Source organism: Anas acuta, chromosome 19, assembly GCF_963932015.1.
Source record: "Anas acuta chromosome 19, bAnaAcu1.1, whole genome shotgun sequence".
In the NCBI taxonomy this organism is placed as follows: domain Eukaryota; kingdom Metazoa; phylum Chordata; class Aves; order Anseriformes; family Anatidae; genus Anas; species Anas acuta.
This window is the reverse complement of record NC_088997.1, coordinates 8,226,990-8,491,742: the sequence shown is the minus strand read 5'-3', so window position 1 is coordinate 8,491,742 and position 264,753 is coordinate 8,226,990. Positions and strand designations below refer to the sequence as shown.

The following is a 264,753-nucleotide window of genomic DNA, read 5'->3' as shown; positions in this document are numbered from 1 at the left end:
ATTCTACAATACTGCCTCATGTGCTTCTAACAGATTTGTACTGCTTTCTTTCAATACGCTTATTTCCATATGCACATTACATTACATAGCACCTTTATCATAAAATTATTTTCAATAAGTAATAATATTTCCATTCAGAGATGAGGCTTGCAAAGCACAACTCCATACATTTGAATGCACTGTAATAACATGGGATGTTCACAGAAGGCATTTTGCTGTATTCTAACTGTATCATGTTAAAACTCCACATCCTCTAACTGTTAATCCCAATGAAGTGCCTGGCTGATAAACTGCCCAAACAAACCAGCTCATACAGCTACTATATTCATTTTACAACAAAGATTAACAGCTCTGGCTTTCTCTGTTCCTGGCTGCAAAGCTGAAGTAACTCGGTGCAGGTGGCATCTGTATTGCTGTGTGCTCTGCCTCCAGGAGCTGAGCCTCTGAAAGGCAGAGGGAGCCAGCAGCTCAAACCCAGCTCGTCTTCAGTCCGAGGACAGCTTGTAAGATTTTCTGGCCTTTCAGCACCTTTATCGCCTAGCGTCAGCATGCAGTTCAGAAGGCTGTTAACTGGGAATTCACTGATCTGACAGGGATAGTCTCTGAAGCACAGCACAGCCACAGAGGGCTTATGGCACACAGTTTGTATAGCCCTACCTGCTGGGGAAGCTGTTACCTCATTAAGAATCCTCCCATAGTGCAGCAGTAAACAGTAATTGATATTAATGACAACTGAATCACTGAATGGATAACTCGAATGACTGCATTTATTTAATTTTAACACCCAGAGAAGTAGGTGAAATAACCCAATAATCACTAAATAACCATTGCAGCGGTGGGTTACTAGCATAGCAGAAATCTGTGTTTCCTGTTTTTGGGTTCTAAGTAGCATTTTTTTAGCATCAAAGACTTTTTTCTGAACTAAGAGTCCATTCTTATTTATACAAACAAACCTATATAGCATCATACACTAAAGTTCTGCATGTACAAAGGTGTAATACTTGCATATAGATATGTTTATTAACATGTCTATATGAGACATGTACTCAATGTAATGGACAAAGGCCACATTCCAGAGCAAAACTCTTTCCTTTTCAAGAAGACATTTTATACTTTTCTGTTTCAGTTTGGCCACCTGTATATTGGCAGTGTTTTTTTTTTTTTTTGTTGTTGTTGTTTGTTTGTTTGTTTGTTTTTACCCAGAAAGTGCCTGAATGAATGAACTTTTTAGCCATTCAGTTAAAGATCATATCAAAATATTAATAGCAAGCACACAGGCAGAGTTTGAAAGCTAAATCACAGAGTGAACTTAGAAAATATTAAAAAGCATACCTATACCTAGCAAACTAGCCTGTTCTCAACTGATATGAGTACTGAATTCATGAAGTATTTTAGGAGAATGATCAAGAGAGGGAAGCTGTAAGTGTAGGAATCAGCCCCTTTTCTCAGCTCTGGTGCCAGTCTAATAGTCAAAAGCAAGACCCACATGAAATGCTTTGCTTAGCAGCCTGGAAATATCTGGGACAAATGATGTTTAGGGAGAAAACAGTTGCCAAAACCCAGTAAGCACATATCAAACACTTGTATGGGTAACAGATGAACAGAAATAAAATAAAGTAAAATAAAGTAAAATAATAAATAAAATAAAATAAAATAAAATAAAATAAAATAAAATAAAATAAAATATGATTCAGTTAGGAGAAATGTCTGTAGAACTTTACATTCATCTGGACAAGTGCAGAAAAAGACAGAAGGGTGACACCAGGGAAATATCAGCTGGTCACCACTCGCTGAAAACTGAGAATCAGCCAGTGACGTGCTCTGAACTGCGGCCATTCATGGTTTGTGTTTAGCTCAAATTGAAACATACGCGTGCATCAGTCCCAAACTGATTGAAACTTTATTCCAAAGGGAGCTGTGCCTGGGCACAAACTACAGGCAGCAGAGTTTGTACTGGACACAGTAACAAGATTAAATCCTGGGGCTGTTTCCCCTGTTCTCCCCGCCTGTGAGGGAGGAGGCATCAGCAACCACAGCAATAAAAAGCAGCGGCCACAGCAGCTGGCAGTGGTTTCCTCCCTTCATGGGTCCAGGAGAACAGCTCATGCTTTATTCATGAAAAAGGAGGCCTCTGGAGGTCTAAGGAAAAAAGAAGAAGAAAAAAAAAAAAAAAAAAAAAAAACAACCAGGAAGTAAAATACTTCTTGGGGGCACTTGCTTGCGATCTGGCGACTGTCCAAAGCATCAGGAACAAGAGGCAGGGCAGGAGGATGGAGGCCTGAAACCTCCCTTCCCGGGATGGTTAAGGAGGACCACGAGGGCGAACTGCGCCCTGCGTGGTGATGGGGTGCAGCAGGGAACAGACCGCGTCCTGCAGCGGGTCCCATCCAGCAGAGGCTGCAGGGGTTCAGTGTAGCTGTCATGAGGGTCAGTATGGGTGAGCAGCAGGATGGGATTCCTCCAAGGGCTGGTTTAGAGAGTCTGATATCTGCCCTAGCTGTTATAACACAAGCTACTGCTTGCAGTTCTGGTGGACTCTCCCCACGTTGCCACACACCAAGCTACATCACCCTAAAAGCTGTTTTCCCTGTGCTTTCAGAATAGGAGCACATCTGAGCTCAGAATAAGCTTCGTGCTGGGAAAAGCCATTATCTTCTTAACTGGCCAGCCAGCCCTCTCATTCCTTTGCATCCCCAGTAAAAAGTAAAAACTCACGATGTGGGCCTACAGGAAAGCTGAGGAGGGGCTCTTTGTCAGGGAGTGTAGGGATAGGACAGGGTGTAATGGCTTTAAACTAAAAAACGGTAGATTGAGATTAGGTATAAGGAAGAAATTCTTCACTCAGAGGGTGGTGAGGCACTGGCACAAGTTGCCCAGAGCAGCTGTGGCTGTCCCATCCCTGGAGGTGCTCAAGGCCAGGCTGGATGGGGCTTTGAGCAACCTGGTGTGGTGGGAGGTGTCTCTGCCCGTGGCAGGGGCTGGAATTAGGTGTTTTTTAGGATCCCTCTCAACCCAAACCATTCTGTGATTCTAGGAACATCAGTAAACAATCTCCTACCTGCAATCCTTCACTTTCCTGAGCAGACATACGAAGCCGCAGATGTCAATTGTCCGCCCCTGACTGGAGACACAGAAGTGTCTTGTCAACTCTGATCGTTTGCAAAGGGGCAGCCATCAGTCTCCTCATGGGGGGAATCCTGACACTTATACAACACCGGCTGTTCCTAATTTCATGTCTTACCATCAGGGATGACTGTTTCTGAGCGCTAATTAAGAAAGAAGCTACCTATTACTTTGAAAGACTTCCTAAAGGAGGACACATGCAGGAGAAGGTTTATCTCTAGAAAACTACAAAAGAAACGTAATATTTTACATTAGCATCCATCCTTTGTTGTCTTAATTACAGTCTAATGAATATTAGTCCCCAGAATACATCCCCAACAAGGGGGCCTAAGTAAATGAGAAACAAGCCATAGCAGGGCAGTCAGAATGAAAGGAAGGGAAAAACAAGGCCAAAAAAATAGAAAAACAAACAAACAAACAAATCAGGAGAGGCAAAGAAATATGCCCTGGGATGCATCAGCTAACATTCATTTAGTAATGCCAACATTTGATGTGGAAAGTTCTCCTGGGTGGCTGTGAAACATATGGATTAACTCTGGCACGTGGTGGGATTAGATCAAGAATAAATTAGTATTTGAAGGGCTTTTTATGGTATGATGGGTGGGAGAATGAGGAAGTGACTCTCTAGCAGTGCAAGCATCACCTGAGATTGCTGTTGCAGGAAAATTTAAAAAGCAACAATAACAACAACAAAACAAAACAAAAACTAAAGACAACCCCCGAATTAAATTTGTTGAAATGAATGTGAGTTTTCTCCTGCACTCCCGTAGGACTAGAACTACACATTTGTTGTGTAATCTTACAAGTTCAGGCAGGCAAAGTCAGTGCTGCTATCCGAAATGGCAGCCTCCAGAGCCAGGGCTCACGGCCTGTCAGACACCATCGATTTTTCCATTACCAGTGTTTGCGTCCTGAATCCCAGCTCAACAAAACTTAGTCACAAATATCTACAATAGATTACAAAAATAAATTTTAAGAACTTCAAGATGAAATAGTTTATGTGCTGTAACCAGAAGCCGATTTAAACAGATTTTATTATTATTATTATTATTTTAATCCAAACCTCTTGAAAGGTTTCACTAAAATTCAACTTATTAGGAAACAAAACTTTCATTAAAAAGTTGAACAAAATCCTCACAGCGCAGATGTTTATGCTAGGTGTACAGTATCGTAGTACCTGTCTGGGCTCTGATGCCTAATGATGATTATAACAGTCTTGTATTTATCTTTAGGGACACCAAAAGCATTTTACAAAATCTGATATAGAATCCATAATTGTAGAAACTTATGTTTTGTTATCTGCCTATATACAAAAGACAGCTTGTCAATTTATCAAACAAAAATATATTTTAAAAAGTCATATTAAAAATACAAAAATATGTATATAAAAATCATATGTAAAAAGTGGTTTCAGGGTGGCACATGAGACCCTCCATGCTAATTCTGACATCAGAAATTTGGTTATCCTGTTACCTTCAGCATTAAAGTTATAGCAACAGCTGAGGAAGCTGATGATGCACAGCTTCTCTGCAACCAAAGTACTCTTAGGTGCTTTTGGGTACATGAAATAAAGAAGACTTCTAGGTATTTCTGCTATGGTTAAAGCTGCTTTGAGAAAGTGCAAGTAAAAATAAACATTACAAAAGAAGAGATAGGTAATTAATGCTTGAGTTTACTCAATTAGCATAACTGTTACTTTGACACACCATTAAAGCAAGATTTACTGCATAAGAGAAAATACAGGCAAATTGTCTGATTTGGTTTATGACATCCTGTATTCTTACATAGCACATAAACGCTGTATCAATTCAGTGATAAATTACCCTGCTGCTTAAATAGAGCTCTCTCAATGTTGGAACTTGTTCTGTTGGCTTTCTGTTTCAGAGTAAAGTCCCATTACAATGGGAGCAGGGAAATCGGGGATTTTCCAGGAAGTCACTGTGCCCAGAAGCCACTCCAATCTGCCTGCTCAAACCTGCAGGCGAGTCTCAGTCAGCAAGGACCCATCTGATATTATTTGTTCACATGGAAGGGGCAATACCTGGGTGACTAATGCAGTTATGAGAAACTTCTCCCCATTCCCCATTTCTCAAACTTCTCACCTGTGATAACTTCAGTTCAATACAGTAGCACTAGCAGCAATGAATAACAAATGCCTTGAATTGGGAAATGTAGACAGGTGACCCTAAATTTAGGGAGTTGGCCCAAGAAGAACAGCACCTGGGTTGCAGGGCTAATATCCAGATTTACCTCCACGGTAGCATCCTGGTGCTTCTCATTTGAATGATGCTGCGTGGAGCACCAGGGCCACCTGGCACCCCCCCTGGGCTGCTGCCAGCTCTGATCCCCACTGCATGCAGCACCTGGGTTTTGCTAGACTTTAACCCCATAAAGCAGAATTAATCCAGCTTCACCCAGTAATTCAGGACTGCTTCCTTTCATGTTCTCCCAGACCAGGGAAAGGTTCATGGGTCATTTACTTTTGGAATGAAGTCTGAGTGCATATTTCAGTATTATGCTGTAGTCTTAAAATTGCAATTAATATGGTAATATTAAGACTACTACCAAATCATTGTTTAAATCCTAAATTGATACACAGCCACTACAACAACTACGCAGAGCATGTCCTATTTTTCCTTGTAAGTCTGTGCAAAAAAAACAAAAAACAAACAAACAAACAACAAACAAAAAACCACTAAACATTTGGAATAAAATTCACTGGTATGCACAGCAGTCTGAAGATAATTATGTTTTTATTTGTCAGATTTTTCACTCGTCCTCTATCATTAACACCTCACAAGCAAGCCAGACTCCACCCTACCTCATCTTCTGCTCAATTCCTCCTTTACTCTTAAAGAACTTCCTGATTTGCATGTTGCAGCCCTTCCTTCTGACACTTCAAAATCCAAGCACCGCAGACTTGAAGGAATCCAGACTGCTACTGCCTGATATTTCTTGGGCTCCTGATAAACAATGACATTACTGTATTTTCATCTTTGACATACAGAAAATGAACACAAACAAGTATTATTTAAGATTTATTCTGTTTCATTCTGCTGAACAAGGACACTGATCAAGTTTTGGCCAGCATTTAGGACACTACACACAACTGGAATAATTGCATAATGTCATGCAGTACCAGCTGGGGGCAGTTGGTGGAGAATATTGCCAGACTGTTGATGTAAGGAAGGAACACAAGAAACTACAAATGCATGGAACAGAAGAATCATGCCATATCACGGCTGCACTGCACCTGAGCAAAAGTCAAGCAATAGCATAATTATTTAAAAATAAAAATAAAAATAAATAAATGCTTTGTATTAACTCTGTTGCAAAGTTCTTTTGCAGTTTCTGACTAACATCAATCAAATGACTATCCACATTCCCATTATTATGGGATAACAGAGGCCATGAGGCCAAGTGTTATGTCTGAAAACACACACAAAGTGGCATGTTGGCAAAAGAATAGATGAACCCAGGCTGTCTGCTTCCACGTCTATTTGATATTACCATTCATCACAGCTTAGTGATACAGCCCCCAAATCTATTTCTGGTTTTGCAACAGCTCACAGCTGAGCCTTTAAGCAGGCAGCTCACAGACCACAGAGCCATCGGTTTTTTTCTTCTTCATCAAGTTCCTTCCTCTTGTGTGAGGGAGCCCCAGCAAGGCTCTGCTGCAGGAACACCCTTTGCAACACCAGGCATGCACACAACTGCTTCCTCAGCTTACTCGGTGAAAGGGAGGCTCTGTGCCAGCCTCAGAGCCAGGTTTTCATGCAGTTAGAGCCCTGCTACAGTCCCTATGGTGACACCAGATCCTGACACAGAGGAGGAAAGGGGCAGCTCCACACCAGCCCCAAGCTGCAGGTGCAAGCAGCCAGAGGCTCAAAGGGACTGCTGCAAAAGGGAGAAATGGCACGCACAGTCATTCCCCTCTCCAACAATTTTAGCTTAATCAACAGCGTTAGCAGCCAACAGCTGCAGTTTGGCTTCTAGGAAAATGTAGGCTTGAAGGCTTGAATCCCTTTCCTGCAGACAAAAGAGGGGTTCCAGGAGGGAGCCTGCTCTTTTAGCTGTCACCGATGACCCTGGTGGCTCCTAACACAGGTGTCCGGACTCCCTCTGCTGACTAAAGCTGAAACCACATGCCTGCTCCTGCACTGGACACGCAGTTCTCTGCTACACCCTGCGAACAAAACCAGAAAATTAAGGAAATTTCAATTACACTGTTAGACGTCAAGCAGCCAAAGAGCAGAAGAGTAAGAGCAGCAGGTGACTGCTCCTGAATCCTGTTATCACAGCCCGGTGCAAAGCACTCATTCCTCAGCACCCACATAAAATCATAATAAAGCTTCCCTCAATTAAAATTATGATGATCTAAATCCACTCATTAAAGTGTTTTTAGATGCTTATAGGAAAGAATTGTAATTGTATTTTATTGCATTTTATTTTTAATATTAGAGCCTCCTGATAGCAACTACCTTAAATTGGTCTTCCCAGCTTCTCTTTCATTGTGGTCTGTGACCTCCCTCACTTCTAGCAGAACGAACTGCTTAACCGCAGACTGAGAAGCATACTGCTTATAATTTTATGTGGCAGCATAAAAAAAAACATGGTCAGGTACTTTATGAAAATGTAAAGAGCAATGAGACGCCATAAATGAAAGCGTTCAGGTGGCAGAGCAGGCAGATGTCGTGCTGTATTTACCCAGTCTGTTTGGGTGAGCTGCCATTGCTCCACAGCAGCTGGAGATGCTAATGTGAGAGGAGGGCTGAGGACGTGGACTGGGAAATAAACCAGGGTATGGCAGTGTACAAATGCGTGACCTCAGCCATTATATGTGGGAAAAAGGTTTAAGCAGATCAGCACAGCCGTACCTTCCAGGGACAGTCTGCAGAAAAGCACAGGAACAGAGGGATGCTGTGGTGCTGCAAGAACAAGGACAAATAACCTGCACATCCTGACACCCTCATCTCCATTTTTTTTTTTCCACGTAGAGGTCAAGCACAGCAGCTCTGCAGGAACCCAGGCCCTTGTCAGTCAGGGAGCAGACATGCCAGGCTCAGCAAACACCCTGATGCAGTAATGCCGTATTTCATCAAGCACCAGTCCAGCCTCCCTTCTAACCAGCCCATCGTTATTTGCACTCCTGGTATTTCTCCCAGCTTCACTTTATGCTTTCAGCCTCAATGAACAAGAAAATTGTTGGTAGCATCAGAATTCATTCCCCTCTCTCCACGCTAGCAGTGTGAAAGGGGGAGAGGGAGAGCAGGGAGCAGCCTCAGAGGGGACTGCAGACTCCGCATTTCCCTGGCAGCAAGGCCATCTGTGCTACGTGACCTACTTGTGGCTGCCGAACAACAACAGCACGCTGCAATAGGAGGTGGCGGCTTTCACTGAGACTGCAGGGCTGCTGGGGATGGAGAGCAAACAGCCAAGGGAACTTTGCATTTCTCTTAACAGTGTCATTTAAAGTCTCAGCCCCTGGCATCGTAGACTTGCTGGGTAATGTATACCCATGTTAGCCCTACTAATAATAGTAAGACAAACTCACTGCTTTCTTTATTTATTTTTTAATTCAAAAGCAAAATCACTTTGAATAATATACATTTCTCCCCTCCCTCCCACAAACGTTGTCTATAAGATATATATATATTTATTTATTATTTATCTGTAACAAATATACAGTACTGATGCATATTTTTCACTAATGCTTGGTTGAAGCTAGTTTCTTCTCTTATTCGTTATTTCTATTGCCTTTGGGGTTTTACACCTCGTGTCCACCATCATCATTTCACCATGGGAGCTCTTTGCTGTCTTCAACTCTTGCCTTACTTTTGGTATCTCCAGCAGTTTCTGCTTCTTGTTCAAACTCAAAACAAAACTACCTTCAGTTTCACCAGCCATAGCATGCAAAACAGCAAAACAAATGCTTTCTGCATTTACCCAGCCCCCTGACAAAACCTCTTGCATTGGGCTTTCATTTCCCCATAGGGCTTAGAGTAGAAGCTCCTGACTGTAGCCAAGCTGAGAGGAGTCTCCACATGGTCTTTAAAGGACTCGTTCCATGTATCAAGCACCTGCAGCTGGGCCACCCTTGCTCCTGGGATAACCACAAGATCTCTACTTATTTCTCTCATGGTGATCTCCATTACTGATAGTAGATGCTGTCTGAACACATCGAAGAGCATTCCTCTTGCTAACTAAATCATTAGCAAAAAGCTGTTATCTGTACCATGTACTGATCACAGATACTTAGTAAGCTTTTTTTTTTTTTTTTTTAAATATACATATATATCTTTTGGGTGGGAAGGAAGTAGGTCAGAAGAAACTGCCTTAAATTCAGGGCCATCCTCCTTTCAGGATAATACAGTACATCCTCTGCGTGTATGTGTATTCAGGCACTGTTGGTAACACATCAAAAGAGCTCTGCCATGTCAGCACTGAATTTGGAACTCATTTTATCCTGGATGTCTCCTGTGATCTCAGACAGACAATATCGACAGTTCACAACTTGGGAGAGACAGTTTTTAAAGCTTTCAGCTCAGGTATTCCCATCCACCTGCCACACATCCTTCTTAATATCATCATGCCCTCAATAAATACTCGTGCCATGTCTGACAGACTACAGTGTCACTGATACATGAGGAGTTACTGCCTGCTCAGACGCTGCAGTGTTTTAGAGGACTGTGCTCCCCAGAAACACATATTGCAATTGGTTAGCAGAAATGTATCACAAAATCTGTCATCAGGCTCTCTGCAACAATTCTTATGAATTATCTTTCTAACAGCCCGTTGGGTGCTTATCAGCAGTAATCCTCCACATATAGCGAGAGAATTAATGCTGGCCAGGAAAATTGTATCTTATCTGGAGGCTGGTACTTCCTAAGAGCATAACAACTGTTTAACTTGGCAAGAAACCAAAGCATGACCAGCACGTTGTATTGACAGACTGCTATGACCAGCAGTGCTGTACGCAGCTGCGATATTTCACTGTCTCCTGTTGGCTTCTGCAGTAGGTTAAATCCAAAGACAGGAGTAACACAGTTGAGTTTGAGGTGTATTCATCCAGTATGTATAGAACAGTATGAATATTGGAATAAAAGCCAGCTGCCTTGTCCTTGTATGACATACGACATAATTATGTCTTTGCTTAGTTTTCTACTTTACCTCTAGTAGAGGTGAAGTTAATCCACAGTTAATTCAGACAGGCATGTAAAGGCTGCAGACCACCCACAAATTCACCTTTATGAAACACCACAAAACCACCAGGAGCAGCGTACAGCTATTAATAAAAAATATACAAAACAAGATTTAACCATTGACTATCCTGCCTACACAAAACCCAGATAGAAAGCTGCTCTTTGCGCAATGGAAACTTCACCCTCCGGAGTTTTGAAGCCTTGTGAGAAACCCAGCAGACTCCATCGCTGTCAGGCCACGGGCTGAACCCGTTCCAAAGGCTGAACGCTCACGTGCCAGCCTCACAACGCCAAGGGACAAGTGCTGACGATGACACCGGGATGCAAATGTTGCGGCCAGCGATAGGAAGTCCTCCCCGTTGAAGAGCATCACTGCTCATGCAGGGCTCCAAGCACGATGGGCTCCAGGCTCCTGCCTCATACCAGTGAGGCAAGGCTTACAGGGAGAGGCTGAGGGAGCTGGGAATGTTCAGCCTGGAGAAAAGGAGGCTCAGGGGCGACCTTATCGCTCTCTATAAGTACCTTAAAGGAGGCTGTAGTGAGGTGGGGGTTGGTCTGTTCTCCCATGTGCCTGGTGACAGGATGAGGGGGAATGGGCTGAAGTTGTGCCAGGGGAGGTTTAGGTTGGATCTTAGGAAGAACTTCTTTACCGAAAGGGTTGTGAGGCATTGGGATGGGCTGCCCAGGGATGGTTCAGTCACCATCCCTGCAGGTCTTTAAAAGACGTTTAGGTGTAGAGCTCAGAGATAGGGTTTAGTAGAGGACTGGTTAGGGTTAGGTCAGAGGTTGGACTGGGTGATCTCGGAGGTCTCTTCCAACCTAGACGATTCTGTGATTCAATCTTAAATTAGAAGCATTCCCAAGGGATTAGAGCCCAGACTGAGGGACAGACCCTGCGCTCACTGAGCCGAAACAAGCGTCATTGTGCTGAACATGAGCAGAGTACGGGATGTACGAAGGCCTCAGGAAGTGCTGGGATTTAGGACAAATACCTACCGCTACGTGAATTTGAACATTCACAGCACTGCACCTTATAATACGGTATTTTGTGGTGCATCTTTTATTGTTCTCATTTTATAGGGGGAAACAAACGTGGTTAGATGAAAAAGAAACAAAGGCTTATTCTCCTGAGGTGCAAATCCAGTAGCTTTTTTATTAAACAACTCAACATGTCCTTGAGGGGGGACACACAGCTTTGACACAACATGTCACAGAGGGGGGACACTCCAGAAGAGCCGAGGGCTCTGCCTGCCCCCATGGAGCCCCCAGCCCACCCCAGGCGCCCCCCGGAGCTCCCGGAGCCCCGCTGCCGGCCACTGAGCGCCCACCCCCGGGAGGCCGGGGCAGGATCCGCTCCGCCCTACGAGGCGGGCCCGCAGCGCGTTCCTCCCCTCAGGCAGGCGGCGGGAAGACGGGCTCGGGCCCGCTGCAGCCGCCACCGCCGCGATGGAGGCGGAGGAGGCGGAGAAGGCCGGGACCCAGGGCGAGAAGCGGGGACCCGCCGACGCCCCGGGGCCCGCTCCCGCCTCCGGCGGCCATTACGAGCTGCCCTGGTGAGGCCTGAGGGGGCCGCGGGGCGCGGGGCGGTGGGGAAAATGGAGCCGGGCGGTGGGCGGGAGGAAGGGGCCGAGCGGCGCGGCCATTGGTGGAGAGCGGGGCGCGGGGCGGGACTAGGCGTGCAGGAGCCAATGGGAAGAGGCGGGGGCGGGGCGAGCCGTGGGCGGGAAGAAAGGGGGCTCGCGCCGCGCTGTCGCCTCGCTTCACCTCAGGGGCGGCTGTGAGGGGGCTGGGGTCGGGGGGAGCCGTGCATGGGGCGAGCCCAGGGGATCCGGCCCCTGCCTCCCCTCGGCGGCTGGCTGCGAGGTGCTCACCGCGGGTGGGATGCGAGAAACCCCTGCTCAGCCCTGCGGGGCCCAGCCCGGGCGAGATCTGGCCCTTCAGGCGCAGGCGGTGCCTCCCCTGACAGCCCTGTCCTGTCAGGCTGAGGCGTGAAGGCGAACCCCAGGCGGTTGTGGTGTTTTCGTCCTTCTTACGCTGGTCAAAATAAAACAACTTGACGTTCAACGTGGTGTGAGCCTCCTTTTCCGGCAGTGTAAAGCTCTATGAAAGTTTGGCCATGTGTGTCTGAAGTGTTTTACTTCTACAGGGTGGAAAAATACAGACCCATGAAACTGTGTGAAATAGTTGGAAATGAAGACACGGTGAGCAGGTTGGAGGTGTGTAGCTGTTGCTTTATTTTTTGATGGGTTAGCTCAAAAAACCATTCTGCACAGAGCCACAGACCAGTGGAGCTCTAGTTGAGCATGTGGACAAAAAACTTTATGATTTACTTAAGAAATGACAAGTTTTTGGACATAATAGAGCAATGTCCTTAAGAAACAGGCCTTCTTGAACTGGGATGTTGCTTAAATTGGCCCAGTTATGATACAACTGTAAAAATGTGTACCTGTTATATTGTTTCAGTGAGTAAGTATAGTTCATATTACTACAGAAAGAAACAGAAACACCACTTTTTTTCTCTGGAAGAAAAATATTTTCCATGACAAATTAATTTGTAAAAGCAGCATTTGCTAGCAGAATGTTTATACTAGCAAATATATTTTTAAAGCAAATAGAAAGGAAAGGGTAAAGACCTGTGAGAATTAGTACTTTAACATTTTTCCATATTATTCTAGGAACTGACTTTTCAGTTCAGCTGAAAAACATAAAAGCAGCAATGTGTTTTTTTTTTTTTTTAAAAAAAAAAAAAAGAAAGAAACCAAGAGGGAAGAAAATAAATGCTAGCTCTGTTACTCATGATTAAAATAGAATAGAATTGGAAACTATTTCTTCCTACCATTTTCTTATATGTATATTTTTAATTATTCTTTCTTAGGTCTTTGCAAAAGAGGGGAATGTACCAAACATTATCATTGCTGTAAGTATTGCCGTGTGGTATCTCGCTGTTGTGGGTCCTGGCTTCTGAAATCTAGGCACAGCAGCCTCTCGGTATCTGTTTGCATCGTACCTGAGCGTACGGGTAACAATGATGTCGAATGTATGGTTACAGAGCAGTATTTTCAGCAGAATACACAAGAAGTAAACTACCTTCTGTTACTCAAGTACTGAAAACTAACTTGCCCCTCAGGTGCTAATTGAGCGTGTCTTACGCTTCTCCGCTGTTGCAGGCAAGATGCTGAAGACAACTTTTAGACCTATGTTCTCTCTGTGCTTCCTCCGTTGCAGCTGTTTCATGACTGGGGAGCATTGTAGAGCGTACAGCTTAGAAAATGGCATTAAACTTATAAGCAATTGTTGCATTTCTAGGGTCCCCCAGGAACAGGTAAAACCACCAGTATCCTCTGCTTGGCTCGTGCTCTGCTTGGTCCCGCGTTAAAGGATGCTGTTTTGGAGCTGAATGCCTCAAATGACAGGTGAGAGTGAACAAACCTGGTCAAACTTTTAACGAAGAAGCAAGTATCCATTTTTATTTTTAGTTGAACTCAGTTCTGCTTGATAGGTTTATTGTTTTAGTAGGGCCTCTAGTACTTATTTTAATGTAGTTTTTCCAACTCAAAGGCAATTTTTGGTGTCCAACTAGCAACATAGATATTATCACCTGATGGTTTATATCTAGATAGGTACTTTCACACACACACAAATATAAATGGAGTGCAGAATACATAACGGTACTGTCTTCTCAAATTTACTTTGAAGAGTTATGCTTCCTGCATTCATGAAGATCCTGATAAAAGGTGAATGAGTTGTTTATAATGAAACTCGTCAGTACTTAGGAGAAAAAGTGAAGTGATAGAAATTAAGAGTAAGGACAGTTGGGGTTAAAACTGTAGGATATGGGTATTAGGTATAGAGAGGACACTGACTCTTCTCTGAGGATCAGGCACTAAAGGCTGATTATATTTCCCAAGCTCTGTAGCTGACCCTGTCCTGACGTATTCTAGGGACGTTTTGGGGAGGGTTCAAGAGTACAGTGCTTTGTACCTGCCTTTTTAATTCTATAGTTCTATAACTGATAGTACAGCATTCATTTTCTACACTGAACAAAAAGTAAAATCCTTCACTTTTAAAAGTAATACTTCAGTGGGACTCAGTCTAGGAAGGTATCCGTGTTGTGCTAATATGGTGAAATCTGTCCAGATGTTTTTCTTAAACTGTCTTGATCTATGGCCAGGTTTATTGGTACGACTCTGTGAAGTACTGGCAAAGTAGCAGTGCAGACTTAAACAGTTCTGCCCTTGTTCGCTTATTAGTCCTACTGTTTGCCAAACATAAGTGCTTTTGTGGCAGTAAAGCTAATGACAGAAGCTGTTAAATTGCTTTTTTCAAAACCTCCAAAAAGGAGGGGGATTGGTGTTTAAATCCGACTCTGCTTGGCCGTCTGGCTACCAGCACAGCTTCACAACAATTACACTGGCACAGCTGATGGAACGGAAACAAACAGCACAGGAATGGGGAGCACAGGAGCCCTTCAGCCACTGTGTCTGCCGAATAAAATCCATTGTGTAATTTCACCCAACTGATCATAAGTGACTTGAATTATTGTTCCAGAGGCATTGACGTTGTGAGAAACAAAATCAAAATGTTTGCCCAGCAAAAGGTCACGCTTCCAAAAGGCCGGCATAAAATAATCATCCTTGATGAAGCAGACAGGTACGTTGTGTTTTTTTTTTTTTTATTTCAGCTACCGTGTGAAATCTTTTTTATCTGTTCTCTGTCTGCAGAGTTGCTGTCTTGGACAGTATTAGATGTTTCTATCAGGCTATCAAAACAATTTAGGAGGAAACAAATGGGTACTGAACAGTGCTTTTAGAAGATTCCTCACACCACGTAGAGATCATTGTTTCAAAGTTGATGCTGAATATTGGGTTGAAACACTTTAGGATTTAGCTTGATGTAATCTTAGCATCTTCCAGTTTACTGGCTGATGGAAATGGGACATTCTCCTCTACCTGCATGTAATTAAAAGTATTTTTCAGAGTATTAATGATTTAATTTTGTGTGTTAATTTTATGGAGGCCTCAGCGGTTATCTGTGTTGTAGGGTGATCTGTTCACATGCCTAGCAAAAGCTGCCTAGCTTACCAAGCCAGAATACCAAGTAATTTACAAGGCACTGTCTAATATCAGTAAGTCTGAAGCTTGTCTAAAAATAATTATTAGGTTGCTGCTATAAGTCAGTGAAGGATAAAATCTGTCCTAACTCCTTTTCTCTTTCAGCATGACAGATGGAGCACAGCAAGCATTGAGAAGAACAATGGAAATTTATTCCAAAACAACACGCTTTGCACTCGCATGCAATGCCTCTGACAAAATCATAGGTAAGGTGCTGTTAGTCCCTGGGTGTTTTAGTTAAACTCTCCCCATACTGCTGAGTACTTTCAAAGCAGTTTTCAGAAATACCTTGAGCCTGCTCATTGCAAGAAGCCCTGGTACTTCTGAAAACTCAAACCATCTGAACATCCAGCTAATAAAAGAAGAGCGTGTTTGCGTAGCCAGTGAACCTTCTGAACAGCTGTTTTTAATGGATAGCGCTGTGCATGACTGCAGAAGCAGATTTCTTTGGGCTTAATCTCCATCCAGCTCTGCTACAGTTTATGATATTGGTGTATTGTTAACTGGATGTTGAACCCCTTTTATTGTCTTGCTTTCTGAAACACAATCAGAAGTCAGAAAGAGCTGGCCTGTAGGCTAACACACTGTAGAGCTTTAGACTACCCTTGTTTAGCAATAGTTCAAATGCTAATTACGCATCTCTGTCCTCAGAACCTATTCAATCTCGGTGCGCAGTGCTGCGGTACACCAAGCTGACGGATTCGCAAATCCTTGCGAGGCTACTGAAAATTGTTGAGAAAGAGGATGTGCCATATACAGATGATGGGTTGGAAGCCATTATCTTCACAGCCCAAGGAGATATGAGACAGGTAGAAGGGGGAAGGCAATGAAACAAAGGCTTCTGCTTAAAGCAAAAAAGTTTGAATTGCTGCTCTCAAGGATGTAACTTTGGAGAGATAAGGAAAAGGGGATGTGATCCGTGGCACAAGAGTAACTAAACTGCTTGTTTTTGCAAGGTTTTAAAGTGGATATGCTCCTTAAAAGCAAATTGCTGGAAATCAGATTCTGAATTTCTGGGAGAAAATAATGTCTGCATGCATTTACAGTTTATTCTGTTGCCTAACTGAAAACTTCATTTTTGGTGTAATTTCCCCAAAAACGTATTTCCTCCTGAGGAGAGGAGCCAGAAGCACTTCCAAAAATGACTGAAGTCTTTGTTTTTCTTTTTGCAGGCATTAAACAACTTACAGTCCACATATTCTGGGTTTGGCTTTATAAACAGTGAAAATGTCTTTAAGGTTAGTAATGCTGTAAAACAGTAAAGCTGGAAGTCTAACACTGCCTAACTACGTGAGACCTTCCTTCAGGTATATGAGACTTTGAAAGTCTTTACCTGTTTGCAGACCATGCTATGTATGTAGCAGGTATTAGTCAAAAGAAGTGTGTGTACCTTTTGAAAAGGCAGAGTGCTTCAGTCCCGAACAGCTCATCTGAGGCTTTCTGACTTCCCAGCTCTCTCAAAGCACACGGATCACCTGACTGCTGGGAAATTTCACAGTGATAACTTGAATCTTACTTGTGTTCTCATGTAGTGCTATTGAGTGCACTGTGGTAAGATAGCTACATGTATGTTATCAGAGAAGTCATATTACTTCCAATGTAATCAATCTAATTTGGATTGTAAGATGTGTCTGATTCAGTATTTCAGCTGTACAGAAACTTGGTGAAAATACTTGGGGCTTTAATATGGGATGTTCTAGTATTTTAAAGTGTAATATTTCTCTTTGATACAGGTATGTGACGAGCCTCATCCTCTGCTTGTGAAAGAAATGATACAGCACTGCATAAATGCAAATATTGATGAAGCATACAAGGTTGGCTTTCGTGGGTTTTGTCTCTGCAGACACCTTTTATTTAAAGAACGCCTGCTCTGAAGAATTCGGTGTACATTGCTCTTTAGAATAAGGGCAAAACCATGTATATGAATTAATAAATTAAGTCCCGTTTTTATCCAGCAGTTTGTTCAGATGAATAATCCATCAAGCCAAAAAAAAAAAAGTGGGGGGGGAGAACAAATAGTTTTGAAATTACTTGCTAAACAGAATTGCTGGATAAGTAGTACATTTATTTTCACTAGCTGTATACAGCTGTCCCAAAACCAAATGTACTTCACTCACCTGCTAGGTTTTGCAGATAAACAAGGGATTATTCTTTCCTGCACAGATTCTTGCTCACCTGTGGAGACTTGGATACTCTCCAGAAGATGTGATTGGTAACATCTTCCGCGTGTGCAAAACCTTTCAAATGCCCGAATATCTGAAACTGGAATTTATCAAGGTCAGTGTTTCAGCGATGGATTAATAACAAATATAATGCTGCCTGAACTTACTATTTCTATCAAAGCCTCTAAAAGCTCCTTAAGAACTTTCTTGAAGAGCATACTAGATTCTAGTCCAATGGATAGTAAAATATTAAATGATTTTAACAGCCAGTTGACAAACGTTGAACTGGTATAATGGAATCACTCTTAAGACTTAAAACCTGTCCTCAGATACAAGCACCGTGCTCCTTACACGAAAAAAAAAAAGGGGAAGCACAGGCTTCCATTACAAAAATAAATAAATAAAAATTGATCTAATTGGTCTACATGGGAACGTAATAGTCTTGCCAAAAAATGTTTTTTTTATCTTAACGTGACTCTGAAGATAGTTTCTTAGCAGTAAGGGATATGTTCTATTTAGAGGAGTGTTATTAGTCACACCATACAGACTGTGGGAAAAAAACAGAAGGCTTGACAACGTTTTCCTCATCAGGAAATTGGCTACACGCACATGAAAATAGCAGAAGGTGTGAACTCGCTTTTGCAAATGGCCGGACTGTTGGCCAGGCTGTGTCAGAAGACGGCAGCCCCTGCAGCAAGTTAGATACCCGATGGAGCTGAAACCCCTCTTCTGGAAGGTGAAGACATGCAAGGTCGGCAGCTGCGTGTATGTCATGAATTCTGTCCCCCTGGTTTTGCTAAATCCCAGAAAAATAACCAGGTTCTATTGTAAAATAACTTGTATTTTTTTTTTATTTGATCAATAAAGCTTTGAAATCTTTAACCCAAGAACTTCTGCCTGTTGTGTAATTGAGGTAGAAAGGACTGTGGCAGGCCAGAAAGGAGAAGCAATAAGGTCTCTCTAGTACTCAGCAAAAATGCTCGTGGGTAATGATAACAAGACCTAACAGCAGGAGAGACAAAATATCAATCCCCTTGTTAGTGATTACACCTTATGGTTGATCAAGAGTGGTGGTCTCACCGAGACCAAGAAAAAACTTTTGCACAGACAGAGCCGTGACTGAGTTACAATTGAGGCATGCTGTGGAGGTGCCATTTCTGGGTGCTCTTCACGTGCTGGGGTAAGGAAGGTGTTTCCACCAAACATGTACGGGAGAAATATACATTTCTTGATGATGCCAGCTATTTATTTTGGACACTCCACCTGTAATCTTTAAAAAAAAAGTACACCAAGTTCTGGGACGCTCTGCATTTGTGTTCTCTGTTTTCGCTTGTCCAGGTTAGGTAATATTTTACAGTAATTTCAACATACCAAAAAACTACAGCATCATGATTTCCTCTCTGCTAAGATTTGGAAACCACCCCACAAGTGCAGAGGAGCAATAAAGTGTGAAATGCAGAAACAAATATAAATTAAGTTTGACCACCTCCATATCAGGTGTCAGATATATTTCTGTAAGCAGAGCTCTTAACGAAGCATGTTGTTACAGCAGTCAAACAAAACATGGTAGGAGTACAAGCTACTGGTGCCTGCTCTTCTCCCTGCCCCTTGTGTTGAAGATACCACCCCCAGCAGCCAGTTGCCCAAACCACATTGTTTCAGCACCAAATCCACCTCTGCAGGCAGCTTCAGTCTAAGGACCGGCCCCAGCACTGGTTACACCCTCCTTTTCTCCAACTCAGCCACAGGGGTGAGGAGTTTCAGCAGCAAGGGCTGGCAGCATTGTAAGTTGTGCCATCAGAGCTCTGCAGCCCCTCTGACAGAGCTTTAAGACAACCCTTTTTTTAACTCAAAAGTGCAGGAAAGCAAGATAATCGACAGCTAAAGCACAGGCATGTTTGAGGTTGCTCCTGAATGGAATAAAGGAAGCAGTTCTTGGAACAATGGGCACAATACTCAAAGTACCTTCTTCTTTCACTAGATTTTAGCCCGACTGGGGTGAGTTTGGTTCTGAGTTACTGAATTGTTAACACTAGCACAAACACTGCTAAATATATAACAATGCACTAAGATGATTAAGCCACTGAGTCCTTTACAGACACATCATCGCTTTTGTTTGCCAAAGCTTAAATAAGACACGTTATTTAAACACTAGACTGATTTTCCCTCATCTGTACATCACAGCCAGCCTGCTCTGCCTTCTCCTAGTTAAATATGTTCACTGCCGAATAGAAAGAAGACATGTTACAGTGGCAGCTTCATAAAATAACAAATGTTGTATTAGTAGGATTCATGAGGCTGCTCCTTGCCCCAGCAGACGCACCTACCTGCGTGTTGTGTGGTTTGCTCTGTCGGTGCCAGTGAAAGTGAGAAACTTGGAGGATCACAGGTCCTGATCCTACCTGCTAAGTGCTTTTCTTTGTGACAATACTCAGCAGCTGCTTTTCATCTCCAATTTGGAGCTGATTCGCTCCTGAGCTAATCCTCTGCAGCACTGGGAGGATTTCCTTTTGCTCACCTTTCCCTGTAAGAGGAGTAGCAGCAGTCTGAGAGGCCAGCAGTGCAGCCTGTTCTCACGTATTTAGCTGCTCACCACCTCTTGAGTGCAGAGCTGCTGCTCCCAGTAGCTAGCAAAGGCTCCCCGGTCCATTTGCGATAGCTGTACCAGCAGTGCCAAAACTGCATTTAATGTGTCTTCTGCATTGAAAACAGGAAGCACGTTGCTCACTTGGCTGCCTACCTAACGTGAGGAAAAAGAGCTGTATGTACCCACGGGAGATGTCGATTCTCCTTGAATTATTGTCAAGCAACGCAGGAGCCAACAGTTTTGGTTTAGCACCAGAAATAATCCTTGTGCACCTAAAAAAGAGTCCTGAAAGGACAGCAGGTCAGTGAACACGCATGTACGTCCTCACAAAAAACCCGAAGTCTTTCAGAACAAGACTCGAAGCGTTGATGAAACTTACTGTAAGAGTCCCTGGACATCTTCCAGCATAATGAGATCACTGCCTGAAAAGTACTTCAGGAGCTTTACAGAGCTAAGGAAGGATTTACCCCTCTCTGCAGCTGGCTGTTCTGGAGAGCTGAAGGAGGGCAATTTGCTCAGTCCCAGTAAGGCGAGGGAACAGGCTGCACATCTAGCTACTGCTTACGCACTGCAGCTTTCAGAGTCTGGCAGTGAAGGAACCTCATGCCAGGAGAATGCAACTGGTCTGAGCTGCCTCCCTGCTTAGCGAGGAGAGCAGTGAACCCTGTGTTTTAGCGTTTTGGCTCACCTAACAGCTAGAACTTTCTGGGAGTCCTTTAACTGGATCTGTTGCTGCCTGCCAAAGGATCTTTTACTGCTGAGAAACGGGTCTTAAGTGCTTAATGTCTCCCTCTGGTTGTGAGATGAACCACAAATAGGTGCAACATCACTGAAAGTGGAGCTCGCACTTTCCCTCCAGCAGATCTTGCAAAATCTTATCTGTAGCACTTCATGAAAAGTGGGAGCTTCTTCAGGTGCTGAATTAGTCACCAAGGACGGCAGCTTCGTGGCCCAGCATGGGCCAGATGCTCTGTGTCAGCAGCAAGGGGCTCTCCTCACCTTCTTGCCTGTCTGCAAGGCTGTGCAGAGCCAGCACAGGCTGTGGCTGTCACCGTGTCTGCTCCAGGCGCTCTGGGATGCCAGCACATTCCTCCTCTCTGTGGTCAGTGTCCCCCACTCACACAAACTTTTTGCAGGGCATTTAAACGTCAGAAAACAAGAGGGCACGAGCAGAAGCTGAACTGGGGGGGGGTAAGTAGGGCTGATAGCTCTGCCTGGGGAAGCTCCTGAAGTGCGCTATTTTCTCTGCTGGAAAAGTCCTGCGGGAGCAGGAGTAAATGCACTTGTAGGAGGTAGAAGTAAAGCTTCCAAGCCAAACACCAAACCACCTGCTATTTCAGCTACACGAGCGGTGGCCCCCACGCTCTCAGCAATTCTGCTAAAAATACAGCCGAGACATTTGCAGCAGGAAGCACCTGACATCCCCTTCTCCTACTCCAGGGCTCACTCGCCCTTAGCTCCTCTTCTCATTCTTACCAGTCCTGGAGACGAGTGCTGTGGGCCTCTTCCCTTCTTGAAGCATGCTTTTCCAAACCAATTTTGAGGAACGAGGCTTTGTGGAGCTCTGTTTTCTCCCAGCAGGATCCTGCACACCATTCGGTGTCATTTCTACACGTGCTCCCATCTCAGCCTGTCTCACTCGATCACAAAGACAACGCACACATCATAGCAAACCGTAATAAAACGCCAGATTTGCTTTGGAGGATTTTCAATTTTAATAAATAAGTGCTATGACAGAGCCAAATCTAGACATGAGGGCTCAAGAGACAAGGGTTATGTTTCAGAACTGATGTTCCTATGGCAAATCTGAAGGACCAGTGCAATTTCTGAGGCTGACGGCAGTGGATTGGACCTTGTCAGTTGTTGCAGTGCCTTTGTATCATTATAAAACAGATAACGAAACACAAGGAGAACTGCCACAGACACTGGGAATTACGAGCTGTGAATAAGATGAGGATTTAATCCTCTTTAGTCCTTAGCTTTTGTGAACAGTTTGGTATCTCATTTAGCTCCAGAGAACCACTGCTGCCGTAAAAGCAACCTCTGCCTTGCCAGTTCCTCTCCTGTAGGAAACAGCTTCTGCAGGAGAGCAGAGGAACTAAATCAGAACATAATCCCCGCGTTCGAATGCCATCGTGCATGAGTCAGCCTGACAAATTAAGTAGTTGGCTGCATTACCGCTCAGCAATTTAAAGATTCATTTCATGCTTGACAGGAGAAAACATTGCACAGAGTAGCTGTCCTCCCTCCAGCAGACGTGCAGGGAAGTGAGACAGGATAACGAGCTCGTGGCGTGCCCAAGGGAGCCGCTGAAGGGGTCGGCCAGGCTTCACTGCCAGGCAGAGCGCTCCCTCCAACGCACGTCTGCAGCTGGACTTCAAGCAGAGCCTTTCCTCCTCTCAGCAGCACCAGTTCCACACGATCTTGGGCACAATCTGGAGAAGATTTCACTGCGGGATCGAAGACTCCTCCTTCCCTATGTACATGCTGGCTGGGTGTGCCCTTACAGCTCGGCGAAGGGCTCCTTCAGACTTTACGCAGTTTACTAAAAAGAGGAAGGGGAAAACAGTGAGTCCACTGACTTTTAGTCCCCACTTTCACCTTCTTAGCCCTGCTGCCTGTTGCATTTGCTTCCCAGGTAGGGAAGCAGACCCCTGAAGCACTGCAGAACGTGTAGATCTGGGCAGCAGCCCCAGAGCAGAGAGCACAGCGGGGCTGGCAGCCCATTTCTGAACCCATCCTCCCTCAGTGGCAGACCCATTGTGGCTGGGCATGGGGATTGCATAGCACAGCTCTGCTAGCAAAATCTGTAATGGAGGCATTGTTATAATGGCAAAAAGTGCATCGTCAAGTTTAATTTACTGACAGAGCCACCAGAAGTAATTTACACGTGGTAGCATTCTGCCAGGGCTTATGATTGGAGGTCTTCCCAGAAAATCTGCATCACCAGGACTCCTCAGGACAGCAATCCCTCCCTCTTCTGGCTTCCCAGCACTCCTCATCACATCTAGGGGTCTATTTGTGGTAGCCCTGGTACTGCTGTGATTGTTGCTCTCCACAAAATCAGGATGGGTCATTACAGTAGCTGTGCTAAAGGTTTTGGGCATCTCTCAGCCCTGTTTGTTCCTCTCCCATCTCCAGGTGAGGCGGGCACTGTCCCGTTACAAACAGCAGATGGAGCAGCCTGGTGTGCCCAGTGCTGTGCAGACGTTAGCAGAGCAAAAAGCAGGAGGTCTGCTGTGACTAATGCACAGCTGTAATCCCTTCAGCCCTGAAATTTCTCCGTGGAAGAGGAATAAATGCAGAATTGCTTATAGAAGTCACCATTACAGCCCTTTCATTTATTTCAGGGATAACCTGGCTTGCTTCCTTCCCTTCAGATACTCAGCTGTCATGGTGCCTGGCTATTCCGTCACCACCTTCCAGAAGGCAAACAAAGCGAGCTCTGCAGCCCTCTCTGAAGCAGCCCATTGCTACAGCACAATCTCGGTTCACCCCAGCTCGAGCAAAAGGGAGGTGCTGAGCACATTGCTCACACTGGGGCTCGTGCAGGCAGCTGGCGTGGTGTTAAACCACAACACACAGGTGCTGTCCCCATCCCGGCAGAGATGCTGGGCCGCGGGTCCCCACGCCAGGTGTGCAGCAGACCCAGCTGTATTTGCTGCTGGCCACACCACGTGCGTGTGCTGTTGGGATGCGACCCGAGTGACACACGGCAAAGTCCTTGGCCAAAAAGCACAACCTGCCCTGGGCACAGCACCCCGCCAGCAGTGGCTGTGAGGGCAAATGCTGCTGAGGATGGGCTGCTGAGGTTCAAACAAATGCTGCAACACTAAGAACAGGGCGTCTGGGCTTTGGATGGTGATGGCAAGCCTTAAATACTTTGCATGGTTTCAAAAAAATCCCATCTGGGGTCGGCCTGCTGCTGGCACCTGCAGTCTGTGGCCCAGGGACGATCCCACTGGGTCCTGCAGGTGCTTGGAGAGCAAAAACCCAGCGGGGAGTGATACTGGTCCCAGTACCTGTCCCAGCTGGGCTCCAGTCCCGAGCAGGGTGACCAGCACTGCACGCTGTAGAGACACCACAGGCTCATACATGAGCACGGTGATGGTTGTGGGTTTTTTAACCCTTTCCCAGCAACCCACATCCACTCCCCTGCCTTTCTGATCTCTGCTGATGGCTCAGCTGCCATTTACTGCAGACTCCCCACGAGGGCTGCGGGAGCCCGTTTGGGGCCACAAACCAGCCCCCGTCATGGTGCTTGGTGTCTCTGGGGCTGGTTTTCTTCCGTACTGACACTGTATTTTGTCACCCACTCGCTCAGAGCTGCAGGAAGACTGCAGGGTGCTCTGCGCATGCTTTTGGCTTTTAATTGCCTCCAGAAACTCGGTATCAGCAGCTACCGGGTTGCTGCTGAGCGCAGAGCAGAGCGTGCAGCACCAGCCGGGGCTCCAGGGGACCCCTCGCTGTGCTCTGCCCCCGCACTGCACAAACCAGCGGGGTCTGGGGGTCCTGCCCGCAGCACGTGGCCCAAGGCTGCTCAGAATTGGTTTCACAACCCAAACACAGTCCTCCCTTTCCTAAATATGTTCATCAAGTGTTTGCTCTCCTTACCTCTGCTTTGACAGCAGGGTGGGGTCCGGTGCGGGGTTGGTGTTAACGTAGTCCGGCTCCTCGTCCTGGCTGTCTATGTACAGCGCTGCTAACGAAGAAGGAAAGCACCCATCATTAACTGGGATAATTTGGAAACACCCACCATATGCACTGCATTTTTGGCCAGCATGTTTAGCCCTCAGCATTGACACATTTTTGTAGCCAGGCTAAGAAACCTCACATCACAGCGTCAGGGTTTCAGAGGGGCTTCGAGATGGGCAGAGCCGTGGTGGCCTTGCAAGCACTGGGAACGCCCTGTTCCACATCCAAATGTAAAACTGCCACGTGTACACAGCAGTTTGCGCGCTTAGATGTTCATCATGGATGAAAAAACATCCCAAAATGAGTGTGGTGTAGCACAGCAGGCATCCCACCCACGAGCCCAGTCCATAGGCACAAGCAGCTGCTGAGGACATACCTGCACTTTGCTCGCTTTTCCAGGCGTGTATCGCCGGGCTGTTCTCGTAGTCATCCACGTCATCTGTGAGCAAGCAGAGTTTGGACAGGACGATGCTGAACAGTGAGCAGGCTAAAAGCAGACCCTGGAAACCCCTTCCCGGTGCCACCACAGGCTGGTGACACTGCCTCAGCCACCTCCCAGCCCTGGTTCCTGCAGGCACGGACGGGCTTGGGGCAGCCCCACGCTCCTGCCTCCCCTCATCGCTCCAAACAGTGGCGTGGGCAGCGCCAAAGGAAAGCGAAACAGCTTCATTTTGTGATTGTGACAGCCCAGGATGGAAGCCCAAAGCCCCTGTGGTCCAGCGCCTTGTGCTGGCAGCAATGAGCAACCCGAGCTGGGGACTAAACCGCGATGAATCTCGGCACGAAGCGCTGCACGTACCCAGCCCAGAGCCACACGTGTCCCCAATGAAGACATTCTGGTAGGAATGGGAGTCCTCCTCTTTGGCTGGCAGAGAGAAGAAATGGGGAAAAAGGGTGTAGGGAAGCTGGAGCAGTGAGGGAAGGGCACAGCCCCCACTGGGCTTTGTGCTTTGCTGTCAGCTGCCTGCAGGAGAGGGCTGTTGGCCACAAAACCTGCCATAGACTAAAAAGTGTCGGTTTTGGGGACAGCCTGTGCAGGTCAGCTCTCTGGATGTGCCTGTGGGCAGCTGAGCCACACAAGGGTTGTTTTGTTTGTTTGTTTGTTTGTTTTTGGAATAAAGTACTTTTTTTGGTAAATAATATTTTTTTTCTTTTTTTCTTTTTTTTTCCTCTTCCCCTCAATCTCTTTAAATAAAAAATAGGATTTGCATTCTGAAGTTCATTTCAGGTAACAGACTGATGCCCAAGCCAGCGCCGTGAAACACTGAGTGCCCAGGGAGGCAAGAATGTCTCACGGATGCAATATTTGCCTGGAAAAGGTGACTTTGAATGGAGCAGTGTGTTTCGCTGTACCTTCACTCCCTGTCCCCATAAGCCAAGCACACAAAACATTCGAAGCCCTCCTTTTGGTGCAAGGCACCCCCTGGACTGTGCCTGCCTCAGGCCAAATGGTGATGGGGCAGCAAAGTGGAGAGGGGCAGTGCTGTGGGCTCCCTACAACCACAGGGCAGCCAGCACACCATGCTGCAGGCTGTGGTGGTGCTCACATAGAGACCTTACCTTTGGGTGAGGTGAAGCACTTGGCATGCTCATAGAAATCCACAGGGATGGGCTCCCTGCAAGAAGGAAACCTCACTCAGCTGCGGCTGCTCAGGGAGGCCCATGGCACTCCGAGCAGTGGTGAGCAACTGCGGTCACTTACACGTAGGCAGCGTCCTCGCACACGTAGTCCTCTGCAAGCACAAGGGATTTCCTGTTAGCACACTGGTTGCATAAACTCAAAACCCCAACATTTTCCAAGCCTGGCTATAGCAGATGGCCCTGGCGGACAGCAAGCCCCAAAACCCACCTGATGCCCACTGCAAGCCACCCCAAGCCCCCGAAGCCACCCACGTGGCACGTACCTGTCAGGAAGTTCTGGTACCGGGGCTCGGTCCTGCTATCTGGGATAAAACACAGGGAGATGTTATGGGGGGACATGGGCAGGGGACACCCAGCACTGGCTGCCTTCGCAGCGCACAGACAGCACAGACACAGCGGGAACAGCTGGGGGCAGATTTTGGATTATCCAGCCCCACGGCTCTAAGCAGAACCAGCAAGACATAGCAGATCAGCCTGGATTTACCCTCAGATCCAGTTCTTATCGAGCGTCCCCGTGTAGACACAAAGGGAGCTCCCCGCTATGTAACCAAGCACAGATTCACTACATCCCCACCCAGGATTTCTGTGGCTGGTCTGTCCCCACTGCCATGTGGGCACGGAGCCCACCGAGCAGGCAGGCGTCCTGGCAGAGATACTCACCAATGCCAAAGGGACGGGAGGCACCGAGCTCCTCGTGGGCTTTCCTGAAAGAGAGCGAGCACTGTGTGAGTCTGCAGGTACCACTGGGCTAATGCGTTATTTGTAGCTGGGGCTTGCAGGAGAAGGGAGCTAAATCCTCAGCTCTGAGCAAACCGCAGGAAAACCTCTGTCCGTGAAACCCCCTTGTCTGTTTGCAACAGGAAATGCATCGAGCTGGCGGGTTTGGGGTGAAACCCCAAGGTGGGGATGACCACGCCTGGGTAGTGCAGCAATTGCTGCCCTGCTTCCTGGGGTGCTGGTGGTGGGCAGGAGGGGATCTCTCATGTCAAACTGCTTCTAAGCAAGGAACAGCAGGTTCTTTTTTGTGGTGTACCTGTTACAGACTACCACGGCCCATTTCCTTGGGTTTGACTTCAATACTACGAGTAAGATGCAGGTGGGCTGAAGAAAATCCAGAAAAAGACTAAACCCACGACTGACCAGCAAGCACAACCCAAGCCTCACTTACAAGGCACGGCACCCAGTCCCAAACCCTCGGCATTCTCATACGTTGGGTAAACTTCATCCAAGCTTGCCTCTACAGCTAGGTTATGCCTTGTTGTGTGTTTTTTTGTTACCTACCTTGTTATGGTGAAGTTTTCAGGTTCCTTAATCTGGTCTAGCCTTCGCGTTACAGCTAGCACTAAGAACAAAACGAGATGTTAATGACAAGGGCAGCAGATCTTACAGCACGAGCATGGAGCATCCAACGCAGTGAATTCCCCAGTATTAGCAAGCGTTTCTCTAACGTGCCCTGAAACAGCTTCCAAATTGTTCCTCAAGAGCACACCAAGGCCCAAATGGGAAGCGAGTAGAGAGAAACGTGCTGCCTGTGCAGGCAGCAGAGCTAGCAAACACATCAGAGGAAGCCACAATCCTAATCGCTGCCTTATTTCCTATTCTCCCCCAAACACGCTCAATTTGGGGGCCTGTTGCGTGCTCAGCACCCTTTCTGCCCAGCCGAGCTGCACCGACGGGCCCTCAGCTTTAGCTGGGATGGCGAGGACACTCGCTGCGGCCTGGTGGGACAGGGCCGGGCAGGGCCGGTGACATTTTCTGCAGCCCTGGCAGCGGCTCGGTCAGGGTAGAAACCAAAAGGTCAGCACACAACCAGCCCCACCGCAGGAAGCAGCGAGAGGGCGATGACGGATGAGTCACTGCTATTGCTCGGGGCTCCCCCCCGGCGCCAGCAGCGTGCTGTCAGGGGCCCAAACCTCCTGCGCTTCCATGGTTTTAGTGATCTGTTCTCAATGGAAATGGAGGTTTTTGTCAGAGTTTGGAATCCACACGCCCAGAAGTGCCTGAGGAGGCTTCCACACTGCCAGCGGCTGCCTGGCTTTGTGGTCACCTTTTTATTTTCACACAGCCTCGCCCCGTGCCCGCAGAGCCCCCACCCCAAGCCCCTGCAAGGGCAGTACTCACTGGAGTGGGACCGAATCACCTCAAAGGTCTGCTGGCTTCCGAGCCTGGAAAAGACAGAGGCACCACGTCAGCTGAACCGTGGGGTGCACGACACGGAAAATAGACCCGGTGCTGCAGACCACACAGACCCGAGGTGGCCCTGAGGCCATTCTTCCCCTCCGCCTCCCTTGGGGCCTCCTCCGTGTGGGCCTCCGCAGCAGAGATGTGCTTGAGGCCCGTGGGCAGCGCAGCCGACACCAGCCAAGGGAAAGACCCAGGGGTGAGGAAGATGTCGTTGGGGACACCACGAGCCCGAAATCCAGGCACAAATCCAAATGAATCCAGGCACAAATTCCAACAAGCCAGGACAACAGCGCAGGTGGGACGGAGCCATCAGTGGCTCACACGTCGCTCCCTGAAGGACACAAAGCCCCGCTGCCGGGCAGCCTGGCCTCTGACAGAGCCCCTTCACACCATGCTCGCTCCTTTATCAAAGGTTAAAAAAGTGGTGGCTTTTTTTTTTTTTATAATATCATTTAGCTGTGGTTTGTCTGTTAGCGAAGGAAATAAGGGGGTGTGCGCGTGCATGGTCGTGTTTCCTTCACTGTTCGAGCTGCAGCTGTGGGGGCTGGCTCTGGCATGCGTCCCCACCAGCACCGGCCTGTGGAGCCATGCGTCTCTCCCTGTCCCATCCATGACAGGACAAGGCAGGGATGTGTCCTTCCTATTTTTCCAGACATTTTTCCACTGGGTTACTGACTCAGGGGCCTCGTGGGCACAGCTTCATTTCGGGTTGTTCCTTGTGACGGCGTTCCCCCTTTACTGGGGCACGCCGCCTTGTGCACTGCCGGCAGCAGAGCTGGGGTACAGATATATAGAAGATACAGAACATGTTCATAAATATAGTTAAATAATAAATATATATATGTATGTATTATTTCATGTGAGGTCCAGATATCGGAGGAGCACTGCCCAGCTGGTGGATGTGCAGGGCATGCAGTGGGGCTGGGTCTGGCCAGGGTCTCCCAACCAGTTTTGGGGAGAAACATTATGGCAAAAGGCAACTTACTGATTCGTCTGCTTGTTCTGCTTCTTCTCTCGCTTTGTACCTGAAAGAAAAGAAAGAAAGCTCTTACAAAAGGGTGACGCAGGCCTTTGAGATCAGAAAGGGAAGGACTGCTGAAACGCATTCAGGAAACTCTTTGTGGGGACCCCAGCCCCATCCTGCAGCCTCCCAAGCCGCTGGCACCCAGCACCCCCCCATGCTGAGGGGACACCCCAGAAAGAAAGCACCCTCCCGGCCAGCCCCGGGGTCCCCGTGCCCACGGCAGCACCTTACCGGAGAGCTGGCACCTGACGCAGGCGCTGACGGCCGCCCCGAGCAGCATCAGCGCGGCGGCCGCCCACAGCAGCTCCAGCTGCGCCATGGCTCCGCGGTGTCCAGCCTGCAACACAACCCCGAGAGCAACCCATGAGCCCCCATAACGCCGGACTTCTCTGCTCTGCTTCTGGCAGAACCACTGCCAGCGATGCACCTGCTCGTCCCCTCCTTTCCGCACCCGGTGACTCCATGAGCCACAGCCACACACTTATTCAATAATCACCACAATACGGCTTCAGTTTCTCCCTTTGAAACACAAACCTACACATATCACAGAAAGCAGCCTGCTGGGACTGGGACTGATCACTTTGCCCATTCCTGTTCCCCAGGGTCAGATTTTCTTTACCCACAGATTTTTTCCCCCCTAAATCTTCCTCTTTAGCCCCTAGTGCTGGACACATTACACCTCGCTGGAGGCCAGAAACTCGCTGCGCTGCCAGGTGGGAAGTTTCCCTGCTGCATAACCTGAATCTCCCATATCACAATTCAAGTCTGGATGGTGTTGTTATGGCTGGATAGGGAGGGGGAAAAAATACGTCCATATTTCTTATAGAAAGCAACAGATGGATTCCACCCTGCTCAGCACCTTCTGCCTCCACTTGAGTAAAGGAGTAAATGCCATTTCTTTCCCCAAAATGCCAGTCACAGTGACCCCTGACTCACACAAATGAAACCCCAAAGTGGCTCGCACAAAAGAAAACCCAAAGGCCTCCCCATGCAGAGGCCACACATCTCTTGGTATTGCATAGACGTCCTCCTGTGCACACCAGCCTTGGCTGAGGACACTGGTGGGAGGTTTGCGATCCGGCAGTGGGAGCCCCAGTCCTGAACCAGCAGCCTAATGGCCTAATGACCAGGGCATGGTGTGAGTTGTGGTGGTGCTGATTATTATTATTAATTATTATTATTATTATTTATTATTATTATTATTATTAAAGGCAGTTTTGGGGGTGTTTTTCTATCTCTCTTTCTCTCTCTCTCTCTTTTTTTTTTTTTTTAAGGTAAGGCAAAGCTGAAAGAGCCCAACAGCACTGACCTAGTTCGTGCCTTTGTAGGGCAGGTCACCATCTCCCTTCTAGCGGTGGTTTTACTTCTACAGCGGTCAGTAACGTAACAAAACCGGCCACTTCCCGAAACTATCTCTCTCTGGGAACTAGGACTGCTCGCAGGGGCTGCTGAACGGGCACCGCACAGGCTTCCGCTCAGTGTCCCCGCCAGCACTGATGACAAGCACGGCCCCAGCCTGGAGGTTATTTGCATTCAGCAAAAGCACAAGTTGATGAAAATCCGTTCTTTTTGTTACAGAACCTCCTCTCGTAAGGCATGAAATATCTCCTTGGTGCTGTACTGGAAATGCATTGTGAACCTGCAGGGCTTGCTGCCGCTTCAGGGAGTTCACAGGGGGTCCAACAATGCCACGTTTTGCTGCAAGTATTTACTTAAGCACTTGGGTCAAGCAGCTTTAATTCCCAAAATAAACCATATGCCTTAAAAAAAATATATATATATATATATATTTTAAAAAAAAAAAAAAAGACCAAATGACAGCAGGATTTCTGGGGTCCTGCCCAGGTGGGGAGCTCAGATGGAGTGGGCACCGCTCCTCCCCTCTGCTGCCCAGCACCGTGGTGCCGAGGCAAGAAATCACACGTCTGTGTTGGAAAGGAGCTGATAGGAGAGGGTGATGAACACGTTTATGACAAGCAGAAGGTTGGAGGCACTTACTCACTGCTGGCGGGTTATAAATAAGTTATCTGGAAGGCTGAACGTGCTTTCCCCGCTGTCTGCCTTGGGGAAATGGGCGAGGAGAATAAATAGGCTCGAGCCCGTGTGGTCTGTGACGAGGCCTGAGCATAAGAGAAAGATGCAGAGTGAAGGGCCTGCTGAGCGGGCTCGCTTTCAATGAGCTAAATTCAAGCATGTAGAAAAAACCTTCTGAAGAGTTTCAGATCTTTAGAAGTAAAATTCAGTAAAATGGCCCGTTCTGTGTATACACACATCCCTTTTCTTTTTGTGCGTTTGTCTCCTTTTTAGCACTGGCAGAAGTTTCTCCTCACAGGAAGAAGCTGGTGCTGGTGGCACCTCCCTCAGCAGGTGATGCCCACGGCCCTGAGAGCAGCACCCAGAATAAATAAATGAATGAATGTGGGCAATGAATTGCAGCACCCAGAGAAAATAAATGAAGCGTGGCCAGAGCTAAAATCCCTGCAGCACGCCCGTCTGAGCAGGGCATCTCCTCTCATATCCTTGGCTATGTCTAGCAATGAAACAAGCTTTTTTTAATTTTATTTTTTTTTAATGGGAAGAAGAAAATGACTTGCAAAAGGTCCTGCAGTATGTACGGTAAGTTGTCTCACCTGGGCTGCTGGGGCAGGAGGTTTCCAGCCCTACCCGGAGGGTTTCTTTCACCCAGCAGTGAGAGTTACAAGATGGTCCCCAAAAACGGGGCCACCATCACCAGCCCCGGAAGGAGAGCTGGTTTCTGCAGGGAGGGCTGGAAGGCTGCTGGTTTTACATCTGCTGAAGTCCCACAGACATTCACTGTCAGCCTGTCTGGGACAGAAACACCCAAGTGCGAAATGCTATTTAACTTTAAAAGACAACACCGGTGTGACCATGAGAGGGTATAAGCTGAATGTGCACAGCCTAGATATAAAATCCCTGATTGCCAGAGGGGTGGGAAGTCTGGGGCAGCTTTCCTGGAGCAGCATGAGGGGTGAGAAGCTTACTTAATTACCCTTTAAGAGTACTTAAACTTTTTGCCAAAAATGCAGAAGAGCGAGGAGCGCGTTGATGTGGCACAGTTCAAGTGATTTTTTTATCCTTTCAGATCATTTCTGATGAAGTCATTTTTGGCTCTTTGCAGATACCAAGCCCACCCTGTAAGTTTTCACTGCAAGATAAAGACTGAAAATGCTGCTTTAGGTCATGTACTAAACCTATCTGTAAAAATGCCCCAAAAAACAAACATCAAACAGCCTTCCCTCCCCTCCTGAAAGTTAGTTTCATGGTCTTCAATTTGCAATAAATTAAGACTAATTCAGACTGATTGGATGAGTCACGGGCACGAACTATAAAGCGGAAAGATTATTTAAAAACTCACTGTGTGAAATGTGGAACATGGACTTATCGAACAGATGCAATATTCAGCTTGACCCAGTGGCTCTAACATTTCTAAGAAAAGAAACGCGACTTTCTGTTTGTCTACGTTGCACAGATTGCCACAGAAAGTCCCATCCACTTAGAAACTGAAGTCTCAGACCAAAGGAAGCTCCTGTGGTTGGAACCACTTCAATGACCAGTGCTGAGCCTTCAGGCAAGATCCTTCCAGAGGTCTGCATGCCCCATTTTCTACCTGATTTGATGCCAGTGTCATTTTTTCTTGAGAAAACTGCTGTGGTATAGATACGATCTGTTTTTGTACAGCTATTCAAGTAGAGCATGCTTTATTTGATGCCAGGAGAGCGGGAGGCACATCTCAGTAGGACACAGGACGAGAGGGACAACTGAATTGATAAATGAGCTCCCGCATAGGCGAGCACTTTATAAAATGCTTTTAAAAGCCTCAGCTGGAAAATACAGCACAAAATCCTAATCACATGCATGCACGTCAGCATAAGGACGAATTCCATGGAAATATCTTGTAACTGTCCCTAATTTTCCATGGTTTGGGCAGCATTGAGCCATGCAACGCCCTTCCCTGCAGAGTCCGGGGGGATGCAAGATAGGCACCGAAGATACAGGGAATTTGTGTGCCTGGAAGTAAGTACCCCTACGTAACAAGCACTCCTATTTACCCCCAAGTAATGAACATGAGCTGATATCAGACAGGATTATCCCACAATTATCCCCAGTTTTGCTAACGAGTCTACCTCACAGCCCCCATTACGCTGAACATTGATCACAAGAGAAAACTGATGCAAGGAGAAAGATCTATTTTCTGTCTGGGGTTAGTTATTTCAAGCACTAATATAGAGTAAAATAAACACATTCATAAGGTGCCAGTAAGCCCTAAAACATGGAAAATCCAAAAACTGTAGTGAAAATCAGCTGTTTTATGGGATAAGGCTGTGGAGGGGAAGACGTGGTGGGGTGCAGCGGTCCCAGAAGTGGGAGTCCAAAGCAGGACCGGACACATCCGTGGGGATGGCAGCTCAGCACGGCCTGCTCATGCTATGGGGACCCCAAAATGCCCAGAATATTTTAGTAGAAACAAATGCGGAAGGAACACGGTTTAAAAAAGCTACCCTGCCATCAGCAGAGGGGAAAAGGAGATGTAAAAAATGACGGCGTAAAACAGGCAAACCGGATTGCACGTGGTGGGCTCTCTTCTCGAGGGGTCTAAATGCTGCGGAGGGGTTTTATTTGGCACTTTTCCTACCTCGGAGCTCATCAGATGGTGGTCATGAGCAGCAGCAGGGAGTAACGCGGCGTGTTTCAGAGAAATCTGGCAGGGGCAACCCCGAACCTTAGCTAAAACACTCACTGAGCTCCAGCCCAGGATCCGCGAGCTCACCGCGCCGTCGGGACCACCTGCGTGTCCCCAAAGCCTGGGTGCCACCCGCCCGTCCCAGCTCACCTGCAGCCTCAGCCGGCCGTCCCCATGCGTCCCAGCTCCTCACGCGCCTCCGAGTGCCGGTTCCTCCGAGGAGAGGATCGTTAGCCAGCTGCTGGTTTCCTGTCACCATCTGAATCATTAACCCCAACATCCGCCGCCGGCCGCCGGTCAGCCCCTCTCCGGCTCACGGGAGCCCCACGGGCGGTGCTCGCACAGAGCCACCTCTTGCAGAAGCCGTTCAGATCCTCAGGGGGAGAGGAAGAGGCTCGGGTGAGAGCCACGCATGCTGACAGAGCCCTCGAGCTCTACATTCGGCTGATGCCCCTCAAACATTCAACGCCCGCAGTCGTTTCCCCTCTAGCAAAGAGCCTCGGGACGATCATCGCTGCGCTGAGCGTTACCTGCGGCAGGCGCCGCCTGACAAAGCTTGGAAGAGGCGAGCTAAGTTGGAAGCCTTCTCTCAGGTTTTACAGACAGGATGACAGCCTTGGAAGGGCAGCGCAGAGCCGGAGGGCACTGCTGCTAGCGGCCAGACTGGGAGCCCCACCGAGACCCGTCCTGCCCGGCAGTAAGAACAAAACCTTGTCTCGTGCTCCAGCAGCGGCAGCGTGCGGATGGCGAGCACAAACGCACTGTACTGATAAAAAAACAGTAAAACAACCCCAAAACAGTAGCTCATGATTTTCTTTTGCACTTGAAAAGACTAAGGAGGGGTTATGAATAAGGGCTTGGGGATAACTGCTGGCCTGAAGCCCCGACGTGGTGCAGGGACACGAATCCTGCTCTAAGAATAGGACGTGCACGCGGCAGCCCCGTGTATTTATAGCTGGCAGAGTGCAACAGCCAGCCCGGCACACGTTTTACAACTGCAAACAAAACGCCTCACGCCACCTCTCACCAGGGCACTACATACATACGGGCATGCAAATCGTTCAGCCAAGGGAAATTTTGTTGTATTTAAATGAGCCGGGGCGCCCTCGAGATGCTGCAGCCAGTGAGCTGCAACCTTCCCTCTCCCTCTCTCCCCCAGAAGGGGACTCTTCTATCACGAAAATGATAAAATAATCATCTGCTCACAGCGTCCGCAACTCCGGGATGGGAACTTTGCTATCAGGCTGTCAGAGGAAACATTGCTCTGCCAAGACAGTTAACCACCGTCTGCGCCTATGCGCTCATATTTAGATTTTATCTACTCCGATTCTAACCAGAGGTGCAAAAATAAAGGGCTCCCGTGTGAAATCCAGGCATGGATCAAAAAACTCAGTGCGTGGGGGCTGAACCAGAGGCCAGAAGAGCGAGAGCCAGCTGTGCATGGCTTGTAGGGCGTACGCGTGGCTCTGTGCACGGGATGCGAACTGCACCACCTCCCACTGCTGGTCCAGCTGCTACAAAACGGGCTTTTCTGGCAGAGCTCACAGCTATGAAGTAGTTTATTACGTGTTTTTTAGCAGCATTTATCTATTTAAACATAAGCAGCTGACAGAAGCTTTAAAAAAAATGTTGCTTATAGCAAAACCGTTGCTCTGACTATGCTGGGGACGATTACAGTTCTCCTTTTTCATATCAGAAGAAGTTTATTATTTTATTAGGAACAACCAGTGCTAAAAAGAGACCCTTTACTTGCCCGCAGCCTCTCTGATCCGCCCCACAGCTTCAGAGATGACTCAGTGCCTCCGCAGGGACCTTACCAAGGCTGGCACGGGCTGGAGCAAAGGCACCTCGTGCTGGGTGCCCATCGTCCCGGCTGCCCAGCCACTGCAGGGCAGGTAAAAGCCACTGCAGTGCCCGAGGAGCGGCACGGTTAGCGAGGACGATCGGCCATACGAGGCAGTGGGGTCACCTTGAGTATGTTACAGCAGCCCTCGGGTCGAGTGATGCCTTTTGAGGACGTCAGTCCTTCCACAAGGCTGATCGTGCCCTTTTCTCGCCTTACTCAGCAAGGCAGATGGCTACACAGACACCACTTCCCGTCCATCTTTATGTTTTTTAGATGTATATTTTGTATTTCTCACCAGAAGCGCTTCAGCGTCAGAGCCCTCGCTCCATGTGGCCACCAACACAGCCACAAGTTCTCCTCCTGAACATCAAACTCTGCTCATGTTGGTATCAGGCCCCACGCAGTGCCTGACACTTTCGCAATCCCCGTGGCACATCCGTACCCACTGCTAGAAACCATTTCTGGCCTGGTAAAAGGCCAAAGAAGGGCGCAACACGCTTTTATCTGCTGCCATAACTGATGGGAAACACATTACAATTCCATCTTTGTCCTTTCAAAGCTGCCCCATTTCAGCTCCTGTCTTTCCCCTGTGAGCACATTTACCTTCAGTCCATTTTACCAATGAACCCAACCCTATTTTTTTCCCCCTCCTTCTGCTACCCAGCTGCAGAAAGATCTCTTGGGGCCCAGAGAGGCCGTGGGAAGGCAGCTTCTGGCCCCAGCTTACCTGCTGAATGCCCTGGGGGCCAGGTGACATCCTCTGGTAAAGGTGGGGTCTGATCACCAGCTGCGTTTGCTGGAGCTAACAGCTAATGCTGGTCAGAGAGACTGTGATTAGAAAAAAAAATCATTTAAACCTGGCCTTTCTGCAGAGACATGCTTAAAGTTCTGAGGAAAGCTTTGCAAGCTCCAACAGGATCTTTCTCCCGGGGCTCGTAAATTTTGCAAGTAGATTACCGGTGACACTGAGAGAGACCTGCACACAGATCAACCCCCCCTGCAAGCTCTGGGACCAGGGCAAGCACATCTCACCCCGACCACAAGTTACTTGAGTTTTTGCCAAGTTTTCATGGCAGCTTTAACGAAAAATCACATCTTGGAGGAAATTTTCTGACTTGCTAACAGAGCGCACACGTTTTTGTGAAGCCCAAGAACCGTCTTTCCTCTGAGCTACAGTTTGAGCACTTCCCCAGCTAAAGGGGAAGTGGCACCTCCCACCCTGCCCCAGCTGCACGCCCCACTGCAAATTGATCTCACCGAGCCGAAACTGAAAGCAGCTCTGTTACAGCCGAAGATACGAGCTGCTACCACCCAGTGGAAAGAAAGCTCACAGCTAGGGTTTCCAAATGCTTTACGCATTTTGGCCAAGTAAGACTTGAAAGGACTAATTCTGCGCCTCCCTACGGTGCTGTAAAGCTTCTTCCCGTTCTTATCCTGCTCGGTTCATCCTTGCTGACAAAATAATTCTTATATTTGAACACAAAAACCTAGAAGGTTTGAATGCTTTTATTTAATTTTTTACAGCAATATAAATTTTACAGATTCGTTACAGTACAGATTTTGCCGGGGTTCATAGAGGTACTTGGTGATTTTTTTGGTTTATTTAAAGGAAAGAGGCGGGTCTTGGGAGCACGGTGACATGAACAAAACAATCTCATAGTAGGAAGCAAATCCCTGCCGTGCTGAACACTAACCTGGCTGCGACCTACCGGGCAGAAAGGTGGCAACCAGCAGTGTTCCCAGCAACGACACCAACCCTGGGATACTCTAAGAGCTTTGCACAAGAATTCATGAGCTTACAGGTAAGCAGGTTGTTTCTGTAACAGCGCTGAAGATCCTTAAAGCCCTTGGACAGCCTTTTCTGCAAAAGGGACAGAAATGAGGGAAGCCGGCGTTAAAATTAGCCTGCCGCTGGGCAGGCAGTGCCATGTAACAGCTATTGCAGCTGTGGAAAAGGAAACTGTGAAATACTTCAGATTTAATAACCCGAGCAGCTACAGTAACGTGAGGAACGTGACCTCAGCCCTAGTAGCAGCACCGTAAGCACAGCGTAACAGCGTGCTACCAGAACCCCACCTGCCAGCCCTCCTGTCCAGATAAGCAGGGGAGGAACCAGCAAAGCTCCTGCACAGCCCCTAACGAGCAGAAAGGTGCACGCTGCAGACACACAGCTTTGCGAGGACATTTCCCAGTTAGCCCAGGGCTTGCAATGCCATCAGGATAGTGCTGTTACTAACATGCACCAGGCCTGGCAGCCGAGCGTCTGGCACCGAAGGATTAAATCGGTTCAGAAAGCGGAGTCCAAGGACATGATCACACGGTTTTAAATGCCCCTGATTGATTTAATATTGCCATACCGAGTGGTATCACAAGTAACAGAATAAACTGCAGACTGTATAAATGTGCTATGTATGTACACGCTAAAAAACAGCCCTCTGCTGCCTCATATATACTCGATTCCTTAAAAGCCTGTACTGGGATAAGTGACACATAAGAGGAGGGATTCAGCTGCCAGACTAGAAATATTCCAGTCAGCTGGAAATCAAATTCCCCTCCAGCCACAGAAACTCCCCTTTCTAAAACTTTAAGACAAGCGTCACCTACAAAATGGAATCCCAAAAATCCAGTCCAGAAAAAATGCCCCCAAAGTAACTGATGCGGCGCTAGAATATGCCAGGAGATGTACACTGACCACCTCATCCCTCCAGAGCTTCTGGGCTCCTGTGGTAGCGAAACCCAGAAACCCTCAGAATGCAGAACGTCAACTTCACATAGTTTCAAGGATGCCCGGAGTTCACAGCTCACTGATTGTGTTCTTGCTGAAAGCCAGCCTGAATAACCCTGAGACGTACTTCATGCACTGAGAAGGAATGAGGTCTGCTTAGGAAATCAGCCATCTACACTCAGCTTTGTCTGAAGACACGCTCCAGGCAAACGGGGAGATTCCTGGAAAAGCCACTCCGAGGAGCTTTGCTGAAAGCAGTCAGCGGGACAGGGGTGGCTGTGAAAGTTACTGTGCTGAACGCTCTGACAAAGGGTGCATTTCAAAGTTTACCAGCTTGATTATTAAATATTTTCTACAAAAAGGATGTGCTGCAATAGGATTTGCTCTAAAATTCTCAAGATCTTGTTTTTTCTGAAGAGGAGCCAGCAGTCAGTGCTACAGGTAGCAAACGCTCCTAGTCTACGTGCTAAAGCCAGCATTGAAACTATGACAGAATTCATAAGACAAGTTGTAAAATACCAGCATTGCCCCAAACTGCCCTGGGACAGGGACTCTTGGCTGTGATCGCTCCGGCACACCCAACATGTGGTCAACACCCAACACACAGACACTGGAGGCTCTTCAGCTGTCCCAGTGCATCTCACTGCTGCTTCCCAGAGGCAAGGAAGCCACCCCCACAGGCACAACTCTAACCAGACCCAGGCACCAGCCCATCATCCCTACGGCTCCTCCACTCGTTTCTCCTGCCATCAAACAGCAGTCACAGCACACGGGGTGCTGTTAGAGGCCGGGGTCAGCTCGCTGAGGGCTGCTCCTGGGTGTGGGAGCTGTGGTTTTATTTCTGGGGGGCTGACAGCACAGCTTCACAGCACGTTAGGTGCACGCTGCTTACTCCTGGGCATTCTCCCACAGTGCTCCCAGTCACCACACCAACCTTCCAAGCTGCAACCCCCCTGCAGGAACACAAAGCTCGTTCCACAGCAGCAAAGCAGAGCTATGCCTTCAGTTAATTTCAGTACCAAAACCTGTCTACTACACTCCTGCTGCAGTTTTGCTCATTTTTAAGTTCAAGCTTGAAGAAAACTCAGCACTGCTACTAGAAATAACGTCGTGAGAGTATGAATAGCCACAGAGGGAATTATCTGTTTGTTACTGCTGCTGCTGGTAACCTCCTTGGTCTAGGCTTTGCCATGCCAGGTTTAGCCTCAAGCTGCAGGTAACGTTAAGCATTACAGCTTAAACCTGAGCTGCCCTTTGCTGGTGGGAGGTGGGAAAAAGTCTTGCTTCCTCCTACAAAACTGAAATGACACAATCATACGAAAATTAAAAGTTTTGTCAGCTGTTGACACAAGCTGGTTTGATCTCTACAGGAAAATGTTAATTACATATTTGAAGGGGAAAAAGGAGTGGAAGAGTCTGACCCCAAGCCACGTGGGAAGCATATTTCAGAGCCTTCCAAAAAAACAACAAACAACCAGGCAACACAAAATGTACACATCTATTAAACTATTAAAAAAAGGTAAAACTATACTGGCATTTGGCTGCTTTCATCAGTGGGAAACCCTTGACTTGAAGGTTAGTAGGTACAGAAAAACACTATTTGAACAAGAGCTGTTTTCTGCCTCTCACACGGCAGTGGTGCTTTTCACCATGCAGAGGGATAAAATTATTGCCTCCCTCATTAGGTTTGCAAGACCAGCTATGAGCAAGCCTTGTGGAAGCAGCTGAAGGCCACCATCTCCAGCCAGCCCTACTGCTACACCTCAGGAGATATTCAGGTGGGACAGGCTGGTGCTGCCGTCTGCCTCAATGAGTCACTGCAGAGGATTTGGATTCTCTGCTCAAGCTGCCCTAAGAGCACATTTGAGGATAGCGAGCGGACTGAATCGCTGGAAGACAGAACACTTCCCACCCGTTCGTGCTATGGGAAGCAGTAAAACCAGCGGGAAGGTCAGGGCTCATTTCCTCAATAAAAACCATGGCTCTTGGCTTACCCTGCAGTATGCACATACTTCAAAGACACCATTAACAGCTAGGTCTAGTAGGGAACAAGACAGCTAAAAAAGTTGGAAGAAACCAGGCAGAACACTAGCAAGCTGACCAGTTTCACCTCAAAGACACCGTATGGAACAGACCACTGCCCAGCCTGGAAGGACAGAGCTTGCCCTCAACCAGCAGGGCTCTGTGTTCAGAGTAGCAGAGCCCAGCTGCTGGGAAATGCCACCCGGAGCTCCCTCACTGCAGGCCGCAGTACTTCCACGCTGCCAGGCAGCCCTTGCACTACAGCTGGTTGTACTGAAGCCACAGGACAAAACTTGGGCTTGCCTCCACTCCTACAGAATTTTTACTTCACTGTCTCCTACATGTTCCCAGCAGTTGCTTAGATCATATTTCTTCCCTTTTTCTTTTCCAATCCCCCCCACCTCATTTCTTTGCCTGTTAATTCCAGATTAAAGCAATGTTGGAGAACTTTGGGAGGGGAGGAGAGGGACACAAGCTAGAGCAGACTCAAATAAAGACCAATGTTAAATATTACTTAATGTTTTCTTTTATTTAAAAGATCATTCACAAAATACCATATCCATAAATTTATTTTGTTATGAAGCAGAATGTGTTAAGTGTTTGGAATTTTTCCTTTTTTTTTTCCTTTTCATTTTTACATTTAAAAGTCAACTGTCTTGACTAGAGGTGAGTTTTTATATGGGAATTTGTTCTTAAAATCTTTTCCACATTGAAGATGTAAATAGGTCAATTATTGGTTTGGAATACAACCACACAAATGCATGTCTGTCTTAAATTAATTATTAGTGTTAGACAAATGGTTCTTATCTCAAAAGCAGATTAAGTGACAGGCAGAAGGAAGGAAAGAGTAGTTCTGTAAATTGCTGGGACTCTGACATTACAAAAGAAACTTCAGAGAAGGAATTCCCTACTAGCAGTGACGCTGGCAGTAAAGCAGCCATGCTTCCAGACTTCTTCTGGAAGCGCTCTGGTGTGCCGGCTGCTTTATCTGGGAGCTGTCAGCACTAGTGTTAGGGGCCCAAGTTCTTCCTTGCACACTGGACATGTCTGCACTTCAATGTTAGAGATCCAGGCTGTTTTTAAACATGAATGCTCTCCCCCTTAGCTCCAGCCTCTCCACCTCCCCTCCCTCCTCCCACACAGAACACTCCCAACGCTGGTGAGAAACACTTCAAGTTCAGAGATGCAGCGGTTAGAGATGCTTTTCACCCAAACTTCTACAGGAAGAGAATCTATTTCATGACAGCTTCTAATCTGCCCATTTTCATGGTATTCTCAAAGCAGAGGTCTTAAAACTGTACACCACTGGGCAAAGAAAAACAGGGGTAATGACAATTACATACTGCATGGCAAAGTATATACTCCTTAAAGAAAAATAAAAAAGTCAATTTTATTTGTAGAAACTTCATTTAAAAATTTACCAAACATGTAAAACCCAAAGAAATGTAAGCAGAAAAAGCCAGTGAGCAGCTGTGCTCGGGCACATTTTTGCAGCACTAACCTTGAGCTCCGAGGTGTAGTATCATACCATTTTGAATTCTATCAGTCAGCAGCAACAGGCTGCTGGGAGATGCTTTATCTGTACTGCTTCCACCTATCCACCAGGCTTGCCAGCCAACTTGACTTGTATCTATTAAATTGATACTTCCTGGTTACCTGTGTGAAAGGGCAGTTCCCCCCTTAGCTCTCTAAGGGGCCCTGCTGGATACAGTAAGTCATTAATTGTCCTAAATGGTATTTCACTACATGGTTAGAACTGAAAGTTACTCCGCTCAACTCATCTGGACTCTCCAGTTTTCCTCTTCAGAGCCACAGCAATACAGAACGAGACATGCAGGTCAGAAGAGGAGCACTGAGGAAGTAAAAGGAAACAATACAGGGTAATAACTAAGTCTAACCTGTGCTTCTAAAGTAAAACAAACCCAGAAAGGAGGAAGTGAAGCAGCACCTTTGTCCAGAGACCTCCACACCTGTGGAAGCAGCTACACTGCCTTATCTACTGGCAACTGTGCTGCTTGGAAGGAAACAGAAGAGGAAACTCAGCACAAAGCAGGCACTAGATACAGCAAAGCCAAGAACGTACTAAAAACCACTTGTTAACAGCTGACATGCATTCACAAGCTCTGTGTTTTCAGTTTCAAAGAGGACAAATGCCAGATGGCAGGAATGGTAAACTGCAGGGTTGACATTCCAGCAGAGCTAGTCACTCTGTACTGTCTTGCTTTTTCTCCCGCCTCCCCATTCCCTCTCAACCCCAAGCTCAGTCGTGCTCTTTTACTACTTCCTCTCGGGGCTTGGCTCCACCAAAGATAGCAGAATTTGGGTTGGCTACTTGATTGAGGGGAGTAGCAACTGTTCGAGGTTTGAGCTGAAGCCGGGGTCGCTGTGCTCTTTCCTCTGCAAGACAAAACAGTGAGGTTTTCAGACTACTCTGCCAAGGGCAAGCAGCTTTAGCCTGATGAAGAAACAACGTGTCATTCATGAAGACTGAATTACAGAAGAGAAAAGGAGTTTACCTTCTGTTGGCTCTCTGAAGTCCATGGAAGATCCACGAAGGGGAGGCCCATCTCGGAAACGACCAGTGCCACCACTTCCCATTGAGGCACCTGGTGGTCGTCGGTCTCCAGGGCGAGTGCCTCGACCCCGGCCTCCCAAGAAGTCATCATCTTTGAATCCTGAAGAAGGAAGATGGTGAATGTAAGGAGCACATTTCACAACGCTTTTATCTAGATTTATCTGGATGACTGGAAAACCTCGCAAGGCACAGCTGTCAGTCCAAGATGATGCACTGAGAGCCTTTGTCTGTAGACAGATTGCTTCACAGATCTAACGCATTCTGGAAGAGTCATACAGATCGCATTTGAAATCCAGTGCGCTATGCCAAGTTCAGAACTTGCTTTATCCACCTAGAGGCTTGTTTCATACTCAGTCTTTGAAACCAGGTTACCAAGCACCATTAAAGTATGAACTTCAGCTGCAACTTCAGATTGTTAACACCAGAAGCTGAATGACGAGGTAACATTACAAGTACCCTGGGTTCTGCTGTGGACAGATCACACTGGCCGCAGCCTTAGCATGAAACCTGCAGGAGCAGAGCAAATGGGAAAAGAGCCAGGGAGTAATGAAACGATCCTTAAGAAGGCCTTTGAAAAATGGAGCAAAACCAAGGCTTTTCAACTATACTATAAAATGGCCAGGGATCTACTTGACTAATGAAAGAGCTAAAAAAAAAAAAAAAAACAGACTTTAAATGTGAAGCTGACTACATTTCTTCAGTTTGTGTACCAAAAGCGACCAAGAACTACCTGTCACTGACCAACTTCCATTCTGCACCAGTGACCATCCTGGGATATCCCCCAATAGCTCTCAATGGTAGGAAGATATTTCAGGCTAGCAGCATACCCAAGTGAAACAATTTTTTTAGAAGCTGCTAGGAAGGGAAAGATGTTTTATTCCCATCTGAAATTCTCCTTTCCAATTTAGCATTTGGCAGAGTCGCAGAACTGTCCTTTACTTCAGTGCCAAACAGCAATCTTTAAGACTTGATCCAGAGCAAGTCAACCTGAGAAGAAAATCTTCTGTACCAAGTAAGACTTCAACGCTAAACTTCAGCACACAAATCACTCACCCAGCACCTAGCCAGCTGAAATGTGCATCTGAAGAAGCTGCCAGTAAAGGTATAAGGCTGCGACACCAGAATGCTTAGCTACGAAGGCAGGTTAAGCACAGCGTTGTAGCAAGCTTCCTCTCTCCAGCACCATGCTGAGTTCCATGCCAGCAGCTCATGGTTACCTCCCCTACTTTGTCCATTCCACTCATGCAGAGACCAGACACTGCACAGTTGCACTTGCCGACATCTCCCCATCAGAAAATGGACCAAACCCACAAGTTCAGAGGACAAAAGCAATTGAGTTAATATCACCCTGGACACTAATAACTGGAAACTAACTGGAAGTCAAAAAATAAACAATGGCTCCATCAGTACCTTCCACTCAGCAAGTTCAGTCATTCGCTGCAACTTGCATTAACAGAACAGACCTAACTTTGAGGAATGTTTTGTATTTAAATGTGCTTTGGAACTAACACAACTTTGGAGATATCATTTGCTCCAGGAGTACACATTTCACATGGCATTATATTATCAACCTCTTGAGAGAGGTGAAAGCCTCTGCTTTGAGAGAATGCAGCACCAATATCTGTTTTTCCACATGGCCTGTCTGTTTCTGCTACTATTGAAACATGTACTTGGGCTCATGTGTGAGAAATGCTGTGCTTGAAACCTAGACATGCCAGACTACATTCAATCTAGTATTCTGATATTAAAGATCACTTCATAAAGCTTAAAATGAAGACCATCTCCTCTGTTACAAAGCAATTGAAGTTTCCCCTGAAGAATCCCACTGCAGCCACAGGATGTCCATGCTGGCATACAGTAGACTAAGTCAAAACAGAAATGGGGACAAACGTAGCTGACATGAAAATGAGAACATTTGTGCCTTTTAGGCCGCCTATCTTATAAGTGTTAATACTGATACCAGAACCGAAGTCATCTCTGGAATCCCATCCACCTCCTCTGGATTCTCGGGAACCTCCTCCCATTCCTAGGAAAAAAGCCACAATTGTGTTCAGGTCTAAAGCTGTGGGAAAGACTGATAAGGGGACACCAAAGTCCAGTCCTTCCATATCCAAAGTCATGCTGCTGGAAAATCCCTTCATCTCAGTACCACCAAGTTCCATTGGATAGGAACAAAAGATCAGCTTTGTTAACCAAGAACAAGTGGTCAGAAAAGCTCCTCTAAACCAGACTGATGAAAAGCTCCAGTCAATGTAGTTCAATTAAGTTCTGCAGCTACAGAAAAGCCTGTTCTTACACTGGAACATCAGACAATATATACAAAATACATATTCATACACTTGTGATTACTTTGATTACTCATTTTTACACACTAATAAAATAGTAGCAGATCAGACCATTGGGCTTATTATTGTCCTCTGCAAGAGACTGCACAGTGCTAGGGGGATTGGTCTCACTTCCAAGGTTAGCAGTGACACACACGCAGCTTTGGGACACGAAGCACATCTATTCCAGCAATTTCAGGAGCGGCAGCAACTACACTAGGTACGTACACGTTTTCTTTCCACTACTGTCTTTGTGTTTTCTTGCGTGCCTTGCATGCATTAGTTAGCACCAGAAGTCGTAACTCCAGCTGCTATATTCAAGATTCTATTTAGGAAAATGAAAGTCACCTCTGTCATCAGGCCCGCCACCTTTTCTGAAGCCAAAGCCACCTTTATCCTGTTTTCTGCCTTCTGCTATGTCCACTCGGAGTGATCGGTCACCCAAAAGCTGTTAAATAAAGAGGAGAATCTCTTCAGAAATTGCCAGATGGGCTGCCAAGAAGCTTGAGACTTGTGCTTATTTTTCTCTTTCACAAATTAATTGGAAATGTACTTACTGCACCATCATATGTAAGAGCTTCCTTGAGTGACTCCACCTCATCAAACTCTACGTAACAAAATCCTGTAAGAAGAAACCCAGAAATTAATACCAGCACTTTAGAAAGCAACTGTAAAAAGCTTCTCTTCCTGTATATCCAAGTCTTCTCTTTCAACCACGAACTACAAATAAGTACAAGATGTACACTGCTCACAAACCAAACATCATTAAAGATGAATGCATTTACCTATGCTTATTAACAGTTGGGACAGAGCCTGCAATAGAGCTCTACATGGACAGAGCACAAACGCTAAAAGGCTGATTAATTTCCTTTACAGTATGTTCCCATTGCAGATAAATTTGATCTACACCTTTAGACAGTTATTCAGATGAATATTGACATTTGTTACTAGCATCTTTAAATAAGAAGATGAGGTACCTGCTTGGCCAATGGTCTGATTTTCTGTCACTGCACCATTTAGCAAATTTGCTATTCCTTTGCTGAAATTCCTCAAACCGTATTCCCCCCAAAAAGTAACTTAAAAAGTAACTTAGGAAGTACTCCATTTCCCCTCAGTCATTTCCAATGGAAATATGATTTACATGCTCTAAAGCAATTGTGTGAATGGCTCACTGAACTGCTTTTCCTTCCTACCTAACCTACTAAAGGAAAAGGCGAAGCAATGGGAGTCTGCTGAGCTACAGAAAGATTGCCTAAGTACTCAGAGCCAAAGACCACTGATCTTGAGTGGCTCAGACACTTCAGCTTTGTTAAAATTCATAAAGACAAACAAGGTTTGAGAGCCTCTTACAGCAGGGCAAATATTGACTTGATCAGACTGCATCTTGTGATGGAAGTAAAAGTGAATCTCATTCAAACGAGATGTTTATTTGTTGGTGAAAGACAACTTTGCATAAATCAACACTGAAGAACAAACTGCACTTCAGAGGAGAGCATATTCCCCATTAAAACAATTTTAGAAGTAAATGATTCTCTTACCAGTTAGCAACCTACAACTGAACCAACTCTGAACACTCACCTTTAAATTTGTCTGTTTCCTTGTCTCTGACTAGTCGTACACTCCTTACACTGAGATCCTTGAAGATGGCATCTATGTCTCCTTGAACAGTGTTGAAGGGTAGGTTTCCCACATACGCTGTGAAAGGGGGTTCTGTTGGCAGCTCTTTCTGTTTGCGGGAACCAAGGCCACCACCACGAGACCTGTTGGAAAAGCAGTCCATTTCTGGAACCTGACTTCCCGTAATACAGTACGCAGCACTGCCCAGGTGCTAGTGGATTTATCAGAAGTGGATCTCTTCCCCCTGCTTCAGTCAGCTTCCACAACTCCTGGTAGCATCCCTTTACCTGCATCTGCCACCTCCACAAAAGGCCAACTCCTTTTTAGCATGACCTGATCAGTACTTCAGTGGGAGAACAAATGAACAATATCCTTAACTATCTTACAGATTAAGTCAGTAATGAACTGATAAATGAACTTTTTCCTTGTTTCAGAAGACATTAAGGAAATCTCAAACTAAGGTCATCTACACTGTTCCCTACTCAACACAACGCATCCCGGAATAGATTTCAAGAATTTATTGCAGTAAGGAAATGCCCGCATGACACAGGCATATCCCAAAGTTTATGCGGAATTAATGCTTTTAGCTAAATAGTATAACATCAACTCCACAATCATCTTAATTTGCTTAAGAGACATCCTCCATCTCTGAAAAGTTACTGCTGTAACCAGCTGTCAGATATCTGAAGGGCACCTGGACCGTAATACTTTGAACACAGGCTAACCAGCTTAGTTGAACATGACATTCTAAAGGCAGAAAAGCAATTTAAAATGATATTTGGGTACTTCTTCCTTTTGGGCTCATCAGAAGAAAACTAGGCTGCTTTTTCCTATTCTTCCTCTCAGTTAAGGCTATCAGCACTGGTTGCTGAGGAACTAGAAAATTACCAGCTCCGTTCTTCACTGTATTAAGACAACACATCTGCATGTTGATTTCCCATGGAGCCTACGCTTCTCAAGCTAACCTTGATCTCCGTTACAGAGAGCAGTCACTGTGGACACAAGGCCCTTAACTTACAGCTCCTGGACTTGCTGGCTACAGGATGCCCCCATCACCAGTTCAATGCCCCTTGCTCTGCCTAGGCAACTTTTGCTGCATCTGAGAAGCCTACCTACAGTTCTGCCATGTTCTCTTCCTCAGTGCCTTCTTTTACTGAATTTTGTTCATGTCTGCTCCCTTTCCAAGAGGTTTCCTGAACATTTGAAATAGCAAAAGGAACTCTGAGTGTGCCATCCAGGGTTTGCCTGGTGACAAGAACTAACTGGATTTCTGCAGAGGTTCAAATACCTTCATTATCTTGTATTATTCTGGCTAGTTGCATGCAGCAAGAAGGTCCACAGTACTTGTCCACCTTTTTTTCCCCCCCTCTTCATTCCAGAATAAATATTTTATTGCGAACGGATGACATAATGCAGAAATCTTGGATAAGACTCCTTAACTCTTTCTAGGTAAGCCTGCCACTTGTGCCTATTCATGGTACCAGTGCAGGAGTTTCACCAACAGTATCAACATGCTGCTGCACAAACCCAAGTAACTACCTCAGTACGTTTAATTAGTGCCCAGCCAGGTTCATATTTTAGCATTTCTGACAATATTCCATGTCTGCCTTTGTCTCAATAAAGAATCAGAGTCAAAACAGGCTCAAGACCAGAAGCTGCTGTAGCTGGGCGCTCTGTATGAAGGGCAGAACTCTGTAACATGTCAAATCAGTTCCATGCCTTCATTCTCATTGGGGGTTTTACAGAAACCCTTAAAATACCACACTTAATTTGCAGCCCCAAACCTTCATTTTTATGTCCAATAGTAATATCAAAATGGCTTAGGACGAGTTTAAAAGAGCATTCCCTCCTTTTGTGCACTCTCACCATGTTTCCTGGGCTGCCAATCGTCCGGCTCTGTGCACTAATTCATCTGAGCACTCCCCTTACAGATGAATTCACCGTATCAACAAGGTGATCAGCTGCAAAAGGCACTTGTGCCAGCACAGGAAGGAGAACACAAGCCAGGGCTCCAACTGCAGCTTTCAACAGCAGCCTCCACTTAGATGAATCGAGCTGCCTCTGAAACCACACCCTCAAGTTCACAATCCCCCAAAGAAACTCAGTGCTGCAAACAAGCCATGTTTCTACCATAACACGCCAGGATTTGGGGGGGAGGGAAGTTGTGTGTAAATTCATGTCCCGTTATGCAATTCCTATGGATATTTTTCTGAAGTGACATATTCTTTTTGAAGATCTTCCACTAAAGCCTCAGTTATCAAATAGCTATGGAGTTGGTCTTTCAGTCTTCACCTGAAGAACAGGAAGGGTCACAAACCAGGTTCCAAACTAAGCTTCCTGCAGGCTTCTAGTCCAGCAGGACAAGGAGTTTTGCAACACTGAAAGACACTGTTCCTACACCTTGCTACATTTTTTTCAACATCGAAATGGTGAAATAAAAAGTAAGGCTGACTTCAGTATCCAAGATTCAAACAAGATGCATAATTCATAATAAAATAGGACAGGCATCAATATAATGAAGAACAGCCCTGAACTAAGTGACCCGGATCACACCAAAGCATTAGATGTGTATCTGCATTTCCCACCCAGTGCAACTTTCACTGAGACACACCTAGGTAATAATTATGTCATCTTAGCAGGGGAATCAAACACTATTTTTTTTTTTCCTCCATGAAATTAAAGCAGAAAGTTGAAGAAAGCTTGCTTCTAGCAGAGGCCAGAGGCAGCATCCCTATAATTAGGTTTACTTTTTGGTGGACTGTTGGGTGACATCATAAGGCCACGCTGGGGTGAAAGAGCACCCAAACTATTATTTTGAAGCTACTTTTAGGAAGTTTAGCTGTTCAGAACACAGTCTGTCAAATATTCTGAGTCAGGAATATTTTGGAAAGCTGTCATTTGAGTTTAATAGCCTTTCACAAAGGATCAAAACAATAGTTCTGGATTTATCTTTTTGCCCAGCAAACAGACAACAGCGTAATCGGGTTGCAGCTTCAGTATTTCACCAGAGACACCATAAGACTCAGCAAGACAAGATTCATCAGGAGTCTCCAGACCACAACACTAAGCACAGACTGAATTTATTCGGGCAACCGAGTACATCCCTACAGTAAGTGCTACGTGTCTTCAGCAAGAAGCTTACTTGAGCCTAAGAATTAAGAGGTATTTATTAGTAGTAAATGGGTAGGAAACAGGATCCAAAAGCATAAATACTTGCTCTCTATTTCCACTTACTGTATCATGATTCATGGGATGAATCTTAACCTTTGATTAAGGTGTCCCGCACAGGTAACCCGGTACAAAGACCACGCCTAACCAAACAGCCTACCAGCAGGCCAGGAGTGATAAACGCAGTCTCCTTCAACCCTGAGAGGCTCTACAGATGCTCAGTGTTCCAGCTAGGCCCCAGCATGACCAAGAATGGATTTTGGTGTCAAATTCTGGGCTCCAACACACCAACCAGAAAGCTTCTACAGTGTGCTTTTGTTATTAATGTCAACAGCATGTTTTCCCTCTGGAATAAGTTGACTCGCACATCAGTGTCATGCTTCAACTTGTAATCAGTTCACTGCCAGACATCTCAAGTACAGCAAAATCCCATCTCAAACCAGTCATCCTCCGTTGCCCTCCTGTGTCATTTTGAGAGGAGAACAAGGCAGTTGTCTTAGCTATGTTAGAGCTCATTAGGAGCCACTGTTTCCTATCTGCCTCACTGCAATCTCATGATAATGCTCCACAGCGGGCAGCTCTGACAAACTACATCTCTACTGATTTTACACTATTCCTGCAGTCCTAGAGCACCTAAAAATAAATGAGCAGGAGTCTCCCTAAGATAACAAAAGATTTTTTAATCAGAACCTTCAAGAAGGGTCACATTTTTGCTACATGCAAGACTGCACAAAGCTCAGGACCCATAGCACCCAAACTACTGAGTTCCCTCCTCATTACTTACCAGAAACATCTGCAGAAGCATCTACTAAGCAGTTCACCTTTAGTTCACCAAAGCAAGTATCTGAGCCTTGCCTGAGAGCAAGTTTAAGTACTCTATTAAAGAAATCTGAATACGAAAGTAACACTTCAACTTTTATTTTGCTACTTTACAGTAACATCTGAATTATGAGTGTCAAGTGCCACCTCAAGCAGTTGTCAATGTATCTATTAAGAATTTAAGAAGTGGCAAAACTAGGAATGGCCATCCCCTCTGTTTGCTCTGGGACATCTCCTCTTTAGACAAAGGACATTTATGCACAAAAACTAGTTTACAGAGCCTAAGTGCCAGAGATTTGCTGAATGCAAGGCAACTCACTCCTGCTAGAGCCTCAGCAGCACTGCATCCCTGCTACCTGGGCAGCCTGGAAATGAAACCTGTTTACTCCTTTAAACACAGCAGAGGAGAACTGTTGATTAGGAAACATCTTGGAAGACTAAATGACAAAAACAGCATACTCGTTAACATTTGCTTGCAAATAGTTTATTTGGCAGTTTTATACCTGGTGTTTTAATTTAGAGCAAACTTATACAGCACCAGCCTTCGAAAAGTTAACTATGTGTGTCTTCCTAATGCAGTTTAAGGCAAACTCTGTAGTTGCTGGTCACTGCTTTCGCAGCCTGCTCCCCCCAAACACGTGCGGTCTCCAGAGCCAAGCCCCACGGATCCGAGGGCTGGAGCCAGCACCGGGAGCCAGGATAAGGCAAGAGAGGCCGGCAGCTCCCGGCTCTCCCCGAGCGGAGGCACCGCAGAGCCCTCCCATTTCCTCCCCGCCGCAGGCACCACAACGCCGCCTGCTCTCGGGGCCGCCGCCGCGGCTCCCTCCCCCCTCCGCCGTGCGGAGCTCGTCCCGCCCGCACCGGGGCTTCGAGCCCTCCACGGGCAGCTCCCTCCTCCCGCCGTGTCCCTGCTGCAGCTCCTCACGGCCTTACCTTGGCTCCGGCCCAGCACCTCCCTAAATCCCCCCCCCCGCTCCCTCCCCTCGCCTCCGGGCCGGCGGGAGCACAGCGACACCCTCCGCCTCCCGCCCCTTCCCGGCTCTCCCCAGCCACCAAGCCCCAAATCTGCTGCGGAGCGAAGGAAAGGGGGGGGGGGGGGCGAGCTGCCCTTACCCCCTCCCAGACCACCGCAGCCACCTCCCCGCGCCTCCACAAAGCCGAGAGGCGGGAGGCGAGGGGCCAGCAGGCTGCCGGAGGCGGCGCCCCCCGCCTATCCCTCCCCCCCCCTCTTTTACTCCCCCCATCCCATCCCCACAGGGCCGAGGCCCGGCCGCGCCCCCTCCTCGCCAGGCCCAGCGGGGGGTGGGGGGGGCAGGCCCGGAGCGTGCATGTGGGGGGGGGGCGGCCGCCCCTCCCTACCTCCCTATCTCCCTCCCCGCTCCCTCCGGGAGGATCCCCGGTCGTTCCCCAGCCTCCCCGCGCTCACCCCCGGCCGCCGCCGAAGCTGCTGTAGGCCCGATCGTCGTAAGGATCGAAATCCGCCATCGCCACCTCAGCCTCCTCCCCGGGCGAGCGTGACAGGACCGCGCCCGCAGGACCCCGCGCCGCTTATATACGGCGGGGCCCCGGCCGGGGCTGCCCGTCGCGGTGCCTGTCTCCAGCTCCCCCCCCTCCCTCCTCTCCTCGCACCTCCAGCGGGGCTGCCCGCGCCGCTGCCTGTCGGGAAGTCGCCGTCACAGGCGGGCGCGGAGCGCGGGCCCCGCCGCCTTTGTGCCGTGAGGGGCGGCCCCGGGGACGGGGCGGGACGGGACGGGGGACCCGGAGCGTGGGGCAGGAGCCCCGCCGAGCCGGGACGGAAGGAGGGAGCAGCGTGAGGGGAGAACCAGCAGGGAGCCCCTGCGCTTTGGGGGCTCAGAGCGGCGGCTGCTCTCTCTGTGCTCGTCAAAAATGAGTAAAAATAAAAATGATAGTTAAATAAAAATAAAAAATATCATTAAAATAAAGGAGTTCGTGGTGAGTTCTCGTTTGCACGTGTCTGGAAGCATTCACCAGCTTTCCCCCACCCCGTTCCCTCGACCTCCGCCGCTTCCCAAGCGCCCGCACCGCCCTCGGAGCAGCCCCGCGGCTCGCTGAGGGGCTGCGGGGGAGAAGCGGGGCCGGCCGCGGGGGTTTAACCCCGGGTGTGCCCCCTCACGGAGCCCCGATCCCACCCGGGGGCTCGGGAGGGACGGGCGGGGACGGGAAGATGGCGCTGAGGGGGGCTCGGGGCTGAGGGGGGGGGGGGGGGGCGGTGGCGGCCGGGTGCGGGGACAGCCCCGGTGCGGGGACAACCCCCGCGTGGGGACAGAGCCCGCGTGGGGACACCCCCGGTGCGGGGCCAGGCTCGGTGCGGGGCCAGCTCCGTCCCCGCTGCCCCGGAAGAGGAGGAGCGGGCAGGGAGCGGCGGTGGTGGCGGCCCCACGTGTGGTAGCGGCATGGCGGAGCGGGCGGGTGGCGGCGGGGGGGGTGTCGCGGACCCCCGCGGGGTGCTGAGGCAGGGCCGAGCCTTCCTCGATCTCTTCTGGGACATCGCCAAACCCGAGCAGGAGGTGCGGCTGGCGGCCACCGAGAACCTCCTGCGGCACCTGAGGGATGGCGGAAAGGTGAGGGGGGGGACCGGGAGGGATGGAGGGATGGATGGAGGGGGGCAGGCGCGGCCGGGTCCCGCGGGGTGCTCGGCGCCTCCCCAAAAACGCCTGGTTTTGTGTTTCAGGACGAAGAGATGCAGTACGCCCTCAAACGCCTGGTGGAAGGGCTGGGAGCCACCCGTGAGGCCGCCCGGCCGGGCTTCAGCTTGGCCCTGGCGCAGGTCAGTGCTGGGGCCGCTGCTCCCCCCCCCTGAGGGGGCCGTGAGGGGTTCGGTCGTGCCTCAGGAGCAGCCTTCAGTGGCGAAATATGGCCAAGTTTTTACACGTGCTGCGTTTAGAACTGTCTGGGCTTCTTAAAATTAACTTCTTTCTGATATTGGGTGATTTTCGTGGGAGATCTGAAAAGGCAACCCTATAATACCCGCTTCAGGATACTTTCTTGATGCTGTTTGAGTCTATAACATGACATTTAGTTGCAGACATTAAGTCTATACACATAACTTTATGTCATTGCCTTGGATGTGACTCCATCACGCCTAACAAGCTGATAATACACAGGAGCCTGTGCTCTTCCCGCTTGGATCAGGGCCTTGTCCATGCTGAAAAGTCTCATTGCTTTTCTACAGGGTCACATAGTTGCAGCAGGATGCTCTCTTTATTAATCCTGCTATGCCACGTAAAGGAAAAAACAAAAAAAAAGGAATACCAGCAGATATATTTATGTCTGCATTAGTTGTAATTCTGACACATATTTTACTGATCTAATTGTGCTCCATTATTGCCCACAGCAGCACATCTAGTGTTCAGGTCTGTTTTGGCTGAACTTGTTAATACTTCATAGAATGAACAAACTGCAAACTGAGCTGTCTCATCCATCTCCTCAGGTGTTGCAGGCTTTTGAGGAAATTCCAGTATTTAGCGTCCTGGAACAGATAAAAGAAAAACACAATCTTGAAAAAGTGAAGAAGGTGAGTCTGTGCATAGCATCATTGAACAGCAAGTTTAACTTTCTCTGTTCTTTGGCTGTTTGGAGCCTGGATACTGTAACTTTGGGGTTCTTACTGAGAGAAACGAGTACAATGAAATAACTGAAATATTTCAGAAAACTGGAAGTTGATGATATTCTTGTCTGTCCGTGTTTTATCTGAGCTTTGTTTGTGTGTTGGAGAGAAAATCTAGGACAGTAGCTCTTAAACGTAGTATGGGGGGTTGTTTTTCAACTCTGTCAGAGTTGTAGTCGAATGTGAGATCTGACCTCTCAGTGGGATGGATTTTTACTCCAATATTTTTTCTTTTTCAGAAACTTGTGAGAAATGCAGCTTTTGGAAACTTTTTTGGAGTTATAGCGCTATTTCAATCTGGCCGGCTTGTTAAGGTAACACTGCTGTTACGTTGCTTGTCAGTAGGGGTTCTCAGGCTGGCTGGAGTAAAGAGAGGATGTGGAGAGAAAGACTAGGCCAGTGGATGAGATGGGACTTGGAGCATCAAGTCCAATTCATTTCTTTTGCATTATCCATAGAGTTTTTGTACCTTCTAAATGTCTATTCCTGACTAGAAAGTAGAAACTGTGTCAGATGGTACCAAAAGTCTCACTACGTCTTATGGAAGGAAGGCGTGTATAGTCACATGCAGCCAGAAAATACTGTTGGGAAAAGTTGCACATCAGGAAGCAATTGTTTTCTTATTTGAAGTAGACACAAGGGTCTCAGTAGTGGATTATTTAAGCCTTCTGTTTAACCTCTAATATATGTCTTCTATTTTTGATGTACTTTTCCTTTCTAGGACCAGAAAGCTCTGCTGGAGAGTATCCAGCTTCTCCAGCAGTTGGCACAATACCAAGCACACCTCAAAGATCTCCCTAGCAAAACTATTGTGGACATCCTGTCGGAGGTATAGCCACAGCATGTGGTGGATAGGAGGGAGGACTTCGCTTTGGGGACTGCTTTTCCATTAGTTTGTTCATAGTTAAAAGTCAGAGGGGAGTTATGGAAGAGTAAGTTTAAACTGCAGGACGTATTTTCTAAGTTGTCTGTGGGCAGATGCTTTTTTTCTGAGAAGGATGCTCTGGTTTACCTTAGTCTGTCTACTCCTGATGTTAGGTTTAAATGTATTTTGAATCTAATCTTTCAGAAAATCCAAATGTAAGCCGTTTTGACTCTTTGAATATTTTATTGATGAAAACATTGAATCATTGAATGAAAACCATTCAACACAGTTGTTTACCAACAAATCCTACTGAAATAAGTAACTTTTGATGGAAATATAATTAAAAGCTAATCCAAGAGTGTTTACTCCTCTCTGAGCTGCACAGCAGTACAGACAGGAACAGGCAGATGGCAAGAGAACAATTTCAGCTGGAGCTGACCAGAACTTCTGTTTGATGACAACATATTGTCCTGCTCCCTGTGGTTAAGCACCTGGGGACTGGATAGTAATACTGGATAAAAATTTGTTCATGATTTTTGGTTGCACCATAAAAGCTGTTTCTAAAGTTTCTGGAACACTCAGGCTTTTAGTAAGATGCCCTACAATACAGATATTTTCATATACTACACAGCAGGTTGGTAAAATGCCCTCAGATGTTTCTCACATGCTCTCTTACCTTCATTCTGACCTAGGTTCCTGAAACCATATTTGAGGAGGTCCTGTTTGGTATCCTGCAAGCTGACTTCACTTCAGCTTTCAAGTCTCCAGAGAACCTGCACCTTTTACTTGTGGGCATACAGAAATTCCCTGGTGTTCTGAAACCTAAAAAGCTGAAGAAGCTGTTTGGATCACCTACTATTGTAAATGAAGAAAATATTCCCAAGTAAGTTGTTAAAATTAAGACTATCAAATCCAATATTATTGGTCTCTTGGATAGCAGTGAGAAAAGTAACGCTTTCCTTCTGCCTGCATTTGCTACTGCAGGTGTTATTAAGAGGTAGGCACTAACTGCTCTGCCGTTTACTAAATTATAGCTTTGCCTGCAGTGCTCTGTAAATGTCCTGCATTCTTCAGTGGGATGAATTTGGCCTTCAGCAATCCCCTTCCAGGCCCATTCTCTCACATCGTATGCTTTCTTCTTCTAGACTTGTAGAGCTTCTGCAAAGTGCTGCCAAGTCAGAGAAGAAGGACAAGAAATTGCCCAGTGTAGGGCTTGCTTTGCTCGAAGTTTCATTAAAGGAAGGTGCCTTTGAACTGTTCTGGAAAGAAGCTGTGGAGAACGGGCTATTCAAGGAGAAATCAGGGCCTGTGAGGTTTGTTTTAACATACACTTTGTTTTTTAACCTATTGTTCTTCTGTTTCTTGCTTCTGTTTCTTGTATCTTTCTGGTCTTGTGGTAGGATGGAACTTACTGTTTCTTATAAACAACATGAGAACATTTGATTATTTAGGTATTCATGAGAAACTTTATAGGAAGCCTAAATCCACAAGTTACCAGTAAGTTTTCTGTTGGAATTATGATGTGTAACAAATTTGGGCTTAAATTTACCAAGGACAGCACATGACAGTGATACCCCTGTCAGGCATAAAGTTGTCTTCAATCAGTAGTGTGCTCCTACAAGACTTGTCAGAGGAACTGTACCATTCCGTTCTGTAAGTGTCTGAGAGAGTGGCTGTTTTGTTGTCATGGCTTAAAGACAACTGTGTAGATAAACCAAGGTTGTGAAATTTGTATCTAATACTGCTAGAGTTGTGCTTTGTAGGATGGGCTCCATTAAAACACCTAGATATTATTGGGCTCCTTTGGTTTGGGTGCTGACATGGTCTGTGTTTTAGAAGGGTATGGCTGGGGCTGAAATCATAACAGTGTCTACTTCAGCTCCTTTTCCAAGTCTAACACTAGATCTTTGTAGGATTATTTAAACTGTCTGTGGAGACTCATGCTGTACAAACATGCTGCAAAGTCCTGAACGTGAGTGTGAGCATTTTGGGGGAACGTAATTTCATTTTTTGGACCATAGCATGACAGGCTGTGGCCAGGTTTAATCTTTATTAGATCAAGAGTTTGAAAGTCAGAGGTGCACTTAGATATTTTCTTAACATATTATATGAATATCACAGTGAAGGGAAAACGTTTTTCCAAGTTTAAGCCTTGTCTTAGTTGGCTTGAATTGGGTACATCTGAAAATAACCTTTGTGTGCTCAAAAGTATTTCCTTTTTAGCCTGTTTTTCTGCAGAAGTGTCTGCAGAATGTCTGCCTAGTAATTCTTAAGCCCATTAGGCAATTTTGATCAAATTTGACAGCAAGTTTCACAAACGAGTAAGTGTTTTTAGGCCTGTGGAAATAAACATGTAGAGAGAAGAGATCCAGCAAGTGCATTGAGGAAGGGGCTGCTGGTGTGTACTGATCTATTTCTGGGCAGCAGAGGACCTGCTTTGGACAAAGATCTGAACAGCTGTGCTAGCCAGAAGGAAAATTTTCAGCAGTATGATTTTTGAACACTGGATCCATGTAGAAAACGTGTGTTTTTGACTTCTGTCTTCTTGTGTACTCCACATAGCCTGCATCACCACTTCTTCTCTGTCTTATCTTTCTTTGTGGCTTTACGGCTGTGGCTCTACTTGAGAAAATGTTAATGTTCTTCGTTTCTGCTCAGTTACATGTGCTACCGGTTGCTGGGGAGCGCTCTGCCCTTGTTGTCTCTGGATCAGCTACAGATGGTTCTCAAAGGGAAGGTGATGCAGCTCTACGGAGAACATGTGGTAACAAGTCAGGTGGGTCCTTTGAAAGTACTTGTGCTCAGGCCTGAAGCCCCTGTTCTGAGCAGAACCTCCCCCCAGCCCCTGTCCACCTTTCCTGTTACATGTCTTCTTGTATTAAAAATAAGTTTATGTGATTTAGACCTTGGACTAAATTTAGCCCTTACTAAATGTAGTGTTATTGTGTGACTGCTGGTTGCAGTGGGCTTTTATAAGACTGCTTTTGATTGTTATTGTCTATTTGTGTATTACTATTCAGACTTATTTTAAGGAGCTTGAAACTGTTCAGCACTGAGCCCCCTGCTTCCATCGGTGCAGCCGAGAAAGCTCTCGCCATGGGGGAAGCAGAGGAAGGGCAGCCCTCAGCATGTTGACAACGTCATGTGTCATCCTTTGACAGGCCTTTTGATTTTGCATGTCCAGAAGCTCCTTTTTGTCTGTCATTGTGCTGGGTGTTGCATGAACATTTGAAAGCAAAGGCAAAAAGGGACGACTCATGCTTTTGTGTATTTTAGTGCTTGCTTCAATATGCACATCTCAGTGCAATATGGGAGTTGGATTTTGGAAGTCCTCTGCCTTCCCTCCTGTGAAGCAAGCAAGCAAAAAAAAACCCTGCAACAAAGGGAGGAAAAATCAAAGAATACCAATAAAAATGGGCTTTGGCTTGTCTTTTCATGCTGTCCTAGTCCTAAATATTCTGATGTAGGCCCCAAAATCATTGCCGTCTCTTGGGAGGGACAGGACTTTGTAGTCTTTCAATTCTAGTACCAAAGCAGAAATGGATGTGCACTTTTGCTCTGAAAATAATGATTATCATGGTGCCCCTGTATATGAAGCTACTTTCGCCAGGGTTTATCCACTGGCTTGCTTGTTTTCCTGCATCTTGCTTCTTTTTGTGTTCCACAGTGAACTAGGCTGTGTTCTTCCGTGTGCATCAAAAGATTTGCTAATTTAATTCCTGTCTGAAGGGTGCAAATCACTGAATGCAATGTCTGTCTCACAAAAGAAAAGCCTAGTATTGTTGATGAAGAAGTAGAAAAGGTCTTAGTTTGATTTTCTTTGCTGTTGATTTTGTTTTGTTTTCTTCCTTGATACAGGTTGTTTTTGGAAAGCAAATGCTATAATCTTGTACTTTCTTAGGGGATTCAGGATGCTCTTGGAGATGAAACTAGACAAAGCTTGAGTCTGATATTGACTGACAGTTATCTTACTGGATCTATTTTTATGTTTAAACAAGCAAGCAAATGTACTTGATTTGCTTTTGTTGGGAAATGATTGATGAATCCCCCGTTGTGAGTTATTAGCCTGTTTATGGCAGAATCTTCCGGAGTTTTTCTCCCAGCTTTCATACACATGTATGGAGTTTTAAATACAGGACCTTGTGAAGTTGTGTTTTGTGTATAATGGCTTGCTGGAGGATTTATTTTATGGTTGGATGGATTTGTAGTTAATTGGAAATCTATAAACTCTTTATTTTAAGACCATTGTTCCCTACACATTCATTACCGTTCCTGTTCCTGCTGGGTTGCTATTTTGCTTATGACATGGTGATACCAGATAAGCTGTTTTATTGATTCACGAAAGTTTCATTTTTTGGAGTGAAGCCACAGACTGCCCTCTTAAAGGTTTCACCAGTTAAAGTTCTGCTTTTTCAGAACAAATGAGTGGGAATGAACACTGTAGGCTGTGAAAAGATGTGATGAAATGAGTTGTGTGGTGAGGTGAGATGTGTCCTGGTCTGCATGCTGTTGGACAATGTTCCAAGGGCCAAGAGTCTGCCAGCTGCACACCTTGCAGACCAGTGACAGCGCTTAGGATAGGCCTTAGCACAAAAGAGCAACACTTTAGGACATGTTTTTAGGGTTAAACATGTCAACTCCTCCTCCTTTCAGAATGCCTCAACACTTCAGAGACACCAGGGAGAGAAGGTGGGATTTGTTCTGTGCACTGTAGGTCAGCAGGCTCCAGGGCTGCTAGAGGAGACCAGAAATAATGTGGGAGAATTTCTGAATCAAGGGAAGGTGTAAGGCAGATGGTGTGAGTAACATCCTGAGCTCATCCCCATAAAAAGAATCAGCCTAAGAGCTTCGCTGCACCGGCCAGCACATGGTCCAGCCTGCTCAAGCTTGACTGGTTGGGAAAGCCCAAATTGAAGGGTTGAGGTACATGCCAGGATTCTGTGGTTGCTTACAGTGGTTCCTCTTACGTGAGGAAGACCATAAGGTGAAATAGGTGACTTTTCTGATCCTGTCTAATTGTATGACAAATATTCAGACATGTGACTTTAATTTCCTTATTGCAGTCAAATCTGGACAGTGGTTTGTGCTCATAAAGATACTCAGACTCAGTGTAAGGTTCTTAACCTACTTGTTTGACTCTTTTTTTCAGCTTCCAGACCGATTTAAATTTGCTCCAGAGATGGAAGCATACGTAGATGCATTTCTGAACAGCTGTGATGATCCAGAGAGGCAGCTAGCAGTAATGATCGGCTTCTCTACTCTCACAAATCAAGGCTACCCAGTGGTGCCCAGCATTTGGAGGGTAGTCAGACACCTGCAGCCAGTGGCATTGCAGAAATACATTGACTGGCTCAAAGACATGTTCCTTAGGCCAGACTTGAGCTGTTGTTTAGACTTCTCAACTAGCCGTCAGAAGCAGAACCCAGAAAATGTAAACAAGTGAGTATGTTGGTGATGCACCTTCTTTTTTTTCTTTCTGTTTGTGGTTGGAGTAGCTACCTGTGTGAAGTCAGGGTCGGACAGCCAGAGTTTGCTGGCTCCCTTGCCATGAGCTGACAATTGTTTCCTGTTCCATTTCCTCTGTCCCAGAAGGTTCAGGCCCAGCATCTGACTCTTTTGCTGGGACAAAATTAAGTTCTCATGTAGGAGCAAAGCTATGAGAACCAGCCAGAAATCTATTCCCTGATCAGAACAGACTGGATGGCCAGAAAAGCCTTTTCTCTTGCTTTTCTAGCCCTGACAACAGTTTTGGAAACAGGCAAAAGTCTCCAGTGGCTTCCTTTTTCACTACAGACTCTCAGGTCTTTGTAGGAATTGCGTATTCCTTTTATCTGAGTGTGAATATTTAACTGCTTTGAGTGTTCTCAGCTTCTTGGCCCACAGCAAAGCACCCACTTTGTGTCTTAAGTCTCCTGTGAATATTTAGGTCCTTCATAGACATTTGTCACAATTTCCAGCTAGGAAAGCTTCCCAGGAGGCAGCTCTGTCCTCCACTTTGGCACAGCTACTCACTGAATATCCCAGCTTGGTGCTGTGGATAATGGGTTACCTGGGCAGGGAGCTCTTCCAAAGAAGACATAAGCTGTTAAAACACCGTGTGTGTGTGTTACGTGCCCATAGAGTGAGGTCAGAGGTGGACTAATGCAATTCCTGAAGTATCATCAGTGAACTGTGTAGTTCCTCAGCGGTGTAAGGATGTTGCCTTTTGCATAGTGTAAAGCAAAATTGGGAAGATTGTATCTCTTCTTACTTACCTGTTACTTTCTTACTGAAGAAAGCAACACTAACACTGAAAGCCACCTCTTGCTGCAGTAGATTGTGAGGTTTGTGTTTACTTTAGTGTAGCATTCATACTGCTGATTGTGTTTGCTTCTTTACTGAAAGAACACAACATAAGATTGCTCGATTGAGGAAATGGATCATCCACCGGCTTATGAGCATCATTGAAAGTCCAGTGAAGAAAGAAGAGGACCTTGTCATGGACATTTCCAGGTGAGAACGATTTAAAGGCTTAATGCCACATGTGCTTGCAATAATTCTGGTTAGATCTACCGCAGTATTCCAGCTGAGCAATTCCCATGGCACTGGGCAAATTGACGTGGAAATATTCCGTAACATTAGTCATTTAGGAGACTGGGTTCTGTTTTTAAAATACATTCTGCAAACTTGGACAAACTCTTCTCATTTATACACTTATGATCAACTTGGTCCTATACATTTTCAGTAAATTCTAAATTCCTGCTTACCTAGGCTGTTTGAGGATGTCACTGGTATTTATCTTTCACTTTGAAAGCCTTGGAGGATATAACCCAGGTGTGACAATCCGAGTATTGTATTGTGCGGCCTCAAGTGTTGACACTTCACTTTTGTGAAATCATGAACATCCTTCTCTCTTTTTACCCCTTATACCTTGAGGAAAAGGTTTTAATGTAGATAGGAAAAGGTTTTAATGTAGATAGTGGTATTTTTCATGGCTTGGAGGTCCTTGAAAATAATTTGGTAAATATGTGGTGGTGTGTTCTATTTGGTTTTGCACACATGGGCTGTTTTTGCTCTGTTATGACCAAACTGGCAGTTAATTTTTTCTCATTTTGTCCATTCTAGGTTTTGCTTCTTCCATGCTTTCTTTGAGACTAAGAAAAAGACTTCCCAAATACCGGAAACAAATGCCCTTTTATCAGAGCCCCTAGATGAACAGGCTCACTCACTGGCAGCAAACTACTTCTTTGGGTAAGGGTTTTGCTTGCATTTGCTTGGAAATTTCTCTTCTTTCCTGAGAATAAAATCACCCTGCAAATGGCACAGCAAGAGGTTTGGGCCTGTGAGCTGGAACTGGAGTGTTTCTGTTTGACTCTAGGACCAGGGAATGGCTTTTCTTAAGGAGACCCTAAACAGATTTCCTGAAAATCCTAAACTTTTTTTCCAGTAAAAACATTTTTGCATGGCAAACTTGTTATGTGCGTGATGATCAGGTAAATGTAGAGTTGAGCTCAGAATGCTTTTTCTCATATGTTTTCTGTTGTCTCTGTTGCAAGCTAGAAGAGAAAGGACTGTAGAGAGGTTGGGGGGTTACACAGGTTGTTATTGGCTTTCTGTCCACTATGCATGAGACTAAAACAGACCTATAACAACAGACACTCTTAGGTACTTGCCAAGGCTGATGCTGTAACCTCAGTAGAGGCAAAATAGGTGGGACATAGAATGGGAGACAGCTGAGGACAAGAATAATAGACAGTGTACGGTGTCCCTGGGGGCACTGAGACAATGAGCTATACATCCCTGTGCTTGGATACATGTATGGGTTGAAATTATGCCCTGTGAATCTGGGCTGTGACCAGAGTTCTGAGATGAGTGCTCTGCCTCGGGCATTATTTAGGGGAGTATGGAGAAGGTCATCTTTTTCCTCTGCTGATAACATGCTGACTGTTTTTCTTTGCAGGTTGCTTCAGACTTTAAACACTTTGAGCGTTTTGGGGGATACAGCAGAGGCTGCAGCCTTGAGGGAGAAGCACGTCCATGGTGTGACTGCCGATGGGAAGCTGTGGATCTTTCTCCTTGTTGAGTATGCCAACGAGCTGCTCTCCAGTGAGAAGTACGTCAAAGCTGTGAAGCCTTTTACCAAGGATCAGAGAGAGGCCTGGGAGAGGTGAGAGGCTCGGGAAGCTGGGTTCTGGGTTGCTGGTATGAGGAAGGTAAAAAAGCTCTAGTCGTAGTCTCTGGGCCGGTAAAAACTTTTGGCTCTATTCTTTTGTCCTCCTGTTGTTCTGGCTGCTGTAGCAGAACCATTTGAACCATTTCACAGGCAGTGGCAGTTTTGTTTCTTTCCTTTGAGTATCCTACACCAGGCACTGGGTAGCAGGATGCCTTCCTGTTCCTCATCACCCAATTCCTTTTTGTTCCACCAGTGTGTTAAGTGTGTGTAGGTGGCTGTGCCCTTCTCTATTTTCACTCCTAGTCTTTCTCCCAAGCATGTTAGCAACTCTGCTAAGCTTTTCTCCTAATAATGCCTGTTTTAACTTCCCAGTGACTCTTTCTGGTGCTCTTTTCTGAGCTTTATTTCCTATAAAAGTCTACTATGCCTTGGCTGTAGTATTAGGAATGTAGCCTGTGCCCAAGTGCAGAGGTTTTTTTAAGCCATACAGAGATTGAGATGCTATTGTTGGGTTAATTTGTTGGGTATACTGTACATATGTCCAATATCTGTAAATTAAATGCTGAGTACAGAAGATGGTACTGAAGATTTGGTCATGATTTTAGTCTGATCATAGGAGAGGATTTGCTGTTGTAATTGTGAAAGACTCAAAAAGATTTCTTTCTTCAGAACACTTCAGTCTGTGAAGAACCTGCAGAAGAAGGAAAATAAAGCAGATAGTGCCAAAATCTTTGCTTTTCAGCAATTTCTGCTTTTAATGGCCATTCACCTTTTCAAGGTAAGATCTCTGAAGCATATTTGAATGGTGTAAAATATATTGACAACTGGGTATTCTGAACACCCAGCTGCAGATGTTTTTGTTCAGAGATCCAATCTTTCACAGCCTCTGGCTACTAAAAACAGGCAATTGGCAGCTTATAAACTCTGGTTCTTACACTGACTGTAGACATCAACTTACAGGGGCAAAGTTTGGTTTGAGCATTATTTTTGCCCTTGATTTGCTGCTGAGTGGAGTAATTTCTACTTATTTTAATATTTTCTTCTGCAAAGGGGTTTAGCAGCTGATTTTAATATCTGTACCTATTTAGAGACATTCTTATATTTGGGATATATGACTTTTGTTGCTGTTAGTGGGGAATTCACAGAGAGGGTGCTAACTGTCTGCATGTAATTGAACAGAACCCATCTGAGACAATGGATCTTCTGAGTGACCTTCTGAACTGCACGGAGAGGGCATTCAGCAAGGAACCTAAGAAGAAAAAGACCGGTGAGTCCTTTCTGCAGAAAGAAATGGGGTGGGATTGTTAATGCTCTGTCAAAGGACAGAAAATCGTGGTTCTGCATTAGTGAAGCACTCTGACTCCATCATTTCTGGCTTAATGCAGTTGTCCCCAGGAGACTCTCCGTTGTTCTTTTCCCATGTCTTTCTAAATTTCTTGCCCGTTTTCCATCCACATCATCATCTGGTGGTGTTTCTGGGTGCCCCTTACAGAATAGGTGGGCTTCAGGGCTGGCTATGGTTCACTTGAGTAGCATCCAAGTATCATCAGTCCTATTAAGTCCTTGGTCTGTGCTGCTGAGAGTTTGCTGAATGCAGCCAGCAGGCCTGAAACTTGCTGCTTTCAGAGCTCGAGTTGTGGGCCATCTAAATGTGTCCCATGTGTAGATACAGCCTGTTTGCTGCTCTAGCCTGCTCTCATTTTGGGCCTGTGGAGATAGGTTGGGACTTGAGCAGGAAAGAACCTGTCTTGTTCTTATGACTTTCTCTCTAACTACGGTCTTATTGTCTCCTTAAATCCCTATGTAGATCTGTGGGTATTGTGAAAACAAAAGCTATAATTTTGGGTGACTTGATTGTATGTAGATGAGGATTCCCAAACTTTCATACTAATGGTCCTGAACTCTCAGACTAATGGGCCACTCTTAAAACTCAGCGCTTTTCATGGGCTACTGTGACTCCTGATTTCATTGGAAACACTATAAAAATCATGTGCTTTTGCTGTCTAACTGCTGATTGCTTTAATGTGGCCAAGTAGGTGTCCAATGACTTGCAGAACTAATGATTAAATGAACAATAAGTTTGTTACCTGGTGAGGCTTTGCAGTGGCCTAAAGACAATTTCAGGTGTGTTTCTCCCCATGGTTAGCAGCCTTTCCAATACAGCAACAGTCTTTACTTTCACACTCAATTATTTCTGGTCTGTGTTGTTGAATGAGTAGTTCAAATAGTATCTGCAAGGGCTGTCTTTTTTTTTTTTTCCTGTGTGAATTTATCTGCAGCCTCTTCTCACTGTGCCAGTGCAGTGGTTTTGCCCCTACCTGTCATTGTTTGTTCCTTTGCAGAGAACACAGAGCCAGGATGGGTTGAGGTGATTGTGGAAATCCTCCTCTCCCTCCTTGCCCAGCCCAGCCTGCTCATACGTCGGATCTCCAAGAGCGTGTTTGGACGCATTTGTCCTAATCTGACCAAGAAGGGCCTGCAGCTGATCTTGGATGTAAGTGAGACATTAGTAGGGCATTGTACCGTTTGCCTGTCTTGTCCCTAACAGATATAGAAGCACATCTCTATTTTGGGATTAAATAAAAGCCTCCTCAATTTAGAAGATGTCTGTCATAATGTGTGCTGCTGAATTATAGAAGCAGCTTGCAGACAGTTTCTTTGTGGGAGCCTGAGATGTGCTAGTTTTAGGCTGTATTCGTTAGTAGTTTTAGCCCAAGGAAATTCCTGGGACATTTTATATAGCTGTTAGGTTTTATATGTGAGTATCAATGGTAACTTTTTCTTTATTTCTAGAAAGGCCAAGTGTAGAGGTGCTAAAAATAACTGGCACTGAAAATCTGCATTGGTCACATCACTGAGTAAAGCAGTGTCTACTGAGAGAGTATTATAGATTGCAGAGATCAGCTGTCAAGTATTTTATAGGACGAACCTAATACTTAATTTGTAACAAATGAAGATGTTTGATCTGTCTCCAACATCTTCAGTTTTCTCCATATTTTTGTTACTTATAGAAAGAAGAACTTAACATATGAACAAACATGATATTACAAGCCAGAAAGTTGAATGCCCTTACTTACTACATCATCATCCAGCTCTCTGGCTGTGCTGAAATTTATGTCTGTTGTACACACAAAGGCACCAAAACAAAGTACTGAAAACAAGAAAAACAATTCCTATTTTCTGCAGGTTCTTGATCCATACCAAGATCAGGATGAAGAAAGTGCTGTTGTTGTGATGGAAGAATCAGACAAAAAGTCTGCTCAGGACACGGTAATTGTTGGGCCATTGCCTGTGCCAAATACTTTTCAGACCTTTGCCATTTAAAAATAATGTTTCTGCTGATCTGTGGTAATAGATGTAACTGCATTTCTCTGTCTTGAATGAAATAGCTGTTGTTCTATTAGGATTTATTTTAAATGTGCAACACAGAAATGGTTTGCTGGAAGTACAAATCTATTAGTCTCTTGGGCTTGAAGGAAAACGCTGTTGTAGGTATGGCTGTTTGAATAGGTGAGGCTTCCTGAGAACAAACGACTGCATCCTGAGGTTAGCACAGGCCTCTCGTTGGCAGGCACAGATTGAAACATTGCTGTGATGCACAGTAACCTGAATTTGAGATCTTGGATTCTAAGAACTACAGAGATCCAAGTCACAAAGTGTTACAGGCATTAGCAGAAAGGAAAGTCAGATGGGGGCTGTTAATTCATTTCTTCCTTGGAATCTTCTCTTTAAAACTTGTTTAATGTGACAGAGAAACCTGTATTATATTCTGCTTTTAGTTGCTGTGAAGACGTGTTATCTCTGTTGTTATCTGAGGTGTCCTTACCTGAATCTGAGGGCTGTAGGCAAGATAATGGGGTGAGGGGAGACTTGAGCTTTTATTTCTGAACAGTTACATACCTGGGAATCGGGAATCAAGTAGGGCTTGAAGAATGGATAGGTGAGGAGATGAACTTTTCTTCCTCAGGATGATGAAGAAAGTGAGGACTCCTCAGAGGAAGATGACACTGAGGAAGAGAATGACAGCGGAGATGAGGAAAAGGATGAAGAAGTTGATGAAGATTTTCGCAGTCAGCTGATGAATGTTCTCAAAGCACAGAATGTATTGGTATGTTTTGAGTGTCTACCTTGGTACTGGGAGGTTTGGGGCAGTGAAAGATTATTGAACCCCTGCATCTTATCTGAGCCTATGTGGTGATAACCCTGGCAGTCATCTTTGTATGGCATTTGATGCAGGAGGTCAGGATCGTCAAAGAAAGCTCTGCCAATAAGTCACTTTTTCTTTTATTTATTGTTAGTGTGCCTCGAGTGCTATTGCTTGCCTAGTCTAGCCTGATAACTTGTTTTCCTGCCTGCAATAAAGAAGATTGATGTGAACTAAAGCACTGAGATACTGCTATATGGTGTCTGTGTTGGCTAGCCTGTGAGGAGGAGTGTGATCCCAGTGGGCCACTCTGGAGCCTTCTTGTAGCAGTGCTGGAGTGTGGCTTAATGATTCCTATAAAGTTTATGAACATAGCAGCATATTAACCTCTTTATTGAAGGAAAAACAGCACAGAGGGAGCTAGTGTCCAAACTCCAGGCCTCTTTCCTCTCCCAGTCCTCTAGCTCTAAATGTTGGTACGGTGCAGCCAGGATTACCTAACAGGAAATAAGACCTATGTTTCTCATTGGTCTGAGCATCTGTTTTCCTTCCCCATGTTTCTGTTTTGGGTCTGGAGGTAGCTACATCCCCACTGTGAATTTGCCCTGAAGTGGCCATGGTTCTCCTCTCCCTGCAGAGTCAGGGCAGTCCCAGGCAGGGGAGGGCTGGGAGCTGTTTTTGTAGTCCATGGAGTGACATGTAGCTTTTGCATTCTGAAAAACAAAAGGGAGAAGATGAGAGTGATGAAGATCTGGATGATGAGGCTATGATGGCCCTGGACAAGAACATCTCGGCCCTCTTTGCGGAGCAGCAGAAACGGATCCAGGCGAAGAAGGATGAGAGAGACAGGATTCGGAAAGAGAAGATCCTGCGGAGGGATTTCAAGATCAAGGTATGAGATCTGTGTCTGGTGCAAAGACCTTCGGTGAACTAGCGTGCTGGTTGTAGCCTACTGCAAGCCACGAGCTACTTAACGTTAGTTATGATGTGCCTTAGTGTGAACAAACACACAAAATCTCTCCTGTAACCTTGCAGCCTAAGCTTTTCTTGTCTTGTTAGGCTCATTAACTCCGGAGGGTTGTGGTTAACACCCCCTGGTTATTTGTGTCTGTAATACTGACCTGAGGCCACCTGGTGTCAGCATGGGCTGTCCAGGGTGTTCGGGCATCCAGGGACAGCTGCAGCTGCTCACACATCCAAATGTCTGGTGGCAGGATAGCTAGGAGGAAGGCTGATTAGTGTAGTGACCATTGGCTTCACTGCAGTTTTGTTTCGATGCTGGGCAGTAAGAGGATGATTTTATGGTAATGCGGTGTCTGCAGGTCAAAGGGGACTTGTGGGGGTAAGAGCTATCCGTCAGTGGAGCTAACAGGGATCTGTGTCAAGTTGCAGTGGCTGCAGGTCTGGCTGGGTGTCAGTGACACTGCTTTTTTAAATGATGTCACTGCAAAAAATAGGCTGAAGTCAACCAGCAGCTTTTAATCTTCAGTTTCAAACTTTTAATCTCTATGGTCTCATGCTGTGGCACTACAAGTGATAGCAGAAGGTACACTGATCTCAGCTGCAAGTACAGTTTTCTTCAAACCCCTTCCCTGTACCTCGCTCCGGTCTGAAGAAGCTGTGCAGGGTAGATCCATCATGTTTCCCTGTTTGCATTAGTTCTCAGCTCAGTAACTTTATGTTTGCAGGTGCTGGATCTGATTGAAGTGTTCCTCAGTAAGCAACCAGAGAACCCCCTGGTGTTTGACATCATCGAGCCTCTGCTTCAGGTGATTGAACAGTGCATGAGCTCAGACTCGGACAAGCAGGAGGTTGATTTCCTGCAGAAAACAGCTCTTATCTTCACGTAAGTGTCCGTAATCCTCCAGCTAATTGGTGAAGGCTTTTGATAGACACCAGTAGTGTTGACTGAATCCTAGAATTGAGTCTTTTTAACACTGGAGTCAATAGCTGTGCTTATAGATGATGGAGAATTAGATTACTGCACATACACACATAGACAGTGCTTAGCTATAACCTGCAGGATAGCAATCTGGATCTGGGTTTTCTAGTCTAAGGGACTTCAAGAATCAAGAACAAACAGTTGGTGCTGCAGGCACAGTACCACGTTGCTGAATATCTCCGTGGGCCACTGACCTCTGAGTCAGACTGTGTGACAACTCCCTACACTTACAGAGTTTCTGTTGTGGCTGGAATAAAACTCACAACAAATTATTATTAAGACAGGCAAAGTGCAAATTCTCGCTGCTCATTGCCACAAATAAAGCAGGATACAAGCTAGATGGAGGCATAATGCACGGTGTGTGGTGTGGCCTCTGTGCACCACTCCCTGCCATCCTCAGCACTGCTCTAAGGTGCTTTCAGTGCTGCTTTCTACCCGCTGCTAAGAAGCAGTTCTGCAGTAGCAGAGTTTGAGGCAGCCAGCTTCACTTTGTGGGAGCTTTGGAGGAGAGTTGACTTTGCCACCTGAGTAAGTTGCTTGAGGTGAAGAGCAGTTGTTGCCCCAGCAAAGACTGCTTCTTTTGCTGCCCAGAGCTAGCACCATGTCTGTGTATGTGTTGCACTAAGCCCAGTGATAAGGGTTCATAGCTGTGTTCTCCGGAGCTCTTTCTTTTGGTAATGGCTTTGAGTTTGTTCTCAATGCTCTTTCAGGAACTCACTGTGCCGAGCTAAGCAGTACTGCAAGAAAGTGGAAGCCCTGCAAGATGATTTGCACGCCTTTGTGGAGAGGCTTGTGAAAAAAGCCTGCAAGCACACTGATTCCTCAGTGGCTCTCTATTATTTCAGGTAAGTGTTAAGAAGGAGCTTCTCTAGTCAGCGCTGTGGGCAGGGCTGTGACTGTGGCTGGTCTGTCAGCAGGCATAATGTTGCTGGTTAAAACAGGTCACAAAAGTGAGAGGCTCCGTGAAGGCTGGCTGCCTGTGTCTGTTTACATGAGGACTAGTTTACATGAGGACACATCCTGACAGTGTGAAGCATTTTGAAACAGAGATGTCCGTTTTTTGGTGATGATCTTCTAGGGGCTCTGTAATACAGCAGTTGTCTCATACAGCTTCGCTAACAGTGATGGAAAATGCTCCCCGGAGGCTTCATCAGAGAGTAATGAATTGTGTGTGATTCAGTGCAGGGATGAGTGTAATTTATGGTCCATCTGCAATGATCATTCTGTAAATCCTGGGGTTTCCTGTCTCAGCGGTGGCTCAGTGAAAACAGCAGTGACTGTGGCTCTTGTCTGTACAAGTGTTCATTCCTTTGCCACTGCCTACAGGTGAATTAGGATAAGCCACATGTGAATCTACTAGGAAACATGTAATCTTGCTGTTCCCTGATACAAACAGAAGTGCCATTTACCAGCAGGCTCTCTTGTGGCTTGCAGGCAGATTTAGGGAGACTTTCAGACTCCATCTGGGATTTCTCAACATAATTTTATTTAGTGGGCACATGCTGCATGGTCAACCCAGTGCCGTTGGGCAGTGCTGGCCCTGCAGCACCCCTAGCCCATGGTTGCGCAGGACCCATGGCAATTCCTGGCAGTGCAGGGCTGGCTGCGTGTGCCACACGGCTCCCTGACACCTTCTGGCAGTGCCAGTGGAGCTTCTGTATGTATGTTCAGTTAAAACAACACTTCTCAAAAGTAGCAGGCTGTCTGCAGGCTCTCTCAGGTGACTTACTTGAGTTCCGCAGGCACGCAGCAGCCCAGGCTGGGAGGGCTGCAGCACTGGCTGGGCTCTGCAGGCTCTCAAATCGTGGGCAAATGCAGGAATTCTGAAACTGTGCTAGTCAAAACTGGTAGCAAGTGCTCAAGGAAATGAGGCTGGTAGTGAAGATGTGTGTGACTGCAGTGACAGCCAGTGAAAGGATGCAGCCTCCTGAGATTTGTCTTTAAATCTGCAAGAGTGGGTTAGGTTGCAGAAAGGGACCCTCTCAGGCTCTTTAACCTCTCTCGGGAGGGAAGAGGCTGCCCGCATCACCTGGCCTCTGCCCTCAGGTGGATTTGCAGTGGCACTGTGGTAACTGTTGTTCTCCCTCTTTTTATTTCTTAGTGCCTCCTTGTACCTGCTCAAAGTGTTGAAAGGCAGTGCGTCTGACAAGTCTCCAGCTCCTGTCTCTGTGCCAAAGAAGCAGAAGAACGCCATCCCACAGGCTTGTCAGGTAAGACAGCAGGCTGCTGTCACGGCAGTGTTTTTGCCAGTGAACTTGCATTACCCTGTTCTGCTGAGTGGGCATTGCTTATCCCACCTCCCTGTTTCCGCTGTCTGCAGATAGCTGTCTCCATGATTTCTTTTCCGTGCCATAAACTGTCGCATTCCCCTTCCCTTCTGCCTCACCCTCTGTGTTTGCAGTGCCTGCTTGCCCATAGCCAGCAGGGGCTGCTGGTACACAGCGGATCCAGGTTACTTTATCCTCACGTGTATTTGCGTTGCCCTCCTGACTTATTTGCTGTTCTTTGCATTAAGCCCTTTGCAGTCTGTGTGTTTTCTGGGAGGGTGCTGAGGAGCAGGGGTACATGGGGCAGTGGTGGATGAGGGTGAACTCCTCTCTCCCTGAGATTTGGATTGAGTAACCTCAGAGTGAAGAGAGAGAGGAGCAGCCCTGATCTCAGCGGCAGCTGTTTGCATGGAGGGTCTTCATCTGGTTCTGCTTTGTGAGCGTATCGCTTGGGGAGCCTTGCTATGTTTCCGTGTCACTTGCTGTCTCTGCTGAATTCACAGCTCTCTGAATTTGGTGCCCCTGTGTGTTGGGCAGCTCGGTGCAGTCCCTTCTACTAGAAACCAGGGAGCAGGGTTTCTCCAGCTAGGCTGTACTTGCCTCTGAACCTCTTAAACTATGTGCAGGGCTTAGTGCCTTAATCCTGCTGACATTTCAAGGGGGAGGAAAATAAACAGGGCTTCCTCATGACCAGGGAGGGCCTGGAAATTACAAACACTGAGATATTATTAGCAGCTGAAAAGATAGTGAGTGTTTCTAAGGCTTAGCGAGAGACCAGGAGTGCTAATCCAAGCAGCTCTTGTTCTGTGCTGGGCCTTCCTGGAAAGAGAAACAAAGGAGGAGATGTTTGGAGAATATAAACACCACGCTTGTTGGGTGAGACTTGCTGCATCCTCGTGCAGCTTCAGAGCAAAGGCTGTTATTGTGGGAACGGGGCTCTGGTCTGAGACCACAGCCGGCAGCTGAAGGGAGTTGGTGGTTTTCGGGAAGTGACACAGTCCAGTTTGGGTGCTGCTGCTGGTGCTGTGTTGAGTCTTAAAAGGTTTTGTAGGAGGGAACCAGAGACAAATGAGGTTTGTTTCCAGTGAGCAGTTCTTTGTGAGCGTGTCCTGGAGCTTTTCGGTAAGCCACAAGGTGAAACTAGAACAGACCCTATGATGCAGTGGCCAAATTTATAGAAAAACCTGTTACTACAGAGTATTTCTGTTTTTGTAGTAAACATTTGCATAGGAAGGGATCAATTTTTTTCCCCTACAGGTAGGTACATCAAGTAAGTGCTAAGCATAGGCACTTAAGACCCTCACATCTTCAGTCTAGCTTGCACTCAGTTACAGTAGCAGTAGGAGTTTGACCTGAGAACAGGACACAGCATTAACATGGCTTTAATTTGTTGTATGGCTGTGGAAACATTCCTTGGGCAGAAGCTTGCAAAACGCCCATCTGCTGTTGTGAAGATCCCAGCTTTGATCACCTGGGCCTTAATTCTTCCTGCTCTAGAGAGCTGTGTTTCCCTGGCAAGATGAGAGCAGTCAGGAAGGTCAGGATGTGGTGCTGCACCCTTTGTTCAGCCCTGTGCTGTTAGTTCAGATCCACATGGCCTCTGCAGGTCTCTGTTGTGTGTTTGGGTTTCTTGTTCCCCACCAGAGGGGGATATTAGAGCATTTACACATCTCTGGGATTGCTGGGTCCCTGATTAGCACGAGGGCTTCTCTGCAGTGCTTCACTAACGTGATCATTCTGCTATGGGAACTTAGGAAAGCACATTTGGGACCTGCTTTGTTGTTTTGTCTTGGTTCTATGTGCTAGTTCATATGCCTGTATCATATAAACTACCCAAGAATATCTAGCTACTGGAAAAATCTGTGCAGTGGTAGAAATAAATTGCTTCATTTAGCAATGATTGATTCTTGTGTTTTAGGGGAAATTTTTTTCTTTTGCTTTTTCCCCATAGGTTTCGAGCACTGGCTGCTTGGATGTGGAGAGAGTGACTGCAGTGTACCAGGAGGCACTGACGCAGTTCCTGACTAAACGCAACAGCGCCCTTACCAGCTCCATGTTTCTCGATCTCTTCACCCGCTTCCCAGTAAGTGTTGCTGCCTGGCTGCTGGTGGCTCCAAAACACAGCTGTAAGCCTGTTGAAAGCAGGGAGAGAAACTTTCCCATTTTTTTGTGGGCTTTTAAAACTGCTGCAGGGTTTCCTCAGATTTTCATCTTCTTAAACTCTTAACACTGCATGTTTTGATAGCAGTGCTGCAGAAGGCGAGGATCTCCGTTGTGGTTTGGATTGGGATAGAGCACGGAGAATGTAGATGGATAGAAGGCTGCTCTTTAAAGGATGCCCTAAGAAGCTCTAATTCCTTACCAGTATTTGAGATAACGTGGATGAGCAATGCTTGCACAAAGGCAGGAGGGGCCAGGTTGTTTAAACAGTTAATGCAGCTTCTGGTCAACTTCACTCTGACTGCATGCTCCGCTTCTCAGTTTTTTTCCCAAGAAGGCTGTAGGGTGTAGAATCTAATTGGAGTCTAATCTGCAAACTTGATCTTCAGACACTGTCAGTGTCCATAATCTTTGAGGCATTTCCTGCAGACTTCACCCATGCTTAGAGCTGCTCTCCACTATAAGGACAGCCAGTTTTTATGAAACCATGCTTGGGTCTTAATGCCATATGGTCCTTCAACAGTTATTACGTCAGAGGAAGAGATAGAGACAGCAACCAGAAACCCTTTCTCAAGGATCTTCAACCTTTTAGAACTGATGTCTGAAGGGAGGGTGGGAGGAGACACAGGTTTGTGTAACAGGGGAAGATGCTCCATACTTCCAGAGAAGGAGGGAATCCATTAAGGAAAAAGCTCTTTTGCATACCACATTTCTTAGGACACCATCCCATGGCACCACCTATGTGAGACAGTGAAATGAGGGGAAGAGGAGAGTTACGTGCTGTGCACTTGGAGAGCAAGCTTAAAAAGATCTGCGGGTTTCTTTTAGAGCCTGTGGATTCCAAATGACTGTTCCTTGCAGAAATGCCTTTTTAAGTCTTTAAGCTCATCCCTTTTATAAAACAAAAGTAGTGATTTATGTAGCTGCTGGCCTTTCTAAAGCTGGGTTTTACCCACTTGCTAGAGCTGTCTGTTCCTTTAGTAGTCTTCTTACCTCCCAAAAGAAGCCATTTTAGGTGGTGTGGTTGAAATAGCCATCTACACAAGACCTCAGTGAACTTTTCAGCAAATTGCTATCCGTGTTTTGTTAGGGCCAGACCTTCGAGTGCCTGATAGACAGCATGGGAGGTCTGCCAGTTAGGTGTTTGCAAACCACGTGCTTTCTCATTTCTTGTGCCTGGATTCTTTCTCCCCATAAAGTTGGCAGGATTTTGTATAGAAGCCTAGAAATTGTTGGATTATGCCAGAAAAGAGATTCAGCAGTCTTCGCTGACAGTAACCCCTACTCTGGAAATGTTTCGATGAAGAATTGTTGCAGGGTGCAACTTTAAGATAACCTGTCTCTACAGAGGCTTTCCTTCTGGGAGTTACTTCTGGTCCCTGTAGCTCATGGGATCAGACCTTTCCCCAAGCTCTGATACTTTAACTCGGCATGTTCTCCTCTGCTCTGGGACTGTTCCTGTGCATGAAGTGAACTGCCTCCATAAAGTACCAGGCAGATACAGGCTTAAATCGAGAAGCAGGCAGAACACCGGAGGTGAAATCTTTGCCAGATTTTTCCAAGCACTCTTGCTTGGAAAAGATCTTTCCAAGCACTCAGTTTTGCTGCTGATTTTGTTGTGACCAAGATTTCACCCAGGCTGGTGTGAGCGAAGCTGCTAATTTTCAAATAAGCTGTTGCTGATCTCTGGGCACTTTCCTTGCAGCATTTTCTTCTTGCTCAAAAAGCTGTGTAAAATATAGACCATTTTGCTTGAAAAACAAACCTTTCTGTCAGCAAACCACTAATAAGAGACTCGGTCTTTCTTTGTTATAGGTCATGTGTAAGCCATTAGTAGACACTCTCGTCAAGTCTATCACAGCGGGAGCCAGGCAACATCAGCAGGTAAGAAAGAAAGCAAACAAACAAGGCTGTATTAAACAGTCAATCAGCAAAGTCGCTTAATCACGGCAGTTCAGATGACGCTTAATATGCTTATTGCTGCCTTTAGGGCTGCCCAATTTTGAGAATTGGGCTTCCTGGGGGGAGAGCTTTTGCAAATACTGCCTTGCTACTTGAGGTGTGTGACTAAAGTTGTGGAAACAGCTTATGTATTCACAGTCACGGAGGTTCTTTGGTAGCATCTCCCTTAAAAACTGCCTGCAGCTTCCAGGGCTGAAGCCTGATTGCTGTAATGTTGCCTTCAGTCACTTATTCCTTGATTACTTTCTTGTTGGTAAGATGTTCCTCTGTGTTAATGCAGCATGTTGTAATCCTTGCCTCCTAACACTAGCCCCAAGTTACCTTCTTGAGTCTTGCTCCATGCCTTGCCAGCTGCCCTGCATTTCCTAGGCCACGTGCTTCTGTGTCTAGTTTGAAACCACCTGTGCTATCGATCTGATTTTTGATGGTTGATTGCATGTGCCTGACTAACACGAAATTAGTGGAGCTTTATCAATAAAACGTTGCAGGGTGACTGCACAGCTCACTGTTGCATGACCAGGGAATGATTCCTGTCTGGATTTTCACTGCGCTGCAGTGGGGGTGTCTTCCACGCAGTTAATAACCAAAACCCCTTTAGGCCAGTAGCATTGTGTCTCAAACTTTTCCACCCCCTAGCTGTAATGTGCATTTGTCCCTTGCAGAAGTGCATCCTAGATCGACCTTTCTGTTTCATAAATAGCTATTTTATTGTTTCTGATCACTGGAAGGAAAGCGGAGGGATCTAGGTGTGAGTTTCCTTTAGGGCTGCTTTACATTGTCTGTGAAAATTGAATTTCAGGCTGTTTTACCTAATAGGAACGGCTGTGATTTAAACAAAACAACAACACAAAAAAAAAAAAAAGAAAAAGAAAAAAGAAAAAAGAAAAAAAAACAAGAGAGAGAAAATTAAGCTATGAGTAATCTCAGTGGGTAGGAATAAGGATGTGTTACACAAATGACAAACAAATTAATTATAAGGTATGTACTTGATCCTATCCTCAAGAGACCAGAACAATATCCCAAGAAGACAACTTCATTTACGTGGGTATCTTCACTTCCCTACGGGGAACAGCATTGTCCTTTTTTCAGAGCTTCCGTGGTTATCTGCACAAGCTTTGTTTCCAGAGCCAGTTTATCTGTGGGTGGGAGGGGAAGGGGAGGACGTGCAGCGTGCTGCGTGTGGGAGTGTGGATGGAGAACGTGGATGTGCTGCTGTTTAAACAAAGGCAATGTGGAGAGTAAGCTATGTAAAGCTTTTGGAGTTGCAGCTTTACTTTTCTGCAAACTGTTTCCTTTTCAGGAATTCTGGCTTCCCCTCATCAAATGTCCAATTTGACAGGTTTTCGGATAAAATATTTCCACTGATTCTTAATGCACGTTTTCAATTCTCAGTGCTTTGGTGGTGTCCGATGGGGACAAAGCCAGATGAGTGCACGTGGCAAAGTGAGGTCAGGAGCAAAGCAGGGGCATAACTTCCCTGGAGCCTCCGCAGCCTCTGGGGAATGAGGTGGAGGGGCTCAGCTACCAGAAGGGCTGTCCCATCTCAGAGTCTTAAATAAGACACCCAATGGCTCCTGACAGCCTGACTTTGACAAGCCCCAGTGCTCCAAAGGTAAGGGGGGTAGTTTTCCATCTTCAGCCTCTGAATATTGACCTCTGAGCATTACACTAACTCAGTGCCAGAGATATGAGGCATAATTCCCTTTCTAACGCTCCTGTTATTAGTGCTGATCATTCTGGCAGTGCTTGCTCTATCTGTATGAACAGCTAATCCCACTGTGGGTTTGACTTCTTAGCTCTGCAAATCCCCTTGGCAGGAAGTCCTCAGGGCTGGGCTGGGTTGGGACTTGTGCTCTGCATGGGGAGGTGGAGGTAACGAACCCTGGTTCATTAGGAAGGTGGGTTGGTAATGAGCCCTGGTTCATTAGGAAGGTGGGTTGGTAATGAGCCCTGGTTCATTAGGAAGGTGGGTTGGTAATGAACCCCTGGGCTCTGGCCCAGCAGGGCTGCTGCCCACACTCGCCTGGCCTGGGGGAGGCCCTTCCCACATGGGTAGGAGCTTTCAGGTTGGGTTTGTAGCTAGCTTTGAGCAAAAATAAAGGTGGTTCTTGGGGTGGATGGAATGGAGGGTGTCCCTTCTCCTCACTCTGAAAAATGGGGAGTCTGTGAGAGCAGTATGGGGCCAGAGGGCTTTTCTGTCCCTCCTCTCAGCCACATCAGTCCCTGAGTTTTTTAAGGGGCTTAAAGGTGCTGTGGTGGCTGGCAGGCATGTCCAGCTCTTACTTCAGGGGTCTCTGCTCTTGTTGGGGCTTGTAGTGTCAAGTAAAACGTGATCCCTGAGTGGTGGTCCTGGCCTGGTAGAGGTGATTTCCTCAGCAAGCTGTGCAGTGTGTGGCAAGGCCTGGACCACCGGGCTCTTCTCTAGAAACAGCAAATCCAACCTGTAGGTGCAATGTTATTCCCTGTGCCCTCTGTTGTGGGCTGCTGTGGCTCTGCCGAGCTCAGCCGCTGGGCAGCTGTAGCAGAGGGGTTCCTCTAGGAGATGCTGGAGCCGTTCACATGTGCTCAGCTGGTGCTGGCCTGGGGAGGAGCAGCGTGGCCTCTGCAGCCCCAGCCAGTTGTCCTGACCCTGGGGACCCCGCTGCCTGCTTGCTGCCCTGGTATTTGTGCTGTCAAACATTGGAAGATCATTGTGAAGATGCTTTGAGTAAAAACTTACCTTTCCTCTCTATACATCTCTTTTTTTTTCCCTCTTTTGCTGTGTGAATTTTAAGTTTGGGCAATTCGCTGGTCGTGTTCATGGCTGGATGAAACTGGTGACTTGGCTTTGCTGCAGCCTTTCTGTGCATCCTGTCTCCCTCAGGTGCTCACCTCTAAAACCCGGAGAACATTGAACCTTTTTTCGTAGCCTTGTGTCCATTAGGATTGAGGTGCTTGTAGCCATCAGATAGTGTGGCTTTGGTTCTGGGTGACTGCTGGAGAGACAGCTCCCTTGGAGAGATCCAAAGGCAGGTGTATCAATTGCAAAGCGTAAAAATGAAGCTTTAAAAGAAACATTTTAGATTGTGTGACTTAAATCGTCATCTTTTTTTCTTTTGTTGCTGTTCCTATGTGTCTAAAGCAGCAGTAAGGTTTTTCACCTCTACAGTGAAGTAATTTGTAAGATGAAACAGAGCACTCAGAGGGGTGAGAGCTCTGAGGGCAGTTTTAAACCTGGCTCTCAGGGGCTGGGTTAGCAGACTGCTCCAGCAGTGAGCTCAGCCCGTGTAACAAGTTTTAAACTGGAACAATGAATTTTGAGACTGAGCTTGAAACTGCAGCTTGTAGCTGTAGCCAAGCTCTGATCCTGTGGGGTTACTCCTGGGGCAGGGATGCCTGCAGGAGACACTCACATAGCAAATGCCCTGGAAAAGAAAAGAGCTGGAGAGATCGGGGTCCCTTGTGGGTGGGAGAAGGAAGGGCAGCGGGTGCTTGACCTGGGAAGGAGGATTTCGTCCCACCCTGAATTCCCCTGTTTGCTGTTTGAACCCGTACGTCAGAAAGACACAAGAAGGAAACGTGTGACAGCGGATCAGCAAAATCAGCTGGTTTCAGGCAGTTCATGCATCTGGGGCAGGCCTCACCTTTTGTGAGACCACACTGACTGCAGGACACGACGGAGCGTATTCTGTCAGCTCAGTGCACGGGCTCTGGGAGCTGGGGCTCTGAACGCTCAGTGTTACGGGTTGCCTGGCTTATTTATCCAGAATTCTGCATATCTTTAAGTGTGGAGCTAAAGAAGAAAGACTGCTGTCCCAAAGGTGCCTGTGTGCAAGCTAAAATGCTTCAGGCTTTAGAAAAATGAACGCACTGATGTTTGGATGTCTTTCATTTACTTAAATGAGAGATCTTGTGGGTTTTGCTGTGTTTTTCTATTTTTTTTTCTTTTAACACTACAATAGCAGCCAGGATCTTTTTCCTGAAGTTGTGTCGATGTTTGTTTTCCCATGGTTAAGTGAAACCAACATATAACTTAGAAAGCTGCACTGTCTTCTTAGAATAAGGCTGCACATCCATGGTGTGTTCATGCACTGTTGTCTACTGTAGAAAAAAATGACTAGAAATTGTATGAAATCACTAGAGCGTAAGCAGTTACTGTGAAACTTTTCAAGAGGATCTTGAGCATGTGAAAAGAATGCTTCAAGTTAAAGTAATGAAGAAAGAAAATTTTAACATTTTTGGCTAGCCTAGTCCAGCTTGTTGGATTCAGTTCTACAGAGGTGTTGAAAATCGGTCACACTAATTACGTATGACCTTATACTTGGGTAGCAGAGATGCCTTAAGTGGCAGGACAATGGTACCGGTGTACACATCACAGTCTTTTTGTACATGTAAGAAGGTTGATAGCTTTCTCTTACTCAAGTGTAAGCATCAGCTGGTTAAAGTGTAGCTCACATTTCTGGAATCCCTGACCTGTAAGCATACCTGCGTATACACATGCCCTCTGTGTAACTTGGACACAAATGACAGCTGAGATATACTCTACATGATAAGACCAGGGTGGGAAAATGACAAATCACCAAAAGTTGAGCTCATGTGATATACCTTTGAGTTGACCTGGTGCTAATAACTTCACCGAGCTTCTGGCACAAGTGATCTGTTGGCAGTGCAGAGCATTACAATTAGCCAAGCAAAACGAGCGAGGCGCTACCAGGCGGGGGAGGCTTGTGCTGCTCTGTTAGCTAAGGATGCTGCTGTCAGTCTGATGTCTTCCACAAGCACTGAACATGTTCTCTCCAATTCTGTTTGGGAAAAAAAGTGCGTGTGATCTTTTTCTTACTTCCTCCTTTCTTAATTTCTCTCTTTTTTTTTTTTTTCTTATTACTGCGATTGTTTCCAGAAGACCTTGACCTTCAGATTGCTTCCTTGTGCCTTGTTTCAGTGGGCGCAGTGTTGCTTTTTCGATATGCACAAAAGGCTTGTGTTTTTGGCTTGTGCTGATGGAGCGTGAACCAGAAATTGAGAAGTGTTTATTTTAATGATTGGTGCATGACTCAACTGCATACCAGAACCCTCCTGAGCCTTAGGTGAGGAATGTCTTCCTGGTTTATTTTTAGCAGCATCAGTACGCTGAGCAGAACCACAGTAACATCCAGTTCTGTAACCGTGCGGTCTCGGGCTGTCCCTGTGAGGCTCTCACAGCGCCGAGCCCTTGGTGGTGCACTGTTAATTACGGTGAGGTTCTTATGCAGTGCCCCCCGCCCATGCTCATACAGACTGGGACTGCCAGGGGACTGGATGTGCTGGTGATCTGCTGCTTCTTGCCTAGCTGTCACCTCACTCTGGTACTCTGGGAGTCAGAGTAATGTCTGGGAGCAGGGCAATGTGTGCCTGGTTGCCCCGAAGTTCCCAGGCTTACTGCTGGTGCAGGTTTCTGCAGGCAAACACACACTCCAGGTGCCAGCTCTGAACTGGCTGAAGCACAGCCTCTGGAAGGCTGGAACAAGCATGCTTTTCCCTGAGAAACTCTGCTTGTTGGCCAGCAGCACAGTGCTGTGGGAAGCACTGCTCCTGCGCCTGATAGCACTGCTCCCAACAGAGCATTTAGCACCCACAGAGGTAGGACGGTTCCTTCTCTCCTCAGGGGATTACAATTTTGCTCAGAACCAAGTATGATTTTTCTGAGCTGGTGTTCTCAACACGAGGCACTGCTGCAAAATGTCATCATTAGGACTTCTGTAGAGACGTTTTAGGCTCCTTGACAGCCTCTCTGTGGAGCCTTCTTGCTTTTCTGCCGCAGGTAGCTGGTGCACGGGGGGATTCTCTGCGTCGTGGTTCATTGAGTACAGCACTGAGCACTGAGCAAGGACATGCACAACGCCCTGCTGCCCTGCAAGCAGGTTGAAATACAAGAGCATTTGCCTTGGGCACATGGTTGGAGATAACTCACCAGTAGTAACTTCTATAGGGAAGCCTTCTTTTAAGGGTTGACTCCTCCATTGTTGGGTTTAATTAAGTTTAATGGCTTTGTGTATCAGCTGTTGTGCAAAGGCCTCATAAGGGTAAGTGGCTCAACACAGGCCCCACCTCTTTTGGCTTTGAGTTCTGATGGAAATTTAATTTATGGTCACAACCAGTTTGGGAGAGACTAGTAAACGAACCATCCGCTGCTACCAGGAGTAAGTTGTTGTCCCTGTCCTGGTTTCACTGGCAGACACAGACCGCTTCCAGTCTGTAATGTTTTGCCAGGGTTTAGGCAAATGAATTGGTATCTGTCCCTTGTTCTGCTCCCTTGGGAAAGGCACTACAACTGTACATTTCAACACAATTACTAAGAGCCTTTGTAGTTATTTCTGCAGCGTAGTCACACATCTGTTTGAATGCATCCCTGTCATCTTATTTACTTTCAAAGCTATATTGATTGAGGACGTCGCAGTAGCTGGGAGCATAACGATGCTCTATTTGTCCATCAAGTGAGTTTCTTTCCCATGATTTGGCTACAGCTCTGCAAAGCTGATGTAAGTGCAGAGCTGTCATGAAACTAATAAAAGTCATTTTACTTAGTGTGGAGATGAGAATGGGCACTGAGACGGAGTTCAAAATGTCATCTTTTGTCATATAGATTCATTAATATTTCAAAATGTGTTTTTATAAAGCATTCTGTGACAAGGAACCCTTTAAGATCTAATAGAGAGTGTATTTTGGGTAAGTTGCTAATTAATCTCGGTACTTTGGCAGTCTCCCCAAAGGGATCAAACATATATAGACATACTTTTACAGAACTGAAGCAATTCTGTGCCAGAGCTGCCATCACCAGAAGAGTAAAACATGATCCCGAAGTCCTGCCAAAGAGGTCTTGGCTGGTTGACAGTTACCGTTCTGAGCGGTTTATGTTCTGTATAAGTATCTAAGTTAAAAAGTAATTAAACTTTAATACTGTAAGAGCAGTAAAGGCACTGCAAAGCGTCAGGAACCAGCACCCCTCTGTGTGTATGTGTGGGAGAGTTCCTCCTCGTGCTGTGATAAATGAACAGATCACTACGTTCATGCACCATGAAAGTGCCTGCATCCTCGCAGATAGTTTCCAGCAGGTGGTATTGGGAAGGACTTGTCATGGAATATTTTGCATTAGCTGTTGTTAATCATGAAGCAAAAGAAACCAACCCAGATGAGCACCAGCACCAGTTCAGCTCTGCCCCTTTCCATCCGAAGGGAGAGCTGGACTGCTGGTGCCAGTACCAGCCCTTCAAAGCATACCCCGTCGCCTCGCAGAGGTAGGACGTGTTGTGCCTCTGTCCTTCGCAGAGGTGTCACTAGGGGGAGGACTCGTCCCAGGGTCGCATCGAGGTGAGCAGAGCTTCAGGAGGGTGAATTACCTGCAGGCAGTGCTGATTTCTTTGTGCCATGCATTGTCACAGTGGCTGCTGTCTTCCTCTGTCCACTATATGCCCTTTTTTTTAGTGACCCTTCTTACAAGAGAAGCCATTTGCAGCTGGAAAATGTGTGTCAGACTGACACGCTTTGGCTCCAGCCAGCGTCCTGCTCCTGTTCCTGTTTTTGTTTTCTGTAAGGAGATGGTCAAGGAGATCCTGAGTGCTGCAAGGTAAAGCTGAACCAGGGGTGGTCTCTTGCACATTTTTGAGCTATCTGGTCCCGAGCCAGCACAGCCCTGTGACATGTTGTAACTCTAGGTATGTAAACTGTCCCTCTGAAGCTGAAGGAGGAACACTTGAATGCTTAAGTGCTTTGCTGGGTCAGGGCCAGTGCTCTACATTTTTTGTACCAAGATTTTTAATTCCTAGACCTTTGAGATGGTTGTAGATGTGGATTATTGTATCCCAGCTTTCATTTTTGAGAGCCTCTTGCATTGGGAGAGCTCAAAAAGAAATTGTTTTATTTCAGAGGACTGGAGTATGTTGACAGCATCCATAAATAGTCTCTGATGTTCTTTGGAAAGGTGTCTGATGCGATAGTAAAATGTGGCCTTCTCCAGTGATTGCTTTAAGCCATGTTTCTCGCTTTCCTCTCGCTTGTACGAGACAGTTGAAAATTTAAAAAGAGCTGTTTAAATTTTTCAGGTCCTCCTGACTGCATTTAGGCTGAGAGCTTGAAATCCCATGGCATGAGTTTCTACTTGTACTTGTGCTGAGCACGTTGTGTGCTCGTGTTGTGTTTCATTCGGACAGGCCCCTGTCGCTGGGCCTTGCAGGGTCTCTTTGGAACATCATGCATGCTACTAACTGCTCACATTTGCTCGTTTTTTGTCTTCAGATGAGGGTTTCTCCTGTATTTCTTTGTGCATTTTAATGGCTCCTCTATATTTTGTGAAAAAATGGTGTCAGGCAGGCAGATGTCTGCACTACCCACATGCACATCCATAGTGATGCTGCCCTCGTAGGTGTCCCAGTCTTTAAATTCCACCACCCCAGCAGAGCACAAACACACAAAAGCTCTTCATTGCCTCTTTGTTCTGATTCTGAGGATGCAAACTGCTCATTCTGCTCACTGCTGGTCAGCTAATTGTGCTGATGACCATGTAGCAAATCCAATGTAACAGAGGAAGCACACTTCCAGTGTGTTGCTGGGAAGAAATAAGAAAATCAGAAGGTCACATAGGCTTTAGCTGGTACTGTAGGCACAGCTGCTGGCCAGAGCTATGCAAGGTTGGGATCAATGGGTAGCATTAACAGCCCTGTGTCTTGGATGGACTTGCTGAGTTAGATACATCCCACATAGCAGTGATTTTCCATGGCAGAGTAATTTCCTAGCCTACTAAATTAAACTTGCCATCTGCCACATGGGGAGGTGATAGTTTTTAAAGAGATGTGCACTGAGAGTGAACCCCCCAAGTGTGCTCTGCTCAGCCTGGCAAACGCAGCCCCGTCGGCAGCTCCGTGAGCAGGTACAGAGCGCATGGAGAGCTGTGCTTGGAGGCAGGCTCGGTGCTGTGTATTTAATAACAGCACAGGCAGAAGGGGAGGAAACACCTGTGGTTGTGATGAGCTGGTGACCATCGTATGGGCTTGAGCTGTATTCACGTGGCAAAATATTTTCTAAACGTCAGGCTGGAAGTTTTGGGTAGCGTTTGGTGCTGTGTTCACAGCGGGCTGCTGGATAATGGTTTGGAAATAATAGCAGGAGTGGGGGGAGTTTTGTTGGCAGGTGGTGCAGGATGAGGGCTTCTGCAGTGCAAAATCAAATGCCAACCTGAGCAGTGTTCGCTGACAAGGACGTGCTTACGAGCCCCCGTAGAAAGTGGTGGGTCCCTCTGTTGCTGTTTGGGGATAGGGGAGGGATGGGGTTTGTCTGCTTCTGTTTCTGCTTTCCCTTAGCCTGCATTGAAAGGTCACTTTGCAAAAGTTAAAGCATTAGAGAGGAGTAAAGATTTCCCTGCAGGAAAGAATAAGGATTTCCTGGCAGGATTTCTCAGCAACCCCCAAGCAGAACAGGGACTCGAACCACGCTTCTTTCCCCTGGGACAATGTGCGCTCTGTCACATCACGACGCTTCTCTCTGTGGATTCTGCAAATTGAAAAGATGATGCTGGCAAGTGGCCGGATCGGTGAATCTACAAAGCTCAGCCCAGTGCAATTTCCAACTTTTTTTTTTTTTTTTTGCTTAGCAATGCTGTTTATTTCAGTGTTCCAAGCTAACAATTTTACTGATGTGTACTTTTTTTTTTTACTGTTTGAAAGCTAAACTTCAGTAGTTGACATTTGAGTGACTTGGAATTCTAATTTCTCATTATTTGCTGATAAATGTTCTCAAAAGATGATAACCTTCATCCCTGCAACATTAAGTCTGGTCTGGTGAATCAGGGACTGCAGCTAAAAGGCACACAGTGCCTAGGCAATCTGAGCTTTTTTCAAACACATACTGCTCTTAAATCTCCTAAATTATTAAGTTTGACTTTAACAAAATCTCCTTAAATAGGCTGCATTATGCAGTAGCTGCCTTTTGAATAGCCTAAAGAAAATCCTATTGCATGTCCCTCCTGAATTGAGGAAAATTGGCTTTGTTGTGCAGAGGAGACATCTGGCTTCGGAAGTGTTGGGAGGAGCAGCCAGGTCAGGGAACTGGCAGGAGCAATTTTGGTTTTGGTCTTACAAATGTGTGCAAGTAACTTGAGGTGTCAGTGCAGCCTCTTGGTGTTTGAGAATCCTGTGTGTATGTGGGTATAATCCACACTGACAAAATGAAAGTTTTGGGGAAGGAGTATTTTTGAAGAAGAAAGTTAATGTCGAGAGAAAGGATGGTGCCCCCAGTACTGATTCTCCAAGAGGTGTCTCATCTTTGGCACTGTTTCTTTGAGCCTTAGCTCCTGGCATGTTCTGTGAGAATCTTTGCTTTCATTTCTTTACAAAAGGGTGTTTTTTTTCCTCTGTTGTTTAGAGCGAGGAGCTTGTAAAAGCAAAGTGGAAATGCTCCAGAATAAACAGGGCCATACCAAGAAACCAAATCATTATTATCTTTTTTTTTTTTAAGTGTGACTTTGTTTTTAATTTTGGAGAGAATTGTATTTGGAAGTGGAGAGGGAAAGGTGCATATTTCCAGATTTTTATTGTTATTATTTATATTTTTTACTCTTTTTTTTTTTTTTTTTGCGGGAAGGGAGAGGCTTGGATGCATTGCCCAGGGTCCATTGGTGTTCTTTCCTCTTGTGATCTCAGTATATCCAGTGGTACCAATATTCCTCGCCAGAGTTATATTCCTGTAATTGGGCATTATGGATAGCGCAAGAAAACATCACTGCTCATGGATGCTCATCTGCATTCCGCTACCGATTTATCTTGTGTTCTCATGCAGCTCACTTAATTATGGCATCTTTTTATTTTCCAAGAATTTAGGATAATAAGGTATTGACTTTTTTTTGAGGGAAACATTAAGACTGATTGGCCCTTCTGATATGTGGTAAGTAGCTACCCCGGGGAGAAATGAATCTCTGCGTCCACCAAAGCAGCAGACCGATATATGGATCGGTCCGTATGGATCGCTGCCCCCTGGGGGGCTGCCAGTTGGCCTCTGGTAATAAAAAAAGAGCACAGGTATATAATGTCTTTCCCAGCCCTGAATGTTCACTGGCTGTGTCTTTGCTGTGTCTGAATGAAACAATCAAAGCTGGTGTCTACTGCCTTCAGCCAGGCCTGGCCCACGAGCTCGGTGTGTTATACGGCATGTTCTTGGTTTTGACTGCCTGAACGTCCTCCAGACCCTTCATCTCAGGCAGAAAGCCTGCCAGTGAAGCACAGCATTTAGCAAACAGATAGCCTCTGAAAAATTGCAGTGCCAGATCTTCTCCCCACGTGTATTGCCTCATCTTTATTGCCTTTAAAATCTGGTAACGTCTTATTTCTGTCACTAGTTCATGCTAGATTGTGGTGAATGTGGGAGGGAGCTTTTATTTTTATTTGTTCTTTTCTTCTGTCCTGGCTGCCAGCAGAATGGTGCTGAAACAAGCAGCAGGCTGAAACGAGCACAAATGCCCCATTGCAACCCTAGTCCCGAGCAGGTTCTTGGAAGTGGGTTCCTCTCATTAGGCTTTTACCCTGACAAGAGCATCCTCCAAACCACTGTTTGCAGAGGAACCAAGCTTGGAGAAAATCCCCTCCTCTTGCAGCGGAGAGCACACTTGCCGGTGATTTGCAGAGTCCTTGCTTAAACAAATTAAGTAATGATGTTTTAGGGCATGAAGAAACCTGTATGGACATGAACCCTGCACATATTCCCAGCTCTGCAGGCAGGCTTCTTCAGCATGCTGAGTGCCAGTCCTCGGCTTTCTGCTGTTCTTACCTGTAGGGCTCAGGCTGACCTAACGGTAAGTGTAGGTGCAGCTGTATTGCATAAAGTGGTTTCTGTGGGGTTTAGCTCATCCCATGTTTTCGGCCAGATTGAGTGGTGGTGGTTTAAAGCGCTCGTGTCTTGGAATAACTGCTTCCATGCTGTGAAGGAGGAGGATATGCCAGCATAGCTAATGTGATAAAACTTTCTGTAGTGTAGACAAGCACACGGTAGCAGCAGAATGAAGTTAACAGCCCGTCTGATCGATGCGACAGCTGCTGCTCAGAGCCTTGGGAATAGTCATGGACTTGTATAGATTTCTTGACTTTTCCTTTCTGCTGCTTAAAGCAGGACATCTGAGCCATGGGTGAAGAAGGGTGTGAAGGATAATAAAAATTAAAAAGAGGAGGTGGGGAGTCAGCAGGAGGGGTAGAGTGATGGGATTTCTTCACAGTCAGTGTTGTCTCAGTTGCTGTCTTCCAGGGAGTTTTTATTCTTTCTCAGCAAGCAAGGTAGTGAAACCTCAAAGCCAAAAGCAGAACTTCCAAAGTAGGGACAAAGATCTGAGTGTAGCACCAACACCCTGTGCATTTGGTTTTCCCCTACTTGCATTTTGGCAAGAGATTTCCAGCACCTCTCAGTCACTGGTGCTGGAGGTAGCGACAGGAAGGCTGGCCTGTGCTGGGAATTACTGGGGCTGTATGTTCCAGCTGCCGTAAGGACACAACAACGCCTTGCGTTTGCAAACTACTGTTTAGCTTGTTTAGAAGTTGGCTAGAGAGAAGGATGTTGGCTGTTTAGAGGGTTAAGAAATAAAAGTTAACATTAAAAATGAGGCACGAAAAAACAAAGCTCATTGATAATTTCTTGTGCTCAAGAAGGTCTTAACAGATAATCTACATCTGGTAGATGAGCAAAATGTGTCTCATGTGTGACAATTATTTTTAAATGTGCTAATACGCAAGCTGTTGTGAGTTATTTAAAGCTTCCTGGATGGAAAGCATCCTGCTGTATCTGTGGAAATCTGCTTTTTTACTAGGAGAGAGGAACAGGTGCAATTTACTTGGGATGAAACTGGTTTGCAGTGCAGAACGGTTTATTCTAAAACACCAAAAACTGCAAGAGCCTGATGAGCTAGGATGTTTGGTGGGAGTACACTGAGTAAGATTGCCTCTGTCATCCAAGGTTGTAAAATATGATTTAGATTCCACATAAATGCTTTACATATTGTAATTAACTAGCCTTGCAAACTTTTTCTCATCCATTTGTCACAGGAACTTAATTTAAACTGTAAAATACCATTTGTTGTGATCACTTTTTGGCTGGAAAATCTTGTTCTTGGGTTTGTAAATCTCCTCTTTGCTGCTTTTTTGGCAAGGCCAGAGCGAGGGAGGGCGAGGAGGAAATTCCTTCCCGGTCCAGAGCATTGCAGGGGGTGTTTGGTGCACAGGGAGGGTGTGGGAACAAGGGCAGGGGCTGGTGGGCAGGGGATTTTGGTCTGTGTTTGCTTCTATTTCATTATTCTGCCTTGGCCATGCCTGGAGGCAGGAGGGCAGGTTTACAGGCCAGGAAACTGGTGTCTGGTGAGACGACTTCGGTGCCTGCCACGTTGGATCCTGCTCACGTTCCCCTGTCACCGACAGCAATATCAGGCCTTGGCAAGGCTGGCCGAGGGAATGTCTTGAAAGAGCTGATTGATTAGTCTGGAGGCACTGGGCTGTAGCAGGGAATATTGAATTCAGCTCCTGAGCAAGATGATCATGCAGGATAGATTTTCGTGGTCTTTCCGGGCCAGCGTGAGCTGGCTGTGACTGCTGGAAGGCCTCAGGAGCCTGGGCAGTCCTGGATAACACGGCTGTGCTGGGGGGGCTGTCACTGGGCCTGCTCTGCACACAGTCATGAAGGTTGGAAAAGGCCTCCAAGATCCTCTGGTCCAACCATCCCCTGACCACCACCATCACCCACTAAACCATGTCCCCAAGCACCACGTCCAACCTTCCCTTGAACACCCCCAGGGACGGTGACTCCACCACCTCCCTGGGCAACCCGTCCCAATGCCTGACTGCTCTTCCTGAACAGAAATGTCTCCTCATTTCCAACCTGAACCTCCCCTGGCACAACCTGAGGCCATTCCTTCTAGTCTTATCAGCAGTTATCTGTGAGGAGAGGCCGACCCCCAGCTCCCCACCCCTTCCTTTCAGGCAGTTGCAGAGAGCAATGAGGCCTCCCCTGAGCCTCCCCATCCCCAGACCAAACCCCCCCAGTGCCCTCAGCCGCCCCTCACAGGACTTTTGCTCCAGAACCTTCACCAGCCTCATAGGCCCTGCACAGGCCCTGCAGGCAGGAGCTCTGCACAGGATTTCTCCTGCTGACACTGTGGTGCTCAGCACCAGAAAGGGCATCAGGATAGGTTTCAGGTGGAGGTAGATGTCCAATTTACGAGGCTGCCTTGGGAGGTTGACTGTTCAGCATGTTTTTAAACCAAGAAATGGTTGTGGAGATGCTCTTGTGTCCTTGCACGGTCAGTTGGCACATCCAAACCCAGCAGCCATGCTGTACCAAGTCCCTTTTATCCCAGAAGGGGCCAGCACTTTGCACTCTGAAACCTTGCAGCTAGCTGCTAGCTGGGAATCTCAGCCCCACTGCTTTTATGTGCATCGTTCTGGCAGTGCTGTGGCTGTTTAACATTAATGTTTGTTCTCAAAAATAGCTTTTTAAAGCCACAGTCAGGGCTTTGCCTTATCTTCCCGTCCCCTTGCAACTGAAACACATGAAACACGTCTGCGTGTGCCACGTGCAGAGTGCTGCAGTTACAGCTTGGGGACTGAGGGAAACTGGAGCTTTCTTAGTTGTCTCTGGTTTTCTTTTGCTATGCCTAAAGCCTTTGTATGTTTTAAGTAAATGTTTGGCATTTGATGCTTCTTCAGTGAGAATACTGGTTAATGCTCTTGGAGGATACTTGTTTTGTTTGTCCTTAACTTAGGAAAGGGAAAGAGTCCCTTTTTTTCCCCCTCCTCTTGTCTTCCCCAGAGAATTTGCAGTTTGATCCTTTTGAGGTCAACGGGCTGTGTGAAAGTCCAGGCTTTTAAGTTAAGTCACAAGTTAAACTCCTCCATTAAATACTGGTCATGACACTTCCTTCATGTCCACAGCTTTGCAGGGCTCAGTGGGTTATCCAAATCTTTCATAATTCTGTTTATAACGTGTCAAGTACAACAGAAAGCTTGTGTATACCTCGCAATATGTATGGAACTGCTCTTGCTTCTGCACTGCCTGCTGCAAACCTGCTGTATGGAGCAGGGAGCACCATGCTCATCTCTTTTAAAGGTTTTTCTCCTTTAACTTTCATAATTTGTCCTTCTGAATAACTTTCTGGGGTGTTCCTAACTTGGACTCTGCCTGCCAAACCGTTATCAAACAGATCTGTAGCTTACAGGCTCATAAATGGCAAAATGCAAAGAGCAAATGTGGCAGAGGAATGAAAGCAAGCCCTTTCAAAACTCAGTGCTGTGCTGTTGGAGCCGTTCTCTCCATCCCACACCCAACGTAAACACAAAAATAGGGGAACCGTAGGAGTAGAAATGGGGGTAGATTAGCACTTGCTTCGTGGCTTTGCATGCTGTTAGTTCTCTTTTCACAAAAGCTTTGACAGTAATTGGAAGAGACTTCTGCTGTGGTGCTCTGGACGCCCTGCCCTGTAGTAATAAATGACAAGTTACTCTCCTATAACCAGGAGACCTGTTAGCTGCAGCGTGCTGTGTTTTCTTGTTTTTTTTAACACGCAACAAATGGCACATAGCCGAGGAATTTATTTCATAGTTTGACTATTTTTTACAATTCAAAAAAAAAGGCTCGTTTAGAATTTCCCATATTCTTGGCATATGTTTTTTTAGCCCAGCTTTCCTGGTAGCATTTGTCGCTAATGCAGCGTGTGATCCATGTGATTGCGGTCTCACAGGCCTTGGTAGGTGAGAATTTTCAGAAGTGCATTTATTTTTTTGCCATATCCCTGTGGTTGGAGAATAGTCTTAATGCTGAGGATTACATACTGCGAGCTGCTGTTTTATAATGTATTCCTTCACTGAATCAAATGTGCTGGCAGGTCAGGTTATCCAGCAGCCTTGCTGCTGTCGTGTGTATGCCAGAGGGGAGATATCAGTGCTCTGAAATGCCAGTAGCCTGTGTGGTGTGATGCCACCTGTATATTTTTGTCTCCTGGACTTCCAAGAGCAGTGAAATGATGATAGCACTAAAGCTCCTGATACTCCTTCAGTCCTAAAAATAAGTTTGAGTTGCAAAAACTTGTCATTTTCTAAGGTTCTCTCTGTGTGTGTATTTATATGCCCTTTATTTATTTATATATACATAAAAAGGGAAAGAGAAGCACTTGTCAGGCTGGTGGCATACTTCATGTTGATAAAACTGTGCCCCTTAAAAAAAATGATGGGTGGGGAAAATGCATCTTTGTGTCTTTGTTAAGCATTTAAACTTCTCACCATGTCTGTTAAAATGTGTGGGGAGTTCTGCTACAGCTCAGGGACCATCCTGGGTCAGGAGACTCTTACTGTCCTGCTGTGTGCTCCGGGCCAGCCAGCTAACTTGGTGCCTCTCTTCTTTAAGCTGGAAGTACCCAAGGGAGCTTGGAAGGTAATCAGCTTTCCCCTGCAGGCTGCTTTGGGATCAGCTGCCAAACGTGAGCCCTCAGACCCCCTTTGGGGTGCTGCAGGGTGAGCACACCCTCCTGTTCTTGCTCCTCTGCTGATGGCAGTGGGTGACTGCTGGTTTCAGTGTCTTTTCTCATGGGAATGTGTTTGTGTGATATCTTTTTTCACTCACTCACAAAGCCACCTCCAGCCGGCTTCCTAAAACACGTGGGACTGAGAAAAGCATTTCTCATTGCATAAGAATCAAGTGTCTTCCTATTAACAGTGGTGTGTTATTTTTTTACCATGAATTTAGGTCGTGCCTTTGTCTCTTCAACATTGCAGACACAATCGCCACAAAGGCTTGTTTCTCTGTGGCTTTTCTCTTCCACAACTGCAGTGAATCAAAGACATCTCGGTCCATTCCCCTCCATCCAGCTCAGCAGGACTGAGACCGAGGAGAGCTGCTGTTCGACCTACATGGCTACCCCGTGCTAGATTTTCAATAAGAAAGCTTCAATAAGAAAGCTTCAATAAGAAGACAGTGGCTGAATTGGCAGGGGTTAATCCGTTGCTTGCCATTTAAAGCAGTCGGGCTGCATGTCTTGTCCTTTACTGAAAAGGGTAAAGGTAGGTTGTGTAACCCAGCCAGCTTGCTCTCCTTTTTAGCTTCCAAAACAGGGAGGTGAGCACATCTGGCAATTAGCAGCACATCTCAGTTACTGCAGGGAGCACGTTTACTGTCTCAGAGAGAAATCTTGACCATTGATACTGAATGGCATTTTGTGTAATCATTCTGGATAAGAAAGAAATAAACAAAACTGCCAGAAAACCACAGGGTCAGCACTACAGTTAGTTATTGTTTGTTCTCTTCTCCCACGTGGACTGATAATGAGCCTTTCTGCCTCATTTGGTTATATGGTTGATAGATGAATGTGGGAGTATATGTATGTATCTACTATCCTTGCTTGAACAGACTTATATTTATTTTTTGTACTATTTTATGGCCTTTTTTTTGTTTTGTTTTTACTGAACTTAAGGAGTAAATGCTCTACTCAGAGCAACCGAGCGGCTCCTAGGGCATGGCTGGGCTGCAGCATTCCTCTCCCTCCTTAATAAAAAGCTGTCACTGCCTGGGAATATTCTGACACATTCTCATTTCAGAGGCTGTGAGTGGTGGTGGTGGGAGCTTTCTCTTCTGAACTGGACCGGAGTTTGGTAGCTGGGCCCCTTGGGTGTTCTGCTATTTCTGTCCGCTTGTGAAGCGCTGATGACACTTGGCTCTTTTGCAGGGCTGTCGTGAACACAGCAGGCTTGATTTGGCACTGAGAAAATGCAGAGAAGCCTCTGAGATTCCTGGTAGCAGTGCTGTTGTGGCAGCTTCCAAAATTGCCAAAACCAATTCAAATTGATGCTGGTCTGTGACATGATGGTAAAATGTGTGCAGCTGGTTGCTCATCGCGTATAAAAGACACATCATGAACACGTTCAGGGTAAAGGATGGACTGTGAGAAATGACAGGGGTTAATAATGCTATAATGCTAAGGGTTTGTACCGCTGGGGTGGCTTGGCTCCTCCTAATGTGTTCTGCGTGTAGTCTTGCTCTTCAGAAGCCTTGGTGAGGAGGCAGGAATTGCTGCTTTGTGTAGGATCAGTGCCTCTTCTAGTGGCACCTGGACAGGTCCTAACTGTTTCCGAGAAAGCTGTAAGAAAGTAGACAGGGATCCGGGTGTGATGTGTATAGGGGGAATGGTTTTTCTGTACTGCTGCTCAGCCAGGAGAGGGCTTGTGTTGTTGAGCACAAGCTTGTGAAATGCTATTTTTTTTTTAATACACGTGAATGGAAACATCTTGCATGAATGCAGATTTCTTGCACACGTTTTTCTTGCATTTGTGCACACACACTAAACCCTCTGTTTCACAGAACAGAAAATGGGTAGGTTTTGTGGCAATTTTTTGTTTCTGAAGGATCTTTCTGGATTACTGGCACTGTCACAGTGCGCCACCAAGTAACAGCAGCTGCTTTGCAGAAGTGACTAGCAATGGGAAGAGGCTCAGTCTGGGAGATGCCTTGAAAAATCCTCTGAACGGCCTCATTCTTGGAAAACATTGAGTAGCTGGGCTCCCAAAAAGCAGGCTAGCATGATGCTGAAGTGAAATGGCATGTGGTGTCTGGAAACCTTGGAAGCAGGTGGGAGGTGAGAAGTGAACATTCACTTCCAAATGCGTGGAAGTTCACATCCCTGATGTTTCTCCTTTCAGCTGCATTGTGTCTGTTTTTTTAGGGAAGGTAAAGGAGGTGAACTGCAAAGAGAGAGCTGTTCCTTTGTGATTTCAAGGGATCTGGGAATCCCTGTCACTTTGGGTCCTTCCTTATTTCTGCATAGCACCTTTACTCCTAGCCCCGCTTACGTTAGGTGATAAAGCACTTGTTTTCAGGAGAAGCTCCTGGAGCTCGTGAAAACGAATCTTTTTGAGCGTTTAAAACCCTTTTTGTGACTCCTGCCAGGGACTGTTCCGCAGGGAGCTGTTCCCTGACCTTTCAGCCAGCGGTTCGGCATTTCTCGGGGGGGAGCCCTGACAGCACATCGGACGAGTTTGTTGCTGAAAGGCCACAGCTGAAGGCTGTTATTTTCCCAGATGATGTGGCAGCTTCGTGGTCCTGCTTGCTAGATGGTTTCCCTGAGAGCATTTACTGGTTAAGCAATCTCCTGGCAGCATCTAGGATCCTTCTTCAGGTGCTGATCAGTGCTGGGAGCAAAGTGCAGTGGTTGTGCCTGTCTAAAGAGGGATATCGGTGCCTCTCCTGTTCTGGCTTGAACTTGCAGAAATGGGATAGCATCGGTGGGAGGAGTGGGCCGTGCTCTTTCCTGCTGGGTTGAAGAACTGGGTTTTAGTTTTGGGTCTGCCCCTGAGCCTTCTGGCTGACTCCACTCGAGTCAGCTCTTCTCCCTGTGCTTTAACTTCCTCTGTTTAACTGCGCAGTTCGCTCTGGAAAAATAGGCTGTGTGAGAGCTGCACGTTAATAACTGCATCTGAGATCAGAGGAGTCACCGAGTGTGCGATAAATACGATCACCTTAAACTCCAGCGTAGGACATTATAATTATTAGTGTCACGTCTGCTCTCCAACCGAGATGTTCTTAAGCCCAATTTTATTTCAACCAACAAGCAGATCTCCTATTTCACTTTTACTCTTTCAAATGAGGAAAGTTGTTCACGCTTGATACTAAATTATCACTGGGTTAAAGAAACAATCATGAAACACAGGAGTGCGTTGAGTACAGCAATAGCAATGTTTTAATTACATGGAAATCAAAACTTATTTTCTCTTTGCTTGAATCTAATATAGGGGTTGGAGGTACGAAAGCTGGGAGTGTGACAAAACTGCTAAAGAGGGATAGCACCAGCCAGGGTTCTCACATGCCTGGGTATTTTGACTTCCCAGTCTGCGACACAGAAGGGATGGATGTGCAGCGGGTTTCTTCCTTTCTTTTTAAGTCATCGTCAAGCGCAGTGCTTACCAAGAAGCAGGTCTTGTTTAGGGTCTCTCTGTCAGTCCATCCGTTGAACCTCAGGTCTGCAGAGCTCCTCGTTCCTTTGGATGGCTTTGATTCCTTTCCAACTCTTTTCCTCACTGCAGCGCTCTCGCCACTGCTGACTGGCGTGCTTCCCTGTGCCTCTGGTCCTCTGCTCGTCTCTAGAGTAAATCCTGCAGTACCACCAGGGCTGCTTAAGAGGCCCCCTCTCTGTGCTTTTCCCCCATTTGCAGTGTGAATGCTTTTGTAATTGCCGAAGAGATGGTGCCTTGAGGTTTATGACCCTGCCTGAGCCCTTCAGCATGAATTATGGCCTTTCATTTACTGCGAGGGTCACGTTCTCGCTGTAATTGCACCGAAGTGACTTTCCACTACATTTGGTACATGCATGCAGACATGCCATAATTTGTTCTGTAGGACGCAGCCTCCCCATAATTACAAGGAATATGTAAGCTCGCCTGCCTCGAACATGGCATTAGGGCTCTCCCTCTCTCATTAAATCAACATAAATCTCTTGACGTAGTCTTGTTGGTTTCTCCCTTCTGTTCTCCCCCAAGTAATGAACAGAAGTAGTTTGTTGGTGAAAGCTTGCTCTGTTTGGATAATTTTGTGCATTGGCCACACTGGTACAAGCTGGAGGTAAGCTCACATCGCTGCGTGACATTGCTCTGGTGTAACACAAACACAAGCACTGGAATTTTCTGGTGGGGGCCTTGTGTTTGATGTCTTGTCCCTCCAGCAGATCCTTTAATAAAGAAAGCTGCTCTGGGTGCCTGTGGGATAATTGGGCATTGAGAAACACATAACCCTCCATCACAGGAGCCTGGAGTGTGCTGGATGGGGCGCACAGACCTTCCTGAGCCCTTCAGGCTGGGGGTTAGACCGCCTACAACACTGGATGGTCTTAATGCTCTCAGAAAATCTAGAGATTTCTTCTCCTCCCTCACCTTGAGTTGTTTAACAAAGAGTTCCCTAAAAATGCTCCAAAGTGTGGGTACCACGTGGCCAGTTTCTAGCCTCCTGCTGTATGGTTTTCAGGTTCCTTCCTTTGTGTCTATGGGGTATCTGCAGGCCAGGTTTGGTATCACCAGTCTATTTTTTTTTTTTCTTGAGATCTCTTAGACTTTGATCTCAAGGGCATCTTTGATAAAGAATTTCACAAATTCTGCTCGGTTGTTGTCTGTAGGGGTGGGTTCAGCTGCGGTGTATGCTTAAAAAAGGACAGCCCTTGCTTCCTTTGGACGAGATTAATTCTTGATGCAATTCCCAATGATTTTTGGTATTTATACCTGCATTCGATTTTGGTCTGCATGGTGGCAGCTAGAGGCAGTAATTTGTCTTTGTATGTGGATAGAATTTGCTCACTAACTCCATGCTGTTAGGAAAACATTCCCTTTAAATCCTCTAAACTATTTACACTAATCCTCATCAGAGTATTCTCTGTGTTTCTGTCATTTGCTTTTGTCCATTGCTGAATTAATCTTGTACCTAAGAACCTTAGAAGGGGGATGCTGGAACAGGAAAGGACAGGTGAGAAGATTGCAGATTATTGTTGGTTTTCCACTGGCTCCCCTTTCTCATTGCTGTGTTCACTTCCAGGCTTACCGAGTGGGCCTGACTGCAGGGCAAGGCTGAGTGCTGCTGGAACAGCAGCTTCCATCTGGGGTTCCTTTGGAAAGCAGCGTTTGCTGATCTGCCAGCTTTCATTTTTGTTTATTTGTGCCTACTGCGTTTGTCAGGGCACAGGAAAGGGTAGAGTCACGCAAAGAGCTGCCTGAGGACTTGTGGGGACTAAATCAGCGTGCTCAGACCAGATATGAAAGCATGTTTCGGATAGCAGTGCCCAAATCCAGGAGCAGCATGATCCCTTCCCACCCCTTTGACCTCCACTTCTAAATACGTGTGTTCAACCAGCAATCACGACCTTGTCTGCTGAGGACTGACTCCGGCAGGGTCTAGAGGCTGCTTTCTAACAGGGCGATGATAAATACGGTGTCTGTACCACAGCGTTCCCCAGCTGCTGGGCTAAGTTGTTTGCTTCAGTGGGGTATTTGCATTGCTAACACCTTCCCTAGAGAGCGCGCGGTTTCACGCCTTCTCTTCCCTTTCTCTTTCAGGCCCAGGCCTGCCTGCTTCTCCAGAAGGTTCTGCCGCTTCGTGAGCTGAAGCTCTCCATGACCGAGGAGGAGTGGGAGGAATTGATCAGAGAGAGCATCAGCCAAGTGTCGGAGGTAACAAGCTTCAACGTGTTCAGTGTACGGGGAGCACCTGCGGGACGCTGCTTTCGCTGGAGTGGAGCGTGGCCTCGGAGCTGGAGTCTGAGGCTGCGCTCCCGTGGGGTTGTGCCTGCTCCCCCCAGGTCTGAGTAGTGTTCACGGGGATTACAGCATTCTTGTAGCACTGCTATTTTTTTTTGCAGAGCACAAGATGTGTTTTTGCAGAGCACAAGAAGGTGCCTGGTACAGCTTAGTGCTTGTGTATGGAGCCAAGAGGCGGAGGGACAGAGATTTAGGGGATACACTCGGGTCAGTTTTAGGTTGCTTTAAAAATAAGTTTTGAAATGAAAGGTATTGTGAACACTGACTTAATTTTACAAAGTCTTATGGAAGTTCTGTATTTGAATAAAATAGAGAGCTGAGGTTTGTTAGACTTCTGGCTCCTGGTGCATTGCAGACCTTTTGGACCAGACGCCTTTGCTGAAATTATTTACCAGGGAAACCTTTACATACATTGGCAAGCAGTGCATGTATAGAAAAAACAAACAGTGATACAGAAATTGCAGGGCTCCTGATGCAGTGGCAGGCGTGGATTGTACCTGAAGACAGCTTCTGGGTGCAGCTGTTCTGTAGGAGGTGATTTGTGAGGGAGGAGATTGAAGGATGCCATCCAATTAGCTGCTTGGGGATTGACGGGGGGAACCAAACAGCCAAATTAATGTTATGGTGTGGTGACTAAACGCCATGACATGGGACATTCCAGTCCTGGTGTTCACATGTAACTGTAGGATTGGCCTCTTCCTAAGGGTAGCTTTCATTCCTGTTTCCTTAAATGCTGGTTACCTGGTGATTTAGGGCATTCCAGCTTACCATAGTGGAACAGAACAATTAGCCTTGTTTTCTTTTGAGGAGGGACAAATCTAAGCAAGTTTAAATCAAGGAATTCAGAGGCGGTGTTTACAATACTTGATGAAGCAGGTAATCCTGGGCTTCATTAAATGCCTGTATTTAATGGTGACATCAGGAATCCAATGGGTGGAGTTAGCTATGGTTTTATTTTCCAGCTACACAAAACATGCCACTCCTCCCAGCTTGGTCACCTCCATGTTTCTCTGCAGCAGCTAAACGCCTGCAGGACTTCAGTGATTCACTGGGAAACCACAAACGTTTACGATGCCTTTATGCTATCCTCGGCAGGGAAAGTTTAGCATCTTGCAACCCCTCCAATATTTTAATGAGCTTTGCTACCAAAGCTTCCTCAGCGCCTCTCATTTCTGTGGCCATTTGTGTTTAAAGAAAAATTCCTGGGAAATAGTGTCAGTTTGTTTGGGCTGTGCGAGGTGTACCCTGTGGGCAGCAGCCTCCTACACTGTTAGCTGCCAGCGGCACACGGGTGCTACTTCTCTTTTTGGCTGTTCTCAAAAAGCTCTGACATAACAATTTTCCATTCCCATTCGCTCTGTAGGTGGATGTATATGCATTTTTTCCCTCCCTTCCTCCTGCTCTGCTTTTGCAGCAGCACAGTGCTGGTATGGCTCCTTGGAGTTGGATCGGCTGCTCCTCTTTAAATGTTGCTGCAATTTGTAGGGATCAAAGACCTTATATTCCATACAACAGCTTTAACTCACGGCCAAAGGCTGACACTTGTGCTGTAAAACTTTCTAGAGCTGCAGAAGGTATTCTGTGTCTTTTTGCACGTTTTCTCTGAAATGCACACCTGACTAATAGCTGTAAAAACATGCAGCAGCTTTCTTGTGTAGTAGAACAATATTCATATCGTGACCGATCTCTTTTGGAGATGGTAAAAATCCCACTTAGAAGTCACATTGAAATGTGGAGGCTGGAAATTGGGCAATTTTGCATCTGTAGAAAAGATACATTTGTCAAAGGGAATAATCCACCATTAAAATAACTTGCTGAGTTTATTAGCTCTGAATTTCCGGGTGGAAATTGTGTGCTTGTCTGAAGGAGGAGCTGCAGGCCAGGTGGAAGTTACAGGCTTGGTGCTGAAATTATGGGGTGAGATTGCTTGGAGTATGTAATTGCTATTAGTAAGAGCTTGGGCCAAACAACACCATTGCTGTCCCCAAAGTCCGTCCATGCCTCTGCTTATCTAGAGGGTAGGGAGGGCATTTGCAGAGCTGCAGCTGTCTCCTGAAGCTCCATGTTGTTTCAGTGGGTCAGCCCCGATTTCTGAGGAGATGTATTCACAGGTAGGTGTTGGTGTGGGAGCGCTTACCCACGAGAACCTGACTGAGGGCAGCAATTCACAATGCTCTGGAAATCCTAAATGATGAAATTTTATTGTCCTACCTCGAGCTAAAAGATCTGCATGTGCTGTCATTGGCCTTTCCTGCCACCATATTTCACAAAGAGATCATTTAAGATGAAAAAATGATAATGCAGGATTTTATACCCCTCTGACACAGTGAGCCAGTGAAACAGCTTGGGAGGGCCAACTCTGCGACTGAGACTGACGTGCACTTGTAGGTCAGGCAGTGGCACTGTCCTTAAGCTGCCCCCTGAAGGCTTTCCTCCTGCACTCTGTGTCCTTGGTCAGGTTTGTAGCTATGGGGCTGGTGGCTCTCGAAGTGCAGGATTGTCACTGCAGGTGTAAGGCTGTGTGAGAGGACAGGAGGCTACCTGCTGCTGTCTGCTTTCTGTCCTGTGTCGCCTCAGTGCGTGCACTGCATACCTACAGCCCACCTGGTGAGGAGCCTGGCAGGGTGTGGGGCAGTGATACGTGCTGGAACTGGGGAAGAAGCAACGTGAGAAGACTGCAGCCTTGGATATCATTGAATTATCTGTGCAAAAGCAAGAGGCAGATGAGGGAGAATCAACAGCCAGGAGCTTTAAATGAAGAGACAGCTTCCTGAAATAGCAGCTCCGGCTGCTGTGGGGCAATGGCTCTTGTGCTTACATAAGCTAATGTGACCTTATTTGTTCCCAAGATGCTTAAGCATGCTTATAAAACAGATATCACAGTCATGAGGGGTTCATGTCTGCCACCTCCTTGCTGTCAGCAAGGCAAATCTTGATATCCTTGCGGTTACTGTGAGGTTGAGTCGTTCTTAGGAGAGCCCTGCTTGCTGTTGGTGATCTTGGCTTTTCCTGCTGGGTCTTTTGGGTAGAAAATTTCATCCACAGGCCCTGGGACTGCCCCGTGAGCTGCTTTTATTGATCAGCAGGCCGTGGTGAGGAGCAGAGAGAGAGTTCTAGCACAGTTTTGGCCTCCTATGTCCTCAACAGGCTGCGTCACACCAAGCAGAGACTTTGGACGGCTGTTCAAGTTTATTCTGATGTTGGGAGTCTAGACAGCTCGGTTGTGTTTACAGTACAAAGTGCTGTTGCCTCATGCTGTAAATGACAGAGCTCACCTGAGATGCTGTAGCCTCTGAGAGAGACTCCTTCCTCTTCGAGACAGCTTTGTTCTTTTATCAGCAGGTCTCAAAGCACTTTACAAAGGGAATTCTAACCAGTGAGTTGCTGATGTAATGATGAAAGTATTCTGCAGAAATCCAAGAGCTGATGCGTTTAGCTGCAGTTGTTCTCCCTGTTTTGCAGATGACGTGCTTGGCTGGGAGGCGAGCCAAGAATCGAGCTTTGATCTCCTGGGACATCCCAGAGACCCTCTCTCTGCTTGGACGATCTGACTGTTCCTTAACTTGGCTTCAGAAGAGCTTTGTGTTGGGCACCAGTCCCTGTCCCTGTGCTATCTCCAGGAGGAAGCTGGTGGCTGTGGGTTCAGGCTGCCCAAAGTCAGTGGCAGGACCGGGGAGACCCAAATTCCCCGTATCCTGTAGGGAACAGTCACCATTTTGGTGAGGGGTCTCTTTGCTAGGGATCACACATCGTCTTTTTGACTTTATCGTGCTGCTCTCAGCTTGGTCTTTCATCCCTCCTGGTTGTCATTGTGGGCACGTTTTGGTGTTTGTCCCCCTTGTTAGGTGTATTTCTGTTTTCTCTCTGATCAGTTATAAAATCGCTGTCTTGTCTTTAGAGTGATCTTGAAGCCATGCCAAGTTTTAGTAACTCGGTGACAGATTTGGGGCAGGAAGCTCCGGGATCTGAATACATAATTTCATTACCTTTTTGTGTCATCCCTTTCCCAGGGACTGGCTTGCCCTCCTGAACCGAGGTGCTTCATGTAACTCCCAACCTAGGCTGAAACTCCCAGTTACAATATGAAAGTCAGGGGGAAGTGGAAAAGGATTTGAGGAGTATGCCACAAAAAGCGCATTTTCGTGGCTGGGCAACTTCAAAACAAAACAGCTGTCAGAAGAACTGTTGGTGAAGCTGCTTTCTCTGGCTTGTACACAGCAGTTTCCTGAGGGTTTCCTTTGTCTGACTTGTGCAGTAAGTACGTGAGAGGAAGGGCCCAACTTCACTGTTTTCTTTTTTCTTTCACTTGTTTTCCCAGTGTTGTATCCTGCGTAAAGGACAGGAAGAGCAGAGCAGAGAGCGTTCAGGTTGGTCGGTTGGTCCCCAAGTGCAATCAGGGCATCCTGGGGTGTAAAAACACTCACAGCACCCAATGCCCAGCTTCAGGGCTGGACCAAAGCTGTTTTTCTGTAGAAAGGAGCAAGTGTAGACAGGCAGGGGATTACATGGCCTGGGCGAGGAGTGGTATAGATAACCCTCTTTTCTTTTTTTTTATTCATAGATAAACCTCTTTTCCAGGAGTCATAGTTTGAAAGTTACTCTATACTCTCTGAAGACTTCCATCGTAGGGCATTAGAGGGTTTTGTCGGTGTCGTGTGGTTCAGCAAGGGATTTAAAGTCAGTAGCTGGAGCCACTCGGCATGTGAGGAAGGAGAGAGGGTTACACTACACAGCCTCCTGCCCTTCATTTCTGAAGGGCATCACATTTGATTACTGGTGTCTTCATTTGTATGGAGATAAATTATTAACAGTGACTTCATCAAATCTCTAAGAAAGCCATTCTTCTTTCTTTTTTTCTTGAAGATCGTCTGAACTTTTATCTGTCCATCCTTATAAATTCTTAATTCATTGCCCTTTCTCAGCCTCTCAGCTTGTAAAATGAGGCCAGTTGTGATTTAACTGATATCTTTGACGTGCTTTCAGAGTACTGGATGTCTCTGCGGAGAATTCATTCCCTCTGTTCCCTCCGCTGTCCCGTATGGTTTTTCCCTGCTCCATTCGCATGCGGTCTATGGAGAAAATGATCAGATCTTTACACTTGGGAAAGCCCTGGCATTTTCTGTAAGAATGTCATCTTGATTTCTGGGCTCCTCCCTCTAACAACAGCCAAAATAAACATTGCAGAAAAGGACCTTTAATTACACCCTTCAGCATGTGGGCCTGCTTAGTCCCCTACTCTCTCTGTCTACACTTTCAGTCTTCAGAAACTTCAGTGAGAGGGAACGAAGGGAGGAGGGATTGTCCATGCTTTTTTTCCTCCTTTAGTGCTCTCGGCAGCAGCACTTCAAGTGGGTGGTGTGAGGACCCCTCCCTGTGTGGATGCGCTCGTGTAAACTGTGTGCGTTGGTGTGAAAAGTGGATCTTGCTCTGTGGATGGATGGAAAGCCCACTCTTCCCTCCTCCCCGGCTCATCTTCCATTATTTAGCCCTAAGTTTGAGCGTGTTCAATGAACATGGTCACGAAGGAAGTGTTTGGAGATGGCTCGCCTGGGTTTTAAGAAGTTCCTGGCTGATTCCTGGCTCTGCAATCGTCTGTGTGGGTCAGTGCTGTGCTCAGCCTCCTGAGCCTCTGCAAAACAGTGGGAATAAGGCTGGCATGTCCCTCAGGAGCAAGGGGAGGGTAATTACAGGTGAGACAAGGGTGCTTGCATCACATAATGACAGGAGCTACGAGCGTGCTGAATGCTAAAATCCTTCATTTGCTGTTCAGTTTGTTATTAGCTCGGTTTGTTATTGCTCTGAACAGCACAGGAGGACTGTTCCCCTCCCACACCTCTCAGCTCACCTGCCTGTTGACACGGGAGATCTTGTGCTTCGGCTCAGGTAATGGGCACGTACTTGTAGGGCCCCAAACCCGCTTACGGGGGCCCTCAGAGTGTGGCTCCACCACGGGGAGCCAAGCCACAGCAGCAGCAAAACGTCAGGTCGTGTCTGCTCAGGAACCTTGTGAGCAGCACGGAGCAAAGAGCAAAGCTTCAGCTTTCAGAGCCAGCGTGGAAGCAGTCAGCAAAGCGAGCTCAGGCTTCTTGAGCTCTATCTGAGTGTGACCACGGACGTTCAGCAGGGCGGAAACTTGGCTGAGCTGTTTGCTGCTGGAGAACAGAGCTCAGGGCAGCAGCCCCGGGCTGTGCCAGGGGGTGCAAGGCCGTGCGGGGCGGGTGGAGGTGTGTGTTTTGCAGAAGGCTCTTGGCACTGCGTTCGGCCGTGAAGCTGCACATTTATCCATCAGCATCAGGTCTGTTTGGGGGAGGAGGGGGAAGGATGGAGATAGCACGGCGGGTGGAAAGAATGCAGGTTGGCCGGGCTTCACCGGCTCACGGAGCGCGCAGATCTGTCAGGCTGAGCCCACGGAGGGGAAGGGCTGTTTGTTTTGAACAATGGAGCAGGCTGAAGGACGTGCTGGGAATGCATAAACATTACACGGTGCTCACATCCAGCGGGATGTGCTCTGCTCTCGGTAGCAGGGTGCTCATCCAGACGCCGAGGCACTGCTGTGCCTTGTAAGTCGGGGCTGAGCGTGTCCCCACCGCGGTACCTGTGAACGGGAGGAGGAGCAGGAGGCTGAGGTTGCGGGCAGCTGTGACTGGGGAGACTTCCAGAAACACGGCTTTGCTCCCTGAAACAGCTTAGTGCCATTTCCCTGCAGGGAGAGCGGGGCAGTGGCTGGGATGCGGACTGGCTCCAGATGCACACGCAGCACTTTTTGCTCTGTTGCAGCTTTTAGAGGGGTCCCGGGCTTAGGCTAAAATCCAGCCTGGGAATCTGAGGCATGGAGCTACGTGGTTAATGCCCCTTTCTAGCTGCCATCTCCCTGTCCTACTTCTGTGAGTGAATTACTGCGGGTATTCACCTCCTGTGCTCCAGCAAACTTGTTTTACGCAGCCCTTGTGGAGGTGAAGTAATGCTGGGGACCGCAGTGAGAGGTGCAGTGAAGGTTGGAGCCTGAAATAGCTGAGATAACAGGGAAATAAAAGAAATACTGATGGATAGGTTGCTGAGGATGTGCTGTTCTTGTAGAAGTCCTAGAAGCAGAGGACTCTGGATCCAGGAGTGCCATCCACCAGCCACAGCCAGAGGCCCCTGGAAGCAGCGTGTTTGGCACAGCAAGCCCCAACCTCTGCCAGCTGAATCCACGCAGGGCGAGGCAGGAGCCGTGTTGCTGCATTGGCTTGCCACGAGGTGGGAGTTCCAGCTGTGAAAACTGCCTCCCTACTTTTTCCTTTTGGAAAGTGACCTGCCCAGATCTGCTGACAGCCGAGATGTGCAGGCACGATTACCTGTCACGGGTATTACGGAGCTGGAACTGGAACCGGGATTCCCTGAAATTGGGCCTGGCTGTTACTGAAGGAGCAGAGTAACAGAGGCAGAAATGGCAGCAAAAGAACAAGATCAGCAAGTGGTGAAGTGTGGCTCCTGAGTACAAGCCACGTGCTCCCTGCTCTCAGCGTTAGGTGATGGGGTTATGCCACTCCTAGTGCTTTTAGAGGGCTGGGGAAGGGAGAGTTGGATGCCTTTGCAAACAGCACATGGCAGAGAATCACAGAACAGGCAGGCTGACAAGCTTGGCTGGGTTTTCACTGGACCCTCCATCACCTACAGCAGAGCTGGAAGCAAAGCCACTGCTTTGTGCCTCGGTTCTGCTGTGTAACATGGAGATACCTCGTGCAGGGCTTTCGCAATCTAACCAGTGTGTGAGGCTCTCTGAAGGATGCTGCAGATGACTGAAATGCTGCTTTTCTTTTTAAGGCACGTTTGCCACGTGTTGCAGTCTGCCATCTGTTACATAATGGTTTTCGCTTTATTTTTATTGCATTTTACATGTGCCCCAAGTGAAATTATTGTAGGCCCCTAAAACGCCTGACCCATGCACTCGGGGTGGCAGTGCTAGCTTCAGCTTCCAGATCACCGAGTGAGGGGCCCAAGTAATCTGCTTTGCAAACCCAAAGCATACAGACAAGGTCGGTACTGCATGTAACAAGAATTTAGGACAAATACTTGGGAAAGCTGCTTTTGAGGTTTGGACTCAGCGTGGAAGAGACTTGGGATGTCATTCCCTGGGAGCAGTCTCCAAGGCTCGCCAGCAGTCAGTTTCCTTTATTAACATCCCAACACAAACCCCAAACGCCGGGCTGTGTGTGCTCCCTGCTATGGGAGGGTGGGAGCGAAGCACGGCGTGACAGCATCTCTGGTAGCAAGTCATGGGGAAGTTCTGCGTCGTGGTGAGGTCAGGAGAGTGGCACTGAGCTGAGCAGGAGCTGGGCTGGAGACTCTGCGGAGGCAGGGCTGTCTGAACCGTGCCACATACAGAGGAGCTGGCATTTCTGTGCTCGTTGGAGTACATTTCTTTTATGCCCTTTGAAGCAGAAGGGAAGGGGAAAGGAGAGCAGTTGTGGAACGGCAACGCTTCTCTGCATCCAGCTTCCTTAAAGCAATACCTGGCAGTGCTGGACCAGAGAGAATTGTGCATTCTGCACTTCTTCACTATCTGCTGCTTTTTTGTTGCTCCTCTGGCTTCTCCATCCACCTCCCACTGTTTTCCTTGCTCCTTCCTGGTCTTTTGAGAGCTGTTTCAAAGCGATCCATGTTAGTAGGGAGCTATTTGTTTGCAGAGCACCTAAATTGTACCGGATCGCCTCTGGCTGTTTGTGCGGGTGTAACCATGCCTCGGTTTCCAGACTCATGCAAAACACGTCCTTTAATTTCGATGTTTAGTCTCACTGCAGTGATGCCAGCAGCCCCGTGGTATCTCCCATCTCCAGCAGGGAAGCCGCGCTGCTTTTCCTTCTGCAGCTCTGCAGGAGTTTGGTCGGGCACCCAGACCACTCAGTGCACGTCCCAGTTTCCCAAGCACCTGACAACTGCTGTGGACTTGTAGCACCAACCCCTCGAGTGCTGTTCAGAGGTTTGTCTATTGACTTCAGCAGGGTGTGCTTCAAACCCTTCAGAACATCAATGCTGTGAGAAGGGATGGCAGCAAGGACAGACAGCCAAGCCTGCACCATTTATATGCATCACTTATCTACAGTGAAAATGCAATTTATTTGGAACACCTTCTTAATTCTTTAGCATTTGTATATTAAAATGATGAAATTTTAGTTGACTTCACTGTGGCTCCTCCTCACAGTATGGTCCTGCTTCCTCTTGCTCCTGAAGTGCTGACAGCCTGTGCTGATTTTCTCTCACTGTGACTTAGCAAAACAGAGACCTGAACCTAAACAGCCTCTCTGAAAGCTGCTTGAACCAGCAAGGACTGGTAGCCTACCACTATCTTCTTCTAACACTGCAAAGAAATGTTTTATGTGAATCAGTCTTCATTTCATAACAGATTGGCTGATCATTCCTGTTACTTCCCGTGGTAGGTGCAATACATGGAGTGTGCAGGGCCTGTTATGTCCTACATGCAATGGGGTTTTTTAGTCACACGCCCCAATATTTGTTCCTTGTTTCATCTGAGAGACTTCTGAGCCACTGAATTGCGTGACCTTGCAGGTTAATGACATCTCTGGAGCAGGGTTGCAGCTCATCTATCAGGAGGCAGTGATTGTCAGCGAGGTACTGATGGGCAGATGAAGTTGCCACCTCGATTCCAGCCAGCAAACCCTGGTGGCTTTCTGACACAGAGCTCGTGTGTCCTGGTCAGGAGATAACTGTGTTTTTGTTATTTAAAAGAGGCACTCCCAGGGGTTGGAATCCTGCACACACAGTACATAACTGGACTTGCAGGCCGCTATTCCTGCAGAGCATTACGTGGTCTCCCCTGGTTTTCTGCTCAGAGCATTCGTTAGGCTCCTGCTGGCCATCGGTATTTGCTGTTGGGGGGGCCACTGCTCAACAGCCTCACTTTGGGGAATGAATTCCTCCCTCCTCTCAGTGTCTGCAAGGATTTTTACTTTATTTGCCTGCTTTATGCTGCCATAGCTGGAGAACCATTTCCTTTAAGTCCTGCAAATGCCTTCCAGTGAAAGCTGCAGCTGCTCTAAGGGAGAGGAGGCGCCTAGCAGCACACCCCCACCTCTGGACCACCGGGTACAGGTTTGGTGCAGCACCTCATCACCCGAGGGTGCTCCAACTGGGGCAAACCTTGCCTGTTACCACTTTGGCATGCTCACACTCCAGGCAGAGGCAGCTTGGCCACGAGCACAGCCTCCTGCAGGGACAGGGGCTGCCCTGGGCACACCGCAGGCGCTGGCACGCTTGTCCCTGCAAATCCAACTCACATTAGCGTACCCGTACCAGCTGTGGGGCTTGCTGTGGTTGTGCATTCACACAGCAGTGCAGCAGGGAGGATAACGACCACGTAAACAGGGCTGCGAGGACCAGCTGCAGGCAGAGGATCAGCACCCCTGAGCCCCTGGGTGGCCGCTCTGATCCAGCTGCCTTTCCGTGGCTCTTCGCTGCGCTCCTCCACTTGTAAATAACTCTGGCTTTTATTTGACCTGTCTCAGGAGTGATTTTCCTCTAAGCCAGACCTTTCAGTGTCTCAGAAAGCCTGCAGCACATAAAGGTAACACAAAGAGATGAGATTTTCTCCATCCTTTTCAGCGGGTTTAAGCTTGATTGACAAGCCCTGTTCTAGTGCTGGCAACTGGGATTTCCCAGGCGAGTGTTAATGGGTTTTTACATTAGCGCCTTGCGTGCAAATCCCAGCTCCTGCAGCTGGGTTGCTGCTGTCCCTCAGGTGAGTCTGTTGTCTGCCACTCTTCTGGCCTTTCCATACAGGGTTATTGTCTTCCCTCTTTTTCTCCAGGAGCCAGCAACCTGTCGCCAGTTTTGCTTCAGCTTAGAGACGAGGGAGAGCAGCAGGGTGGTGCCTTTGTGATATGCTTGCTCTTATTTTGTCCGGCTGTTTTTTAATTAACCTGGGCTACAGCAGCTCCCACCTCATACCCTCCCAGGCGTTTGGTGGGTTTCGTCGTTCCAGAGTTGTTTTGGTGACAGGTTAACCCTGCAAACCCCTACCAATTTTCTGCTTTCCCTGAGAAGAACGATTTGTTTCCCCATTTAACGTTCCCTCCTCTTCCATCTCTCCCTTTAATTTGCAGACTTTGAAAATGGTCGACGAGTTTAGGGTGAAGGCCGAGAAGGAGAAAGTTGCCAGGAGCTTGGAGCTGCTGAACTTCCTCCTCAAAACCGTGACGCAGCAGGTGAGAGCGTGACCCGATCCCGCGGGGCTTTGACTCCTTCATACACGGACTGCCGAAGGGCTGTACCACCAAGGGCTCTGTCAGCTCTCAGGCCTGGATTTTACCTTGTGACCGCTTCATCACTACATCCCTTCCCTTGGAGGGAACGCCTGGCTGGAATTGAGTACAGAAAAACCCTCCAATCTGAAGGAGAGATCCGTAGCTCTTGAGAGCTGATCTCCAAGAACTTTTGCTGAAGGATTTATGCAGTGTTCCACAAACATCCGTGCCATCTCCTTTCTCATCGGGAGAAATGCAGCCTAGGGTACGGTGGGGGTGAGCTGGGTTTTGTCCCAGATGATCGCTCTCTCCTCTTCACTGAACCCCCGAGACTGATTACCAGAAACTGAGACTTACGCAGAAGCTTTGTGAGCTGGAATGGGGCATTGTTCAGCTCTAAAGAAAAACGGCATTTTTAAACATGAGGAGATTTTCTATAGGTGACAAAATAAGTTTCCAACATGGTTTTATTTATGAGAGCAAAATAACGCAAGCAGCATAATTGCTGAAGCCCAGTTTCCTACTGATAAGCTCGCACCACAGCCCATTTCTTTGTGGAGACCTAATAGGAAAGTGGGTGGGGAGAGAGATTATTTCCGGGGTTCTTGGAGGTCCTGAACAGCCTCTGAGACACCCCTTTCTGTCTGGTTTTACTGAAATTGTCCACTGGGTCACAGAAGCTGTTACAGGCAGTCAGAAGCAGCATGATTGAGTTCTTTAGAAACCAGACTGAAAACACTTCTGCTTTTCTTTAGGGTAGGTACATAGCACATCATCTTCATCCCCCCTTTCCCAGTCACGGGGTGAAAAGGAAAAAGGACTAAAGGACCTTTCAGTCCCTTTCATGCCAGATAATTCTAGCTTAGACTCATGTTTGGCATGCTAGAGACCCAGTTTTCAAGCAAACCCTGTATGTAGTGGCATGGTGTAACTCACCAGTTTTTGCCCCCAGCTTGAAGCGTTGTGGAGGCTCAGGGCAGTGGCCTAGAGAAACCAGGTGGCTCCTTCTGAGCTCACCCTGCACGTTGTCAGTGTGCACTTGCCTCTTGCAGAAGCTGCCCGTGGAGCTGATGGAGCTGGACAAAGTGCTGGTAGCTCTGAACCAGCAGGAAGGCATCGGGAAGTCAGCACGCCTTGACTCTCTCTACTGGAATGCCATGCGGTGGCTGAACCACACGTACGTACGGCTGGCACCCGGGCTTCTCGGCTCGCCTGCAGGGCTGCCTGCCTGTCCTGCTTGGCTTCTTTGGCCTGGGGAAGCAGGAAGGGAAGGGAAATCAAGGCACTGAGCTCAGACTGGGGTTTGACTTAACTGGAGCTGCTGGGGTGGTGAGGGTGAAACGCTTCTTGTTTTGCTTGGTGCTAGGCTCATTGCTCAGGTGTGTGCATGGTTAGGATCGGGCCTTTTTTGGAAGAGGGTTGTGAGGCATGTCTGATATCTGATCTGCTCTTGCCAGCAGATGTAAGACAGTCGATTACCCAAGGACAGAGCACCTGCAGCTCTGAGCAGTGGCCTGGTGCAAGAGCCATCGCCAGCATTGCAGGGCATTTCTGGGCTGGGCTGAGTCACTCAGCTCCTACCACATCAGCGTGGGCTGATCCTGCAGATGTGAGCCTGGAGGGAACGAGTAGCTGTCAGGGGAAGCGAGTGAATACCAGAGAGACCCTGCCCAGGGCCTTCAGCCCCCCCCAGTGATTTTTGGGCTCCTCGGTACCTGGGTCCCCAGCCAGGTTGCCTTGCTTTGAAGGCTGGGAGCGTTCAGCCTTCGTGCTTCAATGCTCCCGTGCTAAATGGCACCTGGATTTGACTTTTACTCCTGGGGAAAAAGAAGGGCAGGATCTTTTTTTTCCTTCCTGCCAGTAGCTTGCAATTGGGCTTTTTGTTTCCTCTTCCTTCTGGCAGCATTTAGCGCTGTGCACGGCGCTGGGTGGCTCTGCTGACAGCTGGGAGTCGCAGCCCCAGCCTGTGGGTGGCCTGGTCTGAGGCATCTCAGCCCTGTAAGAGGCTCTGGGGGAAATGCTTGCACATGGCTCGCTGTGAGAGGGCTCACAGGCAGGGAGGAATTGCACAAGGCAGCTGAAACTGTTGCTGTGGCCCCTCCTGATGCCTCCAACAGCCTGCCAGGGCACGGTGGCCTCACCCAGCCCCGTGGCACAGCCCTGGTCCCGTCAGCAGTCCCACACAGCTCGCTTGGCACCGTGCTGCTGGGTCTGGCCCAGGGGCAAGGCTTGGGTTAGCAGCAAGGAGAGACTGCGAGGGGATGGCTGAGGGCCTAGTGGGCATGAAACACTGAGTTTTGTGTGCTGCCTGAGGAAGGGATGGGGTTTGAGGGCGCAGCCTGCTGCCCCTGTTGGTGCCATTGTGCTGTGAGACCCGGGGATCTTTGTGCAGGTGAGCGGGACCGGACCTGCAGCAGGTGTGGTTTGTCCCCAGCACCCTGGTGGAGGTGCTGAGAGACAAACACTAACATCGTGTTCTCAGGATGTTTGTTTTTTTCCACCCTGAACTGGCACAGCACGAACAACTCTCCAGAAGGGCTGCGGGATCGCAGCCTGGTTCCTTTTCAGGTGCCTTTCTGGGGACTGAGCTGGCACAGGGCAGTAACTGGGTTATACTGGGCTGCCTGGGTGAGGCTGGAAGGGTTTGGGGGGGGGTTCTCCGCTTCCTCCTGCTTCTGCCTGGTCGTGGCCTGCCTGGAGCATGCATCGCAGTGCTTCCTGGCTGTAAACTGAGTTAGTGTTGATTTTTGGTGTTCTCTCTGCAGGAAGCCCAAGAAAGAGAAAGCAGCCAATAAACCCGTGCAGGCAGCGGAGCCGCTGAAGCGGAAGAAGAAAGGCTTCCTCCCAGAGACCAAGAAACGCAAGAATCGCAAGAAAGGCGTCCAGGAGAACGGAGTAGCACCAGGAGGTAGAAAAGATGGAGAGCCAGCAGCCCCAGAGGGGCAAGCCCTGGGAACAGGAAGCCCCGAGCAAAAGCAGGGCCCTGTGCCTGGCAGCAAGAAACGCAAGAATCGGAACAGAGGGGTCAGGGAGAACGGGGTGGCAGCAGCAGGCAGCAAGGGTGGAGCTGTGAACGGTGATGCCGTGGCTGACAAAAAGAAGAAGAAGAGGAATAGAAAAAGAAAAGGTGATGCAGGTAACGAAGCTGAGCAGGTTCCAGCTGCAAAGAAAGCCAAAGGGAGCGCCAGCCAGGAGACGCCGCAGAAGCAGGGCAAAGCCAAGAAGAAAAGGAAAGAGAAAAAAGCTCCAGCGCTGCAGGAGTAAAACTTCATGGACTCACCCAGGCCTGGCATGGCTAATGTGACTCAGAGGACTGTTTTAGCATCTTTTATAACTATATTTTTATGCCCTCCTTGAATTTAAATAAAACTGCCATAATGCTGAGCTCTAAAGCTGTAGGTCTGGCTTGTGTGGGAGGTTCAGCTAAAGCTTCAGGAGGCCTCGTCCTCTCTGAGCTCTGGCAGTGCCTAACAGCCTCTGCTGGGGAGCACGGCCTCCTTTTTTCCCCCTTGATTGCCCCAAGGCAAATGCAGGAGGCTTGCTTGGATCCCCTGGGGAGATGCAGTAGGTGAGCTGGCACTGCTGTTGTGTGGTCAAGCCCTGGAGGTTCAGGAGTGATCCCTAAAGGGACGTTTCTGTCCTGGCCAGGCCCAGCAGTGCTTGCAGCTTTTCCAGGCTGGGAGATGCTGAATACCTGACATGCCTGGGGGTTAAATGGGTTTGCACTTGCATATTCTGAGGTTAAATATATCCAATTTGGGCTGCTCAGGTGTCACCAGTAACTACCATGAGCTCACCGCTTTGCTTTCTCTTGCACAGCCATTTGCTGGAAGGGTGACGGCCCCTGTGATGGCACAGGGACATCAATAAAGCAGTGAAGCAATGGAAATGGTTAATTGATCTGCTGGGCTGCCAGGCCCGCAGTGCAGCCACGCACACACCTGCTACCAGCAGGCATGCAGCACTCTGCGAAGGCGACCGCTCGGAAAAGCTTCTTCTTACTTATTCCTGGGCTCCTGAAAGCCATCAGCGCTCTGCAGAACGCCAGGACCATCTTGTTCACCGTGTTGGGCTCTTGGCTCATGGGAGCTGGGTCTGAAGGCGTTTGAAACCCCACTCACCTTGTGGTTGCCTCTAAAGCCTCTTCCCTCCTTGGCTGTCCTCCCACAGGTGGGTCTGTTCTGCCAGGCACGGGTAAGGGCACCAGAATTGCCGTGGGGCTTTTGGAAGGAGCGAGAGAAGAGCTGCAAAAGGCTGCGTTTGTCTGTGGCTGTTTGTCCATCTGCCTTTGCAATGACTTAAATGGCCTAAAGGTCCCCAGGAGGCACTTCCATGTCCCAGCAGCGATCCCCGAGGCCTGCCGCGTACCCCAAGGAGCTCCTGGCAGCAGCGGGTAAGGGCTGGAGCTGTGGTGCCTGCTGGCAGGGCTCAGCAGAGGGTGTCCTGCCTGCCCCTGCCTTTTGCTTCCTGCCTTCACAGCAGCCTTCCTCTGGCCCTCCAGGGAGGCAGCACCGAGGAGCGCTTGGTGCACTGGAGGCTGCAGCCTTCGTCTGTGCTGGGTGAGGAGGGGGAGCTGGCTGGAGCTGGGCCCTTCGAGTCCAAAACCTTTTAGGCAGAGGCACAGGCTGGGGAAGGAGGAGAAGGGGAGCTCTGTGAGGTTGTCAGGGTCCCTTGGCACGTGAAGGGAAGCTCTCCTTTAGCCCCCTCAGGCCAACTGTTGGCCTCCAGGCTCAGCAGGGGCTGCGGTGGTGCAGGACTGAGCTCGGTGAAGGCTGCTGTTGGCCTCTCAGTGCAGTGCTCTCTCACTTGCAATTTCCCCACCTCAAACACCAGCCAGTTCTGAGCAAACTGGGGCTGGACTCGTCCTGACAGTGCTTTTCTCCCAAGCCCTTTGTTGATCTGGGTGTTATTGCAGGGCCTTGACTAGAAGAGCTGCTCTCGCAGCCCGCAGGAGAGCTGCCAGCCGTTGTGCCCAGCCAGAAGGTGTTGGCAATTACTGCTGCTGTCTCCAAGAGCAAGGAGACAAAGAGGGCTGCTGGCACCGGGGCTGTTGCCCAGTCTCTGCCATTTCATACTGAAAGCTGGTTCATTGCCTGGTTAAAACCTCAGTCCCAGCCAAGCCCTTGGATCTCGATGCCCCCCCAGCTGTCTCCTGAGTGCTGACTTCTCAACTTCTGTGCAGACGCAGCAGGTAAGAGGCCAGCAGGTCATCCAAGGCCAGCAGGTCACCCGCCTTTAATGGTCTGGAGATGCTCTGAAGGGGAGCGAAGGTTTCATGTCTTCAAGTCTGCCTCACTAATGATTTCTTTCCTTCTCTTTGTGCCTGGAAGTAGCACGTCCTGGGACTTTGCACCGCTGCCCCTGCAGAACCGGAGGAGAAACGGTGCAGGTGTGGGGAGGGGGAGGCCAGGTGAGCAGACGGGTACTGGGTGTGTGGGGATTTGGGGGACAGCACTGGAGCCCCCCGGGCTGTCTCAGGCTGTGCAGCAGGACAGCAGCAGCCTGATGGTGGTGGGAGCTGAGCCTGGCGCTCCCGGGCCTGGAGGTGGTGGCCCAGCAGGTACAGGGGCCGCACACAGGAGTCTATCCTGAGAGCCCTTGCAGTGAAGCCTTTGGGGGTGTCTGAGGGTCACCTCCCCAGCTCGTGTGATGTGTGGCACTCAGACACCGCTGGGTTGTTTTAAGGACCAGGTTTGAGGCCATGCGGATCCGTTTGTCCTTTTGGGAAGAAACCAGGGCAGGGCGAGGCACGGCATGGAAGCGCTGCTGGCCTTGGACCTGGCAGGGGGCTGGCACCTGGGCAGTGCCCGCTGCCAGGCTGGAGAGGCCGACAGTGACCTCCCTGACCGCTGCTGTGCTCCTGTGTGTGTCTGCAGCGTTTGCAGAGCAAAGGGAAAAGGGACAGGAAAGCTGTGAGGCATCGAGCACACTGCTGCAGTAACAACTTCATTGCCAATTAAATTACCTGGCTTTAGCCTGGCTTTGATGCACGGTGTATAAATGCAGTCACTAATCCACCACGGCAAATCGTGTTTCACCGGCACTTATTTGTGCCTTCCAAAGGTTTCATTTGCCTTGATTTCATGTCCATCTGTCACCGGACCTTAGGGCTTGCAGGGGATAGACCAGGCTTTGATTTTAATGAAGCCTTTTCAGCTGTCCTGGGCTCAGAAGCTCTTTGGCAGTGATGAGAGCTCCAGGGTTGTGCTGAAGGCAAGAAAAGAGCCGCAGGCCCTGGGGCTCTGAGCTCCTGGAGCTCTCCTGCCTGTCTGCGGGCCTGGTGCTAGAGGAAGGCCTCTGCCTGAGGCAGGGGGGGTCCTGCCAGGAGCAGGGCTGTGAGCTCGCCTTTCTCAGTCCTGTGCCTGCTCCTTGTCTGAAGGTTATAGACTGTTTTAACCAAAATCATGATCTTTTGGTCCGAGGTGCATTAGGACTCTCCCCACTGGCGGTGACTGGTGGAAGAGTCGGCCTGAATGCCTAGGGGAGGCTGCACGTGGCAGTCGGGTGAAGCTGGGTGGTAAAATCTGTCCCCTGCAAAGGGCAATAAACACCTGCCTGTCCCAAGCTGAGCAAGAGGGAGAGGGGCTGTGAATGGGGAGAGGAAGTTTTTGTGGCAGGAGTGATGAGAGGGCGACTGTTGGGGCACTGGGGGTGCCCTGTGCCGCCCCGGCTGCTTGCTGCTGGCTTGCGGGCTTGGCCTGGGGCAGTGCCTGGTGGCAGACTCTGTGCTGCAGAGAGGGTCCTGGGCCGGCTGCAGCCCCTCCGTTCCCAGCATCCAGGGCCACAGCACGGCTCTTCCTGGTGGCCGGAAAGCCTGGCCGCGTGGATTTCCTTCTGACTTGCCTTGCATCTGTTGGCCATTGCGTATAGCCACAGAAAAGGATGAATCAATTGTAAACGTGTCCTTTTTGGCATATTTTTCAAATGCTAAGCTTAATGCTTTATTTGTGTCATACCGAGATTGTGCCGGGGACAACAGGAGGGGGCTGAAGTGTGTTGGAGTTGATTGGAAGTGAAAGAGAGGTTGCCAGGCGGTCGGGATCTCTGTATAAATGTAACTGACCACCAGCAGCGAGCTCAGACACCTCCAGCATCAACGGCTGCAGCTTGTACAGCCCGCTTGGTCTTCCCAAGGCGATGCCCTGCTCTGGTGTGGACGTGTGTCGAGGGTGGTCAGAGAAGGTGCTCTGCAAGCTCGTGCAGTGAGGCTGTGTCGGACTGCGGATGGCCTTGGTGGGATCTCGAGGGGACCAGCGTGGGGTGGATTTATCAACAGGGACAGCTACTGGGGCTGGAAGAGTGCCCGAGTGTCCGGGTGGCTGTGTGGGGTGGGTAGGGGCACGTGGATGTCTGTGATCCAGAAAAGGGAACAGTACGGCCGTGGCAGCAGTTGTTGGCTGATGGATGCTGAAGTAGCGGAGTTTCAAACTGAGCTGCAGGAACATCAAAACCTATGAAACCGTGCTTCAGTCACTTCCACAGTACGATTAAGCCGAAAGCCCTGAGATGCTGTGCCACAAGGTGATCAGGGTTGTTTTTTTAGACAGACAAACCCTTGGCTTGCAGCGGGGCAGGCCTCCTGGCCTGGACACTTGCTAGGCCTTGGACCCAGGCGGCCAACCCAGGGAAGAGGAGGCTGCCACCCCCACCCACTGCTCCCCCTGCCCCTGCCAGTGGTGTTGCTTTTACACCAGCCCCAGGCAGCTGGTGGCCAGCCTGGACACTGTGGGCTCATTGGGGCCGTGTCAGTGTTTGTGGCAGGAGCCGTGGGGCTTGGGGCAGCCTCGTCCCAGGGACCAGCCCCACGGGCAGCAGCCACGGGAGGGCACAACCAGAGCAAGTGGTGACACAGGAAAGGGAGCCGGGAGGTATGTTTTAAATACTTTTATTTCTTAATTTACATAAAGGTATATATTTGGCTTATTTCTCTTTTTTATACTCTGAGATTCACAATCAGTTGCTCTTAAAAAATAAAATAGTCATTTGCTTCTGAAAGAAATCAGAAAACTATTTTATACTCCTCCCTTGTATAACAAGAAAATATACTATTCTACTCCCATACATCACATAGTAAAAGTGATTGTAAGTGCTGGTTACCAAACAATAAAGCAAACAGAGAAGAAAACAAACAATTAGGACAGAAGGTGCAGAGAGGAACTCTGCTTTCCAGAGTACATCCATTCATCTAGTAGGGTTATGGCACCCTGAGGTTCTCTCTTAGCTAGTCTGTAAAAGGTGAGAGGCTCTTGGGTTCACCCAGATGGTAAGTGGTGGCAGCAGGAGGCAGTGTAGTTACTCGGGCTGGCAGCTTGCTGCTTTTTGGGTAATTTTCTTGCCTCTCTGTGCAGTTCCCGTTACCTCTGTTCCTCTTGCTGTGTACGAGCAGCCTGGCTGCTTCACAGTGGTACACTGGTGCAAATGCACTATTAGCTGCGGAGGGAGTTAACACTTGCTTAAAAAAAAACACAACAAACTCTTCATGAAGTGGAGCAGAAGAAAGCCCTGGTGATTGACTGAGGGGCATCCTGGACTGTCCCTACACCCTGCACACCCTTGGACACCCCGCACCCTGCACAGGCAGGCGCAGACCCTGATGCGTGCAGCAAGGCTGCATCGAACACCCAGGGAGGGTGGAAGGAGCCTGCACTGTGCCTTGCTGCAGCCCTGCAGGGAGAGAGGTGGGGAGCAAGGGCAGAGCACTGCAGAGGGGCCGGCCACAGCCTAAGGAGCGGGGTAAGGTACGGTGCAGCAGCACCAGCCCAAAACCTGAACCCTCTCCCCTCACTTGGCTCCCTCGCCTGAGATGGATACGTGCATGGGAGGGCATGAGGGATGGGGTGCTTGCTCCCTTTTGGTGTAGTATTTTCCCCTATGTTTTCAGATGTGTTCAAGGGCTGCTTTTTGTGCATGCTCATTTTCAGACATTCACATGAAGTCAATTTGTGTGCAGGAAACCAGAGGCTTTGCAGGTGTTTCTGTCCTTACTGCGACCATTTAATTTTATGTGGAAGTTTTGAATTGCAAATGTAACCTTGATGGTCTGAACAACTATTTATTTAAGTGATGGGCTGAAATCTTGCATCGTTGGTTGTGATGGATACTAAAATATGCGTATTCTTTATTAAAGACTAATTATCTTTTCCTATTACCAGCCTTTCTTTATAAAAACAGAGATACTAATTTTCATAAGGGTTGTTATTCAGCTTTGCTATAAGTAGTACGTATCCAGCCTAGACGTCTGTTCTCATTCCAGAAACACTTCCTATGTGTATACCAAAAATGGTTCCACTTGTACACTGCTTTATGAGGTCAACAGCCAAATGGTCCTAACAGCTTCTGGGCCTGACTACATCTACACCTACCTAAAATTGTTGCACACAGAGCTATAATGGAAACCAGCACAATCCTGCATGCTAAAGTCCAGAATTCAGCACCAGTACGATATGATATGGTCAGCTGTATTTTAATAATGGGGAGCTTCTGACCTCCACTATAGTACAGAAACACAACAGCACTTCATTTCAGCAGCAAGTATCTCAGCTCTGCACCTACAGGAACTGAGGCCCAGGTAGTGACTTTCCCCAAGGGTCTGCAGACCCTTGATCCAAGTGAGCTGGTTTCCCTCTAACAGACAGAGTAACGTTATAGAAGCTCTCACTGAGTAATTCTTCCAGTTTGGAATACAAACACACAGCTAAAACAAGACACACTCAACAAGAAATCCAACCTTCAGATTCTAGCCATTTGAATACGGAGCCATGAATATGTAGAGGGGCAGCAGCCAGATTTTCTGTCCCTTCTCCTGTTCATCCCTCCTGAGCTGACATTGCTGCTGCTTTGGCTCCCCTCTCTTAGCCTGGAACAGGTGGGAGCAGGGATTCAGGGGTCCCTTGGCATGGAACTGCTGCAGGTAGGACTCACTTCTCACTCCCTTGTTTACTCCCATCCCCTTATCCTTGTTAAAAAGAAAGCCACAGCAATTTCCTTCATATTCACAGAAGCTAAAGCTGGCCTCCCGTAACAGTGCAGAGCTTCTCCAACAAGGACTGGGGTTTGTCACAAACAAGGAGAGCCAGTGAAACTACAACACAGTTAAGTTCCCTTTTCATTATTGACGCCTGAGAATTACATTTAAGGATAATTTCTAACTTCTGAACTTTTGCATTAATGCTTCATTTTGTTGACAGTAAATGCTACAGCAGAGAGAGCCTATCAGAAAAGCAATTTGGGAAATACAGCAAATCTTCTTTGGTCTCTGAGATGAAATGACTAATTGTTTGGTTGCTTTTTGTTTCTTTTTAGCCAGCTTAACAAGGAATTTCTTAATGGGAATCAGAAATTCATGTGCCTTTAAAGCCAAAAATTTGGCTCCTAGACTACAGCACTGGTATTTCCCCTACAAACGTAAATAGTGGCACGAGGTGGGAAATGAAGCATTGTTTTGGATTTGTTTTGCTTTATTATTTCTAGCACCCACTTGCTGTTTTCCAGAGGATGCCCAAGCACTCGAGGAAAATTTGTGGCACTAGTTGCTTAACCAAATCTTAGAGACATTGTAAAAGTATTTGAGGTGACAGGCTAGCCTCTGCAGAGTAGTCCTGTGGAGGCTCGTGAGGAGGAAATGCTCACGTTGTTATAGGAGTCACCCTCAAAACACATCTGCCTGGGCAGAGACTGGCTACGCAGTGAGTGCTGACCAGTTTGCTGGTAACTGAGTTACTGACTGTATTTACAGTAACGGTGTACTGCAGCTCACAGTACATCCAGCAAGTGAATGAGAGGTAAAACCCACCTTTACTAACAGCACCTTCCCTGAACAAATGTACACCAGAATCAGGACAGCCAACTTCCAGACTTAAATTGGTTCCAGTCCCAGCGTTGCATTTCCTTTGCTGATTTAGTCCTTCTTGCAGCCCAGCCACAGCTACTTATGAAACATGAGCACAAGAGCGAGGTGCAGTCACCTTCTCAAGGTGTGCACTAAACTGGAGAGAGTCTAAACTATGGCAAACATCTGAACATTGCAAAGGGAGTGGGGAGCTCATGGAAGAATGCCCTTTCTCTGGAAGCCTGACTTTTTCTCCAGGGTCTGTGCTCTCCCTCCTTCCCCACACTCTTGCAGCATCAAGCTGACATAGCATAAATTTGGCTTGTGCAGGACATAAGACTCTTGGGGAATGGCACTCTGACTGCTTTACATACACACTCTTCTGCATTTGTTCAGACACTGGCCTTGTATATTAAAGATCTCAAGTACATCTTTATAAAGATAAATGATTAACTGACACCCCAGTAAGAGCAGGCTGGGAGTGTGCTTGGGGATGGACATGCATTTACCTAACCATCGTTCCAAAGGGAACAGCTACTGTAGAGTATCAGCCACCTGCTTTGAAAATACTGACAAGGGAGAATTAGCACGGACAATGCACATCCCGTGATATGCGTGTAAACAAAGCGTGGTGTCACTGGCACAGCAGTATTGCACTACCAGGCCCTAGGTAAAGCAATTCAGCCAGCTGGATTTTGGTATTTTAAAAACCTGTGAATCTCCTAGGCAAGGCTGAATTTAGTATATTGAGCAAAATCTGGAGCCCCTAGGTATTTCTGTCAAAAGTTCTGGGCCTTTCTGTAACAACCGCCAGCATACCCAGTGCAGTGAAACGCTCTCCTCTGTCCCATTGCTCAGCCTCGGGTGACAGGCAGTCATCCAGCCCCCGGGACTCTTCCTGTGGTGCCCTCCCAGGGCCTGACAGCAGGGCACTGAGATGAGGAGAGTTGTGGACGTATTCATGGCTGGTAGGGTTGCACAGGCAGCTCCAGATCTCAAACGTTTAAATAAAAACTGTTTATCTAAATATATATATTTATATATATGTCTTCAGCAGAGATAAAGCATCTTACGACGTATTTAAATAAAAAATAATAATCTGAATTGAGCCTTCAGTGTTAAAGAAAAGGTGATGTACAGAACAGGTCCCCAAACTAGTGCAGTCTCTGGGTGCGGGAGTGCTGGCAGAACAGCAGCATTCGCTAGGACGGAGCTTGTCCTATAAACGATGTGGACTTCATGGGCTACAACTAAAACCATGTACACAATCTACAGTCACTCACTTGGGTTGTGGGGCCGGTGGAGAGTTGCTTGCGATGCTCAGAGGAACCTGGGAATGTCCTTACGCTCCAGCAGCGTCTGTTCCAGGCTGCCCTGCTCATCTCCTGCTGCCCAGCCCCGCAGGTGGAGCGCTGCGATGGGTTTGGTGCTGGAGAACCCTCCCGGGGCGGCGTGGAGCTGAAGGAGCCGCCGGTTCCAGTATGGAAGGGCTTCGAGCTGGAGATTGTGGTGGTGGAAGCAGGAGTCCACATGTAGTTTCCTTCACTGGCAACTGCAAACAAGAGAAAGGCTGGTTAGTGGGCTCGGCGTGAGCAGTGCTTGGTAATGGTGAAGCTTTCCTAGCTTATATGGAAAGGATAACCAGCTCTCTCGCTGCAGGATTTCCTGTGAGAGGTTCTGTGCCCCATATTGTGCAGGAAATTGTCCCTGACCTTAAAAACCAGTGACTGCTGGGTTATGGAAAAATTCCCTATAAGGATAGCCTGGTTTCTCTCAACTTGTATAAAACGGGACCAAAAGAGAAAAAAAAAAAAAGTACAGTGAAAAAAAAAATGTGTGCACAGGACCCAAGTGTTCAGTTCTGTAAGGCAAGTCACAGCAATACCAACTCATACTTGCTCCCCAATTTTTGAGTCTTTTGTGTTTTTCTAAAAAAACCTTTGTCTAAAAGCTGCTGCTAAATGACAGCGTATGATTACACATCCAGCCCAGAGACTGCAAGGTACAGGCAGGCCTACTTTATCCTCAGCCTCTACCAAAACATCCTCCCCTCTGTGGAAATAACACATCTGCTATACTAGAGATTGTAATAAATCGTTTTCCCCAAAAGGCCCTTCTTATGTGTGTTACCGAGTTCTGATTTTATGATTAGTCTTTCAATGCATTTAATTCATAGAAAAGAAATCTCCTCTTCAAAAAACAAATCTTGCTGTAATTAATTTTGGCTACAGTAAAATGCTGGGAAGTGTTTATCAATTGTTGCAGCTCTGAGCTGCGGTGCTGTGACTGCCGGTGAGCGATAAGAACAGCCTGGACACAAGGGAGGAGAGGGAGTGGGAGTGGGAGTGGGAGTGGGAGTGGGACTGTCCCACTGGTTCCCTGCCAAGGTCTCAGAGCCATCACCCTTGGTTGAGGGTTGCAGTGGGGACAGTCCTAGCAGCCACACGGGTGTTCTCGTGCTGCCACAAAGCATTTTTCAGCAGAAATGTTTGGATTTGGAATCTGCTAGAAATGGCCACGTGATAGTGAGCAGATGTTAGACCAAAAGCAAAGCAGCAGCAAGTTTTGGGAATGAAAGATATATTCAGGCAAAGGCTAAATTCTGGCTTCGGACAATCACACCTCTGGGTGTTCAAGTTGATAGGGGGTGCATGGCCTTACCTGCTCCAAGAGGGGAGCACAAGGCTTCTGGAAATACCTCAGTGCAACAAAGGACACTTCAGTTTTGACCCCTGGTTTTTGTGTTCTTGCTTTGCTCTGATTTGGGTCCAAGGTAGCAAAGGTGCAGATTGTGGCTATCAAAAATTAACCGGTTTCCAAGTGATATGGAAAGAAATGAGTTGGTAGGGGTTTGGGGAGGATGGGTAGCTGAAAGCAGTTGCTGGTTGGGGTCACTCACCGTCTCAGACTTTGACGGAGGCTGGTGGCATCACGAGGTGATTCACCCTGGGGGAGAGAGAACAAGAGAGACATGAGAGAGCTGCAGCTAGCCAAGGAGCAGACTTCCAAAAACATACCAGCCTCTTAAATCCAGGTTCCCACTGCTTAACAGTTTCTAAAGAGATAGCACGTTACACTACAGGGCAGGACAGTTATTAAAGCTGAAACCCTTTCACAGCGGTGTCTGATAGCAGTTCTGACAATTGCTGGAACACGCCAAGTAATATTGCTGACACTAATTGACAAGGACTTGGGAAGGCCCCGGAGGCATTCAGAAGTAGCAATTGTTTCCCGAAGCCAGTGACAAGGCTGTGCATACAATGCCTGTTGGATGGTGTCCTTCAGACTTGACAGCATAAATGTAAACAGTCACCACTGATAAAAATTAAATTAAAAAGAAAGCTGCCTTTCAATTTTCAGCTCCTGGAGACCTGCTGCTGTTCCAGACAACTGCTCCCAAGTGATTGATGGGGTCCGGCGAGGACTGCAGCATCACCAGGGAGAAGCTGTTGCCTCCTGCTACTGAGGGCAGCGAGGGGGATGGATCCTGTTTGCTGTGTGAGGTACCCAGGGAAAAAAGCAGTCGTAGTTTCACAAGGTTTATCCTGTAGACCTGCTCCTTCTTGTTGCAGTACACACCCTGTGCAATTCAGCCTTCCTCAGCAGCAGCTCTGAGCTGGAGCTGCCACCAGCTGTCCTGCAGCTGCAGATGTCCCCTCCTCTCTGGCTTTTTAAACACCACTCATGCCTTCCCAGCTTGTGGTTACCGAGGGACAGCAACAATCACCTCCTTTGATAACGTTAAGCCCAGCAGGGCCCTAATGTGGACTGTAGAAAGGACAAGTCACCCCCGGACTGCAATAAACCTGGGACTTGCTTTCTGTCTTGGGTGGTCACTGACATTAGTGGAACTGCCAGGTTCTGGATAACCCTGCTGGAAAACCCCAACCTCACTTAAGGGTCTGGCTTTAAGGAGCCACGTTTGAGTGCTTCACCCAAATGCACTCTAGCTGTACTTGGCCAAGAGGAGAACAAATGAGTCACAAAGTAGGAGTCTTCTCATACCACTTGGCTGCTAACTTAGAATAACAAACTAAAACTGGTATTGTGTACCTGAAAGGATTGCAGCAGGATTTTGCAATCACATGCAAAAGCACCACTTCTGTCTGAATCAGTGAAAAACCTGGGCAGGTTTACAGGCAAGATCACAGAAAGTATCTGCCTGAGCGCCTACCAGGTAAGAACGCAGTGAAGCATCATTTTCCTTTGGAAAATGCCGATTCATTAAAACTCATCTGTGGCTCCCCAGACTTCACACCTGGCCTGAGACACCCTTTGATGCTGAAAGGGGATGATGCTGGGTTAAGACCTGTTCCGGGATGAAAATGAACCAGTGGTTAGAGGTCAACTTCCAAGAAATATCTGCAGCAGAAATTGGCCCAGCTCAGCCTGGAGAACATTGCCCCAACCTCGCAGGAAGTTTTCTCCAAGACGCTAAGAAGCCTCTGTGCCTTTTCTGCATTTGAAGGCTCTGAACTGAGGTGGTTTTGATGCAGGAGCTGCCCTGAGCTTCTTTGTAGAATTACCATTCTTTGTAGCCCTGTTGCACTGGACAGTCTATTGAACATTTTAACTATGCTTTCATTATCAGAATACATCAGAGAGCTGAAACATCACCTTGTGATGCTCGAGGCAGTGTTAGAAGCAGGAAGTAAACCATGCTATTTTATGCAGCTATCGTAGAATACTAAAACTCCAGCTGTTTGGCTGCTCAGTAACGTTGCTGGAAAGCAATGTCCCTCACCGAGGTACCACTTCCACATTTTTACAAGATACAGAATATACACAGAAGACATTTGTTTTGACACTACATCATCTCTCGTCCCTGCATTGCTGACAGGTGAGCACACAAGGCTCTGCTTCTTGTATCACGCATGTTTCAGCCTCCTACAGAATAAAAAGTACCCCCCGCATAAGTACTTCTGCTACCTTGAAGTCATGAGAATGACTCGTCTGCTCTATTTTAATGCATTTCTCTCAACTTCTGCTTTATCTCTCTTTTACAGAAGGGAACGGAGGCCTAGGGGGGCTGTTCCTGAAAATGCACTGAGAAGATTTCACAGGAGATTAGACCCCACATGACTTTGAGAACCTGCTGGGGACAGAATGGACTTTCAGGAATCACACAGGAAGCTCGTAGGCAGAAGAGAGAACTGAAGTAGTCTCCCAAATTTCAGGGCAGCCTTCATTCTCAAACACTGTGCTGTAGACAATGGTCACTGACTTGTGCTCAGCCGGGTTTCAACAAAGCCCAGCTGACGGGTGGCAGCAGGTCAGCTCTGAATTTATTTTTTTAAGCAAAAATGCTCATAATAAATTTTAGATTCTCTTAGGTGGTAAAATGTCTTGCATGGGCTTAAGCTAACAAGACTCAAGAGCATATAAATCCTCATTTAAGTCCCACTTGTCTTTCTGATAATGATAATCCCACACTGAATAGGTTATCGCTTCCGATTTGGGGATATCTGCTGACTAAACAGTGGTTCCCAAATTGTTCTATTTTCTCTGCATTGTTTTCTCAAGATTGTGAATGTTTTCATTCCTTGAAGAGAGCAGGGTGGGAACCACTCTGTTATTTCCTGAGGGGGAGGAAACTTGCCCAAATTGCCTTTCAAGAACAGAAGCTGTACAACTCTTTTTGATTGTTTTTATGGGCTCCTCTAGCAGTTAAAAATGAGACCAACTCCTTCTGACCCCATCATTTCCTCCCCTGTCAAACCCAAATACTTCTCCTAGATGCTATCAAACCATTTCCATGTAATGTGACAGCATCTATAATTCCGAAGCATTTATATGACTGTCTGTTTAATATTAAACTACATGCTTTAGGGCTGTTAAATATTTATACTGTGTAAAATGCATCTAATTTCACAGCACCTCAGCGGGTGAGAGAATTGCATAAGAAAAAGAAGATGAATTTAAGATAACAGATGAGTCACCAGAACCCTTACAGGTCAGCTATACACTAGTTTCAGTTTCAGGAGCTGTGCAGAGATGGTTCTCCAAGTGCTGGGTCCGTCAGTGTAGCTGCTCACCAGTCCAACAGATGCTGGAGCTTACGGTTTGTAGTGGCAGAGTACAGCTCTACACTGCTGCACGGTTCCTGGCACAATCTGGGCCTTCCAAAGCCTTTGAGAGAGGCTTTGCTGCTCAAATCCAGTCCCTGAATGCTTTGCTTCACCCTGCGCCAGCACGAACAAAACCCAGGCCGCCCTTCCTACCTGCAGTTCTGGCTGTTCCAGCGATGTGGGGTGAAGCTGTGAGAAGCCACAGGGGGCCATATGTCCCACTGACTTCCATAAAATACAGCCTACTGAATGTTTGAGCTCTACACCTTTATCATTTCGGTCCACGACCTTAACCTCAAGCAGGTAACGGGATGTCAAGAAGAACACACTTACAGCCTGGTGTGTGGGGCACCATCGTGCACGAGACTCCTAGAGAGAGGCTGTGCTTAAATAAAACTTTTGTGAACGCTACGGACACCCTTTAATGTTCAGTTTCATACATAACCTAAACAACACACGTATTTTAGTATCCTGTAGATTGCCAAAAAGCCTCGCACTCTTGTTACCTAAACAAGTCAGGCTCTGGCTTCTGTAACAGCGAAGTGTATTAGGAAATAACATCCTAATTTTTACAGCCTGCTGTACTTAACATCACTTAACTTTTACAACCAACAATAAAACGCTTCAGTGGGGTCCTTCTAGCCTGCAAATAACTCATTATTTGACTAACAAGAGCTCATTCAGTAAAGAGTACTGGGGCTACAGGGGCAGCTACATCGCTGTACGTAGCAGCAGCCCTGCCGGTGACTAAGGCTCCTTCCTCCATCTCACAGGAGAGAGTTGTGTGTTCCTGGAGCACCGCGATGAGCTCTAAGTGTCTGGCTGAAGCAGTGCTTCAGGGGGGATACGAATGTAGGAGCCACAAATGGCATCCTTCAGCAGAGTCCTCGCTGGCTGAGTTTTCTCAGACAGTGCTGGGGTAAACCTGGGTTCAATGAGCAGCTTCTGAAAGCTGCCTGGGGAGCGCTTACTGGGCAGCAGGGCTGATGTCAGTGGCCTCAGCAGAAAGAAGGGTCAGACCTGCTTACAAAAGCTGAACAAACTCAGCTGGCAAACACCAGGTCTCGGTGAGGTTGTTGATGAACACTGGGAGCACCCAAGCTCGGGCAGCAGCCATCTGTCCCTCCCGTAAGCACTGCAAGGCCAAGGAGCATTTCCAGAAGGCCTCGTGAACACACTGCAACCAGAAATGGTAGGTGCTGAAGTGTTTACATGGACAGACACCCTGAAAGGCAGAGACCTTAAGGCCTTAAATCTATGAATAACATGAAATTTCTTTTCCAAATACTGAAGGTAATTAAAGAGTCTCTTTGCATCAGAGCTTCAGACCCAATGACACACGTGCCAGCCGTGTGTCGGTGATGATTAGCAGCCCAGCCAGGTGCAGCAATCTGCAAATCCAGCTACTGAAGCTCATCAGTAGCATTCAAATCTAACATTGCTGCCTCAACCTGTGTGAGAAAAATCAAGGCGAAGCATCCTGATTTGCAGCTCCACACCTGTGTGACTTTCAGATGTGGCAGTGAATCTTATCAATTGATAAACAGGGGAAGTCGCTTGCACACGCCGTTAGCTCACACCATCGTTATCACTGCACTCCTGCAGAGAACTGACTCAATCATTATGGAGCAGGAGAGCTTCGGGCAGCCTTCCTCTTTGGGTTCATCTTTTGTGTGCATCTTCAGATGCACACAACTTCAGGTCCATCGGGTAAAGTAAAAGCCTAGGGTAGAAGTAGTGTGGTCACTGTGGTCTCTCTGATCCCTAAAAGAGGACAAGTGTAGCTGCAGCTAGAAGAGATCTCTAAAACAAAGGAGCATGAAGTGGGCTTAGGCACAGGCAAAGCTCTCTCCCTGCACAATAACCACCTCCAGGTTTACCAGCTGTGGCTCAGAAAGGCAGGGACATTAGGAAGGTACGTTTGACATCGCTCACTTCATCTACCAGCTTGTTACTGCAAGGATCAGTTGCACGAAGTAAATCCTTGCCGAAGCCAGTTGCCAAAATATTTTCGTAAACAAAGGAGGGAAACGGACACAAGGCTGCAGACCACCTCACTCATATTTTCCACCACTGCATACTGTCAGCACCCTCAGAAACGCAGCTTGCAGTTGGCCTGCCAGCAAAACAAGCAGGTAGGGAGCAGAGGACCAGGAAACACCTCGTAAAAAGCACAAATTACCCCATTTATTTGTCAGTCATACTCTACACAGACTCTACGGCTTTGTCTCACCAGTATTTCACCACGCAGGGATGTATAGCTGCATTTCACTGGGGTTTTGTTATATTTCCCTTGAGGACTTTGAATCACTCAAACTCCATTGAAAGCACCAGGTTTCATCTAGTAACGCACAGTGCTAACAGGGCTGCACGTGTGGGTGCTGACTTCATGCAAAGATTTTTGGCCCTGAAATGAATCAAAGGGTATTCTGCTTGCCCTTGGGATTTTGTTGACTGCAGAACCCAAACCTGCTGCCCTAGCTCCTGCCCAGCACTTGTTCAGCTTGGCTCTCCACCACATTTGTGCAGGTTACACCCTGGTCCCAACAAGGCAGCTCCTTTTTGCCAGACATGTTACCAACAGCACAACCAGCGGGCTGGAGACTCAAGTTCAAGTATGTACCTTGTAAACCCTTCAAAACACAGAGCTTTTAATCAAGCAGTGTAGAATACACAAGCACAAACCATTACCGTCCTCCAGTATCAAAGGAGAGTTGCTATTTTCACCTGTATTAGGAAGGGGCTGGAGTTCCCTGCTGTAACAGGGCTTGTAACAGGGTTCTGCTGTGACACTGAACGAGCTGCCAGGTGCATTTCTACCTCCATCTCAGCCCTAAAAGATGGCTGCTTTACATTTAACCTTAGTTCAACCTATTATGTCCTGAGCCGGGTGTAAGAACAGCCAAATTAAGGCTTGCTTCCAGACAGCATGTCCTGTTTTAACTGAACTCGAGCTATTTTGATAGTGAAATCACTAACTTTGTACAAGACACCCAAGATTAACAACATGCATTACCGCTGAAACTCAGTGCTTTGATTTAAAAGGCTCCTAGCATGCTGCATCTGAAAACAAGGACTGAAGGTGAAGATGCATGGAAGGTGAGCAGTAGTAATACATCAAGCTAGAAAGATCCCAGCGAGTGGTACAGGGACAGGACTGGCACAGCTAAAAATAGTCCATGCACCAAGCTTCCTGATGCAGCATGACAGGTTCCTCCAGCCTCCCAGGAAAAGGGTATGCTGGATGAAGCCGAGGTCAGTTTGCTAAAGAACACCAAGCATAACACTATTTTTTTTTAAAAAAGAAGCAGAACAGGAGTAGCTTACATTGGAGTAGGAAACCACTGCTTAATTTAGCTCTGCTGGCTGCTTCTGCTCACTCACTTCTACCCAGAGAGGAAGCCTGGGGCTTGTGTAAATCTGAAGCACTCCAAACCAAACTACGATGGGACCTGGTTGCGTGCAGCCGTCCTGGCAGCTGCAGGCATAGAGCTGCCCTTCCCTCTGCAGCCAGAAACGGTGTCGGTCTGCACTGAGCAGCAGCTCTCTTGTGGGTTCAGCCTGATGGGGGCTTCGTGCTGGTGGTGACAGGTGCTCTGCCAGCTGCACTAAAGTAATGAATTGGCTTAAATCCCCTTCTCTTCCTGCACATCAGTTGGTTTGGTGAACAGAATATGATGATCGTGTACAGCAAATACATTTTTTTCTCTATTTATTTGGTACAGCCCCTCAAAGCTGCACAGACTCTGTCAGTATTTTCTATCTGCTCATTTAACCCAGGTGCTGAATATATTTCTTCCCAGAGGAATAAACACGGTCAGCTTCTATTTTTCCTCTTCCATAGATCTTATCAGAGGAGAAAAATGGTGTAAAGAAAAAATTAATAACCTTTTCTTCTATTTTTCCAGGCAGCTGCGACAGAACAGATCTGAATAAGAGCAGTTAACAGCACTCATTAGGCACCAAGGTCTTGGATGAAAATGAACTTCAGAGCTAACTCTGCCTTACTGCTCCATGGTGGTACACTAATGGTGCTTCCAAAGCTACTGAAGATGCAGGACTCTGAAGCCCTCAAAACTTTGGGCTTGAGTCTGTCCCTGTGTATACAATGCTGCCAGCTAATGATGAACTCAGGGTGAAGGTGGTGGGATTGCCTGTGCCATGGAAAACTTAGATAAAATCATAACTCTCATGTCCACTGAAATAAGGGAAGAAAGAGGAAATGGAGGGTCTTGCTTTTTTTTTTTTTTTTTGGCATGATTGAATGTGAGGGACGATAAATCATGACAGGTGTGATCTAATTAAATCTTTAAACAACAACTCCTCTACAGTTTCCTGATGCCAACCAAACAAACAAACATATTTCTTACCCTCCAAAAATAACTGCCTCATGATACAGCTCCTTTTACCAGTCTCTAAGCTACCAGGTATCACTGAATCACTCAGGTTGGAAAAGAGCTCTGAGATCATCCAGTCCAACCTTTAACCTCCTACTGACAAGTCCACCTCTATGGGGAACTGTCCTGCTCTGCTCTGCTGTAACGGTCTGGGCAAGCCCTTTCTGGCATGTGGTTGTGGTCTGGCAGCAACTTGAGGAATGACTAAGCCAGAACACTTCAGACAGGCCTCGTGGAAGTACTGGAAGCAATAAGCTAACAGTTTTGTCCCTGTTTTACTAAAAGACGTCACTCAGGCCAAGGCCCCAACCACAATTAAATTACTCTAACACACACACAGAGTCACAACTGGCTGAAAATCTGCCTTGCCAAACACCTCTGGTCCAGGTTCAGAGTGCACAAGTCCACAGACTTCCATTATGCTAAGTGCTAATTAGCCTATTAACACAGTTGCCTTGAATATGAGCATGCAGTTCTCCACATGAAGAGGTCATCTGCTGCTGATAAAAGTCAATACCTTTATAATACGTTCTGTGACTGTGACAGTCTTCGGGAAACAGACTGGCAAAGCAGCATTTTTCATTATTGGTTCTATTTCCCTGTGTCAGAAAGGCTTTCTGGCTTGGAAGACTGCCGTCTGTTCCGTTGCTCCAGTCACCTGCATGAGATTTCATCAGATTTCATACCTGTGCCAGGGCAGCCTTAGCAAAGAAACTGTCTTAGCATGAGTTTAAAATACCTTCCTGTGTGGCAATGTCCTTGCATGCCAAGAACTGTCCTTTGCAGTGACAATGTGCCATATTTCATCGATTGTGAGCATATGGTTTAAGTCCCCTTCCACCTTGTGGGCAAGAGCTTTTAATCCTGTTCTCCAGCTGATGAGCATTTTAGGGATAGCATTTACTTCTTGAAGGTCACAGCAGAGTCAGTAACCAAGACAGCAGGACTCAAAGCAGTTCTTGTGATGCTCTTGGAAAAGGAAGCTGTGCCTCCCTCTAACTTCAGCCACATGGAACAATTCCCTTTCTGCTGTAGAACAGCAAACAGCTGGGAATAGTCTAGGAATACTGTGGCACAGGAGATTAACCTCAAAAGGACAGTATGTACGGGCAATGGAGGGGCTTGGACAACCACGACGTTCTGCCTGCAGCCTCTGCCACAGCCTGCAGACAGCAAGAGCTATGCCAGCACCAGCTGGCTCTGTCCTTCTGCCTATACTTAAGCAAAGCTCCTGCTGCCAACAATTAACTTGAACAGCATATTTCAAATGCTGTGAGCATTTTGTGTAAGGACCGCGATTCATCTCAACGTGTCTGTGAACAACCAGACTGACCTTTGACATCTTCTACATAACCTGCAGGAAATCTGCAGGTTGACTAAAGCAGGAGAACAAAACAGTAATTTGTTTGGTATAAGGCCTATTTTCCATCTGCATGAAACCAGCAGCTCCCAATTGAAGAAAGCAAATCAGCATTTAAAACTCAGCTAGTCCCAAGCCACTACATTCTTGTATCTGCTAGCTCCATTTACAGATTTACAAACACAACTAGTAAACAGGGAAAAAACAAACAAACAAAAACACAAAACCCCAAAACCACACACCAGTTCGACAAGTAGGCTTTTTCCACTAATAAAAAAACTACTTACATGTATATTTTCACCACCTCCCAACTCTTTGGTTCCATATAAACCACCTAATAGTCTAATCCTGTTCCATCTGCAGTCTATGCATCTTTTTCATGTCATTCTATGATCTTCAGAACACACTCCACTCCTCGCCTTTCTCCCTTCAGCATCACAGAGCCTCTGCATCCTAAGCTGGGCTTTTTGCTGCAAATCGGCATGCCTTCAAAAGGCTAAGGGCATCTTATCTGGGCTAAAAAAAGTATCCTGAGCTTATATTCCTATAGGAAATATTTAACTCATTCTTTTTTTGTAAAGTGAAAAAAGCAAGCAAAGCAATCGTGTTATTCCCCATAAATAGCTGAATATCAGCAGTGGGTGAACTGTTCAAATATCCCTGTATGGGACTTGTGTGATTAAATCCACTAGCTGGCCCTGAAATCCTCAGACTGGCATTGCTTCAATGCAGCACTGAGACAGCTCTCTAAAGTTCATGTTCAGCTTTTCTAAAAAAAACACCTTGCAGCACATCTTAAATTATCTCATGAAAGATAAATTCTTTTCAGTAATGCAAATGACCGGAGTGGAATGTGCTGTGCATCAATCCAGCCCCCCAGTTATACCTGTGACACTGTTAACGGGGGGGACTCTCCTGTACTGACAACAGCATAAGGTCACTTGATGGGTTCCTTTCTGTCTCTAACCACTGCCACAGAAAAATCAGAGAAAGGAGGCTTGACAGCTCTGTGAGTCCTTCCCCTGCCCCACATAATAGAATCTGCAAAGCAAAAATAAGGTCAGGCACTTTCAAATTGCTGCAATAGGAGAACTGGAAGATCATTTTATATCTAGTTCTAGAAAAGGCTAAAAATAAGCCTGATCTGAGGCAGGAGACAGAGTCTGAAAATGGATTATTCTCATTTTTCCTGTAATGCAATTTTCAGATTTGCCATGTTTAAGACAGCAGAAAAGGTGCAGGGACTAGGAATTGTTCTTTCTGTCTTGCACTATCTAGTCTGTAACAAGTATTTTCTTTGCAGTGTTTTACCCACCACTTTTAAAATTAAATGTTAATTACCACTGCTACTCAGCTAGAGTTTCCTCACCTGATCAAATCTTTTTTTTTTTTTTTTTTTCCCTAAGGAAATGTTTGATTTTAGGAAAGAAGAAAACCCTTCTAGAGGTGTTAAAGTAACCTGATTCTTTACCAGTCATGTAAACAAACAGGTGAGCCATTTATGCCTGCAGGTCTCTCTGCAGTGATGGGTGGTAGCTAGTTAAATACCTGAATTCTTTTGTTGTGACCAGCTGCATCAGGGCAGCTATTTATTCCTGTTTGTGTCTGTGCCAGGGATATACGCTGCAGTTGCATCCTGCTGCCTGATCTGCATTGCTGTATCTTTGGCAGAAATACCCAGCATATATCATACAGGATGGAGGGAGAGACTGAACAATTCTAAACCTTGGATAGCCATCCAGAGCATCTTGCTGTATGGCTGGATGGGACAGGAAAGAACAGAAAATCTCAAGCCTCCAGGTACAAAATCAGTGATTAAATAAAAAATGATATAGGAAAAAAAAATCATTTGAGGGGTAGATTATCCGACACCTGCACAGGGTGGTGTCTTTCTGGAAAAATCTAGGTGAATTTGGGTTTTCTCTCAGCAACAACTGGAAGTAGACACTGTTGGAGACTGGACCCTGGACTACAGAACCAGCCTGTGCCTGCTGCAGAGCATCTGTGGTCCCACAGGTCGGTGTCTGTGCAGAAACAGAGGAGCGTTGCACAGCAAAGCTCCTGATGCTCCTGACACTCATGCTGACTGCCCAGAAAAAATCATCTTACACGCTAATTACATTACAGTGATTTATGTGCCCTGGCATCCAAAAGTGGTCAGAGCTTGTGGAAGGGACTTTTTTTAAAAAACTTTTCATAATGAAAAGAGCACATTCTTCCTAATTACTAGTGAAGCCACTGCTCCTACTAAGTACTAATATAGGCATTTCTTCTGCAGCCCTCCAGGGTGAGGCTTTGTTTTCTCAAGTTATCTGCATTATGAGCAAGAAACAAGCCATAGACCACAACGCAATTCCCAGCAGTGCTGAGCTTTTACTTCCAAGTGAAGTACCTGAAGTGCTCCTGACCTCTAGAAGTTGCCTTCTGGCTGATAACTAATTATATTATCTGGCTGATATTAATTAGTCATTACAATAATTATTATAATATTTATATTAGTCATTAACATGTTAATTGTAATAATTATTCTAAGTTGTTATTATTGTAACTAATTCTTATTATCTGGATGATAATAAGATTTCTGATCTGTTTCTGCAGGGCTCTGTCCTGGCAGGATACTCTCCCCTCTCCTTGTATATACGCTCTCCCAGAGCATCTCCAAGTACCACTTGGGTGTCATAAATTTTCATTATGCATGTAAGAGAAATATATAACAGAAGGTAGGTATGTTTGGAGAGAAAACATGACTGCTTTAACCCTCCACCACAGCACTACAGAACAGGAAAGGACCAACAGGATAGCTGAGTGAAACCACAGCCGTAATTGCAGTGGAGTGGTTTCATAAAGAACTGCTATATTTATGATTACGAGTGCATAAGAGCTCTTACAGAAACTATTCTCTAACCGTTTTGTCTCTCTTAGCACTTTGGAAGGGTGAGGCTAAATTTGTGTTTTAAAAATTGCACCAAAAACGATTGGATTATATTACAGAGTGATGTACTGTATCGTGTTCTCTGCTAGTCCTAAATTGACTGAAAGCCTCTTTAAGCTGTCAGACTCCTAAGACAGTATCAAAGACACTGTAAAAGAATCAGGATTTTTTTAGGAAAAGAGTTGCTATATAAAGATTTTTTTCTGAGTGTTTTTGTGAGAGGGGCAACCCCATTGACTGGAATTCCTGTGCTCCAAAAGCAGTGCACAACATATGCCAAGAACTGTGGCAATGATAAAAGCAGCGTAAGAACACCACGAGGCACTGAAAGCCTGGAAATTCTGTTTTTGAAAGGAAACGTGGTGGAAACTGGAAAAAGCTTTACAGGAAAGTGGCGTTGCTATCCTGATACTGTGTCCTGCCTGGAAGAAGAAATTATCTCAAAGCAAACACCCAGAGACCATCACACAAAGGAACAAACAAACCAAACCAAACCAAAAAAAAACTCCTTTTCACAGAAGCACTGAAATTAAAGCAGAAAAAGCTTAATTTCCATAGGCAGAGCAGGGCTGCAGAGAGCAGCGTTACACTTCTTTGCTTCCAGATTAGTTCATTAGAGGGGTCTGCGACATCTGGCCCGCACGCCCTGACCCTACTGGTGATGAATGGATTTAATCTCTGGCATGTGACACTGGCGTTCGTGATTCCTGCAGGTTAATTGATTTCTTTTGGCAAAGCACAGCTCCAAGTCCCGTTGTCTGAGCAGCACGACTGACTGCAGAGAGAAAATAAGGCGTCTTGAAAAAGAAATTCTCCCATACCCAGCAAATAACAGGTAGGATATGAGAGAGGCTTGGCCAGGCAGGCAGTTATCGTTGCCAAAGGTGCGCGGTGCCAAGTGCAGATGGCCTGTCAGATAGCTGGGAGATGGACACTGGGTTTGAGTCCAGCACGGAGCTCTAAGCTGCTAATAGCAAAACACTCACTTGTCTTCTCTCACAGGCAGACATGCAGCTAATAACAAATCCTTCTCTGTAAATTCTTCCAAGAAGACCACCAAACCCTGTCAGCAAGAGCAGACGGGACCCAGTCGACAGCACAGACACCACGCACATGGCAGGCAGAGAAGCCTTACTCAGCAGCTGCCAACCTTATTAAAGATACTGCCTTACTGTTCAGCAGTGTGTCAAGCCGGAATTAAGCTGCAGTCTCCAGAAATCTGATGGTAGGATGACAGAGTATTTTTAACATGGGAGTGGGCATATCCAGAAAGAATGCAGAAGTCATTCGAGAGAGATCGCTTTGTTAGCCATTGTTTATGACAACTGCTCTGCCTCTGGGACAGATTGCAACGGTAGGATCAGGAACTGAGTAATGTAAAATTCAGAAATGAGTGGGAATCGGACCAGGAAAGGGAAGGATGCTGAAAAAGAGAGTACAGCAAAAGCAGGTCTGATGCCTGCATAACTAAGGTTCTTCACTAAGTGGACCAGTGACTGGTTTGGGAGCTGGCATGCTTTGGGAGGAACAGAGTACAACCAAATCTGCTCAGGCTAGACAACAACAGACAAAAATAAACACATTTATTCAGGATAAGGGAGAGCTGTGGGATGTAATCTCTCTACTACTTACTACCCTATCACCAAATTGTGTTTTTGGCTCCCTGCTGCAATAAAAGTCACCCTGAGCACCTAAGAAACTTCTGTTCATCTTGCCATGTCCCCAAGGGATCAGCACTGCTTAGACTTGCGTGTACAGCTCATGTCTGGCATTACAGGAACAGAGCCGAGAGGCAGCCAGAGCAGTTCCCATCCTCTTGGCTCCCCAGGCTCTGGAGGCCCTTAGGATCCCATACAGGTTTTCATGACTTCTCCAGATACTCTGCTGTACCATTGCCCTCTTCTTTCTCTTAGGAGGTTCTTCCTAACATCTAATCTCCAACTTCACTTACTGCAACTTAAAGCCTTTATAAGCAGATAGTAACAAAGCGGGCACACGCCTGTCATGCCACATCCCCAAAGCCACACCAAAGTTCAACTATGCAAGGCTTAAGCTTCTTACAAGATACATGATGAGGTCTTGTTTGTCTTGTTTTCTCCAGCATGTTTAAACACTTCGTTATAGGTGGAATAGATACCTATAGGCACCAGGAGAGGAAAAACTTTATCTTGTATTTGTGTGTGTTAGTAAAAGGAAGGTGGAGCTGCTCTTACAGGGACTCAGGACAGCATTTTGGCACTGCTTTCAAATCTCTTGCATCCATCTGATAAGATGGTGTGAGCCAGAGAGTGTCACCCAAACTGTTCACACGCTTGTGTCAATTTCCAAACACCTTTTTTGCCTTGTAGCTGTATCATTTCTAGTGACAGTGACACGCCAGGGCCACTCTCTTCAACGTACAGCAAGGTATGCTCTGCTCGCTTGGTCTGTGCAATTATCACAGGCTGCTAAAATGTCCACATAGTGTTTTTTTGCTCCACGTATCTACATCTGAGTCACTAAACCGATGCAAACACTTGTGCAGTGAGATCTACGCGGGTGAAGCTCAGTCACACAAAGTTCCCGTTGCTGTGGCTGTCTGATGCAGCACTGCAGCTACCACAGCACGTCTACGCCGTTGTTCCTCTACCGCTGCAAATGGCTCTTGCAGCCACTTCACAGGAATGATAACCTCCTCCTCCTCCTCCCAGTGGGAGCAAGGCAAAGGCAACCTCCAGCTAGCTCCAGACTAGTCACCTGCCCGCATATTCAGCATGCCATTATACACAGGTACTCTTATTGTTCAACAATTAGGAGAAAGAGACTAACCCCAGGAGTGTGTATGTCATGTGGAAGCGTCTTCTGAATTACTGTAGTTGCCAACCGTGAGGTGGTCCGAATCGGTTTCTTTACTGCAAAACAGTAGCTGTTTTTTACAAGCTGTAAGAAGGGACTGGGTAAGACTATCTTTAGTACAGTGACCCTTGAGCGCGTGTGTCCCCACATACACAGCTTCCTTCCTTCTTGCCTGCTGTGCTGTAGATTAGAGGGGGTGAGCAGGACACAGGGGGCTGAGGTGGGACTCTGGGCTCAAAGCTGACCACCAAGCTCTGTGAGGTATCTCTTGCTGTCCACCTAGCAGTCCACAGGTCCAGCACACAGCAGCCCCTCACGGATGGCCTGGCCTGTGGCATGCTCACGCAAGGGTAAAAGGGGTCTGTGATCGTAAGTGCTGTGCTCCCCTCCAGGTCGTAAGCCAGTCACAGATCTACCAGAGCAGAAGCGTGTAAAGGATGCCCAGCCAGCATGACCCAAGCCCCTGTGCTTCGTGCAGCCTCATGCACTCTGCTGAGCTGAGGTTCTTACCATACAACCTGACATCCTTTACCTGGAAGGACCGAGGCCCAGGGAAAGAGTACAAGCATAAGAGTTCGAGAGAGAAAACAGGCTTTGGTACTTCCCCATTTGCAATTGCCAGGTTACTCACTGTTGTTCGGCTTTGGCTCGGTCACTTAGGAAGAAGAGGGCTGTGGCCAGGAAAAACATCCCTCCTAGGACAACGACAAACGGGCAGAGCATGAGTGCATACCCCAAGCTGAGGAACTCCCAGAGCGGGGACTCTTTTGTGCTTTGTCGTATCAGGTCTGAGATCTAGGAGAGAAGAGAAAAAAAAATTAGTCACTTAGATGAAAAATAGACATGGTAATACCGAGGGAACACAGCTCCCTAAACAACCACCCACTGAACATGTGCACAACGTTTAAAATGGAAGAGTTTGTTCACGAGAGGCTGAATGCCCTTTGCGTGCTTTCGCCTTCTGAACGCAGTTATTCTGCTCTCTGGAGCCCGGGCACTTCTCACTGTGAGCAGCATGGCAAGGTTCCCCTCTGCATCATTCTTCTGTCCCAATCTGTTATTCTTCCCTCAGCCCTCTCCACCTTCTCCCTAGCTACCTCAGTGATTGAATCAGCGGGTGTCTAACCTGGCAGTATTTAAATCGGTATGAGAAGCTCTTGCTAAAGCTCAGTAATATTTAATGAGTGTCTGCAGCTAAGACAATCACGTTTTAATATTTACTGTCCAGCAAACAACCACCCTCTATAAATCAAACAGAGGTAGCAGCAGTAAGGATGAGTCCCAAGGCATTGGCTATTTAAACGTCCAGTTCTGGCTTTGTCTGTGACCTTTTGTTGAGACAGAAATGCCAGTTGATACCAAAAGACTGCAGGCAATTTGCAGCATAAAATCCTGCGGCCGTGCACACATGCAAATCAGTTCTAGACACAGTCAAAGCTTGTGCAGCACCTCCCAAACTGCCACGCTGTTGCCGATGAGAAAGGTGGTGTAGCAAAATCTGACACGGAAAGCTTAAATCTAGACAAACTACAGCTAAGTGAAGTGATAAAGTGTTACAGTCAGGAGAAAGCAGCGATTCACAGCCCTGCAGCCAACGGCATTGACCTGGGAGGTAAATGTGTGCGTAGAGATGCCTCAGAGGGGCCAAGCTCAGCAGAAGGTCACAGAGAGATGACACTCGGGGAGACACCAATGAAGAGGTCACGGTGTGTGCTTTAAAGGCTCTGTAGCAGGGAGATTCTTTGGAGCACTGGTGGCCTCCGCGACTTAATATCCTCCTCATTACTCAGCCTGGCTCCAGCTCCAGTGAAGGGAAGGAGAAGCAGCCAGCCTGGTGCAGGAGGGGAAACTACTCTGTGCACGAAAGAGCAGGGGATCGGCTTTCATGACAGCAATGTCAAGCAGAGACAAGTGAATAAACACAGGAAGAGTGTATCTACAGAACTGATGGAAGGTTTTTAGCCAGATTTCTCTGTTTCACTCCCTGCTCTAGAAAGGAGGAGGAGAAAATTTCAGTGTTTCAGATATAGCAAAGGAAGCATTCCTGGCCTCTCAAAGAGAACTTAATTCACATTGTATAACACACACACACAGAAACAGGAGCATTAGCACCAAGTCTCAGGTGAGAACTGATGGCTAAAAAAGTCCTTAGACTGAAAGACAAACAACAGTGGCTAACAATCTGAGAAACATTAAAAAAGTAGCAAAAAGACTTGAACGTGAAAAGAATGCACCCCCAGGAAATCAACAGCACACTCGCTGCACCCAGAAGACAGGGACCTCAGCTGGCAATCTATTCCCTCTTGTATCCAGACACCTTAGTTCCCCACATTTCCCTTTCTCTTCATTATGAACCAAAATTCCATATTCAATCAGCTCCTCCACGTGCAATAACCAGAACTGAGGCTATTCTACAACAGAAACTGAGATATTTCATTATTGGGAATGGATCCAATTATCCTCCGAAAGGAGCAGGCAATAAATCACTCACCAAATTGACATGATAGATCAGCTACAGATGATGAAAAGCCAGCCATAGGTGACATGACATTCTAGGCTAAAAACAGCTTTGAAAATGTAGTCTCCAACAAATAAAACTCCCAATACACCTTGCCCCACACTGCTTATTATGCCTTCTAAGGCATCATATTGACCTTTTATACCAACAGGTCTTGGTAATGTTAATTATGGTACCTTTGAAATTTTTAATCCAACAGAATCTTAAGCGCATGTTTTAGGAACAGCAGTGTTTCCTCCCATCCAAGGTAAAATTCCATCCCTCAAGCCAGATGGATTTGGAAACTGATTTCACCTCAGTTTCCTATAGTCCACTCACCAATCGCTTAATTCTGGAACTTTTATCAGGGCTTAGATATTGTTTTTGCTGTTAACTTGCAGTCACTATTCTGCTTTGTTGTGTTCTACTCAGTACAAGCCACCTGCTAAGGCTGGGACTTTGGCATCTCCTCTCCAGAGGACACAGGATGTTATTACAGCCTTGTGCTCCAAGAATGACACACAGTTTGCCAAATGGTCTGCTCTGGCCTCTCAATTTTTGGCTTGCAGGCTCCTTGCAATGATGGGACTCCGAGTTGTCTAACTGTGATCTGGCAAGACCCAATCTAGAATCATTTTCAGTGTCTTTCTGTCCCGATTAACAAAGAGCAGGTGCTGCATGCACGGTCAGTTCCAGTTCTTCAGCAAGGAGTCAGGTACGGGATTGCTTCTCTTGCTCTGCCAATTGGTAAGTGGCGAAAAACTCCAAAACATTTATCCAAAACCTGGGGGTGGAAAGTGAGTGAGCTCTCCTACTGCACTGCAAGTTTTGCAAGGATTCGATAACATCTTGAGCATGAAAGTTCACATCTTCTTTTCCCTAAGATAGGTCTTGGGCCAAGAGGAATGACTTTGCTGAATACACTTCAGCTCACGGTGTTTTTATAAGAGAACACAACCGACATGTGTTCAGTGGGCGGCAAGCAGCTGGGTGGAGTCCAGCGAGAGAAAATGCCCACTGTCTGCAGAACAAACAGTACGGCTCCAAGGGGCCCGATCCCCAAATCCCGAATCTCTGCTCGTGTCTCAGTCTGAGTGCAGAAGACAGCAAAGGGAAACTTTATCACCTTTCTCTGGAAGCACGTGCTGGTTTTTTGGACCAATGGATGTTCAGGTATGCTGAAGCTCTACAGCAAGACACCTTGCTGCTGTGTTACTCTCCCTCCTGAAGAGCAGGAGCAGTTAAAGTCATTCCCTAATTGTACAATGTAATGGCAATCATCATCTCACTTGCCCTCTCTTATTGCTGAGTGGTACATCTCAATTCCTCTGCAATCGCTTGTTTTTTTTCTACATTTCTGGCTTTGTCTTTTGGACACAAATTTCGCTACACAAAAGGATATTTCCACTGCAGTACCTGGCACAAATTCCTGATTTTTATTATTACCGATTGGGTACAAGCCAGGTTCTCTCTGGCTCCTCTCTTCAGCACGACTCCTTAACACAGCACCCCTCGTAACCCCATGTTGGAGGACTAAAAGTCAAACATCCTGTTAACCTTAATTGTGCCCTTCTGAAATCAAAGCCAAATTAGTTACCTGGCTGGTGACAATATCAATAGTCTGCATTTGTGCATGGTACCTGAGTATGACCTGTAGCAAGAATTCCTGCACTGCTTCCCCTGTGTTGGGCTCATCTGTTTATGCCCTTTTACTCCTCCCAGGATCAGCAGACTTCATTAAATAACTGGTGCTTCCTTAAAAGGGCCACAGAAAATTAAAAAAATCAATCAAGTGTTCCACTTTCAATGCTAACAAATGGACTTTGTGTGTCTGTTGGTGTTAGAGCAACATTTGCCTCCAGACAACATTTGCCCTAGCCAACAGGAGAGGTTTGGAAGACTATTTTCTCCATGTCATTAACTGCCCTTCTCTTCAGGTCTGGGCTGCCCAGGGATTTTGTAAGGCAACCCTGACTTTCTTCTCTCCCAGCAGGAGATGCCTTGTGCCACAGGCAATGTGGAATCGGGAAACATGGCTCATGTTAGGGCACAGGTACTCAATGTGTAGGGGTGGGTGATGCCCACTTAGGTGTAAAAATCAGGTCTGTGGTAGGGGACTGCAGTTTGGGAGCACACCTTTAGCAGTATCCCTGTCCCTGCACTCTCATTTCTTTGCAGGATGGACACCCATCACCATCTTCCCTGTTGCCAACTGGAGCGACATGATGCTTGGCAGCAGCAAGGGGGACTGGCACCTTCCACTGGTCATGCTGGGAGTTTACAGGGTCCTTGGAACTTGAGAAAGAAGCCACTTAGGTGAGATCTTTAGTGCACAGAAAAGAAGTGACAGAGCAGATGGGACAGAGCTTGAAACACTGGAGTGGAACAAAGATCACCTCTGAGTTTCTGGGTTTGCTTTAATTAGATACTTTTACATACTTTAAACATCCATTTATCAAAAATACTGAGAAGCTGCACTTCTAACCAAAGTCACAGGGAATGACAGGTGCACAGCACTTTTTTCTTTTGGAAAAGAAAACCAGGCTGTGAGCCCTTGGCAAAGACTGTTTTATATAAGGGAAGTCATCTGGTTATTTTTTTTAGGACAGATTTAAATCTTGTCTGTTGATGAGTCAGCAGAAGTGGAAAGCTTGTTAGGTCACTGAAATGAAATAAATCCTGTGCGGATTGATTTCCAGGTGCTTAATTCTCCCCTTTTTTGCAGCTGACAGCCATGTCAAAGATTTGGCCTTTTCATGCACTCTGAAAAAAAGCTTTTAATTACTCAGCTCAGCCAGGACCAGAGAAATCCTCAATGCAAATTTACTGCTTGAAGAAATAGTTAGTAAGGATGAGAGTCTGGGGATAGTTTTCCTTTAAATATTTCCATGAAACATGTGCATCAGATATTGGACTATGAGAGCAAGCCCCAGTTTACCCACCACAATCTGGGTCATATTGCAAGCACGGCTGTGGGGGAAGACTGCAGGAGTGATACTTTGGGGCTACAGAACAGCAGTCAAAGCAGCTGGCACTTGGTAAGGAAACGAGGAACAATCACAACCATGAATGTGTCTCCCATGCCACCTGCTCTCTCCATCAGGTGATGGAAGAGGCTGCCTAGATGCACTCAGATATGCTATAAATATTAGAACTGTATGCGACGATCCTAGAAAAGTCACTTACTACACCGGTACCCTGAGCTGTGCTCCCCCAGCCAATACTCCTCGTGAGCACCAGCACAGTGCTGTTACGGGTTCATGATTTCGTGGCAGGGAAAGAAATGGGTAAAAAACAGCTTCTGGTCTGATCCCTCAAATGCAGTGCCACTGGGCAGGGGGACAGCTCTCAGGATGCAGGGTTTGGTTCATCATTACAGGCAGTGCTCACTGAAAACTTGATTCTGCTCTCAAAGGGCTCAAGCCCTGAAAAATGAACAAGCTGTCGGGCAGACACACACCAAAAAGTGTCCTCGGCAAAAGGGAGGTGGCCTTCCTGGAAAGGGGCTTGCTGCAAAAGGCAACAAGACAGAGACCTCTGTTCCACCCTTAACCGCACAAGAGCAGTGGAATAGCTCCTGATAGTCCATAAAACAGAGTGATGCTGGGAGAACAACTTGCACATTTGTCTGTTTTAGTGTAGCAGAGTAAACTGGAGAGAATGTTATTGCAGAGTAGCCGTGTCCGCAGATCTACTCTGGAGTAGCCATAGTATTTTAAACCATAAAATAGGAGTTGTAAACCATAACGCATGAATTCAGCTTCCCCAAGCAGGCAAGCATTTTCATGCAGAAACTCTCCTTCCTATACCTACATATTTACTTGGATGGGTAAACATCTTTAAAAGCAAATCACCAAAAAGGCTGCCTCAAACTGGGACAAGAAGGCTGTTAGAGCTATACCTCCAATTATAACTTTCATTAAAGAAGCGTCTCAGTTACTGCATTCCCTACAAATTTTCTTGCCCCTAATCATATGCTGATGTGCCTTCTTGATACTCTGCACCAGTGATAATTAACACTGTTCTGCTAACTACTTGCTAAAGGAAGGCCATTAGCATTCCTGCTATTTAAGTAGCTCATTAGCTCTAGTTTATCAACCTACTCACATAAGAAAGCTGGGGGAGAAAAGTGAAGGGTGACAACTGGCTTATTCGTAATTTTTTTTTCTAGGTAATAAAATTGCACAAAACCCCTTCAAAACAAAGCAGAACAGCTCACACTTGCTTACAATTAATTACGAGGTCACCCACACTCAGACCTGGCTTTCAGAAGGGAACTGTTCAGCAAGAAGATGCCTGTCCAGGCACTTGTGGGCTGTGCTGCCAGGAAAAACAGCGTGCTCAGGCATGGCACAAACAGACTCAATGCCAGACGTGGTCTGCTGGCCCCACACTGCTTGGCTGGAGGTTGTGTCCCTCCGATAAACCTAAAGAATGGCAGCCAAGGAGGTGAGGCCAGGTGGGTACCCAGCCAGCGGGGCACAGGGAGCAGCTTTCAGCCCAGCAAAAGGTACGGGGGGAGGGATGCTGACCACCGGCACTTTAAAGCCCCATTCCTCTCACCTTGGTGCTGCCAGGTGGCAGATACAGACAGGTTTCAGTCCCCAGAGCTGATGGATGGTTGTGTAGGGCAGATGTGGAAGAATTTAATAAAGCAGCAAGCTAACAGAAGAGGCTCCAGCACCAGAGCAGCCAGGATGGTGCGTGCCCACAGCAGCAATTTCCCTGGCACATTCAGAGCCTGCAGCAGGTGCCTGCCTCTCCTCACAGCCAGGACTAGAAGCAAGGCAAGCGTGGAAGAGGAAAATGCTGCTGTGCTCACAGAGAAAAGAAAATGGCAGATTTGGAGGAAGGAAAGCCAAAGTACCAAGGCACGGGGGTCTAATACATAAAACGGGGGAAATTACCTCAAAAATAAAGCATGGAGATATACTCCAAGGTGTTAAATGGGAATTATTTAAATTCTGCAGGGTATCGCAAAGGTTCTGAAAAAGGTACAGTTATATAGGAATGAAAACTGGCTCATCTAACGAAACACTGCAGCAATGCCTATTCTTGTTTGTGAATGAACAGGCAGCACTGATTTGTAGGAATTGATCTCTGTGTTTGGCAGGTAGTAAAACCTTATGCAAATTATAGCTGCCACCCTCAGGCTGCATTTGCATAGCTTCTTTGTAAGACAATCTTAATCCTTTTACCGTAAGAAAAGTTATCAATATTTAAAGAGACCTGAAAAACAACCACACATACACGCTGCCTTCCACTTAGCTTTTAAACACTAGCATATATTTGGCACTTTTGATGATTATAGGAAAGTGCTTAAATGCAAAACATCCATCAGATGTAACTGCACGGCAGGATTTGGAAGTGGGGGAGAGTACAGAAAAATGTGAGTCTGACCTTCAACTTTTACAGCACACCACAGAGCAAGGGAGCAATCGCACATGCAAGGCTGCAGCTGCTAAGTACTTTTCTATGCTCTACATGAGGATTATAAGATCAATACAACATTTATTGGTATCCAGCAAACAGAGACAACTGGCTGACACAGCTTAGTCCTACAAGGACGTGAGTATCTGATTCTGTTTTAAGGGCACTGCTGGAAAGAAACTCACTGTGAACTCCCCCAAAACTATGTAAGATGCCTGCTATTTTGGAGCTGTTTAAGGAGAGGTTGGACGTGGTGCTTAGGGACATGGTTTAGTGGGTGATATCTGTGGTAGGGGGACAGTTGGACCAGATGATCTTGGAAGTCTTTTCCAACCCTAATGATTCTCTGATTCTATATTTGGATCAAAACATTGCTCTTTTAGTGAGGGAGCCTCAGGTGGAAGTTGTAAGCAGTTAGAAGAAATGACAGATCTTGAGGGTCTCTCACCCTGAGTGATCAGGAGGCTGAATTTTACTGTTTCTAGTGTTCCTGTTATGCCAGTTCATTTGCTTTATCCTGCCTTCTCCCTCTGTCTTTCAAGACCTGCACGCTGGTGTTGGCCTGCTACACGGTGTCCTCAGGCTGGGGATTCCTAGGACCATGGGAATTGGACTCCCAACTGTCCTTTAAAGTCACCAGGAGATGGTTCCTTAGCTCCTGTAGCCTGCCTTGGAAGTCCTAGATCTAAACCATTTCTTTAACTTGTCCAAGTGAGATTTCTGTGCTGCCTGCAGGTCTCCAGCCCACTGCTCAGCTGGACTATTCCAGTGGCAAAAGCCTGCAGACGTGAACAATTAATTTGCGAGCTTGTCTTAGTGGAAAATTTGTCTGCTTGTCCTTTCACTTTGTACAGCGTTTGTTTTCCTGTATCTGAAAGCTCCAGTTGGCCTTTCAGCCTGAGTAGTGCAGGAGCATGAGTCAGCTGAGCCAGCCCAGAGGCTACAGAAGCGGGTGCCGGTGCCTCCCATGGCACAAGTGCTTCCCTCTGGCTCCCTGCAGGGGAGGCTTGTACTTGGAGAGCCTCCTCCCAAGCAAGAACCGCCCAAAAACTACAGCATTAGAAAAGAGTAATTCAAAATCGTAATTAATATTTTTCCCACTCTAAAGAAAGCCCAAGGCAGCCATTAAATTGGGTTTAAGCATCTTTCAGGCAGGCAGCCTGAAGTAACTCACAACTTGCTTGGTGTCTGAACACCAGAAGGGCAAAGCACAATTTTTTCTACAACCAAAGTTGTGTCTATCTGTGACACAAGAGCCCTAGGCAATGTTCAAGATGAATTGCAATCATTCAGGGTCCTAGATGTCCCTGTTATTTAAAAAGAAGAGGGAACACGCAGCAGTTCCTGGGAGCCTCTCCTGCATCCCAGACCCTGCTCCTCATCCCTGACACCCATCCCCAAAGCAATGCCTGCCAATTCCACTCCTACTTCACATTCCCCCATGCTGCCCACCCTACACAATCCATCTCTCCCAGTGTCTCCTTTGTTCTCACCACTTTCAAATACTTTCTAAAATAAGATCATTTCTCCTGGGGTGCCCAGAACATTGATGTAAATAAAGACTAAGCCAAATCATATATATTTGTTCTCTAGGGATGTTTCTCATTTCTTTGATCCATTCAGTCTTATCTATATTTGTCTTTTCATGTCAACTTCAGAGGGCTACACAGCAACTATATTGTTTTGGGGAGCTCGCATTCAACAGTAAATATTCTGTGTGTATAAAATATTATGTGTGTATATATAAATATATATGTTAAACACAAATAAATATGTATATATACACTCGCTAGTGAGTATGGGATAAGTAGAAGAGAAATGGCTGTTAAAAAAAGGTCCACAGCAGCCAGCATTACTGAGCAGCAAGAGCACATCAGGTGCTCTCTCTCAGGTGTTGAGACTAATTAAAGTCCCAGTTACATCGCTGGAAAACTGTAGCACCTTCAACACAACATGAGCACTATCACTTAATGCTTTACATGGAGGTTGCTGTATTTTATAAACAATGATCTATATTCTCTGAAATGCAGTGCATTAAACACAATAGAAGGTTTCAAGGGAAAGAAATGACCCCAGTATAGCTAGATTTCTTTCATTACATTCCCCAGGCCTTATATTTTCAGCTAGGAACATTCTCTGATGGCCTATTTTTGGAGCAGGGACTTTTGTTTCACTCTGCACTAGGGTAATGCTGGCATAATAAGACAGGTCTCAAGTCAAACCAAGGCCAACAAGTGCAGCAGTAACAGAAAGGCATGCAACTAATAGAAAACAAAATATGCACACCAGAAGGAATACTAATAACCCCACTACCACCACCCCTGTTCCAATCTAATTCCTAATGGACCGCTGTCCATACCATAGAAGCAACCAATCTCACTTTACAGTGCAGTCTACAAATGCCCTGGCCAGATTTAGAAGCTCACTTCTTGTACACAAGTGTTCCTCCCATGTTTGAATTGTGGCCCACAGATAACGAAAGCGTGTAAAAAAGTTGCATTGCACTGCACCACTTCCCATTCTGCTGACAAATACAGGCCTCCCTTCCCTAGCATGGTTCAGCTTAGCATGTTAGAGAAACAGTCAGTAAACAAACACAAACGTGGGCGCACAACCCTGCCGAAACCTGCTGTGAGCACTTACAAATCCAATCAGATAAGGACTGCCAGCATCTCCCAGGAGGTGCGAAGTGAAGCTCTGCAAGGCCACTGCGGTTGCACGGCGCGTTGGGATGACCACATACTGCAAAGAAGAAAGGAAAAGAAAAATAAATACATAAGGAAACTCAACTAAAGAACCCGTCCAGCTCTCTTGTATTGCTTAATTAATGCAATTTGGGGGGGAATTCATTTTCACTACAAAAAAATAAAATACAATAAAATGGGATTCCACTTTTGAAAGATAACAGACACATTACGGAAATTTTCCAGAGCCAAGATATTGTCGTGTGGTCTCCACTCCTCTAACAGGACATAACACCCTCAGCCAGGTCACGCAATGTTAATCTGACTACACAGGATCAATGGAAAACATGAATTATTTCCTGATTAAGGGACCAGAGCCTGCAGAAAACAGGGCTATAACCATGGAAAGGAACGAAAGATTAAAAAAAAACAACAAAGCAAACCAAAACAACGAACTCTGATCCTGTGGAAAGAAGGATCTTTGTTTTATAACATACATTTAGAAACAGAAAAAATAGTTTTCTGCATAAAACTTGTGAAAGAAGCTGGCTAAGAACATCACCACATCCTCACATCCTGGTTTAGAAATTGATCCTGTCTTGATTTAAAGACTGTCAGTAATGAAGAATTCCTAAATCCAAGTGAACTCTGTTTCTACTTCTGAGCACTGAGTCTTGTTCTGCCTTTTTCTGTTTCTTTGGAGAGCTGCCTGCCCTGCCAGAAATGACTCTGGTTTAGCTATTTGTGGACCGAGATCCCTTTTACTCTTCCACATTCTCTCTGATGGACTGCTTTTAGTTTTTCTTCACAAGGCCTGCCTTCCCAGGCTTCAACTCTTTCTTGCAATGCTTTCCTGAAGTCGTTTATTAATTAACTGTGACATTTCAGGACTGGTGTGTCCCCAGCTAGAACACACAGAGATGAATTTGCCTTAGCTGGCTGAGTCAAGAAGAACTAACTGCTCAACAGTGACATACCTCAGGGCACAGCGCCTGAAGCACTGCTTCAGTGCTCATCACACCCTCCCGGAGTGGCCCTGTCTGCAGTGGGAAGAGTTAACCATAATAAAAGAACAGAAACAACACCCAGAAAATCCACACCAGAAGAGAATTCGTGCCTTTTTATAATGATCACCTCATCCCAAGCACAGGCAATTGGGAATGATGGGTAAAATTAGATTAAATGCTTTTCATTAGGGCTTTATGCATATGCCTTGGGAAAGACATGCCACTTCTTTCCTTACTGGTTTGACAAAGCTGCAAATGCACACTGCTAATGCACACTGATGCCACGTATGAAATGGGTACCCTGTTAAACTCCTGTGGTGCATCAGCAAAGCAAACGATCAGATCCACAGCAGCCACCTGACTACAGATGTCAGGCACTGGCCTCCTTTTGCATCAAAGAGCTCAAAATGGACTTGAAGGCTCACAGAAATCCCAAGAGGAAAATCAAGGTCTAGACTTTATTAGAGACACAGAGACATACTGAAGGTCACACTGTGAAACACCAGGAGAGCCACACAATTCATTACCATTCCCCAAAGACGCACGGTAATGGGTACAACCTGGAAAGATTAGACAAAATAAAACACAAAAAAATGAGTTACTGTTCTTTCCACCTGGCCCCAGGTCACACAGCTGCAGTGAGAGGCATTCTGCAAGAGCTGTTTGAGAAAAAGGCATTTGAGAAAATAAATTGAAACTCTATCTAATTCAAGAGGCTAAAGTTGTGTAGATCTTTGAAACACGGAATTTTAAACTTGTGCTAAAATATATATTTTTTGCACTCTACACTTTATTGTAACAAAGCTGGAGAAGAAAGCCTGCCTGGCTCTATATTGTTTCCCTTTTCTTAGAAGTTGTAAATGTATTCAAAACTTATCATTTTCAATGAGTGACAGTGAATTAAAGCCAACTGGAGAAAAAAATTTGAATGATTGCTGCATCACGTGTGTATATATCTATGTCTATATACACATGAATACACACAATTACACAATTTTGCATGTACATCTGTATTATGCATAAATACAGTTCTGCGAGTAGTGGCACAATTTCCAACCAGTTTTCAGTTTGCCATCAGTTTGCCTGCTGGCTGAAACCATCAATATGGTTTATCAGTAAAAGGCACCGAAACACTTGGTGAACTTAGCCTGGAATTCACGTGACAAAAACCAAATCAAACCAAACCAATCCCATCCGAACATCCAGCAAGCAAACGAACAGGACATTTTCCCTCCTCTAAAAAGACGTTAAAAAATGAGATGTTAAATTGTTAAAATGTTAAAAAGATGAGGAAAAAAAGGCTTAAACCAGCCTCTACAAGACACCAAAATGTACTCCACCCTATCCCTGCTTAGAAAGCATTTTATCCCAATGGGGAGGAAGCAGCTGGTAGCAAACACTAGCCACTGTTCTAGGAAGGCAGCAGCAAATTACAGCCTTAAAGGGGCATTTTGATACTAAAATAGACCTAAATTCAAACCAGACCGGGCCTGGTTCGACCATCCCACAGAAACTGGAGGTGGGACAGCCACAGCGGTCTAGGCGGAAGCCCGTGGGATTGCCACGGCTCATCTCTGCCTCCAGGTTCAGAGCAGGCAGCACACAGGATGGGTGGGAAGGCTGACCAAGCGGCTCTGGCAAACCTCTCCTCTCTAAATAGAGGCTCAGAAAGGGCACGGTTTGCTGCTGACATTCCCTTCCTGTAGGGAAACCGGCAGAATAAGCTGGTCTGAAACCAGCTCACCAGGAAAGCCAAGGAGAGCTCACCCTTCTCCCAGCAGAAGGCCATGGGCCAAAGAGGTAAGGTCTGAAGTTTGTCTGATCGTGAGAGAAAACTACACTCTAAAACAATTGCTGCTCTTTCTGGGTCACACAGTAATCCTGAGGGCAACACACACTGGTCTCTTTCATCCCCAAAGGCAAAGAAAACGGAGGTGAACTCCATCCCTGCAGAGCAGGGAACAGCCCGGGTGTTCAGGACAGGCAAAGGCTGTGCTCCAGGGAAAGCAGCCTGAGAGCCCTTTGTGCACGCTGACGAGTCACAGACAGACACCGTCCAAAAACGAGGCTAATCTGGTCTCCAAATCGCAGCACGTGTGGAAGTACACATCCACCTACAAGCCCTGGCCCACAGGCACAGCCTTCCTGCTCAGAGCTGCGTGCAGGTGCCCCAAGCAGGCTGTGCACCTCCGTTTGTGTTTCCCTCCCTGCCCTAAAATCTGAACGACAGCACACACAGCTCTCTGATGTGTGGGAGCTCACTGAGGGAAGCAACAATTCAAGCTGCTTCTGGAAATGCTGTTTCTTCAGCTGTAAAAATACACAGTATTTTACACCGCATAAATAATTGTCTTTTATTTATGGGGAAGGTTGGCAGAACAAAAGGCACATTCCTCCAGGGCTGTAGCTCAGCCACAGTCAGCCTCAGCCTGTTTCAAGACTAAGGGAAGACTTAGACTGTACAGCAAAACACTATGGCTGGTCTCCTCCACTTAGAAGGAGCTAATGTTTTAGAAGAAAAGAAGAAAAGGAAAATATGGAGAGCATTTTTTTTTTTTTGCATGAGTGTCAGGACTTTGCGTAAGCTGGAGGATGGCTTTTCTCATCAAAGACCTAATGACAGTATGCTTGCAGTAGCTGAGGTCCTTCAAGTTGTCTGCTGGCTCTCACACAAAAATGCCACCAAGCCCCTGTCCCTCATCTTTATTTCTGAGATGCACTATAGAGGAAAAACCCCACTATGAGGACCAGACTCCACAAAATCCCAAGCACTCACAATGTTACACGCTCGCCTGCTGCACTGAAGCTCATTCATTACTGCTGTTACAAGGCAGTTTTAATGCTACTTTGGGTTTCTGGTAATTTTGAGGCCAATTTGCAAAGATGGCTGATAAAATCTGTTTCATAATTAGCATGCTCCATAAGAACCACCTCCCTTCCCTAAGCACCATCTGAACATGTGCCTGGGAGGAGATTTGGAGAGTTGTGCTCAGGAGAATAAGGCTTGTTTTGTACAAATTTGCATTTGGAACAAATATCAGCCTTTTCAAATCTCAGGCAGTGCGGTGCATGCTGCAGTGCTGACAGTTTATCAAACCTAGCCCTCAGCACCTTTTACTGCAGTCAGCTTGAGGAACTGCAGACAGGCTGCCACACTGGCAAGAACAGAAGAGCAATGGAAGCACGAATCTGTGAAGAGCCAACAATTAAGTTTGAAGATACGAAGCAAACATCCTTCTTTTTGCCAAGGAAATTAAACTTGCAAAACCTCTGAAGGTGCTTACCAACTTGCCAGATAGGGCTCTTAGCAGTTGTGAGATCTACAAATATTGGGAGAGCTATGATAAATCACTTGGGATGCAGTTACCAAAACCCTCGCTTCTGGCATAAGTCTGCTCTCACTGAAATCAGCCAGTATTGAAAGCTTTTTGTCTATGAAAATAAGATAATATTTATGTATATGATTTAAGTGTTGTTAGGCTTACACTAATAATGCTTTTAAACTCCTTACCAGCCTCAGGCAAGAACAGACACACTTCTGATTACACCAAATAAATAGTAATCAGTAGAAATTAATTTGCAAAACATTTAAAGTGCATCTCACAGAAGCATATCCACACCTTTCTCTGGCTAGAACTTCTTACAGAGCTGCCTGTCAAACATGGCTATAGCCCTGGCTCTCACCTATTGTCTGACAAAACATCCTCTCAAACCCCTTGTGTAACATAAACGTACTTCAGACCATCTGCTTACAGGCTTGCATTGATCTAAGTGGACGTTTACATTTATTTGGATGGCACTTTTACAGTTCTACTCATGCTGATAATGCATTAAGCTGGGCATTAGATATGACACTCCAGTTCATTTGTCTGAACAGGCAAGAGAACAGCTAACTTAAGAGTTGGCATCAATTACCAAAATCCAGTTTTTAACACGCTTTTTGTTTCCTTCTTGTGTTTTCAGAATTGGAACTAAGAAGATTTTTCCAATTATTTCCAATCATTTCTTAAGGGGGATTTTTTTTTCTTTTTTTTTGCACTAGAGCAATATATACAACTGCAAATGCAACCGTGCAAAATGCAACTGACTATATGATGCTGCTCATACCAAACAGATGGCAAACCTATAAAAACTATTAAAAAGCTACAGGATACCAAAGTCACATTGAAATCAACACAAAAAAGCTCAGTAATTAAAATGGAATAACGATGGCATCCTTGGTACATTCAGCATAATGAATTGTTTGGGAGAAGAATGTCTTCTGGGGTTAGCTTGAGACAACAGAGGTCAAGTTTCAGTTCTTTCTGGCACAGATTTTATGCAGGACCTTGAACGTGTCGAGCAGATCCCCTTCACCCAGCAGAGCCTTGCTGACAGCAGCGTTTGTCACCTGAGCTGCTCTTTGAGAGCCACTGCTGGAGGACTGCAGATATGCTCCATGGCCTGCCCCTTACCTCTTTCAGGCAGTGCCAGGGAGGATACAACAGATCTGCTCTACAAGCTAATTTTGAGCAGAATTGGGAGCACTCCTGTGAATCTCATTGCCAAAGACAGGATGTGACAGAAAGCTCTGGCAGGAGGCAGTAATGAGCAGCTACAGATACTGTACTATAATTTCTTCCTCAGCACAGCTGTCTGGAGAAGGCACATCTGTCTAAATGTTGAGATACCACTGAATGAACGGCAGCGACAGCCTTGAAATCAGCACAAGCTGCAAAACCAATATAAGTACAGGGTAAACACCTGCTCGGCCTACGCTGAGCTCTAACAACGTAAAGCTAGATTGGTAGGAGGAGCAAACCCGAGAAATTAAAAGCCTTCTAACAGTCCTGAGGTGTACTGACAACCTTTGCTTCTGTGCCTTATTCATACCCGAGAGCTGTGGCATTAACCATACTGCCCTACCTCACAGTGCTCTCTGCACAAATGAGTGAAAGACTGAAGAATCATCAGGCAATGCAATTACAGCAGCTACAGAGCCATCTTAAAATATAAATACAACCTTGAACTTAAACCACAAACAGAATTTAAGCAGGAGCTTGAAGTTCTTGCCGAATCAATGTATCAACCCCAGTATCTTTATATCTAGAAACACTGAGCCGGATTGCTTTCTTGTTGATGTTTGCATAAGCAACAAATACAAGTCAAGGGAGTTTTCTATTGATGCCAGACTGATTGTATTTTTAGCTTAGTCAACAACCTGCCAAAAGACCTCGGGCAAGTCCTGTAATGGTTCTGTGCCCTAGTTTCCTTCTTTATCAAACAATAAGCAACAAGAAACCTCCCTCACAATGGGATTTCAAGGTATTTGAAAGGCGCTGTACGTCTCTGATGGCAGCATCAGCAAACATGCAAGGCTCTTTAGCAAACATGCAGACTACTTCAGACAAAAATCTAGTTGCTAACATCAGCCTGCTGATTTGTAAGACTTAGGAAGCACGATGGTGGGGAGAGAATGGAAAATGAAGGACATGAGGTGAAAAATCCCAGACAGTTTCCTCTAGAACAAGGTGGACGTAGTCCAAAAATTCTTTATACTTTCTTTTCCTCTCTTCTTTCCCAGAGGTTTTCTATTGTGTATGTGTTGAATGCTAGGTTTGCTGGAGTTAAGCCAAGGAGAGAGGTAGGTGGCTGCCTTTGTGGTCAGGAGAGGGAGGGAGGGAAGGATTTCCTATTACAGAACAAAGCCAAGTTATTGATAACAAAATTTACTAATGTGCTATTAGGAAATGCTGACCGAGTTTTTTACATGTGGGGTTTTATGAAAATACTTCACACTTGGGAAAACTGTTTGAATCCAGTAATGGTGTCCCTTATGCCTTATGGACAATGCCTCACCTTGGTGCTCAGGAAAAAGCAAAAGCAGATTTTTTTTTTCTTTTTCTCTCACTTTCCTTTTCAGCAAGTAAAATAAATAAATAAATAAATAAAAGACAAACATAGAATAGGCTGAACTAGGGACTAGGCATTTAAATGAAGATGTGAACTTCAGGTTGTTCTTGCAAGCTGACAAACTGCTCTGGCCCCCAGAAGAGAAAGATGCTGTTCCAAGGTACACTCACCATTAGTATGTCTGCTGTGATAGCCCAGTTTGAAAACAGAAGAGTTTCTCCAATAAAAATGCAAATCTGTTGTAACAAAACACACAAAAAGGAGAAGATTTATTCACTTGACATTTAAGGGAAAAATAACCTGTCACAAACTTTCCTTTGTCGCTTATTTGTCTCAAACCCATTCAAAGGATTCTTCTGTACACAATCCACTTCTGGTTCATGTTGTGGTTATCCCGAGTACCAGAAACCTATAGATGTTTATCTGAGCCCTGAGAGGGTTGGCCTGCAGCTTCATTAGTATAAACTGTTTATGATCTACAGGACAGATAAATATAAGGCTGACACCTTTGGTAACAGATGAAGACGAGAAGCCAAACAGAAGCGACAGCCCTGGACTTCCATGCTGAAATCATTCTGTTTCCAAAGGTCAGTTAGAGAAGCCAGAAAGCCCCAGCTCCCCAGAACAGTCCTTTTCTTCACTAGGCACCAAGTTCTCTGTTAAACTCTAGCAAACCAAATACCCACCACATGCAAGATTCCTGCCCTCCCCTGCTAGTGTATTGTCCTTTTTGAGGGGGACATAAGTCTAGCCACTATAACAAGTTTTAAGTTGCTAATATCTAGGTGCACTTAAGACAGGACTTAGGTATGGGCTTTGCAACATCGCTGTCTTGTAGTGAGCTACAACTCTTGACTCTGTGGAGACTGTCAACAAAATACATTAAAAGCCCTATGTATGCAGTGGGATGAGAGCTTCTTTTTGAGGTGGTGTGGTATAAACAGCCACCACACACCTTTTGCACCTCTGGCAGCCCTTCCTCACTTACTCCCATCCCCAGGCTGCCTTCTCTCTTGTGCTTGTACAATAGGGCCAAGCTGGGATTCAGATCAGAAAACTGCTATGAGGCAAAGAATCTCTTTTTGAGGTGGAGGTGGTGGAAAAGGGGCTTGTTTTGCTTATTTTTAACTCAAGTCAGTTCCCTGATGCAGTTCACTAGATGGTTCTGCAAACAGAACAGTTGAAGAACTGGAAGTGATCACCAAGAGAAGAAACTAATTTAACCTGGTCTCATCATTAAAAGAAATGTTCAACAAACTAAGCCCAACAGAGCTAGGGTGACACAGTTTCAAGGGGAACACTGCCCACATCAGAAAACTTTTTCCCTGTATTTCAGTTGTCGACCCTTTGCTTTTATGCTGTAGGTTAACAATTTAACCAAGAAAAGTAGGGTCAACAGAACAACAAAAAAGGACAGAAAATCTTCCAGACACACATTTCTATCTTCCTTTGTGTATTATGAAGAGCACACAGATGAAACACTGCTTAAATAATCAGACTTGTAAGGATGACCCCCCCTGCTCCTCTCCATTAAGGAGGCAAGCAAAAACCTTTACTGGACATTCCCCAAAGGTTGCTTTTTGCCCAGCTAACCCACCTCAGCCCCAGCTTTTTGTTGTTGTTGTATCTAGAGAGAAAACTTTCCTTCTGCAATCCCTTCTGGCAGTTGGAGATTAGCAGCTATGGAGGTTTGGATTCAGGTAACCGAAGATTCCCCTTTTATTTACCTTATGCTCAGCTTTTGTTATGTTGACTTGGGTACAATACATTGATGAAACAAAAGCAGCAAGAAATACACAACACACTTTGCTCTGAGGAAGCATTCAGATGGATGTCATTTTGTGGTTCTCTTTGCAAGCTCTGACACTCACAGCCCCAACCCAGCCCCCGTTGCTTGCACGGGAGCAGTTTGGGGTGGGAGGAGGAACTCAGAGGTCCATGCCTATGGTTGGTCTGACGTGACTACAGCAGTCTCCTTTCCCACACCCTGCTCGAGATCGCCTATAGCCCTCCGACCACCATGTCACTGCCAGGAATAGACAGCTTTATTTAGCAACACTTACGCACTGACCTACAGAAAGCTTCTTCCTCTATTTGTTTCTAAAATTATTTTTGTTTCCCATACCTTCCCCCTCCCTATCCCCTCTTTCAGTGACTGGACCTGCTTCCTCTGTGATGGTGTCTGAGCCAGTTATGGCCCAGCTGCTGGGCTAGGAAGTCTTCTCTTTCCATTTTTCCACTGTCCACTGCTCTGCCTTGAGCTTGGCTGAACTGCCAAGCTAAGACAGACAGAGCCAAAGAATGAAGGGGTCAACAGAAGTTAAGTGACATGCAGCAAGGGCATCCCAGATCCCAGGTGGGCTCTCCTGACCTGCACTGAAATCTGCCCTATCACAGCTTTGCAGCCACTGTTGCTGGAGTTCCGCAGCTGGAGAGATTAAACCGAGCTTGGGAAAAGATGTTATCACACTCCTGAAAGCAGCATCGACATGCCCTGCCTGTTCATAAAACACTGGAAACAGGCAACTGCTTGCCTTAAGGTTATATAAGTTACACACACACACTGAAGCTGTTACACACAGCAAGTAAAACTTGCCCTCTTCTGCACGAATTCAGCCTAAGTCCTATGAATCACTGAAATGTTACAAACTTCAGAGCACCAGACCTGAATTATTGAGCGTGCATTTCGCCCAATGCTCTTCCATGAAACACGTGCCTCATGTGGATACTGGTAAAAGAAAAAGAGGAACAAGAGGAAGATCAAAAAGTAGGACAAAAGATACTGACATTAAAAAAAGAGTCGGCTGCTAATGGGGATTTGTAAAAATGAGTTCATCCACCACAAAGGGCATATGAGGATATGCAGCATTTCTGCTGGAGAGAGGCTCTAGGGATGCTTACTGCAAATAGGGCAGCCTCCAGAACAGATCGATAGCTCCTGAAATGGTCATGGGTTTAACTCCTCACACACTCTTAGAACCATCATTTTACAGTGAGATTTCAGCTGCGGAGATAGATCTTCTGAATCCAGCTGTGTTGTATAATATCTCACCATCTCCTTTTGGTATCCAGTTGCTCGTCTTTGATAAGCCGATAGAAGTTCAGTCCCCCTGAAGTCTTTCTGTTTATGTGATCAGAGTTAGCAAATTCTGATTCCAAAAAATGATAAGTAAAGTAGACTTCAGAGCTGTCACACCAGCAGCTCTCCCAGCAAGATCTAAGTAGGTTATAAACTCCCTCTATGGCTATTTGCAAAGTGTGTGTATCTGTCTACATCTTCAGTATTTGAAGTTCTCTTTGAAATGGTGGCTAAGACTCCCACATGTACTCTTCAATTTGAAGCAAGCCTAACTCCATCCCAGTGTTGGGCAATATTGATGCCTCGGAAGCAGATAAGTCACCAACACCATGTCAACAGAAAGCTCCCTGGAGCTGACACTGAGATGCTGTAAAAACTCTATGGCAAGGGCTTAGCCTGGGAGCTGTTGTTTGTGCAAGATCATGAAATGTCTTTGAGGAATTGAAATGGATGCTGAAATTGAGGTACAACAGGAGCTTGGAACACTGTCAAAAAGAGGCAGAACATATCTCTCTAATCACCTGGAGACTGAAACCAGTCTAAAATACGCTGCTGAAATGTCTGAGCAGTATGATACAATGATGCCATCCAGCTAATGGGTTTCAAGAGACAGGTTTGAAAACCAATATTTCAAAGAACACACATTTCAGAAAGAGTGAGACCGGAAGATATACAAATTGCTGCTTTAAGGAGCTGCAATACAAGACACTAGAACACATGCTGCAAGGAAAACAGAGTAAGAACTGTTTGTACTATACAGCAAAGCAAGATAGTATAAAGACAGAAATACAAGTGTCTGGACAGCTAAATGATACAGAACGCTGTTTTATTTTAACTTTCCAGGCACTCTACTGCTGCCAGTCATTTACTGGATTAATGTGAAAAGATGGGATAAACAAAGAAGTCTGTCTATCTGCTCCAAGGAGGAGGGGCTGCTATGGAAGAGGAACAGAAGCTGCCCTCAGGGACCAAAACCACCTGCAAGACAGGGCCGTGCAGGAGGAAGAACATATGCATGGGAGGGGAGGAAGACAGCAGAGAGCTGACAGCGTGTAAGGGGCAAGGTGGCCACACCTTAGGTCTTTTCAAAAAACAAACAAGCCAAGCAATTCTTGGTCTCTTATGGACCTTTATGTTTGAGGCTAAACTCCAAGTCTAGCTATCTAAATGTTGGAAGTGATCATTTTAATGCTCTGAAACAAAGAGAGATCCAAATGCAGTAACTTTGATTTTAGCATGGTATGACCAGTGACAGAAGTCTAAGGGCAGTCATGGTACAGAAGGTGGGGAAATAGCACCATGCTGGGGAGCTGACTGGAACATTACTCTTGCTTTTCATGGTCATGCAGAACTCAAGGATGAGTTTCAGGATAAAAGCTTTGTTTCAGGATGAGAGCCGGGATACAGCTATAAAGGAAGCTATCAGACGAGAAAAGCCACCCACAACTTGTACCTTATCCTTTCCAGAACAAGCTGTTATCATGGATCTTGAGATAAGGAGGGTAACCTAATCTATCATGTCGTCCATCAAATCTGGGGTTTCCAACTTCAGAGTCAGAGAACAAAGCCTGCTGCATTTTAGACCTATGAGACTTATAACAGGTGGTTTTAACTGTAGAGGCACTGCTACACCATGCAAGCCTGCAGAACAGGTCTCCCAGTGAAATAAAAGGAATTAAACACTCAAGTGTCTGTATGATTGCAATAACATTGAATGGCATGGAAAAACAAGGGCTCATGTTTGAAACTTGCTTTGAAAAGTCAATTCAATTGATATATAGCACCACCATGGTAATACCTTGTGTTATGAGACATTGGTAGCTCCAAAATAGACCTGTTCTCTCAGTGGGGTTAGCACCTGTAACACTAAACACCATCAATAGCAGATGTTGTGTCACTTTTTTTTTTTTTCTTATATAAAGTTATAGTGAGTTGCTTATCCACAGATCTCTTAACTTCAGGTGATTTACAATCAATAATGATCCAAGGTAAGTTTGTAAGTTGAGAATCCTCATTTTGCAGAGGTAAAACAAATAACTTGCCCCACCACATCTAGAATCTATAAAGAGAGTTCAGATCTCTGATTCCCCATTTGGTACTTTAACTAGGCTCTCTTATCTACTTTACATGCAATACTTTTCTAGCAGCAGAGAAAGCACATTTAGGGCTACAGAGAGACAGTGTTACCTGCAACAAATGTATGCATCAGCTTAACAGTATCAGCAAATAGGTGTATATACCCCCTCCATATGCAGATATAGCTTCCAATGCACATCATTGACTCTTTATTAGATTTACTGCTCATGCATCATAAAATAAATTGTTTCTAAGACTGGTTAAATGATACCATCTATATTTATGTATTTACACAATGCGGAATAGTCACATGGAAATATGGAAGCTAAAAAGCTGCTGTCTTGAGAATTAAAAAAAAAAAGAGAGAAAACGAGACCAATAACCACCTTTCATTGCACATTTTTTGAAAACAGTATTTCCAGCTTAGAAAGGGAGGGCTCTCTGCATAAAGAGACTAAGCACCACAAATGAACATGTCTGTCATCAGGGCTGGCAAAGGAGAAAATCACAGGTCTGACTGCACAAAGAAGTGGAGGGGAGGGGCAGGCAGGGGGATCTGACAGATCTCTTCTTTTGGAGACAGCTGAGAATAAAAGGAAGGCTAATGTTTTGCCAACCAGTAACACCCTCTTACAGGTTGTTCCAGGTGGTCATTTTTCTGCTGATCATTGAATCAAAGGTTAGCTGTAGGCCATGCCATGAGCCAGAGGTCCTGACACTTTCTGAATAGCCAGAGTAGGCATTCTTGGTTCTGTGTGCATGTTTTTAAACTTCCATTCTTTCTTCTTGTGTTCCCCTGTTGTGATGGCAGCTATTCAAATACCTAGAAAATAACCGTGGCTACGCTAGTGCTAGAAATACAGAGAAGCAAGGAACTGCAATAGATGGTTTGTTTGATTAACTGTAAACGAATTCTCATTGCTTGCTGAAGTGTGCGCTGCTGTGTGGAGACTAGGGTAGGCTTTCGGAAATTATCCCACTACTCAAACCGTTTCAAGCTGTCCCTTCAAAGAGTTATCAAGCTTCCCTCTATTACACTGAAAGAGAACCTGAGAGCTGTTCAGCGTACAACTTCCACTCTTTCCTGAAAGCAAGACTAATACCTCATACCAGGTTATTATACATTATCTTGAGTTTTTCCTTCTCCCTTCACACTATTTGTCTGGAACTATCTGATGTCTTTTTATATCTTTAGGTTATAAATGTTCTGGTGGGACCATTGTTTAAATCTGCATTTGTGCAGCATCAAGTATTGTGTATTCCTCAGCTGTGACTAGAATTTCAGGTGCTATGGTAATATAGAAAACAACAAATTGAACTTACATGGTAATTACTGTTGGTTTGCAGCAAGCTACTTAGTTATGGAAATTAATGGTACTTACAAGTAGCCAAAAGCGTGCCCACAGACAAGTTATATTGTAATTACAATTCGGTATCACTGCTGCTACAAAACCCTTATTGTAAGGGAAGCTGCCAATTTTCCTGTACCAAACCATTAGGCAAGAGCAATAGCGTTATGGATAGAGGCACAGAGAGAACAACCCAAAGGCAGGGAACTGTGAGTTTCTATGCAAGAGCTAAATGCCCAGGTCTAAATTCTGATGACAGTAAGAGGGGATAAACAGTGAAATACATTTTCCTTCCAAGCACATCTATACAGTGCCAATATGCCAAGGGGAAAAATGAAGGACATTCAGAGTGGGAAAAACATCGAAGCCTTCCTGCAGGGGACAATGCACTCAATCTTCTAAGGTGTTTGGTAGACAGAAGACTGACATATGCAAAGGATTATACTTACATAGGCTCCCACAATGCTGCTCTTGGCAGCAACGAAGATCAGACAGATGAAGATGGCTGACCCCAGCATGCCAACAGCACAGACAAGAGGATCAGCTCGCTGGGTTTTTAAGCGGCACCATTTGGTTGCCCCAGCTCCTGTGATAACACCCAGGAAACCGGTGAAGCATGTGATTGCTCCAAAGATCAAGCTATTAAAAAAAATAAAAAAAAGAGAGAGAGAGAGAGTCAGTTATTTTTCTGGATTTTTTCCTCAAAATGGAGATGACCTATGAACAAATTAGTAGGGTAAACTGGCTGATGAAAATCTGGATATTGGCTTTGCATGTTTAAAATAAAACAAATGAGCTACATCCTGAGTGTTTGTTTGCAGCACCCTTCCCCTGAAATTACGGAAAACAGCAGATAAAATTCAGCCTTGTACAAGGGCATTGATCAACACACAGAGATGCAGAGGGCTCATACTGCTTCTTTGTGTGGAACTTAGCTCCCTACAAAGTGCATTGTATAGCTAATTATGTACAAAAAAATCTAAGTAATAACCTGCACAATGATCATGTAAGGGAAATCATGGACAGAGCAGGCTCTTGGAAGCTTAAGGAAATGGAAACCTAACAAGACAACAAACACCAGCAATTTTCTAACTCCTTCCAGCCCATTTCAAAGAAGGCTGATTAGATTATTTTGCTGTTGTAATACACATACAAAATGCATTTATTGAAATTCAAGAGCAGGAGCTGTCAAGGTTTCTCACTATTGTATGTGCAGGACTCAGGCTACAGTCTTTGGCAACTACATGAAAGTAGCTCCGGGGTAGCTCAAAATATAGGTGTCATCAAGGAGTGGAAAACTTGTCTTTGTGAACAGCAGATGGGCAGTCTGACTGGAGCTGTATTTTCTGCTCACTGCATTTTTCAGAACAGAGCGAGGCTGCCCGCTGGGTGCTCTAGTCGATGGTACTCCAAACCACTAAGTAGTTTACCTGTGATGAGATTGTGTCAGCTAGAGCAAGAAGGCTTTCCTAATGTTATTCTTCCCTCAAAAGCTAAAAAGCAAAAGAGCTGGCAAAAGGCAGTTTTTCATATCTTTTATTCACCTGGAGAAATACATTTATTTTTTGTTAGCATTTTATGCTCTGTGCTATTATGGTAAAGCACAGAACAATGAATTACTTCTCACAGCATATCTGCTGCAAGCTACATTATATCACTGGCTCTGAAAAAACACACCATGTAACATCAAGCAATCCAAACCAAAGTCTCCCAGATCTTTGCACCATTCTTCAGCAAAACTCAGTATACACAGTAGTATACAGAGCGATGAAACACAGTGAAGTCCTCCCTCTCACAGAAATAAAAGCCTTCGGGGCCAGTTTCTGCAGCCTTTAGGGGAACCAGTCCAAGCCCTGAATTATAGCCACTACCTTGGCTACCCTGACACGCCAGCTGATTCCACTGCTATCATAGAAATCAGTATGGGTCTTAAGAAACCTCATTCTCTCTCAGTTCTCCAACCATTTTTTGAGGCAAAGACAGCTGTCTTTTTTCTCCTTCTGTACAGTAGCCTGGGAACTAAGACTGAGCTGAGGTCATCACTTCTGCCTTGGTTTGACTTCATGCAATGAAGAAAAGAAGAGAAATAAAACCCAGTTTACAATCCCAGCATTTCCTATCATTGTTGCAAGGATCTACAGGAAATTACAGACATTCTAGTGACTTGACTCCATGGGACTTGCCTGTTTCCTCTGGTAAATAAGCCCCCACCCTCCCTCCCCCCTCTTTAAAGCAGTGGTGTATGAACCTCACCTATCTTTGGTGCCACAGGGCTGCGCGTTGCAAGTCTCTGCAGTCTTCTGCACAACTTGTGCTCTGTAAAGGTAGAGAGGGATCCACATGCCGAGCGCCCCAGTGGCAAAAGAGACAGCTGAGGTGGCCAGTGAGGAGAACACATAGCTGCGGCTGTGGAGACACGAGAGGCAAAACCAAGAGAACGGTTAGAAGGAAACAGAAAGAGTGAGGGCTCCAGAAGAGGACCCACTACTCACCTCCCTTTGCCCAGGGGCAATGATAACACGAGGTACAAAGAAATGGAGAAGAAGAAGCAGGAAATATTTCTTCATATATGACGTTCTATTGATAATAACGCGCTTAACTCTTCAGAGGTGCTTCAAAGGGACCACTTTTTTGGGACCCTTTCAGGAGACGATCAGTACTTAATCACTAAAATGTGATGTGTGAATTACAGCACTATCACCATAATATCACCTGGTTACCCGAATTACCAGTTCCACCTCTCCCTCCCCATCCAAGTTATTTCCAGGTTACTATATGCTTGCTACTTGGATAAACCACCAAAATAAGTAACATAAAAATACCAATAAATTAACAATCACCACTTTTCATAGCCCTTTGGTACTGTGTGACAACACCAGGAAGACATCCTAGCCAGCAGTTCTAAGAATGGAGGACACCACAGGTTTTACATCAGAATTCCAAGGTAACACTGAATTTACACACACAAATATTTGCACATTCAAAGGCAAGCATTCTGGAAGCAAGTGCAGCTGTTTAAAAACTCATAAGCGTGTGATCTTTTATGCAGATATACAAGCATCCAACCACATTCTATGCACATGCAGTCACATGTGGTTATATATATATTTTATATATATATATATATATTTAAATTTGCCATGTAGTGCAAGCTTTTGTGTATTTTCTCCTCTTAAATTGCTTTGGAATTGAACTCTCCACTCAGCAGAGTAGCTTTTTCAAGGAAGAAAATTGATATAAGGGACATATAAAAGGATATAAAAGGACATCTGAACAACAGTGGCACAACAATTAATACAGGAACACAGCAATTTCTACACTTCAAAAGCCTTAATTAGTCTGACATATGAGCCAAACAAAGCAGACTCTTAGATCTGAATCTTGGAAAAGTTAGAGCAAAAGATGGAATTCATCTTTGTCATCACAGTCAACATCCAGTGAAAAAGTAACTGTGATTTTCTTTCCTAGGCCCACACACCGAATTTTCTGCAACTCCTTACATGATGCCACTTTCCAACCCCACAGTGTTAAGTACAGGCCATTTGATGTTCACATTAAGCAGCAGAGGCAAAGCATACGTTAGCAGGGTGTTCTTACTTTCTTATCAGTGCCTTCATGTCTCTTAGCCATGAGGTCCGAGCCTTCAGTTGTCCCCCAAGTTGTTCAACATTTCCTCTTTTAGCAGCGGGTACAAATATCAAGATGAGTGTCCCTGTTATCATTCCTAGGAGTGGAGATACCTGTGAGAAAGGAACAGGAAAACAGCACAGGAAGTCAGCAGTGTTTGATTTGACTAGTCAGTAAGAAACAGATTACATTAGTTTCATTTCAGCAACCCAGCTCTTTATGGCTATCCAGAATCTGTGAGCACACTGAGGCATCTGCTCCTTTCCTTCCTCCCTGTCATTCCTGGGACTCTCTTATCTCACTTCACAAGCATGAAGCTTTGAGAATACTCTGAGGTAAGGCAGTCCATTTATTTGTGTAATTACAGTACCAAGATTCTGGGTGATGTTTAACTCTTTGGAAACCTGCACCCAGCTGGGCTAAGAGACCAACTAATTTCTGCGACAGTTTAAAAGCCTCTTATGGGCAATGAACCCAGGTGAAAGATTTCTGGATCTGGGGAGCATGTTGGTTTTGAAAATCCTTGCTTGACATGCAACCCTTTCTGTGGTCTTCCATCTAATCTGCAATGATTTCTCATTTTCAGGCAGCTTTCAGTGATTACCTCAGTGTGCAGCAGACTAAGAAACAATGAAAATGCAAGCTGGAAGACAGAAAAATGACACATTCAAGACTTAGGTTTCCGAGTTTCCAATCCCTTCTGTCAATCACTAGACAAAAATGCAAACATTCCACAGTGTTTTACAAGCTATGAATGTGATTCTCGTTTTGACACTGGAATTCCATTATTGTTAGCATGGAAAATGGTTCTATTAGGAAAATAGAAACACGGACTTTCAGTGAACTATTATCTCTTCTGTACATGTCATTTTCAAAATAAAATTCCTGTTCCTAAAAATATACTTCCAATAATAACCTGAAAATGGTCTTTACACATAGAGATATATTACATGCCCAAAGAAGACAAATCCAGAGCTTTTCTAGGGAAGGTAATGGAAGACCAAAAAAATATTTTAGAACTGGAAAGATAGGAATGTTCCTCATGCAGGGACAAATGAAGCTCAATACAGTACTCTTATCACAGTTGAACAGAAGACATAGCACTGTTAAACAAAACAAACAAACAAAGGAAATGCTGATATTTTCCAGAGCCATACAATTTCAAGTCTCTGATTTTTATCTGGAGGCTTACTCCCCTGACAGGACAATATCCGTTGATACTCAGCAAAACACTGCCATTAGTGCTAGATCCAGAGACAAAGTTGCCCCTAGCCAAAGTGCCCTTCTGCCTTCTTCAGCCCATTGAGTATTCCTGACCTCCTCCAGAGCTGGGTGCCACAGGGCATCACAGAGGGAAGCATCACGTTGGCAAATCTAGTACATCTTGCAGGAGTACAATGATTGCCAAAAGAACAGAGGCTCCTTTATGCTGATGTCTGGAAGCTTTTGACATGTGCTGTTTGACTAACAAAACTAAGCAATCCTGTCCTAAGAAACACTCACGGAAGTATGGAGCTTGTCTTACAGTTTCCCACAGTTTCACACAGTCAGGGAATCGTGCATCCACGTGTCATTTACGGTGGAAATCAAGATCCCGTAAGGGGTACAGCCTTGCAGACTGTCTGGATTTCTCAGGATAACTATGGAGACTTCAACCAAACAGAAAGGCGCTAGTGATGATTTCTTTGTACAAACTAATTATTTGGATTTTACAGATAGAAGAGTGGTCCAAGATAAATCATTAAATCATGCAACCATAGAATATCCTGAGTTGGAAGGGACCCACAAGGATCATGAAGTCCAACTCCTGGGTCTGCACAAGACCACCCAAAAATCAGACAATATGACTGGGAGAAGGGGCTTTGGAGTTTCTCTTCCCTTGTGTTAACCTTTGCTCAAAAGTTCATATTACCCTTAAAGCATTTCTGCTATTGAATGAGGCAGGCACTGTCTTGGTCTGAAGCTTTAGGTTATTAAACCTAATTCTTTTCATTTCAGGTTGACAGATGGAAACTCTCCTAGGTGCAAATGAACTGTTCACAGTGACTTTCCTGGCTTTTCTTACCTTTGCTGGACAGGCAATTGTCTGTGCCACAGAAAGGAACATTCACTTGAGATGGGAACCCACATATTTCATCACCTGCTGTTACAAATGGGGTTGGCCTGGGCTATATGAGATTCATTGTCCTCATGAAGTGCCAAAGCCAGAGAATGCAACTCACTGGGGCACATGCCACCCAGACTGCCAAAGGTCAGAAAACAGTTCTGCTGGGCTGCTTCCTGCCAGCTCTTTCAAGACATCTTTGTGTGCAGGATCTGTTTGTGCGTATGTGATTGGAATGTATTATCTTTTCAACACATTTATCAAGGTCCCAAGAGGTTAAAGTAGAAGGAAACCGACTGTCTCAGGGCAGAAAAACAAGCGGAAACTGGAACAAAGTGTTTTTTCCTCAAAGCAGGAAGCCATTCTCAGAATTTCTTGACAGCAAGGGCCTGAAAGACTGTGGAGTTGATTTAAGGCCAATACCTCTTCTTCCCAAACTCATCAAGAAACCATGGCTGACTGATAATAAAGTGATCGGAAAATTCTTGCTCCCAAGCAGGGAGAAAAACAAGTACAATGAGCCAAAACCACATACCTTTCCAATTTGCTTAGAGAATGCATCTGCTATGCACTTAATATCCACAGGCGTTAATCTCCAATCCTTTACCGTCTCTATATAACTGTATATAATAACAGCTTGGGGATTTGTGTGGTAGAACTCTTCTAACACTGATCAACTGATACAGCTGTTATTAAGATGTTATTAAAACTGATACATAAGACTCAGTAAAGTTTCCTATGTACTGGCCCAAAGCCAGGCTAGTGCTTATTGAAGGCGAATTCAGTGTTCACAATGTGCAATTTTACTGAGGAAAAATAAACAAAAATATATACTTTGAAAATAATAATAAAAAATAATGCATTTTAGGAACATTTTGAATTTCAAGCTATCTTTATCATTGAAGAGCTGAAGGATTTGGAAAAATCCCAACAAGTACTTTTTGCTTGTGGATGGTCCACGTTATAAGCTCAAAAATGGAAACCTGCATGTGAATGTCACACCAAGAGACCGGCTTACCCGCAATGCCCAGTGCCAGTCTCCAGCAACTTGCTTCACACTTGATCCAGTGATGTATCCCAAGCCACTGCAAGTGATGAAAGGATGAGAATCAGTCTGAGTTTTAATAGAGTACCATAATCACAGCTGTTCTTAAGCAAAGATAAAAACAGTCAAAACCAATTGTGTGTTCTAGCCTCTTCTAGTTCTTCAGGGAAGAAACACGGGGGATGAAGAGGACAGCAGCTAATATGTAACTCTTCCCAGCACTGTTGGTCTAAAAATGCTGAAATCCAATGGAATATTGGACACTGATCTCAAGTTCATAGCTGACCTTTCAATCCACAGTGGATGGACCTCAAATGAATTGAAGCACCAATTCAGAACAAATATAATAGTATTCAAATTGATAGCTTAGTTTAATAATGCTCCAAGAAAGTCGGTTAAAATATTTTGTTTCCATTCCCACCCAATTTCTGTAAAAAAATAAATAAATCCTTCCCGCTAGTTCCCAAAAGTCACACGTGAACGAGTAACAGGGCTAGAAAAAATAATTCAATTCCTGCAACTAATTAGTCACTTCTGACAATATTTTCCTGTCTAAATCGTTCCAACCAAAGACAGATCAACTATCATCTTTAACAACTTAAGATTTGTGTGAGCTAGCTTTAAAAGAAAAGCCAAAAGCAGATGAAAAAAGCATTATGTTACCTACCTGCCAAGAGGAATTGCAAAGTAGAAAACAGACAGCATAAGGGTCCTTGTGTTTTTGGTGAAAAGGTCTCCGATGATGGTTGGAGCAATAGTGGAGTAACTTGCTTCACCGATGCCAACCAAACCTCGTGAGAGCACAAGAAGCCAGAAATACTGCAAAAAGAAATAAAACACCTTAGCAAGCCTCCCTTTATATTTTTGAATTCAGGATGGACAACAGTGAAAGCTGCCCAGCTAGGGAAATATAAACACATGTGAATGGAAAGTGATAACATTGTATGCATTTATTTTTTAAAACCTCAGATTCTTTTTATTTATCTCTTGCTGGGGATAAAAGGGGCCATATATTTTTTGTGAAGATTTATAGGCATGAAAGAAAAGTAGCAATAATACCATATCGCACTCAATATGATTTTCTAAGACAGCAAGACCCTCAATTTATTTTCAGCACGTTAAATCTAATTGCCAGCAACAGTGCACTGACAGAGGGAGATTTTGGGAGGTGGCTGAGTATAACAAATCCTGCTTCTGGGATCCAGGGAAAGTAATACCTGCCGAGCGCAACCACAGCCTCCCCGGCATGCCAAGGGACGAGTTAAGACTGGTGAAATTCTGGAGGCTCTTCAAAGCTGTGCAGGAGTTGAACCCACAATCTCCCCAACTCTTGATTTTCTCCATGATTAGAAGATACTGAATAAGGGAGGATTTCCAAAGGTGCTAAGCACCGACCTCTCCGCTTTCCTTGAAAAAAGCATAAATCTCCCCCTTGCAGCAGGAAGACAGACTAAGCCACAGCTGAACACTTCTGAGAAAGCTCAGGTTACAGTCTGAGCCGAGATGCACAGAGTTATGAAGAGATAAGACTTGAGATTTACTGTGAGCCACCTGAACGCATGAACATCCGCGTGCTCAGCAAGTATTACCACCAGATGAAAGATTCAGAGCCACACAAGGCAACTGAGCAGGTTACAAAAGCATTAAGCTGCCCAAAGAATGATGTGCCCTTCCAAGTAAATGGTAACTGAACAGAACAAGGAGAGGGACTTCACATTCAGCACGACACAGCCTGAGGAGGATGAAAAGGAATTATTCATCTAATAGAATTTTCTTCATGGCCTGTTACCCTGTTTCAGCCAACATTTTTGTAAAGTGCAAGGACCTGATTTTCAAGCCAACCTTTTCTGGTACACCTGCAATTTTCTGGGTGCTGCTGTGTGAAGGCATAAGGCACAGGACTTTGATGCCAAAATGCTTGATACATCAGCACGATCAAGTTCTTAGACATCTGAGCAACCTGAGCTACACCCAGAAGTAATTGCAGGTGCAGCAATTAAACACCACTCAACTGCAGAAAACTGTATGTGCAGGGAACCTTTTTCTACAAATGTAGCCTCTACAAATCCTAAGTTTACTGTTATTATTCTATAGATCATTTGTGAAGAACAGCAGGGAATGTGATATGTCCTTAAACATGAAAGTACTTTAAGAATAACGAGCAATTACAGCGGAGTTGCAGGAAAATGACTGATTTCATGCCCTACAGCAAAACCTAAGCCAGAATACAGGTCTTTCATTCACAAAGATGGAAAATGCCATGCAAACATCAAGACACACACCTCAGTCATAAAGCAGACAAAAATTTACCACCAGCATATTTTCATTGTCTTCTGTACCGCAATCCCCTAGCTGAAAAAAATTTCTTGAAAATTCCTGTAGCCACATAAAACAAATACTTTTGTGCACTCCTCACTTCCTCTTATTTTGATGTAAATCTTGCATCGATACCTATTTTCTGAGTGTGTACAAGTTCCTTGTTTGCTGGGAGGGCGTTTGCAGTGCTGCTGTCATTCATCTAACTCCCATAAGCGGCACATACGTAACAGAGATGTGTGGGTGTATGCAGAAAGGGCAATACTGTGACTCAAGTTTTTAATTTATGCCAGTTGCCCAATGCTAAACCACTCCACATTACTACAGGAGCATGCTGACAATGATTGCTGCACAGGTACCCAATGTATTTGGAATGAGCAACAGTATTTATAACATACTGAATGACTTAGTCATGCAGAATTAGAAAGCAGGGGAATTGGAGGCTGATTTTGGTTTCGTAAGAGGTTAAGTCTTGGATCACAGAGAGTGTGACAGACAAAACCGTCATCTGTCCGTCTTGGCATGAGTATGTCATTGTTACACCTGTAGAACAACAAATTTGCAAATGCACTGGATGTTCCTCAAATTTGAAATACCTACATAAAAATGCCCCAGGTTTGTGCTTACCAGCCAGGAATCACACCCTGATTACACTGGACAGGGATTTCCTCCAAATAATGTTGTTATAAGCTTCCTGTCAAATACTGCTTAAAGCAGGAAAATTGTGGGAAAAATTCTAATAGTGGTAAAGAGTGACTTGGTTCCACCTATACTATTGAATCAGAGTCCTCATACAATGAAATCATCTGCAACAAGTAACATACTTGTTCCTCTCCCCTACTTCCTCCTCGATTCCTCCTCTCTGGCTTATCCCTTGCTTACACACTCCAAATATCTACTTACTATTTTAACTATATTCTCTGAAGAAAAGGTATAAAGTATCCAAATTTACATCATGAGATTCTGACTTTAGATGGTAATGTAAGCAATCTGATAAAAACAAAATGTGCATAAAGACATAAATGCTATTTTCATTCTGAGATGATATATTCAGGACTATGGATAATACAGCTGTTTAGGTGTAATGACAAGGCACAACATTAAAAATCTAAAACAGTACCAGGGAATTATAATTTATCATGTTGTGCCTTGTTTTAGAGCTCTGTAAGATTGCAAAGCCAGTGCCTGTTCTAATCTTTCTGAAACATCTCTGGATATTTGCTAGCACACTTTCTCTTGGTACCTATACAAAAAAAATATGCAATAATTTCAGTAAGCTAGAGCCTTCAATCTTCCATCTCTAATAGCAGTTAGTGAAACATATGTTTTGTCATCTCTGAACAGGGACTGCTGGGTACGTGCCCCCAAGATAAAAAAAAAAAAACAGTCCTCTCAGAGAGAGGCCTAATCTTTTCATTTTTCATATAGGGAAAAAAAAATACAAACAACGAAACGACTCAAAAATTCTTACGCGTGGTATATCCACAGATATACCACGAACCACTTAGAAACGGATCCCAAAACCACTATGCATGCAATGTAGACAACTGCTATTTTATGTGTGTATTTATATACACATACACCCATACGCACATGTTTTTCTCTCTCTTTGTATGTGAATATTACAACCGACATAAACAAATGGGAATGACAGATATTACTCACACACAGGAAGCTCCATTCTCCTCCATAGCTGGAGCAGGACACTTCTACCATTTCCTCTACACTACATTTTCCCTCAAGTACTTTATCATCTTTGCCTACCCCAGGACTCTCAGCAATTTAGTGAGACAAAAAGGGCTGACACCAGCCAAATTCTTCTCTACATTATCTGCCCTTAAGAGCAGCACAGGCAGCTAAGAGAGGGAACCGGTAAATGAATTTCACTGTTCCCCAAGCAGAAATTGGTATATATTAAGAAGCTTATTCTTTTCTGCATTGCTTTGGAGCTGTTCTGTAATTTGTTCATCTGAGCAAATACTTCTCACTCTGGCAGGAAAATTGAAAAAGACTTAGTGCGCTTTCAGCACCTGAGCTTATTCCATTTCTGCAGGTTAAGACCAGCAGCTTCAAGACTTCGGTGTCTTTTTCTCTGGGTCAGCACTAGCAACTGAAGGTTCTTGAAACAGAGTTATTACAGCAAACAATTTATTTATGCCTTTCATTTTTGCTAACAGTCATGTCAGAGATGTCTGCATCTCTTTGAGAGCTGCCAACAACTCCTGGTTTGTAAAGATGCAATGGTTTTCTTTGAATGGGCTGTATGGCAGTAATACATTTCCCTGCCTGTGCTTCAGCTGAAAGTGTTGCAGAGAGGGTCACAGACACTGCCATGCTGCCGCAGGGCTCCTAGGTACCAGCTCTGACCTCCAGCATGGATGTGGACAGCTGGAGAGGGGTTGTGGTCGGGACATCTGATCCATACCATGCAACTGCTATGAGCTCTGGGGGCAATTTAGGATGCAAAGGTGCTCTGAGTCTCTTTCGCCAACTTGTATATGCCACATAACCAACAACTTATGGAAAGAACCATGGCTGACAGAGAATCTGAACTGCCACAGTCTTCCTGGGAATCCCCCTTCACGAGAGACCAGCACCAGAAACTAGTGCACAGAGAAAGCCCTCATGCATGTTTATCTGAGGTAGATAAGGTCAGTGGACCTGCTCTTCTTCACGTCTCTTAACCACATGGAAGGAAAAACATGCCCTAGCTCTAAGCTGAAGAATTTACTACTTTGTAATTTGAAAACTAGCAAACCAAAACAAAAAAGAAACCCAATCCTCCAAAACAGATAAGAGTTTTTGAAGGGATACAAATCCTCATGCCTCAGGGTATCAGCTGATCACTGAACTGATGTAGCCTCATGTCAAGTACTGAGTGCAGTTCTGCGCACCACAATATAAGGACATAAGAAGAACATTAGAGAACGTCCAAAGGAGGGCAAGAAAGATGGTCAAGGGTCTAGAGGGCAAGATGCATGAGGAGCAGCTAAAGTCACCCATATTGCTCAGTCCATAGCAGGGCTGGCCGAGGGGAGGCCTCATGGGGCCTGCAGCTCCCTCACGAGGGGAGCTGAGCTCTGCTCTCTGTGGACAGAGACAGGACCCAAGGGAACAGCATGGAGCTGGGACAGGGGAGGGTCAGGCTGGGGGTTAGGGAAAGGTTCTGCACCCAGAGGTGGTTGGGCACTGGGACAGGCTGCCCAGGGATGTGGTCACAGCACTGAGCTTGCCAGAGTTCAAGGAGCGTTTGGACAAGGCTCTCAGACATAGGGGTTATCAGGTCTGATTTTTTGGGTGATCCTGTGTGGAGCCAGGAGTTGGACTCGATGATCTTTGTGGATCCCTTCCATCCCTGGATATTCTATGGTTTATGGTTCCAATACAGATGCACTGCCTGATAACTTCTGGATTTCTTGAACAATCAGCAAGCTGCACACAAAAACAGCAATAGCTGATGGGGTCAGATGGACCTGGTCTAACTACTGCTGCCAATGATACTAGACCACAGGGAGCTATAGACCAGACGTGATCCCTCCAGGATTTTCATCTGAAAAAAGCTTTCATCATTTGCATGAAATATTTATAATACGCCAAAAGAGAGATCATATATTTTCTCTGAAAAGTATGACATGGTTTATACTCACATTTTCGTATTGGCTTTACTCTCAATCTCATGCACACATCAATATTTGATGGCACAGGACACATGACTAGCTTTAATCATGTTTGGACAAACCTCCTAATTATACATTTATCCTAGTTGCACAGACCATTGAGTGAGTAATACAAGTCTTAATAGGTCTAATTGCAGCTTTAACTTCTTTCTCTTTTTTAATTAGTTAACAAAAGGAATTAAGCCACAGTTCTCTAAAAGATTAGCTGTAAGTGATAAACCTATAAGCTGCCAAATATGTGTACAACTCTGAACCACCAGATTTACTGTCTAAAGAATCACATGATCCTTAAGCTCTAGTTATTAAGCATTTGCATTTGCATGTGAAGTAGCTTGTAAGGGTCTCTAAAACAAGCTCAATGCATGCTTCATTTAGATTAGGGCTACATGGATTGGTAAAATCACACAGATATAGCCAATGTAGTGTAAATTACTAGTATGAATGCACAACACCAGTGCAAGCTATGTTTTGAACCAATGTTGCTGGTCTAAAAGACAGCTCTGTTATACAGCTCCAGGAACTGCATCTGCACCCTTCTCATTACAAGGATATTGAGTTAACCTCCTACAAATCTACATTTAACTTTTCTAAAAGAAGGCTCAGGACCATGGAATTCCATATTTGAACTACTTAGGCTTGCAATACATTATTTTTTTTTTTTTTATATAATCATTATGCAACAAACAAGGGTTTGCATCCTTGGAAAGAAGACATGCATAGAGAAAGTAATCCATGCCAACACACCAGGAAGACTGCTACATAAAGTCTAGAATCGATGTGTGGAAACTAAGGAGAAAGCATCAGGATTGATTTAATTTCTGTGTGTTTCTAGAGGAAACTCTGTTGAACTGTACTGTAGTTACACTCTTGCATTTCTGTGGCTGGCAGGGTGTTGCACTGACAATATCCAGCGTACCACAGCAGTCCCAAGTGATCAGTTAGACCAACTGAAGACAGATAATTGATATATCTGATATATGTATATATATATGATATAGTATGTCTGATGTACTTCAAAGAGTCAGCTGCCCGAAGTAAAGCCCAAGGAGCTCAAAAGAATATTCAAGGGCTGGACAACTGTGGTCGCTTTTGACAGACAGCTGCATTTACATGCAAACATTTGCCCTGGTCACACAAACACCATTTGTTGCATTTCATTACGTTTTCCTAGCCCTATCAGCATTTTGCAGGGATCTAAGTGGTTAAAGATGACACACCACACCCTTTACCACAGGTACACAAAGCTGTGCCATTAATCATGATGCAAACCAAAACAGGAGTATGCCTCTGAGTATCGGTATTGTGACTAAGAGCATTGGCTCCTCTAAACTCACAGTTTAAATTCCAGCTCATTAGCTGAGAGTCACTAGAAGAGCTGAGCAATGGAATGAAATTACAAATGCAGGTGACATATTTGTTTAGACACCAAGCATTTCTTTTAGTCTTCCCAGCAATGATGGAGCCACCTTTAAGAAGCTGAAAGTTTCCAAGTCAGAAAGTAACATTCACATGTCATGAAAGACAAGTTGGCATTAAATGATGATGTTGATGTTTTAAATTCCATTCCGTATCTCAGGAGGATGACAAAGGTTACAGCAGAATAGATAAGCCTAAATACATCTCCCAGCTCTGTGCACTCCCAAAGCTTTATACATTTTGAATACATATAACAAAGGCATTGGCTTTCCATGTTGGATGCAAGTCCTGGGTCCACACACTGAATAGCAATGGTGTGTCACATCTAGATACAGACCACAAAATCCTACCTCTTACCTTGTCGTGTGAATGGTCCTAACTGTCCTTCAATTAAAAGAGAATCAAACTTATGAAAAGCTAGAGGGGACACACATTCAGCATTTGTGAGTCTCTCTGTGCCAGTCCTGAAGAGCATGTCTTTCTGTCAAGTGCAGCCTAGACTTTTAAGCAACTGAATATTCATGCCAAATTTTGGCCATTTGGTTTCTTACTGTCAGGGAAATCTTTGTGCAAAAACAAGGGGAGACAAATATCTGCCTTCATCTACAAGTATTCCTAACTAATCAGTCATGAAGATTGCCATCAGAGAAAACAAAATATATAAAACCATGGGAGCAGAACTGTTCACTAGATGTTTTGTTGGTAGGTATTTTCCTTCTGCTTCAATAGGTTGGGCAAGCATTTTTTTCAGGATTTCCCACAACTGAAAGGAGCCGCTTATGTTTAGTCTGTGTGGCATGGAACTGGCCTAGCCATGGTGCATGCTTGTGTGGAGCCTGATTGGCAACAGGCTGTTGAAATATCAGCTCTGATGTAATGGTGTGAGCTGCCAGCACTCAGCTGTCTATTATTTTAGTATTTTTAATAGAGAGATAGAAGTGCACTTAGAGGTTCATAGTACAGCTATCTGTCTGGCTAGCTATAAACAACTCTTCTCACCTCCACCATGACTTTCTTCCTTTAACAGACATGAGTGGTGCTGGCAGGGAAGCCTGGGGAGACTCACTGCAGTTGCCGGTTCTTTTGCTGTTTGGTCCACTGCAGAGAAGCAAGTGGGCTTAGACCCCTCTTTTTTCCCCCTGTAGTGTATATCATCACTTACACATAACCACTTTTCCCTCCCCATCTCTATAACCACAACAGCCTTGTAAGTCACTGCTGCACACAACATCTCCTGTACCTTGTATCACTATTGGATTTAAGTTCTATGGTTGCCTCCTTTCAAATTGAACTCTTGAAGCCAAGTCCATCTTTCCTCATCATTGTCACACCGTTCTCCTTTGCCTGAACATCACAGAATCAAAGTATGGTTGAGGTTGGAAGGAACAAGCCTCTGCAGGTCCAAGTCCCCTGCTCAAAGTCACAACAGGTAGCTCAGGATCGTGTCTTGAATATCTCCAAGGATGGAGAAGCTACAGCCTCTCTGGACAACCTGTTATAATATTTTACCATCTTCACAGTAAAAATGTTTCTTCTTATCTTTAAATGGAATTTTCTCATTTCAGCTTATGCCTATTGCCTCATCTTTCCTCTGGGCATCATTGAGAAGGGTCTTGCTCCACCCTTACTGCCCTCTAAAAGCTATTGATACACATTGATAGGATCTCCCTGAACCTTTTCTCCTCCATATCTGAGGCTAGAAGACATCTTGAAAAGGCTTACAAGAACATTTGGCCTTACACTCTCTCCAGCTGCAGGTCTTAACAAGATAGAACTGGGAGGCCATACAGCCCTGTCCTCATCCTGTGCTTCACATCCTATTCAGCATTTCTCACTGCAGCTCTGGGTTGGATCGAGTCTTTGATAGAAAGCTCTGAAATTAAAGCAACACAGCAGGCTGAGTCTGAGCCTCCCCAGGGAGCTATGCATTCCTCAGTATTGTTTGATGACATGGAAAAGACAGCAAGAATTTGTAAAGCTGCTTTTCAGAGGATGAAGGCTATTCAAGGCTTCGTAAAGCAGATTTTAGGTACAGAAATAAAGGTCCTCTAGGTCTTTCCAAACACACTTGATGTCAAGAGTATACACTGGCTCAGGTTCATGTCAAAATTGTTCTTGGGGCTTTCCACTGCCTCCCTGAACAGCATCTCCTTCAGCCAAGCTTACTGTGAGAAGAACCCTCCAGCAGTTGAATGTCCTGGCCTGAAAGCTCAAGTACCCCTGCACACATCAGAGCTTGACCAAGCAGTTTACCTGGTTTGAAGTGAAGGACATGACCCCATTACATGTCACACTGGACAGTGAACAGTAATAACAAAGCAACAAGTTAGCTTTTCTGAATCATCACTACAGGCTCTCTAGGGGTAGGAGCACAGTTCTGGAGGAAGGATGCCACCTTAGCAAAGGTAAGGTGTTCAAATTCTCACATCCATAGGGCAGACACCATCTTATCTACTGCGTCTCTATCGCCTTCACCCCAAGCAGGCTTTTCTTCACTTGGCTTCCCTGAGTTCTTCTTGGGCACAGGAAGTGTACAAGTTTAAATATTCGTGTCCAATGATGGACGCTTATCATACCCAAAGGTCTTCCCCTGAATTCTCCAGAGCAGGTTACTTTCAGGTACTGAAGTGAAAATGCTCTCAGACTTCCTTCAAGTACCCAACCTGCTTCTCCACATAGATAGGCACAGCAAATAAATGTGTGAGGGAATATGCTCATTTGATTCACACCTGCTTATTATATGGTGGCTGAAGGTTACAAGCATGTTACAGATGAGACCAGTAAACCATACCAAGACCAGTACACCATACCAAGATGCAAGCTGCTGAGTTACTGAAACCTCAGCACACTTGTTCAGTCATTTACTCAAGCATTACTTTATAACCCTTTGAATTTGGATGGATTTACACTACAGTTTCTAAAGCAAATCTGATTCTTCTATAGCATCCAACTACACCATGTCAAACACTTCAAAACTTTGGCTCATTTTGGATGCATTCAGTGGCCTACCAACTTTTAACTCTAAGCTCCTCACCTTTGAACAATTTCCTTCTGGGAAAATTCATCTGGTATTCAGAGCCCCCCAAGGAGTACAAAAGAGACTACAGCAAGGAGAAAGAGAACTAAATACATATTTATACATAGAATTTAGCAAGGGAGATGAAACAAAGTCCACTCACCTTTCCTTTGATTGTCTCTAGTATTTGTTAATGGCTTTAGTTCTCCCAGGTGGCCTGTTCAGGCACACTTAATTGAATGTGGAGAGTTTTATTTGGAAATCTATTTGAGATGCTGGCTGATTAAAGTGATCTTATATTATGAGATTTATATTATCATTTAGTATGTAAGATTAACCAATAAAGACTATAAGATGCTACTTTTTCACTTCTCATGCACTTCAATCAGCAACTAAAGTGTTTAACAACTGGATACCTACAGATAGGCTCTAAAGTGAAGCATCTAATTAAGCACTCTGGAGAAAAAACAAAAACAAAAATACCCTGAAAGTAGCAAGACTCCCATGGTGCTTCCCAGAGCCAGCAGGGAGCTGCTGTGTGCTCCACACATACAAAAATCAGGGCCAAGATTTTCTTAGCTCCTCTGAAATCCAGCTTCCCATCACTGGCCTCTCTTCAAACTTGTGGCAGTCCCAAGAGACTTTTCTATTACTTTTCAGTCATTTTGGGGTAGGAAAAGAAAAGGAAAAGGAAAAGGAAAAGGAAAAGGAAAAGGAAAAGGAAAAGGAAAAGGAAAAGGAAAAGGAAAAGGAAAAGGAAAAGGAAAAGGAAAAGGAAAAGGAAAAAGGAAAAAAGAAAAGGAAAAAGGAAAAAGGAAAAAGGAAAAAGGGAAAAGGGAAAAGGGAAAGGGAAAGGAAAAAGGGAAAAGAGAAAAAGGGAAAGGAAAAGGGAAAGGGAAAGGAAAAAGAGAAAAAGGGAAAAGAGAAAAAGAAAAAGAAAAATAAGAAGAAAAATAAGAAGAAAAATAAGAAGAAAAATAAAAATAAAAAGAAAAAGAAAAAGAAAAAGAAAAAGAAAAAGAAAAAGAAAAAGAAAAAGAAAAAGAAAAAGAAAAAGAAAAAGAAAAAGAAAAAGAAAAAGAAAAAGAAAAAGAAAAGAAGAAGAAAAAGAAAAGAAGAAGAAGAAAAAGAAGAAGAAAAAGAAGAAGAAAAAGAAAAAGAAGAAGAAGAAAACGAAGAAGAAAAAGAAAAAACCTAATTCACATTCTCTATCTAATTAAGTAATGTAATTACAAGATACTGGGTGATGAAGCATCGCCACCAGGCCAGGACAAAAGCCTCAGTTAAGACAAAGCTGGATTTCAGCTTTCTAATTGAAGGGCTTTTCATCTGATTGACCTGACTTGGTAAAAACATTATATGACACTCAAATGTGGGGATTTATGTTCTTCTCAATTTAGTCTTGGTCATTAATATTGGTCATTAAAGAAGGGGGTCTGGAATGTAACTGGAAGGAATGTAACAGAGCAGCGTGCTTATGCACCAGAACACCGTCCGGTGGAGTGCTATATGCACAGCTGCTTATAAAACAGACCTTAAAGAAAAAGGTTGATGTTTTCAAATAAATCACAGGGATCGTAAAGTGTCCCATGTTGCCAGTGCTTGCTAGGACACTGAGTTAAAGCACTTCTTTTCATCCTTGTGGATCTGGTGTCAGGCAAAAAAGGAGCCTGTAACATTTCAGATGGCTGAAATAGTGGTCATTTATCCGTGTTACAGCACCATTACACACACTTTGGCCAGAATGTATCTTCCAAAAGTGCTCCCCTGAGAAAAGTTAGTGGTTCTGGGTCGGAAACAAACTGTTGTTTCTTGTTCCAAATCTGTCATGCGGGACACACTTAGTGGCGCTTGCAACAAATATCTCCAGCATTAGCCATTATCACCATTCCCTCACCAGGACGTGCCAAGGCAACCATAACGTAATCACAAAGATTGGGAGAACCACAGCAGAGTTTTGCAATTGTGGAAACCATGCAAGGCTCTTGACAGCCAATCTTTCAGATAACAGTAGCTGGAGTATCACCTGGAATACACAACACTGAAGAGTATTCACAGGCAGCAACAGGCTGGCGTGTTCCAGCCACGGGATGAGTCATGAGCAGAGATTGAATCCAGGCAACCTGGCTGTAAACAAATAGCAGATTTTTTTTCAGAATAAAAACTTACAGGCAGTGGAACACAACGCTAACAACATCTCCACCTTCTTTGATGCTTATAGAAACTTATGAGATCTAACCACATTAACCTGATGGGCTGTCTTGGCTCAATCATGCTTTGCTTTGGTTTGGATCAATTTTTAAACGGAAATTTAATCAAATTCAACAGGTTCTTGGAGAGCAGAACCCCATGTTCCTCTCCCTGAGACAACTGCAAAAACTGTGATTTCTCAACACCCCTTGAAAAAAGCATCAGCCAACTGACTGGGACACCCAGGTGTGAAAGTTTTGTACTAATTATATGTATTTTCAAGGGTAGAATGATTTCTAATAGTCAATAAAGGATACACTGGAATGGAATAACTCAAGGTTTAAATAAAATTACCTCAAAGAAAGGTACAGCCCCAGCAACTTGGTTGTTTCACTGATTCTTGGCATATTTTCCTTTGTACACAATATAAGCTTAAGTACACCAGCACGGCAGATCTTGTAGGCAACTTTGCTGAAAAAACATTGGAATCATTCCAGACTTTAAAGCGAATTTTATTTCTTGCTCTCTGTTCTCACACTTCTCTGGCTTGCTGACTCAGCCAGGATCCGGGAGCACCCGAGCACTGTGAGAAAGGCCGCCCTTACGATATGCTTGGCTTACATCTGAGTGACGTCTCACTTTTAGCATCAGATTTCCAGAGAGAAGCTGATGCATTTACCAATTCCTCCTACCTAGCTCCTTATTCATGATCTTCTTTAAACAGTTGTTACATGCTTCTTGGAGCGCTATAAAGTAGCAAGGTTTTGTCATGCTGTAGCTTCATTTCATTCTCAAAAGCCAGCTGATTTAACAAAATGACAATCCCATTTAACTATGTTAAATGCATTTGTTATGTCACTATCTTCTCATGAGACCGTGCCCATCATGTTCAGACAGGATGATCAGCACCATTCCCAGGCATTTCCAGCTCCAAACGCATTAAATGGGGCTGAGATTAGTACTCTAATTCGTTGTTATCCGAATTGCAAATCCAGTGTTTTGTGTACCATGTGAACTTTATGCATTTAAAAAGCAATGCCAGCACTTCAAAAGCCTGATTTAGCACCCGGTACCACAAGACACTTCCCATCTTCACACTATTTGCACATTACTTGGAGCACAATGGTCCTTTTCTCAGCCTTTATGCACGACCCAGGAGGCCAAGGAGTGTGTGGGCTACTGAAGAATCACTTACACTTCCTACAGTGTGACCCAGGCTTTTCTGTTAGTAGGCAGCTAAAGCTCAACCAAAAAAAAAAAAAAAAGCCCAAATCCATCCTTTTGCATCTGAACACAAGCCCAAGCAGCTGAATAACACTTTCTCTCTCTCCTGCATCCTGTTTTCCAGGACAATATGCCCAATTTTCAAGCCCCACCAAGGCCCTGTTAATAGAGTAGCTTTGTTTCCAGGCCCCCTAATGAGCCTTAAACTGGGTGGAATTAATTGTTTATTTTCTTTGTGTGTCAGGCATCATTAATCAAGCTCTCCCGAAGCCTCATGCTTCTTTCCAAGTCATAAGCTTCAAGAACACTGGCCATAAACTGCCTCATTTCCAGCCATGCTAATTGCACGTCAGCTTGCACCCTCAAATGAAGAGTAACAACTCTCCAGACCTGTATTTGAGCACCCTAGTGAAACAGGAGGGGACATAATCCAATACCCTCACTACACAGTTGTCTGGGAAGCTTACCCAGAACCTGGTGCCATCCAGACTGCTTTGCCTCCTCGTTTGCCTCCTTGTTTGACCCAAGCAGACTTCCCCAGCGCTGGAGCACAGCATGCGATGGGGGCACACTGCATCGGGAGTGGTTTGTGCTCCTTGGATCACAGCCACCACTGCAAGGACCACGTCAAACTGATACAACATTTTGCAATTCCTTACTCTATATTCCAAGGTCTGCTTGGAAGCTCACATGCAGCAGTATTTTTTTTTTTTTTTTCCCAGCAGGTTCAATCTCAGTCTATTTAAGGAACATTTTCCTTGTCTTCCAATCTGAGGATGTTCTGAATGTGGTTGACCTTAAGATGCAGTAATAATTATTTATAAAGCACAATGCTAAAGCATTTTAGAGACTTCCAATAAGACAGCATTGAAGCAATAAGACAACCTTTTTGTGGTCCATCAGCATGCTCTGGTGTGAGGCCTCTGCTGCAGTATGACAAGTGTACATTTTGCCAGGCAACACAAGAAGGAATGCTTCCAAGACACACACAGCCTGGCAATGGAATAAATACACCCTCCTCCCTCTGCTTCCTCAGCAAATAACTGGTTCAGGTGAGATTTCCTGCTCAGGCACAATAAAAGCAGGACAGGCAGGATGGTAGTTACAAGCAGGCATTGCCTCCAAACCATCCATTAACAGGCACAGCAGCTCACCCGTCCTCCTCTCCAACCTAGAGACTGTAAATTCAGGTTTCTTCATAACAATGGGACAAAGCTGTAAAGGTCTTCAGCCTGTGAAGATCTTTCATGCCTGCACCACAGTCCCCAGCTGGTGTCTCTAGGCATCTTCCTGATCCAATGAAACAGCACCAAATGTAAGCAGATTGATTAAAAAGATGTAGGGTCTGACTCAATTCCCACAGGGACACAGAAAAGGCTCCCACAGACTTCCAAAGGACGAGCTGAATCAGAACCACAGTCACAGACCCAATGATAATGATTTAAACATTTTCCAATAACCCAGATAACCAATGGCTCTTTGAAAAAGGCAATTACAGGGAGCCCTCGCAGAGACCTAAGGCAAATTAGGATTTAGCCTCAAGCCTATTTCTGGATTCTCTCCCAGCACAAACCTCTGTCCACCTGCTCCAGAAAATGCCCGAGCTCTGAGGAGCAGTTCTGACATTTCTGTGCAAATTGCTGCCTTCGCTTTAATGAACTGGCAACAGGATGCATCAGTTCGGGTGAGTTACAACACTGAATGACAGAAGCATCCCTTCTTCTTTCAGCATCCACAGATTTGATTCAGATTTTGCACTATTTCAGATTTATTAACCCCAAAATAGGTAGCAAAGGGTGGTGTCTGACTGCCCCAACCTCTGGGGAGCTGAGACTTGGGGCTGTAACCTTGCTTGCTCTCAGGTCCTGAAGGTGAGAGCACAACCGGCCCTGTTCCAGACCCACTGTAGACTGGAAATGCTATGTATGGTAGAGATATTCCTTATGATAGTTTCTTTAAGTTCCTTTTTTTCCATCATATGAATAAGCTTTCTGAATAAGCTTTGGAGCTCTACTGACTCTCTCCTGGCAGCCATCACCAGCTGGATTTTCAATAACTCTTCCCAAGTGCTTTGCAGTTGCATAGATACAAATACTGGAGAGGGAAAAACCACTCCAAGCTGAAAATACACCACTTGCATTTCTGGTAACACCTAGAAAAGGCCTTCTTCTTTCATTGATTGTCTTTTGGGGACTGATGCTCTGAGAATACCCTAACCCGGTTTTCATTTATAAATTCCTTTGCAAGTTGTAGAAAGGGACAGGGTAGGAGTATAAAGCAGTCAGGGACAAACACGCGATGGTAATTTGGTAATTCTACACTCACTTTATTTCAGCAAGCTGCAACTACTGCATCTATGTAAATCTTCTCCCATCTCTTCTGTCCTAAGTCAGCAAAATCTGAGGGAACAATGAGGACCCACAATTCAAGAGTTCAATTCATTACACTTGTCTGTGCGAGAGAAGATGTTGCTTTTACATGAAGACAGTTTCCCATGCAGTATTTGGTATCAGCTGTGCTGAAGACCCTAGCAGACGTGACAGATGCCCAGCACACCTCAATACCAGCCCAGGCACTGCTTCATTATTGAAAGAATAAAAAATGAATTACTGTTTTCTTCCAATCCACCTCACATAATCCATATGAGATCATGCAAGTTAATATTAGGTATTATCAGGTATTAGGGAAAGTGATGCAGACTCCGTCCCTAAAGAACTTCTGCAGTGGAGTCTGTGCAGAGAGATGATGAGAGCCCTTATCCTTTCCCTCTCCTCCACCCAGCTTCAGCACGGCATCCTCCCTCACCTGGGACCCAGTGAGCCATCCCACAGCACAGCAGCTCTGCCGTGGTGAGGAGGGAGCTCTGATAGCTGGGGGGAAGGAAAGGATGTGCAGATCATCACGTCTCATCTTAACAGAGTAGAGGCAAAGCAGGACTGGGCTACAGCTACCAGGAGGAGCAGCAGGGTACAATACCAGCACTATGCACAGGGCTGCAAGAGCCTTGGCTACTGTAGTGCAGGACCCACTCAAATCTCCGCCTCTGGGATATGAAAGTATGCGGGGACAATATTTTTCCAGAGAAGTCGTGAAAAAGGGCAAGCATGCAGAAATCCAAATGTCAATAGCTGATGCTCATCTGTAGGGCTCCAGTGCCACATTAAGGGCTGGCAAAATACACCAGAGGCAGCCAAGAGCCTTTGTCCAGGAGCATCCCATGTCAGTCCCAGCACAGATTTCTGCAACAGCCACCCGAGGAGTCAAGAATTGCACATGAGGGAAAGGACTGAGTGTATCTATAACAGACTGTGCAAAGGTGCTTGGAGAATCTATTTTGCCTTCTTTCTAAAAGAGACTTCCCCTCTAAAATAATAGGATGAAACAATGGGTTATAAACATTCCAGCAATTCACAGTGATTCCCAGATAACACTCGGTTCCCTTCTTACATACAAAAAAGATGGCTTCAGGCTTTTGTTTGCTTCTGGTTTTCAAAGTGGGGATTTATCATATGCAGTGGAAACAAAGGAGCAGAAGCTGTATGTTTTATAAGACAACTTCTGCCAGCACACTTTTTTGCTTGGAGTGAATCATGGTGTGTAGGGGTGTGGGCTTGGTTTGTGTTTATGTTTTTTAAAATTAACTCAGCTAACCATTTGTTCCATACTTCATACAATTTGCTGCTTCTCTTTCAGCACTCCTTGAAAGATGAGCTTTGGCAATAAATATAGATCTGTCAAGTCTGAAACATGGGACTTTAGCAAGCACTGCAGGCTAGCTGGGATTCCATAGTGGACTATTTGCTTCCTCTTTCAGAGATAAATCAAAAGAAGAGGAAAAGGAAAAACCAGTAGTAGACATACCTATAGTGATTACCTTGCAGGTGGTGCACTGAGAAGGTTGTATCACGTTAGCTATATTGACATTTAAACAGAAATATTTAACAAAGAACTGAAGGATTCAAAAGCATATTCCCTGTTTACCTTGTTATTCTTTGCTTTTTCATTCCCAAACTTGTTACCATCTGCAGATCTGATGTCTCCCAGCAAAGCCACATTACCACAGCCTGGTCTGCTTGATTATTAGGTATGCCTGTTCTCCCAACCTACTGGAGCCAAACTTCTTAGCAGAGTACTTTGCTCATCTGTTAAATAGCATCCCTTTTGCACAGAAATATGCTTTACTCATGACGTTCACGTGGGAAATGGCAGGATTTCACAAGACTGGGAGAATAGTCTGCAACTTTCCACCTTCAAGTTCTTTCTTGCTTTAAGAAGCTGGTGTCTGTCTGCGAGGGAGAGGGGTCCTGAGCTCTCAGAAGTTTCTGCTAAGAAGTGTGGGAAAGTTAGTGCCAAAAACAAGCTTTCATTCAGGACAGATTTCTGGCCAAAATGGTCAGCTCTCAGAGCTAATAGTAGTATTATGACTAATAAATGTGGATATTCGAGTAGCCAGAAATAAACTCTCAGCATGTGGCCTGATCACTCCAGATAATTTCTTTATGTGAAGCTGCTCAGAACAAGAGAATGGTGCAAATGGGGCTATGTACTCTTCCCAGTGATGTTCTGGACTATCAGCCAGCTCAGGATGCTCAGCCAAAACACGGGTAATCAGGTACTATGCTCATGAAAACGCTATCTAGAGAAAAAATAATCACTTATTAAAGCAGAGTTTATATTGATATAGAGGGAGAGAGACAAATATTTAGCTACTTGTATGGATGGAAATGCATCTTAGTAAAAAAAACTCCATGAGGTTTGTACGCTCGGTGAATTTCTCTGTGCTGTGACTCTACACTGTGCAAGCAGCTCAATTATTTTTTGCTGATTTATTGTGGAGCATAAACCAACAACCCCAATGTGCTTGCCAAAAGCCAAATGGTTGCCAGAAGCTAAATCAACAAAAAAATGGTTTTGCAGGTGAAAGTACCAAAATTTGTATACTTGCAGCTGCAGAACTAATTAAAAGGCGTGCATAAAGGGAAGTCATTTCTAAGCAGGTGTTCATACTTACAAAACACAAATTAAGATATATACATGCTTTATTGAAGTTTCTATAAACAGAGCTAATCTAGAGATCTGCCTAAATATGTAACAACTTTAAACAATTTTAGATTAATGAACAAGTTTGATAATGACTTTTTATATAACCTTTATTTTTAGGAAGTGTTAAACAGTGTTATAGAGCAGAAACGTGCAGGTAACAGAGACAAAGTGCTGGAGGACTTTTTTCTCATTTTTCTACAGAGAAGTGGTGCATTGATGTAAATTGTCAAATTCCATTATTTAACAGAATAAATGTGAACTTCTCAATATCATTGCAGTCACGTTACTTCTGATGATTTCCTTTAGTTAAATTTATCGCCAGCTATTTTCATCCATGAAACCGAGTGCATTTATGGATTTACTCTCTGATACAGTATTTATTTGGGTCCGTTACTTTGATTATTTATTTATTTATTTATTTTTGCTATGCATGATGCATTGTTGTTTTCTGTAACCACCACCTCCTATACACTCTAAAATTAGCCTTAAATCCTTAAATTTTGGACTGATTCTCTCCTGTGAGAGCCTATTACTTAGATCTCGGAGGAAGGGAGATTCACTCTTCATTTACTTGATGAATAATCTCCCCCATGTTCTTTTCTTGTCACATGAGTTATTTCTTTATTGCATAATTTGACAGTAGGACAAATGAAAATGTCCTTTTCTATATGCTTGTTTCCACAATATATTATAAATAATTTACATTTTCACTCAAATTACAGCCTTTTGATTGTTCTTTATACATTCAAATTTTATCAACACACTGCCAGAAACCTTTACAATTTGTGTGCCTCCAGTGTCCACCAGAACTGTAGCTGCTTTCTGCCTCTGTCTGCTTCCATTTACACTCTAAACCTACACTATGTGGATGTGTACTCTATTAATTACACAGTGACAACATTCACGGGGCACTAGACACTGTCAAAATTTGAAGAAAGGCAATCCCTGAAGACACGGTTTGCTATTTCTACTGAATGACTGTAGTTTCTGGCCTCTTTCAGTATTTTTGTTGTCACCACATAAAGGAGTTTTCTGTACAGGATTCTATGGGCTCTGCCTGTGCCAACTTGCTCTTTCTAGCCATGGGTTTTCATGCTAACTTGGATGTGTATCTACTTATAGTATGTATCTACTTATAGTACGTTATCTACTTATAGTAGCCTCCCTACTGCTTTTATTTCTGCCAGCAAATGTTTCTTCGCATTTCAGCTCCTAGCCTTTCTCTGTGACAAACACGCACACTGTCTTAAAAGAAAGGAGGAAAAAATGTTGAGAGAAAAGCCAGTGTTTTGCTCCTTAAATGAATCTTAAAAGCGAAAAATCTGAAAAAATGCCTGGTTAGTCACTGCATAAAGAAAAAAAACTGCATCAGCTTTTCTCTGACGCTTGTTCTCATTAGTATTTCAGGAATTCACCTTGTTCAATGTGGCATGTCCTCACAGTTAGAGATCAGACCTCCAAGAAGGATACCGAAGTGGCAGGGATACCACGTGAAGTTGTGATTATGCTTACGACCTTGTTCAGCTGCTGCAGCCACTGGGTAGAGCACAGCCATACAGCAGCTGCAAAATACTCCATAACACCTGGTAGAGCTCAGGACTATGAGGGGACTTTTCTAGATATGGGGGAGTTTGTATCCAAGGTTGTAGTTTGGGTCCAGAGTTAGTATTTATGTAAATCCAGGAGAAATTAATTCATCAGGCTATTTGGTTGTGGTTCTTTTGTCACTTCCAAAACACTGGGGTCTGGATTTCCAACACAGTCCAGCTTTATATATATTATTCTCCCTCTCGTTGGCTACAGATATGCCACTTCCACTCTGAGCTCCTGTATACTGATGATGATATATATTAATCCTTAATATATTAGTCCTTTGGGGCTAAGAGGCCCCAAATCCTTAAACTAGAAATCTGCTCTGAAAACGTAAATGACATCAGGCCAGGTCCAGTGCCTAACAAGCAGAGGAGGAGAAGACATTAACTACAGGACCAGGTTCATTGCAGTGAGACTGCTGAGAACCTGAGCCTGAATGCATGGCCATAATGTGAGAAGTCCAATTGGTTCTTCAAAAAATGCTTCCCTCTTCTTTGGGCTACAATCCAGCTGATTTTGCAAAATGTTATGAAAAGAAAGTTGTGGGTGTTTTTTTTTTGTTTGTTTTTTGTTTTTTTTAAAGCTAGCCTAAGTTTAGAAGAGATGTTCTTTCTTTAGAAAGGATGCTTCCTGCCCAGTTATAAACCTGAACAATTTACAGGAGTTAAAGGCTTCTGCACTTGGCCATATGCGTTTTTTATTAGCAACGCAGTGACAAGCCAGCTTGAAAGCCAGACAGACATGTGACTGCCACTGCCTGTTTTAGGTGGAAACTCTCTGTTATTAGAAACAGCAGAGCACGTGCGTGGGCAGGAGGGAGCAGGGAGGAGAGGTTTAGGCTGTCATTCTTTAGGCGTGACCCAAATGTTGAAATCTCTGGAACGCAGCTGGGCAGAAAGGATGAGGAATGCCCCTGCCTCTCTTGGGGAAATCAGTCCGATGCTACCAGGAGCAGTGATTTGTCTCTCCAGGAATGTTGCCACATGCAGCAATTAAACCTCCTCTATAATATGATTTAAACAAGAGGATATTCTTCCTGAGAATCTGCCAGATAATTGTTTCCTCTAAGCGCCTCTAATAGGCGAGGGAAAGAACACAAAGAGGAGTCCTCAAAACGGGGTGCTGTGGCTGTGCCGAAAGCAGGTGAGGGATGCTGTGTGTAGCTTGACAAAATGAAGCAAGCCTGACAACTCCATCATCAGTTCCCCTGACATATCCATCATCTAGTGTAAAAGGAGCTAAAATTATGTCTAATCTCCGTGCTATCATCCACTGCCTTTGACAGAAAGGAAACAAACTGGTGCATTTGTCATCCCACATGCCATAAGCAGACTTCCCAACAAACTCCAATGGCTTCTGCTATGATATAAGAGGACAAGAGACCCACTGTATAGCCATGGATTGTTTTCAAGTCTTTTTTAAGCCTTTTAAAGTTTCTTGAGTATCTCTCCCAAAACAAAACTCTTCTATCAACAGAAACTGTTGTTTCGCTAAGTCTCACTTGTTATTTTTATGAATGTGCACGATCAAAGGATAACAGATTTCACAGTTAGGGAAGAACAGTTACCCAGATCACACTTCAACCACAAGAGGCCAGGCAGCACAACACACCATATGTCCAACACACACCCGAGGGATACCTTCCACTCGAGCACTGTGTCACGGGGTGTTGTTAGGAACATATTGTCCAGCAATTCAGGACACCCTGCAAAGTGCCTTTGCAGAGATCTTACCTGTTCAGTGATGAAGGAGCTGGAAAAAGTGACAGCTGACCAGAAGAAGATCCCACAGCTGAGGATGATCTTTCTGTTGAAACGGTCCCCAAGGTAACCAAAGATGGGCGCCGCAACCATGAAACTGCAGATGAAAACTGCAAAGGGAGAAAAGGAAAGAAATCATTAATAAACATCAGGCCAAGAAAATGAAAACTAATTTTCTGCAAGCCAAATCCTCTAGAGAGCAGTTCCATGTAATTAGATGTTCTGCAGCCCTGGCTTACAAAGTCAGGCAATCTGATAGGCTTTCAGAAGTCAGTGTCTTCTTAATCAACCAGCTTTCTCATTCCCAGAGAAACTTCAGGCACTGATCTTGTGCTCTGTCTGAAAACACCAGACCTTCACCGTCTGCTGTGAGCACAGAATCCAGGGATTGGCAAAACCAGGGCAGAATAAATGAAGAGCTTCTGCACAAACATCCCTGAGAAGGTGAAGTGAAAGCTGAAAGGAATTTTAAACAGAAAGCAAAACATGGGCTCCTTGTTGGTCCTTGCAGCAGAAACCAGAGAGAAACAGGCCACAAAAACTGAAATTCTTTCATCCATCCTACCAGTATATTAAGGCAATCATGAGGCAGTAAGGAAAAGGTTTTTACTACCAGGCTCATCGTACTGGCACCAGCCCTGTAGTTAGGCAAAAAGCTCTAGTTCTCCTCCTTAGGTGCTTTTACCAGCATGGAATTTGTATTTTCACACGTCCCTGAGCAACTACTTCACTAAAAGAAACAGTTCTGACCTACAATTCCCTCACAGGCCAGGGATGTCTTTAACTGAAAGACTATGAGTTCCCATTCCCCCAGGCTTCCCCACCAAAAAAAAAAAAACAAACCAACAAACAAACAACAAGCGTTAACCCAAGACCTTCTGGCATGTAGGAATGAGGCTCCTGGTAGAATATCCCCTTCAAAATCGCCTCAGCTTCAGAGTTCACTCCTTCAGCCTAGACCTGTAACACCACCGAAAACACCTAAAATACGGTGCTCACACCATATTCACAATTCACGTGGAACTTTGCAGAAATAACCAGGCTGATTTATACTTGGCTTTTGTCTGCATTAGAGATTTGATGAGAGATTTGGATGAGAACAACTACACTGCTTTTAGTGCTGTTTAGTTATCCCAGGATAAATTTTGGCTTTTACTGCCTGCCTTGGGTTCAGCTAACCCGGGAGGATGTGGGTGGGACACTGGAATACCTGGGGACCCACCTTTGGTCACAGAGTTATGACTCACGTTGGGTAGTTCCAGGAAGGCAGGGTGGGCTTTTGGCAGTGTCCTACCTTAGCCATCTATTTTAAGAGTGGAAATGGGTGGGGGGGAAATAAATTTAAAAAAAAAAAAAAAAAGGCAAGAGCAGGCTGCACACTCCTTTGGTTGGAATGTATGCATACAATTAAAGTGGTTTGGACACAAATTATGAAATTTTCATGGATGGTGATACATGATAGCCCAAAAATATGCAGAATGCTCAACTGTGAAATGATCTAAATGTCTCTTCCTTTTTAATGTATGAAGATGTCAAAGCTGCTTTATAAATAATATATACCCATTTACATCTACTTTGTAAGCCATGCAATTGTGTGTATATCAACTTTGCACTGTGATGTTTATGGTGGGAATTACGGATTTACTATTTTTGCTTCTACAGTAAAATAAACAGATAAAAACACAGAAATGTTCATATGCAAAAAGAAGTACGTGCAGCATTACATCACAGTAATAGTACGGACGATCTGGCTGTTAAGCTAGCACAAATTTTGGCTTACAAACCTCAGCACTGCAAGGGTCTAACTGCACTGGCCCCAGTCCAACAAGGCACTTAAGCACATGCTTATATTAAGCACTTTAGAGTCATCAGCTCCGTGGTTAAATGCTTTTCCTGAATTAACACCAATGTGCTTGGCACCTCGCAAAGCTGGTGCAGCCTCCTGGCACACGGGGTATGTGGCTGTTTATTGGGAATGAGGAGCAGAAAATGACTGCCTCTGCCTACTGCAGTTTGGCCTTGCCCTTGGAAGGACACCGAAATTCATTCGCCTCACAATCAGATCTCCTGCCGTTTTTATGATGTAAAAAGACATAAAGCTAAAAGAGCTTCTAAGGGAAAATTAGAAACATCCAAGTCAGCATCCCACCATTTCAAATATTGAATAACCCGATTAATTCAAATCTGAGACACACAGGGTGTGATCCAAAATTCACATTAATCAGCCGGCTTATTAGCTTCAATGACCTCTGGATGATAAATGTGAAGTCTAATTCTGGAATTTGGGCAAAAGTAGGCAAAAAAGCACAAACCTGCTCTTTCCAGTAAAACAAACCCAAAAAAGATCGTCCAGTGCCTCTCCAACAGCATATAGCCTGCTGTTACTCAAATCCCTTTGGAAAATTTATTTTTGGAAGGTTCTGTTCTGAAATGAGCTGTGAGCTTTGTCACCAGTAAACAGCCAACTTGACAGCTCCACAAGGTGTAAAACGGAAGGACAACAGAACCTAATAAATAATAGATAATAGAACACAGCTGTCATAATAATAAATGCAATTGCTATCAGAGTATTTATGACCCAAATATGCATCAAAGCATTGATTGACTCAAATAAATGCAGAATATGATGGCCGTGCGATCTGTCAAAAGGATCTGCCTGTTACAGGCATTTCCCATGAATCAATTTTTGCCATTACTCCTGCAAATGACAGATGAGACTCCTGAACACTAGACACAGCTCTACAACAAACAAAAAGTGACTTTACAGTCACTGCAATGGCTGCAATGGTTGAGTGGAGGTGAGTGAAGCTAGGCCATGTTACCAGATGGGATGGAAATCTGGCTTACTCCAGAGCAGGAGCTGGGGTTCTAAGACAAGTGAACACCATGAAGGACAGATCTTATCCAGAAGATGGGAAATTACCTGTGCATTCAGCTGGGAAGAGAAGGCCACAGCACAATGCAGAGGGGTGTACTCCAGTAAAGGAGCCTGCTGCTTGTGCCAGACTCTTCCAGGCTGGCTCCTCTGCCTCTCCCACAGCATTTTCTCCTCCTTGCACCCACTCCTGTGAGCATCCCAGTGATACCACAGCAGCTGCTGCTCCGGATCAACCCCCTGCCACAAATCTTTTGTGTTAGGAGAGAACTGTGACAGAAGCTGGCATTTCATTTGCCTCTTCCTAATCAACAGCTCCTCTTCCATTTCCACTTAAAGCCCTCTCAGAACATTACCAACTCTTGAAGAGATGTACAGAGCAAGCCAGGGCAGAGTTAGGAATCCAGTGGGATTTAGGATAAGACACTGAAAAGGCAGGGACTGCATTCAGAGCAGCTGTGGTAGGTATAGCAACGTCAGTCACCATTAAGTACACCATGCAGCTTATTTCTTAGTGCTCCATCTCCAACAGTGCCAGCAGAAGTGGCTCAATCCCAGCGCCGGGTGGAGCTGAGATACATTTCTGCAGGAGCAAATTACCGTGTGACACATAACGAATGCCATCTCGGGAGGGAGGTTCTTTTAAGTACAGGTATTTTCGAAAGGAGATCACATTTGTCTTCATACCGCCCTTTGTGGCTTAGCCACTAAAATGCCAGCCGTGGTGAGAATGCAGGAAGAGGGTAATTGCCAAACAGGACGGCTCGGTGTCTATTTCTGCCTCTGAATGCCTGTCCCACCCTGTACAGGTGCACGAGCACCTTCATAGCCAGCACTGCCCAGCTTTTTCTTTTTCTGTGCACAGCTGGAATTACAAAAATGCATAGCTCTAAAAACCATCTATCTTACACTCCCTTCCCTCTCCTCTGCCAAGCACACAGTGGATATGGAAAGCATCCTCCCCTGCCTCTTTGCGTACTTCGTGTGCTTCAGACATCTCCCAGGGACTGCAGGCAGGGAGCTGCCACTCAGCCAGCGCCTTCCCCTGTGAAGAGCTGTCTGTAACCACCAGGGAAGTAAAGCCCAGAAGTGGAAGCAAAGGAGATGAGGGGAGAAAGAGAAAGCACAGACCTTTGAGTTAACAGCCCCAGAATGCTTCTGCCTACTGGAACTAGACTGGGTCGCTGTTATTTTTCTCTCCTTTTCCCTCCAAATACAAATTTACCTACTTTGCTCTGCAATTGATGCCTGTAAGGGATCTGACCCATCAGCTCTGCACTCCTTGATTCCTAAGACACTGCTGCCTCTGTCTCTGTTGCTCTTTTCTTACGTGGACTGATCGGCTGCTTGTGTCTCCGAGGGGGGCTCTCCTGCTCCCAGGTCACCCACGTCGTGTAACCCTGAGGGAAGAGGCATTGACACTGACACCCGCAGGGACTGCAATTCTCCCTTACTGGAAGGCTGAGAACATTACAGACACCTCCGGGAAAAGCTCCCTTCTTTTGGTTTTGACTTCAAGCATGCAGGATTTATTTTTTCCTATCAGGAAAAATGTTAGAAAGGTTCCGGTAAAAATAGCTCACTCGCTCTAAGCAGGGATGCTCAACAAGAAAAAAAATCGTGGCTATCTTTGAGCTCTGAGTCAGCATGAAACCATATATCCACATCTAATTGAGTGCTGACAATGTGTTTGGCTGTGTGGAAGGCAAACCCAGACAGCCCCTGCCTCAAGGGACTGGCAATCCACCTAGACACAGCAGAGAACTATGTGCTGTGAGGTTGTTAATATTCTCCCAACAACAAATTTCCAAACAATGAGAATACCAGAACACCCAGCTCACTCAGATGGGATAATTTACGGGTGTGTGCAAGCACAATCCTGCTCTTTCTGCATGAGACGCTGCTCCGCTGGGATTTGTTGGAACCATTTCTACACCAGGGACTTGGGCTCGTGTTATTCAAGCTGCTGTTGGTATCCGCTGACATCTGCCTGCAGAGGAATAAGGCTCTTCCAAGAGCCCAGCCAGCCCCACTGTCTCAAAGACATGTTTTTCCAGTGCCTCTTTGATTGTTTTCATTTTCATTACAGCTTTATGCTATAATAATACTCCTCAGCACATACACAGCACATTTAATCACAGTGAGGCTTGGGACAATTTAGAAAGGAAGTTAAATATCATTAATTTCTACTTCAGGGGTAAGGAAATTAAGACACAGGAAGAGGGACCTGCCCAAGATGAACTACAGAAATCTCAAACCCATGTGGGTCTTCCAGCTTCAGCAGTGTCCTGTTTACAGGACCTTATCTATGCTAAAGGTATTTTTGAAAGTCTACTATCACAACTAAGAGTGATTTTTTTCTTACAGCACCATACGAGCCAAGCAAGAACAAAGATCCTTTGGCACGGCTTATCATTGAACCTGAGAGCTTAGACACAACACGGTGATGTGATCAAGGGAAAAGAGATGTCTGACTACAGGGCAATCCGAGGCCCTGGGAAATCTCAGCAACATGATTTAAAACATTCTTCCTTTGACGGATGATGAGTTCTTACAATGCAATTGTTTGCGCAGAACTTTAGCCTCCAAATCCTCATTATCACAAACTCTACTGTAGGTATGCTGCTATATCACCCTCTGCACGGATTTTGTTTTACTTCATTTCTGATTCAACAGCCAACAGATGGATCATGTTACTGCATTTTGCCAAGTGCAAAACACAAGATCACTGGGTTCCAGACTATCGTGCAGACTAGAAGTTTCTGACAAGTGTAAGGAGCTTTGAAACACACCATCAGTTCCATATGTTGTGCAAAGCTGTGATATACTAATAGCATCAAACCCAGGAGCATTAAAAAAAAAAAAAAAAAGGCTTGGGAACACACCACATCAATTGGACTTAGGTACAAATGTTTGTTTTGACATGGCCAGGAAAGCTCCCCCAGACCAGAGCGAAGTATGAGATCAAACAGAGAATTCCGTAACTGCCAACCCTTGTGTGCTCGCATCCTCAGCACGTTAATGAGAACAAAAGCAGTGCTTTAAAAGGTGTGAACCTGATTACTCACACTGTTTGCATTTCTCTAGTATCTCCCTGTTTGGCAGGACCCTTCAGGTTGTGTTTCCCTCACTGCAGATGCCACTCACCAGCATTCAAGCTCCAAGATATCCTTTCTTCTCCACGGGGAGCATGTTGCACCACGAGGCGCCAGTTTTCCTTAGAGCAAACTGACACAAAATATAAGCGACGTGTTTAGGGTGAAGATATACACACACAGCGTTGACATACGTGTTTACATCGAGAAGACGGCTGCTGTACGATGCCGCTCGGTTCCCTTTGCTGTGACAGGGTCAGAACCCAGTTACAACAACGCGCCTGTAAAGACAGACGAGGCCTGCACACAGCTTTCCTGGCAAGTCCTCGTCTCTCTCAACATCAGACGAGATGCTGCCCAGGGAAGGACTCAATGCTGGTAATTCCCCCCCTTTGCCACGCTGCAGAACCCAGACCCTTCCGAGAGTTAGCCCTTATATTCCCAGCAAAGGATATCCTGAAGACTTGCTTTGTTCCCCTCAGCCAACAGGAATAATTGCTTCAGGGGGAATTGCAGGGAAATCCACTCCTTGGAAACAGCAAATTAGGCAAGAATAACCAGAAGACCAGTCCAATAACACGCTAATAACCCCAGAGCTTTGAGAGAAGCTGTGCTCGGCAAAGAGCAACCACAGCCCAGCGGCCAGGTGGAGGTTGGAGCTCTCAGAACTGCCACGTACAGCACAGCACAGCACCAGCCCATACGGGGCGAGTATGTGATGGATGGCTGTGAGCCATATTTCACTCTGCATTGCTGCTGAGGGATGGAGATGCATCCCTCTTCAGTCCCCAAAGCCTAGGCAATAGCTACAAGAAAGAGCTCTAATGAAGGCGAGGCCTGAAAATGGAAAGCATGCCTAACGAGGAGCGCTGCGGCCCACAGACAGGCACGGCCTGCAGCTTCTCACACGAGTGGGCTTCAGACAACATCACTCAGCTACAGATCAAACACTGAACATTCACTCCACAAATCCTCCCGCAAGCACCTGTAAGATGCGAATACTGTCATTCTGCTCTGCCAAAGAGCTGACTTCAAGAGCTGTTCAGAGCACAAAGGGAGGTCTGAGCAGCAGCGAGGGGTGGTTGTGACAGCCGAGCTGCCGGCTGCTGACCCTGATTGTCGCTGTCACCAAAGGCTTGAGGCTGGCATACGCCTGCAGCCAGCAGTATTGCTGCTTGTAGACAAGCCAGGAACACAGAAACGATCAGGTACAATGCGCTGCAGAGAATATGAGCCTTGCTATCACATATACTGCCTGCCACAGAAACCTCAAGCAAACACGGTGGCTGCAGCCTGCTTTCTGTAGGCCTGCCTAAGCTGGTATGTTAACAACATCATGTCTGTGGTCCTCATGTCCAAAGCACACCAGTGCTCCCTAAATGCTGGTAATGATCCTCCTTTCACCTGGGCCTTGCAAAGAGGCTAAAATGTCTCAAACCATGTTTGAAATCAGTCTTGGGGTTCTGATTCAGGCAATCAGTGCTGTGGAGGCAAGGAAAACGCGGCTGTGAATTGGAAGCTGAGTGTGGTATAACAGCAAGATCTAAAACAGAAAAGGAAAAGCTTGCATTTTACTGTGCTGTTCAGTCTCTCTGGATGTCCAGCAAATTTACTCCATGCAGGAGCTAACTTGCTACTAGATTAAATTTTGAACAGCTCTATACAGGCAATGAAATTTAAAAAGAAAAAAAAGGGAAAAGAAAAAAACAAACCCACCTTCTGCTTCTCACTTTGGGAATTACAGTGATTACATTGCCACTGTTTTAAAGGGATTTGGAAACCTGAACATCAATAAACCAGCTACTGTGTTACTAGAGATGTGCTTCCTAATACAATGCTGCAGGCAGCGATCGAAAGGAAGGGTTCTGGTGTAAGTCCTCCGCTTTCCTTGTGTCTACAATGGCCTAACCCCACAGTGAGCTGCTTCTGGGAGTCCAGCAGATAGCCAACAGCAAGGAACATGTTTTGGAATGAAATAAAAAGTGTATTTGGTAGCAGATTTTTTTTTTTGTTTCCTGTGGCTATGCAGTATGTTTGATTGGGGGATTAAAACTTGCATGTGAGAACACGTGAAGAGTAGACACCACTGTCTCTCCAGCACTCTCCCCATCAAAAATATCTTCACATCTGGGTCAGTTCCACAGTCTGCTTCACTACATGGTGGCCTAAAAGAGGGGCTAGGAACAGCAGGCTATGGCAGTCTGCTTTCCATGGCAGTGACATACAAAAGCATGCAAAGCTATTGCCTGAAACAACATAACATTGCTGACACTTAGCAGCAGAACACAGAAAATGAGCTTCTCTGTCTGTTTAAACCCTGATTTTGCATTTCTTACAGTATGGAAATGAATGATTAAATAAGTCAAAGCCACTTTTGTTTTATATCCACTTCCACTTGGAGATGTATTTCTGCAAAAAGCTTTTAGTGCAGTTTGATTTAGACTCCTAAGCAAAGTCGATGGAAGGACTCCCACCTGATTCAGTGGACATTAGAGCTGAGTTTTTTGTTTCTGTGTAACTGTTTACGAATCCCCAATGCACCACAGATCAGAGCCTCTTTGCCAGTAAACACATTCTAATACTTGTAAGTTTACTGCATCCCTAAAACATAAAGGGTTATTACTGGGAAAAGTAGAGAGAGCATCAGAAAACTGTCCAGGGGATAAAACAGGTCCTTTCACAGTAAAGCATGAAACATACTGGGAAACAGACAACTCGTGGGGGCTACAGAAGAGGTCTGGCACCATAAATGCTATGGAAAAGGGCAAACCTGAAATACCTTGTCATTAGGAGACTGACCAAGAGGCAGCTGCAAAATTCAAATCAAAAGGAGATACTTTATGCACAGAACTTAACTAAACACTGGGATGTTATCACAGGAGCTTGAGGTTTATGTTATTTCAAAACAGGATTAGAAAAAGTCCACTCTGAGGGCTACTAAAGATAATCCTCCTGTTTAGAAAGTCTTCAGCTATCCAGTGGATAACCAGGGAATTATCACCATGATCCTGTCTTGTTTATTTTTTATTTTATTTTTTTTCTTACACATGTGCTACTGATCACAATGGAAGGCTGAATAATATATTAAAAGGACCTTTGGTCTGGATTATTCCTTCATTATTCTAAATATAAATAAATTTTTAAAATAAAAAGACATAATTGCATCTGCATCATTTCTGCCAGCTTGATTAGGTAATGGTTTATTAATGTGTTACTGAATTGCTCCTACAATTACTTGTAAAAGCTTGAATGTGGTTCACAAAGTTATGTTTCTAAAACTACAGAGGACCTTGTCCTTGCCCACACGTACTCTCAGGGTAAAATACCACAGCACCTGGTCAGTTAACAAAAGCTTTGTACCCTGGAAGTTTCCTCTCCATTTGACTTGACCAGCTCTGCTGTTTGAGAGCGCTGCAGGGTCGCCCACCCGTTCCTGGCTGCACGTCGGTGCCCATGGGGTTGGTTTTTGCCACTGAGCAATCAGTGGCAGGAAAACCTCATTAACTTAGCTAGCCAATTAGGATGGATTTGTTTTTGTTCTGGTCAATCCCAAACTAGACAGGAGATCCCAGAGGTACGCAGCTGGTCAATAGCTTTGCAGCACTGCGACATTACGAGCGACACTTCTACAAGATTGGTTTTGCCTCAACATGACCGAAACACACATAAAACGATCTTAGCTGCTGGTACAGAAACTGCCAGCCATCACTCCTAGCATTCAGGAAGAAGAACACATTTGGAAGGAGATTTGTTTTTCCCTTTCTGTGCAGTTTTTCAGGATGTGCTGTACACATGCCGTCCACGGAAGAGCTCAAATCCCAACTAAAGCTCTGGCAGGGATGAGGGCAGGGTGAAGTCCCTAGAGCCAGGGTGCAGGGCTAAAGAGAGCCAGAGAAAAGCATTTAAATGACCACAAAATCAAAGGATCTGTATTCTATTCATTTCTCTTGCACCAGCACCAGAGCTCATGTGGCCATCAGGAGAGCAAAACTGGGGAGCTGCTGAGGATGGAAAACTAACCTTAGGGCAGGAAGAGTTCCTTAGGGCAGGAACAGTTGTGTGCACCTTTGCCCACGAAGCCTTTTCAACCACAGTGTGTACTTAAACACACCACGAAATGACAGCCTAAAGCTGATAATGTAGAATAATCTAAATCCCTTGATCCCTGAAATTTGTGCTGCGTGCCATGAATCAGATTTAACTAGCAACAAAAATGCTTCAAATCTGTTACTATCTTAATAGAAGGGTGTATCATTCTTATCTGGTGTAACAATGGTCCTTGCTTCCAATTTCAGAGTGTTTCCATCCTAAAATGGGGTTTCCCATCCCTTCTGGCCACCAGACCAGACTAATCCTCCATGCCACCTCAATGAACATTTTAATTTCAAATCATTAACTGGTGCTCGGTAGGAGTCATTCTGTCTCAAAGAGAAATCAATCTCAAAACCTCCTCTTTGGAGCAATGAAAGAACAGGAAAAAAGCGAGATGCACTAATAGTTCAGTGTATTACTAATAAATTCTTTGCTACATTTAATTTACCAAAAGCAGCAGCTTCCTATGAAAAACAATACCATAGGAAGTGCTTCCCCTTCTCTCTAAAGTGGAATCAGGAGCTTCTCATGCCATGGCACTCATGGAAACTTGCTAAAAAAGAAATATCCGATATATTCTTATCCCAGAGCTTTTGTCAGGCTTCAGGTTTGTTTGGGTTTGTTTGTAAAAGGAAACTCACAAATAAATGACTATTTTGCAGTACCAGTGCCTTGCTAACCTCTTCCCATGAGCTCCGAATAGCTGCTGGTTGTATTTACAAAGCTGGGGAATCCCTGTAGTGACCAAACGCATCCCTCGCAGCAGGCTGTACGAGCAGCTGGGGCACAGAGCAGGTGAGTCAATTCCAGCTCTGTGGCAGGGCAGGGGATGTGCTGCCTGGCTGCTCTTTCTGCGAGCAGTCCCAGCCAGGAGCAGCCCCTCAGCCATCGCCTTCCAGCACGGCTCCAGGCTCACGGGCCATCTTCAGGCTGCCAGCCCTGAGGGCGATGCCAGTGGGCAGCGAGGGGATGCTGAGAGCGGCAGGAGAAAGCCCCCCATCAAAGCCCTGCAGACCCACGCTGCTCCATGTGTGGGGAGGACACATCCCCCCCGGGCAGCCGGCGGGACACATTGATTTTCTTTATTGGTATTGCAGTTCTTTAGGGATCCGCTGTACCATCTACAGCAGGCTCGCCAAAGTACATGCTCCTGGTTTGGAAAGGAAGATGGCTATACTCTCATTTTAATTAGGTAATTGGCTATCAACTAGCTCGGCACTGACAGCCTCATTTACAAACATTTTCTACTCTGGTCAGGGTAAAAGGTTGAAATTAGACTTTGCTCCAGTGCACTCCAGATCCTGCTAAAGTGCAGGAGCAGAGCACAGACGTCGGGACAAGGACTTGTATTCACAGTGTGTGCTTGTACACGTGCAAATAAAAGTGTGCCAGGGTTTGGCAGCAAACTCCTTTCGCATTGCTCTCCTGCAGAATTGTTACCTTTCCAACTCAAGCCATATACATCTTCAAGAGTGCTTTTGGCAGATCAGGAAAACTGTATCCTTTAAAAGCAATATAACCTCAATAACTAAGAAAAGTATTGGTCTGCAGGGAGAAAATGGTGATTCATCTCTGTATTGTAGCCAACTTCCTTCATGGAGATCAGATCTCTCTAAACAGACCAACTTCACCCTGCTCTTACGCTATCTGCCCCGAGTTATCTGGAGGAAGGCAAATATTTGCCAGATTAAACTGAATTTTAAAGGGTGAAAATATTACCCCTTATCACAAGAGCTTGGCGAGAACATCTGAAGTAGCTGATTTTTATTCACTACCTGGTTCTCAAGTGTACACAGCACGGCCATGAGGTACTGCTCCTAAAATTTCACCACGTGCGGCTTTACACTAATTCACTTTTTGTAGGAATAGAAATCACTGTGGAATAGGCACATGCTAAAATCCACAGACGATGTGGATGTAAAAGCAGCTGTGGGTAACTGCTTTTGCTGGGTGTTAATCCAGCAAGCAGCCTGGGATGGTTTTACTTCCCTCAAAGTTTTTCCTCCAAATTTCCCCTTTCCCAGGGGATTTAGTGCTTCTCACAGACAGATTTGTGGAGGAAGCACATGCATTTCTTAACACTGCCCCCCAAACCCTTCTAAAATGCTGCTTGCTGATTTCAGAGGGAATTTCGGTGTAGTGTCCTGCTCCTGCTTTTTTTCCGAGATGGCAGAAAAGTAGAGAAAAGATGAGAAATACAGCAGCATCCAGCTCAATGACAGCTCTTGCTATGTAAGCTACCACCCAAAACCACATTCCTTTTACAGAGGAACTTTCTGCAGTGCTGGCTGGGTTTCATTTCAAAGCAGCAACGGGAGAGCTGCTCTCTCGATGGAATCTCCCAGTTTCTCCCTAACAGCAGTGTCCGTCGTTCTGCCCAAGGCGCTGCCACTGTACACAGAATAATGAATCCCCCAGTAAAAGACCTTTCATGTAACCTCAGGAGACCACTTCATAAAAACACGAGAACAATGGCAACTGATAAGAAAGCCGTGTAATCTGGTATCCTGTCTGTGACAGTGCCAGCGAGCAGATCCTTCCGAGGAAAGTACAGAAAATCCCTACGCAGGCAGCTGAATCACTTAGAGGCTGATTTAAGCCCTCAGGCTTCAGGATTTCTCTCCCTCCCAAGAATTAATTTAGATTATTATTACAATCTGTTATCCACATGAAGATCTAGCCTTTTAAGCTCCGGCCCTAACAACACTCCTGGTGGTTTTCATTTCCACGAGCTAACCGCTCGCCGGTGAGTTTGCAGAGTGGTTCCCAGCAACTGACCTCTGCCGACTGCTTCTGCATTACGAGGAAAAGATAAAACACACAACCTGCCTTCACGTGCTTTTACGCTCCCTCCGTTTTTAAGAATGAGCAAATGAATATCGCAGATTATCTTTAAAACTTGTCCCCTAAGGGGGAAGTGAGGGGCAGGCATGTGAAGGCAAAATGTGTGTGCACAGAGGCAGGGGCTGGCCGAATCGGGCCAGACACGTTGGCCAAGAGTGTCGCCAGTGTAAACGAAGTATTTGCTGTCTAGTTTCATTATGAGTCACCAATTCTCTAAAAAGGCAAGGAAGGAACCATTTGTGCTCTCACTTATCCTGTCCCCTGAACTGCTTCTTATTTATGTTATGTCCCCAGTCATTACGCCTGCAGTCACAGATGCTGCGCGTCTGGTCAGAACGGATCCAGCAATAGCTGCAAGGGCCAGGAAAGGCAACGCCAAACCATTACAGCACCGTGGGGTCAGGGAGGAGGCTGGATGTACCATAGAGGAGGATAAAACGTTGGCCAAAAAGAAGGCTTCAGATTCCCAGCTGGTACCATGCTCCTTTCCCTTTCTGTGAAAGCACATTTTGTAACTCCACCTATGCTTCTCTTAGCCACAAGGGATGGGCTTTCCAGGCACCCACCCAAATCCAACGTCTAACAAGACATGGGAGCAAGTCAGAAAAGTTCAGAGGAGGACCCTACAACATACAGAAGACCCTACAACATCCTACCTCCCGCGGCTTTGTGCAGCCAGCACAGCGCAGGGCAGCCACCATCACCTCTCGAGCAGCCATGGCCTGAGCACAGCGGAGGGGTTGTGAACGCATGGAAGAAAGAAGGGTTGTGAAGAGCATGGAAGGAAGCCTCTCTCAGCCCTCCACGTGGCCACCGTGATTCCACAGAAATTAATCATTGATTTGTTTTGGCTGGCATCATTTGGAAATGCTCTTGACTCTTGCTTTTATAAACTGCAATTTAGACAAAGAGGACGTGTTTCTGAGTGGCCTTCAGAAAGTGATAAACCTCTTTAAGGAAATTGTTCAAATACTGACGTCGTTCCTAATGCTTTAATTTGCCATGGTTTGCAAAAGGAAAATAATCATTACTACGGTGGAGCCTGCACTGGGGATCTGTCTGACAGTTGTTATTTCTGAGATTATTACCCAGAAGAATTTCCAAGGTACCCCTGACTTGTACAAACACTCCCATAGCAAGCCGAACTGCAGATCCAGGAGCGAGCTTGGCAACCGAAGGTGCATCCCTGGATAAAAGAACATGACCTCTATAAAAGAACCCAAGGTTAATAGTCGCTTCGATAGCCTGTGCATGACTGCCTTCCTGTTTTAAATAATCTCTGCTTTTACATTTATTCTCACTAGTGTATTTCTGGCAGAATGAGTACTCCTAGAAAACAACTCCTCGAAATAAATACTGCAATGCGCAAGGTTTGCAAATGCAATGCCTTTATGCTTCATCAGTTACATTAATGGGAAAAAGGAAAGACAATATTTGGTGAATTCGGGGATTGTTAACATATTAAAAAAGACCATTTCAATCAGGCCTAAATATGTAGCAGGTGAGAGTGATGAGTGACTGGTGGCCTGTCTAAAGTCAGTCTGAGTTCAGCACTTGCTCTGTTCCCTTCCCTAGACACCACACCATCATCAATTTCCCGGGATGACAGATACGGTTCCTACTAGCAGTCCTGTACAGCCGAAAACTGAGTCTTGGGGGAAAACTTGCTCTGGTGTTGCCAGCAGTTTATCTACCTGGTGATTAGACATAGGAGCCTAGTTTCTGGACTAAGAACTCATAAAGATCAAGCTCCGTAAGTCCAAACAAGGAAACCCAACATCTTTTACATACAATGCAAACATTTCTGCAGCTCAGTGTCATGTACCGCATTGTTCAAGCCACTGGGAGGTATAACATTAGCAGATGATTGAAATATCTCACTGGGGAGCTTTTAGGGAAAATTCAACATTTATTGTATAATATCCTGTATTATCACCTTTGCTGCCACGAAACATCCTCAGAGAACACAGGCAACTTTGGACAACCTGCTTTGCAGGAAAATTCTCTCTCTCCTGTTTTTTTTTCAAGAGACTTTTCTTTAAAATATTTTTTTCTTTATTTTGCACCCCCCCCCTCCACACACACACCTTTGTATGACATTTGCTAATACTTTGCTGTACTATTACATCCATGGGTTTCAAAGCAGTTAGCACACAGCTGGAAGTAACTGAAGGCTCTGGGTGGGAAAAGCAGAAATGAACCCCCTGCATCTCTGGGCTAGTAACACCAGCTGGAGGAGGCAGGGGACAGCAGCAGACCCACACCTGATGGAGCACAGCTCACCACCAGCAGGGTAAACACACGGTTATGGATTTAGCCTCAGTGATCTTGTGAGGAGCTGGAAGGTCCTGTCTGCAGAGGGTGCTGAACTCTGCTCCGCTTCACACACCCAAACTTGAACACCCCCCATACACAAGGGTACACACAGAATCGAGTAAGCAATATGCAGCCAAGTCTCTTTGTACATGAACCACAACAACCTACCAAAAGAATCCACTTTTCCCCCACAGAACTCCCTATTCTCGTATCACACAAATAATAATTCCCTGAGAACTGACGGACAAACCTGGAGAAGTTAACAGACCCTACTTGTTCTTCTTACTCTCACAGCTGCCTGTAGAGACCGAAAGAAACGGAATGGGATTTACAGGCTGGGGTGTCAGCTCAGGTGTCTCAGCTCAGAATCCAAAGCAAACTGAACTTCTTGGGGTTTTCAGTGTAGCACTTCTGGGGACAGCTGGTACGTAGGAATGCGGAAAAGAAAAAAAAAAAAAATTAGGGCCAACTCTGGCTCTAGCCAAAGATCTAGAGATGTAGAGATACCAAGCAGGACTTTTGCAGTGCTGCAATTCCTATCAGCAAGTCAAAATGTCCACGCAAACCATTAGTCACACACTTCGAAGAACCAGGAAAAGAATTTTATTTTCCACCACTTCTTTTAGCACAGGCTGTGAAACTCACTGTGTGTGTCAAACAGGGAAATGTGTCCTGGCCATCACCAGGACCCCGTGCTTTCCCAGGGTGTGTCCTTACACAAAGGCAAGGCTCCCTCACAAAGGCACACAGCCTCCCCGTGGCATCTCCTTATTTCTGTGGCCAGACACTGAAATGTCAAACCACCTGTATGGACAAGGGAAGCCTGCAACACTGATGTAGGTTACCAGCGGAGTGGTTGCTGCAGACTTCAGCTCGTTGCCATTTTTTCTTTCTACAAGGTTCCACTGATTGTATCCACGTCTAAAATACCTGGCACGTGTTAGTGCTAAACTGAAAGTACAGCAGCTCATTCAACAAGACAAGAAGAGAGAAAAGAAGCTCCCAGACAGCCCATGTACAGGATGCTGAATCCAATGCAGGATCTTGCATTTGATTCTCTGTGCGGTCTTTTTACAGCCCCCCTGCAGCCAACAAACTCCCAGCACCTTCAGCACAGCAGCCAACTTGTAGGGCTGGTATCTGGGCAGGGCACGGCAGGTATCTGTGAAGCTAAACATCCTGAAGAAGTAGGCTTCTTCATGAGAAGATTTCATCATTTTTATAAAAGACGCAAAAGAAAATCAAATAGCCCTTAGAGATGGATCATCGTTCTAAGCCCGCGTGACTAAGCAAAAGCAGCTGCAGAGCTGATAGCTTAAATTCTGCACTGTGAGCTGGAGCAACAGAGCAGTGCATTAGATTTATACATTTTAGCAGTGCTCTTGTGAACTCCTGCAGCAGGGATGTCATATGGGCAGCGTATTGCTGGTAGAAGATGTCAATTTAAAAATGGGGGTGAGGGGAAGAAAAGAAAAAAAGAAAAATTGATGTGACATTTTCATGTTCCTGTTCTGCAGTTTTACCTTCAAGAAGATTGATGAAGGAGGTGGATTTATCTAGTCAAACACTTGCATGGTTCTCACCATAACAACTCTTTACATCAGCCCTTCTGAACTAATACCTATTTTTAGTATCATGTTTTTAAAGGATCCTCAACTCAGTCACTAATTTTGAGCTTGCAATTTACCCTGGGAGCAATTTTGCTGGTGCTATTTGTGCCACTTAACTACGTTGATTTGCAGTCACAATTAGTTAAGCATTTATATATCCCAAACCACACCTGTAAAATAGGAGACTGCTTTTAGAAACAGCCCAGATGCTTAAATTGAATGCAACTTGGTTTGGTGACGCATGGATCTCTAAAAGCAAGCACCCTGTGCATTCCAGAGTAAGAAAAAAAAATACTTTTGTTTTCTTTAACTCACCCATCTTCCTTACATGGCTCTGTTTAGTCACAGAGGCTCCCATGAAATAGCACCTCTCTTTGTCAGACTTTGCCAATGATTTCTAGTGCTCAAAAGGCATGGCCAAGAGAACTCTGGCACTTTTAATGTTATTTATATGGCCAGGTAGGTTGGAAAAACTATAACATGCTGAATATGGAAGCATGGAGCTGACAGCTAACCCCAACAGGACCCCTCAAATATAGGGTGGATAGAGGCAAGGAAAAAAACAGTACCAAATAACTTGGAGCATGTTCCACTGGAGTACTGTGAAAAGAAATCAAAGTTCAAACTGCTTTATCTGTATCGCCTCCCTAATTCACTTCCAAGCCTACCCTAATAGTAATTTATTGTAACCATCCACTTAAAATTACTTAATGTATCTCAAATAATAAAAAAATAAAGTTATTGCAGCTTCTTATTTATGTAAGGCAACTCTTTGCAGAAGGATTATGCTACTGTTACTGTTCTCAGCTCAACACGGCTGTCTCACAACAGCATAAATCAGAATCGCCCCATCCCCAGTCCAGTGCATCTACAAAGAGCAAGGAGAATGATGCAGAAAGAGATTATGCAAAATAATTCCCATTGCTGTGAACATCAGTGCATGCAAATTGTTAAAGGAAATGGTTAAATCTGTCTAAATTTTTAATTCAGAATAACTTGATGTGTAACTGAGTGGGGGAAATAAAAGGATCAGGACTGAACATTCCCTGGAAAGATCCTTCCTGCTGAAAATGAAGACATTTCCCTGCTTGCAGCAGCAAAGAACATCAGCATGTGTGAACGCCTGCTTCCACTATTCATCCCACCAAATAACTGGTTATTTTTCCTCTGAGATTTGATTGTTAAGAACCTACACCATTCACAGTCATTTGACTAAAACTCGAAAACAACTGAAGAGAGCATTCAGCCAAAAATGTTTACGTACACTCAGATTTTTTGTGAGAACTAATGTCAAACTGGGATAAGCAATGACTGTGGTCAGTAATACTTCCCCCCTGAAAGCAGGTTCCCTGCATAATTTAAAGAGAAAATTGGTCTTTGCCATACAACCTTCTATCAGCAGATGGGAAAAATTACTGTAAATACACTATAAAAATCTGATTGTAAGGATGTACAGTGGTCTGGTACACAGCCCCAGAATTTTGAGAGCCATTAGTTTGGAGGAAAAGCCAAATGTTCGGATCACTGGGAACTCAAGACAGGACATCAGAGAAATAAAACAACCACAAGGATTGGTCCGGAACCCTAATATTTCATTCCCCCAGTACAGAAACGCCCCGATACTTCCAGAGTCTGTGAGGTGCCTGCTGTGTTACATATATAACAGCAATGCACTTTGCTTCATAGCGAGCTGGCACCTCTGGTGCTCCAGAGCTCTTTCACACTGGGTCAAAACTATTTGGTTTATCCAAATGATCTCTTTTCAAATCAAACACCTCCTCCGACAATGCTTCCAACTACACGAAATTAGCTTGGAAATCTCCCAGCAGGCACAGGCCAAGCCTGACCTCTTTATCACCTGATCTGAGCCCCCCCGTATGAACATAACTGCTTACATTTTTCACAACACAGCCCTGCAGAGCTCTAGGTTTGCATTCGAAGAAAATGAGAGTTCTTCAGATGTGTGCAAGGAACAACACAAAACCAAAACAATCCTAAAATAAATCTTTTAAGAGCGAAAAACACTCACGGCTCCCCTGGGATGAAGCACGGTAAATATACAGAATGCACTGTAAAGGTTAGGTCTATTTTTTTACCCTGAGTTCATAGAAGACCTATGTCCTCCTTCCCTCCATGTTAAGACAAAAAATCTTCCCCTCTGGGCTAACACATACCTTTACACGGCTCAACAGGAATCAGTAGCAAATATGCACAGATCCAGATCAGAGTAAAGAGGGAATACAGAGCTCCTTCTGGTTTAGATCACACAGAAACAATCCTCTGCTCACCGTTCTTGAAGATCAGACTCAATGAAAAGCATGCATTAAAGCTCAGCAGGTTGTCCACTTACTCGCAAAAGCTTTTAGTGTCATCACACAGGGGAAGGATAAAAAGTAAGCCAAATGTGAAGTCTTGAATACAAGTACACACCCCTCTCTTTCAGCAACTGGTAGCCACTAGATGTCTAATAACAGTAAGAAAAAAAAAAAAAAAAAAACAAGAAAAAAAAAAAACACAAAACCTTAAGATGATTCAAATGTTCATCTCCTTCTTTCAGAAGTCCAAAAGCAGTGTTAATGTAAATAACAAAAGGCAGCAAATTTAGCCCTTCTGAACTATTTGGGCATGATACACGATACCTTGCAGAAGCCTGCTGCATGAGGTTGCAGAGCTGGTATTAAGAGGAGGCTGGTTAAAAGCACTGCACAATCCCAGCAAAAAGTCCTTCTTCCAGCATAAAGAGCTAGAATGAAGTTCTGAGGTTTGAGGAACATCTGCAGGGGGAGATGAGCCGGCTATGTTAAGAACTATGAGAAATTCGGGTGGAATGATAACTACTTCTCTAAAATCTGTGGGAAATCTCTCCCCTCAAACTTATAATAAATTACAGAAATGAACACAGCTTTGGCAAGAGGTGCTGGAACTACAGCCTGAGGGGAAATAGGCCAGTATCTGCTTAAAGAACAGGCACGCCACAGGCAGCACAAGTGCAAGTGTCTCTTGCAACACCAGCTCAGGTACCTGCCCTGGCTGAAAGGCCAACAGCTAGGGCAAACCTTCCTTCTGCAGAGGAAGGCGGGACAGGGAAATGAATTGTTATGTTGTGTTAGCGGTCATGTAGCGCCATAAAATCAGGACGTTAATGAAGACAAGCCAGTCTGGAGAGTTCCCCTGTTCTAGGAGCCTGCACTCACTTGCTGACACATACAATAAAAAGACAAAGTGCAACCCTGGCTCAAGTATTTACCTCCTGTTAGCAGCAGCCAAGGACATTTTCCCCTCCCTGTCCCTCTCCCCCCAGCAAAGATTATTTACTTTGCAATATAGGGCTGTCTAGCCATCGCTCCCATTGTAAGCAGCATTTTTATAACCTGGTCCTCAGTGTACACGGGACTGGGCTAGGGCACAAACACATTTTCCCATAACCTGCTCACTGATTCAAGATAATACTTTCATTCTTGATTGCAAAGAGATTTCCAAATACGTTTAAGTGCTTTCATGAATCAGACCTTCAGACTGCCCAGACTTCTTGGCGTGTCGGACACCATCCTAGCACACAGGACAAAAGGCTTGCCAGAAGGTGCAAAGGACTTACGCAGGCAATTAGCAGGCTCTGGTCTATCTCAGGTCACCCTACCTTGGTAAATAAACAACCTGAAGAGGCACATTGTGTGAACATAGAGTCCTGCTTCTTCATCTTTATTGCTTAAAACCAAGCTGTGCTATACAAACTGCCCTAATCCCTGTATTACCATCAATCTACAGAATGCTGGAGAAGGTCTGAAAAAGTTACACAAAATCAGACAGGGTGAAATGGGGAAAGAGGCTTTACTCATTTTTATACAACTTTGAGGATCTGCTTTTGGCACAAAGAGAGATCCACCCTGTCCTGGCATTCAGAGCTCCAGAGCCCCAGTGGGGTAACGTGGACGTAAGGATGCTTGGCATGGCTGGGGAAAGAGATGACAGAAGTATGAGCTGCTCTGGGTAAGGCATGGTGGTCCCAACCATTTGCAGTCACAAGTTAAGAAGAGCAGCCACAAAGCTTTCTACCTCACCTTCTGGCTTGCAATAGCACGGGACACCTGAGGTAGCAGGCCTTGGGGAGTGCTCTCCTTGTGATGTGGAGAAGACATTCGCTCAAAATGAAAGCTTGTGAATTTTAAATAGAAAACAGGGAGGTGTCCAAAAGATGAGTTGCTCTGCTCTAGCAAGGGAAGGAGAACAGATAAGCATGTGCAGGAAGAAGTGAAAGATGAAGATTTGACTGGGTTATGCACAGCAGGGATGGGAAACAAGACAGCATCTATTCAGGTGGAAGCAGATGGTAGAAAAGGAAAGAAGCATGTGGCACCTACAGATCACATAACATACACATATTCAAGGTTAGCATCTCATCCAGAGGCAGTGGTCTTTGTTTGGAATACATCAAAAATGTCAGAGCAGTATCGACTGTCATCATAAGCCAATGACAAGACGCGAGTCAAAGGCAGTTGAAAGAAAAACCTTCCTTCTGGTAAGTCTGGTTTATCTCATCATTCCCGTACGCCCTCCCCTATGTCAAGTCTCCTTCCCACTTCACAGGCCCTTGGCCTGCTTGATACAATCACAGCACGCCAGAGCTGATAACAGCCTTGCAAGGCTGCAACCTACTGCAAGGCTAGGTTAGCTCAAAAGGTAGGGCAACTCCGGCGGGTAAAAGTTTCACTTTTCAAATGAACAGAAGTTTTAGTTGCAATTGATCCTTACAAGAAAAATCAGCCCACAACGAGACTTAAGAAAGTACCTAGGCTTCCTGGGAAAACCAGGGGCTGAGAGGCATTCAGGGAAGTGCCCATCTCCTTGTGTGCAGAGACAAGTTCTTTCAGAGCTGCAGTTCCCATCCAGATCTCCACTGCCTCACATTTCCTAGCTTCTGACCTGGTGGTACAAAATTCTGCTTACCAGGATTTGCTCTAATGACATCCCTATGCTCTTCCTGACAACAACAGCTCTGAATTTTAACAAAATCCTTGCCAAAACCTCCATTTGATGGCTCACAGCTTCTGCTTGCGGCAATCCCCACTGTTTAACGTTCCTTCCCCAGAGCCTGAGCTGCCTAGGCTAGGAGACTGCAGTGCCATTAACAAGGACCAAAGCTCAGGGTCTAACCACTGCCCTGGCTGAGTGCTGTGTCCAGGAACTGGACTGCAGTTCTCATTTTGGCTCTGCCTCAGGCCTGCTGTGTGACTTTGGGCAGGACATTTCTCCCATCTGGCTTTCTTGGTTTCCATCTGTAGAACAGGGCAAGCCTCATTTTCCCTTCTATGTAAAAAATCCGGAGACATACAGAAGACAAACTGTACTGAGAGCCAGGTACTATTATTATTAGAGCTCTGGTCTGCTAAATAGACACTGGCAGGAGATGCAAAAGCAAAATAAACTCAAGGGCAAGGGAAGCAGGCAGAGCAATAAAGCACAAAAAATGAAGAAAGAAGGGAAAGAAAATTCAGTGAAAAACAGTGCAGTAGTGGGCACTGCTCCTGCAGTCTAACTGCATACGGAAGCAAATGTGACATAAATAACACTATTTTGAAGCAGTTTGATAAGTCTGTTCTCCATACGCCCAGTCTTTGTATTTTAAGAGGACTCCAGTTTTGGCAAGTCCAAATTACTGTCTCTACTCAAGTGGGCAAGGAGATGCTTCATCACCTTTTGAGATCAGTCAAGATTATCCTTTCTCCATCTGGGAAAGGCAACCAGTAAGAAAGGAAAGGAAACAATTAAGCTTGGACGCTGACCTGTAGGACCATTAAGTGCACTTAACTATTATTTATATAACTGTGCACATGTAGAGCTTTAAAAGGGAAGAATTTAGAATCATTAAGGCATAATTGAGGCTCTGAAATCAACATAGTTATATGCCTGTTACTCTACAATGCTACCGAGCAAGCAGCAATTGTGATACATCTGTCAGTGTGTCCTTTGCTGTCATGGGATCCTTGCTACAGAGGCTACCACATTCTGCTCCTTTCCATTATGGATGAGGCTGGAGCGTCCCTGCAATTTTGCTGTGCAGGGAGTTACAGTTTCCCTGTAACCAGTTTTCATTATATCTCCTAGGCAAATATCTTGTATCTTGGGATTAATATAAGACAAGATGAAAATTCAAATTCTGCCTTGGCAATTCCTAAGAAAGCAGTCACCTTTGCTTTCCAGAGAGCAGCAGAAGCTGAGAGTGCATGAATTGGCTTTTGAATGTTCGGAGTGAGGGAGCTACGAGACCGGCTGTGCCTGCAAAGAATGGGTTATGGTATGACTGCAGGGCGATACATTGCCTTTGGTGGATTTCTTTTCCCCTTGCTGTTTGAGTTTTCTCCACCATCTCTTCGTAAAGCACTGTGAGCAGCCTTGTTTTTTCTCAGTTAAAAGGATTTTCTTTATTATTTTTTAAAGCCTGTTTGATGAATGATATGAACTAACAGAGAATACCACATTTCACTCCCCCTCATTAACATTGTAAATTAATTTAGGACTCATTGAGATGCAGGATTAACAACCTGAAGACTAATCTACTCTTTATTCAGAGGACATATTCAGGATGAGCAGTCTTTCGTCTCATATCACTCAATTAGTTAGCAGGACTGTCTCCTGGGAGTAAGATGATATTTCTGACTCTCTGCTTGGAAAAGAACTGTTCAAGGTTAAGACAGAGATCTGGGAGACTTCAGTTCTGGTCCCAGCTCAACTGCAGGCTTCCTTTACAACCTTGGCCAAACACTTTAACACTCTGCATCCATTTCCCTCAGTCTGCACACTTAGAGAGGTCAGACTTGGAGAATAGTTGCAAGATTTTAGGTAGTGTTTACAGCAGTTTAGGCCAGCATGTTTTATTCTGCCAGCGTTAAGGGTACATGGGCCATGGGCCAGCTGCCAGGCAGAAATTTGTTAAGCTGAAGTAATACATTTAATAAGTTTTCAGTTATGTGCCCCTAACCTCACTTATGCGAAATGGTGTATTACTTTGTGAACAGTCTTTTCCTTGGATTGTGATGGCACTGTGATTAATACATCAGTATCTACAGAGCAGGGGCAAAGTCAAGTCCTCCGTTTTCAGATCAGCAAAAAACAAGAGAAAATGTTGCTTTTCTTAAAGCAATATTTATTGATTACAAAAATCATGACACACTCAGCAGCACTCTTGCAATATCTCAATGATGCTGTTTTCAGATGCCCTGTACATTTGCTAGAGAAATAAATAACACATCTTGCAATTAACAAATGGAATGCCCCGTTGGAGGTTAGCTCTTGCTTGCTGTCAGTAAATCATCTGCAGAGGGATTTCATCCACTGAGAGGAATGAAGATTATATATGTGCTTTGGCAAGTACCATTTTCCACCAGAATATTTTGTTGAAGGCACTTCATGTCTAATGATACATTGAGGATCTGTTCCTCTGAGCACGATAAATAAAAACAAATAATTGCTGTAGAAAAGAGCCTGACAGACACCCAGTGCCACTTTGGGCATAACTGATGGATGCTCCTTATAATCAGTTACACTTGTAAAACTCAGGCCTTCTGTTCTGGACGCGTGCTGCATACACCAGCTTAGCTGGACTCTGCTGTCCCCTGAGTATTTTTAAAGCCCTAATATGGACTACTATTAATTGTTTGTATTGCAACACTACCAAGAAGCTCTAACCACGGATGAGGAACCTGCTATGATATGGGCTGTAGAAAATAACAAGGAGGAAATGTTGCAGTGATTCAAATAGCCTGAAACCCATGGCCAATTGATGGAGCTCCAGAACATTCTCACCTCTAGTGTGATCATGAAGAGTGAATCATTTTATACACCTTTTTGTTGGCTATGGTTCCACGCACAAGATCCTGGTGGGCATTTGGTAATCACTGTGAAAAAATGGATTGGAAAAGCATCTTTCTGCCCCGCTATTTTTAACCCTAATCAAATTTGAACTTTTTCAGAGATACAATTGTTCCAGGGTGGTTTCCTAAGGCAGAGGACAATGGCAGGACAACCACAGCATCACATTTCTACAACTCCAACTAATAATTCTGTCAGAAGCTTCCAAACCGGACTGTTCTTCTCCTTAAAATACTGCATTTGCTGTGTGGCTAGTCCTTTCAACTCTCCATAAGATCAAATGTGCTGTCATGAGACTGCTACTCAGTGTCATCAACTCTAGTCCTTGACAAAGCCACTCCATTAAACCACCTCTGGACCACAGGCCAGAAAAGCTGGGTTTTTCCTGGGGTTGTACAGCTCTGTCTGCAGATGTCTGCAACATTAAAAGGACAGACATCAGAATTTCAATTATCTTTCTTCCTTAAATACAGGGAGAGAAATGTCTGATGTTAATGTCACCAAAATCACAGGGGTATTTTTAATCAATGAGGTAGCATAAATGCAATGATTGTCAGCACTTCCTGCAGTTTTCATCCTCAGGTGTTTGTCCTGATGTGTTTTACATTTTTGTGTCACATTGTACTCCCAATTACTGTACATTCAGCAGATTCTCCACGGAACATATGAAGGGCATCACACCTCATACTTAGTAGTGACCTCTGTTGAGCAAGAACAACAGGATCCTGCTGTTGGGTTATCACGAGCTTTCTGATCTAGGTAGCCATCTCTTATTTGAATTTGTCATAAATAACATCATTAGGTTCCTTTGTTCTTGGCTCATTCTGCACTCATTGAGCCCTGACCTCTTGCCCACGAGCAAAACAAAACAACGCCCCCCCTAAAAAAAACAACCCCCAACCACATCCTCATTCTTCTTCCTCGTAAGAGTGCATTTCACAGCAAACGTACCAAAGACCTTAAGTGAAGAAATCTGTAAGCACCCTTCTGAGATGAGCAAGGTTACCAAACCAGCAAGAAAACAAATACTCTTACCTGTTTGTAGCAAGCCAGCCCCACTGTCTTTGACTCCAAAGTGCTGCTGGATGTCTAGTAACACACCTGCAAGGAAAACAGAGCAGAAACTCAATACCTTCACAGCCCTTGAAAAGCATACATCTCAAACACTTTGGGAAGCATAAGCAAAGCCTCGAATTTGAGTCCTTTAGACATACAAATTCTAAAGTTTGCACATTGGCTTATTTTCTATACACTCAATAGTTTTAAGCTACTGCAGTAACAACATAGCTCAGCAGATATAACATCATGCCAAGGGTTTGGGGATGAAATCCTTGTGCAAGCTGGTCTTTCCTTTCTTCTTAAATAAGACCAGTTTTTTCATTTGGTTTGGGGTTTCATTGTTTGTCTATTTTTGGTGTTTTTGTTTTGTTGGTTTCTACTTTTCTTTCTTTCCTTCTTTCCTTCAGCAACACCACTGCAGAATCCAGATCCCTTGCTTTTGTTATTTCATAGAAACACATGGAAATTTGATTCTGCACCTTAGGTGCTTCAAATGGCTCAATAAATAAATACATTAATTAATTAAACTGAATCCAGGAAAAAGTTTTAACAAGAAAAGTTTTAACAAAAGGAGACTTAAAAAGTTTTAACAAGAGGAGAGCAAAGACGGGAGTTTATATTTAACTCATTGGGGGGTGGGAGGGGGGGGCACATCTCATTTCCAAAACATATTCATAAAATACATTTTAAATAACTTAATAAAGGTGGGTAAGTGACTTAGCTTTAAAGGAACTGCAAAGAATGCTTTGAGCAGAGAGGTTGAACTAGATTATCTGCAGAGGTCCCTTCCAGTCCTGGTTACTCTGTGAAGCTGTGCTCTTAATCCGGTGACTGATCAGAGCACATGAGCTCCTAATGAGAACACACGCACATGGCCAGAGCTGCCTCCACCACCCCGAGGTGCCTGCCCTGCCTACAGCAGCATATTCCCAGCCATGCCACAATGCCAAACAGGCACACAAAACCACCAAAAGGTACCAGGAGGAGCAGCCTGGGAGGTGATAGGAGCCATAGCCTCAGAAAGAAGAATTCTTTTGGACATGCACCACAAACCAGAACAGTAAGTGCAAGGGGCTGTAACGATGCCTACACAGCGAGGGAGAGGTCTTTCTGTTCATCCCAAAGAAATTCCCTATGCTGTGACAATGGCTTTGAAGTTCTGTAGTGCTTTTCTCCAACGTACTTCACCAGCTTCAACTACTGTAGCCATAAAGGAAACACAATTAAGGCACTGAAGTGCAGCCACCCTGGCTTATACTTATAACTTCACTCCGACGGTGGAGAAGGAAGTGGGTTCTGTGGATAGGCAATGCAGCAGAACAACATAGCACCGCAATTACAAGGCCTGCATGAGCTTGGAAGGAGATCTCAGGTGATTAAGAGAGATCTGCATGTCTAATTGGCATGAATTTCCTCTTCCAAGTCTATTTTATATTCTCTTTGGACTCCAGGTGTTTTGATATGGGATTTAGAGCATTAAATTAGAGGCAGGAGCAAGCAGATGATGCAACACACCTATGGAGTGATAGGAGTTTCTCTCTGCTGTGGGAGTTCTCCTGCTCAGCACATGGGAAGACGCTCCTCCTAAATTCACTCAGCTCTGTTTTCACCTCAGCATGGCAATGACTCACCCCAAACTTTAATAAAGCTCAGGGATACAATTAAGCAATGATAGACCAGGGGAGAACACAGCAAAATGATAGAGCTTTTGACTTTCCCTTCTGCTTTGAGGTGATGGGGAGGCAGAGGCAGCTGGATCCAGGCTCCAGACAGCGATGGTGTTGCTCCTGGAGATGTGCTGCTGGGTGTCTCACAGCTCCTGATGCAATCCAGGAAAGGGAAGCCGCCACACGTGTGACTGACAAGGCTCTGCTTGGATTAAAGTTCATGCTTACATGTCTGGAGGACCTGGAAACAGCCATGAGCAGCTAACAGCAGGCACCACTCTCCTCGAGACAGCCTCTTGGCGAAGCTGAGAGCCATTTGGGATGTCTGTCTGATTACATGGCACACGCTAGGGCTATCACCTATTATTTCCTCAACCACACTTGGCATTCTCAGGACGGAACAAAGATACAGGAAACGTGGTGCCAGCTTCCCAAAGCACCCCGCCAGCTGAACCAGCCATTATTAATGCTGATGTGGAGCTTGGAGAGATGAAACCCAGGCAGCACCTGACCTGGAGTGCTGATCGAGATGGGCACAGAGACAGGATTGGAAACCCTGAGCGATGACTACAACTGCCTGTGGGTTTAGATCCTCCAGCCCTATCCAGGTTAATAGATAGGTTACTAGGCCCCAGTATGGGCCTGCTCTGGTGTCTGAGCACCTGACAAAGACGTGGGATTTTTGTGGGCACTGGCCATGAGGAGGACTTTTAAGAGCAATTTGGAGGATAAAAGGTCGTTGGGTGTGGAGTGTTAGATAGGAATGTCAAGTAAATGGGGAAGAGGAATGTGGCTGACCTCATCCACCTTCAGTGTCTGAGGGCTTCCAGGGCCCAGTACAGGATGCAGAGTGCTGTGGCCTCCTGTTCTGTAATGGTCATTTCACAAACAGTGAGCATGAAAGACCCAACTTGGAGGAATGCAGGCCCACATTTAATGGCCTAGGTTATCTCTGATTTAGAGGAAATGCTTTGGGAAAGAAGAATTTTCCTGGAAATGCTCAGGTCGGGCTGCAAACGGAGGTGGGTGGTGCTGATCACACGTGAGGCAAGCTCATGTCAGGACACGCTTTGTCTGCTGGCCAGAGCTACAACAAACCAAAAGCTGCAGGACTTGATGGTAATCTGCTATGGGGTAAAAAGCTGCTCTGAACAGAAGGTCACCTTAGTACAGACGTTTCTTGTGTTAGCCATCATTTACAGAACTACTCTGTAGCAGAACCAATGCGAAGAGTGCCTTGGATACCCTTTATATTTAAATGAAACACGGGCTCTTAACCTAACCTTTACACATGAATAAAGAGTTGCCATGGTACAAAAGTGTTCATATGCTCAGCCACATTGAAATCACAATTTCAAAGCAAAATGACATTATAGCTTCTCTTGGGAGAGCCCTGTTTCCCACTCACCAAAACAAAACACCCCTCTTTGATTTCCAGCTGCTTCCAAGGCAAACACAGAGTGAGGCTGTGCATGGAGTGCACAGCTACGGGACCAAAGCTACAGGTTTTGGCTCCCTGAGACTTGCCTCGATAACTCAATAGGTGTTCTTTGAGCAGTGCTTGTGTGCTGCAGTCCCACTGGCCAGTATACTTATGGAAAAAAGCACAAACACTTAAAATGGTACCTTTTAATGGGGAAAAGTTATGTGTCTGAAAGGAACCGGCACACTGCTTTCCCCGGGAAGCAGCTGGGCACTGACACACTCGCACCCTCTCCTTGCCCCGGTGCAGCCCTGGCCTTGCACCTCTCTCTGGGGAAGCCTCAGAGAACATGGAGGAGAACCCAGCCTCACTCTCTTGGCTCCCAAAGAGAGCAGACTGTACCAACAAGTATTTTTCCTCCGTTCCCTGGTGCACCTGCCTCTCTTTACCAAGGCGTTTTCCTTCCCAGGTGATGCTCCCTGGTTCTGGGGCCAGCTCCCTTAGGTGGAGGCAGCCGGGCAGGGATGGCCAAGCCCTGGCCTCCTAGCCATTAAACACAAGCCACCTCGTTACCATCAGGCTCTCCTTCTTGCCTGCAGCCATGTTCAACCTGCTTCAAATAATGCATTAAGCAGACAGAGGAGTGGTGCACACACCTGTCTGTTCAGAGACATGTGAAAAGATTAGGTGGGGAGAAGTTTATTCTGAGGTCTCTGTGATTATATCTTCCCTGCAACCCCAAGGTGTGACTGCAGTTCACACACATCCCTAAGCTTCAAACGAGCTGGCTACAGCTCAGCCACCCACTAGCTATTAAATGCAGGCTTCACAATTTGGACCCTATTTAAATACTCAGCTGCAGAACAACACGGTGGTAGCCCCGCTGATATTTGTACCACAAGATAAATTCCCACTGCTACAGAACTCGCAAGTCGAGAACTGAACTGTGGTACCACCTTCTTTGGACTGCCATGAAAGCATTCCCTGTCTGCATGCAAAAGAAGCGGGGCTGCTGCTTAGGTATTGCTAAATGAGTGGTGATGTCCTGCTCGAAAACATCGGCAGGAGCTTCCTCAGGACATACACACAGACTTGCCTTCTGCAAAACTCATTTCCACCGTTGCAGGACATGACAGTGTGCATTGATGAAACAGCCCTCTTTGATTTTGAAATAACATTGCAGAATTAGGAGAAAAGCAGACAAACAAAACAAACCCAGCAACATGACAAATCAAAACAAGGATTTCCTAAGATCTGCTCACGCTGACAGGCAAGAAACTCCTGACCTAGAAAGCACTGGAATAAACTGCCAGCACCCACAGTGGCGTGCTTAGGAAGGGGTTTCCCTGAGCAATAGAGGCGCTGAGGAGGCAACGCCAGCACAGCAGCTCGAGCCGAAGATCTGAGCCAGCCAGGGTCTCCAGGCCCAATGCTGCCCTCACTTACAGGCTGTGAAGCTGCTGTTAACAAATCTTCTAACAAAACCCAGTCCAAGGAAGTGTTCAATAAGAGTTCAAAGCCTCCACTGACACCACCCCCCTGCACGCTCCCAAAGGTGACTGGGTGAAGACCCTGCTCGGATCTGGGTCTGAAATGTGGTCAGAACCACAAGGACGTGCACCCGGAGCTCTGGTACATGAGAGGACTTGCTGGTTTTCCCCAACAGCATCTCAAGTGGGCTTTCACGAGAGGAGAGGTGCTGCACACTCTGCTAAGCACACTATTGCTTGGGAAATGAAACAAAACTTTCTGTCTGCTTTGTACTGCCATTCCTATTCTGTATAGAAAAACAACGCTACCCTCGGAGACTTGTACCACCTGTCACACCCACTTTTTCCATTCAATGTTTTTATCATTATTGTAATATCAGTGGGGAAGTATCTGAGCTATTCATTCATTCCCAAAGGCTATTGGCTTACCTGCATGGTATGTAACAAGTAATTAAGCTTTAGGAAAAAAAAATATATAATCAGGAATGCAATTAGCCAAGGGCTTAGAGAAGAAAAGATATTAAAAGACAACAACAAAAACACTTCTCTCTTTCTGGCAGAGAGTAAGTAGTAATAAACGATGGTTTCCCTAATATAGCCAGAAATCCACTGTAATGTTGTATGCAAAGTCTTAGCACAGAATTGCCTGCAAGAGTGGGAGGGGATATAAAAAAAAATTCATCAGGTGTAGAATCGATTAGCACAAGGCATCATTAACACAGGGTCAGGGCGTCCAGGGAAGGCAGCACAGGACAGCTAGTCCTGTTCAGATTAAAAACAAAAAAATCAAAACAAAACAAGTAGGACTTTGAATGCAACCGTGGCTGCCAAATGCTGGGTGCCTCAGTGGCAAAACCACACCCAAATCAAATCCCTCATCTCCCTAATTACAGTGTAGGCCTGTTCCCAGGACTATGGCTGGGAAGGAAGCCCTTGTCAAATGGAGAACATGGAATCCTCAGCCAACAGGGGTCCAGAAGCTTAAGTAAATTCCAGAACATGGAAGAATTTCTTCTTGTGATCCAATACAATGACAGTTCTCACCAGTAAAACTACAAAAGGAAACGGGTCACATCTGGGACTGAGCTCGCTGTGTCCCTTTGCTCTCCTTTCCTCCCCGCCATAGAGCTCCCAGAGAGATCCTTAATTTCCCCCCTGCCTCGTCTCACTTTCAGACTCTTGTCTTAGCCTATCTGAACCAGCCTTGCAATTCCCACAAGCCCAGGAAAGACTTCAATTAGAGATAAATTACGTGATTTGGCTAAAAAGACAGGCTAAAATGAACTGGCACCTAGACCTGGGCTTAAAAACAAACTTGTTTGTTGAGGCTTGGAATGATTCCTTATGTGGAACAGTAAAAATCAGAAGCTGTAACTTCAAACAACAAACAGAAACATAACTAGTCACCGAGGTTTGCATTAGTCATCTGAGATGACAGAAATCATTAGCAGCTTTCAGACGAAGCTGGCCAGACCTTTCTCCCATACCCATCTTCTCTATCAGCACTCAGTTCAGACGCCTTTTGTAGTTTTTTAATGCATACAGACCAAGTGAGACACACTTTGCACAGTGATACTTCTGCTCTAACATAGAAAGAAACAAAATCTTTACTGAGGGAAAAGGCTACAGGCTTCACAAATTTCCAGATGAAACAGCAGAGCCTCAAAAAAATGAGGACATTTTTGTCCCATTTATTCAAATCTTGGAAAATTCAGAGACTCCCCCCATTCATACTCTCTGTAGGCACACTACGGCAGAAAAAGGTGGACCTGCCACCCAAAATGCTCGTTGTCTTCTGGCTTTCTAATCTTTACTGAAGACTAAGCAGCCTAGCTAATTCGTGCAACGAAACATATCTCCGAGACTTTGTGTATGAGCTAATTAAAATAAACAAAAACAGTATAGCTAATGATAGAGCAAATGAAGCACACATGAATGCAGCCGGTGACTCACCGCCCCCTTGTTTGCTTTGTTGGAAAGCTCAGCGTATCACCGTAGCGGAGTGACAGTGAGTCAGGAACCTGGCATGAGCCGCAAATGAAAATAGGCATCTACAAAACCTCTCTTTGGATAGCTTTTGGAGATTTTTGTTGGCTTTGGATGGATGTGGTTATGGACTTCACAGCTCCGTTCTCATGGTTTTCTGGCTAGCCAAAATCTACAAAAGAGTCATTCACTATTTCTTCTGGAGATACCATGCAATGGTTAGGCTCTTGTTCTAATCAATTTGATGCCTTTACTGTCATATCCTCTTGCTTATATTTTAACCAAATACATTTTAAGCACATTGCCACACCTTACTGACAACATAATATCGCTTACCTAGTAAATAGGTACTGCTGTTTACTGGTAAAATATTACTGCTTTGGAACCAGCTGAGGTACATGCAAATATTGCAACAGTACTAAGCTGCACACTAATGGTGTGCATGACATGAGCTAATCGTTCTCGACCTAATTCTGTGCAAGCACAACCTCTATGTGGTCAGTTTGCTGCCTGCCTCGTTCCCCAGCCGTTATCTCAGCCTCTCACACAGCCCCACATGCGGGGTGGGAACAGGAAGCCCACCCAAAGCTTGTGCTATCCCGTGCACCTTCTGGGTGTATGCAGCTCTTCCTCTGGGGCTGGCAGTAAATCATGTCATTATAATAAAATTCAAAAAGTTTAATAAAGTTATTTAAAGAAAAAAAATGCCGTTTTCAAGGTTAGGAAGGCTAACAGAAGAAAGCCTCTGTGCTCTCTGTCACTGACTCCAGGCAGTGAGGGGTTTTTACCCACTCCCTCCCCTCTAAGGCCTCACGCTTTTGTAACAAGGAAGACTGAGATGTGAGTGAGCAACTGGGGTAATTAGTGACTTGTGATTTACAGCAGATGACAGCTAATTTCTCCAGTTAAGAAGATTTCTATCAAATCCGCAAAAATATGCCCTCAGATCGGACATATTTCCAAGTGACTACATCTCATTTCTCGTTTGCATTTCGCTTCTCTTTAGCGATGCCTCAGAGCTATTTTGGAACATCGCAAGCTGTCCAGGGCGTGCTGGCGTAATGGTACGAAGCTGCAAGGGGCTTCCCAGCCTTTTCACTGCAGGGAGGGATATTTTTTTATAAAACATGGAGGAGGTTCCAGATGCAGAGGTATCCTGTACCAAGTGGCCCGCAGAAGAGCAGCAAGGCGTTAAAGCCACCAGGCACAACAGCAAACATGTTCCAAGCAGGTTTCTGCCGTGCAGAACCACCACTGTTTAAAAGTGAATGTGTGATATGTCTGCTGCCACGGTCCTGGGGTAATAACGAGGGCTGGTGATCAGCTTGGCATCAGCACGGGGGGATACAAGCACATCTCCAGTGCTCCTGCCAAGCTGCATCCGAATTTGAAGAAGTGGCTTTTCAATGTTAGTTCATGTCCACTGCACAAATCTCCCTCTGTGACCTAGATCTGGATAGGATGACAAGGCTTTCAGTGCAAAAGGAAGAAAAGCTGGAATTGCCTATAGCACATCCTCCACTGCTAAAACACCAATGCCAACTTGGCGCTGCAGCCCACTTCTAAGAAGACAGGAAACATGTGAAAATACCCTGCTGTTTCAAGTAGCTACCTAAATCTTCCTGCTGTAACTTGCAGATGAAAAAGCTTTTGACTGGAGATACAAGTATCTCCCCTACCTTTAGTAATCCCAGAATAGCTCTTAGTGTTAAATGCTTTAAACATCTTAGAGACACTGCTGCTGAACATGGCAAATAGGCTTAGGAGTCTGTCATCCTGCATAAAGAAAGGAGGATAAAGCTGCTCCAAGTCCACCTTTGCCAGCTGCTCTCTTGTACCCCCCCACATACACACCGTTTTCCCTGCTCTCTCTTGAGCACGATAACCAGAACCCTAGGTTTCCTCACCCACCTTCTGATCATCCCCCATCCTCTTCCTCCTTCCCCCTCCCTGTTCTTGTATTCTCTTGGTGCTCTCCCATCACACTGATCTATGCAGGAATCCTAGTGCACGGTGCATCGATGTATAGCACACAATGTCAATAAATCCAAAGGTCCTGTTTTGAGGAGCTCTTTTCATATCCACACATGACCTGAGGGAAACATTTTTCTTGCAAATGAGACTTGAAAGTATGTTACTACACACTGCCAAGCAGTCTCCTGGAGCTGCCTTGTGCTTTTTCCGTAGCTATTTAAAGCAGCCTTCACTGTGCTCTAATCGGGTGCAGTCCTTTAATCACGGGCATTTTTTAATCTGTGAATGGGCAGAAAAGCTCTTCTGCCAACTTCAGCATCACCCATTGACTGAAAACATCCCTCCCTGGGCACGAAGCAACACAACGCTCCTCACGTGCACGCACACGTGTGCACGCACCTCCCACACCAAGAACACACATTCAGCATTTGTAGTTCTCTCTGGGCACTGGTCAAGCTGTGCTAGGAAATGACTGAGCATGGTGCTGCGCTAGTTACCCTAACCCCAACATCTTGTAATTCATCTAGCTGACAAGGTGAGTGGTTTTGTTCAATGAATTAGCACGGCACACGGGGATTTCAAAGATGATTCGTGTGGGGCACAAAAGCTCGTTAAGGAAGCCAGGGCTCACCCACAGCACTGGTAAGTAAAAGATAAAAGGAACCAGTTTTGGCGTTATCATAGGAGGTATTTAAATACATCACCCTGCCTTCTTAAGCATGACCTATTAAAGAACCTACTGTGCTCTACTACGTCTGATAGCCAATACGGCAGCAAAAGCTGTATGTAAAACCTTCTATCTGCATGGGGGCATGCGGTTAGATGAGAGCAACATGTACGAAAATCTAAAATGAGCACGAGGGCTGGGGCTTCTCTATAATTGGAATAGGTCATTCACGTAGCCACGCAACGGCAGTGACACCAGGAAATCCTCACAGCACAAACAGGGGTTGTCCTGGAGTGTTTTATCCAGGGTGAGCTACAGCAATTTCTGAAGCTCTCCCTCCACTGCTGTGACTTTGTTTTTGCCGAGCTGCATCAGCACAGGACCTCTACCAAAGGGCTCTGGTAACAGGACAGGGACGTGCACTGCTCACACACCCATGTTCACAAAACCTGAGCTCAGCCCATGCTGAAGAGCCAGGGCAGCTCTGCTCCCGGTCCTGACACTACATCGCTATTTAACCTTGGGTGAGTTATTTGATCCCGCAGAGGTTCTGAGTCCACATTAGTCAAATGAAGATAATAACAATAATCATGTCTGTCACAGATACGGGAGGGCTTGGTTATTACGCTCTTGTGAAGTGCTTAGAAGAGCCCCAGATGAAAGGCAAATTAGTAGAAGGAAGATTAATTATAAGACATGTGCATCCCAAATAAAAAACAGACAGGGACATTTTTGCTGTTGCTGTTATTAGAAGTGAGAGGCTCTCTGATTTCGGGTAGCTTTTATTTCTGTGATGGGAAAGCAGATCCATTTTAACCACTTTCCTCGTTCAAACTTTATTTGTAGATTGTGGGTAGGTGATAAAGGCTACTCAGCCTCTGATATTGCAATCACAAAGGCCTTTGATCAAAGGTCTGATTTCACAGTGCCTGCTGTCTGTGATACCACAGTGCTGATGGGCCTGCCTCTCTTTTAACGGCTGCAAGGCAAAACAAGGAATCAAAAATTTACTGCCATGCCGAAGGAAAGACCAGGGTGGAAGGAAAGGAAACATTTCCCGTGGATAAACCACCACAGCACGCTTCCTTCTTTGTGGGAGGTGAACCCCAGTTCTTCCTGCAGCATGCCAGGACATAGCTGAGCGTTGGATGCTGCTAAATTCCACCTCAACATCACCCAGTGACAGACCCAGCTCTGCCTGACTTCCTTGCAAGAATTTCAGACTGATACCAAATTTTACGAATTATCCCTTGGGACATTCAGTAATGAATTTCTTAAAAAATATATGAGTACAGAAATTCAGAAAAAAAATATTAATAATTGTACATTCTCTCCAGGACACAGGAAAACCTTTCCTTCACCTCGTAGAGAGGTGTCTGTTTAAAAAAAGGATAGCATTAAACCTGTCATTTTTCAAAAGTCTTTCTTTCTCTCTCTCTCTTTTTTTTTTTTTTCTTTTTAATGGCTGCCAGCAAGTCTCCCACATTTCAATTTATGATAGTTAGCAGAGCAGGAGAAGAAAAAAAGGACATTGCCTCCACTGGTTTGGGGAGACACAGCAATACAGCTAGATAGAGAAGGAGCTTAGGTTTCCCCCCTTAACCCTAAGCAAACAATAAAAGGCTTAAATTTGTTAAGCTTCTATTCATGAACTGTCCTGAGGTATACCCTAGGACAGCCACAAGACATAGCTCATAGAAGCCCACATCTTTCCCAAAAAAGTGGTTTGGTGATGTCCCATGAGCGAATTCTTAGTAAGTTTATAGCAAAACAAACAAACAAACAAACAAACAAACAAGTTCCTAAAAGCAGAACTAATGATCCCTGTTTTCCTACAGCTTTATATCTTGAAGACGCATTTTCCAAGGTTTTTCAGAGGTGGTGGATGTTGAAAATCTTTTGCCCTTGTGGATTCTTTCATATCTAATAAAGACTAAGACCATGTTACAGGGACTCTCATTTTCCTGTAGCCAGATTTCTATGAAACCTCTCTCAGCATTGTACCTTTGAGAAGTCTTCCTTCTTCAAATGTGGCTGAAATGGGCCAAATGATCAAAACATTAATGGGAGAGACAAAGAATAACCTGGAGAGAGTGACTTACAAAATATCCTCAGTTTAAAGGAAACTGCTTCCCTTGCAATTCGCTTCCATTTACTGGAATTGCTGTAGTTCTTTATTTTGGTCGTAGTGTTACAATTGTACTTCAGAGCAACGTTCCTGTTTCAGAATAGCTATAGGCATCTACGTTATAGATCTGAAGCCAGCCGTGGAGGATATTCTTTTCTATGAAGAAGCAAACCAGCAGTATTGCCCCATTGCACCTACAAACACAGAAATTCATGCATTATCCTGTATCACTTACTAGTCTCACCTCTATTAGTCAAAGTTGTCTGTGTTTTCATAAAGAAAGACATCACACAATTTAGGTGAAAAATCAAACCTTACAAGATCTTGAAGTTTTTTAGGTGGCCAGCAGACATCACTTTGGGGATATAAAGTCCAGAACTCTCATTCCCGCTCTCCAGATGTTTTCATGGGTGAAGTGAAAAACTGTGAAATCTCTGGAGATAACCAAGCTGGGACACAGGTGCTGCACACAAGCAACTAACATAAGCAGTATTTCTCTCTCCCTCCCTACCCACACCATGCTTTGGCATACTAATATCTAAGCTGCTGAAGAGATGGGGTCAAGAAGAAAATGCTTAGCCACCAATCTTGTACACAATATAAAAAGAACTCCCTTTGAAGAAACAACCTGTTGGGCTCCTGTGATATACTTTCTTGCTGAATAGATAAGAAAAAGAAAAGATTCAGTTAAAATCAAAAGACAACTCAACCCTCAATCTGAACAGTAACCCATGCACTTCAATCCCTGGTATTAAAGGCACTTCTTTTAGGACATATGTCAATCCTTTTCAACATTTATTCTTTATTTAAGTGTAGGTCAGGAAATAAACCATCTTTCTTATACGTCCCTTAGAACTCTGAATAACATAGAGGGGATTAAAAAAAAAAAAAAAAAAAAAAGAAAAAGCTGTGCCTGTCTCTGAAGCAAAGCAGCAAATGATCTCAGTGCCATCTGATTACCGAGGGTAACGCAGGAGCTGCAATGTGCCTGTGTGGTCAGCAAAGCTACTGAGGATTCAGGAAGTAATGCAAACTCCGAGCACCAAGGCTGGTGCCATCAGATAAAAAGATTCTCAGATGAAAGAAACTCCTTGTCAAGCGTTCTGCTGTGGGGTATACATATTGCAGGTGCAGGTGCAGACTTCAGGTCTTGCATAAGCATGCCGTGCCCAAAAGCTTTTATTCCTTCCGCTCGTGACGTTGGCTGGAATCTCGCTGGCTTCCAAGCCCCACATGGGGCGCGAGATACCTGCTGGGAAGCTGGGCAGAGCACCTGCAGACTGCTGCTTATGGCAGTCCCTCGGTGCTGGACCGACAGAAGTTTGGCCTGGACAGAAGTGCAGAACACCCCAAAGCACAGACACAGCTCACCACCAAACACGTTCCAGCACACGCGGATAGCAGGTAAATCCACAAGGACCTGACAAGAGAGATACGCCAGCTCCCGTACCGCGAGGAACTTTATTTTCAAAGAAGCAAACGCCAAGCTAGCGAGGGCGCTTTCAAGTCAGGCCAACAGGCAGGCACGATTGGCACCCAAACACCTCCGTGCAGGTCTCAGCAGGCACCCAGGTGTTCCCAGGAGGGACGCGCTTGGCCAAGGGAGCTGCAGCATTCCTCACCAATCTCCACACTGATGGGGTACCAGAAGTCATTTACTCTGTGAGCTACTCCCCACAAGGTATTGGGGAGGAGAGAAATGAAAATGAGAAAATTAATCTTTCCATTAATTTAGAAAGCTGCAATTCATGACTCACAGAAAGCTTTTATACATAAATGGCATTGTTTAAATCTTATTTGTAATTATACTTTCAGGCAGAGGCTTTCAAAGCTGCACTGAGAATATGGCAACCAGTTGTCTAATTTATTGTTATTTTAAGCAGGTGCTGTATGCCCAAATTCCCTTGGCAGATTATATCTCAGCTTAAGTGTTTTTGCTTGGGGTAATTTTCACATGTTCATGTTAGCAGCAATGAGAGGAAGGAAATCAAGCAAAAAAGAACTCCATCCATGCCATCCAATTTCTCTCTTTATGGCAAGTTAAAGGAGATTTGTGCACAACCACAAAGCTGTACCCTCACTCTGCTCTGCCTGGTTTGGCACTGAAGAGAAAGTGGAAGTGACGATCGATCCGATGCAAGTGGATTTTGGAAGGAAACAAACCAGTAGTCTTTCTTTACCAGCCAATGGATTTCTTAGAAATCTGAAAAATTGCTTTTTGCCCTTCTCCTGCCTCCTACATTAGCCGCCTGTTCATTACAACAATTAATAAGGAACAGAAACTCATAAGTAGATCACCTTGAAAGTCTTGTTCATGCTTCATCAGCCTACTGCAGTCCCCAACCACAGACCTAAACTTTGAAAGGATTGAAAATGTACAGAAAACCAGAAGTTACTGAGGGCAAAATCATTTGTGCTAATGCAAAATACACCCAGAACACCCATCTGCCTAGGAAAGAAGCCTTATTAACGCTTAGCTGGAAATACCCCAGGCATGCTTCGAAGGCACCTGGTTATCCTCAAGGAAATTGATTCAGTTTTGAGGAACTGTGACATAGCTGGTTGTTCTTGAAAAGCTGGACAGAGAACAAAAATGGTTGGAAAAGTGCCTATCACGTAGCTGCTGCTTTTTAATACCTCTCTATCACAGTGCTGCAGTGTTGCGTGAAATCTAAGACATGTAGCAAATACAAATTGGCATCTTCTTAATACATATCACTGCTAATAACCAGAAGGATCGTAGCCACCAGTTTATTCACTACAGAAGTTGAGTTGGGAGAGAGTTGCCATCTGTCCTTTTCTCAAGGCACTGTTTTAGACAAGAGAGATTTCTACATAAAAGCATAATAAAATCCTAAAATGCTATATTTACTAGTACTGTAAGGCATGTATACACATTGAGAATATATTGTCCCCTAAATCAGTTGAACATTTTTTTTCTGCTAGAATATCTGAATCACTATCACTCCTTCCGCAGTTAAGAAGCTTGCCTTTCATGTCAACACTAATTCCCATGCAATGGATTTGATTTTGATTTCGTCTCCTGCTCATATGGCTCAGTTTGTGATGGAAGCAACTTTAGGAAATGCCAGAGCTGCTCAAAGAATACTAAAACTGAAACCAAATATAGTGAGTCTTCCTTCTCTGTCAAGAAACAAGATCAGCAGTTTGATTTGTATACAACCACTGTTTAAAAATACATGTATAACCTTATGCCATCATTCCTATCAATTGTCTGCTACAGGTAAGACAAAAGAGAACTATGGAGAATGACATCTGAAAGGACATCAGAGACTGAGAGAAACCTCTTGCAAATACAATAAATGACCTGGAATTTGGGGGAAAAATATTTGCCTCCTTGTAGGTGGGGTCACAAACTGCTGGTCCCTGTCTTCTTATGTGCTACAGCCCAGAGGAGGACTGCAGAATTCAGAGGTAACAGAAGATGGCCAGCAGGTGTTAGAGATGACAGACACATTTGTCAAATGCAAACATGCTCTATCCTACTCCTACCTTCTTCCTTTCTGCATAATTTCCCAGTTTCATATTGTTATTAAGGCCACTTTATTGGTGTGGGGAGAAAGAGAATATTCACCTCAGGCAAGCCATGCTAAGATGCTGCAAAAAGAAAAGACTGCATAAAACAACTATAGACATAGAGCCTGCTGTGTGCCAGAGGCATAATACATCTCCATTCAGATGAATTGTGCAATAGAGAAGGGGAGAAAACCTGTAGAAATCGCTTTGAAAACAAAACCCGAGAAGTGTTTCTGCACAGCCATCATCAGGTTTGCCTGTCAGATCAGATGCCTTTTTTTGTGCTCCATTCGAACACAAAGAAAATGCTTGAAGAAAATTGCTGGTGCTGATATTTGCACCCTTCACATGCACAGCTGGAGTGAGATTTCTGCTGTGGTGGAGCAACAGCATGAGCAAAATAGTCCAAAAACTAAGGAGAGTTGTACGGCAAGAACTATTTAAATATATTTGATTTCCTGATTTCCTACTCCATGCTAATAAGCCTTACACTTATATCATTTTTAAGCATGTATTTTTACATCATGCTGTAGGGAAATGAGCCAATTAAGGGTAAAGACTATGACCTTGAAAGGAGGATTGCAGGAAGGAGGTTAATAAAGGCAGATGGAGCCCTGAGAAACCTTCACCCTGACTCAGCAATGAAAGCAGAAGCTTCACTCTCTGGAGTTGCCAGTACACATTTGACAAGTTTTAGCTTCCCATATGACAACAGCACACACTGCCCCACGCTGTGGCTTTTTTTAACACTCACAGAATCAGTCCTAACTTTAAGGAGTAGGATTTCAGAATTGCCATCTCTCATCTGCTTGTTCACCCTTGTGGCATTTGGCGCTCTCCTTGCACAGCTGTTACTGCAGTTCCTGAATCCTCTAAGACTAAGCTCTTCAAAAATCTTGTGTTTGTGCAGAAAATCCCCCCGCAAAAAAGAAACAAACAGGCTCCAAAACCTGATCACGCTTCAATCTCACCAAAATGCACTTGTTTATAAACTTCATGGCAAACTTGAAAGGCCTGCTCAATATTGTGGCCACAGTTGCAGCAATTATTATTATCTGTAGGGTGTATGTTTCTGATAGACTGCATCAGAGCTGCCCCTCCTCTTTTTATTTAATTTTTACAAACGAAACAGTGATTCCTAGTACAGTTAGCACAGACATAACACAACCAGGCCTCTGGTTAAGACAGAGGCAAACAAAGGGAGAATGCAAGAAAACAATGTATTGCTTCTGTCATTCTGACAGGTATTTTGACCAGGCAACACTCCTTTTTTTTCATAAAACTGGTAAGAAACAAGCCCTGCTTCTGTAAGGACAAAAAAAAATATATATCTAACTTTCGCTTTGCTACCAAAATAATACTATGGCTATCTGATTAAGGGATGAGTCATCTGTTTGTGTTGTTTTTTTTTGTTTGTTTGTTTTTGCCGCCTTCTGCCTCCCACAAAAGTTCAATTGCTTCATCTTTCTTATGTGATGAGCGCAGTGTCCCAGTCCCCTGCTTACTCCCATCTGCACACCCTGCTGTGCCTGCCTGCTCCTGCTCCACCTGCCAAAACAGCCACTGGTGTGGCCATGGCCACAGCTACAGGGGGGGAAAAGCACCTGGAAGGGAAAGCGCTGGTGGTGTATGTATGGTTTATTTCACTTTCTCCTCCCTGCAGAAAATAGTAGCTACTTTAAGAAAAAACTAGCAGTGCTACTGCTTACAAATATTCCAGTAAACCTTCAGAGAAGGCCAAGCACATCTTATTTCACCAGAGGCACGTCCAAATGCTCGCCTCCCTTGTTCCAGCTAGCTGCAGCCTAGTTTCAGGAGCTCCTAAAGTGCTTTGAGTTGCATCAATTTCCTCTCCAAGTCCTTCATCTTAATTGATATGCCCTGAATTACACCATTAATTTCTGTCAAAGTAGAGGTATTTAAATGCAATCCATCATATTTTTTTACTTAAAAGCCCTTCTCTTCCTCTTTCCCTTTGCACGCACACTCACTGTCTCATTCATGCGCTCTCTCCCTCAGCATAATGCAGGGAAATCTTCATGTTTTAACACACACCAACATCAGCTGCAAACAAGAGGTGCAAAAGGAAATTAGCTGTGCACGCCAACTCATTCACAAACAAACTGCATATTCATTTGCAGGAGCACGGTGCTTTGCCACACTGGAAAGCGCCTGCCAAACACAAGGCAGCGAGCAGAGCATCCGTGTTTCCCTGGCAGCTTGAAAACAACCGGAGCAGGTAGATGGAAGATATCCTTGTTGCTCTGAGCAGCCATCTCTGGATCCACCTATTCCAATCGCCGTCCCCGGCTTCCAAACACAAGGCAGAGCAGCTCAACAACATTGTCATCACCAATGCTCTGACATTACTAATTAACTAATCTACTGAACCATTGTGAGTATTGATTATAATCATAGAATCACAGAATGGTTTGGCTTGGAAGGGACCTTCAAGATCACCTAATTCCAAGCCCTTCCATGAGCAGGGACACTTCCCACCAGCCCAGGCTGCCCAAAGCCCCATCCAGCCTGGCCTTCAGCACCATCTGCCCATGTAAAAAGTCACCCTCCACCTTATTTATAAAAAAAAATAAGCCCCATTGTGGCCTTTCAGAGGAGGTCTTCCTTCTCTTCTCCAGGCTGAATAACCCCAACTCCCCTCATAAAAGAGGTGCTCCAGCCCCTTGATCACCTTTGTGGCTCCCGCTGGACTCATTCTACTATGCCCCTGTCTTTCTTCTGCTGGGGGCTCCAATTTGTGGAGTTCTTGGCAGCCTTGCTGCACCAGGTGGGAAAGCAGAGCTGGAGAGGCTGTGCCCAGCTACCCAGGCGCATGCTGCAGGTCTGCAGGATGGCCACACTCTGGGACAGCGGCTGCCTGTGGTTTTTACATGTTCGTGCTGAAGTCCCCTGGCTGAGTCCCCTCTCCATTGTCTTGCTATCTGCAATCTTGCTTCCAGCACCACTTTCAGAGGTCCAGCAGTGAAAAAATGCACAGTGACTGCTGCAATAGGATCCACTCTGTGTAATACAAGCAGCAATGCTTCGTGGCAGTGTCAGAAACCTAGCTTGAGCTCTCTGTTCCTTTTTCAACTTACTCTTTTTCTCACACAGGTAAAAGGGAGTCAAATCCTGATCCCAGTCACAGAGCAGAAACACTGTGCAACTGCCCTTTATTCACGCTAACATGAACAGATTTCAGCCCAGCTGTTTTCCTTACAAACCATCTTCCCATTACTCAACTTTGATGAAGATATGAGTATAATTTCCTTTCTAAAACTTTTCAACCCAAAATAAACATTCCTCCTTCACAATCAAACGTTTTGATACATACCCACTACTAACATTTCATGGCATGTTTGAAAAATAAATGCTTGCAGCCTATCAAGTAAAGCATTTTGCTTAAATTACACACTTCTCTTTCATAAAATTACACAATGTGGTTTTGCTTTCTTGCTGTACACTGACTGCACAGAAGCGCCTGCAGTGCTATTTCTGCTGCTGCACCCCGTAAGCATCCTGCAAACTGCAAAGGCCCGCTGTGCTGCTACATATTAAACCATCTAGAACCTCGTTAATTTGTTCAGAAGCGCAGATAACAGTGGTCAGCCTTATTGGTAGAGGCTATGCCTATTGCACAGAAGGAAAGAGCAGTGAAATAATTGGTGCCCATTGCACAGATGATGCATGTCGTATGCAGACAGCTCAGGCCTCCCAACCATCGTTGTCATAACTCGTCTGCACAGAACAGAGCACGACAGAGCCCTTAATTGCAATTTCTAACTGGAAATGATACATAATTAGTGTATAACCAAAAGGATTTCCCCAGGCACTTCAGATCTAAGAAGCTTCCGTAACTACTTTAGTAGGCATCAAAACTCCAATACAGAGCTGGGCAGGAATATCAAGATATCTAAATCGAACTATCTAGAACTTGAAGTATCTCTGTCCTTCAAGACAGACCTTCATCCACAGCTTAGGTTACATCACAAGCTCTTGAAAAATCTGGTTTTGTTGATAGCATTTATTTGTCATGTCCTCTTTCTTGAGACATCCATACTAAGGCTATCATTTTAACAACAGTTTATCATGGGGAAGCCCAGAGGATAATCTTAATGTAAAAAACAAACTACAAATAAGGTTTCATTTCTCAGTGCTCTTAAAAAATAATAATAATAAAAAAATAGAGATGAAAACCAACTCAAATGATGAAAACCAGATGAAAGTGCAACTCAGATCCATCTCTCCTTTCATCTCAGTATTTCAAATTTTCAGGCATTACAATAAATGATGTATTCTTTCAGTTTATGTCACAACAATTAAACATATGGCTTAGAATAAGGGACTGGGTGCTAGCTGAAACTCAAAATATGCAGCTAGTGCTTTCAAACCAGCCAAAGGCTTACAGCAGAATGTGAGCCTTTCACTAGCTGGTAGGAGTTGAAGAGCAGAGCATTTGGGAAAGCCCTGGATTTTGCACAGCAGTAGCATTTGATCTCACATTTTGAAGTGTCCTACACCAGGACAGCTTGGTTCTCTAGCCTGCTCTTCTGCTGGCTGCCCACAGCACTAAAAACACAGACCTCTCCTCCAGCCAACAGGCAATGCAAGCACCTTCTTTAGACATACAGGAGGCACCTCCTATACCTCCCACTCCTCAGGAGGCAAAAGTCTCCACCTAGGTTAAACAGAAAAAGACCATGCAGAGGAATTTAAGTCATTCAAAATTCCAACTCAGAAAGAGCTACCAGTGGCCAACATTTCTAAGGGCAAAATTACAGCATTTGGGAATTACAGATCTGCAGACAAACCAGCAATTTGTGAGGAATTCAAGTCACCAGGAGCGACAAATTAGGACCACAATGCAAACAAAATTAGATAGTCTCCTTTTAACCTCATCTCTATTTTAAGGGCTTTTTTTTTTAAAAAAAAAAAAAAAGTTTTTCTATTTGTTGTTTGTCTTATTAAAGTCTCTGCAAAATTGGGCTGAGAGCAACTGTTTAGAAAACAAGTTTCTCCGTAATTTAATCTCATTGCCTTAGGTTGTGTGAAATTATGCCCATGTGCGTACAAGGAGGTTCCTCTCAGCAAATTTAATGCAGTGACAGAGTCATGCAGCAAAGACAACATGAAAATTTCTGTAATCTTTGTAAGTGCTCAGCTTGAGAGAAGGATGCCAGCTGTGGGATATAAACATATTTCAGGTTTCCTTGTATGATGGCTCTTCTCTCCAGCTGGGGACACGGCTAGAGTCTGAAGGCAACTCTTTCCCAGGGTGACTCTTGCTCATCTACATGTCAGTAGACCACACTGTGTGAAAACAAAGACCACACCAATCTTCCCCTCCTCCATCCAGTAACAATGAAATCACACAACAGCATCTTTAAAACTATGCCCGCTCCTTTCCATAATTACTCTAACAGTCCATCTTAGCACTGCCTCTCAGCCCTTTCTCCAAGGAGAAACCAAAAGCTGAAGGAGGAGGAGGAAGCGGCTCATCTGCTGAACACAATGTTCGGAAACGTGAGGTGAACGTTCCTCACCAAAGCGAGATGAATGTTCCCACCCGAGCACAAAGAAAGGGCTCATATTTCATATATTTTCTATTGTTTGAGCTTGCTTATACATAAGGAACTACATTTAGCAATCACCAAGGGGAGGTATTTAGCAGCTAGACTCATGCTTTTAACACGCAATAGCAGAAACAAAGCAGCAAGCCCCACAGTACGCTCCAGCTCTGGCACAGGGGTTCCCCCTCTGGGGGCACAGGTACCTCTGCAACCCCCACAGAGGAATTCGCAATATCCATCACCCAAATGAAAGCACAGCAGCAAAATTATCCCTGGTGAGGGGGCTGCAGTAGCGTACCCCAACATAAACCAACTGCTGCAGTTTGCTGAGCAGGCCCCTCAGAAAGTTCCTCCACACAGTGCTGAGTTCATGATTTTAATGAGAGAGAAAGAGCGGACACAGGCTGTGTGGAGCCAAGAAGTGCTGGATAGAAAGAAGTGAATACTTTGCAATGAAAGATATTAAAACGAGATGGTTTCATAACATAGGGAAACACCTGCAGGTGATGGTGGAGGAAATGGTTTCCAACTTCAACATTGAGAAAGTGATGGCTGCTGGGGCTCCAAGGGCTGCCTCAGGCAGTGAGGGGCAGGACAGAAGGACCTGTGCAGTCACAGCATCACAGAATACCCCCAGTCAGAAGGGACCCACAAGGATCGAGTCCAATCCCTGGCACCACACAGGTCTACCCAAAAAGTCAGACCATATGACTAAGTGAACAGTCCAAACGCCTCTTAAACTCCGACAGGCCTGGTGCCATGACTGCGTCCCTGGGGAGCCTGTTCCAGTGGGCAACAACCGTCTAGGTGAAGAACTTCTTCCTGATATCCAGCCTGAATTTCCCCTGTCACAGCCTAATTTCCTCCGTCACACAGCCCAAAGGCCATTTCACACCCATGGGCTGCTGCCAAGGCAGAAATGTGTCTGGCCCACGGGGCCCTGTCCAGGCAGGGACAGCAGCCCTAGGCCCACAATGTCTAGAGACAGCAAGCCAGGCCTTACAACTTACAGAGAATTTCAAATAAAAACCTGCAGCGTGCCACGAATGACTGCCTCAGATCACCCAGCATCCTCACACAGCTATCACTTGACACCAGTTGCTGGTGATTTGGGCTGCTGCCGCTCTTTATGTATTTAACAGAAACCTCTAACAGTGCCCTTTCTAGTGTTCCTTACATGCGCTGAAAGCACTGTTCAACTGGACCCTGTAAAAATATAATGCAGCGTGTTTGTGGACAAAGACAAGCTTTAGCAGACTGGCAAGTAAAGAAGTGTCCTTAAAACTCTTAATTGAGATAGAAGGAACAGGGACCACTTATCAGCACAGGCTGCTGGCAGGCAAGGTCGGATCAGTAGCCAGTAAAGGCAGGTGCAAATGATGAAATCTGCGAGCAAACTCTAAAGGGACTGCCTGCCTTCTAACAGAGGGGCTCTTCTCTGCTGGGACTGGTGCCACTGCTTAATTTGATTACACACAAGTGACAGCTTGGGGGAGGGAAAGAAGGAAATAAAGAGTGAGGACCCTCCAAGCACCCATGCTGAACGTAAAGGGCTCATGCAGCTGCATGCTCAGCAGCAGGGGCTCTGAGCAGTGGTCCACAGTGAAATTACAGGGGGATCAGACAGCTGACATGGCACGATCGCCCCGTAGACAACAAATTACTTGCTTTCCCCTCAGCAAACCACATGCCACATAGCAATTTTGACTGGAAAGACACTATCCCGGATTTAAAGGGAAACTAATGTTTTCAGAGAAATACAGAGCAGGGGAGTCTGCAGTCTGGTTGTGAGCACACCAGCACACGCACAGACTGACACGCTTTGTCCATAACACTTGCTAGCAACTCTTTTATTAACTGGCTTTTTAAGAGCTGCCACAAGCCTCTTTTTGAGCTGTAACTGGCCAACTGCATGTACCCAAAGTGTGCTCTTGCTTCCCTCCAGTCCTGAAATCCTATGGAAGCACCCTGAGGCTGTTTCTTTAAGAGACGGATCAATTCAGCCTCTGCTGTCCTGGCTCAAAATTAAAAACAAAAACAAAAAAATCTCACCACAGTCTAGGATCCGGTCCTCCATACTAAACCCAGAAAGATCCTAAAGAAGAAAATTGCTCTTGTCAAGATATTTAGGCACTTTTTTTTTTTAAACCTACCTTAAAATCGTCGTGATGCTACCTACCGGAGTCTAAATTACACTTTCAAAATTACATGTATTAATATCTAAAGTGTGTAATTATAAAAGAGCAAGTATATTTTAGAACCACCATACTTAGTTTTATAAGTTTTTTTAAATAGAAACTTTCTGCATGACTGTAATGTCTATATTTTAGGTCTCTTGCCTTTACAACTCAACACCAGCAAAGGAAAATGGAGTCAATGTGTTCAACTGGAAGCTGCAAACAGTAATCCTCTATGTGATGTCAATGCCATTGATGAAAAATAAAAAATATGTTAAAAAAAAATGTGAAAGCAAGCCTTATTCATGCATAGGAAAGAACTGAAAATGGTGGAAAACCAGTGCTGCTGGTGGAGTTTCCTCTCACCATTTTCCTTTGCTACAGCAAAACTCATGCATTTAAAAAAAAAAAAAAAAAAAGTATGTCTTTGTTTTAATCTACCAGGAAAAATGAAAGGCTGAAAAACATTTGTTTTGGCAGCCAGAAGTGTGATTGATGAAATTTAGAAACAGCTGAATTATGGGATCAGTGATTTCAGTCTACTAACTTGTGATGTCTGCACCACGACCAATCCTACCTGTTGGCTTCTGGCAGCCAGGCAAAGCCTGGGGGCTGAGTGTCCATGGCCAGGCAGCCAGACTGAGCTCTCCCAAGGCTCTGCTTGTTCCGCACACTCTTCTCTCACTACAGACAGTGGTTGCATAAGAAATTTCTCCCACTCAAGACTGAAACAGCTTACAGCTCAGTTGCACAAGTCTTGGAGTGAATAAAAACAAATATTGTCCGGTTACTGAGTCCAGTAATTACTAAATGGTGATGAACATATTTCATATTCACATGGAAAATGTGAAGGGAGAGTGTAATAAAGCTCAAATAAATATCTAAATCAAGAAGGTTAAATCCTAATTCAGACTGTATTAGGTGTGCTTACAGCTAGAAACCTCTTTTCAGCCACTCACAGAACTTGCCTTTTTATTCAAGAAGCCTGGTGCTAACACAGCTCTACTGCTAATTTATTCTGAGGAAGTAAAGTGGCTTTCAGTGATGCAAGTGATTTAAGTGTACATTTTTGAGGCAAATGTAAGCTTGCGATCAGGCACTCAGTTTTTGACATTTATACCATTATATATATTTTAACATGATTTTGAAAGTTATTATGAATACAGAAGCATTGCTGAATAGGGAGAGAAAAAAACAAGTTTAACAAGAACAATGAAGAGCAGAGCAGAAGGGATTCATCTCCATGTTCTTCAGCTACTGCTGCAGTCCCTCTCAAGCCATGGTACAAAAAACTGATAGTTTTGGAGGCTAAGTAACAACTTAAAATTCACCAACTGCACCATAAATAGCTGCCAAAAAAGGCCTTAATTTCACATGCATCTTAGCACACCTTTAAAAAAAAAAACAAAAAAAAAAAACATTTTACTTAAGCATGGCATGAGAGACTCAGACCCTGTGGAAGGGCCACATGCAATGACTCGACAAATGTGTTTGGGCTAGAAGTGAGCTCCAAGAAGCGCAGCTGTTCCCCTTGCACAGCACCTCTAACTGCTGGGACTTACAGGTTTATTTCTTTGAGAAAGATGCCTCCAACCCCAGCAACTTGGAGACAAAATTTATTTCAGTAAGTAGCGAAAGGTCCACCCAGCTTCATGGGTGTTGGTGCAAGTCTCAAACAGTGCACTAGCTTACAAAACCAGGCACTTACCTAACTCAGAAAATAGCTGCACATGACGTCCTTTATGCCAAGCTGGAATTTGCCCACATGCAAGAGGTGCAATTTATGCCTAAATCCAAATACAGGTTTTCTGAAGGAAATGATGAGCAACTAAGTTTTAGCTGTGTTACCAAGCCACTGTTGTAATGAAATAGGGAAGAGCAGTAAACTCATTATTTGATATATTATATCTTACATCTATCAAATGCATTTCAGTGCTTTTCAGTGCTTCTGAACAGTTCAAAGTGCACCACAGAGCTGGCAAGCGCACCACAGCACATGAGGGATAATGCTGCACAGTGCTTGTGAGCATCCAGCATCTGCAAGCATATAAAAATGCAAATTAAATGAACACATTGGTAAATGAAATGAAGTTTGTTATTATTCCCTCAACAGCTAAGGAACGCTGTTGGGGAAAAATGCCCGATGAAAGGGCAGAGAGGGCTAGTGGGCAAGTGCCCAACCTTTGCCCAGAGCTATCACCCAACATCACGCTGTGACCCATGACTCCAGGTTTTTTATTAGGGATTGTGAGATTGTTTATGCAGATTGCATGCAAGCACAAGTGAATACAAGAGCGGGATTCCTGTCATTTAGGGGGAAAATCATTTTCTCCTTTGTATTAATACTGTTTGGAAGAAAACAAACAAAAAAAACCCACGCTGTTCAGTGGCCATTGCTTAATTGCCCATCATCAGAAGCTCAGGAATCGCAGCACATTGTTGTTACAGCTAAAATCAACAACTGGAAATTGGCACCTTAGTATTTTCCATACCCCATTATGGGAAAGCCATCACGGAGAGATCAGTGGTTGCTCTTCCAAGCACTATTACCTGGGTACTATGTTTGGTAGTTCTGAGTCACAAATTCCTTTAAAATTGCAAAGGGAAAAAACAAAAACAACAAAAAAGTCTTATCTCCTGATTCTATCACAATGCATTGCTTTTGTCCTTCCCTTCCCCATCAGAAAAGAGACTAACACGTCCAAGACAGAGCTGATCAGGAACTGTCAGCTCTAATCAGAGCACTGTAGCTGTCAGTCACCAGTGGCCCGTGGGTATTTTGTTTCCTGAATATATAAAAGATTGTTATCCTGAAAGTTAGTCAGCATTTCTGGCTGCTGGATGGAATAACAAGACCATTATAGGTGTTTTGACAGTCATATAGCTGCAGCAGTATTTGAGCTCTAATAGCTTAACACACAAACACACGCAATGACAGCTCTTTAGGAACCGCATTGGTGTGTCAGGAAAAAAAAAATAAATGAAGAAATCATTTTTCTTTATTGCAAAGTTTGTTTCCTAACCTACACAGGTGATATTTATTAATAGTGTTGCAATTCTATATTAATTATTATTTAGCACTGACTGTATGCTTGGAACTGCACAAAATTAGTCCCTGCCCTACACACCTCAAGCAGTCCTGAGCGAGTGTCCCAGAACCAGCACTGCCCACCCTGAGCTGCCCAATTACTTAAATTATTACTGGACGGCAGCAGAGCTTGGTCGGCTGGTGCCATGTCAGGGTATTTAGCTCCTCACGCTGCAGGGGTCCAGCTGGGATATGGGATGCAATATGAGATCTGGGTCTGTTGGAGAAGACAACCCAACACTAACGGCAATATGAAATGGAGAATCTAGTACCTTGTTGGGGAAAAAAAAAAAAAAAAAAAGAAAAAAGAAAAAAAAAAAAAAAGCACCAATATCCTGTTATAGTCACACATTTTCAAATTAAAAAAAAAAAAAGAGAGAAATTTCTCACTGAAGAGGAATACAGCAAGAGCAAACAGCTGTTCCTAAGCTTCCCAAACTGCACACCTGGTAGAAAAACTGTGCTAAAGCAACTCTATACACCAGCATAAATGCACAACATCCAAGGTCATCACTACAACACAGGCCCAGATCATGAAATAAAGAGGTGACAGACAGAAGAAAGCAAAAATTGCATGTACCAAACATGGCATGACCCCCCCCCCCTTTTTGGGATCTGCACTGCTTTGTTGGTAGTCTCTCCCAAAGGATCTCCTCTCTGGAATGAAAATATGCAGAGTGCAGATCACAGGACAGCCACAGGAATCAAAGCAAACCTGCAGGTAAGTTTAATTCAAGCCCTGCAGGCTCCACACAGCCCCAAGTCCTGTCACCTGTTAGCTCATCCACTCTTGTTGTTTTCCATGTCGCCACGAGCACAGGGCTCACATTCTACGGCAGTAACGATGTGTTTCTAATACGACTCAAGAAAATTGAAAGCTATGAAACAGAAATAATTAACTGTGTTCTGTTATTTACTTAATTATGGGCAAAAGCCTGAACAAGGAATAAAATGGATTAGAGCAGTTTTGGCTCAACGCAGCCTTAAAATAAAAATAAAGAAACACCATCACATGCCAAGGCTGAAGGGATTTTCATTCCACCATGTGCTTCTCTCATTCTGCCAGCCAAGCTCCAAGCTGCTACTGCAGCTTTTCTCTGTATAACCCCAATCTTCTCCCTGCACTGCTCTGATCAGCCACTGCAGCTGCTGGCCACAAGCAGAAGCATAGGAAAGGTATTAAAACAAACAAACAAACAAAAAAACCTGTAGGAGATGATTCTGTTCACCAGCAACATAAGCATGGCATATTCACACTGCTGCATTTAGGTATGGCGAGGCATAAAGCTGAGTTTTTCTTCTGTCTGTTTTCTTTCTGTCCCTTCCCTTCAGGGAAAGTTGTTCTGTGACTTTCAGTTGTGACAGAAAATCTGCAGTTCTGCAGAGGGGTGACTGACACGTGTTCCCTCAAAACCAAAGTACAGGTGGGAGCTAAAACATCACCCTCACCACCTTGTTTGTTGTTGCAGTTCTATGTTTTGAGAGGCAACATGCTGGTTGTCTTGTGTGGAGGCTTTCATGAAACACAGCACATCATGAAGAGAGAGGAAGAAACCAGCACAGAGCCCTCCAGAAGAAACCTTCAGCCTCTCCTGACTGGGAACAGGTCCAAAGCAATGACCTGTTGCTTTGTGAAGTGAAGGATCCCACAGCCCATCCGGGATCCCTTATATTCTCACTTTCCTGATTATTTATACTGCTGTAAAACCAAAAGCAGGGAAACTCGTGTTCCCTCCCTTTCACTTCCTCTCTCTGCAACCCTACAGAAATAGCTGGGTTACACAAGACAAACACCCACAAAACAACAATGCAAGCAAACGTGTCAAAAAAAAAAGAAAATGTGTGTATGAGATGCCTACTGCACACGCCAATTCTAAGTACAGTACTCGTTCAGTCTATAAATAGCATGCCAAGCTATTTTAATAGTACCAAACTCAAAGGGAGGTTTTCTAGAAGTCATAAATCAGAACTAAGGGGCTTGGTTTTACTTCGTTGTCAAGCTTTTGCTTTTGTTTTGCCCATACCTGTCTCAGATGTGCTTCTTGACTTTCAGACCAAGAATTTCAGACCAGTTCACCAAGAACACAGTTTTCATGAGAAGCCCGTGCCACTTTCTATACCCAAACCTCTCTAGAAACCAGCAGGAGTTGTTCACATCACTGCATCTCTTTGGGCTCTGAGCCCAAGCCCATCCTGCTCAACTCCCATTAACTTCCATGGCCCCTTAGGCATTCCACAGCTTCTGTGTAGAGCTGATTTTGAACATTCATTATTTTTTTCTCTGAAACACTCAACACCCTACATCCATGGCACCGGTTTCCAGAAAACTCAACTAGAGAGAAAGATGTTATCCTCCATCTCCCATTTCCCATGGACATGTTCATGCTTTTTGCTGTGATGCTCATCATGTTTGGTAGATGTTGCCTGCAGACACCTGCTGATTGCTTCCGTTGCCTTCCCTCAAATCCCTCCCCAGTCTCTGGCTGTGCTGCCGACAGAAGGACATACCAGCTTCTCTGCTGGGGCTCCTTACACTAACCTCTCCAGTGTCTCATTTCCCTGAGGCTCTGTGGCCTACAGCCCTCTGGTATCTCTTGACTGTGGTGGCTTCACACCGACAGCTAGCTAAGCTCCACCGCTGCCCCTCCTTTACAGAACAAGGGGAGAAGCTATGATGAAAAGAAAGCTCAAAGGCTGAGATAAAGACAGGGAGATCACTCACCAATTACCATCATGGGCAGACCAGACTCAGCATAAGGGAGATTAATGTAATTTATTGCCTACAGATAACAGAGTAGAGCAGTGAGAACTAAGAGCACCTCTCCACCACCCACCCTCACCATTGCTTCCCCCCAGGCAGCGCTGGGGAATGGGGGCTGAGGTGAGTCCCTTACGCTTCGTCTCTGCCGCTCCTTCATCCTCACTCTGCCCCTGCTCCACGTGGGGTCCAGGGGCTTCCCACAGGCAGCAGCTCTTCAAAACCTGCTCCCACAGGGGTCTGAATCCATCCTTCAGGAGCAAACTGCTCCAGCACGGGTCCCCCACAGGTGGCAGCTCCCCCGAGACCCCCTGCTCCTGCGTGGGCTCCTCTCCACAGGCTGCAGCTCTGCCCCGGGGCCTGCTCCTGTGGTGGCTCTCCATGGGCCGCAGCCTCCTCCAGGCCACATCCACCTGCTCCATCAGGGGCTCCTCCATGGGCTGCAGTGTGGAGATCTGCTCCATGTGGGACCCATGGGCTGCAGGGGGACAGCCTGCTCCACCAGGGGCCTCTCCACAGGCCGCAGGGGAACTGCTGCTGCCTGCCTGGAGCACCTCCTGCCCTCACCTTGGGGGCTGCAGGGCTGGCTCTCTACGTGCTCTCACTCTCTCCCAGCTGCTGTCATGCAGCAGGTTTTTCCCTTTTTGCTCTCCCAGAGGCACAACCAGCATCTTTTACAGGCTCGGCTCTGGCCAGCCCTTTTGGATCTGGCTCTGATCTGACATGGGGCAGCTGCTGGGCTCTGCTCACAGATGCCAGCCCCGCAGCTCCCCTGCTACCAAAACCTTGCCACCTAAGCCCAAAACACTGATGCATGTGGATTATAAGTACTGTGGGTGCACTGTCTTGTTCAGCAGGAGCTGCACTACAGGGTCCTTGCCTATAATTAGTACACGTAGAGCAATGATGATGCCAACAAGCAACTCAGCAAAAGTTCTGATCTCCAAAGTTCTTAATTTCTATCTGTAAAATAAAACTGTGGTTTCCTGCTGAATCTCCTGAATAGGTGTCACAAACCCTTATTAGCAGAACCTTTATTATAAAGTACCTCAAGATCTTTACATCTTTACAAACTTTGATTCAGGCAACATTTTATCACACCATATTTCAGTCGTAAGTTCCCCTGCACCACAGGGTCACCTTCTCTAAAGATATAAAGCAAGAGCTGTGGACTTTCATGTTATGGCAAAGTCACTGTCTTTTACCAATGTCTACTGAACCTAGTAGTCTACCATGCTACCTAGTGTGCAGTTTAGCTGCTTCTGGTGTACAGTCAACGAGAAGTAATAAACACTAAATATATGATAAATAGGGACATCTGAAAACAAGGTGACTGATGGAATTTAACCATATTATAGCTTGGCATGATATTTGAAAAGTCCTGAAGGAATGATTACAGAATTCCTACCCCTTTGACCAGAGAAGCTTCTCCACACAGCTTCTAATATTGACAGTCTCAGAGATCAAGGGACTAATAAGATCATCACATTCTTAAGAATGCACTGAATATTTATGAGGACCTTAACTCCATGTAATAAAGCCCATATTCACTGACTGTGAATGCTTGTATGCTTTAGGGATAAAATAAATCAACAGGCATAAAAGAGGATCTCAGAGGCAAACAGGAAAATCTGCACATAATAACAAAGATAGTAACTATCTGGCAAATCTACATCACAAGGAAGAAAAATACTATGATTAAACATAATAAGACTTCACTTGAAATGTAAAATACTCAGGAACAAATCCTGCCAACTGGCATAAGAGGCAGCAAACAGGAAGTAGCTGACGATGCAGGAAAGCCCATCGCACAGGGGAAAGACAACATTAGAGAACCAGATGCTACTACACAGGCTTCGCCGCCGCGCTGCAGAGTGATTTCTATTGCTCGTTTCTGAAGTGTGTGAGTTTCAGTCCTCCCGGCTTTTGTTCACACTGCAGCACTTCTTGAATTCTGAGCCAGTAACAGGTGCCCAAGCAAAAAAAAAAATACTGTTGTTCCTTTCTAAATTCTCGTGTCTGTGAGCTACTGACACCACTGGCTCAAGCATCCTTTCTTAGTGCTTGCCAGCATTGCACTCCTACAGCTGAATCCTAGGTAATAGCAAGACTCAGATTAGCTTCACTAGATGAAAAATGAAGAGCTTGCACTGCCACTTAATGGTTTCCTCCCTGAAACTATACGCACTGAGCATAGTCTTGTTACAGTCGGGATAAGGGGCTCCCTTTATCCCACTACCTGTATGATATTTAGATTGCATGAAGACCATTCAGTACGAAACATGAATGATATTCATGCAGTCTAAGATTTCACACATTAAGGTAATAAATTACAATTGCAAACGTGAACTCACAAATTACAGAAAGCAGTTTTGCCTCATAAACTCCTGAATGTCTTGGCATTTGGAGTTAGTTTTGAACCCTTCCTAACCCTTCAGTTATAGCTTGTACTACATAGTTTTAAACTTGACTTTCAACTTTCAGTAATCATTTGCATGTGTGTGTATCTTCAAAGAATGGTATTTGCAACTATGTGTTGTAATGGGAGGCTAATTAACACAAATATGGTTATTAGCAAGTTACAGACATTTACAAGACAAAAACACCAGACCAAAGCCTATGGCTTACTGCGTCACAGGGACAGAGAATCTCAAGGATGGACTCGTCCCAGCCAGGACTCTGCCACTAACTACATTACCACGGGCAACTCACTGACACTCTACAACTCTTCCCCTTCTGTAGTGGGATAGTAAGACTCATTTACTTCGCTGGGGAGTTCTCCAGCTTAATTAAATCATTACCTTTAAATTAAAGGCACTACAGAAATGCCAGGAAGTAGCGTCTGAATTAGAAGGTGGAGGTGACACCCTAAATGAAGCAAGACTATTTTCATCGTCAACAGCAGGCACAGTAAAAGGTCATTCGTGGCATAATTGCAAAACCGCATTCCAAGCTTCTGAAGGTAAGATGACTTTTCCCAAAACTTCATTAAGGAAGAGGATATGTCCCAGCATCGCTAGATGGCTGAAATGCTATAGTGTCACAGGCAATCTACAAGGATTTCATAACTGCTAATCTTCTCTTTTCCTTATTTTTTGTTTTTCTAATAGCAACAAAATATCACGGCTCTTTGAAAGAACACTCTTTCCACAGGCAACTGTTTTCGGTATGATCAAAGACCTATTAAGAAAATTGCAGAGGATCATTTCCCTTCAAGTCAGTAATGTTCAGCACTGTTTTCAATCTTTTCTTTATAAGAGCCACAGTAGAGGCACTCCCACATTTTGTCTGGGAGAGCTTCTCCCAAATATCATTATATTCTAATATTCCCCATACGCAGTGGGAATTCTCAGCTCTGCACCAACATTAGGACGGTTCTGAAAGATTCAATATCACTATTCAGGCTTTTTATTTTGAAAGTATTGGAAGAAACTTATTCTTAAACCATAGGAAATAGGACGGTCCTCAGCAGAGGCCCAGTTTTACTGCGTATTCCCAAAAGAGCCTCAACTCAGTGTCAGGTGTGAAGCTGTGCATGTCCCACATCTCCAACTGCACTCCAGTTTTGTCACTGAATGTCCCAGATACCATAAGGCACATCCCGTCCCAAATGTCTTTCACCTGTAATGGGACGTCCTTGAAACCAGAACTAGGGAAACAGGTACCTACTTCTTTCTTTGCTGCACCTGAAAAAGATTACCCTGAAAAAACTCACTATACACAATCTTTATATTCAGAAGTAAGAGCATAAACACCAAGAAACACTGCATTTGCTGTCCACCTTTTAGCAATGAGCAAGAAGTGCCATGGGAGAGGGCAGCCTCCAATTTCTTTCTGTTACATAAGAGCTCCCTGCACTGACTGGATGCGTATTATCTAACTGGTGTGGGTTAGTTAGAAAATAGCAGAAGATGCTCTGAGAATTACATCTGCCACAAAGAACTCCACAGATCATCATCTTTTCTAAATATGATGACTTTGACTAAATATATACCTGCTTTAAAAACGTGCATCTGTGACCAGGAAGACCAAAACGGCTGTGAGTTAAGTTTAAAAATAAGACAGAAGGCATACTTTTAGCATCATGGCCAAACAACCAGGTTCTCTGCTCGTGTCTGTCAGTCAGCTGCCTACTGAGCACTTTGGGGCATTTCAGAAAGAAGTCCTAAAGTTTTCCTTTAAAAAAGAGAAAAAAAAATGGGCAGAGGACTCTTACAGGACACCAAGAGAAAGGTTAATGACAAAGGTCAACTCTTATTTGACCTCAGAGAACCCACAGCAGGGATCACCCTGGAGACACAAGCCCCCAGGAACCAGTTTCCATCGGTACCGCCGCCCCTGAACACTTTTTTCGGATGGAGCTGGAACCAGGAATTAACACAGTTCTCACAGCAGGTCACTGGCCTTAGGTGAGTCGTAACTTCTCATGCTACTTCCCCTGCCGTAATGTGGCTAGTGTTAAAGCACCTTATTATGTTGCTGCAACAATTCATATTTGCAACGTACTTTGAAGGTCTGAAGAGTTGTGTTCACTAATTATTACCTGTCTTGAGACATGAACTGAATATTCAAAGTGCTAGCTTGATTCATATGCAAGTGCACATCACATAAGTATGTGGTATGCACCGAGACTCAACAAATAAAAGCAAAGATTGCTTTTAAAGAAGACTTCATTATGAAGTCAGCTTTGAGCACAAAAATATATAATTTTATTACCACAGCTCTTCTATTAGACCAGATTTAAATTGCTCCTTGTTTCAGATTAGCACTTTATAAAACATCAGTTTGAAAAACAAATACCAACCAGCACAAGACAAATAGGTCGTGCAAAACTTGGTTCTGCCCCCAGCTGTCCCTAAAGGGAAAGTCTGATGTTGGAGATCTCGTAACCTTTGCTATCAAGCTGAAAGCAAGCAGATAAGTTCCACGGGGCGGTTACTGGGTACTGCCAAGCCAGAGCTTACCCTAGAAATACTGTAGTGCTGGTGATGCTACATCCCAGCAGGCAGGCATTTTTATCCTCTCTTTGGTCAGGCACTTTTCAGCCTTCCCACAAATGAAGATGCTTCTCCCCTCCCTTGCCAGAGCATCCCACATATTCTGTACTTGAAGACAAAAAAAAAAGCGATGACAGAACTGTTGCTCAAAGTAACATAACAAACAGGTGAATAAGATAATGATTTAAATACATATATACATGTATAAATAGCCTGTGTATGCGTGCTGGGGGATAGCTTCCTGAAAAGGAACCTTTCTATGCATGGAAGGAAAATGGTGCTTCGTGGTCAGTCTCCGCACTAGAGATTCCTATTTGAGGGTGAGGGAGCAAACTACAATTTCCTCGGCTAATAACAGAGCAATGTTGGATCTTCAGGCTTCCTCCTGTAACATGCTGAGGACCAAGTGACTGCTTGGTACCTCCCAAGACTGGGCCTTTGCATTTCCAGAAGGAGCAAGCCCTGTCTAAATATCATAATAAAAAGCCACAACAGCACTCAGGTAAATTTTCATTCTAACCCTTTCCACTTTGCTACCGCAAACAGAACCAAACCATCCTGGCCAACTTACGCTGACAGCAACGACTGGGTTTGTATCCCTTGCACCCTATTACTGCCCTACAAACATATTTTAATGCAGCATAAACAAATACGCTGATTTGCTTAACACCACATCGAGTCCTAGCGATTAAAGTATGTATATGCATAGAGCAAAATTCATGCATGCGCAGACGCATTTGTAAGCTCCGAAGACAGAAATTATCGGCATTGCCAAACGCAGAATATGCATTACGCTTAATTACACGAGACAGTTGAGTGCCGCCAAGCCTACTTCATTTCTAATTAGAAAAACTTCGGCGATCGTTTTCTTCCCCGCTGCTATCGCCTGACGGGAATAAACGAGGAGTCCCCTCTGGGGACTGAGCAGCGCATCCTGGCACGCGTTCGTGTCCAAACCTGGGCTGGCAGCGCCCGGCTCGAAGGCGAGAGGCGCCCCGCAAGGTGCAGCGCGATGCCCCAGCGCCCATCCCAGTGCTGGTGGCACCTGCTTGCCAGGTCCGTGGGGCAGGGACCCTCCTGGAGAAGGGTTTTTTCCTTCGGCGTGGCTCGCACCCCGTGTTCGTGGGGGCTGTTACCCCAGCGGGTGCTGCCCCCTGGCCCGGGGGTGCTGCTGGCACCCCGCAGCCCCTCCAGCATCGCTGCCGGCGCTGCCCGAAGAAGAAGCGCCGTGCCAAGCCCGGCCAAACAAAGGACTCCTCCTTTTATTTCCCATAAAATTAAGGCAAAGCAGAGAACAATACCACCAGGGGGGCTCACAATGGGCGCCGCTGCAGCCCGCCTCACCCTACCCCACCGCAGGGCGAGACGGAGCCGGGACCCCCGCAACCCCACGGCGCTCCGAGCCCCGACCCTAAAACCCCAAATGCCACCCGGGGACCCCATCCGGGAGCCCCAAAAGCCCCAAAAAAGCAGCGCTGCCCTCACCTGCCACCGTGTACCGGTCCAGGTAGTTGAGCACGTTGCCCACGCTGAGGATGCCGGCGGCGGCCACGCGTGCCCGGCCGAGGCTCGGCGCCTTGCGGCGGGCTGCGGGGCGCTCGGGCGGCGGGTTCATGCTGCCCGACAGCGTCTGCACCTCGCCCTCCGCTCCCCGGCCGCAGCAGCCGCGCTCGCCCTCCTCTTCTTCCTCCTCCTCCTCCTCCTCCTCCTCCTCCTCCTCCTCTTCCTCGTCACCGGCTCGGAGCCGCCCGCCGCAAGCCGGGCTGCTGCCGGAGGAGCCGTCGCTTTCCAGGCACATCATGGGGCTGCGGGAGGCAGCGCCGCGGAGCCTCCAGCGCGGAGCCGCTGCCGCCACCGAGCCGCCTCCTCCTCCTCCTCCGCCGCCTCAGCGCCGCATCCCGCGGCCGCCCCAGCCCCAGCCCCAGCCCCTGCCCGCGGGACCGGCGGCCGCCGCCTGACAGCCGGGGGCGGGGCCAGGCAGGCAGGGGGCGGGGTCTGGTTGTGGCTCCGCCCCCCCCCCTCAGTCCTGTCAGGGGTTGGGGTTTGGCGGGGGGGGTTCTCCTCAGGGACCCCCGGGGATGTGGGGGAACACGGGGGGCTCGCCACGGTTCAGTGTGGGTGCAAATAATGGGTGCCCCAGCAGTGTTACTAAGCTGTGGTGCTATGCAGCCGCTGAGGGAACGCTCGTTGTGTGTGGAGCCTGGGTGGCAGACGGGGCTCCAGATGATTACCAGGGCCAGTTGGTGGCTGAGGGGAAAATGCATAAGCCCCACCTCAGCCCACCTTTGGATTAGGCTTTAACCCCAAACCCACCTCCACCTCAAATTTTAACCCCACTTTCACCTCAAGTTTTAACCCTAAGCCCACCTCCGCCTCAGTTTTTTTTCCCACCTCCACCTCAGGTTTTAACCACAAGCCCACACAAAAAGCTCCTCGCGTAGTTTCAGCTCCCGGGGCCGTCTACACAAGGGAGCGCTGCCAGGGAAGGGACGACGTGAGGCGAGGTGAGGGCGAGCGGCGATGTTCTGCAGCGTGCCGCCAACCTCGCCGCTTCCTGCCTGCCCCCCCCGGGATTTTCCTACTGCACAGCAGTGACTTCGGGAACAACTCACGGCTTCAAAGGAAGTAAAATGGCTCCAAATTCCCCGTGCTGAGAGCAGTTTTGCCCCGCTCCCTACAAAGTTCCACCTCGGAGCTAAGGGCCAAGAGACATTTCATTTCAAAAGGAGAATCCTTCAAAGAGATAAAAGCGTTCATAACCTGAGTGGCTCCAGCCTGTCGTACCTGTAGTAAAACTACAAAAGCTAGCTCCAAAGCGAGGAATAAAATGACACCTAGGAGCTCACGTGTGCCTGCCCAGGAGCAGTAGGTTACAATTTCAGGTTTCTTACCTCCAGAACTGTACCATGAGCGAGGCCTTCGCCTCTGGGGTATGTACCTAAAACCTGTCACCCACCTCTGAACAAACCAGCGTTACTCAGAGGAGCAGCACAGTGTGGTGTGTGTGCTCAGCACGGCTTTGTCACACCCTCCTCGGCACTGGAACCAGTCTCGGCTGTGACCAGGCACCGATGACAGCAGGACCAGACCGTGTCCTAATCCGGGGAGAAACTGCAGCAGGAAACCCGGCGGTGCTGCAGGTGAGAAGGGCACTTTCTGGGGAGGCAGCATGCCACTCGGTTCTGTTTGGGCAATGTGCCATGAAGGAAAAGAGTGAGCACTGTTTCTGATGACACTCGATACTCCCAGTAACGGTAAGTGACGTTTTTACCTTGAGAATAGGTCTGCATAGATGTTACAGAGCTGGTTTCGGTAACAGAAACAGAGTAGCTTGTGGTAATAGAGATGATAGATATAGTTCACTTGTCTGAATCTAGGGAAATTTATTTACCCCATAACAGCATTTGCAGTTCAGATTTGACTGACTGCATGGTAAAGTTTATACTGACAAGACTGCTTCTTTACATTCCCACTAATTTCGTTATTCAAGTGGCATATAAGGTATATGTGCTTCTGAGGTTCCAGAAGTTCCACAGAGGCCAGCCAAAGTATCAAGGATCCCTCACAGGTCTGCTCAGCACGGTCTGCTCCAAAGTCTGTTCCACACCACTTGTGCTCCCCGTGGGCATTGCACACAGACCCCAAAGACTAGTCCTGTTTTGCAAACAGGACACTGTATAGAAGATGTTAGCAAGATTAACAGGTAAGGCAAAATTAAAGAGCTTAGTTTTATGCATGGAAATGCTTCCTCTGAAAGCAATTAGGAAAGGACAGTGTTCTTGATAAGCAGAAGTTTTTTGTTTTGTTTTGTTTTTCCATTTCTAACCAACATCAAGTACACAAACACAGCTGATAATGAAGTTAAGGTGGCTTGCTGCACATTGAAATAACTGCCTAAAAAGATTGTGGAGTGGCTTCTCCAAATCCCCCAGATCCAGCAAATCCCCAAGAGAGTGATCAGCCCAAATGCCAACTTGCTGTAGAAGGCTAACATACATTCAAAAGTCCAGGCAGGCTTCTGATGACTTTCGAACATGGAGCAATGCAGAACTGAGCTGAAGGCGCTTCACGTAAGAGCATCCTTTTATTCCTGACACAGAGAGGAGCTTCAGCTCATAAACCTCTACAGATACAGCACAAAGAAGGAGGCCTTGATCAGGTAGTTACTTCCACAGCCATGCAAGGTCTTACAGCCAACCATAACACCTTCAACTCCACATGACAATTCACGAACAGAGAAGATGCCAATACATAAATCGTGTGACATGGATGCAAAGGAAAAACAGAGGGAACTGGAAAAAATGTAATGTAATTGGCATTACTGGCATGATGATTCATATGACTGAACTGCTAAAATCACTGGTTACTACCTCTTCAGAGGGGCAGAGTAGATTCCAGCTTAAATACACTGCTGTTTTTTTTTTGCTGTTACAGGTTGTTGAGAGGGGATTTGATTACAGAGTGCAAGCTCTATCATGGGGAGAAAAATGCCAGTACTAAGAGCTCTAATCAAGTGGAGAAAGGCATAGCAAGAACCAGAACAATGGCTCAGAGCTGGAGTTAGAAAAATCCTAATGAATCATCTGTTTCACATTTGTTAGACTGATTATCCCCTGGAACAAAATGCTAAAGAAGGGGTGTATTCTCCATCCCTTTGTGTTCTTGGATCCAGGTTGATTGCCTTTCTAGAAGGTGCATTATTGAGCTCAAACATGAGCTATTGCACACCACACAGACAACTGGCTGTAATTTAATGGTAGGAGGTCAAGCTAGATGGGTTAAAGTCCCAACTCTGAAGACAGAAATTCTTACACTGCCTACCAAGTATACGTTTTCTACACCCACTTCAGTCTCTAGAGTGATCTGAGTGTAGCCCCAAAGAAAACACGTTACAACAACCTGATCTTCAAACGGTGTTTGCTAAACAGTAGTGTTCTCCTAGCCATGGTCATAGAGATGGATAGCACCTTACCAGAAACTGTGATACTATGTTCTCTAGGAACTGGGAAGCTCCCTCACACTGGCAACGCTACCAGGAAGTGAACAGATAGAAGACAGAACTCTCTCCAGTCCTACCCATTGTGGGGCTTTGAACAGATTGCAACTCTGCAAGAACAAGAATAACCTGCAATTGCCCACCTACGTTCCCATTATGCCCACTGTCTCCTGGCTTCTTTTTTCTTCAGTAATTTCTTAGCTGAATTAACCTGTTGCTAGGAATTGATCTTACACAGCAGCATTTATAAGCTCACCCACCTCAGAAGTGTCTTGTACCATATGTTGTAATGGGTAGAACTGCTGAGAATCAAGCAGGTCTTCCAAATCAGCCAAGGGGGCTACACGTTAGCATATAGCTCCACATTTTCCAACAGTCACTCTTTCAAACAGACTCTCTCCCTAAGATATCTGAGGAGAACAGACTCCCAATTTGTGTGTTCAGTGCTCAGCGGTGTGAGGAACCCCTGGTCAACATCCTTCTCCACTCTCTTATATGACATGTCTCACTGAGGAGAGCTTTGGGCACCAGTGCACTGAAACCTGTTTGCACAGGGTGCCACATGCACAGAGCAGCACAGCCAGACCACGTCCCCGTCAGAAGCATTTCATTATGCAGAGAAGATATGAAAAATGCTCCATGATAAGCAGAAGTTTTACAGAGCTCTCAGAAGGCAAATCAGGCTTCATCTCAATGCCAAAATGTATTGGTCTTTTAATCGGTTCCCTTGATCCAACAGATATGTGATGGAGGCAGAGATAGTGAATCAAAGGAAAAATCATGAACGGGAGCTGCCATCCCAAGGCTCAGTTGCTTTCTAACCCTCTGTAGTGCTTGAAACGATAAATTGGTTGCAGAAGCAGCTGTATTGCCATGAAAACATTTAGCTTTTGCAGAATACTAGCAGCCACTCTCTTCCTCTACTGAAATCCTACATAAGTGCCTGAATATTTGTTTGGGAATTTTTTGGTTACAATATTTTTTAGCGTTCTAGTCTGTCTAGCATAGTATATCTCATGCCAACCACAACGGAAAAAAAATAATAATTCCTTCCCACACCCAACAAGAAAAAACACATCATACAAACACCATACCAAAAATCTCCAGGCCTAGCAGACCGTTCAGAATCACAGCATCCAGAGGAGTTGTTGCAGCAGGCAAACGCACCGTTACCCTTTGCAATTTCGAGTGAATGGCCTTTGATGTTCAGGACTGTTGAGTGTAGTAATCCATCTCCAAAAATACTGACCTTCATTATACTCAGAGGAGGCTCAGTGCTCCAAATAAACAGAGCTTGTGGTCTCACCTCAGGTCCCAGCGGGACTACAATTACTAGCACACCACATTTTTGGCAAGTTTTGTCCCATGTTTGAATGGAAGATGTTGAGCCTGAACTACTGCCTCCCCCCACCAGAGGAGTCAGATTCTGCAGATGATAACATGCGTATTTGCTGTTAGTGTCCCACTTCTCAGAACAGCTAAATACTTGAGGTCTGATTAACTAGCATTTAAGAATCCAGAGTGGAATGGAGAGTTACAGAAATAGCATTCTTGCACCACCCCAGCATTTTAGGAAGGCACTGCCAGGTCCATGTGGGAGCAGAGGAATCCCAAAACAATAGGGACAGACCCAGCAGTTACCAGTTTATAAACAGCTTCCTGGCATCTTACAAAAGAGCTTAAGCCACGAGAAGGGGATCCTTACAAAAACAACATCAACAGAAATGGTTGCACCGTTTTCCTTTGCCCACATAAGGACAGATAAGAAATGAGGTCACACAAAGTGGAGCAGGCTGAAACTCTACAGCTCTAACTGCATGGTTTTCACAGTCAACTTAACTTGTTTCAAGACCAAATTTCCTCGAGGAACTTGGAAAATTCCAGCTCATTGCTAGCAGCTGTAATTAGGGCCAAGCATCCATTGTCCCAAACATTGTCCCCAAAATCACAATTCCAGTCCCATAACCTCATCTGATTTATGTTAATACTTCATCAGAGTCACTTGAATTTATAGTACTCCATGTGGGCTCAAGCTATTTGCATTTAAAAGCAGCTATAGCCTCAGCACCTGTAGGGTCAATCTGTATATTCAGAAGAGGGATTTATTTTATTTCACATTTAGTAATTTTCATGCCTTTTCAGCATTTACAGTGAAGCCATGTGGTTTATAATGTGATACTGGGGACAGACTCTCCAGGACTGAACAGCAGTTACATCCTTGGACTGAATGATTGTAGGGGACAGGATTTGACAACTCAATCTATAGGATGGAGGGCACCAGCTTTTATTCTTCAGCAGTTCAAGTCTCCAGAGTCCATAGTGGTGATTGGCCTACTTGATCAAAGAAAACTGAACACACATGGGTTGCTTCCCTAGTGAATTGCTCTGCCCAACTTGTAAGAAGATCAAGAACATGCAGAGAGCTCTTTGACCAGTTACAGCAAATTCTGTACCACAAGCATGATAAAAGTCATTCAAAGCTAAACCACTACTCCAAAATTAGAAAGTTTCTACTCAAGGTAATGGTGGCTACACGTACTAGCAAGATTCTTTGAAGGGGTCACAGTTTGAAGCAAGATCAGGGAATGTAAAAATATTCTAAAGAAGAACGTACAAATTATTCTGGGATCATCTGGGTCTTGAAAGAGAAAAAAGGAGGTTCTCAAGCCACTGTCCAGGTAAAGTAGCATGGAGTAGGGGGGTGGGCAGATTTGAATTTAAGCTTGTTTTTTATTGCACGGAAAGCAAAGGAGAGAACACTTAAGTGAGATAGATGCAGAGTAAAGGGACATGTTGTGGGTTACAAAACTAACTGCAGCTCTATAAATTATTATCAGCTACTATTTCTTCGTTCAAGCAATCTTGTTTCCTAATCAGAGAAATTTTAAATTAAGCATCATCTTCAACAAGAAAGAGAGCTGATCACGTAATTGTTTGTTATGATTTGTGTGGGAGTGCTCCTACCTGGATTGTCTTTCTTGTATGCAAACAGAATATAGTTCATGAGTAATTTCCACTTCTGTGTATAGTGTCTGGTGTTTTAACAGGGCCTGTTTCACAAAGCTGAAACAATCATGAGTCCAATTAGGAGAGAAATAATAACAATCAAGGAAGCCACTCATTGAGAAAGAGGTTACAAAATGCATACTATAACCACCAAAAAAAAAAAAAGACATTTTTTGATAAATTCAAAAGTGTAGATAAAACAAATTGATAACGAAGCAAAAGGACAAAATATTCTGTAAACAATATTTTCATTTTCAAGTCTATTTTAACATAAGAGTAGTGTTGACAGTGTACTACCTCCATCATTAGATAAAGGAGTCGAGCTGTCAACAACAGACCGTGCTGCAGTCTGAAGGTACTAAGGCTTAAGATGCTTTTAAGTCAGAACTTCAGAGATTGTTAAAAGAGCTGAATGAGGGCTCTCTGCTCTGCTGACACAAGACATGCTGATAACTGTTAACATGGAGAGCTTCCAGAAGCCTGGAAGCGAGTTCATGTTGTGCTGATATTTTATAAGTATAAATACAGGTCTGCCAACCTGGCAGTAGTTGTGAGTAAAATAACATAAAGACTGGCACGGGACTCGATTAATCGAGAAATATGGGGATCATGTAATTAGTACCAATGCACAAACATTTATTAAAAAGTAAAAAGGTAATAATTACCAAATGAAATTAATTTTTATTCTAATGGGATCAAAATTTTGCTTGCCTGCTGAAAGGTAACAACATCACTATAATGGATTTTGCACAACACTTAATTTGGTATTATATAACATGCTGATTAGGGATCCACAACAATTCAGACTTAACACGAGATGTTAAATGAATTAGACTTGGCTATATAACAAGTCACAAGATATAATTGTAAGGGGAGATATATTACTAAGCGTATTTCTGAAGGAGTCCCTCAGGAAGTTTAGCTCTGTTTGTTTTAATATATTGTTAGTGACAAGAAGAAAAGCAATCAACAACCAGGGCTACAGTATCTAGTAAAATAAGAGTGGCAGAGCTTGCTGCTGGAACGATCTGGATTGGTTGGTAAACTGGAATAATATATTTTAACAGCTAGGAACACAGAACATAGGTCTTACAGGACAAAATTCTTCAGTCTGGAAATGTGACTGGGCTGACAGCAAAAGCTCAATTGAATGTGAGCTCCCAGTTGAGTGCTGCGGAAAAAAAGGGCTATGAACATCACAGAAACCTGGAGTAGGAAGCGAGTGACATCACCTTTTAATTGTGGTGCCACATCCACTGCTGACACAACAAGTACAGTTTCGTTGACTACCACTCCAGAATGCTGTTGATAAATAGAAGAGTGAGTACTCAGGAAACAGCTGCAAGAAAGATGAAGGGGCTGGGAACGACATTTTAAAATGAAAAATTCAAGAAGCTCAATGGGTTTGGATTTTTAGGCCAAGGGCTTACTTGCACAGATTTTTGAGCACATATATGGGAAAATGAATTCTGTTGCTACAACCTCTATCTGTGTAACAAAACTGTAATAAAAATAAAAATAAATCCTTTCCAGCTAGGATGTGAAGCTACCTAGATTTAAAGTACAAACAAAATTTGTGTTTATCGATAATTAGCTGAACTAAATCACCAGCAATTGTTGCAGTTCTACTTTACAATTTTTTTTTAAGTCAAAATCAGATACTTTTCTAAAACCTGTATAGTTCAAACAGGAAACTGTTGCCAGCTAGCTCTTTTTAGCAGGTAATTCTTCCCAGACAGGTACATCGCATACCTGGTGCTTGGAGATGCCAAAGCTGATCTTCTCCAACTTCATTCTGAACTGTAATCTACAGCCAGACCAACGCGCAATCACATAACCATGCAAGCCAAGACAAAAGAACAAGGCAATCTTATGCCTAGAGGTGAGAGAAGACTGAGCATCATTGGCAAACTTCTCCACAGTAAAGAAGGCTGGGCTGCATACTGGAAAAACTCACCGCAGCAGGAAGAATATCGCAAGCTCTTCAACCTGCATTATTTCCTAAAGCGACTCAATCAGCAATATTCACACGGCTGTATCCTATGCCTTATTCTGTGAATTACAGTGATACTGGTGAACGTGTGGAAAGAACATTAAAAATAAAACCTTTGCAAGTGAGGTCCACGTCTTGCAGTAGAGGATCTGGTTGAATACTACTGTAACTCACTTTTTCCTGCCATTCATAAGCTGCACAAATTGCCATCAGCAGTTCCTTTAATTGAATTACAGCGTGGCTGTGGAATCAGGAAATGTGCTTTCTACTCAGGGGAAGAGAATGTAGAGGTAGAGATTGGCACATCCTTTCAGGATACATATATTCAATGTTGATTCATGGGCAGGTCTGAAATTCTTTTAGCAAAATGTGTATTGGCCTGGAAAGCTCTCAGGAACAGTTATCCCAAAAAACAGAGGTGAGGGGTATTTAGTAACCACTGATGGAAATAACCAGACTCCACCTTAGTACTGCTCCTAAAAATAGTTCAGTTTCCAGCCCATTAGAAAAAAAAAAAATAGAATTATCTGCTGATGGCACCTGGTGCTTATGATGGTAGCTAGTTCAGCTGCATCTCTTTTATCCTTTCCATAAAACGTGGGACTGGAAAAACCTTCCAGACCTTCATATTCTAAAAACTTTCCCACAGCTCCCATACCCTTTTGCTCTTTGACTCATGCTATCTTTTGGGTTAAATATATTTAGTTTCCTATTGCTCATTCCTATGATATATTTATAGACAGAATCTTGCCCCTCACAGCGTAGGCTCTTACCTTCACTCATAAAACTGGTTCTTAGGATGACTGGGAAATGGATAACCTTTTTCTGCGCTTGTTTCCGTGCTAAGAGCCCCATGCAGAACTCTAGAGATTTCATTCCTACTTTGTGCCATATATTAATAACCCTTTATATTTTCCTGATTACTAGATCTACAATTGCATGCTTCCTGCCTGACAGGCTGGATCCACCCTTTGACTGGCCTTATATCTAGTCTTCTTCCTCATCTGATTGCACCTAAGTGTTCTGTATAGCAGAAATCCTTGCTGACTTACAGGCTCATAATCCCGCACCTTGTATTGCTGAATTGTATCCATTTCAGTTGCATTAGATTTAAAAATTCTCCATAAACATAAACCAATACAAAATATTGAATAAGATCACATGGATTATTAGAAATTTCATTTCTCAATACTCTCATCTCATTTCAATGCTGCTTGTCTCATCTTTTAAAGATTCAGCCTAAAACATGCTTATTCTCACATCCTCACTTGCAAATTATTCCCTTGGTAATCCGATATGAATTGTTTTACTGGGATTCATATCTCTTGTTATCTTCCCTATCTTATGAAAGGAATCGCACAGCTAAACTGAGCATTATTCCTGTTTCATAAAACCAAATGGGACTTTGTCCCTTTGCCCCCTTCCCTTCCAATTACTCTTTCAATATTCCCAATTTATGATGATCAAAGACCTGTTAGACAGATCACTTTTTCCTAACTCTTAAATATAGTTCTTCTCTTCTCTGCTTGTAGGGTCCTATTCTCAAAAGGCAGATTTGTTCAAACACTCTGCTGCTATATTCGAGTTCTTTCAGTATGCTGGAGTGAGGAGTCCAGCATTCAGGAGGAATTCCAGTAATATTTGTAAAATAGCTGACAAAAATTCCAGACCTTCTCCATATTTAACTAAGTTGGGCTCCCTAATCAGTTTTCCTCCTGAAACAGAAAATCTGATTCACAAACCTACTTTTGTTTATCCTTTCATTTAATTTAAATAGAACCAGCTTATGATCACCCAAAGTAGGATAATGTTTTTCAGCAGCTTTTTTATAATATCCTTACCACTTGCAGAAATCATATTTGAAATTATATCATCTCTTGTTGATTCAGGCACATTTTGATGAGAAAGATCTGTCAGATATAATATCCAGGACAATCTGACCTTACATTTAATAGCATCTTCTCTCCGGTCTATTATCTGGGAGGTGTGTCTTCATATGATAGTCACCAGTAATAGGTCTCTTTTTAATAATCCTGCAAAGATTTTATGCAGATATGACTCTATTGAAAGAGAGAAGCCTTCTAGCACCAACCTGGCAGAGCTTTTTATCCATGCAGTCCCTTTCCAGTTCCTTACAGCCTGTCTTGTCTTTAGCACAGGAGAAAGGGGAGCAGTTGTCCTGCATGGATTTTTCCTGACAATGCAAATGGATTTTGGAGCTGTAGTTTACACACAAATTCCACGTTGCAAGGAAGACTGAGATTGTTAAAAGCTCATCACAACGTCAACACTTTATGTTAGAAACATTAATAAGTCAGGGCCTGCCATTAGCTCTGTCTGCAGCTTTAGACTATGCCACAGCCAGACAGTAGCTAGAGGATGATGAGAGAGCAGTGAAAGTTTCTCATCACCATTGATCCTATCTGAAAAACATTTTTCACCGCTACAAAAAACATGTTCAGTGATGCCCCTGACTCCTTGGCTTTTGCTTATTGAAAAATAACCAAGGCCTTAGAAATACTGGTGTTGAAAAAAAAAAAAAAAAACAGCGAGAGCTTTCTTTGTGAAGAAACCACAGCTTGTGAAGGACTTCACAATCCAACAATACCCAAGCCACAGCGCTTTTATCACCACAAAGTAGCTGGCCCTTAATACCACATGAATGTTTTGTGAGCTCTTTTCCAGAGAAACATTTTTAGCATTTGGGTTTTCCTTCATTTTTGTGGACTGAACTCCCTGTGGAATAGGCGATGAAACACAATGCCGTTTTTCACATCTGAGCACCATAGGACTAGCACTGCCCTTCCCCACCTCCAGCCCACGGAGAAGTGTGCCCTAAAAGCAACATAATTATGTAACTGACATCTTAACAGTAACTTTCCCTCTTAGCACTTGGAAACATCCTCCTCCCACACAAACATGGCAGGGTTAACCGGCAGCATGTTTGGATCGCGCAGGTAGGAGTCGATTTGCCCTTGTCGCAGTTATCACTGAGAGGGTGAGAAAAACTAGTTCAACAAGATGCAAAACCTGAGCTGACTTCAGGCCATAAGAATGCCCCGCTCCATCTAAGCAGCTCCCTGGAGAGGTGTGGTTTTGGCACAGCATCAGGCAGAATTATACCCGATAACTAAATGCAGTTCTGACAGCCCCCGTTGCTGGCCCTGAACAAGCCACTTCATTTCCTTTCTTCCTCCATTCAATGGTCACCAAGTAAAACAAAGGTCTCTGACGAGATGAAAAAGTGTTACCACTTCAGAGGAAACCTCCAAAAGTTGGGCGAGCCAAGCGGTGCAAGCCTTTGCACAGACAAACCTACAGAAGGCTGTGCGTATAGGTTATATCTGCACAGCTTTCTGATGCTGGCGCTCTCCAGCTCATCCACTAGCATTTCCAAGAAAAACACAATCTCTGTAATGTTCTTTGAAGCGAAGCACAAATACTAAAACATCGTGACAGTCCAAACCGTATTTCAGGTGAGCAGCAAGTTACTGTCTCTGCTGAGCTTTGATTAGCCTGAACAGCTAGAGAGCAAGTGACTAGGAAAGCTCTCGCCGCCACCCAGCATAGCAGGCGTTCCCCAGATGGGTGATAACGGCTGTGCAGCCTTCCCAGTGGTGTTTTACTTCCTTACGCATGAAATCCAAAGCTTATTTCAGAATCATCACCTAGGTTTGCAGACATGAAAAGAAGCGCCTTTAGAAAGAGCCCATGAGCAACCTGGCTTGTCCTTCTGACCTTCAGTGGTCAGAGACCTCCAGGCCAGGTGTTCTGCGGTGACGATGCAGGGATGGGTTTACCAAAATGCTTAAAGGTGCCTGTAGTTCTTTGCTGCTGGCATTTCCTCCTAAGTCATACAGCTGCCTGTGCTGCGAGTCAGGCCCCTCGTCCCTACCACAGCTTCCTCCAGCCCAGATAACACAGGAACAGTGAGGGTTGTGCAGAACG

General features: G+C 45.3%; 5 protein-coding genes and 1 long non-coding RNA gene across 14 annotated transcripts; 3 read left to right on the top strand and 3 right to left on the bottom strand.

Moving 5' to 3' along the window:
* The first annotated feature begins 11,686 nt into the window (after positions 1 to 11,686).
* Positions 11,687 to 18,480, top strand: RFC2 (replication factor C subunit 2). Its single transcript, XM_068655988.1, has 11 exons — positions 11,687 to 11,878; positions 12,472 to 12,541; positions 13,201 to 13,242; positions 13,632 to 13,738; positions 14,874 to 14,975; positions 15,542 to 15,642; positions 16,088 to 16,245; positions 16,609 to 16,674; positions 17,170 to 17,250; positions 17,600 to 17,713; positions 18,190 to 18,480. Exons 1-11 carry the CDS (start codon positions 11,772 to 11,774, stop codon positions 18,298 to 18,300), a joined length of 1,059 nt encoding a protein of 352 aa, XP_068512089.1. The 5' UTR covers positions 11,687 to 11,771; the 3' UTR covers positions 18,301 to 18,480.
* Positions 18,481 to 21,876: 3,396 nt separating this feature from the next.
* LAT2 (linker for activation of T cells family member 2) lies at positions 21,877 to 41,387 on the bottom strand. Of its 3 annotated transcripts, XM_068655993.1 has the most exons (14): positions 34,582 to 41,387; positions 31,728 to 31,849; positions 29,961 to 30,066; positions 29,691 to 29,730; positions 28,643 to 28,686; positions 27,803 to 27,863; positions 27,182 to 27,225; positions 26,785 to 26,823; positions 26,583 to 26,613; positions 26,441 to 26,496; positions 25,680 to 25,745; positions 25,257 to 25,319; positions 24,800 to 24,887; positions 21,877 to 22,730 (listed from the first exon to the last, which is right to left on the bottom strand). In XM_068655993.1, exons 3-14 carry the CDS (start codon positions 30,046 to 30,048, stop codon positions 22,712 to 22,714), a joined length of 639 nt encoding a protein of 212 aa, XP_068512094.1. In that variant the 5' UTR covers positions 30,049 to 30,066; positions 31,728 to 31,849; positions 34,582 to 41,387; the 3' UTR covers positions 21,877 to 22,711. The 3 variants fall into 3 exon arrangements, with proteins under 3 accessions (XP_068512094.1, XP_068512092.1, XP_068512095.1); XM_068655991.1 differs by lacking the exon at positions 31,728 to 31,849; XM_068655994.1 differs by lacking the exon at positions 31,728 to 31,849 and having other exon boundaries at positions 24,800 to 24,884.
* A 145-nt stretch (positions 41,388 to 41,532) lies between these two features.
* On the bottom strand, positions 41,533 to 53,111 carry EIF4H (eukaryotic translation initiation factor 4H). Of its 2 annotated transcripts, XM_068655989.1 has the most exons (7): positions 52,954 to 53,111; positions 47,502 to 47,683; positions 46,481 to 46,545; positions 46,272 to 46,371; positions 45,560 to 45,625; positions 43,541 to 43,699; positions 41,533 to 43,421 (listed from the first exon to the last, which is right to left on the bottom strand). In XM_068655989.1, the coding sequence occupies exons 1-7, from the start codon at positions 53,010 to 53,012 to the stop codon at positions 43,285 to 43,287; spliced, it is 768 nt and encodes a 255-aa protein (XP_068512090.1). In that variant the 5' UTR covers positions 53,013 to 53,111; the 3' UTR covers positions 41,533 to 43,284. The 2 variants fall into 2 exon arrangements, with proteins under 2 accessions (XP_068512090.1, XP_068512091.1); XM_068655990.1 differs by lacking the exon at positions 45,560 to 45,625.
* A 643-nt stretch (positions 53,112 to 53,754) lies between these two features.
* On the top strand, positions 53,755 to 113,530 carry MYBBP1A (MYB binding protein 1a). The gene is made up of 27 exons (XM_068655986.1): positions 53,755 to 54,109; positions 54,220 to 54,315; positions 54,979 to 55,062; positions 55,395 to 55,469; positions 55,877 to 55,984; positions 56,713 to 56,903; positions 57,166 to 57,333; positions 58,679 to 58,796; positions 61,170 to 61,459; positions 62,405 to 62,512; positions 63,125 to 63,250; positions 63,960 to 64,166; positions 64,842 to 64,950; positions 65,352 to 65,439; positions 66,515 to 66,666; positions 67,359 to 67,442; positions 68,140 to 68,280; positions 69,044 to 69,208; positions 70,005 to 70,162; positions 70,969 to 71,103; positions 72,360 to 72,468; positions 74,477 to 74,608; positions 76,501 to 76,569; positions 98,703 to 98,816; positions 110,006 to 110,107; positions 111,199 to 111,323; positions 112,912 to 113,530. Exons 1-27 carry the CDS (start codon positions 53,942 to 53,944, stop codon positions 113,408 to 113,410), a joined length of 3,921 nt encoding a protein of 1,306 aa, XP_068512087.1. The 5' UTR covers positions 53,755 to 53,941; the 3' UTR covers positions 113,411 to 113,530.
* A 4,485-nt stretch (positions 113,531 to 118,015) lies between these two features.
* Positions 118,016 to 252,745, bottom strand: LOC137842224 (sphingosine-1-phosphate transporter SPNS2-like). Of its 3 annotated transcripts, XR_011088967.1 has the most exons (14): positions 252,296 to 252,743; positions 217,325 to 217,390; positions 191,565 to 191,701; positions 170,024 to 170,175; positions 169,330 to 169,396; positions 166,178 to 166,320; positions 164,834 to 164,986; positions 163,030 to 163,219; positions 156,247 to 156,312; positions 149,137 to 149,235; positions 139,198 to 139,361; positions 138,540 to 138,622; positions 123,874 to 123,920; positions 118,016 to 122,526 (listed from the first exon to the last, which is right to left on the bottom strand). XR_011088967.1 is itself a non-coding variant. In XM_068655987.1 (13 exons), exons 1-12 carry the CDS (start codon positions 252,609 to 252,611, stop codon positions 123,878 to 123,880), a joined length of 1,596 nt encoding a protein of 531 aa, XP_068512088.1. In that variant the 5' UTR covers positions 252,612 to 252,741; the 3' UTR covers positions 118,016 to 122,526; positions 123,874 to 123,877. The 3 variants fall into 3 exon arrangements, 1 of the variants encoding a protein (XP_068512088.1); XR_011088968.1 differs by lacking the exon at positions 156,247 to 156,312 and having other exon boundaries at positions 252,296 to 252,745; XM_068655987.1 differs by lacking the exon at positions 138,540 to 138,622 and having other exon boundaries at positions 252,296 to 252,741.
* LOC137842228 (uncharacterized) lies at positions 134,340 to 137,718 on the top strand. 4 transcript variants are annotated; one of them, XR_011088973.1, is made up of 5 exons: positions 134,340 to 134,599; positions 134,728 to 134,815; positions 135,398 to 135,519; positions 136,445 to 136,566; positions 136,734 to 137,718. It is a non-coding gene; the product is annotated as an uncharacterized lncRNA (long non-coding RNA). The 4 variants fall into 4 exon arrangements; XR_011088972.1 differs by having other exon boundaries at positions 135,992 to 137,718; XR_011088971.1 differs by having other exon boundaries at positions 135,398 to 136,566.
* Positions 252,746 to 264,753: the final 12,008 nt, after the last annotated feature.

Bases quoted from the DNA above. Each gene is read 5' to 3' on its own strand.
- LOC137842224 (XM_068655987.1), bottom strand. From the start codon at position 252,611: ATGATGTGCCTGGAAAGCGACGGCTCCTCCGGCAGCAGCCCGGCTTGC. The intron at 170,176-191,564 runs GTAAGATCTCTG...TTCTTTTTGCAG, and splicing joins GCTCCTTCATCACTGAACAG to TATTTCTGGCTTCTTGTGCT. The intron at 139,362-149,136 runs GTAAGTGCTCAC...CTTCTCTCCTAG, and splicing joins GTCCTTATCTGATTGGATTT to ATCTCAGACCTGATACGACA.
- EIF4H (XM_068655989.1), bottom strand. From the start codon at position 53,012: ATGGCGGATTTCGATCCTTACGACGATCGGGCCTACAGCAGCTTCGGC. The intron at 46,546-47,501 runs GTGAGTGTTCAG...TTCTTCTTACAG, and splicing joins GGAAACAGACAAATTTAAAG to GATTTTGTTACGTAGAGTTT. The intron at 46,372-46,480 runs GTAAGTACATTT...TTTATTTAACAG, and splicing joins CTCTTACATATGATGGTGCA to CTTTTGGGTGACCGATCACT.
- MYBBP1A (XM_068655986.1), top strand. From the start codon at position 53,942: ATGGCGGAGCGGGCGGGTGGCGGCGGGGGGGGTGTCGCGGACCCCCGC. The intron at 58,797-61,169 runs GTGGGTCCTTTG...TCTTTTTTTCAG, and splicing joins AACATGTGGTAACAAGTCAG to CTTCCAGACCGATTTAAATT. The intron at 64,951-65,351 runs GTAAGATCTCTG...GTAATTGAACAG, and splicing joins TGGCCATTCACCTTTTCAAG to AACCCATCTGAGACAATGGA.
- LAT2 (XM_068655993.1), bottom strand. From the start codon at position 30,048: ATGGCGCAGCTGGAGCTGCTGTGGGCGGCCGCCGCGCTGATGCTGCTC. The intron at 28,687-29,690 runs GTAAGTTGCCTT...TGTCTTTTCCAG, and splicing joins CAGAACAAGCAGACGAATCA to GCTCGGAAGCCAGCAGACCT. The intron at 24,888-25,256 runs GTATGTCCTCAG...CTTCTTCGTTAG, and splicing joins GAAAAGCGAGCAAAGTGCAG to CAGCGCTGTACATAGACAGC.
- RFC2 (XM_068655988.1), top strand. From the start codon at position 11,772: ATGGAGGCGGAGGAGGCGGAGAAGGCCGGGACCCAGGGCGAGAAGCGG. The intron at 12,542-13,200 runs GTGTGTAGCTGT...ATTCTTTCTTAG, and splicing joins ACACGGTGAGCAGGTTGGAG to GTCTTTGCAAAAGAGGGGAA. The intron at 13,739-14,873 runs GTGAGAGTGAAC...TTATTGTTCCAG, and splicing joins CTGAATGCCTCAAATGACAG to AGGCATTGACGTTGTGAGAA.